General features: G+C 43.4%; 6 protein-coding genes across 8 annotated transcripts in view; 3 read left to right on the top strand and 3 right to left on the bottom strand.

Moving 5' to 3' along the window:
* The window catches only part of BTBD7 (BTB domain containing 7), an 83,184-nt gene extending 49,218 nt beyond the window's left edge, over positions 1-33,966 (top strand). The window contains exons 4-11 of the mRNA XM_066612200.1: positions 8,876-9,084; positions 12,579-12,654; positions 14,675-14,835; positions 15,069-15,212; positions 16,921-17,110; positions 27,524-27,702; positions 29,020-29,448; positions 33,027-33,966. Of these exons, the coding sequence (XP_066468297.1) occupies positions 8,876-9,084; positions 12,579-12,654; positions 14,675-14,835; positions 15,069-15,212; positions 16,921-17,110; positions 27,524-27,702; positions 29,020-29,448; positions 33,027-33,842 (2,204 nt within the window). The 3' untranslated portion in view covers positions 33,843-33,966. The remainder of the gene's footprint in view (positions 1-8,875; positions 9,085-12,578; positions 12,655-14,674; positions 14,836-15,068; positions 15,213-16,920; positions 17,111-27,523; positions 27,703-29,019; positions 29,449-33,026) is intronic.
* Positions 33,967-40,989: 7,023 nt separating this feature from the next.
* On the bottom strand, positions 40,990-70,743 carry UBR7 (ubiquitin protein ligase E3 component n-recognin 7). Its single transcript, XM_066612199.1, has 11 exons — positions 70,451-70,743; positions 65,353-65,486; positions 63,623-63,683; positions 62,738-62,833; positions 60,686-60,739; positions 60,167-60,272; positions 58,311-58,483; positions 56,520-56,651; positions 52,661-52,823; positions 43,252-43,313; positions 40,990-42,044 (listed from the first exon to the last, which is right to left on the bottom strand). Exons 1-11 carry the CDS (start codon positions 70,622-70,624, stop codon positions 41,952-41,954), a joined length of 1,248 nt encoding a protein of 415 aa, XP_066468296.1. The 5' UTR covers positions 70,625-70,743; the 3' UTR covers positions 40,990-41,951.
* A 3,481-nt stretch (positions 70,744-74,224) lies between these two features.
* Positions 74,225-76,855, top strand: GON7 (GON7 subunit of KEOPS complex). The gene is made up of 2 exons (XM_066612198.1): positions 74,225-74,432; positions 76,467-76,855. The coding sequence occupies exons 1-2, from the start codon at positions 74,246-74,248 to the stop codon at positions 76,577-76,579; spliced, it is 300 nt and encodes a 99-aa protein (XP_066468295.1). The 5' UTR covers positions 74,225-74,245; the 3' UTR covers positions 76,580-76,855.
* A 3,934-nt stretch (positions 76,856-80,789) lies between these two features.
* Positions 80,790-91,067, bottom strand: LYSET (lysosomal enzyme trafficking factor). Of its 3 annotated transcripts, XM_066612186.1 has the most exons (4): positions 90,903-91,067; positions 88,603-88,656; positions 86,640-86,800; positions 80,790-81,611 (listed from the first exon to the last, which is right to left on the bottom strand). In XM_066612186.1, exon 4 carries the CDS (start codon positions 81,593-81,595, stop codon positions 81,200-81,202), a length of 396 nt encoding a protein of 131 aa, XP_066468283.1. In that variant the 5' UTR covers positions 81,596-81,611; positions 86,640-86,800; positions 88,603-88,656; positions 90,903-91,067; the 3' UTR covers positions 80,790-81,199. The 3 variants fall into 3 exon arrangements, with proteins under 3 accessions (XP_066468283.1, XP_066468284.1, XP_066468285.1); XM_066612187.1 differs by lacking the exon at positions 88,603-88,656; XM_066612188.1 differs by lacking the exons at positions 86,640-86,800; positions 88,603-88,656.
* Positions 91,068-118,396: 27,329 nt separating this feature from the next.
* On the top strand, positions 118,397-247,361 carry ITPK1 (inositol-tetrakisphosphate 1-kinase). The gene is made up of 10 exons (XM_066612185.1): positions 118,397-118,657; positions 158,139-158,163; positions 201,982-202,107; positions 213,401-213,518; positions 233,453-233,551; positions 233,980-234,020; positions 237,251-237,416; positions 240,520-240,587; positions 244,286-244,448; positions 246,260-247,361. The coding sequence occupies exons 1-10, from the start codon at positions 118,563-118,565 to the stop codon at positions 246,577-246,579; spliced, it is 1,221 nt and encodes a 406-aa protein (XP_066468282.1). The 5' UTR covers positions 118,397-118,562; the 3' UTR covers positions 246,580-247,361.
* Positions 247,362-254,518: 7,157 nt separating this feature from the next.
* Positions 254,519-282,296, bottom strand: CHGA (chromogranin A). The gene is made up of 8 exons (XM_066624046.1): positions 282,251-282,296; positions 281,248-281,294; positions 271,958-272,051; positions 271,585-271,653; positions 267,321-267,419; positions 265,354-265,878; positions 262,978-263,435; positions 254,519-254,725 (listed from the first exon to the last, which is right to left on the bottom strand). The coding sequence occupies exons 1-8, from the start codon at positions 282,294-282,296 to the stop codon at positions 254,642-254,644; spliced, it is 1,422 nt and encodes a 473-aa protein (XP_066480143.1). The 3' UTR covers positions 254,519-254,641.
* Between the last annotated feature and the right edge of the window lie 6,062 nt (positions 282,297-288,358).

Genomic DNA, 288,358 nt, shown 5'->3' with positions numbered 1-288,358 from the left:
TTGAGACCCCTGATCTCTGCCTGCCTAACTGGCCCTGCGTATGGAACAGGTAGCACTTCCGAGAACGCTACCTTTGAGGTTCTGGCTTTCAGCTTCCTACCTAATAGCCTAAATTTGGCCTGCAGGACCTCCCGGCTACACTTGCCCACATCGTTGGTGCCGACATGCACCACAACTGCTACCTCCTCTCCAGCACTTTTGTGCTGCACTATTGTGCGAGCAGTATGTCCTTGAAGCGGCAAGGTTATGGCTTCTGTTCTATGAACTGGAAAACTACAAATTGAGATTTTCAGTGAAATGATCCTTTGTGAGTTGGTGATGAAATGATCTGATATTACTCTTCTCACTGGGGTACTTTATTTTTTTATTCCCCCCTTCCCCACCAAAATAGCTTACAGTCAATTAAATAAACCAAGGGCAACACAACACAGGCAAGGATACAGAAACCCAGTCACTAATGTGCTTCCAGTTGAACCTTTACCCCTTGCATCTCAAGGAAAGTTTAGTGTTTGAGGATTCTGAAGCAGCTAATCCTAGGCACCTCTGAAAACTAGTCTGATATTGCAATCTTAACTCATGAGTAAGGCCCATAGAACTGAATAAGGCTTACTTCTGTGTTGGCATGCATAGGATTGTGCTTTGAATATCTTTAGTATGTAAGCTTTGTTTTGTGGGCTCAATCCAGTGACCGTGTCCAATGAACAGAAGCCGTTTAACTGACATAGAGAAACTAATGGGAGAATTTGGGCATCTGGGCATCGTACTACTTCTTGAAAAACAAGAAGCTAGTTGGATTGGTGGTCTGACCCTGTAAATGTTCATAGGCATTCATATCTCCCACCACACAAAAACTCTTTCTTCCACACTTTCCACTTGATTATTTATGCCCCATAATGGATAGCATATAGAGGGGAATACTTTTAACATGGCCAGTGGACACTTTTTGGGGGGTGGGGGGAAGCATGTGCAAGATATTTTGATAACAAACAAGTTTCCTGTTAACATTCCAAACGTTTTAAAAGCATGTGCAATTAGTGCTTATTTCAGTGTTGCTTACACAAAGTGCTCTTCAGTGAATTTGGTATGCAGAAAGCAGACATTAATCTCATGTTCCTGCTGTATTGGTAAATCTTTAGACGTGTTAAGAATGTTAACAATTCATTCAGTGGTATGTATGGTCAAAAACCTGCTCAGTTTCACTGTGGTGGAAGCATCCGAGCACTAGATATCCCAGAGCAAAAGTGTATAATATCCAGATACCTAGTGGTGTTTTCAGAGCAATTGTTATAATACTTTTGATCAGTGGAAACTGAATATTGAACAAAGCAATTGTTCTTTCATTTATCCCTTAACTTGGTCCCAAACCTATTCTTGGCTTTAATTGTTTGGATATCTCTTAAGGTGTGTCGGTAAATATGCTGCACAATGAGAATGGAGGATTTAGCCTGTTTACAACGTCATGTTATTGACATTTCAAAGAAATGGAACTCCAGCAGGGAAGCCATTTGAAAGCAATGACCTAATTTTTTCCCCCTGCAGTTACTTGTTTGTGTTCTAGGAATGCAGGGCTTCAAACAAATACTAATGATCATTGGCAGACTATGTCCCTTTTGCTAATGCTGCTGCTGTCTCCCTCTGACCACTCCTACCATTGTTCCCATATTGACGCTTCACCTTCTGTTTCACTTTTGACTTGGCAGCATGCTCGTCTTCTGACCCACAATGGTATCCTAGGCAGCAATTTAGCTTCTGTGAAGTGTGTGATGCTTATTGCAATGTTGGGAATTCTGACTTTGCCATAACTTTTCTCCAGAGGAGAGCTTTGACATTTTCAAAGAACAATCCATGGGGAAGATGCACTTGAATAGAAAATCCACATAGCTTCCTTTAGGACAGGCCCCATCTACACTGGATACTTGGCTCCCATTTCTACAATGTATGGCTGTGCTGATCTCAGCCTAAATCAAGTGGAGCTGGGATTGGGCTCCGTCTGGCAATTTTTCTATTACCTTTTGTAGATCTTTCCTGGAAAAAGCCACATGGGTTTCCAATTGCAGTATAATGGCCAGGCTCCAAAGAACTGTGAAACTAGTTCTGTGAACCCGAGGGGGTGTTAGATTTGTTTTTCTTGAAGAATGACCCCCATGCTACCTAGCAGACTGCTTTTCAGATGGATGTTTCAAAAGAAGGCTATGACATGACTTGGCAGCTGTTCAAAGCAGAAAAGTCAAAAGTTCCATTCAGCTAGCACAAGCCCCTTGGGTGAGCCTGAGCAGCTCTTTATATCCTGGCCAACGTGTTCTGTGTCTTCCTCTATCAGATTCATTCAAATAATTTTCATGTGGGAAAACTGTTACACTGGAACAGTTCCTAAATGATTGAAACAACCTGAAAATCTTTCTCCAACATTGCAGGAAAGCTATTCTATAGACTCTAGAGCTATTCTTAAAAGGGATAACATTTTGCCTGCGCATACTATATATATGATAGGTAGTTTGTGTTGGTCCATTTGGAGACAAATCCAGAAGCCACAGTCTCATACATTCATTTGAACCAACCAAAATGGTACCTTTGAATAGTGAATGTATTTTCAAGCATTCTTCATCAGGTTGATTTGTTAAACAGAAGAAGAGCTGGCATGGTATGTGATGCCAGAGATCTGCAGTTCATTAAGAGTCTTATGATAGGAGAGCAGGAGGAGTTATACAGCCTTAATTAGATTAGCCCAACTAGGTGCCAACCGTTTGATTCCAGGATGCATATAGAATAACACAAGTGGTTGTGTTAATCCACACGAGCAAACCTAGCCCCTGAAGTTTTGCTTTTGACTTCAAAGGGATGTTGATTTTGCAGTCATTGTTGGCAGCAAAGTTCAGTGAGTTAACATAAGACATAAGAACAGCCCCACTGGATCAGGCCATAGGCCCATCTAGTCCAGCTTCCTGTATCTCACAGCGGCCCACCAAATGCCCCAGGGAGCACACCAGATAACAAGAGACCTCATCCTGGTGCTCTCCCCTACATCTGGCATTCTGAATTAACCCATTCCTAAAATCAGGAGGTTGCGCATACACATCATGGCTTGTACCCCATAATGGATTTTTCCTCCAGAAACTCGTCCAATCCCCTTTTAAAGGCGTCTAGGCTAGACGCCAGCACCACATCCTGTGGCAAGGAGTTCCACAGACCGACCACACGCTGAGTAAAGAAATATTTTCTTTTGTCTGTCCTAACCCGCCCAACACTCAATTTTAGTGGATGTCCCCTGGTTCTGGTATTATGTGAGAGTGTAAAGAGCATCTCCCTATCCACTCTGTCCATCCCCTGCATAATTTTGTATGTCTCAATCATGTCCCCCCTCAAGCGTCTCTTTTCTAGGCTGAAGAGGCCCAAACGCCGTAGCCTTTCCTCATAAGGAAGGTGCCCCAGCCCCGTAATCATCTTAGTTGCTCGCTTTTGCACCTTTTCCATTTCCACTATGTCTTTTTTGAGATGCGGCGACCAGAACTGGACACAATACTCCAGGTGTGGCCTTACCATAGATTTGTACAACGGCATTATAATACTAACCGTTTTGTTCTCAATACCCTTCCTAATGATCCCAAGCATAGAATTGGCCTTCTTCACTGCTGCCGCACATTGGGTCGACACTTTCATCGACCTGTCCACCACCACCCCAAGATCTCTCTCCTGATCTGTCACAGACAGCTCAGAACCCATCAGCCTATATCTAAAGTTTTGATTTTTTGCCCCAATGTGCATGACTTTACACTTACCAACATTGAAGCGCATTGAAGTTGATAACTAGGATCATGATGGTTTAGGGCCCTTATTGGAAAAATGTCAGTTACAAATGTAGTCAGGACTACATATTGAAAATCTCATAATACTTAAAATTCTGTGGTGATAAAAATTAACTAAGGGCACAATCCTAACCAGATCTACTCAGAAGTAAGTCCTATTTTGTTCAATGGGGCTTACTCTCAGGTAAGTGTGGTTAGGATTGCAGCCTAAGCTGTCCCCCTCTGCTCATTTGGCATAACTTCTTGTGGTTATAGGAAGACAGAAGTTGTTAGACAGAGAACTGAAGCTCTTGCCCACTTTAAGATCTTAACGTATTTCTTAGTGTCTCATATTTCATCTAACTGAATGTTCTTGACAAATACCTCTCTTTTACAACCATACGATTTAGAAACTTTAAATAAATAAAAAATTCCTACAATTTTAAGGAAATTTAAATAGTTTTGTTTTTAAATCAAGGTTCTCTGGATGCTGTTTGGTGTTTTCATCTATCTGGTGAGACTTTTTGTATAATTTGTGTTCAGAGTGAAGACTTGCCAGACAATAGTGTCAAGTCTATCAGTTTTTTTTTTCTTTCTGGTTGCCTTTATTTGGCCATTGAGGACTGAGTAAGAGTTACACTTTTTCTGTATTACTCTATGGCTGTGGTGCCTGGCACCCAAAGCAACCTTATACGTGGTATGGTGTATAGCAGATAAGAAATTCATATGAATAGCAGTTGCACTGAAATAGTTATATGTAGAGAAGTTAAAAATTGCTTGTGCATTATTTTAACTGCTGCTTGTTCCTTATGAACAAAAATTAATCATGTACCTTCTGGATTCTAGGAGATTTTGAGAGTTGTCTAATTTGCCTGCAAATGACTTTCTGATTATCTTATATTTAACTGCATTGGAAAGAAGTGCAGAGAATCATCATGCAAGATTAGATGCAGCATCATGTCTTTGGGATGAAAAATCATGTTCTTTGTTTAAAAATGTTAATCCATTCTTCAAACATACTAGAACAAATCTCTGCCCTGGGCCTGCTGCTCATGTATTGTGTTGTCAGTGGTGTTCTTCTCCTCATTCCTTTGCAGCAGAAAGGTATAGTATAACAATGATTGGTTCAGTAGCTGAGCAGTCTACATAGACTTCAAGGAGGAGTGTATGACTGTAGTTGGTTCCCATATACTAAGGCAGGTGAACCTGGTATCTAAATTTTTAGAAAACATGAGTGTGTGTTCCTTTTTGAAGGGACCAACACTGATTTGTGGGATGTAGAGAGGGTTGCCTCAGGATAGACTCTCTCCTTGAAAATCTTCAGAAGAAACAAGCAAAATCAAATGTACGTAATTCTGATCAGTGAATCCAGCAGGCAGAAAGCTTCAGGTTTCAATCCAGTGATGGATAGCTTGTTAGTGAGGCTTTGCATAGTCACCTTATTTTGCCCCTCCCATTCTGTCTGAAACATGCTTTTAAAATGATCCACCTACTAATTTTTGTGATGCTGTATAGTTTGTAATCATTCATCATCAGGTGGGCTCAGTGTGGTAGTTTGTGCCTAGAAGTTGGAAAAAGAACATAATTGGGATGGGGGAGTCTGAGAGCAGGTCAAAGCATCACTTGTCTGCCAGCTTAATGCTGAAACGATCAAACAGTGACATCAGCATTTCTGTGGTTTGACAAGCTCCCACATGATCCTTCATTCTTTTAAACTCTGCTGTTGCCTGCTGTCCTATTTCTGTATTGTGCAGTGGCTTAACTTGACTAGAATGTAATCTTTGTGACAAGAATGGAAAGAACTTAAATTTGGTTTGGAAGACTTGCATGTCATAAGCATCTGTACATGTCCCTGTCGTCAATGATGCCTATAGTCATACACTAGTGGAGGAAGAACACTGCAGTAGTATATAGTACATTGTTTCTCAAACTGTGGGTCGGGACCCGCTAGGTGGGTCGTGAGCCAATTTCAGGTGGGTCCCCATTTATTTCAATATTTTATTTTAAATGTATTAGATTTGATGCAACCATAGTATGTGACTGCATTTGGGGAAATGTTACAGATCTGTACTTCTAACAAGCTACTATTTATAAGCTTTTAACAATGATAGTAAATGGAACTTGCTCCTGGGTATGTTGGGTAGGCTTGCAGCCTAGGATAGTTTCCTGCTTGATGATGTCACTTCCAGTCATGACATCACTTCCAGTGGGTCCTGACAAATTCTCATTCTAAAAAGTGGGTCCCGGTGCTAAATGTCTGAGAACCACTGATATAGTAGATTAAAAAGCAGTCTGTTGCATTGTATAATACAGGTGCAGCCTATTTATCCGTGTTAGTTCCGTTCTGTGACTCAGTGTGATTAACAAAAAACGTGTTGTGCTAAATTCCATAGAGTTATGCAAATACTCTGCAGCCTGACGCTTCCAGATGGAAAGAAACTAAGGCAGCTCTTATCAATCCCCTCCCCTCCGCGCCGTACTCAGCCCTCCCTGTTGCCGGCTGTCCCGCTGAGCTTTTAAGAGTCCAGCCCTATGCGTTTCTACTCAGAAGTAAGCCCCATTCCAGTCAATGGGGCTTACTCCCAGGAAAGTGTGGAGAGGATTGTAGGCTAAATGGCATGCTTTGCTAACTGGGAAGGCTTGCTTGTGTCATTGATAGCCTGCACCATCTCAGTGTGCAGTTGCTTGCGTCGGTGATTGCCTGCACCATCTCAGTGGGGGGGTTACTTGTGTCAGTGATTGCCTGCACCATGGGGGGAATTCGGCAAACACTTCCTGGGTTTTTCAAAGCAATCCCCTCTGTTGCTACCACACCTGCCCCTGTGTGTGTGTGAGTGAGAGAAAGAGCGAGCAAGAGTGAGAGAGTGAGCTCCACCTTGCTGCACGTGTTCTGGCTACAGAGATTTTCGCCCCCCCTTCCCCTGTTCAACCTCTTTGCTGGCTCAGGGGCTCCAGGAATGTTACTGTTCCTTGCAAGGGGAACCTCTCTCAGGGCTCCAGGGCTATTTCCCTGCCTGGGCGAGGTGAAGCCTTTTTGCAGTGTTTTGGGCTGCCTGGAAATGGAGCGAGATACCAGCACAGGGCAAAGGAGGCAAAGGTGTGTGTGACTTTCAGTACCCCCAGCCCATTCCTGTTGAGACAAATCCACAGATAAAAAATCCGTGGATAAATAGGCTGCACCTGTACATTGAGTATTGTACCCAATACTCAATCTGTATTGAGGTTAGGCCTCAGGCCTCTGTAAGGCAGATTAACCTTGTAGTTTATGCTGAGTTCAGCTTCAGTCAACTAGGCAGTAAATTTTTGAAGTCTTTTCTCCTTCCTTTTAGTCTGTCTGTCTGTCTGTCTGTCTGTCTGTGACTAACATAGATACAAAGAGACTTCTGCAATTTTAGATGCAGGAAGCTTAAGTAAACTTCTTTCAAAGCCTGAACTAACACATTTAACAATTTGCATTGTCTTGATCTGTGGGTGTATCTAAGAATTTTGCTGAATATCGTAGTAACCTTTTCATTCTGCCTGATTAATTATGACAGCCCAGACTTTTCACCAATAAATACTGATAAATTTTCTTGCTGTGTAAACTGTTTTAAGAACTTTTGTTGTTTGTTGAGAAGCAGTACAAGAAATTCTCAATAAATAAATATTATTGCCTTATTTCTCATAGAATTTCTTTCTCTTTTCTGGACAATCACATTTATAGCATGCTACTGAACTCTCCAGACAGTATCATTGAAGCAAATGGTACAGTTCACTTACTGATGTGCAGTAAACTGGTCATCCAGAAGCAAATTCTGAACAGTGACATAATATTGCTGCCCTGTGTATGTATGAGAACTAAGATGTTTGAAAGCTTTTGTAAGTGCTTAAAATAATACAGAACTGAAAATGAATAATTGCATTTGACATAATTCTAAGGTGCTGCCACTGGAGCAGGAATAGAAAATAGCTTTTAAAATGCTTTCACAATACTATAAAATTGTAGCTCTGGTGACTAAACATAAACCTCATTGCTCAGCCATTTCATTAATTTTACTAGTACTACTGCGGTATAATCTTATGCATGTCCACTCAGACGTAAGCCCCAATGAGTCTAAGTGTGTATAGGATTGTAGCTTTAGTAACACTAGGCCTAGCGAAGCATTCAGCTTGTGTAGAAAAATATTAAGTTAGCTCCACACACACTGCCACTGGTGCAGTACAAAGCACAAGTTCTTCCTGAAGACAAGCTTAATGTTGGGGGAGTTTTAGATTAGCTCAGTGTAGTAGTTAATAATATTTTTATATAGTGTTTTCTGAGTATGTAAAGAATATCCTATATATTCTTGATTATATTCTTACAACAATAATCCTATAAGGCAGTGGTTCCCAATCTTTGACAGCTCCCTTGACCTACTTGGCCATTGGCTGCTGCTCCCCATTAAGACTACAATCCTATACATTGTATAGGGCTGTGGATTTTTCACAAGGATTCTATGGCTCCTGTGACTGGTTTCTGCAGGTCCCTGGGGAACCACGGCTCACAGTTTGGGAACCACTGCTATAAGGTGAGTAGGTAGTACCCCGCCCCCACAAGTCAGGAGCTGAGAGGGAGTGGCTTGCCACCTTCTGAGAATTCATGTCAGAGGTAAGATTTGAATGGGAGACATCCTGATTCAAACCTCTGTAACCGTTATGTTACACCAGTTCTCTAAAGTGAACTACAGGCTGTTTGAAGTAATTGAGTCTGTTTTTTAATGGCACATGGAGGAGACATGGCTTCATGTTCTGAATGTATATGGTCCATGTTCATCCTTAGATATCCTCAGTGAAAGAATTTCTGATGGTAGTACTGTATTAGGAAAGATTTTTGGGCAAGATACTTGGGAGCTGCTTCTAATAGGAATTGACACTACCGGATCATTTATCTGGCTAGAAATTAAATTGAAATAGTTAAGTTGTATACCCTTTCCCAAGCATGTCTGAAATATTAGTTTGTAATTTTTTCTCAGAAGAGCAATTCTAGTCTTCTACTCCAGATGAACTGCATGTTAGTTTTCATTCCTGAAGAGTGGGGTTTCATTGAACTGTGTGTGGTCTTCTGTTTTTTGTAGGTTGTGAGGATATCATCGCGGAGAGCATCTCACTAGACACCTTAATTGCCATTCTCAAATGGAGTTCTCAGCCATATGGCTCAAAGTGGGTGCACCGCCAAGCACTACATTTCCTCTGTGAGGAGTTTACCCAGGTCATGACTTCAGATGTCTTCTATGAACTCTGCAAAGACCACTTGCAAACTGCTATCCAGTCTGACTATTTACAGGTACTACTTTCATATCTTCTTTGTCAAATCGTAGTCTATTATGTCCAGGTTTTGTTAATCGCTTACCTGTAGAGTAGAACAGAAATGCACTGCTCTTAAATCTTAACAGCAAAAGGAAAAAAGAAAGAAAACAGCTTGAATTAGTGTGTGTAGAATGTGCTCTTTTCTCTTTTTATTCTGGCATATGTACACACAAGACTCAAGCAGAGGTTGTGATTAAGTAAAGTATTCTGGTTTCTTGGCACATAACTGAGCCCAAACTGGCAGTATAAAGTATTTCTTGAAAGCCTAATAATAGTCTAGAAGCTGTTGCAAATTATTTTAAGTGAAACTCTTCTAGGTTTAATTTTTGCCTTGCCTATTCAAAGGTTTACGAAAATTATATAGTAGTTTTCATGCCTAAAACATATGTCTTGAGGAGGAAAAAAGGAAATCAAGCTCATCACTTAAACACACTTTACTTGTAGAAGATGTACTAAACATCTTTTTTTAACCAATTGGTGTCTCCCCTTTATCCTCTTCTCAGTTCTGAAAATTAATCAATGGAAGATACTCCTTTGTATGTTAGTAATCTCAAAGAAACCAGTGTGCATGTTTAAAGTCATCTTTTTATGACTTTTTTGCTGTGGATCAGTAAGGACAGAACTAGAAGTGGTCTGCTCTTTTAATCAGAATGCCAGAAGATTTTGCTTTCTTAATTAAAAAGACAGTTGTAATTGTATTTGTTTAAGAAGCATGGTTTATCACTGTGTGAACAAGCCTAAGGGAGCTGTGAACCTCTGCTCCTCTCTTGTGCCAAAGGAGAGTGAAAATTATGTTTTCACTTTAAAACAAACGACAATTCCTTGTTATATACCAGGGGTGCCCAAACTCCGGCCCTGGGGCCACTTGCAGCCCTCGAGGACTCCCAATCCGGCCCTCAGGGAGACCCCAGTTTCCAATGAGCCTCTGGCCCTCTGGAGACTTGCTGGAGCCCGCGCTGGCCTGATGCAATTGCTCTCAACGTGACGGCCAACTGTTTGACCTCTTGCATGAGCTGTGGGATGAGGGCTCCCTCTTCTGTTTGTTGTTTCATGTCTGTGATGCAGCAGCACCAGTAAAGGAAAGGCTGGTCTTGCTTTGTGCAAGGCCTTTTATTGGCCTTGAGCTATTGCAAGACCGTCATTCATTCATATAAGTTCCATCTCTAATATATTCATTTATGTTAATTTATTCAGATTTGAAATGTAAATTAATTATTTTCTTTCCTGGCCCCCGGCACAGTGTCAGAGAGATTATGTGGCCCTCCTGACAAAAAGTTTGGACAGCCCTGTTATATACCATCTCAGTACCATGGTTGAACTAGTGTTAAATCATGGTTTCAACCTGGTTTGTTAAGCTGGCCTCTCTTAACAGACTGCAGCTCCCCAGGTTTGTATGTAATGATGAACTACAGTTTATTCTTAAAGTGAAAGCATATGTTTACACTCTCCTGTTGCTCACAAGCTTGTGTCTTCCCATGATTTAGCGCTAATGTGTGAACCAGGCCACTGTGTTTTTGGGCCTGTGGCTAAAACTGGTCTGGCTATAGAAGCCAGCTGTGATTCCTGGACTCATTTCTTCCCCATCTTTTATCCTCTAGTACATGCAGAATATTTGGAGGAAAGAAGGTGCAGCCTTGCAGCCTCTTACTGGGCTAGCTGGGCATTTGGAAGCAAAAGAAATTCCCACCACTTCTGAATGTTTTTCACCTTATTGAGAGGCTGATCCCAAGGACTTTGTTGCTTTATTGATGCCCCCAGAGCTTACTATGAGGTGAATAAGTGACTGCATCCTTCCAAAGGACTTGTGGGAGGGAACATCCTCTCTCCTTATGTCAGACTGGGAAGTACTTGAAGCCATGTCAGAGGGCTCCAGGGAAGGACAGGGGTGTTGCCTCCTGCCTACTTGGATCAGCAAGCAAACCCCTTCCCATCCCCAGAATGGACAACAGAAGGAAAGGGGGTCATCTACTTTGTCTTTCTTCACGAATGTGGGATGAAATTGCAGATGTCTAATGGTGGTTAAATGCAACTGCATTTGTGGTACTGTGTTAAACTAAACGTAATCCATTAGTTTAATCCACCTTTTTCATACAGGTTTGAGCCATATTCACAGATGTTTATTTGCAGCCCCTCTGAATGTGAACATGCTCAGCTATAGAATCCAAAGTACTATGCTATAGTGACATAGTGTAAAGAAGAAACAGGGCAGCTTATAAAATTTTTTTTGCCTATGAAAGCAAATCCTAGTCTTCCTTGGGTGTGTGCTTACTTCAGCAACATAATATGTAAACCACGCAATCATGGATTAGCCATCACCAATTCTCATGGTTATGATGGCATTGCATGCTTGTACTTCCATAGACAAGTTGTGTAAATCACCTCGTTGGTCAACAGTGTATTCAAGATCTGTGTGGTCTTTCCCTTGGTCTGCTGATTCATACTCAGTTCTGGCCTTATGTTAGTTTTTTAGAGTCCTGAAAAGAGCATAATTCTGTAGCAAAAATGTACATCACCTTTCTCACTGTAGAACCATCCCTCTTAAATATTGTACCTAAAAACAAAAGATGCAAGAACTAGATGAGGTTGTCAGAGTTCTGTGGCATTTCCATTCTGCTAATAGGACATTTGACAATTCACTCTGCTAATAGGCCGTTATTTGGGATTGTGATCCCGCTGGGAGGTAAATAGCCATAGATTGCACCCAATATGTGAGTAGATTTTCAAGCTGCAGTGACTTAGTGCTCTGTCTACTGAAACAGTCTTCTGTGGGAGAAATGAAATTGACGACTTTAAGAAAGAAACCATTCTAGCCATACATGCTCAAAGCTACCACAATACTGGTTTAATTTGATCGTTGGAAGTGATCCTGTGCTATTACTTATACATTTGAATATATTTGAGTATGTATAAAAGAATGATGCACTGAGTGGATTTGCTGAAAGAGTGAGAAGTGTACCAGTGCTTATTTCATATATACAATGGTCTAGGAATCTTCCTCGGCAGAAATGGTAGGGCTAGCAGAAGCTCAGCTGTTGTGCATGCAGGATTGGACCATTTTGGTGATTGCCCCCACACTGTGGAGTTTTCTTCTATCTTTTTGGCCTTTCGAAGACTAATGAGGACCACTCTTTTTGTACAGGCCTTTGGAGGGTGAAAAGCGTGATGTTGGTCTTTGACTTGCTGGTTGAAGATGGTGTTTTATTGCTCTATTTCCTGGCTCTGCTTCATACTGGTGGCTTGAAATTCTAAATTTTCATTGTATTTTGTGTTTTAAACCACCTTGGGGTTCCCTAAGACAGAAGGCAGTCTTAATGTTTTGAAAATAAAATAAATCAGATTATAAGCACTCTTTGCATTGGAGAAACTTGGTTGGTCTTACTTTTGGTCTGAAAACTGTGTATGCTCAGTGATACTATGTTCTTTCCCTAAACTGAGTGTATTAATGCATTTTTTAAAATGCTTGTTTGATAGGCAAGTGAGCAAGATGTCCTGAAGTACCTTGTTAAATGGGGTGAACATCAGTTGATGAAGAGAATAGCAGAACGAGGTAAGAACTTCTTAACAGGCGGATCTAATCTAATCCTTAGTGAAAAACGACTACCTTTTGATTAGCTTTGTAAATTTAAAAGTTTGGCTACTTCACTGTGACCTTGTATGGTGTATATAGAGTTGCTTAATACTAGGTGAGATCATTATTCCATATGGCCAAGTAGTGTCTGCACCTGTTTGCTACAGTTCTTCGGAGATTCAGGCAGTGATCTTCTTCACACACACCCCCTTAAGCTAGAGATGCTGAGGATAGAGCCTAGAACTTCTTGTAGATAGAAGCCTAGATGCTGAGGATAGAGCCTAGAACTGAGCCTAGAGCTGAGGATAGAGCCTAGAACTTCTTGTTGATAAAGCCTAGAACTTCTTGTATTCAAAACAAATGCCTAGAACTTCTTGTATTCAAAACAAATGCTTTATTACTGAGCTGTGGTCCCTTTGAAAGAAATGGGGTTGCACCTTTGGCACCACGTCCTTAATTTTTGTGACATTCCTGATAGTTTATACTTTGGTGCCTAATTCTTGACCCCCTTTTGACAATCTGAACATAAACTCACTCACCCTAATCTGGCCAGTTCTTGCAGACGCACAAGCTCTCCCACACTCTTGCAAAATTCCCCTGCCTGAAAAACTTGCCCATTCACTTGGATGGATTGGACAGCTCCAAGTTCTCCCTGTTCAGCAGAGTTCTCCAGCATGTATGGCACTCTTGTTAAGTATCCTTATGTAGAATCAAGGAGTTAATTTTCTAGCAGTTTGTGGATTTTTTTAACACTGCATTATGCTAGCTTTTCTACTTGTGGCACAGTGATCTGTGGCACGTCTAGTATGTAAATAATTAAAAGCTGGTGAATGAGTAATCCTGCAGGATCACTAGCTGGCCTTTGCCTTTTTCCAACTTTGCAGATTCTCTTGTGACACGTTTATTGTTTAATGTTCGAGGAAAAGTTGGGATTGAAAAGCTATAAAGTGTATTTCAGTAAAATGCCTGCTTTAAACTGTCAGAAGACCCCATCATTTTCATTATATGCAAGATAAAACCTTTGTACATTTGATCCAAAGTTTACTGCAGAAATGGAATACTGAAGCTTTTTTACAAGATTTTCAGGATGTTTTAAAAGTCTCTTGATTCTGTGTCTAGAAACATCAAAATGTTAGTCTAGCACAGCAAACCAGCTGCTGAATGTGCTTATGAATTGCAGCCTTTGAATTAGTATTTCAGTGGGAGAACTAGGTGCTTTGGCATGGTTGATGATACTATGTGCAGGGCCACTTACTGCAAGATTCCTATGTATGTCTACTCAAAAGTAAGCCCCACTGAATTCAGTGGGTCATATTCCTCACAAAGTGTGTTTATAAAATTACAGCCCTAATGTTTAAATTCATGCCAAAGACATGATCAGAGAAGTGCAGGTCAGTGGTGACTTCTTTTAAGGTCAAAGCATGAAGTTCCCAAGTCTTTTTCTTTCTTAAGCATGCAGTAGGTTTCTCTTCCTAGAAAAAAAATGGATTTTTCAAAAGATGCTAGAACAAAGATGAACAAGAAAAATCTAGGAATCTAGAAGACAATATAGGGCAGGGTGGCCCAATATGAGGTCCATGGACTGTATGCAACCGATAAGGCCCTTTTTGGCAGCCCTCACAAAGCCCCACTGCAACTACACTCACCACCTTCTCCTCTCAGCAACTCAGAATCTGAAACTAATTGGCAGTGGTGTCATCGCGTCACCGCCAATTACGTCCACACCTGCACACTTGGGGCATGGCAACAGGATCATGTTCCCCCCAGCTGTTAAAAGTTGGAGTGCCCTGGTCTAGGTCATAGCCTTTCCTTGTGACTTCAATAATACAAGTCAGATTGTGGTTTTGTGATAGATGGTTTTCCGTTGGACATGGCTATTTGCTTTCTAAAAAAAAAAAACACACACACACACAGATAATGGTAAGACAGTTTTACAAAATAGGGTATATATTTGATTTAAAACTTTCAGGTGAAACTTATCTGCTTATTTTTCCCACAGAGCCCAATTTGCTCAGTGGCACGGCTCACAGTGTAAACAAACGAGGTGTGAAGCGGCGAGATCTTGACATTGAGGAACTGAAAGAGATTCTTTCTCCTCTTCTGCCATTTGTCCGTACTGAACATATTTTGCCCATGAACAGTGAAGTGCTGACAGATTCTGTAAGTGTCTCCTTAATCTTGCTTTAGGGTGTGTTTATATCATTAATATACCTATTGTTAATTCATAATACTCTCATTAATAATCTTTACTGTGAATCTTATGCAGAGTTTTCTCTCTCTTGAGGCAGTTTCACAACCAACCTGTCTAAACCTATTGAAAATAGAGGTTTTTATGCCTAAAACAATTAATGCATACCTGATGTATTTAAAAAGGTATTATTTGTCTCTTGTAGATGAAGAGAGGTCTCATTAGTACTCCTCCTTCAGACATGCTACCAACAGCAGAAGGTGGAAAGTCAAATGCATGGCTGCGACAAAAGAATGCGGGGATTTACGTGAGGCCACGGCTATTTTCACCATATGTGGAAGAGGCCAAGGTAATTACAGTGCTATACAGGAGATTGTTAATCTCCTCTGAACTGATGTAAATGTTTTATTATCTTAATGCATGTTTTGTTTAGTCTTTAGTGTGTAGCTGCTCTGAGAGGTTTCAGTATGAAGAAGAGAGTTAAAAACATTTTAAATGTTTCCAGCTCAATGTGATCGATCAAGATCCAGATCTGACCTACCTCTTATCCTCTAAATGCTCCAAGATTTTCCTCTTTCTCAATCTTGATTTACCACAGATTGTCTGTAGAGTGGAAGCATCTGGTTAAACAGTGGTCCTTTAGGCTTCATAATTCATTGATATATCTATGTTAATGTTTCCAGCAGAACAGGATTTTTGCTCTATCCTTTCCATGGCCATCATACAGATGATGGTGTTTACTTGCTGATTCTTCTCTAATTCTTCAGCAATTTTGCTCCCTAGAAGTTCTGGTTTATCTTCTAACAAAGGGCTTATTTGCTGTGGCTCCTCTTGTGTGAGGAAGTGCTTGAAGACCAGAAAGTAGCTCTGGAAGTGTTTCTCTGTACTCACCACATTTCTTGTGCAGAGTGTGAGCTGAGGTTCCTTATTCACTTACGAGTACAGTATGCTAAATAGGACTTGTATATATAATCTGGCATCCCCCCACCCTCCCACACAGATATTTCTCTAAGATGTCTTAAGAGGAATTTACCACTTTCAGTCAGTTTTGTACATGAAATGTATCACATATTTCAAGGTGACTATCAGGTAATAAAGGACTGAAGGATGAAGTCCTTGGGCAATGTAAAATATCCTCTTTAATTCTTCTTCCTTTTAGTTACACTACTGAATAATTACTGAAATTTGCAAAATGTGGTTTACCAACTGCCACATGATTTTGTCACATGGAATGTGATCACATGGAATGATCACATGGAATGGCTTAATATAATCGAGGATGCCACTACATTGTTTCAGCGGGAACTTGTTTTATAACATGGCTGTTGACAACATGCAGAGAGAGAGAGAGAGAGAGAGTAATTAATAACAAGCAACCTGATGGTCCATTTAAGAATTGAACCTTGGTTATTCTGCATGCAAGGCATATGCTTTACTACTGAGTTATAGTTCCCTCCATACTCTTGTGCTCTTTTGGGGAAAAAGCAGGTTGATGTCATACTCAGTTTTGGCTAGCTCAGTGGTTCTCACACATTTAGCACCGGGACCCACTTTTTAGAATGAGCATGTCAGGACCGACTGGAAGTGACATAATCAAGCAGGAAAATTTTTTAACAATCCTCAGCTGCAATCCTACCCACACTTACCAGGAGCAAGTAAAGTCCCATTTACTATCATTGTTAAAAAAAATATACATAGTAGCTTGTTAAAAGTACAGGTCTGTAACATTTCCCCAAATATAGTCACATGCCATGGTAGCATCAAGTCTAATATATTAAAATCAATAGTCAATAGTCAATAGTCAATAGTCAATATTGAAATGAATGGTGACCCACCTGAAATTGGCTTGCGACCCACCTAGTGGGTCCCAGTCCACATTTGGAGAAACACTAGGCTAGCTTATTGCAGTAATTTCATACCAGTATAAATGTTTAGTAACTGTTTAGTTAATATTTAACTTAGTTTAGTTAATATTTAGTTAGTTTAGTTAATAACTTAGTTTAGTTAATAACTGTTTAGTTACTGTTTAGTTAATATTTTAACTTATATTGTTTCAGTCAGTTCTTGATGAAATGATGGTGGAACAAACTGACCTAGTTCGTTTACGGATGGTTAGAATGTCCAATGTGCCAGATACTCTGTACATGGTAAACAACGCAGTTCCGCAGTGTTGTCATATGATAAATCACCAACAAATGAGCAGTAATCAGTCCAGTCCTCCTTCTGTTGTAGCCAATGAAATCCCAGGTAAGTCAGTCAACTGATGTATAATTTGTGTAATGTTAAATATAGAAGCTTGGATCCAAGATGTGTTTGGGTGTGCCCATGAAGAGTTTGAGCTCTTCCTTTTGAGTGACTGTTGCCATACCATATCACAAATTGCTTTCAAACCTTTCCTTAAAGTTTTGCAAACCTCTGAGCAGTTTGCTGTGACATGCAGATCTGTCACACAAAGGAAAGAAGTCAGATATTCCGTTGGGTGTGCCCAAACACATCTTTGGATCCAGACCAAGTTCTGGATTCCAGCCCAGGGACTGTGGACTCCACATGACCATGATTGCACTGCTGAGTAAGAAAGATGGTGTGCAGTACTTTTTAGAGTGCAAAAACCCAAGTCTTTTTAAACTAGTGGGTTCTAGCCATTATGGGTTCAAATTCCTAAAAACTGAGTTTATTGACTATGATGTAGGCTTAAGGCCCAAACCTATTCATTCGTTATATCTCTGGAAAAATTGGCAAGTGGTTGGGTCTGCACACTAGCGACTCCTGCTACCCTCACTGTGTGGGTGCAGGGGGTTGGGGGGGGTGGGGAGCAAGGGAAATGGGACTGGAAGAAGGTGGAACAGGGAGGCAATGGGGCGGGTAGAAAGGTGGATCAGGTCTAGGAAGGGGGTGGGTTTGACCCCCTTCCTGGGTCTGATCTACCTTTATGGATCTTCTCAGACTTGTGCCAGCTATATAGCTGGTACAGGTCTGAGTATACCCACTAGACCAGTGATTTTCAACCTTTTTCGTCTCACGGCACACTGGCAAGACACTAAAATGGTCAAGGCACACTGTAGAACCAATTGCCAAGGCACACTGTTTGGTCAGTGGGGGGCTCACATCCCCGAAAGATCCTATTGTTACCTTTTTTATAAACTGGAATAAGAATAGATGTCAACCCAGGCATCAGGAAAACGACCAGTGGCATTAACCAAGGTAAAAAAAGATGCAAGTGGTTCTGCCCACCATTTGGGATTATTAGTCAAGGTCTCATTCAGAATGTTATCAGGCCCAGGAGCTTTACCAGGTTTTAAAGAAAGAATTAACTCATATATTTCATTAGGGGAAACTGGAGGCCACTCCAAAAGATCCTGTGGAATATTACTGGAAGTTGTACTGGGGACAAAGATGAAAAATTTTTTGAAAAAAGTCAACCCAAGTGACTGCAGAAATAGGTGGAAGCAAATTTGGGATTAAACGAGATGATCTGGAAACTAAAGACCAAAAGGCCTTTTGATTATGGGAGATAATTGCAGAGTGTAATTGATCCCACATACGCAGGGCATAGCGATGTCTTTTCTCATCACATAAATCAAGGCATGTTCTACGTAAATAAAAATAATCTCTTAAAAGTGATGGAATTGGATGAGAACGAATGAAAAAAAAAGGGAGCGTATTTGTTTTTTTAATTTCCAACAGTCAGCATCAAACCAAGACTTGTGGTTAAAAGAAGCCCTTGGTGGCTGAGAGGAACTGGGGGAGCTAAGAAAATTAACTAGAGAATCAATTAAAGAATTGTAGTCTCTTATAGCTGAGGATGGAGAAGAAGGAAAAAGAAGGTTGTTGATAAGAACAGCAGTCTCCGAGTGACAAGTCCACTGGGAGAAAGCTTGCTGTGAAATAGAAGACCATTTATAAGATCGACTGGGATTAGAAGAAAGTGAGGAAAAGTGAGAAACATCATGGGGAAAAGAAAATGTTAATAAAAGTGGGAGATGATCTCCCTCAGAACGATGGCCCACTAAGAAGTCAGATAGAAATGGTAAGAGATCAGGGGAAACAAGTGCATAGTCAATAACACTCGGGCCTCTCACTGAAAAATGGGTAAGCTCGAGTTTACCCATTTTTCAGTGAGAGGCCCGAGTGTTATTGACTATGCACTTGTTTCCCCTGATCTCTTACCATTTCTATCTGACTTCTTAGTGGGCCATCGTTCTGAGGGAGATCATCTCCCACTTTTATTAACATTTTCTTTTCCCCATGATGGCTCTAGAGGTTTAATACAACTACATTAGCAGAAGCACATAAGTCAAAAAAGGATATGGGAAAAGGAAAAAGGCAATGATAGCTTTACAAAACAACAAAGTCCAACACGTGGACGTCCCAAAATATTGTTTTTAAAAGCAGGTAAATGGTAGGGAATGTAGCCAGAAATGGTCGGGGAAGACAAAGACCATGTCTCCTGTAATAAAATTAAATCGAAAGTTTTCAGATAATGGATAAAATCTTTATCTGAAGCTTTTCTGGACCACCCCGAAATGTTCCATGAGATCAAGGAAATAGTCATAGCATTTTGCGAAAGGGGGGAAAGCAATCAGTTAGTCAACAAGGGGAAGGAAGAGCAGTATGACTGTTAGAGGAAGCTTGAGGGGTATGAGATACCTCTGGATGAGTTGTAATTGAAATAAGGGAATGGTTCTGGGTGTCTAAAGGGGGTCCAGATGTAAATTTATTAGTCACATTGTTTTGCATACTAGAACCAATAAAATCAAAATTTAAAGGCGGGGGATATTGAGAGGTAGCATCGATTAAACGAAAAGAGTCAGGTAAAGAACTTTTCTTAATAATACAAGTAGGGAAAAGGGATGTATGTGGAAGGGGCATAGGATTAGGGTTAGAGGGGACTGCTGGGGGAGATAAAATATCATTTGGAGTCAAGGTATCAGTAGGGATTTCTAAATTCAACATAATAGGCATAGGAGAAGGCTGACTAAAACAAGGATCATTCGACTCTGCAGAAAAATTTGACAACAATTTTTTCTTTTGTGAAGATACGCTTTCTGGATTAGCAGCCTCCAGGGGACGAGGGAGGGGAGATAATTTGGAAGCAGACAAGGAACAATCCAAAAGGGAAATAGGAGAGAGACCATTCTTTGCCAAGCAGGGAGGCCGTACTGATACAGGAACATTCACGTTTCCTCCTTGGGAAAAAGTTTTAGTTAGTTATGATATGTAGTTGGCAACCTTCAGTCTCGAAAGACTATGGTATCGCGCTCTGAAAGGTGGTTCTGGAACAGCGTCTAGTGTGGCTGAAAAGGCCGATTCGGGAGTGACAATCCCTTCCACACTGGGAGCAAGTGCAGTCTGTCCCTGGCCTGTCTCCCTGGCTATGGGCCTTCCTTCTTTGCCTCTTAGCCTCAGACTGTTGGCCAAGTGTCTCTTCAAACTGGGAAAGGCCATGTTGCACAGCCTGCCTCCAAGCGGGCCGCTCAGAGGCCAGGGTTTCCCACTTGTTGAGGTCCACTCCTAAGGCCTTCAGATCCCTCTTGCAGATGTCCTTGTATCGCAGCTGTTGTCTACCTGTAGGCCGCTTTCCTTGCACGAGTTCTCCATAGAGGAGATCCTTTGGGATCCGGCCATCATCCATTCTCACAACATGACCGAGCCAAAGCAGGCGTCTCTGTTTCAGTATTGCATACATGCTAGGGATTCCAGCACGTTCCAGGACTGTGTTGTTTGGAACTTTGTCCTGCCAGGTGATGCCGAGAATACGTCGGGAGGTTGGGTGGGGGGCGGTGGTGGGGCGGACGGGATTCGGGGGGAGGGGCACGAGAGGGGTTTGTGGCTATCAGGAAGTTGAATAGGGAGACAGATCTAAGAGAAGGAAAACTTAGTTATGATAGTATCACAAAAATAGCGATGGGCAAATATGCCTAGTTTCTGAAGAGATCTGGTGGTGGCAAATAAAAATCTCGGAATATATGAAGAACGAAATTCCAGGAGGAGACGAAAAGGGCAACGAACAGAGGATAGATGGACTAAATTCCGTAAATCCACCTTAAAAACAGGAATGTTAAGTAAGGTGGCTAGATGTCTTCTGGCCAAATGAATTTTAGACCAGTCTGGGTGTCTCCTGGGTGTCTCCTGGTGTCTCTCTTATTCCAGTTTATAAAAAAGGTGACCCTTCATTACCCTCAAATTATCGCCCAATAAGTTTATTATCAAATATTGGGAAATTGTACTCAAAGTATCTTTTAACAAAACTCTCTTCCTGGGCAATTTCTAAAAATCTCCCCAGAAAGGTTGGTTTTCGGGCAGGAGCTTCTACCATTGATCATATTTTTACATTGACTTATTTAGCAGAGAAGTATTTTATTTACAATAAAGCTGATCTATATGCTGCATTTGTTGATCTCCAAGGGGCATTTGATTCTGTAAATAGAGCCCTTCTATGGTCCAAATTACTTAAATGGGGAATAGACCTGCGTTTGTTATTTCTGCTCCGTCAATTACACTCCCAGAATTTTTGTCAGGTTAAGATACCAAATTCCAATACTCTCACTGACAGATTCCCTATTCACAATGGTGTCCGTCAGGGATGTATCCTTGCTCCTTTATTATTTAATTTATTTTTATCTGATTTACCTTCTTTTCTTTCTTCTTCTATTCATTCTACTCCGGTTTTAAATGGGGTCCCTGTTTCTACTCTTTTATATGCAGATGATGCATTATTATTATCTTTAACTAAATCTGGACTTCGCTGCATCTTAGCTACATTTTAGGAGTATTGTAAACTTAATGATCTAACAATTAATTCAAACAAGACCCAAATTATGGTATTTTCTCGCACTTGGTCTCCTATAACATGGACGATAGGCCCTAATATATACAAACAAGTCCAGTCTTATAAATATTTGGGTCTTATATTTCATTATAAACTCTCCTGGTCCTTTCATAAGAAAGCTGTCACTTCATCTCTCTCGCCCCAACTCAAAGCAATTTCAAAATTTTTTTATAATGAAGGTAACCAGTATGTCCCTGCTGCTATTCAGATTTTTCAGTCTAAAATTCTCTCCCATTTGTTTTATGGTGCCCCAATATGGATTAAAGTAATCAACAAGGATATTGATCAGATTGCAGCATCTTTTTTTCGTAGAATTCTAGGGATCCCAAATTCAATTCGTGTTTCCACAATTATTTTAGAATTAGGTATACATCTTCCATCAACTACAGCCTGGTTACTTACTTTAAATTTTGACTTAAACTGTTTTTAAATTCTCATTCTGGTTCCCTTTTATACGATTTGTTAAGAGACTCTTATTTTTTTCTTGGTTTCGTTTGATAGACAATAAACTTACTTCACTTGATCTTCCATTAGAATCCCTGGCAGATATGAGTCTTTCTAGAACATATTCATTGATAAAGGGCAAGCTTTTATCATCCGAATTCAATTATCTAAGAAATAACCTTAATCCTATTTGTTCTCCTCTTTCTTTTGGTTTGGCCCCGTCTTTTGATCATGCACCTAATTATTTCTATACATTAACCAACCCGTTACATAGACGAGCCTTTATGTTAGCTCGTTTTAACATTTTCCCTTCGGCAGTCCATTCTGGCCGCTTTTTAAATATCCCACGGAAGAAAAGGCTCTGTCCCTTCTGTCACGAGTCTCCTGATCTTTTGTCTCACATTCTCTTTTTTGGTCCAGCACACCTTGATATCCGTAATCATTACCTTACTTCTTGGATTTCCTCTGATCTTATCCCTTCTGATATTACTCTCTCCAAGTTCATGAGTGATGTTTGTGTTTCTTTGACTGCAGCTGTTGCTGGTTATTTATCTGAGATTCTTAAAGTAACGCTGTCAGAATTTAAATAACTTGATATCCTGCTTTTAATTGTCCAGTTTGTTACGCAAATTGCTGTCAATTGTAAATTTTGATTGCAAATTGTGTTGATATGCCAATAAAGGTTTCAGAACAGAACAGTGATCCTATTGTTAAATGACCCTCTCCCAAATTCCCGTGGCACACCTGGGAACTATTTGTGGCACACCAGTGTGCCACGGCACAGTGATTGAAAATGGCTGCACTAGGCCATCACGGGCCTTCCCCAGGGCAAGGGAACAAATGTTTGCCAAGGAGGCCTTCATAGGCCAAAATTCCAACACATGATATAGTGGATGCCCTGTTGGCTTCACTGCATTGCCACGCAGGGTGTTAGTTAGGAGTTAGTTAGGGGCTAGGTTTTATTTCTGGCTTCTAAAATAGGAAAGCAGGTCTTTTGTGAGTATTTGTGGTAAGATATGGGGATGCAAAGTGAGAACATTCACTTGGTACTTGATGCATTCATTAACTATCCATAGGTTCTTGTTAGTCTGTCCAAACTCCTATTTAAACAAAATTAAACACCTCACATAGTTGCACAGTTACTTGGAAAATGTTACGATAAAATAATGAACCCCCATGTTATGTCATAAAGTCTGCTTCTTGTTCCACTTGTAAAGGTTGACCCAGGGCTAACTTTTTTCACTTTTTGACAATTATCAATTTCTGAATAATAGGATTGCATAACAACAGAAATATGAATAACATTTGGGTCTTGGCATCTAACACAGTAATTGAGGTGGCCTGCGCAAAGCATTCAACCTAAAATATGAGAGTGGTACAGATCAGAAGAAGCAAAAGCAAAAACTCTTGGTAAAGAAGTTCCACAGAGTTTATTAATACTACCCATAAACTACCCAAAATTAAACACCTCACATAGTTGCACAGTTACTTGGAAAATGTTACGATAAAATAATGAACCCCCATGTTATGTCATAGTCTGCTTCTTGTTCCACTTGTAAAGGTTGACCCAGGGCTAACTTTTTCACTTTTTGACAATTATCAATTTCTGAATAATACGATTGCATAACAACAGAAATATGAATAACATTTGGGTCTTGGCATCTAACACAGTAATTGAAGTGGCCTGCGCAAAGCATTCAACCTAAAATATGAGAGTGGTACAGATCAGCAGAAGCAAAAGCAAAAACTCTTGGTAAAGAAGTTCCACAGAGTTTATTAATACTACCCATATAGAAATGATTGAACTGTACCAAATTTTTACTGCAGTTTTGGATGTATAAAGAGTGCTTGTTCAAAAACATTCCAAATGGGCATCCTATCTGAAAAGTAATAGACATGCTCTAGTTCAGTGATTTTCAATCTTTTTCATCTCCTGGCACACTGACAAGGCACAAAAATGGTCAAGGCACACCACCAGGTTTTTTATAATTGACAAGGCACACCGTGCTGCCAGTGGGGGCTCACATCTCCCATTGGCCCTATTAATAAATGATTTTCCCCCAGATTCCTGTGGCACACCTGTGGTCAACTTGTGGCACACCAGTGTGCCACGGCACAGTGGTTGAAAATGGCTGCTCTAGTCTGTTGAGGATAGTATTTAAGGGTGCCTTTGGTGCCAAAAATGCATAAGTAGAGAGTACCCCAGACATAAAATTTGGACCCCAAATATAAAGACTGGGCACACAGTATTCCAACAAATGTTTCTTGTCATTCATGCCCAGTTAGGCTTTAAAACCACCAAGGGAAGTGGGTTCCAGAGACACCAGCCCTTGATTTCTGCTGCCAGTACTCAACAAGTAGTCTTAATCTGGGCCAGTATTCTGTGCCGGTGTGGTGTGGTGAGCACAGGTGTTGAGTGTTCTTCTGGCCTCGTTTCTCACAGCAGTCTGTCTGCCAAGGAACAAGACAATTTTGCCAGCTCTGAAGAAGGGAGATAAGCTGCTTTCTACAACATATGTTTCTTTTGATGCAGGGAACTTGTTGGGAGTTGCGCACTACAAAGAAATGCAAGCTATTGTTGATTTGTCCTTATGTCGATTCCAAAAGTGCAGATGGCAGAATAGAATTGGCCACCTGGAGAAACAATTTACTCTGCTTCTCCATAGCACAGGAATCTTAGAGTGGGTGCCTCATGCAACCACATTCCTCACATGTCTGCCTAACTTCTTAAAATACCCTGATAGAGTAAAATGGCTGTTGCATTTGGACTGTCGGTCCTAGAACTTCCTAATTGTGTGAAAATAGCACCAGTCAGGTGAAGTAACCTTGCCTGTGATTTGGGTTTATGTAGGTTTATCCCCTGATCATAAGTATTTGGATTGCTGCTTGGATTTGGCCCCTTTTGCACACCACACAGAGGACTGACTAGTTGAACTGCATGACCCAGTAATTGTTTAAGAGTGGTGTGGTTGCTCTTTGTGTAAAGGTCTCTTGGAGTGCCCTTGTATGACTATATGAAAAGCTTCAGTCTTGACCAATCACAACAGTTGCCTCCTATCCAAGAACCCACCAATGCACTGGCATCTTTCTTGGCTCCCAGTGATCTTCCATGCAGAATTTAAAATGCTACTTTTGACCCAAAAAAGCCCACTTAGTTAAGTGAAAGAACACATTCCTTGCATTCAGAAGGCCTTAGATTTGATCCCTGGTATCTCCAATAGAGCTGGGGATTACCCTTGACTGAAAATCCAAAGAACTGCTACCAGTCATTGTAGACAGCACTGTGCTAGGTGGCCAAGAAGGCACATCATATGTTCAGACTGCCCACCTCACCATGTTTTTGGGGACTCAGCTGAGTGTATCCTTTTGACTGTCCCATCGAAGATAAAAATTTTGATGGCAAGGGCGAGAGTTTCTCCACAGTGATGAACTCCCTTTTCCACAAAATTTGTCAGTCTAAATAAACCTTAATATAGGTGTGCATAGCTTAATGACAGGGATGCGTTTCCACACGTCCATCATCAAGTGACGCAGACGTTAAACGATATCACCCGTTTTAAGCCTCCAAAACCGAGGGGAGCTGAGCTCTCTTTGCCTCTGGAGGCTTTTCTGAGCCCCGCAGAAGCAGCGCGCAGCCTCTGCAAGGCTCAGAATGACCTTTTCGACTGAAAAAGTGACGTTTTTACACTTCTGGTTTTCCAAGGAAAACAGAAGTTGTGATTTTTTTTGACGGAAAAGGTCATTCTGAGCCTCACAGATGCTGCTTGCAGATGCACACAGCCTCTGCGGGGCTCAGAGAAGCCCCTGGAGGTGAAGGAGCAGCTCCCCTTGGCTCTAGAAGTTTGGGAAGGAATAGTAATCGGCACCAGGCTGTATGGACCATCACATATGCGACCCGTCGCTGATTTGAAATGTGTGTGATATTTGGGTCAACTTTTAATTGCTGGGAAATATGATGGTTCAGGATAAGTCTAATAATTTCTTTTAGGCATTAAAACTTTATCTGAGTATTTCAGTCTGCAAGGCCTTGCTGGGCCCTCTTGCTCCCAGTACTAAGCTCTGATGTGGAGGTGGGAATAGATATTTATTTATTTATTTATTTATTAATAAGCAAGCATGCAGAAGTAACTTCACCTTCTGATTTCTTACTCTGCAGGAGTATGCATTCCCTGTGTTTCCACTAGGTGCATAAATACTTAAATGTTGCTTCTCAGAGCATTAATTAAAGAATACAAAATGTCACACACTTTCCATTGGTGTGCATGTGTTCCATATTTCATAGGTCAGCTCTTGGAGAAAGTCTAAATAATTTCAAGACAAGCCCTTAGAACAGTGGAATTGTTAAGGATTTAATGCTGGCTTTGAAATTGTGTAATTTCCAGGGGCAGGAATAATGTGGCATTTTTGGAAGTAGCTGTTGGTGCTCTAGTGGTCTTGGGTTTTCAACCATCAACCCAAAATGTCAAATGTCTGCCAATATTGAGTCAGCTGGTAGCATTCCAAGGGAAATGTAACTGAGATTTTTAAACATCCTGGATCAAGTCATAAAATAAATGCATGATAAGGGATTTAAAGGGGCAATTTTAGCAATAGAGAAGCAAAGAGGGTCTTATTTGTGGTTGCTGCAGCGAAGCCAGCTGGTGGCAATTTTGTTCCATACTGATAATTAAGAAAGTAGTTCTCAAATGACCAGGAGGGGGTGGGGGCACCCCCTACTTGTTGGGAGCTGGAACTGTTGAGTGAATCCTGAAAATCTCAGCTTCCCCCCCCCCCCCTCAACGTTTCTTAAACATTGCAGCCACAAAACCAAACAATCGTAGCTTCAGCAAGCACCTGGAAGTGGTATATCTAGTATAGGTCAAAAAGTTTCCTGGAGCTGGGGCTGCTGTTGACAGGGTGGTTACGGAAGGGGAGGAGATGGATTTTGTGAGAAGAGACACAGAAGAGGAAAAGGCATGCTAAGAGTGCATAGTGCTAAAGAGAGCCTAGGACTAAAGAGGCCTCTTGAGGCATGTTGGGATCACAAGGGGAAGTGTTGAACTTCCTTGGATTTATGCAGCATCTGGGAATTGGTGATCATGTGCAGAAGGCAATCTGGAACCTTTGGCCACCTTGTCTCAAGTGTTAGTAGTTAAATATTTTATTAAAGACAATGGGAGGATGGCCATTCTGCCCTGCATTAATGCTTCTGTGAAGCTCAGTAGCTCACTTGAGCTCATAGGGTTCCGTTATTGCCCTTCCCAACATATGCCCCTCAAAGACTGGTATCCTGTATGGCATTAATAATGCAAGTAAGTCTAGGCTTGGATCTTTAGAAATAGTGCTGTAGGTGATTTCAGTCAGGGCTATTTTCTATACATATGTGATGGTATGTTTTCTTTCCCCAGTTCCTCGTCTCTCTGTTGTTAAAGAGATGGTCAAACGGCTGCAGGAGATTCGCCATACTGAGCAGGTGCAGAGGGCTTATGCTCTGAACTGTGGAGAAGGGGCTACAGTCAGTTATGAGATTCAGATCCGTGTTTTGAGGGAATTTGGGCTTTCTGACTCTGCTGCTGAGCTGTTACAGGTAAGAAATGCCACCTGTAAAGACAGTAGGACACATGTCTTCAGTGCACTTCAAAATGGAAGTGTTTGTAGATAAGCATATGCAGACGTCACAACAGGAGTGAATAGTGAACTGGAGGAAGGGCTGTGGGCAGTGGGAGAGCCCCTGCTCTGCATGCAGAAAGTTCCTGGTTTAGTCTTTAGCAAATATGGGAACAGCAGGGAAAGAGCCCTTTGCGAACCCCTGAAGAGCCACTGCAGTCCTGCTTTATACTGCTGTATCTTGAAAGTTCCAGCTTGGTTAAGAGCATAAGAATAAACCAGTCTTCACACATCACAAATGAATAACAATCTAACGAGTTCCTAGAACATTTGTACTAAGGAACAACACAACAAAACAAGTTTACGAATCCACAGGTCTTAAAAACTCTTTGTCAATCCAGCCTTTCTCCTAAATGCGCCAAACTCAAAGGTGTGCTTCTGCAGGAAAAATGGAAACATCTTTTTTAGTCTGAAGTTTTCTGATGATTTTTTTCAGTCACTAAACAATGAAGGAAACTACATTTTAAAAAAAAAAACACCCCGCAAAGTGTTGTGTTTGTAATGCTCTTTTGTTATTGTTTGACCACCTATGGGTGGCTCCCATTGTGAAGCCATCTAGAGAAGACTGGCCCAAGGCTTCCCAATGTGTGAAGTGGCCTGCCAAATGCTGTCCTCCTTACCTGGGGACGTCAGCCTCTGCTCCTCCCATTCTGCCCCTGTAGTCTGCCACTCTCCTCCACACCTCTGCACTGTTTCCCTCTTCTTTTTCTTATCCAGAGGAGGAGGTGGTGTGAAGACAAGTGGGTGAGTGGAGATGGGTGCCCCCATCAATCTGCAGCCCGAGGTACCCACATCACCCAGCTTCATGGATGGGCTGATCCTGATCTAGAGATTTTGCTTAGACTTTTTGTGTTGCTTAAAAACGAAACCTGAACACTATACTGTAATTTGTTTTGCGCTCCAGGTGGCTTGGTCAGATGTTCCAAAGGCAATGCGACAGGTATTTTTCTGTTTGTGCTTGCAAAGTGATAGCAATGCTGACCCTCCATTTCCACCTCTGATTGTCAGTACAGATGAGGCTTAGCTGAAATTGAGCTATATGAGCTAAAGGTTAAATGCTCATTGGCATGCCTTGCTCGGTCTTTCCTGTTGCTGAAGTCTTGCCTGGAACAGTTAGGCGTTTAGAAAATCAGATTTAGCAATCATACAGAAGTGGGACACATAATGAAGAAGCTGATGATTAGTGTCCAGTTTTTTTCCCCCCTAACCTCCTCTGTTTTCTGTCTTTCTGTTGCAGAATCCCCACAAGTTCTTTCCTGACGAACACTTTGGGGATGAAAGCCCACTTTTGACTTTGAGACAGTCGGGGCGATGTCGGGTGAACAGTACACCCACTGCAGAAACCATGTTTACAGAACTAGACTCTTTTGTGGCCTTCCATCCACCACTGCCCCCTCCACCTCCTCCTTACCATCCACCAGCTACTCCAATTCATAACCAGTTTAAAGTTGGGTGGAAGCAAAGGGCGCAGAGTCAGCATCCCTCACGCTCCTTTTCTTACCCTTGTAACCATTCATTGTTCCATGCCAGAACTGCACCTAAACCAGCTCCCCCTATCTACTTACCCAGTGTCAAAGCCACACCTCCCGATTGCACTAACACCACAGGACTTGGAAGACAAACCGTTGCAGCAGCAGCAGTGGTGATGGCTGCTGAAAAGCAAGTGGTAAGTGTGCCCCATACAGTATATATGTACGTACACTACCCCAAATGTATATATGATAAGATACAGTGGTGCAGTCTCCTGATGAAGTGAGCAAGTCTGGGCATTTGAAAGAGCAGTTTATAGCATGGTTAGCTGACTGTTTAATCACAGAACTTTAGGGAGCATAAGTCTGGATTATTCCATATGGTGGTCACACATTATGTAGTTTCCCTCTTGCCTTTTGCATGTAATGAAGGTTCAATTCTGGAACCTCCAGTGGGAAAAAAAAAATCAGTAGATACCAAATCAGTGTAAAAATAACTTTAAAGACCCACTTCCAGGTTTTTTGCTCCTCTGTTGTCACCCCAGAATGCATTGATATAGAAACTATACTGCATTCAGCCATTAGATGGGCTGCATAATGAATCTAATGCAGGGGTCTCCAAACTTTTTGCCAGAGGGCCGCATCAAATGCCTGGCACGGTTTGGAGGGCCAAAAAAAAATTTAAATATTAAGTTTATATAAATAAATTAGAAATGGAACTTAGTTGTGTGAATGAATGAATGAATGGGCTCATTCATTCAACGTCTCTGGCCCTTAGAGCACCCTTCAGATGCAACCAGAGCACAGTTCCAGTCATGTTCAGCAAAGTGGACCAGGGGCTTTCAAGGGACAAGAGGCTAGCCGCAGGCCAGATAGAGGCTCACCGCGGGCCGCATCTGGCCCCTGGGCCAGGGTTTGGAGACCCCTGATCTAATGGAATGAAATGATAATTATTTAACAGTGCGAAGGTAGGAAATTGGATTTTGGTGCTTTTTTCCTTATTACAAGGCATTTAAAGATGGACCTCTTCAGTCTAGAAAAGAGGCGTCTGAGGGGGGACACGATTGAGACATACAGAATCATGCAGGGGATGGACAGAGTGGATAGAGGGACACTCTTTTCCCTCTCACATAACACCAGAACTAGGAGACATCCATGAAAGTTGCGTGTTGGGAGGGTTAGGACAGACAAAAGAAAATATTTCTTTACCCAGTGTGTAGTTAGTCTTCATGTGGAACCCCTTGCCACATGAAGTGGTGGTGGCATCTTGCCTGGATGCCTTTAAGAGGAAATTTCTGGAGGAAAAGTTCTGGAGGAAAAGTTCATTACAGGTTACAAGTCATGGTAGGTATGTGCAAGCTCTTGGCTTTAGAGGCAGGCTGCCTCTGATTGCCAGATGCAGGGGAGGGCACTGGGACGCAGATTGTGTCTGCTGTCTTGTGTGCTCCCTGGGACGTTTGGTGGGCCACTGTGAAATACAGGAAGCTGGACTAGATGGGCCTTTGGCCTGATCCAGCGGGGCTCTATGTTCTTGTGACCTCAGTATCAGTGGCGAGTCAAATCAGTGGATACCAAATCAGTCGATACTGAGGTCCCACCTGTAATCCCACCAAGTCATCCAGTTAAGAAGATTTTTGTGACATATTAAAATACCTGAAATGGTTCTGTGGGTTTGGTCAGGCACCTGCTGTGAGTGGTGGGAGGCGGGAGGCACGAAGTGCATAAAATAAACCAAACATTTCCAAGGGAGCAGGTGCAAATCTAGCCTTCATTTCACCCCAGGCGGAATGGGCACTCTTGGTGATCCGGGTAGGGCAGAAAATGAGTTCCGTCTCTTCCATACCTCTTCCGTATAAAGGGAGTCAAAACACAGTCAAACTAATGGCTTTTCTGCTATTAGTAATTACGTGTATTTAGTTCAAGTTCTTGAAAGCTGCATAGATGGCATTCTAAGATTTTGGAGGCTATTGAGGCAAGATTTTACTTTTAAACCAGATTGTGTTCATTCAGATAATTAGACTTGTTGCTCCCATGGTGTGTGACTGCATGTGGGGAAATGTTACAGACCTGTACTTCTAACAAACTACTATGTATATTCTTTTAACAATGATAGTAAATGGGACTTACTCCTGGGTAAGTGTGGGTAGGATTGCAACTAGGATTGCAACTGTTAAAAATTGTCATGCTTGATGATGGCACTTCCAGTCATGACATCACCTCCGGTGGGTCCTGACAGATTCTCATTCTAAAAAGTGGGTCCCAGTGCTAAATGTGTGAGAACCACTGCTGTAATTAGAAAACACAAATTACAAGGCAGTATCCTCCCCTCAGTATGCACAGCCACAACGTTAAAAACGCTGCTACCAGCTGGGACACTACCTAGAAGGTTTCCGTTTGCATCAGTGTTTGCATTGGCTGTGTATATTTCCCTTCATACATTCAGCCATGATGTTTAAAATGCTGCTGTTGATTTGCATGCTACCAAACTTTGCATTCACATCGCTGATCAGCTTATCGTTGCCCACAAGCTCCTGTTGACAGCTGTCAGTGGCTGTTGTGAGTTAGGCATTATAAAGTGCATAACCTATTGTATAGTGAACCTTGTTTTTTGTTCTGTTTTTTTAACGGTTTTTTAAAGTGAACCCATTGTAAAGTAAGGGTCCTCTGTACGGTCTGTATTGTTGACTGTGTTCAGAAGTTATGCTTAAAGAGTGCAAGCCAGTACTGGCTACTAAATGAACAACCAGATATGCTTTTACTCAGTATCAGAGAGACTGATGCTTGTTTCTTTTTGCAATAAATTTTGTTTTTCTGAATCTCCCCTCTCATGCAAATCACTGTGAAGATTCAACATAGAATATACTTTTTATAATCTGACTGCCAAATCTGGGGTGTCTCCTAATAAACTGTCCTGAATGCATCTCCCTCTAGCAAGCCTACATATATAACAAGATTTCCCCCCAACTCCTGCATCTTTCTCTGATATTAAGGGCTAGTATATTACATGGTTCAATTGCATTTGCATTATATAAAGTGTGGCTAATTTTGAAACTTTTAGGCCACTTCACTAGCAGTGATTTCTTGCGTTTATATCATGTGTCTGAGGTTTCATGTCTGTTTTGCTTACCTGCCCAAACTTGGGTATCTGAAAATATACTAGTATATGGAATTATTTACTATGAAACTGGCTATATTCGCCTTTGGTGAGAAATATTATCCTCTGAACTCTTCTTAGTAGCCAACTCCTGTTGGGAGTGGGGAGCTCCATCTTTAGGTGCACATCTACTTATATTTAGAATATAATTTTGCAGTAGACAAGCCCTTGAAACTGCAGCCCCAGTCTCTTGGCTGTGGCCTGCAGTTAGCTGTGGGTTTTGTGTTGGTATTGTTAATAGTATTTATATATTGCTTTTCAACAACACACAAAAAAGTTCACAAAGTGGTTTATGGAAAAAATCAAATAACTTAATGGCTCCCTGGAACTAAAAGGCTTACAATCTAAAAAGATGCAGAAGAACCCCAGCAAACAGCCACTAGAAAAGACCTTGTGCAGGGATGAAAAGGGACCGTTATTCTCCCCCTGCTAAATGTAAGAGGATCACCGCTTGAAAAAGTGACTCTTGCCCAGTTAGCATGGAATAACTGGGCAAGTTTTTGTAGACTGAAGTACATCAGGGAGAGGGAAGTAAAACAGAAATATGATTATGATGATAGCTAGAATGGAAGTGAGCAAATAGCACTTGCATCAGATGCTCTTTTTTCTTTTTTTTCCCAGGGTACTCAGCCTGTGCTCAATGAGCTGATGCCTGATATTGCTATGGGCGTGTCAACAATGTCTCTGAAGGACAGACGACTGCCGGAGCTTACTGTTGAAACAGAACTAAGCCAGCCTGTTTTGGAGGTTGGACCAGGACCACCCCAACACATTTCATGCATTCAGACAAGGCACATACACAGTTCCCGGAAAAAACATTCAGTTGAACAAAAATTGGATACTAGAGAAAATCAACAGGAGTATCCTGATTTCTATGACTTCTCCAATGCTGCATGCAGGCCTTCCACCCCTGCCCCTGGCAGGCACACTCCTTCACCTTCTCAAGGCATCTATTTTGGCCCAGATTTGTATAGCCACAACAAAGCATCTCCCAGCGGCTTAAAGGCCACTCACCTAACAAATCATATCTCTCCTCAAAAGCTAGAAGACTCTCGGCGAGAGTATGCACTTTCTCCAGAAGGACATCCACACAGACTAAAGAATGAACCAATACACCTCGATGTCTTAGAGCAACCTCCCCAGCGGTTGGACTTGGCATTGGCTGCCCAAGAGAACACTGGCAATGGCCCAGTTCATGCAAGGGGACGAACAAAAATAGAAACAGATTTAACCTATGGGCTAACCTCTAGCAGGCCGTCTCTGCCTGCATACAGTTCAGAAATCCATGAAGAACCATCCAGTCGGAGACTGGCAGACATCGAGCCTATAGAGCATGAAGCACAGAGAAATGCAGATTTGGAAAGGGAAGAGGCAGTAAGCAGAGGAAGGAGGTCTCCTAGCAAACCAGACTTCTTATACAAAAAATCTGCCCTCTGAAAACCACCTTCACATCTTCTCTGTGCCTAAGAGTTGTGAAATATCCAATCTTTGCAATCTGTGGCCTGACTTTTGTTGGGCAAGTTAATTAATGCCAGCCGCTAATTTTTTTCCTGGTTTTTTTTTGGGGGGGGGGGGGGTGTATATACCTGGCTTAATTAGAGATGGCATGCTACCAGTTTATTTGTAATGCTGCTTCTGCATTTGTGTTCTGAACAGGTATAGTTAAGCCTCTCTCTTTTTTAAATGAAACATATATTTTAGTTGCCACCTTTAGAGGGTAGCGTTTTGCACCTGTTCATTTAATTTTGTTTTTATACTAGTATATTACACTTTTATTGCCACGTTTTAAAAGGCTGTATGTTCATATTCTTCTGGGTATTTTTTTAATCTTTCACCTCCAGGTTTCCCATGTGCATTGGGTTGCACAAGCTGAGATGTATTTTCTTATAAGATGGTGACAATGTCTGTTGTTTGTTTTGAATGACTATAGGAATTCCAAAGAACAGCACATCTAACTGCTCTGGTTAGGTCTGAAACCTTCCTGGTCTACCACTAGTGCAAGAATCCAGCCTAATATTTATGTTCTGTTTACTGAGTCCATGGCAGCTGGCCTTCCTCTTGATGTAGCAAGCCCTGGCATTAGCTTGTGGCTGGGATTTTCTGTGAAAGTGAGGAGTGCAACTCCCTTAGGAATTCTTGAAATCTCCCTTCCTGTATCATTGGGGGGGGGGGGGGGACTGACACAGAGCCTCTGAAAAGCACTTACTGACTGATTATGTAGGTACTGCAGATTGACAATATTGTAAATGCTCATCAAGTTTCTCTTTTTATAAGAATATTCTGGGACGGGAAGGTTCCATATTGAGTCTGAGAACATGAGAAGATACTGCTTAGCATCAGACACTCATGTTAATGCTCTATCTTGTTAGAGGAGTGCTGCCTCTTCATAAAGGCAGTAAGAAGAAGGCGTACTGCCTTCTTTGTTCTGCCTCTAATTCAAGAAACTAAGGGCTTCGGTCTTAGTGATGTCATACAGTGTTCCTTGACACTATAAATCTCTTTCTTTGCGGATAGAAATCAGATTGAAGAGTTATGGTTATAGCTTCATTAGCTGTAAGGCATTTAGCACTTAATCTCTTCATTCCCAACTTCTTGAATGTGTGATTTTTTTGTGTGTTTTGATTTTTTTAAAGGGTGGATTCCATGGTTTTATAAGCAGAAAGTAGAGACATAGGGCTGATAGAATAGGTATGTCAGTTGCCACTAATGATGGCCATTTCAACAGTCAGTAATTGCAAATACTAGAAAATTTCCAGTGCCACTGTGTGGTAACAACAAAAGCCTGACTTGATGTGGTGGCCAACTCTAAAGCTCTTCCATCACCTAAAGACCTCAGTTAGAATATGAACGACTATTCTAACCTTAAATTTGACTCTGTTTTTTAGATACTTGACATTGTTTAAATGTAAACTTTGTTTTAGTGTTTAATCCCACTTTGTTTTTTTTTAAAGAATCAAGACTATCTCCTGTTTTCCTCTGCTCATGGCTGTTTTAGGGAGAAAACACTGTTAATTAGAAGAAAACAGAAGTTGAGAAGCCTTTGTGCATTTTTGCATGAATGCAGCAGGGGTGGGTGGGAAAACGAGTATCTTATCCAGGATGTTCATGTTGGATTAACTTGGTTCCCCTTCAGGCATGGTGTTGTCTTTACAAAGTATGTATAACGCCTCTCTTAGGTGTGCTGTTTTAAAAAATTCAGTATGTTCTGTGAACAGTTGAATTAAATGGCATAATTGCTGCAGCGGTGAGTTCAGTCTGCAGCCAACTGCCATTTGCTCAGCTAGTTTTGTAGCCTTGGTGGCAGAGAAGGCAGGACACTTTCAGCCCAGGGTTGCTCAGACTAGGGGCCAGATGCCCCAGCCCAGACACCCCAGCCTGAGGGCCCTGGACTCTTTCCCCTTAAGGGGCAGGGGAGGCTGCTAAGGGGGGGGTGCAGACTTGCATGCATATACCAGTCCCTGCTGCAGCCTCCCGGGGGGGGGGGGAGTCCTGCACAACTCTCCACAGGGCTCCTGAGCCTTCAAAAGGAGAAAGCGGAGTGATCGTGCTCCACTTCTGGTTTTGCGGTGGTGGGGTGCAATCTTTCTGCTTTCACTTTCTGATAGCTGGGGAGCCATATGGACGGTCACACAGGGCTCCCCGCTACGCTGGGAGGCTGCAGCAGGGACTAGTACGTCCCTGCATCCCCCTTAGTGACGCAATCCTGGGGATCGCGCCACTGCCTTCCCCTGTCCCTGCTGCCTTGCCCACTCCCCCACAAGGACTTACTGTGGTCCTCAAACTCTCTGAAAGTTTGAGAACTGCTGCTTTTAGCCCATTAACAAAACCATACTGTCAAGCTGCCTTCAAGGTAAAAATTAGCAGTTTAAATTGACTCTTTAATATTTGCCTTCCCTGTTTGAAAAACACATACATTTTGACCACAAGTAAATTCTAAGAGAATTTGTTGGAATTCATCCAATGTTTTTTAGCAGTTTTTTTGCAGTATAGGAGATATGAGTATGGCTCTTGAGGTTGACTTTATCTTACAGAGAACTTAAGATAGGACTGTTAATTCTAATAGCTCCCACTTACATTCAAATATATTGAACTGTAATTTTAAACCCACCCATCAAACAACCCTCTGAAAAGCCCATGGCTGTATTCTTCAGTTTTTGTTTTGTTTTGTTTTGGTGTTCTGCTTTTACAAGTAGCTTATTTTGTCCATCCCTAACAGAGCCATGTGCTAAAAACTGCTTCAGTAAATTAGTGGTGTGATATGACAGGCTCTGCGCAGGAGAAATTTGATAAATTCTTTCAATAGTGGCTATAGAATTGGTTGAGGATGAACTGTAAGGGATTTAGTTTACACATGGTTTTTACTGTGGAATAACTTGGTGAGAAGCTTTTAGTTGCATGTTGGGTTCCAGAAAATAACACTGCAATTTTTGAAGTGAAGTGCCCATTTTGCACCATAGGGCAATATTCTGGAAAATGAGGCAAGTCCTATGAGGTGTGGAATTTTGTGCAGTAGATCTTAAAACAGTTGGGAAGCTTAGACAATCCAAAACTAAAGTCTCGTTCAGTTAGAAATGGGGATTAAAAAATACCTTAAAAAATGTTTGTGGTGGTATGAGAGTGTTTCTGGTTGGTTTTTTCCCCTCGTTGATATTTTTTTCCATTGGCTTACTAAATTTCCTTTACTTCCTCTGTATGTTGGATTTGATCAGACAGGCGCTTCCGTAAGTCTTCTGTGACTAACATACCAGAAACCATCCCATACTCCTCTTGTGCTTCCTTAAAGAAAAGGCATCTTTATTTTGTCTTGAATTTATATATTTGTAAACAACAAACCAGAAAGAAACCAATTAAAGCCTAATGAACTACATGCAGTTTGGTTAGGAAAGCAGCTATTTCAGGCGTTTACTTTGGTCTGAGAACAAATGGATCAAGCATCATTTGTGCCATAATTAAAATGAAACATTTCACATTCTGCTGGGCAGATAAGTTATTCAGAACTTCACTTATTCAGTCTTTGTCCTCCATAAAGCAGGGCACATGAAGCAGCAAGGAAGTTCCAACTGCTGTAGTAATCAACAGCTATGCTGTATGCTTGGCATTTTCTATGCACAGTACAGTTTTAGCAACATAAAGATATAATCCTTTGTTTGCATGAAGCACTTTGAATAAATTTGGAAATTCCACATATTCAGTAACCATACAGCTGTGGTTTGAAAAAGAAATAATTGCTCACTGAACAATTGGTATACGATGAAAGGAGCTTCAGTGTGGAAACGTAACTAAATATAGCTAATTTTACTGCAAGACAGTAAGGGATCTTCTCCAAAACTGCATCCTGCTTTCGTTCTAATCCATAGCCAGGATCCAGAGGACCATGTGTGCAAAGTGCTTCCATACGCACACAGTGTGCATCTGACTTGCTTCCAGAGGCATGAGGGGCTGGCACCTGAAAGGGTCCCTTGACCTTTAGCAGGTAAGGCCACTGAGAAGCCTCTGTGTACACACAAGACTTTGCATCCTGGCTGCTGTTTACAAATAAGCATTCTAATACTATTAGGGCTACTTTCAGAGTTATCTTTGTCCTATAAAGTCACAATAGTTGTCTAAGTATGTTTTGTGTGCTAATTTCCATTTTGATGTTTTTCCCCATTAGAGAGAAAATCAAGACTGGCCCTTTCCTAATCATTAACTTTGTTTTAAACTTTGCATATTACAAACCATTTCTCATCTCATGTAATTATGTTGAAATGGGCTGCAGGTGGCACTATTCTAGCTCCTCCCAATGTCTGTGTATTTATATGGTGGAGAGTATAATGTGTGGAATGTTGGGGGAAGTGGAAGGGAAAAAATTGGTATTTCTGTACATGTATGTATTTCTGGAAGGTGTTAAGTGTTCATGATGTTATGTTGTTGTTGTGCTGTTACTGGTATAAAGTCAAGTGCCTTCAATGCTAAAGGCTCAGAAACTTTCTTAAACCAACTTCATGTCCTATGCAAGTGTTTTTTCTACAACCTGCATAACCAGTACTTTGTAAAACTTGTTTACGCTTCAATTGTACATACTGGGTTTTTTAAGAAAATATAGTATTTTTATTTAGGTACCTCTAGAATTGAATTCTAGTCTTGTGTGATGCATTGTAAAACAATACATTTCTCTTTTGAGTACCATTACAATTGTAAAAAGGTTTTCACTGGTTCTATTTTTCTACTGTTGCTGCAAAGCATGTTAACACTGACTTTATCCTACATATAGTTGGCGTTTCAAATAAATGGCTTGTCTAGAAAAAGGCATGTGTGAAATTTGATTTAGTCACGAGTGACAATGATGTTCTACTTCTGTCTGCCTGATGCTAATCTATAGAAACAATTCCTTTCCTTGAGAAATGCAAACAAGAACAACCTTAATTGCAAGGCATAGCTGCCAAATAAACTCTCTGATCATGTTGTTGGCATCCTTCAGTCTCGGAAGACTGGTATCGCGCTCTGAATAGTGGTTCTGGAACAGTGTCCTCTCCAGTGCGCGAAGCCTGGGTAGATATGGAGGATAGACTATTACCCATACAGCAAATCCCCCCCTCTCCATGTCACTGAAATGGTCCAATGGAAAGGCAGAAGCCAATAGTTGGTTCCAGCAGCATCGCAGGAGTTGCCAGAGCGTGACTGTGTTCAGCCATGAACTGCCTCAGGGACTCTGGCTCCGGATTTTGCCTCGAGGTTGACTCCTGAAGCCTTTTCCATAACTGGATGTAGCCACAAGGCAGTGGAGGTTTGGGATCAGTTTTCCTTCTTTCAGATGAGCTGCCTTCCCAGGCTGATGAGTCCCATCTACCCAGTGGCTGTTAAGTCACCTCTTACAAGTACAGCCAAACTGAGGGCCTATTCTTATCCCCCAGCTCTCTGATCATATTCACTGTTTATTTAAAAAAAACCCAACTTGTTGAGAAAGAAACTCTATTAAACTGCACAACTACATTATGGAATATCTTGTAGTTTATCTACAGCAAAAGTGCTAGACTACCATTGTGTGGAAGTCATTCTTCCAGCTAATGGGCAGTAGGATTTATTTCACATTTTATTTTCAGTTTTGGTGACTGTGCCTATAATAGAGCATCTCATTGGACTCCTATGGCTATGTCTCTAGCAAAGCTGTCATACATAAGGGCTTTAACACCAGTGTAAACCTAGCAGTATACTGAAAGTAGCAGTACTGTATACCGAGACCAAAAGTATCCATCAGTAACTGAGCAACACATGGCCTAGAACCTACAGAGCATCCTACAAATGGCAATATTCTTATGCACACATAATTAGCCTGTTTATTTCCTCCCCACAGTCTCTTCTTGTGATGTCTGATACTACTATGGAGAGATCCCTGACCTTTTGCGCGGGGGGGGGGGGGGTTATAGAAGAGATTTAAAGGTCTAGAAGTTAACCTATTGTACCTTACTTGTAGTCTTGTAATACAGACTCATGGGGTATACATTTGGACACTAAACTATAAAAAGAGAACTATAACTGGATTGGTCTGCCTACAGGTAATCTAATAGATTTTTAGGAAGATCCTGCACTGACATGAAATCTGAATGCACATGTAGAACCAACCATATCTGGCAGAATCTGCCTTTACTGCTGAGCTAGTTATATGCAATCTATTCACTTCCTAGCTTTTATGCTGATTTTGAAAACATTCATTTCCTTTCTATAGTCTACTTAGGTAAACTACAGACTAACAGCAGTGCTAAATGGGTCAGAGTTTCATCTACCTATACATTTCCATAAACTTTTTACTGAACATAAGGTGGTGTACTTAGAGTAATGGGTAAGAACATAAGAACAGCCCCACTGGATCAGGCCATAGGCCCATCTAGTCCAGTTTCCTGTCTCTCACAGCGGCCCACCAAATGCCCCAGGGAGCACACCAAATAACAAAATACCTGCATCCTGGTGCCCTCCTTCCAGTATATTGTATACTATGTCCTTGCATCTGACATAGCCCATTTCTAAATGGATTTTTCCTCCAGTGATGTGTCCAATCCCCTTTTAAAGGCATCTAGGCCAGATGCCATCACCACATCCTGTGGCAAGGATTTCCACAGACCAACTACACGCTGAGTAAAGAAATATTTTCTTTTGTCTGTCCTAACTCTCCCAACACTCAATTTTAGTGGATGTCCCCTGGTTCTGGTGTTATATAGAAGCCTTACCATTCTAAATAAACTAGAATGCAAATTACAAAAATAGTTTGGGTTCTGTTTGAATATATAGTCACTATCTGTAAAAGTAGCATACAATATACTGGATGATTAAACAATGAGTGGTAGTAATATGAAGAAAGTCACCTAACTCACCATCAGAAGCTCTCACAAAGTTCTAGTTACAGAGATCTCTGGATAAAGAACTTATACTAGAATTCTGAGCCTAATGAAGTATGTCTGGTTTTTCCCCTACACCCCCCCCCCCCGTTTACAGTACTGGAAGGTGATAAACGGAAGAGCAGGCCTGAAGGGACTGTCAAGACTTCTGTGTGGGGTACTAGTTATTTCCAAACTGTCCCCCCCTTCCACAACTCACAACACCTCTGGTGACAATTGTTTTATTGAGATGTAAAGGCTAAATGGTTTCAAACACTTTGAATGTTGTGAACATACACATTTAAGACATTTAGAATACTTAGAATGAGACGGTAGTTAATCTTTAGAAAACTGATCTGCTTTCAAAAGTTGGTTAGCATTTTTCAGTATTCCTGGCTGAGCTTTATTTATCTACAGTGATTACAAAAGGCCCCAACTTTGTATTTTACAAGTGGTAAACAGCTTGGTAAGCTATTAGTCCAATAATTTACAAACTAAACCAATATAAATTTTTCCAAAGCATGAGATCTCCCAAACAGTCTTAAAAAAAGCAAAATGTTGTAACTTTAGTAGAAACACCCTGCAGGGGATACTGCAGCCTGCAGGAACAGGAAGCTAACACAGTAATGCCACCATAAAAAAGTGCTGTACAATTGATGTGAGTTTTCCCAGCAAGAAACTATTGTCTGGGATATATACTCTTGTCTCAAGGGGATAATCATTTGTAGTTTAGCTAGAAATTGTACTTTAACAGGTTCATCAACTCACATGTTGAGTCTGTACGAAGGGTGTAGCTTTTAAGAATAGGTTTTGTATTAGAATTTGTATTGAAAGACATATTCAAAGACCAGATTAGTCTTTTAACCACATGTCTAAACCACCACAGACTTTGGATGTTCATCAGTTACATCCAAAGGTGTATGTTTTGAAGGCTAACATAAGGCCAAAAGAATCTTGGATCAATTGACTGATATCGTAGTATTCTTCACCCCTCCATCAAGTCAAACAACATTTCATAAAACCATTATCCTGTTACTTTTCAGCAGAAAAGTATGTCATGAAATTAGAGCACATGTTTAGACTGCAAAGCAATAAGCATTGTGTTGTAGGCTAGATGAACAAGGTATTGGACTAAACCAGAGGAGAGTAAATAAAAAGCAGAGATGATCGAAAAGCGTTTGACTTCCAAGCCAATCTAGCTGCAGTAGTATTGCATTCGATCTGTCCTCCTCCTCTTTCGAGACTGAAATTCTTCAAAGAACTGCTGAATGTCCTCTCTCTTAACAACCTGTTAGCAAATGAAAACAATGGAAGGGAAGTGACAAAAAAGCATTAATTTTGCATATATAGTAACAGAAAAAAATGCGCAGAACACGAAATGAAATTATTTTGAAGATGGATAGTTCTGTACACCAGAGGCCAGCAACCTATGGCCCACCACTCAAAATAATCCAACCTGCCTTTGGCCTGATCCAGCAGGGCTCTTCTTATGAATGATACTTTGATAAGCTGGGTTGCCGTGTGCTGCTAGGCCTTGACCTGCTCACCATCACTGTTCCCTCCAGTGTGTGTGGCCAAGCGGCCCTGCTCCCCCAAGCCAAGCTATGTGCTGCATGGAGCTCGGCAACCCCAAAGTTTGCTGATCACCAAATATCCAGAAGTTGAGTTGCAACACAGTGCCCTACCATCTATTCACAGACATGGCCTCTAGCACCTATGCCAAAGAAGGCTGCTGACACCTGTTTTACACTGTAATCCTGGCACCCGATACATGCAAAACAAAAGGGGGTTATAATAAAGCATAAGGTTCAGACATGCACAAACTCAGGCACCCAGTAGCCATTCAACTAAGAAACTGTGTCTGGAAACTGGGGCACCACTTCATGTGCATTGTTGGTTCTAAAACTGGACCTTCAAGTTTCCATCCCTCCCACCTGGCTCTGAGAAAACTGCGCTGGCTTCTACATTTTACACTGCAGATAACAACCAGTCAGCAGAATGAAAGCCAACACCATTATACAGTGTAATGCTGGGAAGGCCTGGTGTCTGTTCTGTTCCAGTTGAATCATTCTTTGTACATGACAATGATTCAGCACAAATTTTTCATTTTTCCCTCTCTTCCTCCTGCAACAATTTTAATCAGTAACATTTCCACAGAGAAAAAAGAAAGGGAGTAAGAATACCATCAGTAAAATGTTATCCTTTAAATGGCAAGCATTAGGGAGTAGACTGTTAAAAAATGAAAGGTTTATATTAGCAAAATTAGTTCTGTTTCAGTAGCACCTAAAACAGCTAGATTTACAGTAACCAGCATTTGCTAAATAACAAACAAAATCGAACACTAATGGACACAGCTCAGATAGCAAACAGCTCAGAAGTCCTTCTAATCTAACAGACTTTTACCATTATCTGTAGTCCACGCTGAAATAAATTACTACATTTACCTCAATACAATCTGGCAATATTCACTCAAACATAAACTCAACTATACTTACTGTCCCTTCATCAGCAAATCTTTTCAGATAGTCTTTCAGTTCTGTTTTCAGGTCATTGTATTCTAGGTAGAATTAAACATAACACAATTTTGTAATAATTACATCTATACTTCAGGAATTGTATCCCTATCTGCAGTGTGACTACCCACTTGGCACCAGAAACAACCCAATAAAAGACACTGTCTTAACCATGCTGCCTGTCTGGCTTTATTATCCTTACTTTTTTTGCATCCATCACAACCTAGTTTGGTGTAGATAATGAGTAAATGAATTTTACATAGAAGTTTTGAACTAAGATTCTCCAGGAAGTGCTAACTCAGTTACATCATTTAAAAAAACAAAACCATTTCCATTTCAAATAAAACTAATAAGAGGTAGTACACTGGTTGATCCTAACCAATGACCACTAGGAGGGGTGGTCAATCAACTAGGTCAGGGGTCTCCAAACCCCAGCCCGGGTGCCATATGCAGCCCACAGCAAGCCTCTATATGGCCCGTGGCCAGCCTCTGGCCCTCTGAGAGCCTCTGGCCCACTTGACCAAACACAAGGGTGTTCCGAGGGCCAGGGAATGCCTTCTAACGGCCTAAAATGGCCTTTTTACAAGTGCCACCGCCTAAGGAAGTATGTGGGGCAGCGGCAAGAAATAGGGCCTTCTCAGTAGTGGCACCAACGTTATGGAACTCCCTTCCCCTTGACTTGAGAATGGCTCCCTCTCTTGAGACTTTTCAGCAAGACCTGAAGACCCTTCTGTTTAAACAAGCCTTCTGAGTTCATGGCCTTTTTAACATCTTTTAGTATTTTTTACAGGCCTGATTCCTCTACGATCTACTGCTTTATGCTCTTTTTATCTGACTACTGTTTTATGGTATCTGTTAATGTGTTTTTAATATGTTTTTATCTGTTTGTTAAATTATGTTTTAATCTGTTTTTAACATGTTGTAAGCCGCCCTGGGTCCCTTTAGGGAGAAGGACGGGGTATAAATAAAGTTTATTATTATTTATAAATCATTTTCAAAAAATCAAAAAAGGGAGCAGTGGTGAGGCAGACGGGATGCAGGGGGAGGGGCAGGAGAGGGGTTTGTGTGTATCAGGAAGTTGAAAAGGGAGCAGTGGTGAGGCAGACGGGATGCAGGGGGAGGGGCAGGAGAGGGGTTTGTGTGTATCAGGAAGTTGAAAAGGGAGCAGTGGTGAGGCAGACGGGATGCAGGGGGGAGGGGCAGGAGAGGGGTTTGTGTGTATCAGGAAGTTGAACAGGGAGCAGTGGTGAGGCAGACGGGATGCAGGGGGGAGGGGCAGGAGAGGGGTTTGTGTGTATCAGGAAGTTGAACAGGGAGCAGTGGTGAGGCAGACGGGATGCAGGGGGGAGGGGCAGGAGAGGGGTTTGTGTGTATCAGGAAGTTGAACAGGGAGCAGTGGTGAGGCAGACGGGATGCAGGGGGGAGGGGCAGGAGAGGGGTTTGTGTGTATCAGGAAGTTGAACAGGGAGCAGTGGTGAGGCAGACGGGATGCAGGGGGGAGGGGCAGGAGAGGGGTTTGTGTGTATCAGGAAGTTGAACAGGGAGCAGTGGTGAGGCAGACGGGATGCAGGGGGGAGGGGCAGGAGAGGGGTTTGTGTGTATCAGGAAGTTGAACAGGGAGCAGTGGTGAGGCAGACGGGATGCAGGGGGGAGGGGCAGGAGAGGGGTTTTTGTGTATCAGGAAGTTGAACAGGGAGCAGTGGTGAGGCAGACGGGATGCAGGGGGGAGGGGCAGGAGAGGGGTTTTTGTGTATCAGGAAGTTGAACAGGGAGCAGTGGTGAGGCAGACGGGATGCAGGGGGAGGGGCAGGAGAGGGGTTTTTGTGTATCAGGAAGTTGAACAGGGAGCAGTGGTGAGGCAGACGGGATGCAGGGGGAGGGGCAGGAGAGGGGTTTTTGTGTATCAGGAAGTTGAACAGGGAGCAGTGGTGAGGCAGACGGGATGCAGGGGGGAGGGGCAGGAGAGGGGTTTTTGTGTATCAGGAAGTTGAACAGGGAGCAGTGGTGAGGCAGACGGGATGCAGGGGGGAGGGGCAGGAGAGGGGTTTTTGTGTATCAGGAAGTTGAAAAGGGAGCAGTGGTGAGGCAGACGGGATGCAGGGGGGAGGGGCAGGAGAGGGGTTTTTGTGTATCAGGAAGTTGAACAGGGAGCAGTGGTGAGGCAGACGGGATGCAGGGGGGAGGGGCAGGAGAGGGGTTTTTGTGTATCAGGAAGTTGAACAGGGAGCAGTGGTGAGGCAGACGGGATGCAGGGGGGAGGGGCAGGAGAGGGGTTTTTGTGTATCAGGAAGTTGAACAGGGAGCAGTGATGAGGCAGACGGGATGCAGGGGGGAGGGGCAGGAGAGGGGTTTTTGTGTATCAGGAAGTTGAACAGGGAGCAGTGATGAGGCAGACGGGATGCAGGGGGGAGGGGCAGGAGAGGGGTTTTTGTGTATCAGGAAGTTGAACAGGGAGCAGTGGTGAGGCAGACGGGATGCAGGGGGGAGGGGCAGGAGAGGGGTTTTTGTGTATCAGGAAGTTGAACAGGGAGCAGTGGTGAGGCAGACGGGATGCAGGGGGGAGGGGCAGGAGAGGGGTTTTTGTGTATCAGGAAGTTGAACAGGGAGCAGTGGTGAGGCAGACGGGATGCAGGGGGGAGGGGCAGGAGAGGGGTTTTTGTGTATCAGGAAGTTGAACAGGGAGCAGTGGTGAGGCAGACGGGATGCAGGGGGGAGGGGCAGGAGAGGGGTTTTTGTGTATCAGGAAGTTGAACAGGGAGCAGTGATGAGGCAGACGGGATGCAGGGGGGAGGGGCAGGAGAGGGGTTTTTGTGTATCAGGAAGTTGAACAGGGAGCAGTGGTGAGGCAGACGGGATGCAGGGGGGAGGGGCAGGAGAGGGGTTTTTGTGTATCAGGAAGTTGAACAGGGAGCAGTGGTGAGGCAGACGGGATGCAGGGGGGAGGGGCAGGAGAGGGGTTTTTGTGTATCAGGAAGTTGAACAGGGAGCAGTGGTGAGGCAGACGGGATGCAGGGGGGAGGGGCAGGAGAGGGGTTTTTGTGTATCAGGAAGTTGAACAGGGAGCAGTGGTGAGGCAGACGGGATGCAGGGGGGAGGGGCAGGAGAGGGGTTTTTGTGTATCAGGAAGTTGAACAGGGAGCAGTGATGAGGCAGACGGGATGCAGGGGGGAGGGGCAGGAGAGGGGTTTTTGTGTATCAGGAAGTTGAACAGGGAGCAGTGGTGAGGCAGACGGGATGCAGGGGGGAGGGGCAGGAGAGGGGTTTTTGTGTATCAGGAAGTTGAACAGGGAGCAGTGGTGAGGCAGACGGGATGCAGGGGGGAGGGGCAGGAGAGGGGTTTTTGTGTATCAGGAAGTTGAACAGGGAGCAGTGGTGAGGCAGACGGGATGCAGGGGGGAGGGGCAGGAGAGGGGTTTTTGTGTATCAGGAAGTTGAACAGGGAGCAGTGATGAGGCAGACGGGATGCAGGGGGGAGGGGCAGGAGAGGGGTTTTTGTGTATCAGGAAGTTGAACAGGGAGCAGTGATGAGGCAGACGGGATGCAGGGGGGAGGGGCAGGAGAGGGGTTTTTGTGTATCAGGAAGTTGAACAGGGAGCAGTGATGAGGCAGACGGGATGCAGGGGGGAGGGGCAGGAGAGGGGTTTTTGTGTATCAGGAAGTTGAACAGGGAGCAGTGGTGAGGCAGACGGGATGCAGGGGGGAGGGGCAGGAGAGGGGTTTTTGTGTATCAGGAAGTTGAACAGGGAGCAGTGGTGAGGCAGACGGGATGCAGGGGGGAGGGGCAGGAGAGGGGTTTTTGTGTATCAGGAAGTTGAACAGGGAGCAGTGGTGAGGCAGACGGGATGCAGGGGGGAGGGGCAGGAGAGGGGTTTTTGTGTATCAGGAAGTTGAACAGGGAGCAGTGGTGAGGCAGACGGGATGCAGGGGGGAGGGGCAGGAGAGGGGTTTTTGTGTATCAGGAAGTTGAAAAGGGAGCAGTGATGAGGCAGACGGGATGCAGGGGGGAGGGGCAGGAGAGGGGTTTTTGTGTATCAGGAAGTTGAACAGGGAGCAGTGGTGAGGCAGACGGGATGCAGGGGGGAGGGGCAGGAGAGGGGTTTTTGTGTATCAGGAAGTTGAACAGGGAGCAGTGATGAGGCAGACGGGATGCAGGGGGGAGGGGCAGGAGAGGGGTTTTTGTGTATCAGGAAGTTGAACAGGGAGCAGTGATGAGGCAGACGGGATGCAGGGGGGAGGGGCAGGAGAGGGGTTTTTGTGTATCAGGAAGTTGAACAGGGAGCAGTGGTGAGGCAGACGGGATGCAGGGGGGAGGGGCAGGAGAGGGGTTTTTGTGTATCAGGAAGTTGAACAGGGAGCAGTGGTGAGGCAGACGGGATGCAGGGGGGAGGGGCAGGAGAGGGGTTTTTGTGTATCAGGAAGTTGAACAGGGAGCAGTGGTGAGGCAGACGGGATGCAGGGGGGAGGGGCAGGAGAGGGGTTTTTGTGTATCAGGAAGTTGAAAAGGGAGCAGTGGTGAGGCAGACGGGATGCAGGGGGAGGGGCAGGAGAGGGGTTTTTGTGTATCAGGAAGTTGAACAGGGAGCAGTGGTGAGGCAGACGGGATGCAGGGGGGAGGGGCAGGAGAGGGGTTTTTGTGTATCAGGAAGTTGAAAAGGGAGCAGTGATGAGGCAGACGGGATGCAGGGGGAGGGGCAGGAGAGGGGTTTTTGTGTATCAGGAAGTTGAAAAGGGAGCAGTGATGAGGCAGACGGGATGCAGGGGGGAGGGGCAGGAGAGGGGTTTTTGTGTATCAGGAAGTTGAAAAGGGAGCAGTGATGAGGCAGACGGGATGCAGGGGGGAGGGGCAGGAGAGGGGTTTTTGTGTATCAGGAAGTTGAAAAGGGAGCAGTGGTGAGGCAGACGGGATGCAGGGGGGAGGGGCAGGAGAGGGGTTTTTGTGTATCAGGAAGTTGAAAAGGGAGCAGTGGTGAGGCAGACGGGATGCAGGGGGGAGGGACAGGAGAGGGGTTTTTGTGTATCAGGAAGTTGAACAGGGAGCAGTGGTGAGGCAGACGGGATGCAGGGGGGAGGGGCAGGAGAGGGGTTTGTGGATATCAGGAAGTTGAATAGGGAGACATCTAAGAGAAGGAAAACTGATTCCAAACCTCCACTGCCTTGTGGCTATACCCAATTGTGGAAAAGACTTCAGGAGTCAACCTCGAGGCAAAATCAGGAGCCGGAGTCCCTGAGGCAGTTCGTGGCTGAACACAGTCACGCTCTGGCAACTCCTGCAACGCCGCTGGAACCAACCGTATTGGTTTCTGCCTTTCCATTGGATCATTCCAGCGACGTGGAGAGGGGGGATTTGCTGCATGGGTAACAGCCTATCTTCCATACCTTCTTTTACCCAGGCTTCGCGCACTGGAGAGGACACTCCAACTTCGCCATACAGCGTCGGCACAACACGGGAAGCAGCAGTTACCGGTTATAAGTCTTCGCTCGATTGGCGTAGGGCGTGACGCCAGGGGCTGCTTCCGACGGTGGGAGAGATCATTGCATCTCATTGGGCAGCTACCGCCCACCTTAAGCTGGGCAGTCCCCAGCCAGTAAGGTGTTGCCTCACCACGGTCCGTTAACCTCACGGGGTGTGTGGGGTTTAGGGTGAAAACCGACAAGCGGATCAACAACTCTGCACCATGCAATAGAAAACAGAAAACTCCTGCCCTAAAGCTGGGCACCTGGAACGTAAGGACAATGACACCTGGCTTCTCTGATGACCTGCAAGCAATAGACGACGCACGCAAAACAGCTGTCATCGACATGGAGCTGAGTAGACTGCAGATGGACATCGTCGCCCTTCAAGAGACTAGGCTGCCAGATTCCGGATCTGTCAAGGAAAGAAATTTCACATTTTTCTGGCAGGGAAAACCACCAAACGAAACCAGGGAACATGGTGTTGGCTTTGCGGTCAGAAACACTCTGCTGAAATCCATCATCCTACCTACTGAGGGAAGTGAAAGAATTTTGTTCCTGCAGCTCCAGTCATCAGCAGGACCTGTCACTCTCATCAGTGCTTATGCACCGACTCTGTCGTCTCCAACAGAAGCCAAAGACAAATTTTATGATGACCTGGCCACCACTATCAAGAAGATCCCCGTAAAAGAGCCATTGTTCATCCTCGGCGATTTCAATGCTAGAGTTGGTGCTGATAACAGTTCGTGGCCCACTTGCTTAGGTCAGTTCGGCACTGGAAAGATGAACGAAAATGGCCAACGCCTGCTAGAGTTTTGCTGTCATCACGGTCTCTGTGTCAGCAACACGTTCTTCAACACGAAGCCCCAACATAGAGTCTCTTGGAGACACCCAAGATCAAAGCACTGGCACCAGCTCAACCTGATTCTCACCAGACGCTCCAGCCTTCCCAGCATCAAGATCACACGCAGCTATCAGGGTGCTGCCTGCGACACTGACCACTCCCTGGTGTGCAGCAGAGTGAAACTGCAAACAAAGCGACTGTACCACACAAAAAAGGAAGGAAGACCTCGCATTGATACCAGCAAGACCCGGGATCAGAGAAAAGTGGAGGAATTTGCACGAGCGCTTGAGGAATATCTTCCAGGCCCTGTCGATGCAAACGCATCGAACAGATGGGAACATTTCAAGAATGCCGTTTACAACACCGCCTTGTCCATATTTGGCAAGAAGACCAACAAGACGGCAGACTGGTTTGAAGCCCACTCTGAGGAGTTGACACCAGTCATTGAGGAAAAGAGGAGAGCTCAAGCAGCATACAAGGCCTGTCCCAGTGAGCGCAACCTGCAGGTCCTCCGAGCTGCTCGCAGCAAAGTCCAGCAGATTGCCAGGAGATGTGCTAACGACTACTGGCTCCAGCTCTGTTCTGAGATACAGATAGCAGCTGACACGGGCAACATCAAGGGGATGTATGATGGTATCAAGCAGGCCCTAGGTACAACGCAGAAGAAAATTGCCCCTCTGAAGTCTGTCACAGGCGAGGTCATCCAGGATCGGACGCAGCAGATGGAACGCTGGGTGCAGCACTATTCTGAGCTATACTTCAGAGAAAATGTAGTCACCGAAGAAGCGCTGAACAACATTGAGTGCCTGCCTGTGTTGGAGGAGCTTGACAGTGAACCAACCCTAGAAGAACTTCACGTGGCCCTGGACTCCCTTGCCTTTGGCAAGGCACCTGGAAAAGTCAGCATCCCTGCTGAAGTCCTAAAGTGCTGCAACGAGATCATCGTCACTGAGCTGCATGAAATCCTCTGTCTCTGCTGGAGAGAAGGTGGAGTACCTCAAGACATGAGGGATGCAAACATCATCACGCTGTACAAGAACAAAGGCGACAGGGGTGACTGCAACAACTACCGTGGCATCTCTCTCCTTAGCGTTGTAGGAAAGTTGTTTGCCCGAGTTGCACTAAAGAGGCTCCAGGTACTTGCAGAAAGCATTTATCCAGAATCACAGTGCGGATTCCGAGCCAACAGGTCCACCACTGATATGGTATTCTCCCTTAGACAACTGCAGGAGAAATGCAGGGAACAACGACAGCCACTCTTTATAGCCTTCATAGATCTCACAAAGGCTTTCGACCTGGTCAGCAGGGATGGCCTCTTCAAGATTCTCCCCAAGATTGGATGTCCACCCAGGCTCCTCAGCATCATCAGATCCTTCCACAAGGACATGAAGGGCACTGTTGTCTTCGATGGCTCCACATCAGACCCCTTTGACATCCAAAGCGGCGTGAAGCAGGACTGTGTTCTTGCACCAACCTTGTTTGGGATTTTCTTCGCTGTCCTGCTGAAGCATGCCTTTGGAACTGCAACAGAAGGCATCTATCTCCGGACCAGATCAGATGGAAAGCTCTTCAACCTCTCTAGACTGAGAGCAAAGTCCAGCTGAAATGTCTGCGTGACTTCCTCTTTGCCGACAATGCAGCTATCACTACCCACTCTGCCAAAGATCTCCAGCAGCTCATGGATCGTTTTAGCAAGGCCTGCCAAGATTTTGGACTGACAATCAGCCTGAAGAAAACACAGGTCATGGTTCAGGACGTGGACTCACCTCCCTGCATTACAATCTCTGCACATGAACTGGAGGTTGTCCATGACTTTGTGTACCTTGGCTCAACGATCTCCTTCTCTCGACACTCTTTCTCTCGATACCGAACTAAACAAACGCATTGGTAAAGCAGCTACCACGTTTTCCAGACTCACAAAGAGAGTCTGGTCCAACAAGAAGCTGACGGAACATACCAAGATCCAGGTCTACAGAGCTTGCGTCCTGAGTACACTTCTGTACTGCAGCGAGTCATGGACTCTTCGCTCACAACAGGAGAGGAAACTGAGCGCTTTCCACATGCGCTGCCTCCGACGCATCCTCGGCATCACCTGGCAGGACAAAGTTCCAAACAACACAGTCCTGGAACGTGCTGGAATCCCTAGCATGTACGCACTACTGAAACAGAGACGCCTGCGTTGGCTCGGTCATGTCGTGAGAATGGATGATGGCCGGATCCCAAAGGATCTCCTCTATGGAGAACTCGTGCAAGGAAAGCGCCCTACAGGTAGACCACAGCTGCGATACAAGGACATCTGCAAGTGGGATCTGAAGGCCTTAGGAGTGGACCTCAACAAGTGGGAAACCCTGGCCTCTGAGCGGCCCGCTTGGAGGCAGGCTGTGCAGCATGGCCTTTCCCAGTTTGAAGAGACACTTGGCCAACAGTTTGAGGCTAAGAGGCAAAGAAGGAAGGTCCATAGCCAGGGAGACAGACCAGGGACAGACTGCACTTGCTCCCGGTGTGGAAGGGATTGTCACTCCCGAATCGGCCTTTTCAGCCACACTAGACACTGTTCTAGAACCACCTTTCAGAGCGCGATACCATAGTCTTTCGAGACTGAAGGTTGCCAACTACTAAATCATTTTCTGATTTTAAAAAAAACAAAAAACCCCAGAAGTCACTTCTTCTGCCCTCAGAAGGCTGGAGGTTCTGAAGTATTTACTGCTGTATATTTGAGTAATTTGCTTGGGAGGTGGAGGAATGTGAGTCCCATTCATGTGTGTGCTTTATTTCTGTGGTGGTGCTTGGAGAAATCCTGGAAATTTGAGCCCCTTCATTCATTCATCTAAGTTCCATCTCTGATATATTCATTTAAATTTTATATTTAAAATTTATTTTTTTTCCAGCCCTCAACACTGTGTCAGATATTTGATGTGCCTCTCTGGCCAAAATGTTTGGAGACCCCTGAACTAGGTGAACCCTACTCCCAGCAATTTTACCACCTGAAACTGGGGTGGCAGAGTTGAGTAGGGGGTCATTTTTAAAGTTATGTCACAATTGCATGATACTTCACTTTTAAAATCCAACTGTGAACTCCACATGGAAGTTACCTACCACAAATGAGTTCCACCTGCTGGACTCTATTCATGTTGCTTAGCGTGTCCATTAGAGGATCTCTCCTGTCTGTTTCCTGGTCTCTTGTCCCTTTATTCTCATAGGCCAAGACCGTATCACATTCATCTGTCAGGAATGCAACTTCCAGATCAGAGTACATTTTCTGGAAGACAACTCACAGATTAGGCAATCTGCACAATTTCTCTTTACCCAAAAGATGCAAATTTCACTCTTTTCAAAAAGGCATTTGTATGGAATCATGCTTACTTGAAACACAAATATGCTTTAAATATTTTCCAGAGCTGTAAAAGCAGCAGCAATTTTACACAGTTGGAGCCTGTAGGATTCAGCTCCTCCTAACTAAGGAGGAAAGCAATGCCAGAGAGAAAAACACAGCCAGGCATGGAAACGTGGGCAGGCTAAGGCAAGCCCAGCATGCTTGCCTATGGAAGACCATACCATTTGCAAGGTTACAGACAACATGGAACATCTCCTTCAAATGGCAAACTGCTAGAATGGCAGTTCTCTTACACAGAATCACACAAGCCTTTGTTTTCTGCCTTCCTTGTTCACCAGGTATGTCAGAATGCCAGATGCAAGGGAGGGCACCAGGATGAGGTCTCTTGTTATCTGGTGTGCTCCCTGGGGCATTTGGTGGGCCGCTGTGAGATACAAGAAGCTGGACTAGATGGGCCTATGGCCTGATCCAGTGGGGCTGTTCTTATGTTCTTAGGTATCTGCAAAGACTCCTGGTTGACCAGATTTTAAAACCTTAAAGGATCAAACAAAATATTGGCAAGCAAAACATGTTTATTTTTTACATACTACCCTACACCACATTCAATTTCTGAAAGTATGGGTTGTATCCTAAGAAGCTCATGCAGAAACAAGGTGGCATTTCACTCTATTCAATGTGCTGGTTGTGCATGTGGAACAAAATATACAACAATTTCATAAGTGATATTTAGCACAACTTTTAAAAATGTAAAGCCAGGTCAAGATCCCATCCAATTTTGGGAATTAACACTCAGCACAGTAGCAGGGAACCTCGGAGGACTCTGGGGGGGAACTGCTAAATAGATGTGTTTCCAGAGGACCTCAGCAATGAGGGACTCTTCATTGTCTAAGAAGACATGAAGGCTGAGAGCTTGAACTCGGGGGATCACTAGGGACGGCGGTCGCAGAGGAAACCCCATAAATTGCTCTATGCTGGATCACATCGTATATCGAACACCATCTTTGGAGAAGATTCAGAGAAGACAGATTCGGATAGACAGATTCGGATAGCTGGGTACCCCTCCCCACGGCCTAAATACAACATGACAGCGAAAAAGTAACCAGTTCATTAAAAGGCTATAAAAAGAACTGCAATCAAGAGGTTGGAAGGAGGAAAAGATTACTTTAAGATTATTTATGTTGGCTGGTAGCCACCCAGAGGGGAAATGAGCGAACCTGGATTTAAAGAAACCCTTGCTGGAGTATTTTTCTCTTTTTTGTAATAAGGGTGACTGTAAGAAAAGGAGAGAGATAAGAAGATTAAAGATTACCCTGCTGAAATGGTATGCATGGAAAAGAAATAAATAACTACCCTTCAATGGCTGAAATAACTTTTACTTTCGCTTTCCTAGCAAGAAAGCACGATTCAGGCCTGGTCATTTAAAGGCATACTAACTTAATTTGACAGTGTTATTGACCTGGATTACTGATCTACCCCTTTTGGATATTAAAAAGTAAGGATTACCTTGGACAAGAAGGGATGCAAGATAATAAAACTTGGATGACTCTTAATTGTTTGACTGATTTGACATTGTTATTGACTGGAAGTGGAATACTGACTTACCCCTTTTGGACATAAAAATTGGAAATTAGCCTTACAAGAAGGTGAAACAAGATAATGAGAGTTGGTTGATTTTTTTTAATTGTTGGACCATTTTATCTCTGTTTTTTACAGCCAAAGATATATTGGCTTGATTTGATATTGATAAGAATGGCATTCAAAAATTTAAAGGATGTTAGTAAAAGCCAGACCTTATTAATCGATTTGTTGTGGGATTTCAGAAATGAAATGAAGCAACAGGTCAGAAAATTATCTGAACAAATGAAGCAAATAAACTCCTCCCTGACAAGCACGCAGGAACAGATTACAAATAACAGACAAGAAAAAAAAATGGATCAAATGTCGGATGAAACTAAAGAAGTGGAGATTTTTGAAATGAGACAGGAGATGGAAAAAGCAACCGTTATCAGAATTAAGAATTTTAAGGAAGAAAAAAGAAGGAACTTTCAGAGAGCATGTCGTTTCAAGAAGAGGAAGAATTTTTGGATTAAATCCAAAAAGAACAGAATGAAGAAAAAGAAAGAAGAAAAGAGAGGGATTAAGAAATTTAAGAGAGTTAAGAAGAAAAAGAAGTTGAAGGAGCAGTGGGAGGAGCAAGAAGGAAAACACCAATAAGACAGAGAACAAAGAAAGTACTAAGACAGAAAATGAAAATGACTGAACTACAAGTAGAATTTTTTTTTTGTAGATATTAATGGACTGAATTCTTTTTAGAAGAGTATTCCATTAATTATATCAAAATCAAAGTAGATGTAAATGAAAACAAATTTGGAACACAAATATTGCGAAAATTAAAGTGGTATTAAGATAACTAAAAGGGTTATTTTTTAAAAGAGAAATTATATAAAATGTTTTATAGATGGTATTTAATTCCAGAGAAAATAGTAAAAATGTACCCTGGGTACATCAAACAAATGTTGGATAAGTAAAGAATTGAGGGAACTTTTTATTATATGTAGTGGATATACAAAAAAGCAAAGAAATATTGGAAAATGATATATAAACTGTTACAAGATATATTGAAGTGTGTATTACCATTCAAACTGCAAACATTCCTCTTAAATGCGACATCAGAAATTAAGAATCAGATAAGAAATATTTTATTCTAAATATTAGTTTAGTGGCAAGAAGAGTGAAAAGTAAAATTTGAAGCCTTTATATGATTGGATAAATAATTTTAGCTAAAAAATATTGATCGTTTAGTCAAATTATTAATCAGTAGATTAATTATTAATCAGTAGATTAACAAATATGATAATTTTTGTATTGATGAATAATTCTGTTTTTAGACATTATCAATTTTTTTTTATTAATGTATGTTGTAATCGATGGCCAATACCCTCATGTGTAACCTGTGTAGTCCCAGCCCTAAGTCTAACCTATTTTCCTTACCTGTATCTGTAATAAATAAATAAACTCCGTGGCAAAAAAAAAAAAATTCTTTCCAGTTTCTGTGAAAAATGTTTACATTGTCATTTGTAAGTGTACAAGCCCCTTAAGCCAGTGTTTCTCAAACTGTGGATCGGGACCCACTAGGTGGGTCGCAAGCCAATTTCAGGTGGGTCCCCATTCGTTTCAATATTTTATTTTTAATATATTAGACTTGATACTACCATGTGACTGTATGTGACCATGTGACGGACTGCATTCGGGAAATGTTACAGACCTGTACTTTTAATAAGCTAATATGTAAATAGAACAATAATAGTAAATAGAACTTATTCCTGGGTAAGTGTGGGTAGGATTGTAGCCTAGGATTGTTAAAAATCTTCCTGCTTGATGATGTCACTTCTGGTCATGACATCACTTCCGGTGGGTCCTGACAGATTCTCATTCTAAAGTGGGTCCCGGTGCTAAATGTGTGAGAATCACTGCCTTAAGCAGTTGAAGGAATAACTTAGGGTACAACCCAAAATCAGTTAGCCTGTCAACTGCAGGTTGGTTCTTTCCCAATTTGTTCAATAATTCTAAATATTTCTACAACAAACAAAGATTACAGAGTCCAAAAAGCCCCACACATACCATGCATTCTTTGCAGGTGCACAGTTTGCTCCGCCAGGTGTGCGGCCAAAAAGTGGCTGTGTTTTCCTGCAGATGTAGGTGCCGCTTGGCTTGAAGTTCTTGCAGTTTGCAGGTGGATGTTTCATTCTTGACCTTATGCAGTAAAATGAAAGGTCAGTTTTCCCACTTCTATTACTAAAGAGTTTGTGTATTCCAGTTTCCTTATTTCTTACTTGTCCAAAAACACAATCTGCTTTCAACTTTGGGAGCACCATAGGGAAGATGGCGCTGCCAGAAACAGAAGTGTGAATGGACTATGCGCTTGGACTGAGAGTCAGGGGCACCATAAAAGGGCATACAGCAACAAGCACCCCACCAACTCTAATTTGCACATATTCCTCCTCAGATTCCCAAAAAGTTTCCTAGACATAATACCGGTAAAAAAATGTCATCTAGGCCAGGGGTGCCCAAACCCCGGCCCAAGGGCCACTTGCGGCCCTCGAGGCCTCTCAATGCAGCCCTCAGGGAGCCCCCAGTCGCCAATGAGCCTCTGGCCCTCCGGAGATTTGTTGAAGCCCACACTGGCCCAACGCAACTTCTTTCAGCGTGAGGGCGACTGTTTGACCTCTCGTGTGAGCTGTGGGATGAGAGCTCCCTCCACTGCTTGCTCTTTCACATCTATGATGCAGCAGTAGCAGCAAAGGAAAGGCCAGCCTTGCTTTGTGCAAGGCCTTTTATAGGCATTGAGCTATTGCAAGACCCTCATTCATTCATTCATATAAGTTCATCTTTAATATATTCATTTGTGTAAACTTACGTAAATTTATTCAAATTTTAAATGTAAATTAATTCTTTTTTTCCCCGGCCCCTGACACAGTGTCAGAGAGCTGATGTGGCCCTCCTGCCAAAAACTTTGGACAGCCCTGATCTAGGCAAATAGTAACAAGTAGATCTCAGTGCTCCTGTCTTGTCAGTTAGAAAATATAAAAACACTTTGTCACAGGAAATAAATCTGTCCCCCTGCCCCCCTGCCTAATACACGTCTTGGATGTTCCTGTCTCTACAGGATTCTTTGTCATACTATATTCAGTTCCAATACAGTCATACCCCATGAAGGTCCATAATCTGCACTACTAGGGCCATATTAAATATCTTGACAGTGTAGTAGCTGTGAAGTTCCCAATCCATGCAACTGGTCAACTGCATGGGTGGAAAGCACTGCTACGTGGCTTGTATGATTTTCTACCACTAGGAAACACACACACACACACACACACACACACACACACACACACACACAAATGGCCTGAGCCACAAAGGAGGCAGCTACCCTGGGGGTTTGTTATATGTGTGTGTGCGCCTCTATATTATGAGAAGAGAGAGAGAGAGAGAGATGATAATATAATATAGATGATTTTTGAATTAGCCAAAGAATATCACTACTGAACAGCAGCCAAGGAGGAAGGGGCAGACCCAGGCCATTTGGTGCATAAATGGCCGTAATGTGTCTGTCCAAAGTCTATGGTGGTAGATATAAGTGCAAATGAGATTGCTAGAGGCCTGTACTGCTAAATCAGTCCTTACCAACTGACTTTTGACAGGGGGAAATAGCATAGAGTAGCAACATGCTACTCAGACCTCTCTCAAATGGTCTTGGAAAAGAACTGCAATCAATCACTATGCTGCTAACAGTTACTGTTCAAATAAAAGGCATTATTAAACACAAACATATTTAACTCTCTCCCCTTTTCATAGAGTTCAAACACAGGAACACAAGGGTTGGGTCACAATCTGCAAGGGAAGGAAGTCTACCTCAGAACACACAGAGCCAGAGCTGGTGGAGGGCTCATTATTTTGTAGGATTTTCTCTTCTCCAGTCCTTGTCTGATGATCTGCACCATTCTCCTTTTTTATTTCTTCCGTCTCTTCAACATTCAGCAAACCTCCATCTTCAGCAGCAGGAGTAACTTTGGTGACAGTGGGAACTACAAGACAGGCATCCACATCAAATATTAGCAGGGAATTATTAATTTTAGGGCTCCAGTAACATTCTCCAGCAAAAGGCCACGCTATACACTAGGCCTCATTTCAAAAATCTATACCTTACTATCGTGTCTTTGCTTCTACATTTTTGTTCTCCATTTTCAAGTGGAAATAGTTAGGGATAAGAACGTATCCACCTGCCACTTCCTCTCAATAAAAAAAATATTGGACTTTAAGTACAATTTCAATATTAAATTCAATGTAAAATATTAAATTCAATGTAAAACATTTTGGACACTTGTTAATATGCTTCCACATACTGTTTTAAATATTTTAGACAGTCTGGTTGGGCTCATGCTGCTGTGCATAAGCACCCAAAAGGTGATGAAATCTCTCAAAGCAGCATGTCAGGAGAAGAGCAGAAGGGCGTCTCCTAGCAGCACATAACCAGTACATCCATCAAGCGTGGCAGCTGTCTCAAGGGAACACCCTCTCACACCTACTGTCCAACACAAGAGTGGAAATGCATGAGGTTTTATAGCGAAGCTCTCACTACACTGATCAGCTAGCTGCAAGCAAGAAAAGGGCACCCTTCTCAATACTGAGCTGTTCTGGGGAAGAAAGGAACCAGAGACATGGCACCTGACCAATGATGCCACTGCCAGCTCATCCTGCCCTTCTTCTAATCTACCCATCTCATCTTTGTGCACCCAATAAGCTTGAAATCCATTCACAGATCACTATTCTTGAATTAGGTTGTGCATCCAAACATAAGAACCATTCACTTCAGCAAAGACTATTCAAGTAAGCAATGTACTCACATGAACTGCATAACGTGGGAGCAGGAACCTCTTAAGCGCACACAAGAAAAACCCTGCTAGATCAGACTAAAAGCCCACCTAGTCCCGCACTCTGATCCACAGTGGCCCACCAACTGCCTCTGGGAATCTCACAAACAGGAGAGGAAGACACAATTCTCTCCCACCATTGCTCCTGTGAATTTGGCATTCAGACACTGAACCTGGAAGCAGCTCACTGCCACTTATAGACCTGTCCTCCAAGAATTTGTCCAATCCCCTTTTAAAGTCATCCAAGTGAGTGCCATCACCATGGCAACAAATTCCACAGACTAATTATGCATGTGTGGAACAGTACCTCCTTTTATTTATCTCAGATCTCCTGCCAATCAGTTCCATTCAAATACTAGAATCCTGGTTATAATACTGTTAAGGGAGGGAGAAAATATTCTCCCTTCACATCATGCATAAATTTATACACCTCAATTATATTTTCTTTTCATTGACCCCCCTCCCCCGCTAAAAATCCTCAAAGACTACAGCCTTTTCTTGTAAAGAAGGTGCACCAGCCCTTTCACTATTTTGGTTGCCCTTGCATGACTGCCCTTTTTCTTTCAAGAACATCACAAGCAGGAGTCTTGCAAGAATTTGCAACTATACTGTTGCACTGCTGAACGAGCAGTTGGGTGTGAGGTGGGTTTCTCCACTCACAACAGAAGCAAGCAGCTGATTGTCACAGGCTAGGATTACCTTTCATGTATCTTTAGTGGGCTAATGCATCTATCTTTTATTTTTTGTTATATATTATTGCAAACCACCTTGAATACCATTTTTTGATGGAAAGATAAAGCTGACATATTAAAGAAGAGATGTCTTTATTCTTCTCACCTGTTAACTCCGAGGCATATGCCCAAAGGAAGGGGCAGCGATCCATGCAAGCTTGACACACCATTTCATGGAAGTCCCCACTATCTGGAGGGACTGCACCAAGATGCTGAGATAAACAGAACACAAAATGATGGCACATTAGCTAAAATATGGTTACCTATAACTTCCCTCCCTACCTCTTATTTACACACCCCAGCCCATGCACCAGCTGTTCAAAAGATGAGCCAGCAAGCTACCCATGCAACTCAAACATTAATTTTAGTTACCAAGCAGAAGCTGCAATGCCTAGAGTTATCCAAATACTGCCTACTTTGATAAAACAGAGATTTTCCTATCAAGCTATAATTAGAGTTATACCACAGTAAGGCTTGTGGGATCTATGTGACTATATGAATTAAGTACACTTGGGACTGCAAGCCCTGTACAAGTTACAAAAATCCAGTCTGACAAGTTACATTTATCACTACTGTATTTCCAACCTTTTCCACTTAATGAAATGATTTTATTAGATGTGCTCACCCTTCCATGAAACCAATCTTCACAAACTATGCACTGGATCATTTCATCCGGAATCTAAAAGAACACCAACATATTACCAAATATATAATCTGTGTGGGCTCCTTTGAAACAGTGTGGAAGATTAAGGTACTGCAAAGTGCCATGCTTATTTATTGATAGACTCAAGTCAGTATTCTCATATACTGCCAATTTTAAAATATCTGCTGCCAAGTTGTCTCTGAGCCAAATTCAAACACTTGGTTATGGTCTTAACAGTCCAATCCTAACCAACGTTCCAGAGTTGATGCAGATGTGCCAATGGAGCATGCACTATATCCTATAGCGCGGGGGGGGGCAGTCATGGAGGCCTCCTCAAGGTAAGGAAACATTTGCTCCCTTATCTCAGAGTTGCACTGAGATTAGAAAGTTGATTAGGATTAGGCTGGAAGGCTTCTAACATCTTGACTCCCAATTATCTCAGAGAATATCTCCTCCTATCTTAACCTCCTGGCAGTTAAAACTACTAATTAGGATTTGTTAATTATTCCATTCTCATAGTGTAGGTTAGTTTTCTCTGTGACAGTCCCAATTCTGTGGAATTCCCTCCCATAAGAGTTATGCACAAAATCTTTCCTGCTGCGGTCAGAAGGGCAGTTGACCTTACATTCTGAAAATGCCTTCACCTGCTAATTTTTGTTTGTGATCTGCTTTGTTTGTGATCTTTTGATATTGACTGTAACAGTACTGGTTGTTTTTTTCATACAGCTGTATTTTAAGTGTCTGTAACATATACCACTTTGAACACTGTATGAAAAGTAGTTTATAAATACAGTATATAAGATCTTTACTAATGTGGTCTGGAAAATCTAGGGGAGCAGGAAGAAATGCCCTTTCAAACATGCAGGTCCCTCAACATATATATTGTCTTAAGCACAGATAGTAAACATTAAAAGTCCAATGTCTGAATTGCAATACTGAAGACAATTTTATACAGGAAAGTCTTTGAGACTTTGAGACACATGCCTACAAAATTGAGGGTCAGAAAAGTTTTTCCCAAACTTTACGGTGGTTTGATATGAATTTGGGGTGCTGATTCCAAAAATGGCATCCGTTTTGCCCTATGACTTCTAGTTTTGGAAATATAGTATAGCCTCTTTAGTGAATGGTTCAAGCAGCTTCCTCATGAGAAAGCTGCTTGAACCATTCACCAAAGAGGCTATGCAGTGTCCCCAAACCTAGACGTGATAGAGCAAAACGGATGCCATTTTTGGAATCAGCAGCCCAAATATACCCAGGAAATTGGTGTAACATTTAAGGAAGTAAAATGTGTGTTGTCCTGTGTAATGGCTGCTTTTAGGAATTTAATGTTTTTTACTGATATCTTTTACTGCTATCTGCTCGTTTCTTCTATTGTCTGTTTTTATTGCTTGTTCTATGTTGTCTGTTTTCATTTGTTTTATATACTGCTTTAAACTGGACTTTATCACTTTTTGTATATTATGTATAATTGTTGTTAGCTGCGTTGGGTGTTCTTTGGGGAGAAAGCTGGTGTACAAATTGAACAAACAAACAAATAATAAATACTGATATTTTCAAGAAACAGTGCTACAGCCTGTCACTAATTTGTGCTAGTTTACATAGGATTAGCGAATTTGCATTCTGTGAATAAGCTAGTGAAGAGAATGAGAAATAATACATGAAAACATTTTATTTGTTTTAGAAATTTATATCCTGCCTTTCTATCCAATGAAGGACACTCAAGGCAGCTCACAATTAAAAACGTATTAAAAACATAAAACACACACACACACACATATATGTAAGACATTAAAAACAATATGCTCTGTTTCTGTAAACGTCTGCTATTTTTAAAATATCATGCAAAATATCAGCAATATAGTGTATACAGCAACATGATCTTCATTCCTCCAACTCCATTTATAGAATAAGTTTCTAAGTTTTCATTTTACTATGGATAACAAAATGAAGTTACTGAAATGTAATTATTCAGTACCTGAATAAGGAACATCTGCATTTTAATTACAAGACTAAATTAAATCATCGGTTCCTTACCTCATCCTCTGGATCGGGATAAGGTCTTTTACAAACACAATATAATCCATAGAAATTGTCGTTATACTTATTTGCTGGATTCACTTTTGTCTTTTCCTAGAAATAAATTGGAACACATCTTGAATATAAAACTTCAAAAAAAAATTATGTAAACAGCCCCTCAAGTTACTTTTCCTAATTTAACCATACCAGAAAAAAGCTTAACACAGTTATGATGTTCTGCCACACTATAAGCATATCAAGTGCCTTCTTGAATCTTGCTTCAGGTCTAAAAAATTTGATATTTGAAATATCCAATTTCAGAAATGGTTATCAGAAAGAAAATAAGGGATTGATTTTACACTGGGGCAGCTTCACTGCATGGCAACATATATGAACTAGACAAGATCACTGACCAAGCAAACTTGATTATACATCATCTCCTATCCACTCAAGTTAAGAAACATACTGCACTTGTGTTCCTTCAAATATCTTGAATGTAGCAGGTGAACCAAAGGCATGTTAATACTATGCTTACAGACAACACTCAAATTCAGCAAGACAATTCTGTGTGCTGACTCACGTCCATCAAACACAACCATTCAGAGATAAATATATGTGAATGGGTTTCAATATCTATAAAGTATTACAGAACCAACAGGAAATGTCTTTGATGTGCACAGGTACATGCAAACCCACCTAGGACCATTAGTTATTGGTCACATCTAAAATTATTAGAGTAATGCATATAAATACCTCCTCAAGTTTCAACAAATTTGTTTCAATCCTGCTTCTAAAATGCTTGTATACGCACAGAAGAACAGAAATTACAAGAACAAGCTCTCATGCTGCACAGGCAATACTAACTACTGCTTCTCTTTAAAAGCAATATACTTCTGTACTTACTGAAAATAGCTTGCACTGCAAATTTTTGAATTTGCTGTTTCCACAATCACAGCGGAAGTTTCTGAAAGAAAATAAGCCAGTATTTTGAGGGTTTTTTTAAGTCTTGTTAGCTTGTGCAACATCTCAAACAGACCACAAATGTATTCATATTTGGACAGAAATACCTTCACAAGTCCAGGCACCCTTCCTATATCCACAGGGGTTCTGTTTCCCACCCCCCCCCATGGACACAGAAACCCCCCATGGATACAGAAATATAGGGATAAAGGGAAACCCTATATAAATAGCAGCCCCTGTGTCCATTACTTTGGTTCTTCTTTAGCAGCAATTGAAGCACGGGTGTATCTTGTTTAACAAAGGAACATTTTAGCTCAGGAGTTCTCAATCAATAATACATATACCACTGGTGGTACGCCGGGCGGTGTTAGGTGGTATGCGCAGCACCCACTGTCTGGCAATGAGACTGTGATAGGAGCTTCCAACAGTGGCAGGAGGCTCGGCCCAGCGGGCAGGGCTCTAGTATGTGGTTTTCAAGCATGAGAAAAAACCTGTGTGCATGCCCTGAGTCTCTTACTGATCTTGGAAACTCCCGTCACAGTTTTTGAACCTGGAAGTAACTGGTGATGACATCATTGCAAGTTACTTTTGGTGGTAACTCCGACGACTGCATGGCAACAACTGGTGCATCAGGGAAGTAGCATTTCTCAACGCTGTTCTAGCTGAACTGAAGTACATGAGATGCAGGCAAGCAGCTTGCATGTTAGAGGGAAACTAACAGAATATTAACAGGAAGCAGGATAGTTCCTAATGAGTCCTCCATCAGCTCTGGCTCTGTGTTCTGAGGAAAAACCCCTTTCCTTGCAGATTGTGGTCCAAACTCTGTGTTCTTGTATTTGAACTCCATGAAATGGGGAGAGAGTTAGACATGTTTGTGTGCTAAAAAAACCCAAGTTATTGCAATGGGGGGGGGCTGGATCCACAAATACTGAATCTGCAAATTTAAGGAAATATGTAACAGAATTTATACCCAATTTCTGCTCATCCAAATTCTACCCAATCCCCCTAAAATGTTTTTATAACAAAGACAAACATAGCTGACATGATGTATAAGCATAGTTACAGCAAAACCGTCAGGACTGAAGGTCTATGTTTTCAGCTTACAACTCAAAGTACTGCTTTTTTGACTACGTCTTACTACAGGTTCACAAACCATAAATATGGCTGTAGAACATCAACTGAGAAATTTGCCTGGAACAAGACAAATTTCATGCTCTTCTCTACTTCCAAGTACCTTTATCTCATCTTAGTACCTAGAAAATGTTAAGTAGCAATATCAGTCCATTACAAAAAACTGTACCTTTTCGCTTTTACTTAACACGGAGACCAATGAAGAATTCCACAGGACTCAAAAGCTTGCCACTCAAAACTTTGCCATTTTGGTTGGTTCTAAAAATGGTATTATCAGACTGTAGCTTGGGATACCATCAACAAAGGCTTCTCTTTATAAACTCACATATGTGATAAGTAATTTTGTATATTCTGCTACCATCTTATCAGAAACATCTCAGTTACTAGTCTGAATTTCAAGAGCATTCATTAAACATTTTCTTGTATTAAAAATAAATAAATAGCAACCAATTATTCGCTTAACCAATTTAATGGCAAACAAACCAACCCCAAAAAGTAGTACAAGAATAACAACTATTTTAATTAAACTAAATTAATGTTACCTTTTTGTATAAAGTTCAAATAACTTGTGGCTGCCGTGACATTCATAACTGCATGCTAAACAGATCCCTGCTGGTTCTTCTCCTGGTGGTGTACATGTACTGCAGGCATATAAGGCTTGCCTCTTTACAGCACCCTAGAAAAACAGCAGCAAAGTGAAAATTGAGATGCTGAAAATATGTAATGTAGGAAATTCACTGTTGTAGTAAATAATAAAAAGCAGTTATTTGAGTTACAAACACCAGATCTAGTGTCCGCTCACACAGGCAATTCCATCATCACTCCTGCATTCTTAAGTATCAATATCCTAATGCTCAGACACTCATCTGTTATGTCCCATTCAGGTAACACAAGACAATTTGCATTTTTGCAAACAGTTTTTGCAAGGGGACAGCAAACATACCTAAGCAGCAAATCATAAAGCTATGTATTCACTACCACTTTTACTCCTGAATAAACAGCAATGAAAAGCTAAAGATATGTGCAGTAAACCCTTTACTAGCTGAAATCATCATTTACAAGAGCCTAGATACTGAGAGGATATTATGTTGCGACTGATCAGTACAATGTGATATAAATTAGAGAAACACCAGCTGGCTCAGAAGGAAAAGGAAACTGTTTTCAGCTAAATGTAAACCACCTTGATGGTCTCATACAAGATGGAAAGGCAGCAGACAAATGCCCAATTAAATAAAAAATAAATTGGTATTCCAATTAATCCAAAATTCTGATTTCCCACATACCACGTTTCTAGACTAAAAAAGATACAGACAAAATAACAGGACAACAGAGGTGTCTTAGCTTAAAGAACTAGAGAAACTAGAAAGGAAGCAACTGTCATTCCCTGCTATTTCACAGAATACTTCCTTATTCTGGAGACATCACCAGCAAGTGCATTTTGATCTTTCCAATCAGGGTCCCCAAACTATGGTCAGCAGACCACATCCAGCTACCAACACATTTTGGCCAGCTTACCAACACATTTTGGCTAGACCGCTAGCCCAGTGACATTATAGTTGTGTGTACCCTCCCATTCATATCTTCCTGCTGGTTGAAGCAGCTGGACTAGGTTGTTCTAGCCAAGACAGAAGCAAACAGCCCTGTAGCTGTAAATATTGCCAATATTTTTTTTCTATTGAGAAAATTCTTAAGTTATGTAAAAGATGTATTGTTACGATTGATCCACTCCAGTTCACCATAAGAGCAAGACTGAGTGATATGGTCCTGGTTGATGTAAGTTAGGGAACACTTTTTTTCTTTTTCTTTTTTTTACTGTCTTAGGCACACCTTAACCAGTACAGTATAGAGAATCAATATTCTGCATTATGGGCATGGGGTATTTCCACCTCAAGACATTTCTTGAAATGACATTTCTGTGATCTACCACACATATAAACAACTACTTAGAATTAAATTCATTATTTTAAACACACGCACACACGCACACAGAGAGAGAGAGAGAGAATGAATCTTCCTTCTTGTTCTTGTCATTGTAGGTTTCAGGTTAGCTGAAGACAGCATCTTCTGCAGGACTACAAAAGAGACCGATGGGGCATACCGATGTGACAAATAGTGCCAAACATGGAAACTGTACACAAAGGACCAGAGAACATCCTAAAAGACGAGCACTGGTCAGAATATCCTACTGTAGTATTCAGAGAGTTTTGAGTTACTACACTGACAAGAAGGAGAGACTGGCTATAGGACTTACCACCCATTTGGAAAGAATCAGTATATTCCAAGAGCTTCTCAAATGGGATCAATGAATTCCAATGACTGTACAAGATCAAGCCAAGACTCACAAAGAACTGATAGGAACTTTGGAGACCATCTAGTCCAACTCTCTGCTACAGCCTTCTTGAAGGCAGCCTCTCTGCCTGAAAAACTCCCACTAGGAAAAACCAGCAACTGCACGAAGCCAACTGTGTTGTTTCTAAGGGCATTTTCTTTAACTGGGAGCCTCTTCATGCCCACATCACCCTGTTGCAGGTAGGGAGCATGTACGTTTATGCTCATGCAAGTGACCTGCTGCTTTATAGTTCTGCCTTGTTTGTTTGTCAATGTCATTGTAACACCACTGTCACGGGTGGAAAGGCGGGAGATAGAGGTAGATTATCCCTTATTCAGACATCCAAAATCTGGACTATTCTGAAATCATTTTGTTCAAAACTTATTTTTTTAACTTTCTGTAGTGTGAACACTAGAAGGTCTTGTGCTCATTCCCACATATAATGCAGATACAGGCTGTAAGTTTTGTTCTCTGCTCTGTGGTGTGTACCTGTACCGACATGACTGCAAAATGTCACAGACAGGAAGCATTTCTCATTACATTTACATAATTATTCCAAAATCCAGGCAAAATCCAGACACCTTCCTGTCCCAAGCAATAAGTGTTTCTCAATGTTTGACCTCCACTGTATCACTATGCATGGTCCACTTATTCAAAGTACAACTGGAAGTAACTGGCAATGACATCATCACCACTTACTTCTGGGAGGCCAGATGTGACACCACAAACACCAGTAAGTGGCTCAGGGTGGATGGGAGGGCTTTTCTGAGGGTGGAAAAACACACCCTGGAGCTCTGCCCGCTGAGCCTCATACTGCTGTTTGCTGTGTCACATTCCTGGTCCCACTGCCGGGCTACAGGTGTCCAGGGGTCCCACAACTATTTAATTCAGTTAAGAAATTTACATCCTGTCTTTCCCACGCCAAAGCAAATGCCCAAGCCAGCTTACAAAGCACCATAATAAGGTATAAAGCAAAATATCAAACAAAGCGCTAACACATTAATTTTAACATTACACAGTGAAACATAAACCAAAACAGATCAAGACCTAACACATACTGTTGAGCCACTGGAAGAACAAATTAATCCAGGGAAGCAGTCAAGTCACACACACATTATATATAAACACACTCAGGTGTGTGCCACTTAACAATGGTGATACATTCGCTGATCCCCATTATTACACAATTAGGTTGTTCAGTGAACATTCAGTCCAATCTAGCGCTTCTGTTATGTCAACAGACACTCCTTGTCAGCCACTAGCTGGCTGCACAAATTACTGGAGACTGATTGCTTCTTCTTTGCATTAAGAGCCTCTTTTTTGGGTAAACAAACACTCTGCTGCAGGCTATGGGAGACCAAACTGCCTCATTAAGAGACTCTTTGTTTGTGCTTTGATCACTGTTGTATATGTAGTCGGTTGTTAAGTGGAAGGTTGTTAAGTGGCGCACACCTGTGTGCATGTGTATACATATGCTTGTGTGTGCATATGAATACATAATTGTATACACACACATTTCATAAACAAATATTGTATACGTGCACACAGGCATATCTTACGTATTCATGGATAGATAAGATATTGTATCCCACAACCACACAGGACAAACACTAAAGAAGAAGGATATTATATAAATGCATATTTTAGAGATAGATGCGTACACACACATTCTACATACGCATGCGTACATATTGTATTCACACACACACATATACATTTGATAGATAGATAGATTAGATAGATAGAACTAACAGCAGTGTTTCTCAAACTGAGGGTCGGGACCCACTAGGTGGGTCGCAAGCCAAATTCAGGTGGCTCCCCATTCATTTCAAAATTTAATTTTTAATATATTAAACTTGATGCTACCAAGGTTTGTGACTGCATTTGGGGAAATGTTACAGACCTGCACTTTGAACAGGCTACTGATAGATAGTTGGCAACCGTCAGTCTCGAAAAACTATGGTATCGCGCTCTGAAAGGTGGTTCTGGAACAGCGTCTAGTGTGGCTGAAAAGGCCAATTCGGGAGTGACAATCCCTTCCACACTGGGAGCAAGTGCAGTCTGTCCCTAGTCTGTCTCCCTGGCTATGGGCCTTCCTTCTTTGCCTCTTTGTCTCAGTCTGTTGGCCAAGTGTCTCTTCAAACTGGGAAAGGCCATGCTGCACAGCCTGCCTCCAAGCGGGCCGCTCAGAGGCCAGGGTTTCCCACCAGTTGAGGTCCACTCCTAAGGCCTTCAGATCCCTCTTGCAGATGTCCTTGTATCGCAGCTATGGTCAACCTATAGAGCGCTTTCCTTGCACGAGTTCTCCATAGAGGAGATCCTTTGGGATCCGGCCATCATTCATTCTCACGACATGACCGAGCCAACACAGGCATCTCTTTTTTCAGCAGTGCATACATGCTAGGGATTCCAGCTCGTTCCAGGACTGTGTTGTTTGGAACTTTGTCCTGCCAGGTAATGCTGAGGATGCGTCAGAGGCAGCGCATGTGGAAAGCGCTCAGTTTCCTCTCCTGTTGTGAGCGAAGAGTCCATGACTCGCTGCAGTACAGAAGTGTACTCAGGACGCAAGCTCTGTAGACCTGGAACTTGGTATGTTCTGTCAGCTTCTTGTCGGACCAGACTCTCTTTGTGAGTCTGGAAAACTTGGTAGCTGCTTTACCGATGCGCTTGCTTAGCTCGGTATCAAGAGAAAGAGTGTTAGAAATCGTTGAGCCAAGGTACACAAAGTCATGGACAACCTCCAGTTCATGTGCAGAGATTTTAATGTCGGGAGGTGAGTCCACGTCCTGAACCATGACCTGTGTTTTCTTCAGGCTGATAATCAGCTACTATGCAGATGCTTTTAACAATGATGGTCAATGGGACTTCCTCCTGGGTAAGTGTGGGTAGGATTTCCACCTAGAATTGACAAAAATGTTCCTGCTTGGTGATGTCACTTCCAGTCATGACATCACTTCTGGTGGGTCCCGATAGATTCTAAAAAGTGGGTCCTAGTGCTGGAAGTTTGATAACCACTGGTGGACACACACATTTTACACATACACTCAGACACACACAGTTTATATACATGTGGATAGACACTGTATATATACACATACACGCAATCTACAGACTGATAAATGCGCATTGTGCTTCCACCCACACCCAGCAGAGAGCACCTGGAGAGCCACAAGTGGAGCACCTGGGCCGAGGGACACTCAACCTGCAGTGCTGAGACCACGTGAGGCCAGCGCTCGCCCTGCCCTGTGGGGGTAGGTGGGGGCAGCTGCCCGGCCGAGGCCACGCCCCCCAGCCCCCTCCTCCGCCCTCACCTGCGAGTAACTACAGCGCTCGTGGTCGCTGCCGCCCAGCACGGCGCGCGCCTCCTTCTCCAGCTCCTCGTTCTCGGCCAGCACCTCGGCCAGCGACACCACGGGCTCCTCCGCGCCCCGCTCCTCGCCGCCTCCGTCCAGGCCCGCGTCGGACTCAGCCGCCCCCTGCGCCATCCTCCCTCAGGCGTCGCTGCCGCCAGGAGGAAGAAAAGGCGGGAAAACGCCGCACGGCCGCGAGGGGGCGCCTCACACAAGCGCGCGCGCCGGAAGGGGAAGCGCGGTCTAGCCCCGCACTCCTCCAACGGCTACAGAGTAGGAGCGGGATGCGACGTGAAGAACAAAAGGACACAGGGGCACGTGACAGCAACGAGGAGCACGTGCGCTGCCCGAGCCAATCACAAGGCGGAGCGGGCGGGGGCGTGGCTAAGAGCAGACAATGGGCCGTCGGAGACCGCACGTGGCGCAGCGTGATCAAAACATTTCACGGATAGGGAGAGAGGGGTTGGCTGAGGTCTTGGCGCGTGGGCGGAGCCAGGCAGGGCACGCATAGAGATAGGAAAAAGGCTAGAGTAACGCATTTCATTGGCCGTTGTGGAACTTCCAAGTGTCGTTGGAGACACCATCAATGGGAGAAATGTAGGATTTTGGCCTAATAGTAGAAAAAGGCACAACAGTCTTGCAAGGTAGTCCCTTGCGGATGTTGTACATCTGAAGCGTAGCTCAGGCTGGTAGGAAGTTCCAGCCCCAAGTCTCATAAGAAGAGCCCTGCTGGGTCAGGCCAAAGGCCCATCTGGTCCAGCCTTTGTATCTCACAGTGGCGGTGGCGTAGCTGGAGGGGGGCGTAGCACTAGTCTGGCAGGGAGGCTCATCGCGGCAGGCAAGCGCCCCCTCTCTCGGAGCCATTCCCAGCGGGGGGAGCAAAACTGAGCCGTGCTTTCCAGCACTGACATAAGGGCAATGAAGCTCCGAGGTAAGGGAACAAACATTCCCTAACTTTGAGGAGGCCTCCGTGAGTGACACCCAACTGCAGGATGCAGCACACGTCCCATTGGCACCGCTATGCCTGTACTGGAAAGCACTGACATAAGGGGTTAGGATTGCGCCCTGAGGGCCCAGTCCTATCCAGTTTTCCCTTGCCGGTGCAGCCGTGCCAGTGGGGCATGTGCTACATCTTGTGGTGGGGAGGCAGTCACTGGTGCCTCCCCAAGGTGTGGGATCATTTGTTCACCTTGAGGCTGCATTGCAGCTGCACCAGTGCTGGAAAGTTGGATAGGGTTGGGCCCTGAGTCACCCTCTCAGCGCCCCCCCCCCAAATTCCAGTGGTCCACTGATTTCCACGCATAAGAACAGCCCCACTGGATCAGGCCATAGACCCATCTAGTCCAGCTTCCTGTATCTCACAGCGGCCCACCAAATGCCCCAGGGAGCACACCAGATAACAAGAGACCTCATCCTGGTGCCCTCCCCTACATCTGGCATTCTGACTTAACCCATTTCTAAAATCAGGAGGTTGCGCATACACATCATGGCTTGTACCCCATAATGGATTTTTCCTCCAGAAACCCGTCCAATCCCCTTTTAAAGGCATCCAGGCCAGTTGCCATCACCACATCCTGTGGCAAGGAGTTCCACAGACCAACCACACGCTGAGTAAAGAAATATTTTCTTTTGTCTGTTCTAACTCTCCCAACACTCAATTTTAGTGGATGTCCCTTGGTTCTGCTGTTATGTGAGAGTGTAAAGAGCATCTCACTATCCACTTTATCCTTCTCCTGCATAATTTTGTATGTCTCAATCATGTCCCCCCTCAAGCGTCTCTTTTCTAGGCTGAAGAGGCCCAAACGCCGTAGCCTTTCCTCATAAGGAAGGTGCCCCAGCCCTGTAATCATCTTAGTCGCTCTCTTTTGCACCTTTTCCATTTCCACTATGTCTTTTTTGAGATGTGGCGACCAGAACTGGACACAGTACTCCAGGTGTGGCCTTACCATAGATTTGTACAACGGCATTATAATACTAGCCGTTTTGTTCTCAATACCCTTCCTAATGATCCCAAGCATAGAATTGGCCTTCTTCACTGCCGCCGCACATTGGGTCGACACTTTCATCGACCTGTCCAGCACCACCCCAAGATCTCTCTCCTGATCTGTCACAGACAGCTCAGAACCCATCAGCCTATATCTAAAGTTTTGATTTTTTGCCCCAATGTGCATGACTTTACACTTACTGACGTTGAAGCGCATCTGCCATTTTGCTGCCCATTCTGCCAGTCTGGAGAGATCCTTCTGGAGCTCCTCACAATCACTTCTGGTCTTCACCACTCGGAAAAGTTTGGTGTCGTCTGCAAACTTAGCCACTTCACTGCTCAACCCTGTCTCCAGGTCATTTATGAAGAGGTTGAAAAGCACCGGTCCCAGGACAGATCCTTGGGGCACACCGCTTTTCACCTCTCTCCCTTGTGAAAATTGCCCATTGACACCTACTCTCTGCTTCCTGGCCTCCAACCAGTTCTCAATCCACGAGAGGACCTGTCCTCTAATTCCCTGACTGTGGAGTTATTTCAGTAGCCTTTGGTGAGGGACCGTGTCAAACGCCTTCTGAAAGTCCAGATATATAATGTCCACGGGTTCTCCTGCATCCACATGCCTGTTGACCTTTTCAAAGAATTCGATAAGGTTTGTGAGGCAAGACTTACCCTTACAGAAGCCATGCTGACTCTCCCTCAGCAAGGCCTGTTCGTCTATGTGTTTTGAGATCCTATCTTTGATGAGGCATTCCACCATCTTACCCGGTATGGATGTTAGGCTGACCGGCCTATAGTTTCCCGGGTCCCCCCTCTTTCCCTTTTTAAAAATAGGCGTGACATTTGCTATCCTCCAATCTTCTGGCACCATGGCCGTTTTGAGGGACAAGTTGCATACCTTAGTCAAGAGATCTGCAACTTCATTCTTCAATTCCTTAATAACCCTTGGTTGGATGCCATCAGGGCCCGGTGACTTATTGATCTTTAATTTATCAATGAGGTCTGAAACATCTTCTCTTTTAACCTCTATCTGACTTAACTCCTCGGTTAGGAGGGGCCGTTCGGGCAGCGGTATCTGCCCGAGGTCTTCTGCCGTGAAGACAGATGCAAAGAACTCATTTAATTTCTCTGCCATCTCTAAGTCTCCTTTTATCTCCCCTTTCCCTCCCTCACCATCCAGAGGGCCAACCGCTTCTCTGGCGGGTTTCCTGCTTCTAACATATTTGAAGAAGCTTTTATTGTTCCCCTTAATGTTGCTGGCCATGCGTTCCTCATAGTCTCTCTTGGCCTCCCATATCACCTTACATTTTTTTTGCCACAGTTTATGTTCCTTTTTATTCTCCTCATTAGGGCAAGACTTCCATTTACATGCAGGACACCTGCAAGTGTTCCCCCCCCCCCCCCGAAAACAAGAGCTGCCTCAGGCAAAAGCAGGAACTCTTTTCCTGGTTTCCTTCCTTTGTGGAGACTTCCACAAAGTCTCCATTGATTTATAGGCAGCTCTTAGTTCAGCAGCAGAAAAAGAACGCATAGAACAAAAAGTTTACATAAAATCGGAGACACCCTGTGGCGCTCTATGTATTTCCTTGCTCTGTGGTCTGGCCAGAGGGGACCTCTGTGGGCGGGGCTTCCAAGAGCTTCCTGCCGCCTGCTCTTCCGGGTTCAGGTGCTGCTGAGCCGCCGTCTGATTGGCCGCCTGTCCGAGCCGCCGTCTGATTGGCTGCGTGGCGAAGTCGTCTTCTGATTGGCCGCCCGGTTCTTGCGCGAATGTAGTGATGGAGCTGCGAGCAGAGCTGACAGGCCGCGACGGGCAGAAGCGGCCGCTGAGGGTCTGCTGCGAGCCCGAGGGGGAGCTGCGGGGTTTGCTGAGCGGCCTGGCCCAGCTGCGGGAGCAGGTGGCTGCGTTGCTCGGCCCGCTGGTGCAGCAGGAGAGCGGCGCCGGGGACCGGGCCGGGGCTGGAGGTGAGGGCGAGCTGCTCCGCAGGCAGGAGGCCGAGGGGAAGCCGCGGGGCTGGGGCGTAGCCAGGAGCCGCCGCCGCCTCCTCCTCCTCCCCCCCCTCCCTCCCAGCAGGGTTGGTGGGTGGCTCACGGGCGAAGCACGCAGGCCACGGTCTTCCCCCGAGGTTCAGCACCAGGGCCTGATATTCGCAGGTAGACTGCCCCTGTCCATAGGGGCTCCATGTCCGTCGGACGTAAGTTCCATCAGAGTCCATGGGGCTCACTCCCAGGCAAGTGTGGACAGGGTTGTAGCCTCAGAGCCCAAGTCTATGCCTGTCTGCTCAGAAGTAAGTCCCGTTAGAGCCAGTGGGGCGTGCTCCCAGTTAAGTGTAGACAGGATTGCTTCCTCAGAGCTAGTCTATGCCTGTCTACTCAGAAGTAAGTCCCATTATAGCCAATGGAGCTTACTCCCAGGCAGGTGTAGACAGGACAGCAACCTCAGAGCCCAAGCCTATGCCTATCTACTCAAAATAGCCAATGGGGCTTACTCCAAGGCAAAAGTGTGCACAGGGTTGCAGTCTCAGAGCCCAGTGCTATGCCTGCCTGCTCAGAAGTAAGCCCCATTAGAGTCAATGGGGCTTACTCCCAGTTAAGTGTGGCTAGGACTGCAGCCTAAAATAGCAAATTGTGGTGTCTTGGTGTTTTTATTCCAAGGGCATATTTTAATAAATTAGAATTGTAAGTTGTATAATTTATATGTAATTATAGTTATATAAAAATATAATTATTAATTATAACTTCTTTAAAAATATACTAGGTGGGTGATATAGGTCAGGCTTTTCCAAACCCTGGCTTGGGGGGAGGGCAGATCCTGGGTTTGGGGAAAGCCTTCCACTCAGTGGAGCTTATTGTTCTGCCACCACATGGGTTGTATTCCAAGTAGATCTGGGCACCGGACGCTCTGGGCAGTCATGACTGCCCAAACATCCTGTTATGCAACCTTCTGGGGCCCTGGGTAACAGGCACAACTGCCCAGAGTGTCCCAGATCTACTTGGAATTTGAGTTACACAGAGGCAAAATGGTAAGCTGCGGTCCAATCTAGGACTGGCTGGACAGTGGTCATGAATTAGGTGACCACCGATATAGGTGATACAGTGTCTGCAGACACTATACAATGCAGCCACATTATTATTTCTAACTGGAAAAGTAATCTATTTTAATTTATATAAAATATCTTGAACGCCAAAATGTGGTGAACACATTTTCCTAGCCAAAAGCTCACTAAGACCCTAGGCCTGGGTAATTCAAGTTAAATTTCAGCTTCTACAAAAGTCCACTCGCATCTGAATACTGAGAAAATTTGTGGGAAAGTGTGTGTTTTGGTCTTCCAATTGGTATTTTAGTGGAGCCTCTACATTCTGCTTCTGGTGGTTTCAGCATTTTAGGTGTTATTTTTGACAATGCCCTTCAGTTATCGGCAAAATATTAGGAAGAGTTAAACTTGAGGAATGTGGTCTTAAAGCCTGAAGGAAGAATTTTGCTTTCCATGACAATGTTGACAAACCTTAGTTTCTAAGTTTGAGTTTTGTTTACAGGGAGTTTTTATGCAGCAAAGTTCTCAAAAACATGATTCCCCTCTTGCAGTCAGAAGTAGTGCTGTACAGTAGATTCTAACATATATTCCTATCTCATTCAGCTGCATATATAAACCAGGTCTAAGCAGCGGCCATTGCCACTTCCTGCTTAAAAATCCATTTCTACCCAGCCCACAGGTGCAATGTCGGACAGAAACTTTTTCTCACATGTTAGACACCATGCTATGCAAACCGGCTAAAGGTTAATAACTATACTGAAATAGAAACTTAATTGTAAATTGTTGTTATATTTTATAATTGTTAGCAGCTTTGACATTTGTTTATAAAGGTGGGATATAAAGTTTTAAAATAAAGAATGGAAATGGTCAGTAGATTCACCAAGTAGAATAGGAGCTTTGGGGTCACCATTCATGAAAGCGGGATACTTTTATTAACTTAATATAATTATCTATTTATTGAAAGGTGATGAAGATGATCAGGATGAAGATGAGGAAGAAAATCACATTAATGCCCAAGCATGTCCTGTTGGACCACCATTAAAACGAAAAAAGCACATCTCTAATAGGAACTTTTAAACTAATTTGAATTTTATCCCATTAGAGGTTTTTGCCAATAAAAATGTTGCACTGTTTTGATAACTAGAAATATACAGGCCTTTTCATTGTTTTCTATTGCGAGCTACAAAAGAAAAATGTGTTGTTTGTTTTTAAATTATGTGATGTACAGGTGATAATTTGAAATGTGCATACCACCAAATAAAATGTCATGGGTAGGAGAGAAGGATGTGCTGTTTTAAAATATTTTGCTGTTTATATCAACATTCAGAATAAAAACATATATTCTTAAGTACATTTTTTTGCATTGGGTTTTTTCTTTGTATTGAGTATCTCAAGTGCCTTTGACTTGACACTAATGACTGGAAGCAATGGTTTAAAAATAATTAAACATAACATAAATTCAACTGTCCCCACTTCACATATTTTTCTTTGTAATTTTCCCAGCACTACAAGGTGTCTTAAAAAAAAAAAAAAACCAGGAGAGAATAACAAATGTGAAATAGTATGGCTATAGTATGGGGACAAAACTGGAGATTAGAAAAGAATCCCATAGCAAACAGCCTGAAAATCTGAACACACTTATTAGGGAATAAGCTTCATGGAACAGAGTGGCAATTCCTTCTGAGTAAACATGCATAGGATCGCACTGTAAATGAATCATATCCAGGCTTGTTCCCTGATGGAATTCTGAAGAAGTTACAGAATGAAATGGGCCTTAACTGCATGGAGTTTAATCCTTTGACACAACTATGGTCTTCCCAGCAGATTATGTTAAATTGTTGGATTACTACTGGCCATAAAAATCTACAGACATACATAATCTTGACACTTTGTTCTTACTGGAATTCTAGGAGGAAGACAAAATCATGTTTCTCATTGTTTCTCTATTCAATTCAGAATAATTAAGCCTAACTCCACACTTGGAATTTCTAAGTGTGCAAGAAGGAGATCATGGTTTGTTTTCTATCTTCTGTCTACTCATAAGCTTCATATGATTGCTTCCTTTTCCATGGTGCAGTATTCTCAGGAGCAATAATGGTAATTTTGTTATTTCAGGCAACATACCAAATTGCAGTTGACAAAAGCCATGGTTTCTGACTCTGGTTTTGCAGACCTTTACAAACTATCGTTAGCGATTTGACATTATATCTGAGCTAAACTGTAGTGTCCTTACATTAATATAGTTTTCCTAGGGAGGCAGTTCTGTAATGCAAAAGGTAAGGGGGCTACATAACTACTTTGACTTGTGTTCCTTGATTATATAAAAGCTCTGTTTAGTTACAAATACAGGGCATCTCAAGAAAATGTACATATACTTTATCATGTCAAATTTATTATGCTATAATTCACACAGATACAGGGCAGCCCTCAGTATCTGCAGGACTTCCATTTCCAGAACTCCTGTGGATTGAAAAATCTCTGGCTATTCAAATCTGCAGATTTCAGGAGCCTGAAGCCATCCGAACCTGACCGGAGCTGTGTTAACTCCAGCCTTACAAAGGCTCCCAAGAGCCAAAAAGCACAACTTCTGCTTTTTAGCCAAAAACCACAGGTTTTCTGCTCTTAAGAGGCCTTAGAAGACCTTCTGAGTGTTGGGGAGGTTGTGCATGGCCTCCCTGACCTTCAGACCCAACTGGAGCTGTGCTCTGGTTGGGTTCAGATGGCTACAGGTGCCCACCCCACCAGTTCAGAACTCAAGGATATTAAAATCTGCGTACTGAACATGCAAATACTGAGGACCACTTGTAGTACAATACTATAATTCACACATGCACTGCACATTATGTACGCAGAAGCTCTTGCTTGACCCAGTTAGACCATAAGAACAGCACAGCTGGATCAGGCCATAGGCCCATCTAGTCCAGCTTCCTGTATCTCAGTGGCCGACCAAATGCCCCAGGGAGCACACAAGACAAGAGACCTGCATCCTGGTACCCTCCCTTGTATCCAACATTCTGATGTAGCCCATTTCTAAAATTAGGAGGTTTTTGAACCAGGTGCTCAAAATGTCTCCCATTGGCAACTATACACCATTGACTAAGGGAGCTTCAGCCATCCACCAACACTTACCCTGGGATGGTTCCACACATCTCTTCAGTTCCTTGCCTTAGATGTTTGAGTATTAAAGGCTTACTACTATGAAGTATGTATAAATGTGTACTTAAAATGTGTACTTTTTTTTTTGAGACAGCCTGTAGATGTGTTTTAATTGCTATAACAATCAATAGGGTTGGCTGACTAATTTGGTTCTGGCCTGTAGTCAAGAACATAATGACTGATGATGTAACTCAAGAAATCTGAGCAATCTTTAACACTGAAACTCTTGTGAGAAGCAAGTGTAACTGCACAGCAAGTACAGCTGTACAGCAAGTATAGCTGTAGTGCAGATTGGCTACTATGTAATCCACAACACAAGTAAAAGAACCAAGCACCAGTGGTCCCATCAGTTCAGTATACATCTGCTTGGCTTGTTCAGATATGATGCAAAAATAGTACCTTCCCCAAGTATCTGAGGGCTGCTAAAACAAGTATTCCGATCTGTGAGATATTCATAATAAGAATTCATCTGGCACAGCACATATTTCCAACAGGTAAGTTGCTGGCATGTCAGCACTTGTATGGGTAGAGCATTAGCACAGGTAAGAGCTTTTCACTAGTGCTGCATATGGGAGACTTCTCATCTCAATTGGACTTGAAATGAACAAGATTTGTGCAAGCACAATTAAAGCAGACTTAATTTTTCCATTTGACTGAAGCAATAACCATATGCAGTAATGATCATAGAATGTTATAAACAGTATTGGTATGATCTATACATGTAGAAACAAAAATGTTATGCCCCAACCCCATAATATAGTACTATATGTCTTCATTTACATCCTAGAGAAAAGTGACTTACACCTTCAGACTCTAATAGTGACTCTTAACTTTCACATGTAAAGCAGTAAAAACCAGCCATGTTGACATTTTCTTTTGATAGTTTCTTGCAACTATGAAAGCTTCCCAAGGTCAAAAAGTCTTACGTAAGCAAGCGGAAAACAGTGAAGAACCAACTCTGGGGCTTCAAAGTTTTCCAGATACTCAGCTGCATTTTTCAACAGAGTACAAGTGTTGATTTTTACATATAAAATTAAAATCCATAGAACTAATTTTTCACTATACTAAATTGTACTGGAGAGTGGAGCAAATTAACGAGTAAGAAAACAGTGCCTGGTGTGTGTGTGTGTATACACACACTATACTTACTATAAACTTTTAATTTAGTTAATTGATCTGATTTTTTTGTTTGAGGGTGTTAAAAATTTTCCTGCTTGATGATCTCACTTCCAGCCATGATACCACTTCTAGGTTAATGGTTTCTGGGGGCCCTGACAGATTGTCATTCTAAAAAGTTGGTCCCAGTGCTAAAATTTTTGAGAACCATTGGTTTAGCAATTAAAGTGGACTTCAGGGGCCACTTCTTATGGGCTTATTGTTGCTAGACTGAAAATGGATATGACACTATGTAGAATGAATAGCAATGTATACTCTGATTCATTACTATGGAGACATAGAAGAATGCTGCTGTGGGATACTGTCTTAACTGAAAATACAGTATGTCAGTTACCAAACAACATCTGATGCCATGTAATTAAGAAGAATATCGGTATCTTGAACAGTGTAGCTTAAAGTCTGAATATCTGGGGCAAATATTGTAAAGGAATTCTTAAATTATCTCATTCTTTCAAAAAATCCAGCACTGACCACCTTCAGTTTAAAAAGCTGGTGTTGACAGCTGGAGGCTAGTTTATTACTGCTGTTCACTGACTGCTGATTTTAATCTGTTATGGCTGTTTTTAGATACAACTTTAAAAAAATTGTACTGTACTGTCCTTAATTGCTGTGCACTGCTTTGGGTGATGGGGGCAGGGTTAGAGCACACATCTGATATAAAAAAATTTTTATGTTTAAGACAGAAGCAACAGCAACAAAGTCTCTCTGCTCTCACATGTTTTTAAAAAATGGGAATAAAATATACACATGCAGTTCTTATACTTGATACACAGAACATGTTATGTAGTTGGGTGTCCATATTCAAGTTCAAAAAAGATTATAAGAACAGGCCTGAACAAGTTACACTGAATCACTCTGGAAAAATAGAAAAGTAACAAAAGCCTCATTTTCTCTGCATCGTGTGTAAATGGAACCCTTTTCTGAATGCAGCCTTACTGAAGGAGAAAACACAACAATGTCTTAAACGCCACTTTTATGATCAATCCAAATTTTACACATTATAACAAAGGAAAAGTCATTTTAATCGATTCTCAGGGAAAGCTTGACAATTTGGGGAAGGGGGTGCACAGTGAAGTAAGGTTTCAAACATGTTTCCCAACAGAAACTTCAGGGGGAGTGTAGAAATTCTGCATCATAAGGCAATATGAAGAAGGTTGCCCTCAAGTCTCAAAGAAGGCTCAGTCGTTCCATCAAGCAGAATGCACCCATCTTTAAAATCAACTTTGTGTTAAAAAATAGAAGGCAGATTTTATTCAGTAGTTAACATTTGACAAAGACGACTTCCAAGGTTCACTCTTATGTTTGACAGACGCAGCCAAGCATCTCCAGATGATTTAAAACAGGCAGGGGAAAATGCAGATTGATTCAAGTGTCAATCAGTTGCAGTCTGCTGATTTGGTTGGAAGCCTTTACAAATGTTTGGTGACGATTGCAGACAACAGCCAGGCAGATAGGAATGATGCAGTAGCCCACTGTTTTGGGATCGGCTCTTGTACAGGAATAAAGGAACAAGAACATCTGTAAATAGGGGATTAAAAAGATAATGGCCCACAGCCAAAAAGGTAATGACAGCAGTCGTGTTTTTAAGGAGTGCATCCAGGTGGTCTCTTCTCTGAGTTTTTCAGGGGGCTGCTGAATGTGCTCCAGTGCCAGTCTGTTGTAAGTCTCATTGATTTCAAAGACATAGTAAAATGCTGCTGCGCTTGCTATTAGATATAATCCCACACCAATCCATCCCATCCTCTGACGGAAGTTCATCATTCTCCATGCTCTGCACCTAAAACAATTAAAAAAACAAATTAAGCACTTTGAAAGAGAGAAATATCAACATGTCATGTTACAGGCTATGTTTTGCTCAGAACAGCCAATATACTATTTCAGGTCAGTCTTTGGATGTCAATGGAACAAAGTATGTGCAACAGCACACTGTGAATACGGTGTTATGTTTTCAGAAGAAATAAAAAGCATGAGCTGGTTGGCTCAGACTGTGACTCTACATGGACGTAGGCTGAATCTTCAAAATACTTATTTTGGAGTAATTTCAGTTATTTAGTAAATTTTAATCCTGATCTTCCTTCCAAGGTTCAGCACAGCATATATTATGCTCTCACTAGCATCCCTGTTTAAACTTCATAACACTCCTGTAAGCAGGGCTGGTCCAAGTCCTCCTGAAGCCTGAGGCAGCATGCCAAATACTGCCCCTCTTACCCAATGATGTGCCAGCCTCTGCTCCTTCCACTCTCCAATGTTCCGGCTCAGCACTCTCCTCTCCCTCATTGTCCTCCACTTCCTTTTCCAACCCAGAGAGTGGAAAGAGCAGCAGCAATAGAGGCAAGTAGTCGGACAAGAGTTGGGTATCCATCACCAATCTGCCACCTGCTTCAGTTGGCCTCAGGGATGGGCTGGTCCTTCCGGTAAGGTAGGTTAGGACTTTACAGAATGACCCTCAAAACTAAGCAGGGATTTAAATCTTGGACTCCCCAATCCAAGATCGAATCCTACTCATCTTAACTACTGTAGATCAATGTCAAGTTAGGAGAAAGCCGAAGATAAAGTAAACTAATATAATTGTATCAACAACAGCATTTAAATATGGCAAGTTGGTTTCAGTCAGATTTGGGCTATTGTTGGACTGTTCCTGTGTAGTACTAGTACAGCAAGAGTGAATTCTAAAGATTCAGCTTAGGATATCTCAGGATTTTTCCACACTGGATAACAATCCCTGTATTACTAAGTTGAAAAAAATAATAAATCAGCTGATGTACTAAAGATAAACCAGACAGCTTTGGGCCTCTTCAGCCTAGAAAAGAGACGCTTGAGGGGGGACATGATTGAGACATACAAAATTATGCAGGGGATGGACAGAGTGGATAGGGAGATGCTCTTTACACTCTCACATAATACCAGAACCAGGGGACATCCACTAAAATTGAGTGTTGGGCGGGTTAGGACAGACAAAAGAAAATATTTCTTTACTCAGCGTGTGGTCGGTCTGTGGAACTCCTTGCCACAGGATGTGGTGCTGGCGTCTAGCCTAGACGCCTTTAAAAGGGGATTGGACGAGTTTCTGGAGGAAAAATCCATTATGGGGTACAAGCCATGATGTGTATGCGCAACCTCCTGATTTTAGGAATGGGTTAAGTCAGAATGCCAGATGTAGGGGAGAGCACCAGGATGAGGTCTCTTGTTATCTGGTGTGCTCCCTGGGGCATTTGGTGGGCCGCTGTGAGATACAGGAAGCTGGACTAGATGGGCCTATGGCCTGATCCAGTGGGGCTGTTCTTATGTTCTTATGTTCTTATGTTCTTTAATAGCATGCTCACTCCTTCCCAAATTAGAAGCATGCGGAACAAAAATGGGGGGAGGGAATCAGGTTCACATGGGATCTAACAATCCTCAGGGAGGAAGAAATGGAAAGCACAAGCCTAGGCAAACCTGTTGCCTCATTCACCTAAAATTTATACAAACAGCAAGTGAATAGGTGCTCATGTTGTGCTGATTGGGTGAACTTGCTCTGGATAAGGCTACACCTATAGTGGTAAAAATTTAAAGGTGCATTCTTGGTACTCTTCCAAAGTAGCCACACAACAGCTACAATCCATAGCTAGCATCTTATGAGAATCTGGATTAGTAGTGGACATTTAGGACTAATCTGCCCTGTTTTTAGTAACCTAAGCAGCCATGTACATGCCTGTAATTTCATGGAGAGCGTTAGTACATAGATACCACCAGAAACAGTTTTTGAAAACACTATAGGGCTTTATTTGTACCCCAGCCACATGGTGTCCAGAGAGGCCACAGGCTGCCTCTTTAAACATGTTATGCAGCCATTATATCCAAATTGTTGTGACCACATCCTAGTGTAGCTTGGTTCTTACTTAACATTTCCCCCATACAAATGCCTGATCACACACTGGTGCTGCTCAAATGAAGGGAGAAATGACTATGTGAACCAGCCATTTCAGGCAATGACCTAAGCAAATGTTCTCTTTAAGAGAGCTATTGGAATCAGAAACCAGAAACTTTCCAAACTTTGATTATAATGGGTCCTCTATTCTCCAGTGTAATTCCTCCTTTTATCTTCTAAAGTCCAATGTTATTAAAGTACTTTACTAGACTTCTGAATTAGACTAAAGTATTAGACTTCTGAATTGCTAAAGTATTACAGTACTTTACTATACTTTTACAGTACTTCTGAATCTACCTCATTTTCTCCAATGAAATAATGTAGTTCAATGCCTGTGACACTGAAGTAGGTCACAAGTACTGGCTTTGTTAGAAATTAGGTTACCCCAGAAATATTATTTTGCTTTTATCCAACATTATTATCACTGTTGTAATTTGCTGTGCTTTTAACATTACTGTACATCACCTTGAAGAGGTTAACTGGAAAGGCAAGATAGCTATTTTTTTTTTTTTCAAAAAAGCAATATTTCAAAAACAGAATAAAACCATTATAGGAGTCCAAAGCGGTGATCTTCAAACAACTTTTTCTTATCAACTCTGACCTTGACCAGGAGCCAAAGAGGAGCACAAGGAACTTCTAGTTGGTTTCTTGAGCATGCAGCATTTATTGTGACTGAAAGATATCCTTTTTGCAAGGCCACCCAATTAATTTCATCTTCTTCCCAAGACACCATGAATTAAAGACTTTCATCAGCCTTAATTCTGCTATGGATTAGAATCAAAACAAGAGATAGCTACAGTGGACACCCATTACAACAAATGCCCAATCTGGACTGTTACCTATCCTGGAGGGCTGAGAAAGGCAAACCATTTCTACAAAAGGCAACTGATGAGTCAGTCTTATGAAACTTATGAAGCACTGTGGCAACAAAAGGAGTTTAAAGCATTCAGTGTTGGAGTACTCACCTGAAGTCAGTCAAAGCCACTGGAAGTGATGGCACAGGAAATTTAGAACCCAGCCACTGTCCAGGCACAAGCTCAACCCTTTGATTCTACTGCTGAAGCAAGCCTTTATCATATGAGCTGTGCACTGGTAAGGACAGTCACACAAGCAGCTTTTTAGCAACCCAAGGACCAAGAATGGAATGCCTGCACAATCCCTCCCATTAAGTTTTTCTGATAGCAAGCATTGAGAGTTGGTGGTTGTGCTGGGTAAGGATAGCTGGTTCCACTCCACCTGTGCCATCAGAGAATGTTTTGTATCTGCAACAACACATGCTAATGTTCTGACATACAACTACAGCAGGGTTATAGGATTGGAATGAATGGCTATACCATCCTGCTAGTATGCATTGTAGCCTGTCTTCCCAAGCATACCCAAACTAACAGTATACTGTTAAGGGTTTGACTGTCTTGATTACTGCCAGGGAGCAACTAATGGGTGGCTAGGGACTTAACAGAAAGAACACTTAATGTCCCTTGATGGCTGGAAATAAACATATTACAAAGGTACCACTGATAATCAGAGCTTCCTCTTATAGGAAGAAACAAAATCCTATTGTTTTGGGTTTTGAGAAGTCCATGGACTTCTCATAAGAAGAGCAATGTGGTGAACAATACTGTTCTTGAACACTCTTTACTGCAAATAAACTTAACATGCAACAGCTGTAACTTGCAGAACTTGTTTTAACCATAATCTCCATCTTACTTTTAAAGAGGAAAGAGGAAAAAGCAAACACTACTGCCAGCTAATGGTCATGTGGTTGTCATTATCACTCACTTCAACATGACCATGAGATTTACAGGCACACGGTGGTCAGAAGAATAAGTTGTTTAATCAAGCATCTCTCCCTCCCACCCATGACCATTAGTCATCCTCAAATCTCCAGACAGTAGGTGCAGAATTGAAGACAGGACCTAGCAGCTGTTAGAAACACTGCAAGAGTCCCACTGGCTACAATAAGTATATACAACTTAACTAAAATCTGAGAGCTCTCTGCCAATACTCAAATCAGCAAGCTTCTACAGTCATGGCCACAAGGAACTCTGAAGGAAGATGCAGAAATTAGATTATCAGCCAGCAAACCAAGAGAACTGTGTGAAAGTGAGAGCCAAACCTAAATTTTTTAAAATTCTATGTATATAAAGAGTTAAGGATATTACATATTAACTTTTTTAATTCTTGTCTTTTTAAAATCAGAGTAGGCCTGGTAGCAAACATTTTAATAGCTCTCTCTCAACTGACTAACTTCACTATATCACTTTTTCTAATTCTGCCTCTCTTGGAGGACAGACCACCAAAAGCATTATCCATGATTAGCTGCAAAACCTCCATGTACAAAGGCAGTATATCTCTGAATGCAAAGTGCTGGGTAAGGAGAGACAATGGGGTAAAGTCATCCATCTCAGGCCCTGCTTACAAGTTCCCAGAGGCATCTTCCTAGCTAATTTCAGAAAAAGAATGCTGACTGGATAAGGCCATGGTGGTGCAACAAAGCAATTCTCACATTCGTGTTTTGATTTATACTTTCAAGAGGCTACAGTTGAAGCACATTGTTATGAAGCAGAAAACTGTCACCCAAGATGATTCTGTTAAATTTTGTTGCGGCCACCTTGCACTTTGGGAAAGACAACATACAGAAACGAACGCATTGTGTTTCCTTGACTACACTTATGTCTTCGCACAAACTTACAGTTCCTTAAAATGTTGTTTCAAGGACAGTTTTAGAAAACAAGTTAAAGTAAATTGAAGGCACTGATAAGAGTTGCAGTGCACGACAGGTCAATTTGATCGGCACTGCAGCTGAGAGGCACTCATCTCTTTCTTGGAAGGTACTGCAAGAGTGACAAACACCCATAAGAGGCAGTATTTCAAATCATGAAAAATGAATGTACTTACACTCTGTTCCTTAATGTAATCAGTGCTGCTGTATAATGTGGCTGAGCGGGAAGAGGAGCTGTGAGTCAGACAGAGACTCTACTTCACACCTCAGCAGGGCAGGGGTGGGCTGTCTTCAATCTTGCAGTCTAACTATTGCTGTTTTCACCAGTGGTCCACCCCTGTGTTTTAAATTTACAAAGCCAGAGTACATACTCAGGAGCAGTGAACAGTCAAGGCATAATTAATAACAAGTGATTCTAACTACACTTTCCTGCTTAAGAACAAAAAAGGTGCCTACAATTGTTGGATCAGACTAAGGCTGCAAACTTACCTGGGAATAATTCCCATTAAACACGATGGGGCTTATTTCTGGGGAAAGATGCATAAGACTGTGCTGTAAGAATCTGTGGAACCAGCAGGCATTTGGAAGTCCACTGAAGTTAGCGGGTGGTCCATTAGGGAACTTCTGTCCACCTTCTGCTCATCCCTAACTGAGGGGGCTTAGGCAAGCAACTGTTCTCTCAGTCTCAACCCCCATCTACAGTATAAGGGCAATAATACTAGCCTACATTATAAGGGGTATTATCAAGATTATCCAAGAACCACTTTCTGGCACTGAAGAGTTTTTAAAGTGTGCAGCAAAAATGTAACTGTGTCACAGTCACATGTTTCTAGACCAGCCATTTTCAACCACTGTACCATGGCACACTGGTGTGCCACAAATGGTCCCCAGGTGTGCTGCTGGAAATTGGGAGAGGGTCATTTATCAATAGGACCATTGGAGGGATGTGAGCCCCCACTGACAGCACAGTGTGCCTTGTCAATTGTCAAAAAGCTGATGGTGTGCCTTGACCATTTTAGTGCCTTGCCAGTGTGCCGCGAGATGAAAAAGGTTGAAAATCACTGTTTTAGACCTTTATATCAGATATCCCTATCTCACCAGGGAGCTGTGACTGCCTGCAGTTTCCAGTTTAGTGTACCCTCTGTGACTAATCTGGGTTGTGTCTGTGAGTAAAATGGTTCAAGACGTCAAATATTTCCTTATCTGTAATATTAAGCAAATGCTTAAGAGACAGCACACAGACACTCCCCTTCTGTATAATACAAAGAAATTGCATAGGCTACCACTGCATGGCTTTTACTTTAGTGCCTCAACGGAATTGTATTTAAAATAATCAGATCTAAAGACATGCATCACTGGACTGTTTCAGGGCAAAGTCACACTTTTCCATCTCACACCACAAATGGGCTTGCTCTATGATCATTCCACAACATGCAAGTGAGTAAGATTATTTAGCAAGAAACTATGCTGGTATGATAAGCACCAGGGTCAAAGGAAGGCTTTGACTGTAGCAAATAACAAGGAGAAGTAAACATTAAAACACTGTTGAATTATCCTAACTTGATCTTGTTCTTCCACTGACAGCCCCTAACCTATCGTGTGGTATCACCAACGTTAGTCTAAGACCCCCTTCAGTGGTGCACTAAATTCTTCTTCCCTTTACTTGGTGATGTACCAAGCTCTGCTCCTCCTGCTCCCTGGAATGGAAAAGAAAGGGGGCACAGAGTGGAATTGTGGAACAGAGGAGACAAAAATGATGCATTAGAGCATTTCCCATTTAGGAAACGGAAGAAGGAGCCATGGAGATAAGTGGGTGAACAGACAAGAGTACTCCCCACCAAGCCCCACTGAAAGCTACATGAAGTGGGCCATAACTAATGAAGTGGGCCTCATGAGTGGGCCAGCCCTGGATGTCAGCAATTGGGTGGTCCATCCTTCCTCCAACAATTAGCGCTTCATGGAAGACACTATGCAGCCAATAGTAAAAATGCTTCACCAAATCGACCTACATGATTTTAACCTCACTCACAGAAGTGGGTGCAATAACATGTATCACTTCAGCTACCTATATAATAATATGTACCCCATACTTGCAAGCAATTAAATTCTCTAACAGTGACATAGCTGCTGTCCACCTACCTATTTTGGAGTAGTCTTTCCACGTGAACTCCCACTGAAGCAGAAGAAACTAACCTGCAGTAAGCATATGAAGATCTGGAACCAGTTGATTTTATGTTATGAGCCTTATCATATCTTTCAGACAGTTTTTCAGTTTAACCCATACAAACAGTTTCCACTTCCTTGGTAGAGATCCATATCTACAGTCACTTTTCTCAACATTATCCCCAAAATCTGGCCTAAGTTATGCAATCAAACTCTATTTGTAATGTTCAGAAGTCTCAAGGGTATAATAGCACTTACTCCACACCAGAATTGTTCCTCAAACAGCAATCTAGTAAAAATATCACTGCAGCATCTGGCAGTTTCCCCTATTCTCCATGATGCCACAGCTCCCAAGGACTTAGGGTCCAATCCTATCCAACTTTCCAGTGCTGACGCAGCTGTGCCAACAGGGTATGTGCCGCAACTTGCAGTGGGAAGGCAGAGGTCTCCTCAAGGCAAGGAACTATTTGTCCAATTACCTCATGGATGCATTGTGGCTTCATTGGCACTGGAAAGTTGGACAGGATTGGGCCCTTAATCTGATCAGCTCCAGTTCATAAGATGACATGGAGAGTGCCACAGAACATGTACAAAGTTCCTTTCCTTTTTCAATGAGTGAAACCAGGCAGTTCCCACAGATTCACAGTGGAGAAAGGGAACATCCAGTGTGGACCTTTGAAGAAGAAGGGTACAAGCCACAGAACCTGACACTCAGCCCTGCAGGACTACCACCCTCTTCCCCTCTCCTCAGCACTTAATTTCTCCCAATGCTCAGCTTCAGCATTGGTTCCCAGTGGCAAGGCACAACTTTGGGATACAGAAGTACATAGATAAATGCAGAGGTGTAACTAGAAGCCTGGGGCACTGACATGATGTCACATGACAGCATGATGTCCTTTCTGGGTTCTCACTGGAGGAGGAGGAGGCGACAGCTTCCTGCCCCTCCCTGTTCCTTCTGTCCTTTTGTGTACAGGAAGTTTTGTGTACCAGAACTACACAGATGAAGTAACTAGAAGCCCCAGCACCTGGAGCTGGGACGCCATGACCTCACTTGGCATTGTGATGTCACTTCTGGGTTCTCCCTGGAGGAGGTGGCACTGGCGGCTTTTCACCCCTCCCCCCATTTCTTCTCCTGTGGGGGCTCCCCTTTGGTGTACAGGAAATTTGTGTACCAGAAGTACACAGATGAAGGCGGAGGTGTAACTAGAAGCCCCAGCACCTGGGGAAGTGACGTCATGATGTCACATGACATGGTGATGTCACTTCACCTTGAAGGAGGTGACGCTGGTGGCTTTGCACTCCCGTTCCTTCTCCTGTGGAGGCTCCCCAAAAGAGGAGCACAAAGCCACCAGAACTGCCTTCTTCAGGGTGAACACAGAAGTGACTGCCTTACACATTGAACTCCTACAGCGCAGCAGTTGGGGCAGGTGCCCATCAAGCTCCACCTTAGTTACACCACTGGATGAGCATGCTCCTGAGCATGTGCAGACTACATTCCCTAGTGCAGAGTGCATTCCACAGCAGAAGGGATGTGGGGCACGAAGCCACCAGCACCGCCTCCTTCAGGGTGAAACCAGGAGTTACTGCCATACACACTGAACCCCTCCAGCGAAGCACTTAAGGTACATGCCCATCAGGCTCCAACCTAGTAACATAACTGGACGGTCGTGCTCCTGAGCACGCGCAGAGTGCAATCCTTGATTGCACGTCTGGATGATGGTGCTTCTGAGCATGTGCAGAGTGCATTACCTGGTCACACAGCTGGATGCATGTGCTTCTGAGCATGTGCAGAGTGCATTCCCTGGTTACATATCTGGGTGCGTGTGCTTCTGAGCATGTGCAGAGTGCATCCCCTGGTTACACCTCTGCAGGAGCATGCTCCTGAGCACATACGGAGTGCATTCCCTAGTGCAGAGTGTGTTCCACAGCAGAAGGAATGCGGGCGCAAAGCTGCCAGTGCCATCTCCTCCAGGGTGAACCCAGAAGTGACTGCCTTGCACACTGAACCCCCCCCCAGACAGCACCTGGGGCAGGTGCCCCTCAGGCTCCACCCTAGTTCCACCTCTGGGCGAATGTGCTCCTAAGCATGTGCAGAGCGCATTCCCTCAACCCCACTCTCAGAAACCTGAGGGGAGGGGTAAAGGCTGCCGGAGAAGCTGGAAACGGGGAGCCCCGCCGCCTGCTGCGGGGCTCCCCGGGGCGGCCTGGCCGGGGCGCGGAGAGGCAGGCAGCCTCCTCCCCACGGGCGCCGGGCGAGCTCCCCGCCCTCGGCTTACCTTGCTCCGCTGGGAAACGCGGGAAGGGGAGGGGCAGCGCGCCGCAATCACGTCGTCCTCCTGCCCGCGGACGGAGGAAGCAGCCCGGCGACGGTCCAGCCGCAGTCGGGCTCCGTGCGCCGCCCGGGCCCGGCCATCCCTAGTCAGCCCGGCGCCCGCCCGCACCCACGGCGCACGCGCGGACCGCCTCCGCACGCAGGGAAGAGCCTGCCGCAGGCTGCCGAGCGCCTCCGTCGCCTGTGCAGGCCCCTCCCTCCGCCCGGCCGCGGGGAAGCTCTGCGGCGGTCCCGTCCAGGGACAGTCGGGACGCGCCAGAGAAAGCAGCCCTTCGCCCGGCACGCGCTCAGTCTGCGAAACTCCCTGCCACAGGAGGAGGGTCACAAACTGAGGCAGGGGGTGCATTGAGTGGACAGGCGGATTCTTCTCCCTCTCACACAACGCCAGAGGCGGGGACAGCCACTCAGACTGAGTGTCTGCGGAACTCCCTGCCACAGGACATAAGAACAGCCCCACTAGATCAGGCCATAGGCCCATCTAGTCCAGCTTCCTGTATCTCACAGCGGCCCACCAGATGCCCCAGGGAGCACACCAGATAACAAGAGACCTCATCCTGGTGCCCTCCCTTGCATTGGCATTCTGACATAACCCATTTCTAAAATCAGGAGGTTGCACATACACATCATGGCTTGTAACCCGTAATGGATTTTTCCTCCAGAAACTTGTCCAATCCCCTTTTAAAGGCGTCCAGGCCAGACACCATCACCACATCCTGTGGCAAGGAGTTCCACAGACCGACCACACACTGAGTAAAGAAATATTTTCTTTTGTCTGTCCTAACCCGCCCAACACTCAATTTTAGTGGATGTCCCCTGGTTCTGGTGTTATGTGAGAGTGTAAAGAGCATCTCCCTATCCACTCTGTCCATCCCCTGCATAATTTTGTATGTCTCAATCATGTCCCCCCTCAGGCGTCTCTTTTCTAGGCTGAAGAGGCCCAAACGCCGTAGCCTTTCCTCATAAGGAAGGTGCCCCAGCCCCGTAATCATCTTAGTCGCTCTCTTTTGCACCTTTTCCATTTCCACTATGTCTTTTTTGAGATGCGACGACCAGAACTGGACACAATACTCCAGGTGTGGCCTTACCATCGATTTGTACAACGGCATTATAATATTAGCCGTTTTGTTCTCAATACCCTTCCTAATGATCCCAAGCATAGAATTGGCCTTCTTCACTGCCGCCGCACATTGGGTCGACACTTTCATCGACCTGTCCACCAACACCCCAAGATCTCTCTCCTGATCTGTCACAGACAGCTCAGAACCCATCAGCCTATATCTAAAGTTTTGATTTTTTGCCCCAATGTGCATGACTTTACACTTACTGACATTGAAGCGCATCTGCCATTTTGCTGCCCATTCTGCCAGTTTGGAGAGATCCTTCTGGAGCTCCTTGCAATCACTTCTGGTCTTCACCACTCAGAAAAGTTTAGTGTCGTCTGCAAACTTAGCCACCTCACTGCTCAACCCTGTCTCCAGGTCATTTATGAAGAGGTTGAAAAGCACCGGTCCCAGGACAGATCCTTGGGGCACACCGCTTTTCACCTCTCTCCATTGTGAAAATTGCCCATTGACACCCACTCTCTGCTTCCTGGCCTACGGGTCTCCCGCATCCACATGCCTGTTGACCTTTTCAAAGAATTCGATAAGGTTTGTGAGGCAAGACTTACCCTTACAGAAGCCATGCTGATTCTCCCTCAGCAAGGCCTGTTCGTTTATGTGTTTTGAGATTCTATCTTTGATGAGGCATTTCACCATCTTACCCAGTATAGATGTTAGGCTGACCGCCCTATAGTTTCCCGGGTCCCCCCTCTTTCCCTTTTTAAAGATCGGTGTGACATTTGCTATCCTCCAATCTTCTGGCACCATGGCCGTTTTGAGGGACAAGTTGCATATCTTAGTGAAGAGATCTGCAACTTCATTCTTCAATTCCTTAATAACTCTTGGGTGGATGCCATCAGGGCCCGGTGACTTATTGTTCTTTAATTTATCAATGAGGTCTGAAACATCTTCTCTTTTAACCTCTATCTGACTTAATTCCTTGGTCAGGAGGGGCCGTTCGGGCAGCGGTATCTGCCTGAGGTCTTCTGCCATGAAAACAGATGCAAAGAACTCATTTAATTTCTCTGCCATCTCTAAGTCTCCTTTTATCTCCCCTTTCTCTCTGTCGCCATCCAGAGGGCCAACCACTTCTCTGGCGGGTTTCCTGCTTCTAACATATTTGAAGAAGCTTTTATTATTCCCCTTAATGTTGCTGGCCATGCGTTCCTCATAGTCTCTCTTGGCCTCCCATATCACCTTCTTACATTTCTTTTGCCACAGTTTATGTTCCTTTTTATTCTCCTCATTAGGGCAATACTTCTGTTTACAGAAGGAAGCTTCCTTGCCCTTTACAGCCTCTCTAACTTGGCTGGTTAGCCATATGGGCACCCTCCTGGTATTTAGTGGAGCCCTTCTTTGTGGTATACACCTCTGCTGGGCCTCTATTACTGTTGTTTTAAGCAGCCTCCATGCACTCTGGAGAGATTGGACTCTTTTTACCCTCCCTTTCAACCTCCTTCTAACCAGCCTCCTCATTTGAGGGAAGTCTGCCCGTCAGAAGTCAAGGGTTTTTGTGAGAGTTTTGCCCAGTATTCTTCCCCAGACGTGCACGTCAAAACGGATCGCAGCATGATCACTGTTCCCCAATGGCTCCGTAACATTGACATCTCTAACGAGGTCCTGTGTACCACACAATATTAAATCTAGAGTCACCTGTCCTCTGGTGGGCTCCATGACTAGCTGCTCTAAGGCACAGTCATTTAGCACGTCAAAGAATCTGGTCTTCTTTTCGTGACCAGAACACAAATTGACCCAGTCAATATGAGAATAATTGAGGACCCCCATGATTACAACCCTGTCCCTCCTTGTCACCTCCCTGATCTGTTGCCTCATTTCAAGGTCCCCTTCCGATTTCTGGTCTGGAGGACGATAGCACGCCCCCAGTATTACATCGCTGCACAAGCCTGGTAATTTAACCCACAGAGATTCTACGGTGGAGTCGGACCCGCCTTCAATCTCTACTTTGCTGGATTCTATCCCTTCCTTAACGTAAACGGCCACCCCACCTCCAACACGCCCCTGCCTGTCCCTCCTGTAGAGTTTATAGCCCGGGTTTGCAGTATCCCACTGATTCTCCGCATTCCACCAGGTTTCCGTTATGCTCACTATGTCAATGTTTTCCTTTGTCACCAGACATTCTAGTTCTCCCATCTTTGCTCGGAGACTTCAGGCATTCACATAAAAACATTTGTACATGGAATGCCCCAGGACGGGCTGCTTATTCGCTCCTTTGTCCCCGCATCCTCTCACTGTGCCAAACCGTCTATCACATCCCATCACACTACCATTCCCAATTTCTTCTCCTACTCTGCCTTTGTCTTGTGATGTCAGAAGTGGGTTCATCAAGCTGGAAAAATTTTAACACCCGCATTCAACAAAAATCAAATCAATCAATCAAGTAAATTCAAAGTTTGTAATAAATGTATGTTTAAAAATTTGTTTAAGATAAATAACCCTCCTAACCCTCCCAAACAGTTATTGATCTGTTTAAAAAAAATTTTTTTGCAAAATGTCCCAAAGGCTGCAGTCCTACCCACACTTACTCAGGAGTAAGCCCCATTAACTATCATTGTTAAAAGCATATACAAAGTAGCTTGTTAAAAGTACAGATCTGTAACATTTCCCCCACTGCAGTCACATACCATGGTAGCACCCAGTCTAATAAAAATAAAATACACATTGAAATGAATGGGTACCCACCTGAAATTTTCTCGTGACCCACAGGTTGAGAAACACTGCCTTATGCTATCAACTTCACGCTTCTTATGGTGGTGGAGAGGTTGATAGGTACAGCTTACTCTTTTGCATACTCCTAAGCATTTATAGAAGAAATAATCACCTATTCCCCAGTTTTTCTTTCCCTCCCCGAGCTCCACAGGGGGTTGCTGTCTCATTTTTCACAAAGTGTCAAATATTTGAGACCTGTATACAATAACTCTCCAGTAAAGATTAAAACATGTCACCTCGATTTTTACTGGTGAAAAAACATCATAAATAACAGATTTCCACAGTAGTACAACAGAGTACACCCACTCTTATACACCATTAATCTTTCCAGCACTGACATAAGGGCAATGAAATTCCGAGGTAAGGGAACAAACATTCCCTTACTTTGAGGAGGCCTCCGTGAGTGACACCCAACTGCAGGATGCAGCACATGTCTCATTAGCACTGCTATGCCAGTGCTGGAAAGCACTGACATAAGAGGTTAGGATTGTGCCCTAAGAGTATAAAGCTAGAGTCTGTTACTGTGTGAGCCTCTAAACCAAGTGGCAGGTCGTCCCCTGGAACAAAGTGCCTTCCTGGGACAAAGTGACTAGGTAAGATAGAGCTAGTTAAACATCTGTCTGAGTTTAGCAGCAGGACAAAGAAGCCTGGGTCCCAAACACTGCCCTTCACTTCCCTTGCGAGCAGCAAACCAGTGAAACCTTTCTTAAATTCCTAAACAAAAGTTTGAAACTATGCAGTCAGCCAGCTGCTGTGTGGGGTCTATCCAGTGTTTTGCTCTGACATGTATGACTCTGGGGCATGTCATGGGTGTGTCCTAGGTGCAAGGAGCTCCAGGGAATGGGTCTGCTCCCTTGAAGCCTTGGTTGCCAACCTAGAGAAGCAGAGGCAGGCAGAGAAGGACCATGGTGAGAGCCTGTCCAGTTAACCACACTCAAACCCACTGCTTTGTTTGGGATCATTGTATCATTACTGGCACCTGCCTCCCAGTAGCCTGGCAAACCTATCATGATGCAACCTTCTCTCTTCCCCCACAACTGTCTGCTTCCTGCATCATGGCAGCAGAAAACAGCTGACCTGTGACCAAAGTGGGGCTTCCCCCCACCAGTGAAACCCAAGGGGCCAGAGTGAGGATGCTGTAGATCTTAAGCCCTGATAGCAGAGAGGCCCACCTCCTTCCCCTACAGAGGGCTACACTAAGGCCAACTGAGGTAAGAAACATGTAGGGTGAGAAGGTGTTCCTATCTACTAACAAAGAGACAATAAGTGTGATCAGGGGAAAGCTGTTGTTGAACTGAATAAATGACAGAGCAGCACAAGAGTAGGGTTGCCAACTGTTTTGAGTCATGGACTCTTCACTCACAACAGGAGAGGAAACTGAACGCTTTCCACATGCGCTGCCGCCGACGCATTCTCGGCATCACCTGGCAGGACAAAGCTCCAAACAACACAGTCCTGGAACGTGCTGGAATCCCTAGCATGTATGCGCTGCTGAAACAGAGACGCCTGCGTTGGCTCGGTCATGTCATGAGAATGGATGATGGCCGGATCCCAAAGGATCTCCTCTATGGAGAACTCGTGCAAGGAAAGTGCCCTACAGGTAGACCACAGCTGCAATACAAGGACATCTGCAAGAGGGATCTGAAGGCCTTAGGAGTGGACCTCAACAAGTGGGAAACCCTGGCCTCTGAGCGGCCCGCTTGGAGGCAGGCTGTGCAGCATGGCCTTTCCCAGTTTGAAGAGACACTTGGCCAACAGTCTGAGGCTAAGAGGCAAAGAAGGAAGGCCCATAACCAGGGAGACAGGGAGACTGCACTTGCTCCCAGTGTGGAAGGGATTGTCACTCCTGAATTGGCCTTTTCAGCCACACTAGACGCTGTTCCAGAACCACCTTTCAGAGCGCGATACCAGAGTCTTTCGAGACTGAAGGTTGCCAACTAAATTGTGTCAACAAAGGGCCCAATCCTATCCCATTTTCCAGCACTGGTGCAGCCACAGTGCAGCCCCATGGTAAGGCAACAAATGCTCCCATACCTTAAGGAGGCCTCTGTGATTGCCTCCCCATCACAGAATGCAGTGCATGTCCCATTGGCGCGTCTGCACCAGCACTGGAAAATTGAATAGGATTGGGCCCAAAGCTGTCTACCCTGTGCAGCCAAATAACAGGGAATTACACCAGTTAGTTCACTGTCATGGAATCTGACAGGGCCTATCTAAAACAAGTAGCTCAGCAATTCCACATAAGAACAACTGAGATCACACTGGTCATGGCTGCTAGGCTTCCTTTGTAGTTTGCATGACTGGAAAAGGTCCTGTATCCTCTTCCCCTGTTGTACAGGTGCCTGTGAAGAGCAAAAAAAACCCACAGAGAACATAGCAAGACATAGACAGCAGCATCCTAACTTTCACAGAACACCTTAGGAAAAAGAAGATCTGGAGTGTTTTATAAAATAAATCTTTTTCTCTTTAGCTGTTGCCTTCTGTTTTTCTGGTTTCAATTGGCACTGTCCTCTCTCCTTCTGCTTTGGGATGGGATATGTCCCATCCCATAGCAGCAGACTATAGGGAAATATAGATTTGAGGGGGGGGGATATAGATGATGGTGGTGATGGTGGTGGTGGTGGTGGTGGTTGTTATTATTATACTTTATTTTTACCCCGCCTTTCTCCCGGAAGGGACTCAAGGCGGCTGAGTCCCTATTTAAACTATTTAAAAAGTTTCATACTACAATAAATAATACAAAGGAAAGAAATCTCATTTTACATTTTCAACTACAGTCACATTACATCAACTGTTTAACCAGAACACCGATACACCCCGTTATAGGTGAATTCACCCCATCTAAGCATTCCCACCATTTTTTCCACCTGTCTTTACCGGTTCTCACCCTTTCATAAGCCGTGACGCCATGTAGACCACAAAGCGGACCCATCCCTGCATGTTGGTGGACTTTTTCTCCTTTATTTCTTTGCCCCTTTGGATGCCCAGCGCAAAAAAGACATACAGATTTATCAATCTTACCGTAGACCACGGCACCTCCCACCTATCGTCTCCTCCCCTCCATTGTCCCACATTACTCGTCCTCTTGGGTCCCCTCATACCTCCCGCCGGCTCCTTCCCAGAGACAATAGTCTCCCAGGCCTGTTGGGCCAGTTCAGGTCACTTAAAGGCCCTTGCTACGCCCCTCCACAACTCCTTCGCCGGCATACACTCTTGGACGAAATGGGCTACCATTTCTATCAGCGGCGGGGCACCTACCAATCTAGAGGGTCCCGACCCCGAACAGGTTGGTCTCTTGCACCTCTTCTGATCTTCTTGCAACCATGGGTTTGCCGCTCCCACCCTGAGGACCTGATGGAAAGCCCTCCACCTTCATTCCCATAAACTAAAGGGGATTCTCTTCTCACTAAAGGCACTGTGCGCCACCTTCTCCTGCAGGAGGTACGCAGAAAGGTGCATCTTACTTTGTTGTTTCTCTTGGTGAGGCCTCATGATAAACTCCTGTATCATCGTTTCACGTAAGGCTTGAGTTGTTTCCCTTCCAGCTCGCTGGTTTTATACCGAGAGCCCCATCTCCTTCATCAGAGTCACCGCCTCCTATACAGAGTCACCCCTATACAGAGTATAGGGGAGAGAGATCTTCCTTCCACCTCAGTTCAAAGGAATTGAGGGTTACTTCTTCATGTACTGCCATTGGGGAGCGGGAAATGCTGGTGTTTTTTTTTGCAGAAGCAGAAAAGGGGCATAATCTGTTTAAGTCAAACGTAGTGTGTATGCCTGGAGCCTTGTCTACTGCCTGAGGTGAAACATTGCAATGGAATGTAGCAGCTGTGTCCCTCCAAGGCACTTGATGGAGCAGAAGTGGATTACATGGTGCTACTCTAAGAAAGGAAGAAATGGGGACAACGACACACTAAGAGCCCAATCCTGTGGTCGGCAGCAAGGAGCTGTGCTCCGCAGGATCCAGGGCGCTCATGGAGGGCTGTGCGCCCTACACGAGCACCTTTTCCTTACCATCGGCAGTAAAGTGAGTAGCCCCATTGCAGGGCTGCTTACCTTACTCGGGTGAAGGGGAAGAATGTCCCCTTCTCCCGAGACACCTTTCGCGGTAGCCCTTCTCAGTGCCGCCAAGCCTGGTCGCTCCAGATAGCTCAGGATTCGGCTGTAAGACTGGAAGTTTTCTTCCCTATATCCCCTATAAGGGTGAGATTCTAAACCTAAGAGCACTGAGGTTCTGATATGAGGATTCAAAATTAATGATCTGGTAACTAACAGCCCAATCCTATCCAAATTTCCAGCCCCAGTGCAACCACAATGCAGCCTTGGGGTAAGGGAACAAATGTTCCCAAACCTTAAGGAGGCCTCTATGACTGCATCCCCAACACAGGAGGCAGTGTGTACCCCATAGGCACAGCAGCATCGGCATTGGAAAATTGGATAGGATTGGGCTCTAAGTCTGCAGATCAGGGTAGGCAGAAAGTAGATCAGGATCTCCTGAACAGTTAGCAATCATTCAGTCAGGATTCCTAGCTTGCAGTTATTCAACTATAGCAGCCACAAAAGACTCCCATAATTTTTTTTTTTATGGTCCATACAATTTGAAGCAGGTTTTGAAGAGGAAACAACCAGTTCAATGTGCAGTGGTCTCATGCTCAGCATTATAACCCTGAATGACGAATCTTCAGCCATAGATATGCTGTATATTTGTAGCTGTGCTTCTTGATGCTAAATAATCTCTAGACTTGCGGGCTGTTTACACTGGCTATGTGCAGGGTAATATTATTCATAAGGCTGACTAGGCTGAAGCCTAGAGGTGCCACAGGGACTAGGGGCCTGTCTTTTTCTTATTATTATTACCTGTTACCTGTGCCCTAGGGCTCCAGTGGTTCATCAGGATATAGGGCTACGTATTGGATATAGGGCTACGTATTGCGGTCTAATAACTACCTTACCAGGGTCATCCTGTCAGCTGTAGTGGGGTGAAAGACTAAAGTGCTTTACCTGCACCAAACTGCCTGAAAGCCTAGGGGCCAGGCCATGGGTTAATATGGCCCTGGCTATGTGGTTCAGTTTGGGAGGATCACCACAGTAAGAACCTTTAGGGCCCAATCTTATCCAACCATCAAGCACCAGTACAGCACAATGAAATTCTGAGGTCAGGGAACAAATGTTCCCTGACATTGAAGAGACCTCCATGACTGCCCATCACCACCACAGGATGCAGCACACTCCCCCATTGGCACAGCTAAATAAGTGCAAGAAACTTGGACAGTACTGGAGCCTAAGCTCAGTAAGGAAGTGCAAGTCTTGCATTAAGAACATAAGAAGAGCCCTGCTGGATCAGGCCAAAGGCCCATCTGGTCCAGCTTCCTGTATCTCACAGTGGCCCACCAAATCCCCCAGGGAGCACAACACATTTCAAGATCCTAAGAGTACACATTCCAAGATCCTAAGAGAACCACAACTGAGGTTTATTCCCTTTGCCCAGAAAGAACTGAAAAAGAGAGGCCAATCACTTTTGGCCCACCCACGCAGCCACTTGGTTCCAAGGCTGCACCAGCAGCAGATTGACAATGGAACCTGATGTGGGAGGCTCTGCCTTGTTGGAGGCCAGAAAGCCATCTGTTGGAGATGATCTAAATCTGGGTTTCCTGTATTGAGCAGGGGGTTGGACTAGACAGCCTACAAGATTCCCTCCAACTCTACAATTCTATGAATTGACCATGGCATGGACTGGAAAACTGTAGAGTTCTTATTTAAATCCATCCAGGTAATTCCATTGAAGCCCACTAGATGGAGCACAATACCTTCAAAAATAAAGACTAATATGCTGCTGCATTTTAAAAATACTTTTCTGGTTCAGGTTTTTTTCTAGGTTGAGTGGAATAATGATCATAAGATATTTGTGCAGCAGTTGTTCCAGCTTGGGTTTTCAGACAAACCCCCTAAGTAGGTAATAACGATGACATAAATAATTTAACTTGTTTGGTTAAAAAAAAAAAAAACATAAATTGAATTAAAACAGCAAAAAAAAAATGCAGGATAAAAACTACATTTTGAAACAGCAGAATAAAATCACTTTTAATGTAAAACTATCTAGATACTGTACAATAAAACCATCCAAAATGCCTGAGAGATTTTTAAAATGTCTTGACTTGCTGCCCAATCCTGTCCGCACTTTCCTGGGAGTAAGCCCCATTTACTCTAATGGGACTTACTTCTGAATAGACATGTATAGGATTGGGCTGTTGGTGCCTGAAACTTAGAGAAGCAGTGAGGTGACAGAGTTCCCCTAAGGAGGATGTTCCACAACCATAAGTGTCCCTAGTTACTACCTGCCTCACCTCTGCAGGCAAATGGAGAAAATTTTCTGATGCAGATCTTAGTTCTCAGGCAGACTCATAGTGCATGATGGCTCCGGTCTTAAGTCTGGGTGGAGTGTTTAATCTGTGATTGGGTTGCATTGTGTCATGCTCTCTTTATGGGAGATAAGGATTTCATGCAATGTTATGATCAATCCATCCAGCCATCCATCTGCATTTCCTCCACTCTTAAATCTTCCCGTTTCTCAACACAGAAAATCCAACTTTTTTGGAACAGTGGGACAGCACGGCAATGGCTGCATGTTCAGAATGTTGTCAGTGCTACCATTCTATCTTCTTTTTTGAGGTTCGGTAAAAGTGAGGAGGGGTCAGTCATTTGTGATCCAAGGGTGCATAGTGCTGACTTAAAGGTGTTGGGTGCCACCAATAAGTTGTTTTTAATGCATGTTCCTTTAATTGCGCACAGGTTGATGAAAAAGTTTTTGCTTCCTGAGTTCCAAGTCTACTGTGAGATATTTTTTCTCCAAGTTTCACTCCCTGATCTGGTATAAACCAGACAAAGTAATCAGATTTTCTTATATTCAACCAATTTGTTCTTAGATTAGCTCATTGGAGGCAAAATGATGAAGCTCATGCATTTGAAACGAAGGCAATGTGTCAGAGGCAAATTTGTCTCAGATTTGTTTCTGTAAAGACCTTGGACTTTGGAAAACTGCTCTGATTCTGTGTTGCCTCCTTTTGTAACTTGTTTATACTTACTGGTGTCAGAGAATAATGGGTGGTTCAAAAGTGGAACACGATGGGAACTTGATGGTGCCCAGAAATGCTGGCAGGATTTTGATATTGTTAAAATAGCCTTATAAAAAGGATTATGTAATATACCCACATTTTTTCAAGGTTGCAAGCAGGAATGGTAGACCTCTTCCTGAGCCATGACTCCCCTGGAAGCTTTCCATTGATCTCCAATCCTTGTTGGTATTATTTTGCAAATATATAACAACAACAACAACTTTATTTTTACCCCACCTTTCTCCCCGAAGGGACTCAAGGTGGCTTACAACAGGTTAAAACAAATTAAAAATATATTTTTAATATACATATATATTAAATATATAATAGTTAATTGATATGCCTCATAATACCATTTAATATTAGGTATTCCGGGTCTATCTTTTTTAGAGGACAAATACATTATATTCTTGGATAGCCTTGACCACTTCCCATGATGAACAAACATGATGAACGTGTTTTGCCATTTAACAAAACAGAAAGCTAATTTGGGTACTGTGGTCATTTTAGCTGCTGCTATCTTCACTAACCAAGATAACTTGTCAGTAGCTCAGTGCTTGAAGTCGTGTTTAATTTGATTGATTACTGGTGTAAAATTCAGTTTTCTCAGTTGTGATCATATCTTAGGAATATGTATCCCAAGGTACACTGAAACAGTCTTAATGGGAATTCCAGATAGCCTGTGTAATGAGTGCTGTTCTGTTTCTCACATTTGAAGGCAATAGCACTGAATAGCTAATTTGAAAGTCTGCCATTTCACCAAATGAAAATAGGAGATTTTTAAGTGTCATTTGTGGATCAGCTGAGTAGCAAGGTTATGTCCTCCACAAAAAGATAGATAAGATGTTCCTTCCCATTCCTTGAGTAAGGCCTTTAATTTTGTTGTTGCAATGAATGACACTGGTTTCAAATGAGAGAGCTCAAAGAGGTGATAATGGACATCCTTGTTTCATTCCTTTAATAGGAAAGGGCTCTAGTCTAGTTCTAAGTTGTTAACTTGCAAATAAAGCTGAGGATTGAGATGAAAGTTGTGTTACTACTAAAATAAAAACAAACAAAAAACACTTGGAGCCAGTCACTGGATGCTCGGAGGGCGATAATGAATAAGACCAATTCAACTTGTCAAAGGTCTTCATTGTTTGGACTGTCTGATGTATTGCATTTAAAATGCAGCCAACAAAATCAGCTAGCTGACTCAGTAGCATAACACCAGCTTGGTCTTTATTGATATACTAAATGACAACAGCATTAAACTCTTTCACTAGGTGTTCTGTGAAATGTTGGAGATCTGATTAAGTACTGTGGGGTGACTGGTTTATATGCATCTGTGAGATCTGGAACTTTACCAGGTTTGGGGATAACAACCAATCTGGCTCGTTTTTATGAATCTGGAGCAAAATCTCTCTCTGAGATATCATTGTAGCCAAATTAGGCATTAAAATATTAGAAAACGTTTTATAAAAGTTGCCTGGAAGGCCATCATCCCCAGGAGATCTAAAGTTTTTTAGCTCTGCCTATCACCTTTTGAATTTTAGTTGCTCTAATCATTTTATTAAGTAGTTCTTTGTGTGCCTAGATAAAAGTTACCAGATTAACATTCTGTAAAAACTGCTCCATTTTATCCTGGTTCAATTTTTCTGAAATATGCAACTCTGTATAGAACTGTTTCAGCAGTTTCACTATTTCACTGAATTTAGAAGTTCCAAAATTTTGTTCCTAGACAGCTTTTGCATTAGATAATTTGCAAGAATGTTTGAATTTCTTTTACCAAACTAATTGTATTTTTGTCTTAAGTAAGTCAGGGCTGTATTGATTTTCCTAATTTAAGGTCTAATAAATTCTCCTAATTTCTCTTCCCAAATACAATAAGTTGTTATAAGCTTTGGGGTACCTGTTTTGTTATGCTATTCCTCCAGTTTGCCAGTTTCTGCGGTTAACTTTGTTGGTGCTTTCTGTCTCTGCTTTTTAATGAAACACATGATGGATATAATAATGCCTCTATAATCATAGCTTTCGTAGCATCCCAAATGGCAGCTTCCGGTAATTCAGTGGAGGAATTGATGAGAAAATATTGTTTAATTTCTTCATTAACATTATTGACCAAGCTAGCTTACTCAACAAAAAAGAATTTAGAGCTCAATCCTATCCAGTTTTCCAGTGCCAGTGCAGTTGTGCCAGTGAGGTATGTGCTACATCCTGTGGGGGGAGGCAGTCACTGAGGCTTTCTCAAAGTATGGGAACATTTGTTCCTTTACCTTGCGGCTGTATTGTATCTGCACTTGTGCTGGAAAGTTGGACAGGATTGGGCCCTGTATCTCCACCGCAGGGAGTCAGCCACCTACATCCAATGTGGCCAGTATGGGGCCATGATGTGAAGAAGCAGTCAGCCCTACTTCATCACAGATTCATTTGCAGAACAGATATCAGAAGGCACAAACTGTCCTTCTTAAAATATGTATAAATATTTTAACTGAAGGTGGGGAGAGAAATCGCGTGAGTGAAGAAAAAAAATGTGTTTTTTGGAGCTCTTACAGTAATGAGTTTTTCTCAATGTACTTTACTGAAGGATTTTGTTATTTATTTGGGACTTGTTTCCCCTTGCTTAGCCCTGACCCTGTGCGCCATGACTACATTGCAAAATTAATCCATAGTTATTAAATTGCACAATCTAGTGTTTCTGAAAAAGAATGAGGGGAGAGAGAGAGAGAGAGAGAGAGAGAGAGAGAGAGGTAGCTTCAACATTATGCAGTAGAAACCAGCCTGCTGATGTCTAATCTATCCATATTTTTCTTTTTCAAAATGGAAATAATATTTTGCTGGTAATTTTGCTGCAGCAGGTGATTCAGCAAAGTGGACTCACTCTGATGTCTTTTCTTTGCTTAAACTGAACTTGACAATGTTGGAGACTGACAGCCCAATCCTGAGCTACCTGGCATGCAGGGCTGCCACGGTGCCTAAAATGGCTACCGTGGCATCCGAAGCGCTATCCAGGAAGTGCTAGCAGCTTCTTGGGGGAAGGCACGTAGCCTCACAATGAGACTACTTGATTCTATGGCAACCCTTGGGTCGCCATAGAATCAAGAGCCACCGTGTTGGGCCAACGGCCCAAAATGGAGGCTCAGGATCCAGCGGAGCTCTGCTCCACCGGTCCCTCCTCCCTCCCAACCCATTCCCACTCCCCAGCACACCTTCTTCCTGCCTTTTACCCACTTTCCCCTACCCCAGAATGCCTCCTCCCTGCCTCCCTCATGCCCCCACCTACCTCTCTGCAGCCCAGCAGTCCACACAACTGCCAAGCGGTGGAGTACCAGTAATCCACCGGCTCTAGTCCAGTGCCAGCTGGCACTGAGGTAGCCCTGGCACTCCACCAGCACTAGGACCTCGCAGTCATGCCTTATGGCACGTTTGCAACAGTGCGCACTGGCAGTAAGCCAGCACACACAGGTTAGGATTGGGCCCTCAGGACACAATCCTAACTGTATCATCAGTCAGCACAAGTCCTTTGCACTGGCCCAGCAGTGTCACGAACATACCATAAAGCACGTTCATGCCTCCTTTAAAGTTGACTGGGCACAAGGATGTACACTGACTAACAGAGGCTGAATCCAGTCTCTGCGGCACCAAGGAAAGATAAATTTGCATCAGCCAAGGGCAGCTGGCACAGGGAGTTGGAGACTGTGGCAGGATGGTGGAACAGGGTGTTTGGGGGTGGGGGAAGTTGGACCAATAGGCAGACTGGGCCCAGGACAAGAGTGGGACCAGCCTAGGCTACCCAAACCATATCTACCTAAGCCATTGCACGCCCCCCCCCCCAGCCAGCCCAGTGTTACACCTGGCTGCTCAGATCTATGCCAGCTATTTTGGTGGTGCAAATCTGAGTAGGTCCAAGGAGTGGCTGTTGCACTACACAGGGTAAGAGGAAATGAATTCCGTTACTCTTAAGTTATGCGGCAGCCATTTGGTCAGGAGGTCTGGTCTAGAGGGTAGAGCCTCCATTTGCCTGAAGATAACATCCGCAGGTTGCCAGTTCGAGGCCACCGGCACCGTGAATGGTGAGACATTGAAGCAGCTGACAAGCTGAGCCGTGTTATTCCACCTGCTCTTTGGTGTGAGCGAAGAAGCGTCTTGGCTGCCTTCCATGTGAGAGATGAAGGAGCTGCTTGTCAGCTTGCGTGGGAGGAAATCGGAGGCCAGAATGTGATACCAGATCAAAAAAATCCATCTGAAATGTGACGGGGATTTAGAACAGCCTGCCTATGTAAACCACCTTGAATAAAGTCTGAGGAGAAATCTGATGACTAGAAAGGCAGTATATAAATACATGTATCATCATCATCATCATCATCATCATCATCTCCTACCCTGTGCCTTACTCCAGCACAGAATAGGATTGGGCTGTAAGGGTTCAACCCTATCCAACTTTCCAACACTAATGCAGCAGTGCCAATGAGGCGTGCACTGCATCCTATGGTGGGCATGCAGTCATGGAGGCCTCCTCAAGGTAAGGGAATTTTGTTTCCTTATCTTAGGGCTGCACTGCAGCTGCATCGACACTAGAACATCGGCTAGGATTGGGTCCTAAGAGAGAAGTCAGGAGTCAGCCATTCTTTTTCATTCAGTCATGGGAGTTAGACATCTAAGATTGTCTGTAATGTCCCTTTGCAGTCACAGAAGTTGTGGATAGTCTTCTACCAGACACTGTCTCTCAGTCTAACCAGTTTCTCAGGGTTGTTGTGAAGATAAAACGAAATAAAGCCCACATGTCTCAGCCTGAGATCCTCAGAGGAAGGATGATATACAACAATGCTGAGGGTGATGATGAGATTTTTGTCCTGGGCTATTGAAAGGATTTATAGGACCTAGAGCAAACACATATTAGAATATAAACTAGTGGAATATATTATATATTCCCACTTTAATTCAACAAGAAAACCAAAACAGCTACCAATTTAAAAAAAAAAAACACGTTTAAAAAACTAATAGCCTAATCCTGCTATTGGGCTATTTAGCACCACTATCCTCAAACTATGCTGGTGTATCTCCTCATACACTGGTGCAAAAATAGCCTCTCTGGCTTAGCAGTCTGCCCCACTACATATATGGCATACATATGGATGCTGGCCTAACACCAGAAAAATACTGTTCCTGTTTAACTTGGACAGTACTCAGTCAACAGTGCAATTCTACTGGCAGAGAGGCCAAAACAGGAAAGAGATTGGAGTGTGGCATAAGAACATAAGAACAGCCCCACTGGATCAGGCCATAGGCCCATCTAGTCCAGCTTCCTGTATCTCACAGCGGCCCACCAAATGCCCCAGGGAGCACACAAGACAGCAAGAGACCTGCATCCTGGTGCCTTCCTTGCACCTGGCATTCTGACATAGCCCATTTCTAAAATCAGGATGTTACACATACACATCATGGCTTGTACCCCGTAATGAATTTTTCCTCCAGAAACTTGTCCAATTCCCTTTTAAAGGCATCCAGGCCAGATGCTGTCACCACATCCTGTGGCAAGGAGTTCCACAGACCAACTGCATGCTGAGTGAAGAAATATTTTCTTTTCTCTGTCCTAACTCTCCCAACACTCTATTTTAGTGGATGTTCCCTGGTTCTGGTGTTATGTGAGAGTGTAAAGAGCATCTCTCTATCCACTTTATCCTTCCCATGCATAATTTTGTAAGTCTCAATCATGTCCCCCCTCAGGCGTCTCTTTTCTAGACTGAAGTTCATTGCAAATGCTAGAGCTAAGATTTCAATGGAATGGCATGCCTAAAGCCACGTGTTGAGTTCATGGCAGTGGTGAGACTGAAACCTTTGTAGCCCTGTCTGTTAGTCACTGCAATAGCAATTGATATATTTTTCCCCAAAGCCTTTATTATTCTCCTTTTGAGTTTAATTTGCTTTGGGAAAAGATTTTTCTCATAACAATTATAGGATTTCCTGAATATCACATATTGACAATGCTGTATTCAAAAGCACTGGAATCAGGGGCTGTTAAAATTTACGACTTTTGAACAACCACTGATCCTTCAACCAATATCTGAGCCATAAAATTGATCTGAGTAATGAAGTTGATGCATTCGTGAGCAATTCATGAGCAATTATGACATCCCTAGTTATGAATGTATGTCACATGTTTGGCAATACTGTTCCTTTGGTAGGGTCAGTTCAAACAATAATATGGAGTTCAAACAATAAACTGATAATTCAGCAGCAAAGTCAGGGTGTGTCCCAACCGTCACTCTTGTGTAGTTAAATTGTTTTATCTTTCAGTGTTGTGGCCCTGATATTTGTGCATTTCCTGGATCCAAGCATTTCCTTCACCCAGAACTGCAAGCTTGGCTGTGTGTGTGTGTGTGTTTTTTTTTAACTTTAAGTAACATAGAATTTACAGTTTAATCTGTGCATCCATATATACTCCAATGCATTTGATGCAACTTGCTATATGAGGACTGGGCAAATTTGGGAAGGGATCGTGAATGAGTCAGGTTTCATTTTTGCTGAAAGTTACTGACTACGTGATAGATTATGGTGACAGGAAAAAATGTGTCTATTTTTTTCTCCTAAAGGTCACCCAGTTTCTTTGCAACCCTAATGTTCCTGTCCCAAGCACAGTTAACAATCATTTCTGTTGCTCCCTGTGACTTTGCTCCATGTACACAGCCATTGGCCAAGATCCAAAGAAGCACTCAACTCATTCTGCACCACCCAAAGAGCTCAGGACTTGTGTTTCTCTTGCACATCATGTCCCTGGCCCCCAATGCTTCACAGCAAAAGACTTTTGAAACTCACCAACAGTTTGCGATATGAAATGAATATCACCTGCTCAAAGTGAAAAGGGCACAAATCCCCCTGGGGTGAGCAAATGTCCTTCGGCTGTTGTACAGTAGCTCTTTGGACCCCAGCCATGTTCTTGTGGCTCCTGCGTGCTTTGTTTCAGAAGCCCCAATTTCATCATCCTCTCTGGGAGTTACATAAACTTCATATGAATGCCCAGAGAGCAAATAGTCAACATCGTTTTAATCTCTTCAGCTTCAGGGTTTGTTCATTTTTTTTAATATGATCCGGAAATTTCCTTGTCAGAAAATCTTCCCTTGGGCATACTTTGTCACTCAGTTCAGCCCAGAAATGTCTGCTTTTGAATACCCTGGAAAGAACAAGTAGCAATTTTTCCCCCCAATTCAACTCAGTGTATTCCAGCTACATGCAAGCATGTGTATGATCTGTGCTGCACTCAAACCACATCATGTGAATTGTCCCTGTCTGAACTCCACTTCCTGTTTTGATTGTGCACCCAGTGCCAGCCCATCCATAAGGCCAACTGAGTTGTTTGTCTCTGGCAGCAGTTTGGCAGGGAGTGCCCACTTCTGTCCACCCTCTTCCTACCACTCTCCTCAACACTACCTCTTCTGCCTCCCCCCTCCCTCCTCCTTTTCCAGTCTCTGGGAGTGGGAGAAGTAGAGGCTGGCACATCACCAGGTAAGGGGGGACAGCACTGGCACCTTGCCGCATGTGCTGAGAGGTCTTTTCAACCCTGTGTACACCTCACTGAAAAATCACATGGTATAGAAAAGTATTAGGAAGACAAATACTCAGAGATTTCATTTAAAAAGTCAACACTCCATAAGCGAATAGCAGGCTGTCAGTGAATGAGACTCCTGGGAGAAGGCTGGCCAACCAGAGGGAGTAGCACCTAGTGGTTAACATGCTTGCACCCTTTCCTGCTCCCCGCTTTCCCTTTACTGGACCAGCAGCTGCACAGGAAAAAGTCCCTGGTAGTTTTTATCTGCTACCACTACTCCAGCCTAGAAAAAACAGAGCCATCTTCCAGGAGAGCACTGAACCCCAGGGGTTCTTAGAAAAAAAAAATCAAACCTATAGTAATGTCTGCAGGGCGAAGAGACATGACAATCACTGAATTACATGTGACCATGGACCAGGCAGATGAAGGATCAAAATGTAACTCATTTATTAAAAGTTCAAAAGAAAAGGGAATTAACAACATGGGGAAAGAAAAGTGGTAGTGAAAGTACAAGCAGGATGATGGAAAATGCCTGAGCTTAACCAGAAAGCACAAATGGATGCAGTGAGCAGCAATGCCCACCAGATGGAGCTGGGACACTGCTCAAACTCTCAGCCCACAGCCCCTGCCCACCTATCTCTGTCTTAAACTAGGGGAAGATTGCACATTGGTTGGAGTCACTTAGCAGAAAACTACCCAATTCTATCCACCAGCATTGGCACCAATGCATCCCCACTCATGAAGTGCACACTGCATCCAATTGTTGGGGGTCAGGTGGTGATCAGACAGCTAGCAGGAGATAAGTAAAAATACTTACCCCCGGCAGACTGCCCAGTTGCCTGTGCGTCTCCTCGTATCTATGCCACCCATTTTGCTAGCATAGGTACGAGGAGAGAAAAGGGGTGAGGTGGCCTGGTAAAGAAGGGATAGGATCCTGGCACACACCGATGCCACTGAGATCAACCCCCTCCCTCCCGGTGACATGCCTCTGCTGCCAACTTACAATCACGAGTGGAGACTTCAGGAGCTTCAGGCAGCACAGCTTTCATGCTGCCATAAACAGCCTTGTGCTGCTGCAGTGCTAGTTCCGGCAGCAGAAGGCCCCCAATAGGATTGGAGCCAAAGTAAGAAAATGTGTTTCTGATCACAAACTGGCTAGATCACAACACTTCCATTGCTCAAGGAATCCCCAGTCATTGTACTCACAGATGAGTGTGGGTGCTCCTTTCTGAGCTCCCAGTGAATGAGTCACAGAGGACTGGGAAATATACAACTTTGCATTGATGATGTCATGAAGTTACCTGACTTGGAGGAGTGGAACCCCCCTGGTCATTCCAACCTAGCCCAGTGAAATGGACAGGTTCTGGCTGCCCAATTGCTACACATATGCCAATCTCAGTATTCCTCAGATATGGAGGAAGTTTCCCAATCTCCAAATGCTCCTGGTGTTAGATAATGAAGCCAGGATGGGTGAGAAGCTAGCTGTGGGTGTAGATAAACACTTCCAGAGGAAGACCGTCTAATTTTCAGAGTCTTTTGTGAAAGGAAGTGCATGGATGAGATTGTGTATGATCTGGCATAATTTAGTGCCTAAGGAATTGAGCTGTGAGTCAGGACTTCCCCAGTCTGACTCTTACCTCTGCCATGACCTCAATAGATGGCCTTGGGCAAGCCACTCGCTATCAGCCTCAGACTTTCCCCTCTGGAATATGGTTGTAATACTTAAAAGTTTTTGCATGAATCCATCACAATAATACCTGAAGCATCTCACTCACTCACTCACTCACTCACTCACTCACTCACTCACTCACTCACTCACTGAGAGAGAGAGAGAGAGAGAGAGAGAGAGAGAGAGAGAGAGAGAGAGCGCTGTTTTGGCTAGCAATGGAGACTGTGTTTCTTCAGAAGAGGGGTCCAAGTCTAGTGAACTTTTCTAACTCTAAATTCTTAGCTCCAGCATTTGGGCAGGAGAAATCCAATCATCTGGCTATACAGTCTTCATTACTGGTAAGATCCAACCTGTTAAATCAATCAGAATGAATGGGGAGTACAAACTACAGGAACCAAATTGTTATGTTTCTGGCTTCCCTCCAGCCGCAAGCATGACGCTGGACATTTACAATGACATTTTCATATTCCCATTTTGGGAAACAGTGTGTAAATTGCTGTTTCCAAATACTCATGTCCTGCATAAGGACAAAGTTACCCCGTGGGCTTTGACTTTCCTGTGAAGGCAAACAACTGCACCACTAGCATTTACTGTACACACTCTACTTGCTTGTTACAAAATATCCTCATTTCCATGCTCCCCCACCAGGACTGTGTTGTTTGGAACTTTGTCCTGCCAGGTGATGCCGAGGATGCGTCGGAGGCAGTGCATGTGGAAAGCGCTCAGTTTCCTCTCCTGTTGTGAGCGAAGAGTCCATGACTCGCTGCAGTACAGAAGTGTACTCAGGACGCAAGCTCTGTAGACCTGGATCTTGGTATGTTCCGTCAGCTTCTTGTTGGACCAGACTCTCTTTGTGAGTCTGGAAAACGTGGTAGCTGCTTTACCGATGCACTTGTTTAGCTCAGTTTCGAGAGAAGGAGATCGTTGAGCCAAGGTATACAAAGTCATGGAAACCTCCAGTTCATGCGCAGAGATTGTAATGCAGGGAGGTGAGTCCACATCCTGAACCTTGAACCATGACCTGTGTTTTCTTCAGGCTGATTGTCAGTCCAAAATCTTGGCAGGCCTTGCTAAAACGATCCATGAGCTGCTGGAGATCTTTGGCAGAGTGGGTAGTGACAGCTGCATCGTCGGCAAAGAGGAAGTCATGCAGACATTTCAGCTGGACTTTGGACTTTGCTCTCAGTCTGGAGAGGTTGAAGAGCTTTCCGTCTGATCTGGTTCGGAGACAGATGCCTTCTGTTGCAGTTCCAAAGGCCTGCTTCAGCAGGACAGCAAAGAAAATCCCAAACAAGGTTGGCGCAAGAACACAGCCCTGCTTCACTTCGCTTTGGATGTCAAAGGGGTCTGATGTGGAGCCATCGAAGACAACAGTGCCCTTCATGTCCTTGTGGAAAGATCTGACGATGCTGAGGAGCCTGGGTGGACATCCGATCTTGGGGAGAATCTTGAAGAGGCCGTTTCTGCTGACCAAGTCGAAAGCCTTCGTGAGATCTATGAAGGCTATAAAGAGTGGCTGTCGTTGTTCCCTGCATTTCTCCTGCAGTTGTCTAAGGGAGAATACCATATCAGTGGTGGACCTGTTGGCTCAGAATCCACACTGCGATTCTGGATAGATGCTCTCTGCAAGTACCTGGAGCCTCTTTAGTGCAACTCGGGCAAACAGTTTTCCTACAACGCTAAGGAGAGAGATGCCGCAGTAGTTGCTGCAGTCACCCCTGTCACCTTTGTTCTTGTACAGCGTGATGATGTTTGCATCCCTCATGTCTTGAGGTACTCCACCTTCTCTCCAGCAGAGACAGAGGATTTCATGCAGCTCAGTGACGATGATCTCTTTGCAGCACTTTAGGACTTCAGCAGGGATGCTGACTTTTCCAGGTGCCTTGCCAAAGGCAAGGGAGTCCAGGGCCACATGAAGTTCTTCTAGGGTTGGTTCACTATCAAGCTCCTCCAGCACAGGCAGGCACTCAATGTTGTTCAGTGCTTCTTCGGTGACTACATTTTCTCTGGAATATAGCTCAGAGTAGTGCTGCACCCAGCGTTCCATCTGCTGCGCCTGATCCTGGATGACCTCGCCTGCAGCAGACTTCAGAGGGGCAATTTTCTTCTGTGTTGGACATAGGGCCTGCTTGATACCATCATACATCCCCTTGATGTTGCCCGTGTTAGCTGCTATCTGTATCTGGGAACAGAGCTGGAGCCAGTAGTCGTTAGCACATCTCCTGGCAGTCTGTTGGACTTTGCTGCGAGCAGCTCGGAGGACCTGCAGGTTGCGTTCACTGGGACAGGCCTTGTATGCTGCTTGAGCTCTCCTCTTTTCCTCAGTGACTGGTGTCAACTCCTCAGAGTGGGCTTTTAAAAAACCACACATCACCCAGTGAATCATCAGCATTTTGGGAGATGAGATGCAAAGTTCTATTTCCTACTTGCTCAGGGTGGGTCACCAGAAAGATCCTGCAGCTGCATAAAGGGCACTGGGGAGAAGAACCAGAAAAGGGGTTACACAAAAGTCTGGCAGTATTATAACAAAGCATGCTATACAATAATCCCTGCTGGACTCTGCACCAAAAAATTGAGTTGCCAGATTGCAACCTGGGGAGTGAATTTAAAATGTACCAAACAAGTAGGCGAGGTGTGAGACACCACATCTTCTACCTGTTCTTCACCCAGTTCTTCCTTTTGGTGACCACCCACTTCTCAGCCTGCAGAAGGAGAAAAGTTCACTGTTGAATTAGACTGGAAGAAGATCACATGGGAGCACAGCTACCCTCTCTCCTGTTTGATGGTTGTGTGCATGCTCATTCTTTGGGTTGCAACCTGCCAATGCCACTATAAAAACCAATTTAGGGCACAATCCTAACCCCTTATGTCAATGCTTTCCAGCACTAGCATAGCGGTACCAATGGGACATGTGCTGCATCCTGCAGTTGGGTGTCACTCACGGAGGCCTCCTCAAAGTAAGGGAATGTTTGTTCCTTTACCTCGGATCTTCGTTGCCCTTATGTCAGTGCTGGAAAGCACTGACATAAGGGGTTAGGATTGCACCCTAAAGGTTTCTATTGACTATTATTTGTAGCCTAAACATAGATATTGCTTTCACATAAGCTATAGCTGACTTCAAAGAATTCAACCATTGTAGCCTTGGGGCACTCACACAGGTGCTTTGAGAAGCAGTGCTTCTCTCCAAACTTGTTTGTTTATTTTTATTTTATTTTTCACATTTTATACCAGCCATCCTCCAAGGAGCTCAGGGTGGTGTACATAATTCTTCCCCTCCTTTTGGTCCTCACATCAACCCTATGAGGTAGATGAGGCTAGGAGATAGTGACTGGCCCAAGGTCACACAGGATATTCCTGGCTGAGCATGAATTGGAATCTGGATCTTCCAGGTCTAAGTTCAAGTCCTAAACCACTACACCATCCCGGCTCTCTTTGTTATTTATTTATTTATAGGAGACCACAAAATATTACAGTAGCTAAGGAGCAACCAAGTCTGAGCCATATCAACAGAAAGCTAGCTCAAATAAGTAACCGACAGTGCAAGTCTACACATGTCTACTCAGAACTAAGTCCGATTATATTTAGTGGGGCTTGCTCCCAGAAAAGTAGAACTGTAACTTCAGCAAGCCAAGGGCCCAATCCTATCCAACTTTCCAGCACCAGTGCAAACACAGTGCAGCCCCGAGGTAAGGGAACAAATGTTTCCATATCTTGAGGAGGCCTCTGTGACTGCTGCCCCACCACAGGATGCAGTGCATGCTCCATTGGCACAGCTGCACCGGCACTAGAAAATTGGATGGGATTTGGCCCCAAATCTCCTAGGAGAAATAGTTCACCAAATAGTGAACCAATAGTGTCACCAAAAAGGCCCTGTCTTGCATTCTGGTCAACCGAGCCTCTCCAAACATTGGGATTTGGAGTAGGGCCTGTGCTGAAATGTTCAGCACAGCATACTGGCAGGCTCATGTGGTAGAAGATTGTCCTCCAGCTATCTGGATCTGAAGCTACAAAGGGTTTTAAAGGTCAAAACTCATCCCTTGAATTAGGCCCAGAAATAACACTGGTAGCAACAGAAGAGGATGAAGAATCTGCATAATGTTATCTGACCAGTGAGATCCAATGGGACCCCAAAAGGGTCTGGAACTCCCCATTCTGTAGCACAGTGATTTCCAACCTTTTTTGTCTCATGGCACACTGACAAGGGACTAAAAATTGTCAAGTCACACCATCAGTTTTTTGACAATGGACAAGGCACACCATGCTGTTGGTGGGGGGCCCACATCCCCCAAAGGCCCTATTGATAAATTATCCTAACCCAAACTCCCATGGCACACCTGCAGACCATTTGGGTCACACCAGTGTGCCACGGCACAGTGGTTGAAAATGGCTGCTGTAGCAGCTGAAGTGTTGAGGCAGTTTTCAAGGGCAGCCCCAAGTAAAGCCAGGGTGACCAGATACAATGGGGGACAGAGTGCCCATACCTTTAACCATTGTATAGAAGAGGGAATGTTGGCAGGTGCAGTTTTTTAAACCCTTCCATGTTGAGCTGCACCTGCCAACATTCCCTCTTCTGTACAATGGTTAAAGGTATAGCACTCTGTCCTCCAATGTATCTGGTCACCCTGTACTTCATGCACAGGGTTGCACTGTGTGTAAATGTGGACTTCAACAGAATCATTTTTTGAATGAGTAATTTGCGCATTGTGTCTTTTTGTCTTTTCTGACATCATTGTGTGAATGACATAACTAATTTCTATATGCCTTCACTGTGGCTGCCTTCTGAGTAGCATAAATAAGAGCTGGTGAAGCGCAGGGCTTAAAACTTGTGGCTGAGGCTGCAATCCTATACACACTTGCCTGGGAGAAAGTGCCACCAGACACAGAGGGTGCTGCAGGCTTATACCATAGTCTTTTGAGAATGAAGGTTGCCAGCCAACCAAGATGTGCAAGATGGCACTATCTAGAAGCCAAATTCTGACCCCTTCTTTCAAACACAGGTGGCCTGCTTGTGTAGGTGGTAAAGTCAATCTGCATAGCATCAGAGGCACTTTTACCCCCTCTATTTTATAATTTCACATCATGTTCTAGGACACAATGAAAAACATCTTCTGGACCTGAGCTCTGTGAGATGTGCTGAAATCAAATGTATGAGCCATCCCTATTTGCATGCAGGCCCTGGAGTTGTCAACTCGCTTGCTACCAGCCAGAATTTCATCGTCTTAGGTGGTAGCCAGAAAAGAAAGCCATAAAGCCAGATAAAGGGCTTCTTTAGATGCTTGCATTTTTCTGCTTTCTACCAGATGGACTAACCAGGGATGTCAAACTCATTTCATACAGAGGGCCAAAGTTAGCATCCACGGGGCCTGCGGAGAAGCACTTGGGATGGCAACGTCGGCAGCCTCCCCCCTCCAAAAAACAAATGGGAATCCTCAGCCAAACATTCCTTATAAATATGCAAACAATCTTGGTGGGTTTCAAGTGGTAATTCTATGCCTGCTCCCTTCCAAGTAAGGGCCCAATCCTATCCAACTTTCCAGTGCTGATGTATCAGTTCCAGTGGGGTGCGAACTGCATCCTGCAGTGGAGGGACAGTTATGAAGGTTTCCTAAAGATAAGGGAACATAAGAAGAACCCCACTGGATCAGGCCCACCTTCCTGTATCTCACACAGGCCCACCAGATGCCTCAGGGAACACACAATAAGAGACCTGCATCCCAGGGTCCCCACTAACAAGATAACAAGAGATCTCATTCTGGTGCCTCCCTTGAATCTGGCATTCTGAGGTAGCTACTTCTAAAACCAGGAGAGTTGCACATACCCATCACGACCTAAAACCTGTGATGTACTTTTCCTCCAGAAATCTGTCCAATCCCCTTTTAAAGGCATCTAGGCAAGATGCCATCACCACATCCTGTGGCAAGCAGTTACACAGACTAATTACACACTGGGTAAAGAAATCTTTTCTTCCACTATATCCTTTTTTGAGATATATCTTTTTTGAGAACATTTGTTCTCTTATCCTGGGGCTGCATTGCGGCTTGCATTGGAGCTGGAAAGTTGGGTAGGATTGGACCAGCAATTTTCAACCAGTATGCAATGGCACACTGGTGTGCTGCAAATGGTCCCCAGGTGTGCTACAGGAACTTGGGGGAAGGGTCATTTATTAGTAGGGCTGTTGGGGGGGATGTGAGCCCCCCACTAGCAGCATGGTGTGCTTTGTCCGTTCTAGCATTTTGTCAATGTGCCGTGGGATGAAAAAGGTTGAAAATCTCAGACCAGGGATTTTCAACCAGTGTGCAGTAGCACATTATAAGAACATAAGAGCCCTACTGGATCAGGCCAAAGGCCCATTTGGTCCAGCTTCCTGTACCTCACAGTGGCCCACCAAATGCCCCAGGGAGCACACGAGACAACAGACACGACCTGCGTCCTGGTACACATTGATGTGCCGCAAATGGTCCCCAGGTGTGCTGTGGGAGCATTTGAGGAGGGTCATTTATTAGTAGGCCGTTGGGGGGGACGTGAGCCCCTTACAGGCAGCATGATGTGCCTTGCCAAGTGCACTAATAGTGCACCCTGAAACTGTTAGCGGTGTGCCATGAGATGAGAAAGGTTGAAAAGTGCTGGCCTGGACTCTTATGAGCCCCACTGGACTCAGCGGTGAGTGACCCCCGCCTCAGAATCGGGGCCCTGCCTCCCTCCCCACGGCTCAGTGCTGCCCCCTGCAGGCTCCAGCGTGCTGCAGGGGCCTTTTCCTTGGCCACTGTGCGCATCTCCCTCCAGAGCGCGGCGCGCGTGGGGAGCAGAGTGAGAAGGAAGGCGGCGGCAGATCTGCTGCCCTGCACCGGCTGCTTGCGAGTAGCTCCGACGCCGCTGCAGTAGGGAGGGTGTGTCCTTGAGCTCCCACCCCTCGCTGTTGGCTGGGGGTGGAGAGAGGAGGAGGAGGAGGAGGGAGGAGGAAGTGGAGGAGAATAGCGGGCAAATGGAGACCTGAAAAGCTGCAGCCCGCAAGGAGGAGAGCTGCGCGCCAGGCTGCCCGTGCGCCCTCGCCTGGGAGAGCAGCTCCGCGCCGCCTTGGGCGTCCTCCCCCGTTGCACAGCCCTGGGGAGAGCTGGGCAGAGAGGATCCGCTTCCCCTCTTGCAGAGGCACCTTCCCCTTGCCTGGAGCCTTCCCGGGTTCGCCTTGCCTCGCAGGGGCCTGCTGGAGAGCGTGGCACCCAACTTGCTGCCGCCGCCGCCAGGATCTGCAGCCTGCCTGAGCCATGAGAGGCTGGGGCCAGGCTTCTGCTGCTTGGAAAGCCTCCCCCTAAAGGCTCCCCCCCCCCTCCAGACCTGTAGGCACCCCAGGGGCTGAATGAGCGCCCTGTAGGGAGGGAGAGACTTGTCCCAAAGCTGCCTGCATCCCTGCTGCTCCCCCTCCCTTCCTTCCTTGCAAGAACAACAGGCTGTGTGGGTAGGGAAAGGGAAGAAGATGCAGACCTTTCTGAAAGGGAAAAGGGTTGGCTATTGGCTGAGTGAGAAGAAGATCAAGAAGCTGAATTTCCAGGCGTTTGCAGAGCTCTGCAGGTAAGAAGGGGCAGGTCTGGAGGATGGGGGGGAGGTGGGGGGTGTTGGAAAGGATGCATCTCCTTGTAAGAGTCCCACAGGATCAGGCCAAGGAGCCATCTGGTCCAGCTTGCTGGGTCTCACAGTGGGCCACCAGATGCTTCAGGGGGGCACACAGGACCTGCATCCTGGTGCTCTCCCTTGCACCTGGCATGTCATAAGAACATTAGAGCCCTGCTGGATCAAGCCAAAGGGCCATCTAGTCCAGCTTCCTGTATCTCACAGTGGCCCACCAGATAGATGCCTCAGGGTGCACACAGGGCAACAAGAGACCTACATCCTGGTGCCCTCCCTTGCATCTGCCATTCTGATGTAGCCTACTTCCAAAATCAAGAGGTTATGTGTACGCATAAGAACAGCCCCACTGGATCAGGCCATAGGCCCATCTTGTCCAGCTGCCTGTATCTCACAGTGGCCCACCAAATGCCCCAGGGAGCACACAAGATAACAAGAGATCTGCATCCTGGTGCCCTCCCTTGCATTGGCATTCTGACATAGCCCATTTCTAAAATCAGGAGGTTTACTCATCATGGCTTGTAAAGTCTGCTTTTAAAGGCATCTAGGCCAGGCACCATCACCACATCCTGTGGCAAGGAGTTCCTCCTCCCCTCCACTCTTAACTTGACACTTTGGCCTCTTTCCTTTGCTGAGGCATATATGCCTATTAGGGTGGGCCCTCTTCACCAGCGCCTGGTTTATCAAACCAGGGCAGAGCATAATTCCAATGCAGCTGGGGCTTAAGAGCCTTGGATAATTGCTATTTGAGAAATCAAGCCTTACAAATTATAACAACACCCAGATCTCAAGCAGCAGCAGCATTACAGGATGAGGATGGGAGCACCTTATCATTTGCTTGGCTTGATTTTCCTCCTCCTCCCTTTTCCTCCTATACCAGTAACACAAGGGATAAAATGTGAGGCTTTGGGGATTAGGGAGACACATGCGGATTTTAAAAACACACTCGCACACAACAAATGTATTGAGGGAAATTCTTCTAGCCTAGAAATGTTAGTTATTACCTGGGACTTAAATATAATGGCAGTAAACTCATCTGCGAAAGGTTGTATGGTACAAACTGGAGGAAAAGGGATGGAAGGCTTGTAAGGCAATAGTATTGCTTTATCTTGGGGAAGGTAATGCATATCCATGCTGTCTCTCTGAGTGAGTGACAGACGGACAGACAGCCCAGTGCACTACCTTCCTGAATTTTGCTTTCCTGAATCTAGCGTCTTCCCTTAGGGATGCCATTCTTCTTACCTTCCTTGTTAAGAAACAAAATAATGGTTGAAGCAAAATTCCTTAAGTGAACATGGGCCTAAGCGGTGCCTTGTTTTGAACATATTTTGAAGAATGTTTGAAAAGGCCTTTCCTATTCTGTTTCTTTGCTTGACTCTTTTGTGACTTGGTAAACATGTTTGCAGGCTTTATTCAAAAGCTTCCAGAACTTGATAAAAATCACAACTGATTTTTTTTGCTCAGGATTGGGATGGAACCATCATAATAATAATGGTTCCTGCTACTTGGAATTGAACAGATTGAATGAGTTGATTGACTTGGTGTGTAACGCAACCATTGAGGTCTACTGTATGGCAGCTCTCGCTGCTGTGGACAGTGGAGGTCCCATCTGAGAGAATTCTGAATGGTTCAGTACTAAGATCTCAATGTGTGAGAATGACTTTTTTTCAATTAAAAGCAATTAGTTTTTGTGATTCACGTTATTGATGGCTATGATTAAATTTGGTGACTTTTTATGTTGCTTTTTGCCCTTTCTTGACCTCCTGAATTCCCTGAATCAAATATGCTAGATAATGTTTCAGTTAAAAGTACAGGAATACAATAGAGGCTTTATTTTAAAACATCCAGACAACATTCCAAATGCCTGGCAATACTGAGATGATTCTCTGCTCCCTTTAAAATTATTTGGTCTCTGCTTTCCAGAAATGGCTAACACTCCATAGTGTTTTGACTGAAAACGCAATTGGTAAACTCCTAGGTGATTTCCCCCCCCCCCCCCAGGGGCAGTGCAAGGTTAGGGATAGTAATAGCTGCTGGCCTTTCTGCTGCATCACAAACTTATCTTGAAAGTATTGGTCAGTAGACTAGAGATGGTGATTAAAGCAGATCATGGCTAGGTGAGCAGAGTTCACTTACCCAGAATACCAATTCTTTTCCTATCATTCAGATTTTGAATTATGTAGTGGTAACCAATAGCATTGATGCCTTTAAAGGGGATTAGATACACTCATAGAGGAGATGAGGTATATTAGTCATGATGCCCAAATGAAGCCTCTGAATACCACTTGTGGGAAAGCAACAGTGGAAAGGGGGTATGCTTTCATTTTCTGCTTTGTGGGCTGAGCAGTGTGAAAAAGAGAATGCTGGATGAGAAGTGACTGTGACCTCATCCAGGAGGGCTCTTATGTTATATAGTGGTGACATTTTATTAACTAGAAAAATAGCCTCATGAAATTCTTGAACTTCTGAAGATTGTCTTGGGGTGTTTTTCTTTATGACCTGCCGTTTTTCAGTACTGTTTTGGCTCTTGTGCATCTCTTTAGGTCTTGTCTAGAAAATTTAAGAGATGGGAATCTCTTGTATATACGTACTTTGGTCAGGAAGGCATGTGAGAGTGACCTTTTTAAAAAAAACAAACTCCTATGTTCATTAAATGCCTCTTCCTTTGCAGAGAAGAATCTGCACCTGTGGTTCAAGGTGTAATGTGGTAGCAGAACATATAGTTCTGTTCTTGTGAAACTTGATCTTAGTTGTGCCCCCTTAAAAAGCTCCTACAGACCTGATTGTAATGCTTTAGGATAAATTTCTGAATGTTGTGGCATAGACTTGCTTAAGTGTAGTGCTGGTTGGAGATGTTTTAACATTTCAGTAGGCTTTTATATGGCAAAATTAGGGCTGTAGCCTGATTTTTGAAAATGAGTCATTTAATCATATTAGCTGCTTAAATTTGCATGTGAGGAATGTATGCACTATCTTAATGTAAAATATTTTACAGCAGGTGGGATCTTAGTGGTATTCTTTTCTCTGTCACCCAGGAAGGGATGCCTCTCAAGATGGCATGTACCATCTGCAGCTTTACAAATACTTATACCAAAAATTTCTCTAAAACTTTAATTTTCTGCCTATTCAGGGGCTCTCTTTTTAGTTGATCGAAATACCCTTAATCGATTTATGAAACGTAGCATGTTTCAGCCAAAACACACAAATTCTAATATCACCCACAGCTGAAATCATGTTAAGCCATTCATACCCAACGTTGCATATATGTAACAGGGACCAAATATGTACGCCTGTGAGCTGGGCAGAAATGGGTTAACTTCACCAAAACATTCTCTGTGTTGCATTTGGTACTACATACAGTACGGCATAAACCAGTGGTACCCAGCCTTTGCTCAGGGGTATAAGCCCAAAATATTGGCAGTGCCACTTGAATGAATATTACAGTATATATGTAATCCCCTGTGCCTTACAATAATTTTGCCTGTACTGTACTTATTGGGAACAGACAGATGTGCGTGCCTGACTTAGAATCTCCTCCTTGGGTCCTGGAGTGCCACAAACTCCCATTAGGTGTGATAACTATAACAAAATGAACTGAAGTCAGCTATTCCAATGGTATCTGATATTATTGTAGATAGTACAGGCATGAACATGAGAAGGAGAGCAGGGTTTCTGACCCATACCAAGTTAAATTGGAATTCTGCAATTAAGTTATATGCTGTGTACGTACATTTTGTTCTCTGAGAACGGAACTTCCTTCTTACAGTGAGATTGAAATAAGTTTGGTGCTGTGGTCTCCAGAAGAGCTTTTATGTAATATGGTACTGGCAAAAAACAAAAAACAAAAAAAAAACTTGTGCCAGCTTTTCTACTTGTTTCATGTGCTAACACAGCTTTGAGTTTTTACTTGCTTTTTTTATACTTCATCCAGTTCTCTGACATCTGTTGCATAGTGCTGCTTTATAACTTATTTTCAGAATCATAATATTTAATTTTGTCAGGGTACAGATAGAACTGTCTTTTCTCAATGGGCAGTTCTCATTTAACTTGTGAGAATAATGATAGTGCCTGCCTTTTCTAGGCTCAACTTGGACAGCCCATCATTGTTGAATGTTGCTGGTTTGGGATAGGAAATGGTAGAAAGCTCTTGTTTGAAAGCAAATGTGTGCCCCTGCCAGTGTGGAGATATAAGTTGTGCAGCTCACTTATGGGATCACGGAAACCACTTTGTCAGACTAACCTCTCTCAGAATGACACTGGAAAGATTGGAGATAAGAACTGTAAATTCCCCAGAAATTGCAGTGGAAATATACAGAAATGTAATCCCTTCTGAAGATTCCAAGGTGCCTTCCCCTTTACGGTTGGGGGAATGAAGCGAATGTTCGACATAGAAGTATGATGGGAAATTAATTCACTGGTTTAGAACATGTCTTAAGAAAATTGCCCAAGAATATAAAAAGTTATTAAAAAACAAGGAGGGCAGTTTGGAAGAAAAACGGGATAAATCAATTCTAATACCCAGTTTAAGTGAAGCTTATCACAAGGGTTTGACTAAATGTATTTGGTCAATTGTTTGCCTCTCTCCCATTTATCCAAAAGTATATCATTCCCATTCATGCATGTGTTCTTACTGGCTTGGGGTGTGTGTGTGTTTCGTAGATCGTAACTAACATTTGAATATACTAAGCTGAACACCAACACAGCTACGACCACCTCCTCCCAGCAAGTCTTTCATGTTCTTTTTTTATCAGTACTTGTATCAGTTTTTTTCCACAGCTACAACACTGTAGTAGTCACCAAAATATTGCTCCTGGGCATGTCAAGTCTCAACAAGCTTGTGCTGTTTTTTGTCATGCAAAACTCATGACAAATATTTCAGATGATCCACTCCGTCATGTATGGTGAAACTGAGGACAGAACGGGGGAAGCAGCAGTCAGCCTTGTGTAAGAAGGTCATATGAATTGGCCACAGTCCCTGGAAGAGGGGAAATGGTAGAATACGTATTTTGTAATCTGGTGAGCGCAACTTCTGGTTCTGGTTTGGTGAAAGACAGTGGAGCTGCAAACAGAACTGCAGTGAACTTTCTGAGGTGTTCATGTCTGCTCAGTTTCAGCGCTGTGCCACATTGGTGGCCCTGTGGCAAAGCCTGGCTTACCCTGAAGGGTACTGCTGCTACTGGTCCTGAACAAATTGTTGAAGCTGTGGACTCATAGATGCGAGTCCTTGGCCAGTGCCTACCATAGGCCAACTCGATACCACCCTTTCCCAATGTGCAGTTGGTTCCTCCTTAACACACTTGATCCATGTTTCTGTAATTAGAAGCAGGGCGAGAGGGGTTAAACTCCATTCTGTTTTAGCCTGAGATCTTCTCCTCATGTGGGTCAGGGTGAGGATTTAGTTCTCTACGAGCAATTGTGAATAAGGAACAGCCCTTGTAATTCAGATTAATTAAATGAAATCTTAGGTATACACAGGCTTCTGGGTTGAATACTGTTGTCCATTGTGTGCAGTGCCCTAGCCCAAGAGGCCAAACACGCAATGTGATGGAGGTACAGGATAATTCTAATCTATGGCATTAATCAGCTTATTTTAATAGTTGTGAAATAATATGGCATCTCCTTCCAGGAATTCTCATTAACTCCTCCCAAACTTGCAAAAACTATAAATAGGTTTTTGTTAGATGTTTGCCTTGTGCCAGTTTGGAGTTTACTTTAAATCCTGAAGTTAAAATTAACATTTTAAGTACCTTTTATAAACAGTGCCTTTCCTTACCTGGGTACTCTGTGATGTTCAGTTATGAACTATGGATGGAATGAACAGCTTTGGCTTAATCAAATTTTAAGAGCTGCCTTATGCTGTTTTGATTTGTACAAATCTTATATTCAAGACGGGGTTGAACTGCTGTTTCAAATGTCTTGGTGGCTGTGGTGAGCTAAGCTTAGCTGATGGCTTGAAGATCATAAGGAAGAGCATAAAATGTTGGTGCTAGTGCCTTCTCTGCTGAGAGAGAATTTTGGAAGAGAGAGCCACTGTGGTCCAGTCCTTGAGACCTGGGTTTGAATCTCTGGAATCTAGGTTAACCTCCACAGCTAATGCAACAATTGTTTGCTGCTGGTACACTGGTGTGTACTGGAGTGTGTTCTGCAGCAAATGAACAAAATGTAAGTGACAGGCGCTCACCCTTAAGGAGCAAACCATGTTTAGAGGCTGTCCGAAGCTCTGTGTCTTGGAGTTTAATGTTATAAAAATTGGAGCCATTCTGCCTCTTTTCCATTAAATAATTCCTCTGAAGTTAAGAGCTTCCTTTCTTGGTTATAAAACAAAATGTCAAAGTGGTAAACGTTCTGCTTCTGTTCCAGATAAAATGTTCAGGCGTGAGCTCCACTGAAATCAATGAGACTTGCTTCCAAATAAGGTGACTGTGATCAGGAGTACGTTCAGCTCAAAAATCAAGGTGGCAAGGAGCCCAACAAAGATGGACTCTCTGCTGTATCCTGATGCCATTTAATTCTTGGTGCTAGTTGTGGAGGGGAATGCTGGAAAGCTCCTGGTATCTCGAGTGGCCTACCTCTCTAGAATTCTCCATTTAGTATTTACTTACTCTGAATTCCTCTTGCAAACACATAATTATGCAACCCAGTGAGGTTTTCCATAATGCCCTGTCAGAATTTGTATTCGAACGGCTGAATCAAAGTAGAGGAGTTGGAACATGAGGCAGTGATCAAGCTGCTTTCTTCCCCTGGGACTTACTTCCACAGCCAACTGAAAAACAGCTGAGGGGGAAGAAAGCTTGGAAGGGAAGCCTGCTAACAGAGGAAGGGTACAACATCTCTTACCCTGAGCGGAGAGTAAGAGAGGGTCCTTTGATGCATTTGGGCTAGGAGTGGATGGGCTGTGGGACAAGGAAAGATGACTTTTTGGGGGAAGCATTTTGGAACAAAGTTGCTTGGGAAATGAACCATTGAATTTTAAAAATAGGAGACTGTTCCTTTTCTTTCTTTCTTTTTTCCCCAGTATGCAGCATTTTTAGTGCATGCAGCTTGCCTGCTGTAGCTGTAGTTTATCAGGCTCTATTCATTATCTTTTATTCTGTTTCCCCTTTCCCCCTGCCCAAGTTTCCTGCACACCTGGTTTGTCACATTTCCACAAAATTTGAATATATGGTTAAAATACCTGAAAAGAGAAGCTGTGTGTCTGTCTTCTTATATAAGCCATGTCTCTTCCAATTCCTTCAGTGTCCTCTGTTTTGCTAGGGGATTGTCAATGACTGTGCCTTGGTATCATGTATCTTTTAAGAAATTGGCTAAGCTGAGCCTGGGGTGGCTTAGGGAGGGGATTCCTATGCGGGCAATGCTGTGCTTGGGTTTAATATCTCAAGGATGTAACTTTGAATTAAAAATGGGGGGGGGGAAGAGACGTGAAGTTATTTTTGGCATGCATTAATTTCACTCCTCCATATGGAGTTCTTTTGAATTGCGACAAAGCAAGGCCATTGTAGCTGAAATGACTGTTTGAAACCTGTTACATTGCAGTATAATTAGGAAACTGAGGTGCAATAGGGTATAAATAAGGGACATCTTTTTATTTCTCCAAGAAGAGCTCTTGAGTGGGTATACGGAAGGCTTTCTGTGTCTGCTTGCTTGGGCTGGTGTGCAGTTGGTGGGCAATATTTGGCAAAATCCATCTGTTCACAAAACTGTACATTTAAGGGGAGGCCAGATGGAAAGGAGAAACACTGATCAAATGACTGCTGGCAGTAAGGGGATCATGGGTGACCCCTTCTAGGCTGGCAAGCATTCTTGAATTGGCTGAATGATTGCTTTATGACAGTGGCCGGCAACTAGATAAGATAGGTCAGTCTAGTGCAGGACCCAGTTCCCTTCTATATCTACTCTTTGGACCCTCCTCTTTGTCTCTGTTTGCATAATTGAAAATGAAAGCTCCAGGCTGATTTTCTGAAAGTGGGAGGGACACTGTCATAACCTTATGTGTAGGGTAGCCTCCATGCGCCTTTCTCAATGTTTTTCAAACTGTGGGTTGGGATGAGCCAATTTCAGGTGGGTCCCCATTCATTTCAGTATTTTATTTTTAGTATAGAAGACTCGATGCTACCATGGCATGAGACTGCATTTGGGGAAATGTTACAAATCTATATTTTTAACAGGCTAGTTGTGTATGCTTTTAACAATGACAGTAAATAGGACTTACTCCTGGCTAAGTGTGGGTAGGATTGCAGCCCAGGATTGTTAAAAATATGCCTGCTGGATGATGTCACTTCTGGCAGATTCTGACAGATTCTCATTCTAAAAAGTGGTTCCTATGGCTAAAAATTTGAGAACCACTCCTCTATTTCCCTCCCTTTTGAAACCAGCTGTTAAGTGTCTGACTGGGACAAAGATTCCCTCTAGAAAAGCATAGGTGAGTTGTGGGATAGCTGGTGATTTGTCCACAGATCAGATGTGATGTATAGTGCTCAGTGTCTGACTGCTGAGTTAACCCTAGCACGTTTACTCGCATCTTACTCTTGTTTTTAAAAAGGCACATTTTATTAATGCATGACTTTCTTGGCCACAGAATGAATTTGTCTGCGAAAACAGTCAGAATATTTTTGTTTTACTCTTTCCTCCCTGTAAAAGTTCATAAATAACTTTTATACACCATTAGTGTGTATGTTCCTTAGCCCTTTTGTTTGGCTTTGTAGGACGCAGGGTATTGAGTTACTCTCTACCACAAACAGGCAGTGAGTTGTTGGCTGCACAATACCGGGAATTATGTATAAGCTGTTGCTATAAGATTCTAAGAATTGTGTGATATGGGATGGGTCCGAAAGTGGATGGCATTTGTGTGTACAAGTCCCCTGTATCCAGTGGTAAGAGAGCTTACGGTTGGCACAGAAGAATAGTCTAGTATCTTCAAAATGTTGAATTAAGTTGCCTTCTGTTAGTGTCATGACTCATTCCTTTATAGAGAACAGGGAGGATTAACCTGATAAACTATCTCAGGGAACTGGCTAATTTGATCTACTAGGGACTCACTAGCATATTTGCAGACGCAAAGGACCAAGCTATATGTGATGTTAAACAGAAATGCAGGCCAAACTGCAGATTTAATTTAAATGGCAGCCGTGGCAGGTGGGGTGATTGGGCTCACAAAATGTGGAGGGGGCGCATATAATTTCCCCCCCATGCTGCAGTCCCAACACAACAGGCATTCCCATCTCTGAAGCTGTTGTTTGCTTGGAATGAAAGCTGCTTTCGTTGCCAAAGGCAACTTCCTTCTAAGGTAAAATAAGTTTTAGGAAAGGAATTTTCCCCCAAGAGCACAACATGAGTGGGAAGAGTTAAAAAATGGCAACTTTTCTGAGCACTTCTGTCCTAATCCTCATTTCTCCCCCCCCCCCCCGCAGCTGCTTTTTAAAAATAGCAAAAACACAGGGCCAAACAATGTTCAGGTGTGCGCCTCTTAATGATGGGGATACGGTCTCCAATCCTGGCTGTTATGTAACTAGGTCATTAAGTGAACATTCAGTCCAATCTATTGTCTTTGTAATCAGACACTCCCTGTCACACTCTAGTTGGCTGCACAGGCTACTGGAGATTGCCTATTTGCATTAAGAGCCTCTCTGTTGTGTAAACAGACACTCTGCCACAGGCTACGGGAGACACGATTGCTTCATTAAGAGCATCTTTATTGTGCTTTGACCACTGTCATATATGCAGTCTGTTGTTAAGCGGATGGTTGTTAAGTAGTGCATGCCTGTATTTAATATAACATAGATTGGCCTTAAGAAGAATTGATGTCTTACATTTCTCTTAAGCTATGGGTTGATGAATACCTGCAGTTGGAAAGGAAGGATGCAAATGGTTCAAATGGGGTGGGGGTTAAAATAGCAAGACACAGAGCAAATGACTGACATTCAGTTCTTGTACTATTTCTTTGTGCAGTAAAGCCACCACAAGTTATTTTAATTGAATCTGTTTCACACAGTGAAACCCCATCTAGAGAAGGTTGGCATTTACTACTTCCTTTATTAGGGAAAAGCCATATCTTAAATAAAAGTTGTTTACCTTGCTTTGTTTAAAAAAAAATCCTCAGGGTGGCTTACAGTATTTTAAATTAACAATAAAACCAATGTAATACGATGAACTCGTTATCAAAAATGGAATCAACAACGGTAAAATGAGTAAAACCATATTCAGCAAATATTCACATCAATTGGACCTGAGGAGATCAGTTAGTTGAGCATGGATCAGCAAGGGCTGCTCTGCTTTTGGACCTTAAAAGTGTCAGGGAAGGAAAAGATACCAGTAGGATGATGGAATTGGAAGCTTATTGTAGCTTGAACAGAAGGAAAGTGAGTGAATACAGGTAGCTGTTTATGAACTTGCCAAATGGTCCATGAGAGCTCTTGTCACCTGTAGCCTAGGACATAAGGCAGAATTTGTTGTAGATGAACATCTGACTGGTTGGAATGATAGAACCATGCATCTTTGCCTCACCGTGTGGCCGTACTCTGCAAACCGACACTTTGTATAAGTTCATACAGAACTCCCATGTGATAAATGAACATCAGTATCCATCTAGATTAGTGATTTTCAACTTTTTTCAATCTCATGGCACACTGAGAAAGTGCTAGAATTGACAAGGCACACCCTGCTGCTAGTGGGGGGCTCACATCTCCATTGGCCCTACTAATAAATGACCCTTTTCCCCAAACTCCCAAGGCACACCCGAGGACTATTCGTAGCACACTGGTTGAAAATCACTGATCTAGATTGATAGCCTTGGAAATAAGCTTCTCCAAAAGTAAATACTCATATGTTAGAAAAACATTTTGTCGCAATCTTAAAGTAGTACAACATCAAGATTCTGACTCTCAATCCTGAATGACCGTTCTATCCAATCTCTTCTGTTGCATGGATAATTATGAATCTATGACTAAGTGTTGAATTTCTATAATCTCTCAGCTAAAATCTGAGGCATGGCAAATTAGAATAACAGATAATAAATCTGTGGAGCTTTAATCCGTGCAACTAGTGTGTGAATACGTAAGTGACTGAAATCTGAGAGGTATCTTGCAGGAACATGCAAGGCATTTGGCTGTTTTCTAGGGGAAAATACAGTGTGGGGCACACATACAGAGCAGTGCGCTTGGGCATGATGTTTGTATGTGCTCATGTGTTATAATATTTTGACTGACTGTAGGACAGTGGTCTCCAAACTTACTGCTATCGTGACACCCTCCATGCTGCAGATGTGGATCTCAGCATCCAGAATTATTTGGCAATGATGTGGGAAGACAAGACACAATGACATCACTGCCACTTCTGAGTTGCAAGACCACAAAGCAACCTTGAAAATGGTGTTAGGAGGCTCAGAGCAGGCGGGCGAGCTTTTCGTGCAGCAAAAACCTCATGCACAGAATTCTGTCCACTGAGCCGAGTCTTCAAGTGTTGCGTCCTGCTCTTGCTGCCAAGTGTCCCACAACACCCATGGGCATTTGTTGCAACTCCCCATTGAGCTGCACCTCACAGACTGGGAACTGCTGCTTTAAGACGGGGGTCTCCAAATGTTTTGGCCAGAGGGCTGCATCAAATGTCTGGCATGGTTTTGAGGGCCAGAAAAAAATTTAAATATAAAACTTATATAAATAAATTAGAGATGGAGCTCAGATGTGTGAATAAATGAATGAATGGGCTCATTCATTCAACCTCTCTGGCCCTTCGAACACCCTCCAGATGCAACCAGAGCATAATTCCAGTTATGTTTGGCAAAGTGGGCTAGGGGCTTTCAGGGGACAAGAAGCTGGCTGTGGGCCAGATAGAGGCTCACTGCGGGCCTCATCTAGCCCCTGGGCTGGGGTTTGGAGACCCCTGCTCTAAGGTATGAAGCACTGGATTTAGATACTTCATTCATAAGAGTTGGGGGCGGGGAATGGATGGTGGCTCATTCATCTGTGTAAATCTGAAGATAATCTGCAAGAATCCTTTTAAGATGTTTAAGTATGATTTAAAGATGATCATCTCTTCTGTGCAGTTAGGTAAAACTTTTATTACTTGCTGAAGTAGAAAGGCACTGCAGTTTTAGCTTCATTGAAGTTTAGCATACTTCACCAGAGTTTATGATGTTTCTGAGCTTGAATGGTATTGAATATTGACTATGTCCTGTGTAATCTTAGTGTTATCATCATGCTGGAATTTTTTGTTAACTCTTAACCAAACACATGATGTGTTTGGTGATTAATGCTATGGGTAAGAGAAATAAATATGTTGTGAAAGGCTCATTTATAATGCTTCCTACCCGTCTACTTCTATGATAAAAGGCTCATTTATAATGCTTCCTACCCGTCTACTTCTATGATAAAACCTTTCAGTTATTTCGTTATTCCACCCCTAAACTATTTCTGTGGCAAGTGATCCTGGCTCTCTGCATGCCTCTCTTTCGCACTGTCATAGATGATGCATATTGGCTGTTGTAGCTCTTGTTTGAATTGGTTTCATTAGACAGTCAGTCTGGTGTGGTTGGCTAGGATGACTCAAGTTCTGATCTCTGCTCAGCCATAAAGTCCAATGAGTGACCTTGTGTTGGTCACCACCTCTCAGCCTAGCCAACGTTACAGGGTTGTTGTGTGTTCCTATCACACGTTACCAGAACCAGGGGACATCCACTGAAATTGAAAGTTGGGAGAGTTAGGACATACTAAAGAAAATATTTCTTCACTCAGCATGTAGTTAATCTGTGGAACTTCTAGCCACAGGATGTGGTGATGGCATCTAGCCTAGATGCCTTTAAAAGGGGATTGGACAAATTTCTGGAGGAAAAATCCTTTATGGGTTACAAGCCATGATATGTATGTGCAACCTCCTGATTTTAGAAATGGGCTATGTCAGAATGCCAGATGCAAGGGAGGGCACCAGGATGCAGGTATCTTGTTGTCATGTGCTCCCTGAAGCATTTGATGGGCCACTGTGAGATACAGAAAGCTGGACTAGAGGCGCCTGTGTACTGATCCAGTGGGGATGTTTTTATGTTCTTAAGATAAAAGGAGGGGGGAGGAGCTATGTATACTGCCCTGAGTTCCTTGCAGGAGGGTAGTTTATAAAGATGGAAAATGTTTTGCTGCATTTTAGGGGTCCCTTTGTCCTAGATTAACGTTAAATTTAACAAATGCACTAGAGCACAGACTCTTCAGACTTCTGCACAATGTCCTTGTTTCGTATTCATATATTCACTTCTTGCTTCAACTGAATAATGAAGATGTTTGTACCTCCTGTAAGCTGAGCAAACTTATTCCAAGCCCAAGCTTAGTGATCTTATGTGTCTAAGAATTGCTGGTCATTGGTAAATATCTCATTGCTTACTACTAGAGGAGGAGCAGCAGCTTGGTGCATCTTTCTGTTTTGCTATGCAGTCTCCCAAGCATTACCACTTCAGGAAGCTGCTCTGCAGCAGTGCCTAGTGAAATTGCGCCCATTATTTGTTGGCTGCTTTTTTGCTTACTCTGAAACAGTCATTTCCTGCTTAGCCTGTCACCCTGTATGTACACATTTACACAATGGACATTGTTTAGTGGGAGAGCTGGCTCAGAACTCTTTTCCTGTAATGTATTTTCTATTCTTGCCTTGAAGTTACTTCTTAACAGTCAACATAATCCCTTGCTCCTTTTTGCTAACTTTCTCTTATGAGTTCTGTTGATGATCTTAGATAATTATCAAAAACCTGAAGTATTTTTCACTGATGGCAGCACTCGAAGTATTCAGTTTCGTTCAGACACATGCGGTGTGTAGGGAGGCAGGTTAGGCAGAGCCTCCCCACTGGAGTCCTTCGAAAAGCACTGGTGCCATATGAGGTACCCAGGCACCCAGATCCTACACACTCTGTGCATGGGTTGTGGGTGCTTGGGCACCACACTCAGCGGTGACACTTTTTGAAGGATTCCAGTGGGGAGGCTCTGCCTCAACTGCCTCCCACCCACCACATGTCCCTGGTTTCATTTGTTCCAAACTAAAATTATGCCATTGAATGCCTGTCCGACTCCCATAGTAGAGTGGTAAAGTTTATATTTAAACAAAAAATGTAGGACTATAAGACAAACGGAGAAATATGTGATTGGTTGCTTATTCCTAGTCTTATTCCTTATTCCTAGAGTGCTTTCTGGAAAGGTGTTCTTTAATCCTAATGTCTTGTTCTTCATATGCGAAGAGGGTTCCTTAATCCTAATGTCTTGTTCTTCATATGCCTACTTTGTCAGGCATGTGTGCTAATTGATAATGGTTGATACAGGATGTAATTTCCCACATCTTTGAACATGAAAATTGCCATTAACAGAAAATGATTCTGTTTTTCTTGTTTCTGAAGAAATACAGGACTATGGCGAGCTAGTCTGAATGAAATGCTGTTGTAGAGTCACTTGAGCCTACCCTATGAGTAGGTGAATTACGACTTGGTAGCAACCTGCTCATTTCCAGCTCTGAGAAGAGATTTCTTCTGTTTTCTTATGCCACACTAAGTGCAAGTAGTAGTGGAGCTACAAGATGCTTACATCAATACCCTGTATTGCTTTAAAGTTAACCCACATGGTTGGGGGGGGGGAAGTTTTCTGTACTTGTTTTCCATCCTCTAATTCCTGTATGTTGCCCTTCTTTCCTGTCTGTCCTGTTCCTCTTAGACCAACAATTTTCAACAGGTAAAAAAATTCTTCCACGTTCTGCTGCTCTCTTTCTAGGGCAGGGGTGTCCAAAGTTTTTGGCAGGAGGGCCACATCAGCTCTCTGACAGTGTCAGGGGCCTGGGAAAAAGAAGAATTAATTTACATTTTAAATTTGAATAAATTTACATAAGTTTATATAAGTGAATATATTAAATGAATATATGAATGAATGAAGGCCTTACAATAGCTCAATGCCTATAAAAGGCCTTGCACAAAGCAAGGCTGGCCTTTCCTTTGCTGCCACTGCTGCATCACAGACATGAAAGAGCAAGCAGTGGAGGGAGCTCTCATCCCACAGCTCACACAAGAGGTCAAACAGTTGCCCTCATGCTGAGAGAAGTTGCGTTGGGCCAGTGCAGGCTTCAACAAATCTCTGGAGGGCCAGAGGCTCATTGGAGACTGGGGGCTCCCTGAGGGCCGCATTGAGAGGCTTCAAGGGCTGCAAGTGGCCCCAGGGCCAGGGTTTGGGCACCCCTGTTCTAGGGCAACCATCTGTAGTAAAAAAAAAAATTATTTGTTCCTTCACCAGTGGAGGAAGTAAAACAATTTGTTACTGCAGACAGTTGCCCTAGAAAGAGAACCTGGAAGAGCCTCCCAGAAGTGAATCACAAGAGTTGAAGACCATAAAGGTCAGAGAAGAAAAACAGTGACAATCTCTATCCTAGATGTTCCTCTTGCTCTTAGAGAAGTCATCCAGAATCTTATTATTCATCAGATTCTGGTGGCTAGGTTGTAGAAAGAACCAAAGGAAGCTGGGCCATTTTGTGCTGGTCATTCCTGTAAGTAATCCTGAAAGGTCGGCTTGCTTCAGGGTAGTTATCCATGTAGAGACATATACAGAACTATGTATTTGTTTGTCTGTGGTCCTTTCCACAGTCTGAATATCTGGTTTTCTATTAAGGTCCTTTTAGACTACTGCCTCCATAATTTTAGAAGTTCTTAAAACAAAATTCAGCTGTTTTAAAATCTTCCCCTTACCCCAGCACACAAAAAGTGAGGAGAAACCCACAGAAATAATTCATAAGAAGTTTGTTGACGGTGTTTGCTGGAAAATGTTGATAGGGTGTTTTTCAATTAAGACAGAGTTGCTGTAGAATTCTCTAGGCTTCTTTGGCCCACAGATGGTATCATTTGAAAATTCTGCTTTTCAAAGAACAGCACCTGCTCTTCCTACTTTCTGTGTCCTTTTCTTGTACCAAAGTGATTCTGTGGTTTAATGCATGCTGTGATTTAATATAAATATGTTCTCTCGAGCTTAGAGGCCCCTAATCTGCTCATAAGTATGTAAGCAGTGAATTCAGAGAATTTTTAAGAATAATTAAATTGCAGTTATGGGGGGAATCTTGTTCAGTGCAGCCAAAGAATGGTACTAATGTATTGCAGTGGGAGACGAAGCCCAGTAAGGGTATTTTCAGCTAACTGCATGTTATTCATTCCTTAAGAAGCTGAAGTTATGCCTGTGTGTGGGTGTCTCAAGAACCAGCATGACAGCAGTATTCTCCAGGAGATAATTACTTGAGTATTTTATGACGCAAGAGTGACTATCTTACTGTAGCCTGACCCCACTTTTCCTCCTTTGCTTGAGCAAAGGCAAGTTTCTAGTTTTTTTTTAATCAAGTTCATATTTGTATAAATGAAACACTAAGGCCCAATTCTATAAGCCTCTGTGCCGGCAATACGCTTCTACTGCCATCTGTGGCAAATGTGCTGTAAAACATGTTTGTGTCACCCTCAGAGTATGCAGTGTTGGTGGGCATGTATCTGGTTTGGTTCTCAGAACTCGTGTGGTTAGCAAAAATCGTATTAAAGCAAATCCATTTATAAAACAATGTCCCTTTGCTAGGTGATTTTAAAAATAGCCTTGCTGACCTTTGTGATTTAAGACAGTCATTAGGCGGACAATCCATCAATCCGTCTCTTTCCAGGTGCTTAGAAAGGCTTCACACTGAGCCAGCAGCCCCTCGCTTCACCAGTGCAAAGTGATTATCTTTCTTTCACGTGTTCGGGGAGAAGGGAGGGGGTCACTTTCCTTGGAGTGAAGCTGTTCTAAGTGTCTGGAGAGAGAATGATTGATGGATTGTCAGCGGGCTGCCCTCTCTCACATTAACGACGCTATTGTTAAAGGACTTTTTTCCTTTAATTTAAAGGACTCTTCTCATCATGGAACAGGATGTTGTCAGGAACAGGGGTTGGGATCCAGCAGAAGTTCTGGATCCCAGTCCTGCCTCCCGCTCCCCACTCGCCTGCCCACCCACTGCCTGCCCTCTCCCCGCCCAGTCGGGCTAATGCAAGACTTGCTGAGGAAGCCAGCATGATAGCTGGTGTCAGCCTCTGCGGGCTGGCGTACCTATGTGCGCTGGCCCGGCTTACTCCCGAGAAGGTGCAAATGTGCTTTATGGCTCAAGAGACTTGAGCTGGCCCAAGTGAAGGGCAGGATTGTGCCCTTAAGCATTCAGTAACTATATGCAAAAATAGGATGTGCTTTTAAAAGTGGCAGAGGTGTTGTGATTTTTATTTTCCATTCCACTGAATAGTGTACATCTAGCTGGGGAAGGCTGTTTCTCTTGCAGGGACGACAAAGACCCCTCATACTTCTTAAAACATGGCATTTTCTTGAAAGTTTTCCACTGTCCTAAATTTGGATTTGATTCAGCATGTTTTTACGACTTTATTTAGTGAACAAAAATTGTATGTATTTATATAATGTACACCTACCTTGAAAGTTTTTTTTTTGTATTCAAAAGTATTGGAATTTAAACATTTGATTAGAAAAAAAATTAGTGAAAATCAACTTAATGTTGATTAAATACTATGTAGAAACAAAAGCAAAGCTTAGCTTAGGAATTTTTTTGTTGAAATACTCTTAAATATTTTTAGGGTGTGATCTCATAGCATACATCTCATTTAAAATATTAAGATCAAATTAAATGCCCTGAAAATACACTAATTTTGGCATACCTATAATCATTGCACTTACATATTTCCTAGGAATAAACTCTCTCTGATCGAAGCATTTGGTCAACACCTAGAGAGAAGATGAGGTCACACCCTTTGGCTCTGATGTAGGATGAGAAGGGGTGTGTGCAAAGTTAATCCTCACCTTCTGCTGAAAGCATGAGTCTTAGGGTTCAACAGTCACAATCCCATTCCCCCTTCAGAACTTAATGTATGAGCAGATGTGGGGTCCCTATATGAACCATAAGATCAGGGTCTGAAAGTTTGCAAAGGTGAGCATTGAGGTATACGTTCTTGGACTTTTTTTGTTGTTGCACTAGGCATATTCAAGAGGAATATGTAGGAAAGGGGGGGCGGAAGAAGAAGAGGAAAAAAGGAACTATATCCAAAGACTAGTGGAAGGGACTATGTTCCCTGGGACACCTGTAAATCACATGGGCCATCTGCTCTGGTCAATTTTTGCCTTCAGAGCTTGTCTCTTGCTGCTGGATTGAGGTTGTGTGATTAGACTCAGCCTGTGAAGAAGTAATGCTCTGTCTTGACCAGAGTTGGGATTGGGCCACAGTATCATGCGTTTCTCCTTCTCCTCCCCCAGTCAGATTGCCTTGTTGGTCATAACCTTATACAGGGATATGGAAGCAACTTAAATCCTGGTTAAAAGCAAGCTATGTTGCTGCTAACCAGGATAAAGCCTTGTGTAACTACAGTTAAGGCTCTGTGTGTGTGTGTGGGAGGGGGGGAAACGGGACACAAATTCATGCATGAAAAAGTGTGATCCAAAGCTGACATTCTACTTGTATTCTTCAAGACGTAACTTTTGCAGCTGTCTAAAATAGTTTATTAGTCATACCATAAGCATTAAATGATTCACAATAACCTTTCCTTGAGTTGTTGGATCACTCCCCACCGTTATCTAGCAGCAATGCATATCTTTTGCTGATTATGATGATAAGGTTTGAGATGGAGCAATGTCTGAGTAGCAATGTCCTCAATAAAAAGAAGCTTAGTCAGTTCCTCTCTAAAAACAAGATAAAATGAAAATGAGAAACAAGATGTTTCTGGAGTATTGTGTCCAGTTCTGGTGGCCGCATCTCAAAAAAGACATAGTGGAAATGGAGAAGGTGCAAAAGAGAGCGACTAAGATGATTACGGGGCTGGGGCACCTTCCTTATGAGGAAAGGCTACGGCGTTTGGGCCTCTTCAGCCTAGAAAAGAGACGCCTGAGGGGGGACATGATTGAGACATACAAAATTATGCAGGGGATGGACAGAGTGGATAGGGAGATGCTCTTTACACTCTCACATAACACCAGAACCAGGGGACATCCACTAAAATTGAGTGTTGGGCGGGTTAGGACAGACAAAAGAAAATATTTCTTTACTCAGCGTGTGGTCGGTCTGTGGAACTCCTTGCCACAGGATGTGGTGCTGGCGTCTAGCCTAGACGCCTTTAAAAGTGGATTGGACAAGTTTCTGGAGGAAAAATCCATTATGGGGTACAAGCCATGATGTATATGCGCAACCTCCTGATTTTAGAAATGGGTTATGTCAGAATGCCAGATGCAAGGGAGGGCACCAGGATGAGGTCTCCTGTTATCTGGTGTGCTCCCTGGGGCATTTGGTGGGCCACTGTGAGATACAGGAAGCTGGACTAGATGGGCCTATGGCCTGATCCAGTGGGGCTGTTTTTATGTTCTTATGATGTAATGGTTTTGTGTGGCAAGGCAAAAGTGTTTCACTTCTGGCAGGGCTGCTATTATGAAAGTATGATGATTACTGTGTTTGTAGTTCACAGGAGATTTGAGGCTATTGTACTCTCTCTTTTCAGTGCTTTTGAGATACTGGCAATTACCTTTTAGAGACCAGGATAGTGGTACAAAGGTGTCTATAGAATGTCAGTCTTGGTGGAAGAAACTTCTAGTTGTTCGGTCTTAACACACACTGGTGACCCCCAGTACCAATGTTCTTTGGAAATATAACAAAGTGTCCATCACTAAAGTTTCTTCTCATAGGGTCATAACATCTATGAGTATCAGATAAGAAAAAATATAACAGGATTTTGCTTTAGTTGGGTAACCTTGCTCCAAAGCCATATTAAAACTTTGCAATATTTTCACACATTGTTGAAATGCCTTTGAACCTCTCTTGGGTTATTTAGACCATGTGTGAATCTGAATGTGGGAAGCAGGGTGATGTTTGAAACACCCTTTAAATAGAGCAGTGATTTTCAACCATTTTCATCTCATGGCACACTGGCAAGTTACTAAAATGGTCAAGGGGCACCATCAGTTTTTCAACAATTGACAAGGCACACTGTGCTGTCAATGGAGCTTACATTCCCCCAATGGCCTTAGTAATGACGCTTTCCCAAATTCCCACAGCACACCAGTGGTTGAAAATGGCTGAAAGAGTATGGATTTTTACCAATTTAGAATTTACAGTCTCATTATAAAATAGGTTTGAGCAAAATTCCTCATGCATGAAAATCCTTTATATATGAAGGAAGTGGAATACTTGAATGTGTGTTTGTTTTGAAGGATCTAACAGCAAAAGGCTGAAACTGGGTTCACACACTAAATCATGCCAATTACTAGAAAAAAAAATTGGAAAATGTGACATTTTAATATGGGGTATGAAAACTACCTCCTACCACAGATTAGCATTCCAGCCATAACAGCATCTCTCCATGTGGTTTGCCTGCTGCTGTAATTTTCTTCTGCAAACAGGCTAGGGGGCTTGCAAAGTTGGTTGTTGTTTTTTTTTAAATATATTTCAGAAACTTTTTGTGACCCTCCAAAAATGGGCTCATGACCCACTGGATGATCCCAACTAAAGTTTGAGAAACGCTGGTCTAGAGTAGTAGTTCCCAAACTGGGTTGGGACTCACTGGTGGGCCATGACCTGATCTTTGGTGGATCGACAAAGGGTGATGGAAAGATCAGATAACTAATCGCCACAAGCCCTGAAGCTATTCAAAAATCAGATACTGCAGCTGCTGATTACCCTGCAAAGAGGTGAGCTCCTTCAGTTTGCAGCCATGTATAAATACAGAGAGATAAATGTTTGAGGGTCTGTCTTTCTTGTTATTACTTACAAATAATCTCTTTCTAGATCTCCTTTTTAAAAGTCTGGTAAACTTAGATGATTGTTTTTTAAAAAAAAGTGGGTCCTGGTGCTAAAAAGCTTGCAAACTACTGCTTTAGGGATGTTGGGTGCTTGAAATTGATTGACTTGAAATGATATCCTACTTTTGCAATTAAAGCAATGGCATCATTTAATCTGATATGAAGTGTTCTGGTTAGATCAGTGGTTCTCACACATTTAGCACCAGGACCCAATGGGACAGAATGAGATTCTGTCGGGACCCACCAGAAGTGATGTCATGACTGAAAGTGACATCATCAAGCAGGAATTTTTTTAACTATCCTAGGCTACAATCCTACCCACACTTACCCAGGAGTAATTTTCCTTTACTATCATTGTTAAAAGAATATACATAGTAGTTTGTTAAAAGTACAGGTCTATAACACTTCCCCAAATGCAGTCACATACCATGGTAGCATCAAGTCTAATATATTAAAAATAAAATATTGAAATGAATGGGGACCCACCTGAAATTGTCTCGCAACCCACCTACTGGGTCCCGACCCACAGTTTGAGAAACACTGGGTTAGATTGTTGGAACTCTTGACTGCACTTTTGGATGTTTGTTTGGTTCTTATTCTGTGTAGCTAGTGCCTGTCCCACTCAATATACGTACATGAATGCCAAATCCATTAGGGAAATCCAAGGATGATGAGACACAGTGCCTCAGCCATCTTGCTCCCTTCTCTAACCCAAGATAGAAAGTGGTATGTCTTTAATTGTATCAGTCTGGTGCAGATGGTGTAAGGTAGACTTTGACCTTGAGTGTTAACAGACTTGCTGAAGATTTATAGTTTGCCAGTTAATGACAAACCAGAGTAATAAAAAACAAAAATGAACTGTGCATCTCTCCTGATGGCCTAAGATGGTTTAAAAGCAATAAGAACATAAGAACAGCCCACTGGATCAGGCCATAGGCCCATCTAGTCCAGCTTCCTGTATCTCACAGCGGCCCACCAAATGCCCCAGGGAGCACACCAGATAACAAGAGACCTCATCCTGGTGCCCTCCCTTGCACCTGGCATTCTGACATAACCCATTTCTAAAATCAGGAGGTTGCGCATACACATCATGGCTTGTACCCCATAATGGATTTTTCCTCCAGAAACTTGTCCAATCCCCTTTTAAAGGCGTCTAGGCTAGACAGCAGCACCACATCCTGTGGCAAGGAGATCCACAGACCGACCACACGCTGAGTAAAGAAATATTTTCTTTTGTCTGTCCTAACCCGCCCAACACTCAATTTTAGTGGATGTCCCCTGGTTCTGGTGTTATGTGAGAGTGTAAAGAGCATCTCCCTATCCACTCTGTCCATCCCCTGCATAATTTTGTATGTCTCAATCATGTCCCCCCTCAGGCGTCTCTTTTCTAGGCTGAAGAGGCCCAAACGCCGTAGCCTTTCCTCATAAGGAAGGTGCCCCAGCCCTGTAATCATCTTAGTCGCTCTCTTTTGCACCTTCTCCATTTCCACTATGTCTTTTTTGAGATGTGGCGACCAGAACTGGACACAATAGTCCAGGTGTGGCCTTACCATAGATTTGTACAACGGCATTATAATACTAGCCGTTTTGTTCTCAATACCCTTCCTAATGATCCCAAGCATAGAATTGGCCTTCTTCACTGCCGCCGCACATTGGGTCGACACTTTCATTGACCTGTCCACCACCACCCCAAGATCTCTCTCCTGATCTGTGACAGACAGCTCAGAACCCATCAGCCTATATCTAAAGTTTTGATTTTTTGCCCCAATGTGCATGACTTTACACTTACTGACATTGACGTGCATCTGCCATTTTGCTGCCCATTCTGCCAGTCTGGAGAGATCCTTCTGGAGCTCCTCAGAATCACTTCTGGTCTTCACCACTCGGAAAAGTTTGGTGTCGTCTGCAAACCTAGCCACTTCACTGCTCAACCCTGTCTCCAGGTCATCTATGAAGAGGTTGAAAAGCACAGGTCCCAGGACAGATCCTTGGGGCACACCGCTTTTCACCTCTCTCCATTGTGAAAATTGCCCATTGACACCCACTCTCTGCTTCCTGGCCTCCAACCAGTTCTCAATCCACGAGAGGACCTGTCCTCTAATTCCCTGACTGTGGAGTTTTTTCAGTAGGCTTTGGTGAGGGACCGTGTCAAACGCCTTCTGAAAGTCCAGATATATAATGTCCACGGGTTCTCCCGCATCCACATGCCTGTTGACCTTTTCAAAGAATTCTATAAGGTTCGTGAGGCAAGACTTACCCTTACAGAAGCCATGCTGACTCTCCCTCAGCAAGGCCTGTTCGTCTATGTGTTTTGAGATCCTATCTTTGATGAGGCATTCCACCATCTTACCCAGTATGGATGTTAGGCTGACCGGCCTATAGTTTCCCGGGTCCCCCCTCTTTCCCTTTTTAAAAATAGGTGTGACATTTGCTATCCTCCAATCCTCTGGCACTGTGGCCGTTTTGAGGGACAAGTTGCATATTTTAGTCAAGAGATCTGCAACTTCATTCTTCAATTCCTTAATAACTCTTGGGTGGATGCCATCAGGGCCCGGTGACTTATTGATCTTTAATTTATCAATGAGGTCTGAAACATTTTCTCTTTTAACCTCTATCTGACTTAACTCCTCGGTCAGGAGGGGCCGTTCGGGCAGCGGTATCTGCCCGAGGTCTTCTGCCGTGAAGACAGATGCAAAGAACTCATTTAATTTTTCAGCCATCTCTGAGTCTCCTTTTATCTCCCCTTTCCCTCCCTCACCATCCAGAGGTCCAACCGCTTCTCTGGCGGGTTTCCTGCTTCTAACATATTTGAAGAAGCTTTTATTATTCCCCTTAATGTTGCTGGCCATGCGTTCCTCATAATCTTGCTTGGCCTCCCGTATCACCTTCTTACATTTCTTTTGCCACAGTTTATGTTCCTTTTTATTCTCCTCATTAGGGCAAGACTTCCATTTACGGAAGGAAGCTTCCTTGCCCTTTACAGCCTCTCTAACTTGGCTAGTTAGCCATGCGGGCACCCTCCTGGATTTAGTGGAACCCTTCTTTCTTTGCGGTATACACCTCTGCTGGGCCTCTATTACTGTTGTTTTAAGCAGCCTCCATGCACTCTGGAGAGACTGGACTCTTTTTACCTTCCCTTTCAACCTCCTTCTAACCAGCCTCCTCATTTGAGGGAAGTCCGCCCGTCGGAAGTCAAGGGTTTTTGTTAGAGATTTGCCTGGTATTCTTCCCCCAACGTGCACGTCAAAACGGATCGCAGCATGATCACTGTTCCCCAATGGCTCAGTAACGTTTACATCTCTAACCAGGTCCTGCGTACTGCACAATATTAAATCCAGAGTCACCTGTCCTCTGGTGGCTCCGTGACTAGCTGCTCTAAGCCACAGTCATTTAGCACGTCAAGAAATCCGGTTTCCTTATCATGACCAGAACACAAATTGACCCAGTCAATATGAGGATAATTGAAGTCCCCCATGATTATAACCCTTTCCCTCCTTGTCACCTCCCTGATCTGTTTCCTCATTTCAAGGTCCCCATCCGATTTCTGGTCTGGAGGACGATAGCACGCCCCCAGTATTACATCACTGCACAAGCCTGGTAATTTAACCCACAGAGATTCTACGGTGGTGTCGGACCCACCTTCAATCTCTACTTTGCTGGATTCTATCCCTTCCTTAACATAAACAGCCACCCCACCTCCAACACGCCCCTGCCTGTCCCTCCTGTAGAGTTTATAGCCCGGGATTGTGGTATCCCACTGATTCTCCGCATTCCACCAGGTTTCCGTTATGCCCACTATGTCAATGTTTTCCCTTGTCACCAGACATTGCAGTTCTCCCACCTTTGCTCGTAGACTTCGGGCATTCACATAAAAGCATTTGTACACAGAATGCCCCAGGATGGGCTGCTTATTTGCTCCTTTGTCCCAGCATCCTCTCATTGTGCCAAACCGTCTATCACATCCCATCACGCTACCTTTCCCAATTTCTTCTCCTACTCTGCCCTTGTCTTGTTGTTCTCTAACCTCCCAATCCTCATCCCATAGGGATGAGTAGTCCCGAACCGGATGCCCCTCAGCTCCTGTCGGCCTTCCCCCAGGGATCAGTTTAAAAGCTGCTCTGCCACCTTTTTAATGTTATGCGCCAGCAGTTTGGTTCCATTCTGGTTCAAGTGGAGCCCGTCCCTCTTGTACAGGCCTGGCTTGTCCCAAAACGTTCCCCAGTGCCTAACGAATCTAAACCCCTTCTCCCTACACCACCGTCTCATCCACGCATTGAGACCCCTGATCTCTGCCTGCGTAGCTGGCCCTGCGCGTGGAACAGGTAGCACTTCAGAGAACGCTACCTTTGAGATCCTGGCTTTCAGCTTCCTGCCTAAAAGCCTAAATTTGGCCTCCAGGACCTCCCAGCTACACTTGCCCATGTCGTTGGTGCCGACATGCACCACAACCGCTACCTCTCCCCCAGCACTGTCTACCAGCCTGTCTAGACGAGAGGTGATGTCCGCAGCCTTCGCACCAGGCAGGCAAGTCACCATGCGGTCCTCACATCTGTCGCAAACCCAACCTCTCTATGTTTCTAATAATTGAATCCCCCACTACATGAAGCCCCTGACACCCCTCCCGCCGAGGAGTATCCCGAGTGCGTTCGGATACAGGCCCATCCCCTGGAGAAGGGGTCCCCCCTAGGGGATTGTTTCCCTCCTCTCTAGGATGACGTCCTCCAGCCCCGAGACTTCCCACCCGGGCAGCCGAGGAGCTGCACGCCTGAGGTTGGGACGAAGCCTGATCGTCCCCGGAAGTCTCCCCACGGTCCTCCTCTGCCTGCCTGCGCTTCTCCAGGTCGGCCACCAAGGCTTCAAGGGAGCGGACGCGTTCCCTGAGACCCTGGAGCTCCTTGCACCGAGGACACACCCATGACTTATGCCCCAGAGGCATATAATCATACATGTGGCACTCGATGCAGAACATTGGATAGCCCCCACCCTGCTGCTGGCTGACTGCATAGCTTTTTTGTTGTTGTTGTTGTTTTATTTAGGGGTACTTTTAAAAACCCAACACTGGTTAGCAGCCCTCTTCTCAAGGGAAGAGGAAGGGCAGTGTATGGGGCCCTGGCCTCCTCGCCCTGCTGCTGAACTCGCCTAGATGCTAAACTCTCGGTTTACCTGGCACTTAGTTCCCAGAGGCCACACGCGACTGGAGAGAGCCTCACGCGATGGCAGGCCTAGCTTTATACTCCTGGCTGGCTCCTCCTCCCTCCTTCCTTCCTGATTGAAAGGGGGGCTGGTCTTCCCAGGTGAGTTTACAAAAGCTCAGGAAGACAAAAGGCTGCTGATGGGCGTAACCTACTCTGCAGGCTCCTGAATGGAGTGCTTGGATTAGCCTAATGGGGCTAATTATCACCTCCTAAGGTGGTGATGCTGAAATTCTAAAATGAGCTATGCCTAGGTGGTTGGGAATTGGCCCTTACTAGGTTCTTTCTCTCCTAGTTCTGTTCTCTTAGCAATGAAAGCAATATGAGTACTGCATGACGGCTTCATCAGATACAGGCTCTAGCATGGTAGCTTAATAGTGAGTGAGCCGACAATGCAAAGACCGCAAAATTGGTGAAAGAGATCTGTAGATGTAGATCTGTAACTTCGAGGTGTGAAAGCTTTTGTGCTAGAGCAGGCTCCTCCAAACCCTTGCCTGAGAGCTGGATCCAGAGTTTGGAGATAGCCTTCTGCTCTGTGAGCAGAGCTTACCATTCTGCCTCCGTGCAGTTCGCCTACCGAGTAGATCTGGGCACCAGGACACTCTGGGCAGTTGCGTCTGCCTAGACAATATTGAACTGCCTTCTGGGACACTGGGCAACAGATGCAGCTTCCCAGAACATCCCGGTGGCCAGATCTACTCAAAACCTGAGCCACATGGAAGCTGAAGGTGGTCTGAACTGTGGCAGCATTTTTGGTACACAGTGGTCATGCATTTGGTGGCTGCTGTGCTAGACTGATCCATTATTGAGACTGGTGGTTGTGTATTGCTTTTAGCATCTGCTACAGCTGATTTCTATAATTAGTGTGAATCTTTTCTTTTTGGTTCTTATATAAGTGGTGTGTGTGTAGGTATTTTTCTAGGGCATAGAACTGTGAGATTTTTTTCCTTTTATCTAGCCAACGCTAAATGTGAGAGTGACATTCTATATGTAAGGCTTTTGAGGCAGGTTAACTCTATTGTGTCATAAAATAACAAGCAAGAAGAGAAGAAGTTGACCTAGTGGAAAAATTGTTCAGACAAAATGTTTAGTCTCGTGTCAGTTTCTTAAACCACTGAGGGTATTTATAATATTTTCTTGACCTTGCTAACTGGTGGAGTTAGGAATCCATGGACAAGATAGTCTTGGACAGACCTCTGCTTAGATGCTTGTGGCCCCAAATTTGCTAACCAGTGGTCATATTTGCTTTTGAACATATGACTTCGCCTTATATTGAGATGTTGAGTCCAGCTACCTCAGTATTATCTACACCACTGGTCTCCAAACCTTTTCAGCTGGTGGCTCCCTTGACCTACTAGGCAATTGCCCATGGGTCTCTATTAGGGCTTTAATCCTATACACTGTATAGAGTGGTGGGCTTTTTGCAAGTATTCCATGGCTCCCTTGCCTGGTTTCCATGGCTCCCCACGTTTGGAACCACTGATCTAGGCTTACTGGCATTGGCTGTCCAGAGTGTTCTCAGACATCAGTTTTTCCCAGCCACACCTGGATGTGCTATCATGGATTGAATCTGGGACTATCTGGTACAAAGCATGGGCTCTATCACTACTGTCTCACCACACTTTTGTTTACACTATATTTCACAGAGCAAAATCTCACCTGAACTAGTCAACTTATTTGCTAGTTTTAAGTTACTTTTTGGTGCTTCAGGCCCATGCTTGTGCTATGAAGGGACGGATTGTCTACACACTTAGACATCTCTTGAACAGGAAAAAGAAAAGTGTCCTGGAATTATTTGAAACTACTTTTCCGGGAAAGAAACCAGCACATCACTTTCTCTTATTGCTAAATTATTAACATTGCCCAAGAATCTGTGGGAGGCTTCTTTGACTCGAAGCTGTCAAGGATGTCAGGCTTCCTCAAGTTGGCATCTGTGTTGAAACTTCATAGCTAACAAGATATTAAAAACTTCCAGAGTGGTAGAGATTAAGACATGTGTAAAGATGGTCTTCCCACTGCTAGTGTCTCCTCTGCCCTTTTTCCTGGCATCATGCTGTTAAGGAACATGAGTGGGAGAGACTGTGTAGGCACCATACCATTGGCCTCTGCAGTATGATGTATATACTTGTGCCCCAGACTTGTTTGTCAAGAGGCACCGTGCTTGAAATAGACAGCACACGATGGGCTTTGTGCTGAATTTGAATACAGTTTGCTGCATATTAGTTTTTCCATTTCATACCAACTGCTAGGAAGGAGTTTAGTTGAGCATTGGCTTGTGTTTAATTAGAGGGGGCTTTTGGGTTCTGTGAGTGATCTTTTCAACTTCTGTGATTTTCCAGGGCTTCCCTATAAGCATGTTGAGTGTAGGTGAAAAAATACATCTTTATGTAAAGGGATTGCATGTCCTTTTATGGAAGCAATTATTTCCTTACTAGTACAATTTTGTATATTTTTCAGCAAACTTTCTATGACATATGTCATGATTGAAGAGTGTATGGAAATGTACTGGGAGCCCAGTTCAACCTTTGGTAGCAGAGCTCAAATTATTACTACAGTATTGCTTTAAGTAACTAACAAGACCTGAAAAATATCATTCTGGTTGTCCTTATGTAACCACAGTAGTTATTGGCATGTTGAAATACTTTGGGAATAGGATAGCCTGTGTGCCAGCTTTACTGTGCTGTAGGAATGATTTAATTGAGACAGTTTAATTGAAACTTATAGCACAGACCTACGCATGATTACTGAGAAGCAAGTTCCATTGTATTCAGTGGGTCTTACTGCAATGTAATAACTGAACACAGTAATTTGGAGCATAGGATTGCACTGAACAGAACGTTTCAATGGCAGCACCAGATATTTCATAAAGGGGGAATTGCAAAAATATTGAACACCTGCCTTCCGTTGTGTATACCTAGGCAGTCTGTTTAAACAGTTACTTATAGCTCCTCTCTTTGAGAGCCAGAGGCAACAATCAATATTTAATGCATTCTGTATTGCCTTGAACAGTGGTGTCAAACTCATTTCATACAGTGAGCTGAAGTTAACATTCATGATGTCTGCTGGAAGAGCTGGAAGTTATGTCATTAAGCAGAAAGTGACCAGAAATCAGTACTTTGTTCTCATCTTGACACACATTTAAATGATAGAAGAGAAAATACAGAAGTTCTTGATCACATTTATAAGATATGGGAGAACCCAATTCTCACACAGGCTGTCCTTTCAACAACACCACCTACTGAGCAGTGTTCCCTTTAATATTTTCCCCTATCGTGTTGAGTGGTTAATGACCTGAGCAGTACATAACCATTGTCATCTTAAAATGGGCAATGGCCAATCTACTCTCCAGGCAGCATGGATGGTATTGCTCATGCATGACAACTACTGCGGTCAGATGGCATGTTTACATAGAATTGTCATACATGACATACAGAATTTCATGACCAGTTGGTTCCACCATCTATTGAATGCTAGGTATTCTGCTAAAATGGTAACAAACCCTCTGAAAACACAGATTTACAGCACAAGCCTATGCAATGTCTACTCAGAAGTAAGTCCCATTGTGTTCAATGAGACATACATACTCCTATTGAAAGTGTGTATGGGATTGCAGCTTTAAACTCTAAATCAGGGTCTGTTACCAGAAATTCAGATTCTATTTGGGCACGCTAAGGATTTGAGCTGTGGGTGGGACCTTATTAAACTTCCTTAAGATGCTGTGTCATTCTGGTACTCATAAAGATACTACTATATTGTGACTTTTTGAGGTTCTCTCTGTTTTCCAGTCCAAATCATGTCTAACTTCATAAACCTACAACTTCTCCCCGCCTGATCATTTTGGTAGTCCTTCTTTACAACTCCATACAAGGTACAGGGTTCTTAGTACCTTTTCCCATGATACTCTATTGGAGATAAGGCATACAGAAGTGTACTTCTTTCTGCATAATACATCTGCCTTCATCACTTCTACCAGTTATCTGTGTACATTCTGCAGGTTAAAGAACAAAAGAGAGGGATAAAAGCCCACAACTTATTTCAGTATTCCTATTACAACTTTGCAGCTCACTAGCTGAGAACTGATAATGACTCAATAATTGAGAGGGCCCAATTATCACGCAGGCCGGATAAGGCTCACAAAAGGTCCTCAGATCTTATGTTTCACACCCCTGGTATTGAGCCAGCATTCAATTCAATTGATAAGCAGCATTTGACATAAACAAGGCTATACTAGTTTGACTGTCCAGTATGCATCTTGATTTAATCATTCCATTGGTTTCCCTAAGATGTGTCTGAAGACAGGCACAAGATGCTCACTAAGTGAGAACTTTATTCTGATCCAAAGTAGGCTCAGAATCCATAAGCATACTTCTGATAAGTATTTTACTTGGAGTAAGGAAGATGTTTGCAACTTGCCCAGTGAGGTTGTGTGAGCATCCATTGTCCATGTCTGCCAAATCTGAAGTAAGCTCTATTGCAGAGCTGCTCAAACCATAACCTGGGGACAGATTTGGCATTTGCATTGATCTGTCCACCTGGTGAGCGGACCTTTAGGTCCTGCTCAGGCACCACATGAACCCCCCCTCAATCGGGGGACAGTCACACTGGGCAGTTGCATCACCGTGGACGTCCTGTCGCGCAGCCTTCTGGTATGCCAGGCAGACGATGCGACTGCTAACAGCGTCCCTGTCCTCCGAACAAGGAGGACTTTGCATGGTGCCTGAATGCAACTCTCAGATGTGGTCCAGACGGAGACCGCATTTCAGGTGCGCAGCGGTCGCAACTTTGAGCACTGCTGCCCTATTGAATTCAGTGGGACTTACTCTCAGGTAAGTGTATTTAGGATTGCAGCCTAAGGGCCTGGTTTTGAACAATCTTCTCATTGTTTGGCAAAGTTCATACAGCAAATTGATTTACATCAAATTAATTGCTTATATGCTTCCTTTTTAATTAATGGAAAAATTCAGTTATGGCACTCTCCCTTCACTGCAGTAGTCTCCACAACCCTAATTACTTCTCTATTTCCAAAGAATTATTTGACGTATTATGCATGGTGTTTGTACTTCTGTGAATCATCTACCTTTTCTCTTCCTTGTAACTGTGGGAAAGTTAACCACGTACTGATTAGAGAGCTAGCTTGATTTAGTGAATAGTCTATTTCTGTTTATACCGAGGTTCTAATCTCAGCTCAGCTTCTACCTTACTGGGCAGTAATCCAGGGCAGTTTACAATCTTGCACTCTCATATCTTGTATATGAAAAGGAAAAGATTGGCATTTAACTCAAATGGTGTTGGTTTTTGTGGAGCTAAAACATGGATTGTACCTCATTTTATACCCAAGAAAGTTCTGTTTAATCAAACACAATCAAGCTTATAACTGTTTGTATTCTATTTTGCAAATAGTTGGGTAAAATTAGCCTTCGCTAGGTTTTGACTTGTTTAGTTTAGGATGGCACACCTCGGTTTCGGCTTGGAATGTTGCAGATGGCATCTTTCTAGTTGTGTTGGAATGACTCACTTAGCTTTTGCTAAGATGATTACATTTGGCCGAATGGATCCACATTACTTTATTAATATAGAATCTGGAAGCATTTGTGTACCACGTATTGCATACCTGCAATTTAAAAATGTAGCATTTCCCAGTCCTATAACATTGGCCTAGTCTTCATGAAAAGGAAAAAGCAGCAGTTGAATGTATCTAACTTAAATGACTTTGGCTCCACTAGACCTTGTACTTGATGACTGAAGATCTTTTCTACTCCCGTTTCAGCAACGTGAAGCACTTGCTTTGATTTCATTGATAAGCTGCAAACTTATCCCTGAAAGAATTCCTTATTAGTTTGCATATGGGTGAGATACAGTATGCTTGTCTTACAGTGTGTGGCCAAAATTGAGGGTTGCTAACACAGGCCAACACACATTTTGCTTTCTTACACGTTACACCAATTCCTGGGTATATTTGGGGTGCCAGTTCCAAAAATCACAATTCCAAAATATCACAACTAGTTTTGGAGATATAGTATAGCCTCATTAGTGAATGGTTCAAGCAGCTTCCTCATGAGGAAGCCTGCGCCATGGCTTCCTCATGAGGAAGCTGCTTGAACCATTCACTAAAGAGGCTATACTATATCTCCAAAACTAGTCGTGATGGGGCAAAACGGATGCCATTTTTGGAATCGGCACCCCAAATTCATATCAAACCACCATAAAGTTTGGGAAAAACATTTCTGACCCTCAATTTTGTAGGCCTGTGTAACTTGTAGCCACCATTAGGTAGGAAGTATGAACAAATGGATCATGTTTGGGGTGTCTTTTATTATCTGTTTGCATGAGGAGTTTTTAAGTCATGGAAAACTGCTGTTCCCTTGATAAGTACAGGCCAGATATTTTAAGCCTGCATGTATTACTTGCATTGCAATCAGCACTGGTTGATCACATTGCATTTCATTATGCTATACAGCAGTTTTCTCAAACTTTTAGCACCGGCACCTGCTTTTTAGAATGATAGTCTGTTGGGTCCCACCAGAAGTGGGAAGGAGAGATGGAAGGAGGCTTAGAAGCCATGCAACAGTATGGGGAAGTTATAGACCAAGAAGGGTGAAAAGAGGGGAAACTGCCAAGGTGCTGGGAGAGCCCAATCAGGCAGACTGCCCTTTCATCAGTGCCACTTCTGCGAAGGCATCAAATTGCAGATCACCTCTCAGTTACTATGAAGTGAACCAGTGCTGCTGAAAGGGCCCGTGTGATGATTGCAATCTCACATACCTTGAAAATTTGATCAAGATTTGTGTGTTTTCTCTTTTGTCTCTTGCAGCTTATGAGTTCCTAAGTGAGAATAATGCACTTATTTCTGGTCATCACCTGCTTAATGACATTTCCAGCCCTTGGCAGGTGCCTTGAATGCTATTTGACCCACTGTATGAAATGAGTTTGACACACCTTGTATAGTCCATGGTTACGGATTGAAATCTCTTTTGGCTGGAGTATTTGTAGCTAAAATGAGATTCATTAACTTGGCCGCTGTCCTTTAATTCTTGGCAAGCTCTAAACTCTGGTCATCCAGATATGACTTAAGTATAAGTAAACTAAATGTTTACTACAAGATACTGGAAAGACATAATTTGTGGGTGATAGTCATAGAAACTCAAGTATAAAGTATGTCACCTCAGTTTCTTCAAGATAATTCTCAGTTCAAAATTTTTTACTGTTTTGCTTTCTCTGGGAGGAGTTTTTAGGATGGCTCACAACTTTGTTATCATAAAGCATTATTAAGAATATTGTTGGCTTCTCAAGAATTTAAAAATGCTTTGATATTTTTCTTATATAGGCCCTTTGTTATGGCACTGAAGATCTAGAATCTATAATGTGAACAGTTTAGAGCAGTGGTATTCAAACTGGGGCATCACGACGCCCCAGCCTGAGGGTCCTGGTCCCTTTAAGGAGCGGGGCAGCCAGGAGGCAGGGAGGAGGCAGTGGCGCAATCCCCAGGATCGCGCCACTCAGGGGGGCTGCAGGGGCTTGGTGTACTTGCCCAAGCCCCCTGCAGCCCCCCAGGGGTGTGGGGAGCCCTGTGCAACCTTTGGCAGGGCTCCCCGGGTCAGGGAAAGTGAGAGTGGGGTGATTGCGCTCTGCTTCCCATTTTGTGGAACCGGAGCGTGATTGCCCCACTCTTTCCCTGACCTGGGGAGCCCTGTAGGCGCTCGCGCCCAGCTCCCCACAGCCAGGGACAGCTGCTGCAGGGACTGGAGGGTACATCCCAGTCCCTGCAGCCCGGTCAAAAGGGGAAGTGGGGTGATCACGCACCGCTTCTGGTTTAGCGGAGCGGGGTACGATCGCTCCACTGTTACCTTCCCTGACCTGGGGAGCCCTGCCAAAAGTTGCGCAGGGATCCCTGCACCGCCGGGGGGCTGCAGGGCCTTGGGCAAGTGCACCAAGCCCCTGCAGCCCCCTGAGTGGCACGATCCTGGGGATTGCGCCACTGCCTCCCCCCACCCCTGCAAAGACTTACTGTGGGATTCAAACTTCCTGTGAGTTTGAAAACTGCAGGATTAGAGTAAATGTAAATGTAACTGTTATCCTGCACATGCCTGATCTTGTCTGATCTTGGAAGCTAAGCAGGGTCAGGCCTGGTTAGTACTTGGATGGGAGACCGCCTGGGAATACCAGGTGCTGTAGGCTTATACCAGGGGTGCTCAATAGGTGGATCACGATTTACCGGTAGATTGCGAGGCAAAATGAGTAGATCACAGAGTGCCAACCCGCCCCCCAGGTGCCTCTGGGAGGAAACGCCGGGAGTAAGGCCCATTGTACTCAATGGGGCTTACTCCCAGGTAAGTGTGGCTAGGATTGCTGCCTCACAGCCTAATCCTAGGCATGTCTACTCAGGAGTAAGTCCTGTTATACTCAGTGGGGCTCAAGGTACACCAACATACATTGTACACATAAATGTTATATGTTATGATGGCGCGAACATTGTAAAAAAAACTCTGGTAGATCTCCGGGCCTTGCTGGGTTTCAAAGTAGCTCTCGAGCCAAAAAAGTGTGAGCACCCTTGGCTTATACCATAGTCTTTCGAGACTGAAGGTTGCCAACCAAATGTAACCAGAAACATTTTGAATTAAGATAGGTAGCCATACCATACAGGCCATTTGTTAAAGTTCAGGGTGCTCCAGGAAGCTCTGTTTTTTTAAATTTGAAAAACCTGACTCTCTCAAAAATGCACTATTTGCCTTAAATCAGGACTCTTGTCACTGGTTTTTGAAAATACATTAGAGTAGCTTTGACTGAAAACTGATAAATGATCTATTGTCCTGTATTCTGCAGTCATCGAGTAAAAAGCATTGTTGGTTTTTTTTGGTTGAGCTGATAATCTCATTGCAGCAGGGAGTCATTTGTTCAACATGGAGAACCCCTTTTTGTTTGCATGTGGTGTTCACATAAAGCAATTTGGATGATTTTGGTGGTTGGCAACCCAATTGGTAAATAATGGCTATCAAGCTGGCATGTTTGACCATTACTATGATACCAGTTATAAGTCATTTCTAGGGTTGAGATCTTGAAGTAACTGCTGTGTTATAGGTGAAATTTGTGTAATTTGTGTTAAATTGGACATTTGTATATTTAAACACCATCATCTTTCTTCAGCCTCTGTCAAAGATTGCCTGAATAAAGCATGAGTCCCCTTAACCACTGCATCCTCTTCTTCATGGATCTATATCATAAATATAACTTTGTATTTGTATCTAGACTTTCCTGCAATTTCCAATCAGAATAAACTACAGTGCAAATTCATTTCAAAATAACTGTGCTAAACAAAACAGAAAGAAACAGAGTAGAGATATAATATAGCTGACAAACAATTTTTATAAGGTTTGCAAGGAAATAGTCTTCTTCATTTTCCATTTTCAAAATGGAACGAGAGGAATCCACATAAACCTCACTGGACATTCCAAAGTCATGGTTTCTAACTCTCCTCATCACCCAGGAGGCATGTTATTGGCTTAAGGAACTGTAGATTTATTGCCTTAACATGTCCATATGGTTTTTTCTTTTGCTTCAAAAAAGTCCTCCAAATGATAGTTAAACAAGAAAGCATCATCCAAATCTCACTCTTTTCTGCTGTCTTAGAAGCCATCTCTATCAGATGAAAAATGTTAAATTCCTTTGGCAATTACCTTTTATGTATTGGGAACATTTTATTTTTTGTACTTCTGTCGGCTATGGACCATAGCATGCGTTTTTGTTTTCATGGTCTGTCTAGTGCAAGTATGAACTCTTGTGTGGCATTTCATTTTCAGGGAGTAATTTCTGGTATGCAAGGAAGCGTGGTAAGTACTCTCAAAACAACTGAGGGCCCAATCCTATCCAACTTTCGAATGCCAGTGCAGTTGAAATGCAGCCTTGAGGAAAGGGAACAAATGTTCCCTAACTTGGAGGAGGCCTCCATGATTCCCTCCCCCCCCCAAAAAAATGCAGCACATACCGTACTCCATTGTCAGAGCTGCACCGGCACTGGAAAATTGGGTAGGATTTGGCCCTGAGTTTTCTAGCCAGCCGAGGTGGTGGCCAAAAGACCTCAAAACATTCATTGCTGGTGTCCAAAATTGTGATTTGTCCTTTTCTTTTGAGTTTCAGAGTTTGTTAGGTTTGCTTTCTAAGGCTGCCACCTCTTATTCTAGTTGTCCCAACTTTTAAAATTGAACAAGATCCTTGGGATTTCAGACTTGCACAGTTACGAGGCTTGCCCAAGCTCATCAAGAGAACAGGACACATCTTGCTAAAGGCATATAGCTTGAAGAGCCCTGACCTAATCCAAAACAGGAAGACTGCAAGTTCAAGAGGAAAAGCATTATAATGCCTTCTGTACATAAAAGTCCAAATATTTTATTGTGGCTTAGAAATGTCTGTCTGGCAAAGTCAAGGTCTATCTGGATCTGTTTAGGCAGATGTCTATAGGAACATTAACAGCTGGTCTGCTCAGAAAGTCAGACCCATTGAGTTCAGTGTGATTTACCTGTAGTTAAGTGTGTACATGATAGCAGCCTTGCTGTCTAACCTCACGCTGTTTATAGAATAGGCATGTGTAGAACTAGGTGTGTGTGTACCTTTAAAAAATCTTTTAGAAAGCAATGGCCTGATCTTCTTCCAGTTGCTTTTTCCATATTGTTCAGAGATGTTTTATTTTAAAAAGATGCATTCCTAATACTACCAAGTGTGCCGTTCACACTTGATGATTTGTGTGTGGTTTTTGTACTTGGGATATATATACATAAACAAGAATAAACAAGTGAAGTGAGAATTTGCCTTTAGGCTGGCAATAGCTGAAATTCCTTTCCAATCCTCATGACATATCTGGTCGGACTGCTGCTCCTTCTACTTGATTTATTTTCCATACCCATAATATGCAGCTTATAGAGCCAGGCTGCATTATGTCATGGCACTCTTTTGAGGACTGGATTCTCCTTCAGAGATTTATCTTGCTTTGTGCTGGGGAATAGGAACACTCTCCATGTATTTTATGATAATACAGATTTACCTTTTAGGGAATAACATTATTGAGCAAGATCTTCTCTAGCTGCTTTGCTATGTGGACTTTTCTTGCTTTCATAGGCTGCAATACGCTTAATCTGAGAAAAACGCCTGAGACACTTAGTTCTAATTCTAGTCCAGTGTAGCTCATGATTATATGAATGAAATAGGAAAGAGCCCATTATTCTGGATTAAAATTTGGAGTTTAATTGTTAATATTGAAGTTTTGATATAAAGTTGTGCTTTGCCAAAAAAAAATGCAGATTAAGCAAACAAAAACAAAATCCACCTCACCTTAAAGATCCAAAGAGACATGACCATTAGTGAAACTGTGGTGGCTTGGTTTGACTTCAGATGTTCATAAACCCACTTGGTTCCCACAGCCCAACATTCTTTGAAGGTTACCTTGTGGGTTTCCACAATGTTCTGTTTCATCCCCAATTTAATTTATATGGAGTTTCAGATGGGGGTGGGGTGGGGTGGAGGGAGTCTTGAAATATGGAGTGTGGAGTGTAACATCAATATGCTGATGGTCCAGCTGTGTGTTTCATTTTTAACATGCATGAAAGCAGCTGTGGCGGTTGCCTAGATGTGAGCTAACCAATCAAGCTGAATTCAGAAGAAACAATAGCCTGTGCATTCGTGGCTAGGTGGGTTTGCCTGTTGCAGCATAGCAATGTCAACCTGATGAATCAGGTTCATAGTCTGGGTGTAGTCCTGGATTTGGCATTGCTCCTGGATGCCAAGGTGTTAGCTGTGGTCAGGAGTGCCTTTTTATCAGCTCTGTCTAGTTAATTGGTTGTGCCCTTTCCTGGGAAAACAAAGGTATTCACTGAGTCATCCATGCTTTGGTTTCAGATCAGTTGATTGCAACTGATTCTTCAGGGGAGATGCCTTCTAAAACAGCCTGGAAGTTAGAAGCCCTGTAGAAATTGTCATACGTTTTATTGGGAGTCTGTGGTTTGTGGACAGTCCAGAGCATTCTCTGGGGAAGCACCATAGTTTGAAAATCATTCCAAGGAGCAATGCTATGCCAGGTTAATGTGGGTTCTGGGCAAAGTTGTGCAGTGGGACTCCCATGGTGTGCCCTACCCAGCCCGTGATGCTTTTGCTTTCTCCAGTACTAAGGGTTTGGGGTCAACCTGGCCAGGCAGGCCCTCTGGACTTGAACCCTAACCAGTGCCTGACTAGCCACTATATTGGGCAGAAGTATGTCTGCACTGGACCTATAAGTGGTCTTCTTTCAAACATAAACTTTTGCAAAGGTAATTCAAGCTCACTGATTTGGTTCTCTTGTGTTTTTCTTTGTAAATCAATGTGTAACTAAATTTTTAATTTGAACTTTGATTCTTTTTGTAGTTGTATCATCCTTAATATATCATCAGTTTCATGAAAACAACTGTTGGCTTTATAAAGGGTTTTTCATATATATGTTTGGCCATCAGTTCACTGTTAGTCTCACGAAAGCATAATAAAAACTTTACGATGGGGGGAAAATGTATGCAAACCTTTTGGGAATGATTTCATGCTTGGTTATTTTTGCCTTATCCTATTACTATTTGTTTATTCTGCAAGCAAGCTTTACGCAGTCAGAGATAATTACGTATAGAAATAGTTCAACTTGAAAAATTGCAGTCTTGGAAAGTGGATATAAATGGATGCAACATAGAATTGGGTCCAAAGGTGCCCTTCTGCGTGTGGAAAAGATCTTGGGCATGCAGGTCCATTTCTGCTGATCTCCCTTCTTCCCCCATTTTGCACACTGTTCCTGAAGTGGGTCTCAATTTGTTTTTTTGAGAGTGTAGGAGACTGCAGCATGCAGGGTGGGGCAAGAAAGTCTATTCTGCAAGTCAAAGACTACTTGCATTACTTTGGATACAAGCCATGATATCCTGTTAGTTTCTGCTTGATAATAGTACTTTTAATAATTCTGTTTTGAGAAGCATTTACCATGTGCCCTGAGAAGGTGGTGGTATTTGGATCTTTAAGTTCAACTGCAGAGTTAGAAAGCGTAAACAGAAGAGCCAACTTAACCCATGTTGACAGGAAAGAATACATTCCATGGTTCTGTGCTGATACTGATACTTGTATCAATTGTTGTTCCATTTTGAAAATTGGAAATGAAGGTTGGGATGTGTGTAATGCATTAGAAGTTGTGTACACTTTGGATATTTCAATCCAGCACTTTGGATATTTCAATCATTTTAGGATTTTTTTGTTCTGCAGTTGGAATCCAAGGATGTAGGGCTAGCTTGCCTTCACTCTAAAAAGCTTGACACTTGTGCTCAAATTTATTCCCTTGCTCTTAGATGCTTGAAGGATTAGTGTCATCCCAGAATATATGCATATTGGATTGATATGTAAAGCAATAATTCGTAAAACATAACACTACTGAGTTACCCTCTCTCTTCTTTATTTCAGGAAAAGAGGGATAGAAGTCATACAGGTGAGTACAACTGATGTATTTGCTGTTTTTTGTTTCTAAATCCAGCCTCATTTTTTTAGTTGACTGTTCAGTGTCTAAGAATTTGCTGAAAAGCTGTAGACTAGAGCATCACTCTTAATTTATGGTGTTTGGTTTCACTTGCTAATACTGGTAACAGTTGAGCAATACGGGGGGCGCTGTATCTACGGATCCTGTATCTGCAGATTCATTTATCCGCAGATTGGGTCTGGGCCCCCCAGCGTGCATATCCCAGTGCACATCCCCTCCGGAGGAAACTTGAGCTCAGCAGAGGACATGGATGTCTGTCCCTGGCCTCTGCCGAGCTCAGACTGAGCTCTGAAGCTAAAAACATGTGACTTCTGGTTTCACGAGGAAACGTTTTTAATGCCTTATAAGACATTGGGAGCCTGGGGACGCCCTGGAAGCCCACCAAAACAGCTTATATAGTTAGCCCACAGCTTTCATGCAATGGCTGTTAATCAGCCCTAAGGTATGTGGGTTGGAATTGTCAACACAGAAAAATGGAGTTTTGTGGCCGTGTTCCTACCCCTCCCCTTTTTCCTGATGCCCCATTTCTCTGTCTGTATCTGAGTATCCCTATCCAGTAATTATAATAATAACAACTAGGTATTTATATACAGCCTTTCTGGTCATCGGATTACTCCTGACTTTATTCAATGTGGTTTACATAGGCAGGCATTTCTAAATCCCTCAAGGGGATTTTTACAATCATAGAGGTTCTCTCTTTCAAGAACCAACAACATTTCAGAATGGATCTTCCTGGTTTGGTCTCACTTCTGGCCTCCCACGCAGGCTGACAAGCAGCTCCATCGCTCACATGGAGGGCAGCCAAGACGCTTCTTGCTCACACCAAGAGAAGGTGGAATCACTCAGCTGGGCGTGTCAGCTGCTTCAAGATCTCCCCGCTCTCAGCTGTTCAGGGAGCTGTGGGTGTCCTCGAACTGATGACCTTCTGATGTAATCTTAGGGCTAAGGGAGGCTCTAGCTTCTAGACCAGACCTCCTGCCCTCCAGTAGAATTCTACCTCCAGTAGAATGTGTACTGAAGATATGGTACAGGCAATCATTAATGATACGTGACTTTGCATTCTGTAAGGAAATGGGACTCTTCCTATGCATTTCTAATGAAATATTTGTTGATGTATTGCCTTTTAAATCCATGCTGGAACACAGCTGTGTTCTGGAGAAAGAGAAAGGTTAGAGGAAATACCAGAAAGCTGAATTTTCTTCTCCTTTATACTTCAGCTATTGTCCTGTTGGCATGTGTGTTGGATTGCTTAAAATGTGTTGGATTGCTTAAAACCACACTTGAAATATGCAAACCAATAGAAGTTTTATATAGAAAACATTTTTATAGTGGTTTTGGAGGATTCCACAAGACTGTAACGTGGCGCATTCTGCTGGACATTGAAATGCAGTCAGGCAGTCTCTAAGCAGAATTGCATTCTCGGCTAGCACCTCGTTAGCAGGATTCCATCCCACCCTTTTGCCATTCAGGAATCACAATGGTCACCAAGTATTATTGTAGCTTCGTCCATTTGTAATACAGCACAGAGATGTACAAAAAGGAAAACACCTGATCGCTAGCTTACTTTAAATTGTAATATCATGATTGGCAAAATTATCTGGAGAGTTTGTGGGTTAGGGAAAAATCTTACTTAAAAAGAAAAGTTTGGACCCATGATAAGCCCACCCCACCCCAAAAATATTTACTTCATTGATATATGGAGAACTTACTTCGTATTTTAGAGGTTAAAGCTTTTCTTTTAAGAAGGAAAAGAGGACAATAAGCTCCTTCAGCCACCTCTCCTCCCTTGTACCAGATGAGACACCTCTCCTCCCTTGTACCAGATGAGATGGAAAGTTTCCAGTTTTCACTTTTTAACTGACCCCTGTTCATCCGAATTCGGAGAATTTTGATTTATGAACAAATCAGGATATCAAATCACAGTTTGACCCATGTTTGTTTTTTCACTGACCACAGTTTCCTGAGTTTCAATATAACAGAACTGTGGTTAAGCCAAAAGTAGAAGCTTTCTTCTTGCACATGAAAGGAGGTCAGGGAGGGGGCATGCACAAGTTTGTGGTTAAGATAGATTGCCTCACAGTAATCTAAGCCATTGGTTCCCAAACTGTGGCTCGGGACCCACTGGTGGGTTGCAACCTGATTTTTGGTGGATTGCTAAAGGGTGATGGAAAACTCAGATAACTCTCAAGCCCTGAAGCTATTAAAAAATCAGATGCTGTAGCTACTGATTACCCTGCAAAGAGCTCAGTTTCTGCAGCTTGCAAGCTTGTTTGTTGGCAACCTTCAGTCTCGAAAGACAATGGTTACGCGCTCTGAATGGTGGTTCTGGAACAGCGTCTAGTGTGACTGAAAAGGCCAATTCAGGAGTGACAATCCCTTCCACACTGGGAGCAAGTGCATTCTGTCCCTGGTCTGTCTCCCTGGCTATGGGCCTTCCTTCTTTGCCTCTTAGCCTCAGACTGTTGGCCAAGTGTCTCTTCAAACTGCAAAAGGCCATGCTGCACAGCCTGCCTCCAAGCGGGCTGCTCAGAGGCCAGGGTTTCCCACTTGTTGAGGTCCACTCCTAAGGCCTCTTGCAGATGTCCTTGTATCGCAGCTGTGGTCTACCTGTAGGGCGCTTTCCTTGCACGAGTTCTCCATAGAGGAGATCCTTTGGGATCCGGCCATCATCCATTCTCACGGCATGACCGAGCCAACACAGGCATCTCTGTTTCAGCAGAGCATGCTCACTAAATATAGGGAGGTAAATGTTTGTTTGTTAACTTATAAATTTCTTTCTGAATCTCCTTTTTTTAAAAGTCTGGTAAGCCTAGGTGGAACCTGATAAAGTGTTTTTTTTAAAAATGTGCTCGGTGCTAAGTTTGGGAACCACTGATCTAAGCCACAGTTTAGTTGGTGGTCTGACCTAGAGCTTACATTTGGTATATTCCTAGTTTATTGGTATATTGTATTTAGATAACAAAATTCATAATATTTTACCACAGTTTAGTGCGAACCTGCATGGTATGCATCCCAAATGTTTATCTCTTGAACCATATTCTCTTGCTGACCTTGCTTTAACCAGTAGCCTTCTGGTGTGTTCTGTCTCTGATGCATTCCCTGCTGTGATCTGTGTGTACGGTTCTCCATTCTGTACGCAACTTTGGCCAATTAAGCTTAAGCTATTTTATCTTAAAAGTATGACATCTGCATAGTTCAATTGTAGTGTGGAATTTAAAAAAAAATTGGCTATTGCTAGCACTCTGCTGTGCTGAATATTTGCCGGCTTGTTTGTGCCAAAGATTTATTTTCATGGTGTAGCAAAGTCTCATAAATCTTACTAAGTTTGTGACCTGAAACTGTTGGCAGTGCTTGAGGATGTCACTGCTTCATTGCTGAACCAGGCTGTGTGTGCTAGAGGTGGGGGAACACTGAAGGTAAATCTACTAAGAGACGAGTTATATTCTTTCACACCAGTTTATTCCTGAAAATCAGCAACTTCTTTGTTGTAGCTGGGGAACTCCGTTTGGTTGTCTTACACTGTGAAGAAAGATTGAGTTCCAGTTTGCAATATGAATTAGCTGGAAAGGAATGAACTGCAGGAAGCATATTTGTGTTAAGTAGTAGGATGCTTGGATTTTTTTTGTTCTTTATTTTTCTTCCAGGCATGGTGTGAGATGAACCAAATTTTGTGGAAATCTATTCATATCACTGACAGTAATCATCGTTTTGTAATGTAAAATACACAGCTTCCAAAGGGGTGGCCTAGAATCTTGTGGCATCTTAAAGCCTAGCAAATTTGTTGCAAAAATTTGTTAGCCTATTAAGTAAAATACTCTTAAGGCATAAAAATGCACAAATTTCACTCTGCTTGTATTTCTTTATTTTTTTTACTTTAAACGAGGCTACTGTATAGCCTCGTCATGCTTGGATATGTAGCATTTAGATGCTAGCAGAGTTAAGTTTTTAAAAAAGAGAACTTGCAGCGCATCACAACTCCCGCATTCAACAGATTGTGATAGGATTCTGTCTTACTCCCTCTTCCACTAATCTGTGCACACACCTCTCATATCCCCCATCTAACCCTTCCTTATTCGTGTTCCAAATTCAAGCAGTTCTTCAGATAAAAGGATGGCTGTGTGGAGAATGGCATGGACAGATCTCCGTCCTACACATGTGCACGTAAGCATGGCAAAGAGAGAAAATAGGGTTGTGCCAAACCTTATTGGATTCCTATATGGATAGTGATCCTGATGAGTCGGTTGAAGGGTGCCAGGGAGAAGATTCTAAGAAGTTGTGTGAAAGAATTCTGTAAAAGTCAATTGCACGTCTCTTGTGAGTTCAGGCAAATTCAAGGAGTTGCTTACCACCTTTTAGAGGTGTTTCAAAATGGTGGTGTTTACTTTACTCAGAAGTAAGCCCATTCAGTAAGACTTTGACTGTAATCCTATCTTACTCACCAGAAACAAACACTTCTATCTATTTGGCATAGAAACAAGGGCATAGCCAGAAGTATGTGCATTCTCTTATGTAAAAAGTCAAACTCTTACACCAAGATAATTCATGTTCTGCAGCAAGAGAAGTTAGATTGTGCAATCTGTATTCAGTTGTATAGGGCACATAATTTATATATAGTAATAGAGGCCCAGCAGAGGTGTATACCGCAAAGAAAGAAGGGTTCCACTAAATCCAGGAGGGTGCCCGCATGGCTAACTAGCCAAGTTAGAGAGGCTGTGAAGGGCAAGGAAGCTTCCTTCCGTAAATGGAAGTCTTGCCCTAATGAGGAGAATAAAAAGGAACATAAACTGTGGCAAAAGAAATGTAAGAAGGTGATACTGGAGGCCAAGCAAGACTATGAGGAACGCATGGCCGGCAACATTAAGGGGAATAATAAAAGCTTCCTCAAATATGTTAGAAGCAGGAAACCCGCCAGAGAAGCGGTTGGCCCTCTGGATGGTGAGGGAGGGAAAGGGGAGATAAAAGGAGACTTAGAGATGGCAGAGAAATTAAATGAGTTCTTTGCATCTGTCTTCACGGCAGAAGACCACAGGCAGATACCGCTGCCCGAACGGCCCCTCCTAACCGAGGAGTTAAGTCAGATAGAGGTTAAAAGAGAAGATGTTTCAGACCTCATTGATAAATTAAAGATCAATAAGTCACCGGGCCCTGATGGCATCCACCCAAGGGTTATTAAGGAATTGAAGAATGAAGTTGCAGATCTCTTGACTAAGGTATGCAACTTGTCCCTCAAAACGGCCATGGTGCCAGAAGATTGGAGGATAGCAAATGTCACACCTATTTTTAAAAAGGGAAAGAGGGGGGACCCGGGAAACTATAGGCCGGTCAGCCTAACATCCATACCGGGTAAGATGGTGGAATGCCTCATCAAAGATAGGATCTCAAAACACATAGACGAACAGGCCTTGCTGAGGGAGAGTCAGCATGGCTTCTGTAAGGGTAAGTCTTGCCTCACGAACCTTATAGAATTCTTTGAAAAGGTCAACAGGCATGTGGATGCGGGAGAACCCGTGGACATTATATATCTGGACTTTCAGAAGGCGTTTGACACGGTCCCTCACCAAAGGCTACTGAAAAAACTCCACAGTCAGGGAATTAGAGGACAGGTCCTCTCATGGATTGAGAACTGGTTGGAGGCCAGGAAGCAGAGAGTGGGTGTCAATGGGCAATTTTCACAATGGAGAGAGGTGAAAAGCGGTGTGCCCCAAGGATCTGTCCTGGGACCGGTGCTTTTCAACCTCTTCATAGATGACCTGGAGACAGGGTTGAGCAGTGAGGTGGCTAAGTTTGCAGACGACACCAAACTTTTCCGAGTGGTAAAGACCAGAAGTGATTGTGAGGAACTCCAGAAGGATCTCTCCAGACTGGCAGAATGGGCAGCAAAATGGCAGATGCGCTTCAATGTCAGTAAGTGTAAAGTCATGCACATTGGGGCAAAAAATCAAAACTTTAGATATAGGCTGATGGGTTCTGAGCTGTCTGTGACAGATCAGGAGAAAGATCTTGGGGTGGTGGTGGACAGGTCGATGAAAGTGTCGACCCAATGTGCGGCGGCAGTGAAGAAGGCCAATTCTATGCTTGGGATCATTAGGAAGGGTATTGAGAACAAAACGGTTAGTATTACAATGCCATTGTACAAATCGATGGTAAGGCCACACCTGGAGTATTGTGTCCAGTTCTGGTCGCCGCATCTCAAAAAAGACATAGTGGAAATGGAAAAGGTGCAAAAGAGAGCGACTAAGATGATTACGGGGCTGGGGCACCTTCCTTATGAGGAAAGGCTACGGCGTTTGGGCCTCTTCAGCCTAGAAAAGAGACGCTTGAGGGGGGACATGATTGAGACATACAAAATTATGCAGGGAATGGACAGAGTGGATAGGGAGATGCTCTTTACACTCTCACATAATACCAGAACCAGGGGACATCCACTAAAATTGAGTGTTGGGGGTTAGGACAGACAGAAGAAAATATTTCTTTACTCAGCGTGTGGTCGGTCTGTGGAACTCATTGCCACAGGATGTGGTGCTGGCGTCTAGCCTAGACGCCTTTAAAAAGGGATTGGACAAGTTTCTGAAGGAAAAATCCATTATGGGGTACAAGCCATGATGTGTATGCGCAACCTCCTGATTTTAGAAATGGGTTATGTCAGAATGCCAGATGCAAGGGAGGGCACCAGGATGAGGTCTCTTGTTATCTGGTGTGCTCCCTGGGGCATTTGGTGGGCCGCTGTGAGATACAGGAAGCTGGACTAGATGGGCCTGTGGCCTGATCCAGAGGGGCTGTTCTTATGTTCTTATCTTTCATTTGTGATGATTTGCCCTTTGTATATTTTGTTGGGCTTTGTTTGCCATCAAGAGGACTGTGCAAAATGCTGAAGTCCTTCCCCTCCAATGACTCCCAAAAATTTTGCTCAGTTGCGTTGTGTGATTTCATATGACGCAACTGCTACACTTTCTAGCACTGCCCTTGTGATTCTTATTGCAGCCTAGCCTGCTTAGCTACTGGATGACTATGGGGAAATAATGTGAGGAGGTTTTGGGGTGGAGCCTGTTCATTTCATTAAGCCCCTCCTAGCTTTCTGTCTATTTGAGCACTACATAATGGCTTTTAAAAGAGTTGGTTCAGATGTCATTGACTAGCCACTCACTGAGTGTTTACGAAGAAGTGCATGTGATTCTTCCCCTCCCCTTAGTGCACCTTTCTGCCCTACATACTTCTGTGGGGGGATGCATGTGTCCTTGCTCTTTTCAGCACATTGGGTAAGTATGTGAAACAGTACTGTCTGAACTGCACCACTTAAGTAATTAGACCTTGTGCAGTGTTTGAATTATTGGGGGGGGGGGAAGGGAAGGTAGAAGGCCTAAACCAGTGTTTCTCAACCTGTGGTACTCGTACCATCTGTGGTACCTGAAGTGGTATCTGGTAGTACTTGCAGGACTCCCAGACCCCCACTGCCTCGCTGCAAGACCAGCAATGCAACGTGACAAGCAGCAGTAGGTGCCTCGGATTGGACAGCAGAGCGCCAGCATGCACTTTTTGTGCACTCGAAAAAGCCCTCTTGTCCACCCTGAGCCACTTACCAGTGTTGGTTGCGTTGCGTCTGGCCTCCTAGTTCGGAAGTAACTGGTAATGACTTACTTTCCAGCACCGGTGCAGCCAGCATCAGTGAAGCCCTGATGTAAGGGAACAAATGTTCCCATACTTTGAGGAGGCCTCTGTGACTGCCTCCCCACCACAAGACGCAGCACATACTCCATTGGCACAGCTGCACAGGAAAACTGGATAAGATTTGGCCTGTAATCACCAGTTACTTCCAGTGGTATTTCCCATATGTGGACCGTGCGAAGTGATACAGTGGGGGACAGATGTTGAGGAACGCTGGCCTAAATGAAAGCGTGTATCCATAGAACCTTGGGAGCATAGCCCTTAGGTTTGATTTACCATTCATTTGCCTCCTGTACCATCATCCTCAAATTTTAACAATGGTGTGGGATTGCAGATGCACTGGGATCAAGGCTTTAATGGAACTAAGGGAAGCAAAACAGCTGGTGCATCCCTATGTGACATTAAGAAATCTCTTCAGGTTGAGCCTTTTGAGGCACGTATACTGTCTTCAGCCCCCACAAGGCCCTAAGGTCAGAACTGCAATGCCCAAGCAAAATGTACCCTTTTATTTGAGCTGCTGGCACGCAAATGAAAATAAACACTCTTTCCCCACTTCTAGGGAACCAGCTCTCCAACATCATTCAAACATTGCTTGTCTTGGAGGGCTTCCAACTGAGTCTCTATGTATATGTTATTGGATATGTATTTTATAAGCTCCCTTTCCTTGGATATATTCTGCTGTTCCTTGCTTATTCCAATTTTTCATGCGAAAATAAACCACTCAACATCTCGGGAAAACTGCCGTTGCCTGGCAACAATTGGTGCAAACTGTTTTAGTCCATATTTTACTTTGACTGAAGATAAACTTGTTGGGTTTTTTGTAACTTTCTGATGAATCCAGCTGTTTTAAAGGGATAGTTTCTCTTAAAGCAGTAATTTTAAAGAATATCAATATGCACACTAAACTCACTAAAAAAAAATGAATTTCTTTTCCTTTACAAATGTTGAACTACATTGAACTATGCTAACACATCCTAGGTGGTGCTGCCCTTGAAAAGTGACTGGAATGCAGTAGTTTAGAGCTTATGACTGACTCCTGTTCTGTGCACCAGCTTTGATTTATTTTGCTATAGTTGGCAACCTTCAGTCTCGAAAGACTATGGTATCGCGCTCTGAAAGGTGGTTCTGGAACAGCGTCTAGTGTGGCTGAAAAGGCCGATTCGGGAGTGACAATCCCTTCCACACTGGGAGCAAGTGCAGTCTGTCCCTGGCCTGTCTCCCTGGCTATGGGCCTTCCTTCTTTGCCTCTTTGCTTCAGACTGTTGGCCAAGTGTCTCTTCAAACTGGGAAAGGCCATGCTGCACAGCCTGCCTCCAAGCTGGCCGCTCAGAGGACAGGGTTTCCCACTTGTTGAGGTCCACTCCTAAGGCCTTCAGATCCCTCTTGCAGATGTCCTTGTATCGCAGCTGTGGTCTACCTGTAGGGCGCTTTCCTTGCATGAGTTCTCCATAGAGGAGATCCTTTGGGATCTGGCCATCATCCATTCTCACAACATGACTGAGCCAACGCAGGCGTCTCTGTTTCAGTAGTGCATACATGCTAGGGATTCCAGCATGTTCCAGGACTGTGTTGTTTTGCTATATCCAGTCATAATTCAAGGACCCACCTAGTGGGTCCCGACCCACAGATTGAGAAACACTGATTTAAGGTGTTATCTGAAGGACTGCCTCCTCCCACATGAAACTGCTACAGTCAACAACTGGGGCCCTACTCTGCATTCCTTTTCTATTGCATGTTTGTTTGCCAGGGTTGTGTAACGGGGTCTCCTCTGTAATGGCACCCCACCTATGGGGTAGAGAAGTCCATGAGGCTTGTATAACCTCTCTCTAGTGGGGGAGGTTGGGGATCTCCCTCCCCATTTATATTTGTATCTGTAAGCCTGTCATCCCTAGAGTAGTCATAGTTGATTATTGTAATACAAGTACTTGTGTTTAATATGATTGGTATGATTTTTATTTTGAAACTTTTTGCTGGTTTGAGCCATCTAAGGAGGACTTCATTAAGGACTGAAAACTGTGACCTAGGTAAATAAGGGGAATCAAACAGTTGGGAAATCTAGGAGTTCCTATTTGTGAAAGGTTGTGGAAGTTTCTTGAACCCAAAATGGCAAATGTTGTGGTCACAAGTTGATGAGTTGTCTTGGTGACTGTGATAAACTGGGTTTATCAGATGATTGTAGCTGTTGATTCTTTGTGGATAATTTTGGATTGTGTGCTGCTTATGGAATGGGCCAAAACAGATTGGGATCTTGGACAGCTCGATGAAAGTATCTACCCAATGTGCGGCGGTGGTGAAGACGGCTAATTTTATGCTGGGGATCATTAGAAAAGGTATTGAGAATAAGACAGCTAATATTATAATGCTGTTGTACAAATTGATGGTAAGGCCGTACCACATCTCAGAAAGGACATAGTGGAAATGAAAATGGTGCAGAAGAGATCAACCAAAATGATTACTGGGCTGGGGCACCTTCCTTATGAGGAAAGGCTACAGCGTTTGGGCCTCTTCAGTCTAGAAAAGAAGCGCCTGAGGGGGGACATGATTGAGACATATAAAATAATGCATGGGATTGATAGAGTGGATAGAGAGGTGCTCTTTTCCCTCTCACACACACCAGAACCAGGGGACATCCACTAAAATTGAGTGTTGGAAGAGTTGGGACAGCCAAAAGAAAATGTTTCTTTACCCAGCATGTGATTAATCTGTGGAACTCCTTGCCACAGGAAGTGGAGGAAAAAGCCATTATGGGTTACAAGCCTTGATGTGTATGTGCAACCTCCTGATTTTAGAAATGGGCTATGTCTGATGCAAGGGAGGGCACCAGGATGCAGGTCTCTTGTTATCTGGTACGCTCCCTGGGGCGTTTGGTGGGCCACTGTGAGATACAGGAAGCTGGACTAGATGGACCTTTGACCTGATCCAGCGGGGCTCTTATGTTCTACTCTTCTGACAATGGAGTACTGGCTACAGACATTTAGAATTTTAATGCAGACACAAATGATTTGTTCATCTCATACACAAAACTTGTGAGCAATTCTATCCTTTTGCCAATAAGTTGTAATTTTAGTAGAATTGAATTTTGCTTTTCTCTTCCTGATTTACTTTCCATTGAAAACTAATTTGCAGTGTCTTGACAGAACCAAATGATAGAATAATCCGCTGCTAACTCAGTTCCACTAACGTCTTTGACCACCATGTAAGGAAAATGGAAGAAGAATCTTGGCTAGTTGTACAAATAGGCTAAAGCTTTTAAATCTTGTTGACAGAGGCCTGTGGTCTAGAAGCACTAGAAAATAGTTTGCAAAATGAAATCTTTATAGAAAAGTCTTAATGCTTCCACTCTTGGGACTTGTGGGAGTTGTCTTGCAAGATATAACTACACTTGCTGATTGAAAGGGAAGATGCACACATTGTAGAGGGGGGTTCTTTATATGTGGAACTATTATAGGCAGATTGGTGTTTTGAAGCAGCTGGTCTTGTTAAAGTGACTATGAAGCTTAGCCAAAACTGCTCATTTTTTGGTGTCTGTTTTTGGCAGTGCTTTTTTGGGGGCGGGGGGGCGGGAAGCCTTTTTTTTTTTTTAAACACTCCTTTTTAAGATCTCAAAACACTTTTTAAAATCTCAGAACACTCAAAACAAAAAGATCTTAAGATCTTTTAAGATCTTTTTAGAATCTCAAAACACATAGACAAACAGGCCTTGCTGAGGGAGAATCAGCATGGCTTCTGTAAGGGTAAGTCTTTCCTCATGAACCTTTTAGAATTCTTTGAAAAGGTCGGCATGTGGATGCGGGAGAACCTGTGGACATTATATATCAGGACTTTCAGAAGGCGTTCAACACGGTTCCTCACCAAAGGCTACTGAGAAAACTCCATAGTCAGGGAATTAGAGGGCAGGTCCTCTCCTGGATTGAGAACTGGTTGAAGACCAGGAAACAGAGAATAGGTGTCAATGGGCAATTTTCACAATAGAGAGAGGTGAAAAGCGGTGTGCCCCAAGGATCTGTCTTGGGATCGGTGCTCTTCAACCTCTACATAAATGACCGGGAGATAGGGTTGAGCAGTGAGGTAGCTAAGTTTGCAGACGACACCAAACTTTTCCGAGTGGTGAAGACCAGAAGTGATTGTCTGGTCACTTCTCCAGAAGTGGACAGAGCTCCAGAGCTCCAGAAGGATCTCTCCAAACTGGCAGAATGGGCAGCAAAATGGCAGATGCATTTCAATGTCAGTAAGTGTAAAGTAATGCACAATGGGGCAAAAAATCAAAACTTCACAAATAGGCTAATGGGTTCTGAGCTGTCTGTGACAGATCAGGAGAGAGATCTTGGGGTGGTGGTGGACAGGTCAATGAAAGTGTTGACGCAATGTGTGGTGGCAGTGAAGAAGGCCAATTCTATGCGTGGGATCATTAGAAAAGGTATTGAAAACAAAAAAGGCTAATATTATAATGCCGTTGTACAAATTGATGGTAAGTCCACACCTGGAGTACTGTGTCCAGTTCTGGTCACCACATCTCAAAAAGGACGTAGTGGGAATGGAAAAGGTGCAAAAAAGAGTGACTAAGATGATTACTGGGCTGGGGCACCTTCCTTATGAGGAAAGGCTACGGCGTTTGGGCCTCTTCAGCCTAGAAAAGAGGTGCCTGAGGGGGACATGATTGAGACATACAAAATTATGCACAGGAAGGATAGAGAGATGCTCTTTACAATCTCACATAACACCAGAATCAGGGGACATCCACTAAAATTGAGTGTTGGGAGAGTTAGGACAGACAAAAGAAAATATTTCTTTACTCAGCATGTGTCGGTCTGTGGAACTCCTTGCCACAGGATGTGGTGATGGTGTCTGGCCTGGATGCCTTTAAAAGTGGATTGGACAAGTTTCTGGAGGAAAAATCCATTACGGGTTACAAGCCATGTTGTGTATGTGCAACCTCCTGATTTTAGAAATGGGCTATGTCAGAATGCCAGATGCAAGGGAGGCACCAGGATGCAGGTTTTCTGTTGTGCTCCCTAGGGCATTTGGTGGGCTGCTGTTAGATACAGGAAGCTGGACTGATTGAGCCTATGGCCTGATTCAGCGGGGCTGTTCTTATGTTCTTAAGATGCTTACCATTTCTTGACCTAAATGATACCACATAGCCAAATCTGATTGACTAAGTAGCATTGGAATGTCATTCCATTTAGTGTGCTACCCTGCCTCGATGAGCTTAAAGGGAGCAGCAGTAACTGGGGAGAAAATGGTACAGCTGTAAGAAGGGGAAATGGTGGTACCGAAGCAAGACTTAATGTAAATACCAGTGCCCCTCTTCTATCCACACTTTCATTTATCTGCAGTTCACAAACTCTCCCTCCTCCTTTGCACTCATGACTCGCTTTTGCCAAGACTTTGCAAAACAAAGCTTTTTTCCTTTGCTATATAGAACACTGAAAATGAAAGGAATCACTGAGACCATGAGACTCCATCTAGCAGCTCTAACACTACAGGAAAGGACAGAGAGAACTAACAGGAAGTGGAGTCTAATATTCTGTCTGCTTCCTCTGCTGTTCAAGTCCCGTTAGTGTTTTCCCTGTTGCCTCCTATAGTCGCCTGTAGGAGCTGTAGTGTTCTCAGTGTCTGGTTTGATTTTCACAGTATTCTATAGCAGATGGTGTCAAACCCTGGCCCACAGGTTGGATCCAGCTTTCTCTGTACAGTGCTTTCCATTCTGGGCTGCAGCGTCTTATCTCTCCAGCCAATCTTCTCACAAACTCGCACCAGGCAGCTGCTTCCACCCGGAAATCAGGGTGCAGAGCCTGCTGGGCCCACGGGCAGTGGAAGTGGCTGCCTGGCGCAAGTTTGTGAGCAGATTGGCTGGAATGAGAAGATGCTGCGGCATGGAATGGAAAATGCCACCTCAGGGAAGGTTTTTTCCAAATGCAGCAGTCCTACCGTTTGGAGACTAGCAAAAGAACAAAGCTATGTTTTGCAAAACCTTGGCGAAGGAAGGGAGGTGAGTCATGAACGCTACAGGGATGGGTGGGATTTGAGTAGGGTTTAACGCTATCTGCAGTTTCTGGTATCCATGGAAGCAGCAGGGACCCATCCCCAGTGGATACTGGGTGACACCTCTACATAAGAACAGCCCCACTGGATCAGGCCACAGGCCCATCTAGTCCAGCTTCCTGTATCTCACAGCGGCCCACCAAACGCCCCAGGGAGCACACCAGATAACTAGAGACCTCATCCTGGTGCCCTCCCTTGCATCTGGCCTTCTGACATAGCCCATTTCTAAAATCAGAAGGTTGCGCATACGCATCATGGCTTGTACGCCGTAATGGATTTGTTTTTAATCATTTAAGGGTGCAAACCTAAACAACTTTCCAGCACTGACATAAGGGCAATCTAGCTCCGAGGGAAGGGAACAAACATTCCCTTACCCTGAGGAGGCGTCCATAATGGCCACCCAACTACAGGATGCAGCTCATGCCCCATTGGCACATCTGTCCCAGTGCGGGAAAGTTGGTTAGGATTTGGGCCTAAGTGTGTTTGAGGGCAAAAAAATCTGCACTTTAGAAATTCCTATCTTCTGTACTGAAGTCAAAATCAACAAATATTTGACAACAGTTGTACTGTCTGTTTTTTGTTCTGCTAATCAGTTAACCATCTCTCTTCATCTGAATTTGCAGCTAGGATTGCGGTTTGCTGGTGCAGGATATAAAGACTTGTTTCTAAAGATAGGCGTCAGGGAGCATCCCACAGGCTCAGAGTTTCATTGTGAAGCTGCCATAAAATCTCAGTGACTTGAGAAGATCCAGGCTTAATTCTGAGAAGCTGAAGGAGCTTGTAGAAGAGAGGCAATTAGAGATTGCCTTATTTATTAAGATTTATAATCTGTCGTATATCTCTCTAAAGAGCTATGAGAACAGATTAAATGTATGAAAGATATAAAAGTGGCTATAAATAAACCACAGTAAAGCTTATTCTAAAAACAAAAACGTCACTGCATTCCTCCTTCAGTCAGAATAATTCAGTCACTAGTCCCAGAAGGCTTGCTGGAAATCGTGAGTGATTCCCCCCCCCCAACAACTAAAATAGAGCAGACTTGAAAAACTTCTCTAGGGAAAGGAGGTTCTTGCATAATGAAGGCACCACAACCAAGTCTCACTCCTTGTCCTGATCAGTCTGACGTGATAAAGGCAAAATTTGGAGCAAGGCTTTATGGTTATGCCAATTTTGACTTTTTCCATGATGCCGTGGGTTTTATGTGTGGTAACTGAAATGGTGTAAAAAAATGGTGTATGCACTGCTGTCCCAGATGGTGCCTGGCTGCTGGAGAGAAGTTACAGGGGAACTGATGAACACTTCTGCTTTGGTGCCGCCTGTGAAACTTCCTCATTGGTCACTGGCTTACAGTGACAGTGGGTGGCAGCGAAGGATGTTCTTCTCAGCAGTGGTGCCACTTCAAAGTTTTCATGTCCTACTCACCTGCGTAAGGCAACAGTGGGTGGCAGCCAGGACGCCTCAGGGGTTGGCCACAACTGGGTGTGGCCCCTCATACCTATATCTGACCTGGCCACCACTTGATGTAGCCCTCAAAGGCAGGAAGCAAACTACCTGGTAGTGATGTGGATTGAACCTGCAATGTTGAGTGTGTGTGTGTGTGTGTGTGTGTTCATAAAACAATTCTGCCCAACATGCATCCAAAACTTTATTGCAGTAGTTGCCTTGAACTTGGGCTGTGATGCTGCCATTTTATCTATGATTTTTAGGTCAATAGTGCATAAAGTTCTCATTAATGTTTTATTGCGGCTCCTTCCTCTTTGGACTGTCACTGGCTAACAAGATTATACCAGTTCACGTTGCTGTCTTGGTTGGTTTTTGCTGATGTGTAAAGTCTCTTCCTTGAAGATGATTTATGAGTTTTGGCTCTTTGTCCTATCTTGTACCAGGTTGGTTGTTTTTGCCCTGGGTTTAAAAATACATCCAGTTCACATTATCCAGCAGGGACAGGTTAGAGAGAATGTTTTAAAACTGAAATAATGAGGACTGAACTAGGGAATATTGAGGACAACTAGGGAGTATTGAATAGTCCTTCTGCAATAAAGGCTAGCAGTTATGAAAATGCTTGGAATTTAAGTTGTCTGTTAATCGGTCTGGCATTTTCCATAAGTCTTTGAGAATCTGTAGTATGAAGCCACCAATATATTTTGCTTTTGTCAGAGTAGTGAATCCATGGTGACTAGATCTATAATATAGCATGTTTTTGCTGTCCAATTATCTCTGTTATGGATCTCTGTAAAACACAGGAATTATGTGGCAGACGAATGTGGAATGTGTACCCTGAAGGCTGGTAGTTTTCAGGCTTGTTGTCAAATTCAGTCTTCCATGGAATGCAATTAAGTAGTTGTGGTAATAGAAGTGAAGAAGGTATCGGTAATGTCTTGGAATAAATTTATTGTTCTTCCCCCCCCCCATGAGAGAATTATGTTTTTCTTTGGGCATTAATAACTCTTTGGTACATATTATGCCCGTCCCTGCTCTGATCTTTCTACCTCTAGTGCCTGACGTATATGGATTATCAAAGCTGCCCCATTCTTTAGCTAGATAGTCTGCTATTGTTTTTAAATGGTGCTCAAATGTTCTCTGCTCTGTATCCATTAGTATGGTTCAGATTAATAGGCTGTTAGGCCAAAGTTATACAGTATGAGCTGCTGTTCAAAACTCTCTTTCATTACTTTGTAAACTAGAAACTTTGGGTGGAAATGACCCAGTTCAATGACCTCTATCCTTGTTTGAAGTGAAAGGAGATGCTGTTAGAAAATAAATTGACAAAAGAGGGAAGTTCCTCTTGCACTTGTGAACCATGTTCTCTTTGGAGCCGGAGAGAGTATCAGCCAGGATTTTCTCTGGATAAACCTTTGCTAGAAGATGGCTCATTAATGCAATTAAAACAGGAAAACTTTTATTACATATCTGGTGTGCTCCCTGGGGCATTTGGTGGGCCACTGTGAGATACAGGAAGCTGGACTAGATGGGCCTATGGCCTGATCCAGTGGGGTTGTTCTTACATTCTTATGTTCTTATTACATAGATTGAGAGCAGCCACATTTTTATTGTTGCCGCTCACTTGTCTGATCTGATCATGCACACACGTCAGGGGATGGGTGTTATTTTCATAGCAAAAGTCGAGGATGGCCAATCCCCCTCCTCTGCTTTACTTCACTGCCTTTACTTCACTCTCCTTTGTCATGACATCTGCTCCCCCCCCCCCTCAAGCCTGGCTTCCATATCAGAAACAAATACACAGAAACATGGCTCACCCTCATTGCATCTATTTTGGCCCTCATGAAGTGAGCCTTATATTTTTGTGTAGGAGCTAAAAGTCACAGTATGTGCAATTTTTGTTGAGTGATTTTCCTTGTTGAAGTGTTTGTATTCCTGGCTTGTAAATATGAGGAATCGTTTGGGGGTGGATGGTGACTTCTAGCTGCCAAAACATTCACTGTCACTAAGACCCTAAAAAGGGCAGCAGTGAAGATAACCCCCCAGGGTTGGTTTCGCTACCTCTCTCAAACACTGCCCCCAAATTCCCTGCCAGAAAGTTATCTAGTACTATGTTCTGGTGTCTACACTTCCCATTTAATCTGTATTTTGGTCTAATAATGTATCTAGTTTGCTTGTGACTGAAGAGTGCTACAGAGGTTAGTCTCTAGTACTTCATATTATAATGTGAATCTGGGTGAACATGGATTCCTCTCTGCCTCAGTCAGACTTTCAGACCATTCCTACCCCCATCACGCTATAACATGAAGCCATGCCAAAAAGGCATATGCTACTTGCTGTTTTCGGGGGGGAGGGTGGCAATCATACAGCCAGCAGAAGGGAAGTAAAAATATTATTCCTGATAGGCTGCCCAATCACCCATGGGTCTCCTTGGACCTACACAAGCCACTTTGTCCAAAGAGAGAGTCAGGGAGGTATACCAAGGCAGAGTTTTGAGGATAAGATCCTGGTGCCAATTGCTGCTACCAAGATCTGCCCCTGCCCTCCCCCAATTTCCCCAAAACACCCCCTACCCTTCCCTTCCTTGCTATAAAAGGCCCCTATCACCAACTTCCTGAAGCTGACACAGTCCATGGCAGAGAGCTTTTTGATCCTGCCAGTACATTGCAGCAGTGGCTCGGGCTGGTCCAGTAGTGGTGCGCTCCATGCGCGGTAGCTGGGCATCTTGCAACAGAGGGACACTTATCTTGCTGTTGCATATGGCTCACGGGATGGGGCATTCTCTTAAAGATATTAGCAAAGGGGGGAAATTGGGATAGTACTGGAGAATAGTACTGGAGAATAAGTACTGGAGAGATAGTACTGGAGAAAGCGCCCTACAGGTAGACCACAGCTGCGATACAAGGACATCTGCAAGAGGGATCTGAAGGCCTTAGGGATGGACCTCAACAAGTGGGAAACCCTGGCCTCTGAGCGGCCCGCTTGGAGGCAGCTGTGCAGCATGGCCTTTCCCAGTTTGAAGAGACACTTGGCCAACAGACTGAGGCAAAGAGGCAAAGAAGGAAGGCCCATAGCCAGGGAGACAGACCAGGGACAGACTGCACTTGCTCCCAGTGTGGAAGGGATTGTCACTCCCGAATAGGCCTTTTCAGCCACACTAGACGCTGTGCCAGAACCACCTTTCAGAGCGCGATACCATAGTCTTTCGAGACTGAAGGTTGCCAATACAATACAATACTGGAGAATATCCAGATTAGCAAAAGAACATCATAGGAATGAAAGTCGGAGGACCTCTGTTTAGTTTCTGGAAAATAAGTTTTAAGAAGTTTGTTACCCAGGCCATATAACATTCCAGTATTGGAATGGTGGGTACAGGAAAATGGTGATTAAAGACTCTCTTCCAGATTATTGGTCTGTGCATGTGTGCAATTAATTTAAAGTTTCTTCTTTATATTTTCAGAGCAGTCCAGGCATTTTTCTTCAAGGAAGCACTTCTCTTGCTGGCTTGCTATATTTTGCTCAGTTTTAACATGTTGGCTAACTACTTGTATCATTTGAGCTGGGAGCTCCCACACAAACAGTGATCAGCAGAAACATGTTTGTGTGTGGCAGCAATTTCAAGATAATTTCTGGCAAATTCAAGTTGCCTCCAGTTCTAGTAAAACCCTAAACCGATGGATGGTTGTTGTATCTGCATTGCTTTTGTTTCTCTGCTGATATGCTGTGTTGCTAAACTTCATAGTAGGCCAGTTGTAACTAGCTGGACCACAGCCTGAGCCTGGTGTGCTCAAGATAAACTTGAACTGATGCAACCAGCTAAAGATGTCCTTCAGACTTTGTGTTCTGGTGCTTGTTGGTTCCCTTTGTGGTAATAGATCACTATATGATTGCTGCAGAATGCTGTAAGCATACAGAACACATTGCCAGTTTTGCTGCTGTACTGCAAATTTTAAATTTGGCTCCATCTCAGGACCCCTCTAGTTCCCCGCTGTGTTATAACTTGCCCTACCTAGTGCAAATCAAGCCCTGTCCTATTGTGCAGATTTGGTGCTGAAAGTCTAGTCTGCTCCATGCATGCATGCCACAGCAGCTCTAATCTTGGACCCTGATTCACTGATGTCATCAGACAATCCAGAACCAAGAGACCTCTAGGTAGGGCCTAACATGATCTGGTATGATGTAAGAAATCAACTTTTGCAAGCCCCCCACCCCCAATTCTGTCCAGAATCTGCTGCCTCCCTTCTAGGTGTCCATGAAATTCCCCAATTGTGGTTAAAAAGATCATTCATTGGTCTTGTGTTAGTGATTTTTTTCCCCATCACTATATGGAACTGTAACACAACGGAAAAGAGATGAATATTGTGTTGATTGCCTGGGATTTGTCATAGTTCTGTGACCTTTCCAGCTTACTTGGGAAGATTTTGTGTTATGCTGCAGGGAAGCAGAAGTTGCTCTGCAAGTTAGCTCCCGATTGCCTGAACATCAGACAGCTAACTGAATGGAGAATAGGATATCCTGGATGTTTTACATGGAGCAACTCTTAAATGTGTATGCGCTTCATCTGGTCAAGATTACTTTTGACCTGTTGCCTCTGTGCTCTTTTGTTTCTTTTAAAAGGATGTGCCATGTATTGCAATAGGAATTGTGTGGTGTTATTGTATTCAGTACTTCACAATTGTCCTCCCAATAGCCACAGTAAAAAGAGGGGAAATGTGAGTTGGGTTGAACATCTGCAGTGAACCTTGAATTAAATGAACTTCCTAATGCCATACAAAGTATGATTGTTTGCCTACAGGGATTGTCTTACTGAAGTGTTTTTTTTCCCTGTGTTTGCTTGATGTTGAATCTAAAGGGCTTGAAATCTGAATCTAAAAAATCTTTTTTTTGGTAAGACATATGAATGTGCTGTTGAACAAACACCTCTGCTAGTTCAGACCATGTTGTTGTTTTTTACACAGAGCACTGATGTACTTAGTACCTTAAAGAGTAATGCCAGCAAACAAAACAAAAAAGAGTCTCCTGCTGTGAAGAAGTTACAGTTTAATTTAGGGCACATGCAAGACAGTGAAAGCTAGGGAGGGAAGTGAGGACCATGTATGTATGTCCTCGAAGTGCTCTGGCACCCACCAGATTTGTCTAGGCATGTAAGAATTTATTTGTTACTCTGTTCTGTATTTTACTCTGAATACTTGAATTTCTAAGACTTAAATTCCTTGACTTTGAAGGTTTAGAAAACTGTTGTAGCTTGGTGCAGCTAAAACTCCGTCTGAAGGCCTAAAGCAGGGGTGTCCAAAGTTTTTGGCAGGAGGGCCACATCTCTCTGACACTGTGTCAGGGGCGGAGGGGAAAAAAAAAACTAATTTACATTTAAAATTTGAATAAATTTACTTAAGTTTACATAAATGAATATATTAAAGATGAACTTATATGAATGAATGAAGGTCTTGCAATAGCTCAAGGCCTATAAAAGGCCTTGCACAAAGCAAGGCTGGCCTTTCCTTTGCTGCCGCTACTACATCACAGATGTGAAACAAGCAGTGGAGGGAACCCTCATCCACAGCTCTTGTGAGACGTCAAACAGTTGCCCTCACGCTGAGAGCGGTTGCGTCGGGCCAGTGTGGGCTCCAACAAATCTCCAGAGGGCCAGAGGCTCATTGGAGACTGGGGGCTCCCTGAGGGCGGCGTTGAGAGGCCTCAGGGGCCGCAAGTGGCCCCAGGGCCAGGGTTTGGGCACCCCTGGCCTAAAGCATAGTTAGGAGGTCAGAAATACCCAGCTTCTTTTGCCTTTCATACATTAATTTTCTGTTCTCTGCTTCATTTTTGGAGCTAATCATGATGTTGCACATGCTTGTGTTCTACCAGACATGGTTATTTCTTAACCAAAATTTGAAGCCATTGTTTAACTAATTGTGCTTTGCATTAATAATTGGCAACAACATTGGTGAAGTCCTAATGCTGATGGTGATTAGCTCAGAAAGGGAGGAATTTACACATACAAGAAGGAAGAGAGTGCAAGCCTGGGGAGGGGTGGTTCAGAAAAGAAAGGAATATGTGAGTCAATGGGAGACTCCTTTCTCCTCCTAATCAGGCTTGTGAGATCAGGCAATGCTGCATCTGCTTGTGGATTTGCAGGACCAACATGGCCATTGTGGGCTTGAGCTTTAGGTAGCCTATTTGTGCATTGGGGCCATGTGTTGGGTGTACCATTGGGCCAATAACCTCTCAGTTAACTCTGTTGCAATGTATGTAAATGTAGATATGCTGAGGCATAAAGTACTTTACAAGTGCTTAGTTAAGTGTCTTGATTACCTCCAAAATATCTTATCGGGCTGTAAATAAAACTGATTGCGTTTGCAGAGGGTGTTTCTCCTGTGCATTGCACTTTGTTCCTTGTTCATTATTTTATAATGTGCACCATCAGCAAAAAGCACTTTCTGGAACGTGACCTGTTCGGTTTCCTATATGTTTCCCTTACAGTGCAATCCTGTGCATGTCCTCTCATAATTAAAATCCATTGTGTTGAATGGGACTTATGTTTATAGGAGTGCAGCCTTAGTTTTGTAAATCTGGCACAACTGAATATTGTACCAGCGGGGAGGTGTGTGTGTGTGTGTGTGTGTGTTTTGTGATTGTAACACACACACTTAGAGAGTGACTAAGATGATTTCGGGGCTAGGGCACCTTCCTTATGAGGAAAGGTTATGGCGTTTGGGCCTCTTCAGCCTAGAAAAGAGACACCTGAGGGGGGGCATGTTTGAGACATACAAAATTATGCAGGGGATGGACAGAGTGGATAGGGAGATGCTCTTTATGCTCTCACATAACACCAGGGGACATCCGCTAAAATGGACTGTTGGGAGAGTTAGAACAGACAAAAGAAAATATTTCTTTACTCAGCGTGTGGTTGGTCTGTGGAACTCTTTGCCACAGGATGTGGTGATGGCGTCTGGCCTGGACGCCTTTAAAAGGGGATTGGACAAGTTTCTGGAGGAAAAATCCCTTACGGGGTACAAGCCATGATGTGTATGCGCAACCTCCTGATTTTAGAAATGGGTTATGTCAGAATGCCAGGTGCAAGGGACGGCACTAGGATGCAGGTCTCTTGTTATCTGGTGTGCTCCTTGGGGCATTTGGCTGCTGTGAGATACAGGAAGCTGGACTAGATGGGCCTATGGCCTGATCCAGTGGGGTTGTTCTTATGTTCTTATGTAACAGAATTGTAAAAGAGCAGAGCAGAAAGGCAGGGGAGACTGTATTGAATGGAACAATATAAAGCAAAGTATAGCATTGCTCCATTGAAAATTGTATCAGCGCAGCCATTTCTTGGTCACCCTTGGTTGAACCTAAAGTGGTCAACAACTGGTATATTCAGGGCCAAATTTATCATCTGAGTGGCACCATTTGGTCCGCAGTTGCCAACTGGAAGTTAGAGAATGCATGTGGAGCAGTGTATCTCAATATTTGTCCCCCACTGTGTTTGTCCCCCATATGGTCTTCCTATTGGAAGTACTACTGGAAGTAACTGGCTATAATAATAATAATAATAATAATAACTTTATTTCTACCCCGCCTTTCTCCCCGGAGGGACTCAAGGCGGCTTACAACATATTAAAAACAATTTAAAAACAAATAAAAACATATTAACACATACTAAAAACAGCAGTCAGAGTAAAAATAGGTAAAAAGAGCATAGAGCAGCAGCAAGTCATAAAAGAATCAGGCCTGTAAAAAAATATTAAAAGATGTTAAAAAGATGTTAAAAGGCCAAGAACTCAGAAGGCCTGTTTAAACAGAAGGGTCTTCAGGCCTTGCCGAAAGGTCTCAAGAGAGGGAGCCATTCTTAAGTCAAGGGGAAGGGAGTTCCATAGCGTTGGTGCCACTACTGAGAAGGCCCTATTTCTTGCAGCCGCCCCACGTACCTCCCTAGGCGGCGGCACTTGTAAAAAGGCCTTCTCTGATGACCTGAGAGGGCGAGCCGGATTGGGCTATGATGACTAGTAAGAGGTTCAGGGAAGACTGAACCTCCTCCTCCTGCTTGTGGCATTGCATTGCTGGTCTTGCTGCTATGTGGTGGGAGCCTGGGGGTCCTGCAAGTACTACTGGACACTACGTCAAGTACCACCAGTGTACAAGTACTACTGGTTGAGAGACACTAGTGTGGAGGAAGCAGATGGGACTTGCCTGCAGTCTGCTTTGGGTTGGTGAGTTTTGTTTAGTATGTTCCAGTAATATTAATTGCTGATCAGGCTTGTTTATTTCTAAAGCTAAAACTATTACAGAGGAACTGGAGTGTAATGCTTCCTATGTCTATGCTGCTGTATTCTAGGCCCTTCTGGGAGTTGACCCCTGGTGCATTTGATAGCTGGAACTGTGAAGTCTGGGTTCTTGCATCTGACAACATCACCCCCCCCCCAATTACTAGCTTTCTACAGCTGGCCTAGAGATAGATGTATTGATGTTTATAGGTATCCCCATACCTTGCTTTGCACAGAAGAGTATCTGCATTGGTAATACCTAATTTGAATGAAAAGGATCTACAACATATGTTTATTGCCAGCAGAATAAGTCCAGTCACCCAAAATCAACTTAGATAAGTGCATGCCTATTTTGTAATATATAAACAGGAATCATCTGAGTTCTGATAACATTATGTTGAATCGGAGAGGGATGAGGAGGTTGCATCCTTCCATTGTGTGTACTCTTCAAACATTGTTTAGTGGACACAGAGACCAACTAGAATGGGTACCATGTCCCAGTGGCTTCGGTTTGGGGGAACTGAGTGAATTCTTCCAGCATTTCTTCACTGGCTGGCAGGGAACAATAAAGGTTGTGCAATATGCACAACTGACTTCACATATTCACATGTTCCTGGCAGTGATCTAGAGCAGGGGTGTCCAGAGTTTTTGGCAGGAGGGCCACATCATCTCTCTGACACTGTGTCAGGGGCCGGGGGGAAAAAGTATTAATTTACATTTAAAATTTGAATAAATTTACATAAGTTTACATAAATATATTAAAGATGAACTTATATGAATGTATGAATGAAGGTCTTGCAATAGCTCAAGGCCTATAAAAGGCCTTGCACAAAGCAAGGCTGGCCTTTCCTTTGCTGCCGCTACTGCATCACAGACATGAAGCAACAAGCAGTGGAGGGAGCTCTCATCCCACAGCTCACGTGAGGGGTCAAACAGTCACCCTCACACTGAGAGCAGTTGCGTTGGGCCAGTGTGGGCTCCAACAAATCGCCGGAGGGCCAGAGGCTCATTGGAGACTGAGAGGCCTTGAGGGCTGCAAGTGGCTGTAGGGCCGGGGTTTGGGCACCCCTGATCTAGAGCATCCCGCCGTGGTGTGGGAATCGGCCATCTGGGGTTCCGTAGTGAAAGCACAGCTCTGTTGGTGGCTGCTGCTCTGGCCTCACAAAATGAGAGCTGTAAAATAGATGAAAATGAGTTCTTTGTGTATTCACACTTCAGGCCTGCCCATTTGTCTACTGTCCTTTCCAGATAAGGGTAAAAAACAAAACAGATTTCCTGCTTGAGGGCTCTACATCATAATCCCATTTGAGTTCTTGTAATGATATGGGAGAACAGATCTTGTATAAATTATCAGCTGTGTTGGTGGAAAACCATATGTGTTTGGCATATAAGAAAATAAAAAAAGCAAAAATGTACTGTCGGATTTTAAATGTTGCAGGATTAAAAGACGTGGCAAATTGCTTTAATTACCCTATAGTTGTGTACTTTGTACAGTATGCTCCTGAGTTAAATAAGAGAAGAGTATGTAAGACTTCATGCCATGTTAGGTCCTTTTTTTTTTAGTGCTAGCAAGATATCCAGTACATATTTCAGTCTGGGCTGGTAACAGTCTTGCTACGAGGTAACGAAGCTAGCTAGGCTGCTTTTTGGATGTTGACTGATCTGAATATGAAAAGCATTCTGGTTCAGCTCATTCATTTCCTGGCTTTATGACAAACCTACATTACTAATTTTAAGCAAGTATTGATTTGTCACCAGTTTTGTACTGAGACCTGCGGGCCTGTACTTGGGTCCGAGGGCGACAGTTTCAAAAACAATCTTGTATTCCATTCATTAAAAGTACTGTACTCATTACTCCCGACAGTCTTCCTTTGGGCTCTCGGTAACGAGCTCAGCTTTCTAGAATCCTGCAATGAATTTAAAGTGGAAGTGGTTTCATCTCTTCTGACGTTTAGTTGAAAAGGACTTTATATTTGTCAGAAGGAAAAAGTCCAAATTGGAATCTGTGTAGGATTGTTGGCTGTATTGGGACACAAAAGGTTGCAGTATATTTTTGTTCCCAAACTTTGGCTAGCAGCAAATATAGGTAGCCAATTAGTGAAAAGAGTGAATGGCCTTTTGTCACAAAACAAGTTCCCCCTTTTAATGCTTTTAATCCCCAAGTAAACTTTTTCCAGTTGGCAGGCAAGTTGTCAGCCGAGGAAGCAGTACTGTTGAGGGTTCCTGCAGTAGAATGCCTAGTATGAGAGACATCCATGTTGTGCTATATTGGATGCAGTGTTGAGTTCTGGGTTCTTCACTTCTCCATGAAAATCAGTGGGTGACCTTGGACCGGTCTCTCTGTCTATCCCTACCCTCTGGGGTAGCTGCGAAGACTGTAATGTTTGCCTCCTTGAAATCGTTGCAGGAACATCTTTGCAGGAACAGAAATGTAAAATCTGTGACTAAAGAACTTTAAAAGACAGCCTCTCCTTGCAAAGTTTGCATTAAGGTGTTATGCTTTTAATAAAAATATGTAGCCTAGAAAGATGATAAACAAAATGTGAGTGATAATACCTATACATAGTTCAATTTGAATACATTGAAGGTTTTCATTTCAAAAGTTATAAGAAACCACTTTTCAACAAACTCATCTGTTCGATTTCTATAACAATTTATCAGGAAATATGTTGGCTTAGTTATTAAAGCAATATTCCATTTTTTTAACCATTCAGAAATTGTGGAAGTTGCTATCTATTTTCCAGAATGAAGCAATGCTGGTTTTGGTTATAGTTAACAGATGTAATTGACGTAGTTCTGGTATTAAATAGAACATTTTCTAAAGGACATCAGATAACTGACAGCAGGTATAGAAGATCTATTTTATTTAAAAAAAAAAACAGCAATGTCTTTTATCTTCTCCCCCCCCCCATTAGAGGGGTGCTTACAGTGACTAACAAAGAATTAAAAACAATGATAAAATGGAACAAAAATACAGTTGAAGAAAACTACATCAGGAATAGAGAAAAAGGGAGGACCACTACTTAGAACCAAGAAATTAAGAGAAAAAAACCAACTGAAATAGAAAACGTTTTTCAACTCCAACTGAAAACCTAAGGAAGGTGCTAACCTTTCTTCCTATGCGGGGGTGGTGGTGGTTCCAAAGTCTAGGCTTTCAATATTGTTGCTAGATGTACTTCTGTCAGTGGTGTACACACACCCTTCCTGAAGATCTCATGCAATGCACAGTTTCATGTGAGAGGAGATTGTCCTTCAGGTACTTGGATCTAAACTGTTGAACTTTATAAAGATTAAAACCAGCTACTTGAATTGCACTCAGAAATGTGCTGGCATCCAGTGAAGACGAAATAACACAGTGATGTGCTTTGTACACCTGGTGCTGGTCAGCAGTCGTACAGCAGCTATTCTGTACAAGCTGAAGTTCTGAATGGCCTTCAAGGGTAGGCTCACATGAAGCACTTTGTGGTAGACCAACAGAGATGTAACCAGTGCATGGATAGCTATTGTTGATCCAAGGAAGGATGCAGTTGGATGTACAGAAATTCTGACAATGTGTGATTTTATTCCTAAATAGTAAAATATTCATTATAATAAGTGAGATTTAGCAGAAGCGAGGATCAGAAGTGAGGGTTATACTTTAAAAATTTTTTATTTTTCGGCATTAATGTCCTTGCAATTTAGTTTCACCCTCACCAATACAGTTAGAAGTCTCACTGTGAGCCAAGCACAGAAATATAGAGGCTTTAATGTAGCTTAACTTTAATGGCATACTTAGTTGCTGTTATGCCCATAGAAAATCCACATCCAAATACTGCCTCTGTCTGCCTTCAGTGATCCAGGATAGCTGAACAAAGAGCACAGGCATTCTGAGATTTCTGGGACAGGGCAAGGTAGATAACCAAGATCAAGTCACAACTCATTACATGAGATGTGGATTGTTATGAATTAAATATCAGCTTCTCTAATGGCTGTGAATGGTTTGTAGACCTACTTCTTCTCAGTGAGGAGGTAGATTGACTAACTGTGCTGGCTTTTGGGGGGGGTTTTCTTTGGGTTTCTTCATCTTTTTATCAGTTCGCATGGAATTAGTAGAATAGGTTTTGGATTAGTTGTAAGGGGCTGCAAAGAATTAAATACAAAATTATCTGTAAAAATGCTTTGATTCCTGGCTTCTACGCAAATCATGGCTGAGGTTGCAATCTTGTATACTTATACAGGAGAAGGTTCTGTTGAATTGCGTGGGACTTAGAAGTCAGTCTAACTTACTTAGAAGTAGGAAGTAAATTTTAGAAGTGGGACATGCCTAGGCGTGCGCCATGAGATTGATCCAAAATGAAGAGAGTTGGGAAGGGAAAAATGATTTCATGATCCTTTCAACCTCTTATTTCCTTGCTGCCTTACATACATGTCGTTGCCACATTTTCCACTGGGGTTCTGTTCCGGAACCCCCAGTGGATTAAAAAAAAATCAGTGGATACCAAATCAATGGAAAAATCGCTTAAAAAACTCACTTCCAGGTTTCGTGCTCCTCCGTTGTCACTCCAGAATGCATTGGAATAAACGCTATACTGCATTCAGCCACTAGATGGGCTGAATAATGGAATCTAATGGAATGAAATTATAATTATTTAACAGCATGAAGGTAGGAAATTGGATTTGGATTCTTTTTCCTTGTTACAAGACATTTAAAGGTGGACCTCTATATCAGTGCTGAGTCAAATCAGCGAAGACCAAGGTCCCACATATATTAGGTACGTTCCTTTGTTTTCTCTCCTTACTCAGGATCACTGAGTTGATGACATGATGCAGTCATTAATGGCTTTCTTCAAACTGTGGCTTTAAGCCATGCTCTTCCTCCCAGTATTTTCCTTTTTTAAAAATTTGCCATAACCATAGTTGAGCATCACACTGGTATGCATCTGGTTAGTGCTAACCAGATCTTTCTTAACCCATTTTTGTCCAGCCTACAAGTGTACACATTTGGGCCCTGTTGCGTATGTGCAACATTGGGCAGAAAGGGCTTAAAACAAAATTTGCAGGCCTTCTTCAACTCTATGTTAGGATGACAGTCTTAGTGTTATATATGCAATGATGGAAGTCATAGTTAATGCTCAACCATTGTTATGGCCAACAGAGGAAGACAGGATTCAATAGCTTTATGGAGTTGGCCTTAAATTTGCATTGAGCCAGTGTCTCCTGTTGGTGTGAGCAGCTTTCATGGAGCAAGGGCCTGGGGAAGAGGAAAGGGCTTAATCCTAACTGGGTCTACTCAGAAGTAAGTCCTAGTTTGTTCAATGGGGCTTAGTCTCAGGATAGTGTGGTTAGGATTGCAGCCAAAGATGCATAATGCTGTGAAGGGGTTCCACCTTGATTTTTTTTGATGTGGAATCTCCTGGGCCTGTAAGTATAAGTTGCTTGTTGTGTTTGTGTTTTCATTGTTGCTACATTTTTGTCGGGCTCTTTCTTCAGGAAGCTCAGAGTGATGTACGCAGTCCTCCCCTTCCCCCAGCAGCTTCCCTGTTAGACCAGCAGTTTTCAGCTATTTTCATTTCATGGTACACTCACAAGGTACACCATCAGTTTTTTGACAAGGTACACCACACTGTTGGCAGGGGTCTCACATTCCCCAATGGCCCTTCTAAGAAATGAACCTCTCCCAAACTTCCACAGCATACCTGCGAACCATTCTCGGCACACTGATTAAAAATTGCTGGGTTAGGCTGAGATACAGTGACTGTCCTAAGGTTACCCAGTGAATTTCATGGCTGTACTATAATCTCATATAATCACTTTTGACATATAATCGCTTTCCACATGCGCTGCCTCCGATGCATCCTCGGCATCACCTGGCAGGACAAAGTTCCAAACAACACAGTCCTGGAACGAGCTGGAATCCCTAGCATGTATGCACTGCTGAAACAGAGATGCCTGTGTTGGCTCGGTCATGTTGTGAGAATGGATGATGGCCGGATCCCAAAGGATCTCCTCTATGGAGAACTGGTGCAAGGAAAGCGCCCTACAGGTAGACCACAGCTGCGATACAAGGACATCTGCAAGAGGGATCTGAAGGCCTTAGGAGTGGACCTCAACAGGTGGGAAACCCTGGCCTCTGAGCGGCCCGCTTGGAGGCAGGCTGTGCAGCATGGCCTTTTGCAGTTTGAAGAGACACTTGGCCAACAGTCTGAGGCAAAGAAGGAAGGCCCATAGCCAGGGAGACAGACCAGGGACAGACTGCACTTGCTCCCATTGTGGAAGGGATTGTCACTCCCGAATCGGCCTTTTCAGCCACACTAGACGCTGTTCCAGAACCACCATTCAGAGCGCGATACCATATTCTTTCGAGACTGAAGGTTGCCAACAACAACTATAATCTCAGTCTAGGTCTTCCTGTTCCACATCAGATGCTCTAACCATGGTGCTGGGCAGAATGAAGTTCAGGTACATGGTCAGGCTCTCTGGGTTTTGTTAAATGCAAACTACCACATGGTCCCTCCTTTTTGCCACACTTAGGGCAGATCCATTAGCTGCTGTCAATAAGCCACAGCCCTTCCTTTCTTCCTTTTTCCTTTGGTGAACATGTATGAAGTGAAGATACTGTGCAGAGTTTTTTCTGCCAACCCAGCCAATTGAGACAGTTTTCTGTGAGGTTTGTTCCTAAATGCTCTTATATTATGTTAGTTTGGGGTGGATTTTTACAATACGAAATTATTTTAATGCTACTATAGCTTTTGGAAAAGCCAAGTACCACATGAAGGCTGTTGGGACACTTGTGATGTTTTCTGAATTTTTTTTGTACCTAGTGTGCTCTCTTTAACTTATCAGAGTTCAATGGCAGTGAAATATTTTTAAGTGCAGAATGCTCAGTTTGAAAGCTAAATAATATGTGGGTTTTTTATCCCTTGTCCTAACCTCCAACCTCTTTTCTAAGGAATTATTTGCATATGATACCCATTCCCCAGCTGCACTGCACTGCTTCAGAACTCAACATGAATTATTTTGTTTAATGTCCAAGTCCATTGCTGCAAGAAGTGGGTGACTGAGTAAATTAGCTGTGTGCATGTGTGCCTTATTATATAGGATTTCTGTCATTCACACTCATAACAAAAAGCAATCAAACTGCTTTCAGCCCCAGCAGGCCCAATTTCAGTCTTGCTTCAGCTAATTTCTCTTTGCACCGCACATCTCCAAATAACCACCAGGAAGATATAATCCCTTGTGTGGCACAGGGCATTGTTCTGTGCTGAAGAATCATTTTATAGTTAAGCATATAGATTCAGGGCAGTACTTTGTAATTACCCCCTGCAGTTTCCGGTGGATTGAGGCTTGGGAAGGTTGTTTGAAATGTTCCATCATTCAGTGTGTGTTTGAATCTAGGGAGGGGCAGTAGCTCAGTATTTACAGACTCCCAAGTCCTTGCTAGTTAAGGATCTCCATTGTAAAGATTGGAAAAGACCTCTGCTCTGAGGCCTTGGAGGAGTGATGTCAGCCATAGAGACCATCATGGGTTATGGGTCAATAGCCTTGCTCAGTACTGGACAACTTCATCTGTTCTCAGGTTGCCTCTGTCCACTGAAGAAGGAATGACTACTTCTTCTGTGTAGAAATCTGCGTAAAGGTGATATTATAGGGCAGCAGTTCCCAAACTGTGTTGCAACGCTCTGGGGCGTCGTGAGGCACTTGCCAGGGTGTTGTAGGCTGCCTGCGGCCCCGGCAGGAAGGCCATGCCACTTGAAACAGTGGTTGGAGGCTCAGTGTGGCAAGGAAAGCTCCAGTGCGCAAAAACCATGCGCTGGGAAAAGCCCTCCCTACTTACCACTGTTTAAATTGGTGCATGATGTCTCCAGACATGGAAGTGACTGGCAATTATACCACCAGTCACTGCTGGGTGCTGTGCACTGTGAATGCAGCGCACGGGGCGTCATGGGTTCCAACACTTTGGGGTATTGCTCAACTTGATCCTCTGTGGGCAGAAGGAGAGGGTTACTGTACTTTATATGCCCAAAATGTCTGTATGGACACATTTGCGTTTTATACCATATTAATAGTATGAATATCTCAGTGATTTTTGAATGCGGACTAAATAAAAAGAGCAACAAGGAGATTAGTTTTTATAGGCAAAATGAATGTAGTGGCCTGCTTAATTTAAATCTTGGGTTTTTTCATTGCTGTGAAGAATGAGGAACTAGAAGTTCACCTCATTCATTCACTATAGGTGTTATATTCTCTCCCTGGCTGTCTTCAGTGCGGAGAGGTCTGTTCGATTAGGCATTGAAAGGGGTGGTTGGGAGAGGATTGGAGACTGGGAAACTTTCACAGTGCAATGGATTTCCTTTATCAGCACTTTGCTGCTTCAGCAGAACTTGAATGGATAACGGCATGAGTTAACCGTGCAGTGGGTAAGGGTGGTGGGAGGAAGGGGTGGAACGGAAATCCCATTTGTTGAACTTTTCACTCTTTGGTTAATAGCCCGCAATGGTTTGGTCTGAGTCTGCCCTTTGCAACAAGATCAGGCTGGCTCTTCTGACACAAAGGGAGGTTTATATGCCACCGTTCTCTCGCGCTGCCCTTTGGCTCTGTTTTCAGCAGCAAGAAGTGCTAAATAGTTGAGCTAGTTTTGGCGTCGAGGGAGAGAGAGCGAAGCTTTCGTGTTCAGAAGGAATGAGAGTAACATTAATTAAATGACTTTACGTATAAGTTTGCTTGCTTGCCATGGATAGGTTTACTTACTGCGTATCTCTCTCTAGTGCAGCGGTTGTCAAACATTTTAGCACCAGGACCCACTTCTTAGAATTATAATCTGTCGGGACCCACTGGAGGTGATGTAATTAACCAGGAAGTGATGGCATGGCTGGAAGTGACGTCAATTTAGGCGTCAAATCTCAGCCACAATCAGCCAAAGGTTCCATTACACATGCTCATATTGTTGTTTTGCATAGCTCGGAATTAAAACATTCCAGCTTGGAAGTCAAAGCAGAACACAGGCTTGGATCCTTCTCCAATCGCACAGCCCTCTCTCCCTTTCCAGCATTCAGTCTTTCCACCTATTTAGGGCAAAGAACCAGGCCCCTCTCCCACTGGGAGCCCACCCTCCCCAGCAGCTCTGCATCCTATGTTTTCAGCTCTTTATTTTCAAAGGCAGCTGAGCGAGGTGCTACACGGCACACCTGAAATTGGCTCACGACCCACCTAGTGCAGTGCTTCTCAGCCAGTGGTACAGGTAGCACCAGTGGTACTTGAAGTGGTATCTGGTGGTACTGACTGAACCCTTGCTGCCTGGCATCGAGACAGGGACACTACACAACAAGCCGTGGTTTGAACTTCAAAGTTCAGTGAGTTGAGCTTCAAAGCCTGGTTTTCTGTGCTCAGCAATGCCCTCCCGTCCACTCTGAGTTTCTTACTAGTGTTTGAAGCATTACATCTGGCCTCCCAACCCAGAAGTAACTGGCAATGATGTCATCGCCGGGTATTTGTGGTGGTATTTGGAATAGGTGGACCATGTGAAGTGGTACACCTCAGAACAAACATTGAGAAACACTGAGCTAGTGGGTCCCAATCTGCAATATGACAAACACTACTCTGTTGCTTCAGTTGCCTGCCTTTTAAATGCTGTGGGTCAGGTAAAAATTCAGTAGATGTTAAACCTGTGCCTGTCGTGCTGTCATCAAAGCACATACGCTTTGCTGCATGTGAAACCCCAGGCATCTTCCAGTGAAAGGAACTGAGATGGTATAAGATTACATAAGAACATAAGAACAGCCCCACTGGATCAGGCCATAGGCCCATCTAGTCCAGCTTCCTGTATCTCACAGCGGCCCACCAAATGCCCCAGGGAGCACACCAGATAACAAGAGACCTCATCCTGGTGCCCTCCCCTACATCTGGCATTCTGACTTAACCCATTCCTAAAATCAGGAGGTTGCGCATACACATCATGGCTTGTACCCCATAATGGATTTTTCCTCCAGAAACTCGTCCAATCCCCTTTTAAAGGCATCTAGGCTAGACGCCAGCACCACATCCTGTGGCAAGGAGTTCCACAGACCGACCACGCGCTGAGTAAAGAAATATTTTCTTTTGTCTGTCCTAACCCGCCCAACACTCAATTTTAGTGGATGTCCCCTGGTTCTGGTATTATGTGAGAGTGTAAAGAGCATCTCCCTATCCACTCTGTCCATCCCCTGCATAATTTTGTATGTCTCAATCATGTCCCCCCTCAGGCGTCTCTTTTCTAGGCTGAAGAGGCCCAAACGCCGTAGCCTTTCCTCATAAGGAAGGTGCCCCAGCCCCGTAATCATCTTAGTCGCTCTCTTTTGCACCTTTTCCATTTCCACTATGTCTTTTTTGAGATGCGGCGACCAGAACTGGACACAATACTCCAGGTGTGGCCTTACCATCGATTTGTACAACGGCATTATAATACTAGCCATTTTGTTCTCAATACCCTTCCTAATGATCCCAAGCATAGAATTGGCCTTCTTCACTGCCACCGCACATTGGGTCGACACTTTCATCGACCTGTCCACCACCACCCCAAGATCTCTCTCCTGATCTGTCACAGACAGCTCAGAACCCATCAGCCTATATCTAAAGTTTTGATTTTTTGCCCCAATGTGCATGACTTTACACTTACTGACATTGAAGCGCATCTGCCATTTTGCTGCCCATTCTGCCAGTCTGGAGAGATCCTTCTGGAGCTCCTCACAATCACTTCTGGTCTTTACCACTCGGAAAAGTTTGGTGTCGTCTGCAAACTTAGCCACTTCACTGCTCAACCCTGTCTCCAGGTCATTTATGAAGAGGTTGAAAAGCACCGGTCCCAGGACAGATCCTTGGGGCACACCGCTTTTCACCTCTTTCCATTGTGAAAATTGCCCATTGACACCCACTCTCTGCTTCCTGGCCTCCAACCAGTTCTCAATCCACGAGAGGACCTGTCCTCTAATTCCCTGACTGTGGAGTTTTTTCAGTAGCCTTTGGTGAGGGACCGTGTCAAACGCCTTCTGAAAGTCCAGATATATAATGTCCACGGGTTCTCCCGCATCCACATGCCTGTTGACCTTTTCAAAGAATTCTATAAGGTTTGTGAGGCAAGACTTACCCTTACAGAAGCCATGCTGACTCTCCCTCAGCAAGGCCTGTTCGTCTATGTGTTTTGAGATCCTATCTTTGATGAGGCATTCCACCATCTTACCCGGTATGGATGTTAGGCTGACCGGCCTATAGTTTCCCGGGTCCCCCCTCTTTCCCTTTTTAAAAATAGGCGTGACATTTGCTATCCTCCAATCTTCTGGCACTGTGGCCGTTTTGAGGGACAAGTTGCATACCTTGGTCAAGAGATCTGTCAAGATTCTGTTATGACACCTTCAGCCCACAGCAGGCTATATGAACTTCCACTACAATGAAATTAGGATGTGCTTACGTAGCCAACCACTTGTATTGCAGTGGGGAGTCAAGGCTTAAGAACATCAGTTATGCAAGCGATATTTTAAAAATAGTAGCTGCCCCTCTTTTGAATATCCTTCCCCCAAAATTCCTTGCCAATTAAATCAGTGATGCTTTACATGCAGTGGAACATGATTTTTCCCTTTTTTCCAGCAGCAATCTCTTTGTCATCAGATTAGGCCCAAAAACATCTGCTGGCTGTTCTAAGTGCAAGTTGCCTTCTCTGTAGGCTGACTACTGAGACAACTTTAGTCTCAGTCTTGCACATTTTAGTCTTGCACATCCATCTCCTTCTCTTTGTTTTCCAGTTCAGGGTGGGGGAAATGGCAGAAGCAAATGAACCTCCTGCCAATTTGCTGAATGAGGATGAATTGAAGAAGCAATATTTCAAAAGTTGCCCCGCAAGGCAATGTTTTTTAAAGCTTGAATGCGGGTGTTCATAAAGCTACATTCTCAGACCTGAAACAAACAGAAATCCTTTTTTTCTCCTGACTCGGTAACCCCCAGTGAATAGTCATACATCAGCTGCCTAAAGGATACCATATACAGACTTTGGACAGGATCAGTGTGGGCTGTCGCTGTACATTTTGTACAGAAGAAAGAACATGGAATGCCAGGAAACTCTGAAATTACCAGCAGAGAACCGAGATTGGACAATTTATAGAAATATGTTGAGTGCCATAAATCTGATGCTGGAGTGAAGTCTTATGCAGAATGCACAGCTGCTTTTGCCTTAGTAGGTGTTCAGCCCGCGGACTGGTCATGAACTTGGGCACTGACGACAGATGTTCCAAACAGTGTAGGGCAAGTCAGAAATTAACCTCCTCAGGTTTAGAAATGAGATTCTCCACTTTCCTCCAACTATTTGTTGTAAAATTCTGCTTTATCCTTAGCAGAACTGCTGTGGGAACTAAGAATAATACTGTACGTTCATACTGCAGTTGAGTGCTTCATTTGTTTTTAGGGATGACTGAGAATGTAAAGGAGGTCAGTGGGAGGACCACAATAGGTACACAATGGAAGAGTGAGTGATAATGGCATTTTATAAACATACAAAATTCTAGCTGCAAAAAAATGGCTGGTGGTAGAATGATTAAGGCCCTAAGCTGCTTTCCCTCAGTGACATAGCTGTGCCAGTGGGGCATGTGCTGCATCCTGCAGTCAGGTAGCAGTCATGGAAACCTCCTCAAGATAAACGAATGTTTGTTCCCTTACCTCCATGCTTGGTTAGGATTGTGCCCTAAGCCGCTTTGTAGAGGAGAATTTCCAGCTGCAGTTTCAGTCCTTGAAGGGACCACAAAATTTAGTTCCTGCCCAAGACTCTGTATTCAGATTTATTAACTTGCTGATCAACCAGCCAGCTTCTGTTCCTACAGTGCCATTATTGCGCAGGTCATTTTAAAGTCCCAAGTTCCTGACTCTGGCTTGCTTTGGCAACCAGTTGACAAGTTCAGAGTCCGGGAAGTATGCACTGATTGATTTGGAAAATTGAAACTTTGGGGGTGATCCTGTCAAATGTGAAAAATACTTTCAGAGTGAGAGATGCTGAAAAGAGCAGGAAGCAGGAGGGCAGGATTTTGGCCAAGGACAAACAGTGGCTCATTGTTCTGCTCAGCAGAGGGCCATCAGAAACGTACACTAGACTTTGTGAGATTTGTGGCAGAACTGATGTTTTCTGTCTGAAAAGACTTCTTGGGGAGGGGGGTTATGTGTAAGGACTTTTATGTTAGTATACAAAGGAAAGGTGGAAGTGCTCCAAAAACTGAAGCTTAGAAAATATCCTTCTCTAGCTAGGAATTTCTCCTGCAACATGGAGAACTTTCTCGCATGTAGGTTAATCTGAGCAGTAATAGTTGACGCTGTTGGTTTCCTTTTTTAGAGATCACAATCTGGAGAACCTGTTCCACTTTATAAACCAGCCTACATGTGTGGAACATGTCTGTTCCTTGCTTAAGCAGTGTGGACAAGAACTTTGCGCGGGGCGGGAGAATTTAAATCCATTTGTCATGTGTGCACCAGCTGCTTCTCATTGCTTAATTGTTCTTGTGTACCTCACATTGCATAGTGAGGGATTTGCCCAGGGCTTTTTTTCTAATGGAACGCGGGGGGACGGAGTTCCGGCACCTTTTTGCAGGGGCCCCTCCCCTTCAGAGGCATTCCAGGAGGGGGAGGGAGCAAAACAGAGGCATTCGTGGGTGGGTGCTGGGGGGTGCAGGGTGGGCGGGCACCTGGCCCCTGCCTGACCGCACAACAACCCCCTCCTGCCCCATCTCCAAGCTCTTGCCTGAGCCCAGCCCACCTCCCCTCCCCCCGCGCTCTGCTTCCCAGCCAGTGGAGGGCGTGGGGGCACGCGCTGACGCAGAGGAGGAGGACGGATAGCCAGCCAGCCAGGGAGACGGACTGCGGCACCCACAGAACGCCCAGGTACTGGCTTGGCAGAGGAGGAGGGGAAGGAAGCTGGCTGGTGCAGCCCCCGTGCCAATCTGCAGCACGAGCCTAGGCATGTCTACTCAGAAGTACGTCTCATTGTGCTCAATGGGGCTTGCTCCTGGGAAAGGGTGCATAGCCTTGCAGCCTGAGATCCCAAGCCTATGCATGTCTACTCAGAAGTAAGTTCCATTGTGTTCAATGGGGCTTACTCCTGGGAAAGTGTCATAGCATTGCAGCCTGAGGAGACAGGCAGAGGAAGAGCTCTGAGGCTGCAGTCCTGTCCACACTTTCCTGGGAGGAAGCCCCACTGCCTATACTGGGACTGACTTCTGAGGAGACAGGCAGAGGAAGGGCTCTGAGGCTGCAGTCCTGTCCACACTTTCCTGGGATGAAGCCCCACTGCCTCTAGTGGGACTGACTTCTGAGGAGACAGCCATAAGCTTTGGCTCTGAGGCTGCAGTCCACTCCACTTTCCTGGGAGGAAGCCCCATTGACTCTAATGGGACTGCTGAGTAGACAGGCACAGGATTGGGCCCTGAGGCTGCCATCCTATCCACAGTAAGCCCCATTCACTAAAGTGGACTTCTGAATAGACATGCATAGGATTGGGCTCTTAGGCTGCAATCCTAGGCACTTTCCTGGGAGTAAGCCCCATTGACTAGAACAAGACTTACTTCAGAGTAGACATACCTAGGATTGGGCTCTTAATCCTGGCAGAAATTTATATCTGCACCCGTTTTCACGTGCTAAGGGCAGGTGAAAAGGAATTCTACGTGTGTACAATGTGCTGTCCAGCCTTGCCAGAGATCCTCCTCATCCTTCCCCCACAAGCATGCCCTCCGACAGCCAGCGTTTGCAGCTCCTCTCCAGCAATGCACAGCAGCTGCTCTGGGCAGCAGAGAAGATACAATTGCATGCCAATCGCCTCCCCAAAGACACAGAGTATTCTGATACCTGAATTAAACCATATTTAATAGCTTGTTTGCAAACATAGCTGTTTCTATGTGCACCTAAGGATCCCTCTCGTGTAAGAATTCCTTTTTTGTTCTTACTTCCACAGTTGCTTAGAGTAATTTTACTACATGGAACTCATGTAAGCCATTTTTCAGAATCCATTCACTGCTTCCTTTCCTCGAAGTTGTGCCACCCTACATACTACCCACTACAAGTGCACCTGTACAGTATTTTTCCCCATGTGTAGAAAAAGTAGCTAGGAGGAAGGGGATGTGGAGATTGACAGCCCAATCCTATGCATGTCTACTCAGAAGTAAGTTCATCTTTAGGGGGGAAGCACATAAAAAATATTTTATTTCTCCAATAAAAAAATGGTTTAAAAATAAATATTTATGCCTAATAAAGGTTTGATTGATTGATTGAATAAATAAATAAAAGATTAACAAGTTGTGAGTTCCTGCACCTTTTCTTTTACAAAAAAAGCACTGGACTTGCCACATCTGTGGGTGAAGATGTGTGTGCAGTGAAATATCTTACATGCTGGACTTGACCATCTGGATCGCAAAATATCTTTTGAAACCTTCTTTAAGTGTTGAAGCATGACTTTCTGGATAGAACAACTCATTTGCTAGAAGGACTAAAGTGGGAATTTTTAAGCTAGCCAAACTGCCCTGGACTGAATCCAGTATTGTTTTCCATCACAGAGCATATTGAAAGATTGCCACTAGGCCAGTGTTTCTCAAACTTTGGCCTGGGACCCACTAGGTGGGTCATGAGCCAATTTCAGCTGGGACGCCATTCATTTTAATATTTTATTTTTAATATATTGGACATCATGCTACCATGGTATGTGACTGCATTTTGGGAAATGTTATAGACCTGTACTTTTAGCAAGCTACTAATGTATACAATGATAGTCAATGGGACTTCCTCCTGAGTAAGTGTGGGTAGAATCGCAGCCTAGGATTGTTAAAAATTTTCCTGCTTGGTGTCACTTCCGGACATGACATCACTTCTGGTGAGTCCTGACAGATTCTCATTCTAAAAAGTGGGTCCCAGTGCTAAATGTGTGAAAAGCACTGCTCATGAAAACTCATTAACAAATACATTGGGAATCAAAATCCTCAAGAACCTCTGCACTGTGGTGTTTTTATATGGTTTTTGCATGCTCCTCCACGCTGAGTTGTGGTAGAAGCAATATTCTTATGCTGCCTTTTAATGCCAGTTGACTTTAAATGTGTTCATGTGGAAACTGGTTTTAAGGGCTGTGTCATTCTTAAGAGCATTTATTAGCTGAGGAAAAGAAGATAACAAAGGCTATATCTGGACCAGCAGTTTTTCATGCAACAGCAGTTTTTTATGCAACATGCTTAAAACGGGTTGGGAAGACACATTAAAGAGTTACCAACTGTTATGCATTTGGTTGGGAGAAGTTCGTTCTGTTGCTGCCCTTCTGTTGCCATCGTTCTGCTGTTGCCAAGAGCACTGCTGGTTCAGACCATCTAGCCTGTGTTTTCAGCATCCAGCCAGCCAGAGACCTCTGAGAAGTCTATAAGCATTCCCATGTGCAAGACAAAGGCAAAAGGTAGCACTGGGGCACAGGAAGCAGCATTTCTGGTACATCAATATTATTAATAATGTCTCCTAATTCTGCTAGATTCTGTTTTTCCTCTCCTCCCTCACCTGCCAGCTGTGAAGTAGAACTTTAGTGTTGCTTGCTGCTATTGGTAGGGAAAGGAGGGCAGGAGTGCCCTTGAATCCCAGATTCTGAGCTAACCATAGTTTAAAAGCACCTTTTTAGCAGATTCCATCCTTTCCCTTATTCTGTTTGCAAATGCTTGTCAATTCTCTATGTGTGGGAGAAGGCTATTTCCATACTTATTTGTACTTTTTAAAACATTTATAAAAGAGACCCTGCATCCACAGAAAGTGAAATATGTGGATGCTGAACCTGTGGATAAGGCAGCCCCCACTGTAGATCTTACCTGTCTTTCAAGGAACTTGGAAGTGGGAAGTTGAGTGCAAGTAAATAAGTACAGGCATGAGCCACTTAACAATCATTTGCTTTACAACCTTAAAGGAGGCACTCGAATCTCCCATAGCTTGCAGCAGAGTATCTGTTTAAGCAACAGAGTGGCTCTTAATGCAAAGAGGCAATCTATCTCCAGTAGCCTATGGAGCCAGCTAGTGTCTGGCAGGGAGTGTCTGTTTACACAACAAAGGCAATAGATTGGACTGAATGTTCACTTAATGACCTAATCACATATTGGGGATAAGAGAATGTATCCCCTTCATTAAAGTGGTGCGCACCTGTACTATGAGTAACCTCCCTGAGAACATCTTAAAGCCTAACTTAACCTGTTTGTGCTTTCCAAAAAACAAAACTTGCAGAATTTCTTTCTGTGCAAGCTAAATTTGATTGCCATTTCAGAGTAATTGCCAATATTTTGTCACAGCCCCTGCATTGAGTTATCTGCTGAGTCACAAGGATCATGCAGATTTAAGGTTTATATGCTGTTGGGCAGGAGGTCTGGTCCAGAGGGTAGAGCCTTCGTTAGCCCGAAGATAACATCAGAAGGTCGCCAGTTCGAGGACACCGGCAGCTCCCTGAACGGCTGAGAATGGCGAGACCTTGAAGCAGCTGACAAGCCCAGCTGAGTGATTCCACCTGCTCTTGGTGTGAGCAAGAAGCGTCTTGGCTGCCCTGCATGTGAGAGATGGAGCTGCTTGTCAGCCTGCATGGGAGAACTGGAGGCCAGTAGTGAGACCAAACCAGGAAGATCCATTCTGAAATGTTGTTGGTTCTTGAAAGAGGGAACATCTATGATTGTAAAAATCCCCTTGAGGGATTTAGAAAAGCCTGCCTATGTAAACTGCCTTGAATAAAGTCAGAGGAGTAATCCGATGACCAGAAAGGCGGTATATAAATACTTAATTGTTGTTGTTGTTATCGTTGGGACAACAGCATGCAGCTTTTACTCATGCTTTTCTCAAAGATCTCTGCACTTGTCATCTCCCCAAGGATTTGAGAGTGGTGTTTTGGCAACAGCCAGTGTGCAATGAAAGATTAAAGGAAAACTAGAATAGGTTTGGGGTTTTTCACAATGTGGCTGTGCTTTTAATCAAGCCTTTTGGCTTTTTTGTTTTTGATTTAAAAAGCAATTATCTGTTTGGCAGGATTATATACCAGCTCTGTCAATGCAAATCAATATAGCACTCTAGCTGAGGCCCAATCTATGTGACTGCAGCAGGTTTAAATGCAGGAATGCCCCTTTCACAGTGTCAGCATTGCCCTTTTAAAGTGTCATGGGGCACAGTGCTGTATCCCATTGGCCCTGTCACCTATTGTCTTTACTTCCACTGCCCTACCCCAGCTACTGTTTTTTCCAACTAGACTCATTTCTGATATGAAGTCTAGCTGAAGGGGGTTGGGAGAGGGAAGGGTTCAGTTCCATGGGCAGATGGCCCATAGTTATGCTGGATTTAAAAATAATAATAATAATAATACAATCTTATTAGCCTCCTTCAGTGAAAACTATATTGACACAAAAAGATAAAATCAAAAAGATTTATAGTAACCAAGCAACAACAAACCAAGAGCACCCAATTGCCCCAAAATTCCAGGAATTATGTAATTAAGGAAATGGGCATGGCCATCTTTACTCCTTGGAGTAGCAGCTAAAGGAGGGAGGACTTGAACCCTACTAAAGGGTTCAGTGCTGACCCAAAAGGGGCAATTCGGTTAGGACAGTGGTTCTCAAACTTTTTTTAGCACTGGGACCTACTTTTATATGACTGTGTTTCAAACATAATTTGGAACAGACCTACATATTGGAGCATAGTCTGCTGCCATGTTATGATGATCAGGCGTCAGTAATTACGGATATTGCAACAAACCTGCCTAGGCTGGCAACCTAGCCTGTGTTGGAATGCGGACCTGAGAATTCTGACCCTGTCAAGTATTTGCATTTTGTTCATAGCAATAGGATTCTTTCAAGGTGCTGACATGAAGTGCCCATGTCACTTTGGGGAGGGGGGAGAAGAGTTACCTACCTTGTCAAGGGATTTAATATTTTAGCACATGTTAACTAATACATAAACACAGGTTTTCTGCAACCATTGTCTTTTGTTTCAACTGTTTTAAAATCCATATGAGAGTTGCATTTGGTACAGTGAATTCAAAGGTTTTCGATCTCTCTTGTGATTGTATTTCTCATGTTGCAAAGTAGTAAGGGCAAAACAAGTTGTTCAGAGAGAAGTACAACTGATTGCTGCTTCTGTCACTGGGAAAAAATCCCCCTGCAATGAAGAGGCAGTGTTGCATAGAGGTTAAAATGTTGGTCTGAAACCCAGGAGACCCAAACTTAAATTCCCACTCAGCCATAAAATTCACTTGGTGACCCTGGGACAGTGACTTTATCTTAGCCCAACCTACTTCATATGATCGTTGTGTGTATAAAATAGCCAGGTGGAGAACTATGTGAACTGCCCTTAACTCTTTGGCAGAATGGCATAAGAACATAAGAGCCTTGCTGGATCAGGCAAGAGCAGGATGAAATCATAATAATAATAAATTTAAAAAAATCAGATTAACGGGAGATCCTACCTGGGGTTGATCAGAAGCCACTTCTATCTCTTACAACTTTGCTTCTTGGTTTGAGTTAACTGAAGTTAGCTGTAAGTGCCCTGGCATGATTATTCTTGCTTTCTTCTAATGACACAACGTGGCCTGGATTGAGGAGTGATTGTAGTTCATCTGTATGTATTTGCGTTGCATAAGGTCCCAGGTCTCAATGCCTCCTCTTAAAATAAGAATTGCAGGACTTGGGAAGACCTTTGGGTTGAGGCTTTGGAAAGCTGCTGCCAGAGGAGGCCAGGGGTGTCGAACCTAAGACCTGTGGGCTGCATGTGGCCCCCAGAAGCAATTTATCCAGCCCCCATTATAATTGAGTGATAATTGGTTTCTCTCATTTGAAATTATGAACAAGATTATGAACATTTTCTCTTCTGCCATTTGCTGTGAATAAGTTTCTGTGCAAGGACAAAGCGCTTATTTCTGGCCGTCACCTGCTTAATGATGTCAACTTCCAGCTCTCGGCAGGAACCATGAAAGCTGTTTGGCCCACTGTATGAAATGGGTTTGACACCCCTGGGGCAGGCTATACTGGGCTAGATGGACCAATATCTGAATCGGTAAAAAGCAGCTTTATAAGCAGCGACTTTGGTGGCTTTAGGAAATTGTAGCTGATATGTTATGGCTGACTTTGGTGGCTTTAGGAAATTGTAGCTGATATGTTATAGCTGAACGCCCCCTTGAAGTTATGCAGCCTGCTAGACTAGACACCATTGGACTAGGTGAACTGATGAGTTGACTCAGCAGGACAGGTTCCTGTGTTCAACTGTAGTCCATGCGTAACCATTTCCTAAGGAATGTGCCTCATCTAGTATTTAGAGTTGAATTTCTTCAGTGGCCATCCTAAGAAAGCATACTGTTTTGATCTTTCATTACATTTTTTCCTCTGTTTTTTCCTGCTCTTTCCAGCTTGACCTTACCAAACCAATAGAAGATCAGGGCCCATTAGATGTGATCATTCATAAACTGACCGATGTCATCATTGAAGCCGACCAAAACAACAGCCAGTCACTGGAGTTGGTTCAGAGGTTCCAGGTGAGTAATAGGTTTTGTTACTTCATTGCAATTTATGATGGCGAAGGCAGACAGCTTGGTGACTGGTGTTGGTTTAATGATTGACAGGTTTATTGTGCTCATTCAGCCCTTTATCATGGATCAAAGAGTCTTATGCCATGTCTAATACAGCAGTGTTCTTAAAAAAATGAAAAATCTTCCCTACCTGCAAGTGGTTTTAGCTAGCCTTTCACAAACAATGCTGTTTTTGTATTTGGAAATATCATTGTACTGGCTGCAAAACAGAATAGGTCATGTAATGTCCTTTTGCTACTCTTTTTGTCCAGTAAATTTTTCCAAGAAGGGTGTTCCATACCTCTGCAACACATGGGTAGACTTGGAAATATTCGACAGTAAGAATAGGCGTGTACAGGTGGGGTCTTGGTATCCACAGGAATCTGTTCTTGGACTCCCTGTGGATTCCGAAAACTACAGATAAGCAAATTTGTGGTTTTTGGCCGCTTAAAACCTCCAAAGGCAACCGCCTGCGGTCTCTGCAGGCTACAGAATGCCTCCTAGTTTTTTAAAAAGTGGTTTTCAGAGGAAGACTAGAAGTTAGGTCTTTATGCTTTTAAAAGGCATTCTGAAGGCTGGGGAAGCACTCAGAGTTCAAGTTGGGCCAATTCTGGCTCAGCGCTTGTCTGTGTTGAACCAGATCTGTGGATGGAAAATCCGCAGATAAGTAGTGTATTTCTAGGACTCTTTACACCCCCAGTTTGTTTCTGTGCTTCTGTGACTATGTCAGAAGAAATTCTCAACCAAAGGAATTCCCCTTTGTGTTTCCCATTTTAAATCGTGGAAGTGGGAGAGAAGCAGTTTCTCTGAGGGCAGAACTATGCGTTATGCGTAACACAGGGATACTTCCGAGAACAGCATATCTATGACATGCTCTCCTTTGTAACTTGCAAGGTCACTGTTGTAACCCATGTTTCTGTAAATACACTAGCCCAACACCAGGAGAAGTATCTTTTGCTGTAGCATCAGGAAGAGTCCCAATCTGAATCTAGAGAAGGGCAAGAATTCTCTCACATGCAGTATTGACCTCAGACAGTTGGAAAGTAGCAAGATGTTCCACTGCTTTCCTAATGCTTCCAAAGTCAGTGTAAGAGGAGAAAGGCAGGTCCAGTCCCTTCCATTGTACCAAACCTTGGAGACATGCAGGAAGCCATGACAAGTCCAAATTCAGTGTGAGGGGAAGAGGTAGGAGGGCTTTCTGAACCTTGGAGATGCTTAGAAAATAGTGACACTTTACTACTTTGAGTACACCCGTAATGAACCCTCTATCCAACTGTGAGTGGAGGGGACGACACAGGTTCATTCTGCAAAGTTGCACTGAGCCTGGAGCTCACTGTTAAGTCAGAAGATCCCTCACGCCTCTGCTTGGTTGGTGCAGAATTTGGTAAGAACAAACTTTGACCAAGACCAATCAAAATTTGTGGCTTCTTGTTGATTTCAGGACTTGAGAATTTGCTGCTTTTCGAAGTCCTGGATGCAGCATTTTATGTGTCTGAGACTTTTTATTGTCTGAGAAACGGGACAGATTTCAAGATAAAACATAAGGGGGGGGCTATATCCACAGATCCCATATCCACAGATTCACTTATCCGCAGATCGGGTCTGCGGGGGCCCCCGGCCCCCACGCACATCCCCTCCATAAGGTCGTCTGAGCCCAGTAGAGGCTGTGGACGGATGACTATGGCCTCTGCAGGGCTCAGAATACGCCTGACAGTAAAAAACCGCTACTTCTGGTTTTTCCGTTAAACCAGAAGTGATTTTTTAATGCTGTATAAGGCATTAGGAGACACGGGGAGGCATTCTCTGGTATCTGTGGTTTCAGTTATCCGCAGAGGTTCCAGAACAGCAGCCCCATGGATACCGGGGTACACCAGTAGTTAAATAGGAGAACTATTCCAGTAAATATCTGTAATTGGGCAGTCTTTATGTTCAAAACGGAGTCCGAATTGATGCTCTTGTCACTTTAAAATACTTGATCTTGGCCGTGTGAGCTTAGCGTATTAAATGGCTTAGCTGGAAACAAGCTAGGTATTGAGAGGATGCTATTTAAACAAAATAAATACAGGAGGACCTTTGCGCCATAGTTAGAGCCAAATGCCAAACTTCAAATAAACAAAGCAAGAGAAGTATTGTTCCCAGAGATTATTCTACTCTGTACTTTCAAAGTGGGTTTCTCAATAAATGCACTTATCTATATATGGTTTAAGTACCCTCTTTCATAACTACTTAAGCCAAGTACAAAAGAGAAGGAATTTCTGTTCTCCATAACCCAGGCAGAGCCCTCGTTCATATTATAGTGCATAGTTGGCCTACCCTGATTCTTTGTATCTCTACTTAATTTGGTCTAACTCCTTTTCGAGCAACCAAACATTACTCCTCCCATCTAGTTACCAGTTGAATTATCCCCCTGAATCCATATCGCATCACACTCCTACATGCCTGACGTCCGCCTAGTTCAGTGGTTCCCAGTCTTTACCATGCTGTGACCCGCCTGTCCAACACAATAGTTCAGGTGGTGCCAGAGGTGTCTTCCGGGTCATGCTGGTTCGGCAACCCACACTGCATGCCTCTGTGGGCCTCAGAATGGCCTACAAAAGGCTCTGAAAGTTGCTTCAGGTTTGCCGCAGAAAACAGGCCATAGGCCCATCTAGTCCAGCTTCCTGTATCTCACAGCGGCCCACCAAATGCCCCAGGGAGCACACCAGATAACAAGAGACCTCATCCTGGTGCCCTCCCTTGCATCTGGCATTCTGACATAGCCCATTTCTAAAATCAGGAGGTTGCACATACACGTCATTGCTTGTAACCTGTAATGGATTTTTCCTCCAGAAACTTGTCCAATCCCCTTTTAAAGGCATCCATCACCACATCCTTTGGCAATGAGTTCCACAGATCAACCACATGCTGAGTAAAGAAATATTTTCTTTTGTCTGTTCTAACTCTCCCAACACTCAATTTTAGTGGATGTCCCCTGGTTCTGGTGTTTTCTGAGAGGGAAAAGAGCCATTATCCACTCTATCTTTCCTTGCATAATTTTGTGTGTCTCAATCATGTCCTCCCTCAGGCGCCTCTTTTCTAGGCTGAGGAGGCCCAAACACCATAGCCTTTCCTCATAAGGAAGGTGCCCCAGCCCCGTAATCATCTTAGTCACTCTTCTGCACCTTTTCCATTTCCACTATGTCCTTTTTGAGATGTGGCAAACAGAACTGGACACAATACTCCAGTTGAGGCCTTACCACTGATTTGTACAATGGTAGTATAATATTAGACGTTTTATTCTCAAAACCTTTTCTGATGATCCCAAGCATAGAATTGGCCTTCTTTACTGCCGCCACACATTGGGTCAGCACTGTCCACAAGGAACCCAAGATCTCTCTCCTGATCTGTCACAGACAGCTCAGAACCCATTAACCCAGTGATTTTCAATCTTTTTCATCTCGCGGCACGCTGGCAAGGCACTAAAATGATCAAGGCACACCTCCAGCTTCTTGACAGTTGACAAGGCAGACTGTGTTGTAAGTGGGGGCTCACATCCCCCAATGGTCCTATTGATAAATGACCCTCTCTCAAATTCCCGCGGCACACCTGGGGACCGTTCATGGCACACCAGTGTGCCATGGCACAGTGGTTGAAAATGGCTGCGTTAGCCTATATGTGAAGTTTTGATTTTTTTTGCTCCAGTGTGTGTTACTTTACACTTACTTATATTGAAACGCATCTGCTATTTTGCTGCCCATTCTGCCATTTTGGAGAGATCCTTCTGGAGCTCCTCACAATCGCTTCTAGTCTTCACCACTCGGAAAAGTTTGGTGTCGTCTGCAAACTTAGCCACCTCACTTCTCAACCCTGTCTCCAGGTCGTTTATGAAGAGGTTGAAGAGCACCGATCCCAGGATAGATCCTTGGGGCACTCTGCTTTACACCTCTCTGCATTGTGAAGTTGCCTTCCAAAAACAAGAAGTGGTTTTCAGAGACTTTCTCAGGCCATTCAGAGGCCTATAGAGTGGGTTGGTGACCCAATGCAACCCTGAAGAGGCCTCCCCATGGCTCTGGTTTGGAGCCAAACAGAGGTGACGGTGGGTGGGTGGGCCCAGGTTACGACCCATCCGGCATGGGCTCATAACCCACTAATGGGTCTCAACCCGTGCTTTGGGAAACCCTGACCTAGGTTGTTCTACAGACTTTCTGTTAGGCATTATTAACGCAAAGGAAGGTGATCCCACATCCTGCTGCACTGACTGGCAGTGACTCATACCAGTTGTGCTTCATGATGAAAGGCCATGATGTCGGGGTTATAATGCTTTCGAGATAACTGACAGCAAATGCTCAACAATGTCTGGTGACGAAGACAGCATTAATCTGAATCACTTGTCAGATTTGGTTGGTCTTTGAGCATTATACAGTAAGCTGTGCTCTAGCTTCACTGTTTCAGTTGTGAAGTAACTCAGCTGTTATTAAATTAGTAAAGCATCATCCCCTTCCACTTTCCAGGGGCTTGCAATTTATACCCCTTGGCATGTTATCCTGGCAAGTGCACACTTTGGAAGAACTTAAGTGCTTGATTTACTTGTGTTTAAAATGCGGTTCCTTGCATTCTGTAACACCCAAGTGTGACCAAGAGAGAATCCACAGCAAGGCTTTGAGGACAGGAGTAGACTTGAGTCTTAGAACTGGGGCAGGTAGCAGGTGTAGTATCTAATTATTGTTTAGTACCATTCATACCAAGTACCATCTCTTCCACATATGAAGATGGTTGCCATTCATTCACATGGGGAAATAAAGCCCTGCTCTTGGGGGATAGTATTATGGTGACAGCAGAACCTGCCTTCTGCTGAGTAGAAAGAGATTCTGTAGCAGGGACTGCAAATGTTCCTTGCAGTATTAGAAGCTCTGTCTTTCTGATCACAGTGACAGACATTTTGCCATTACTTTGCTATTAATCAAGATTGAGTCTGCTTCTCACCAAACAGTCCAGATTCTGCAGCAAGAAATCCCATATCCTGTGATAAAAATAAAGAGTGTGCTGTTAGCCAGTGTGCATGCATCTGCTAATGTTTGCATAATTCTGTTTTCAGCTTCCAGGTTTATGAAGATGGGGGAATTTGGCACGGGAGGGAAGGTCGTATATGATTAGGATGGAGGCTGGAGATGGTTCCTTTATGGGAGGTTGCAAAGAGAGATGTGTAATGCAGATAATCTTCAACTGAGATCATAGGAGAGTTTTACTCAAGCCTGTGTTTAGTTTATAGGAGTTCAGCTGGTACTTTTCACAAGTTTTCTGTTTGCTTTCAGAGTGTTTGAGATTAGTTAGTTTCCTTTCAGAAATGGGCTAAAAGAAAGTACACATTCAGTACTGCTAGTTTGATTACTAGTTTTAAGACGTCTTAAAGGATTTTTTTGTTTTAAGAATTGCATTCAAGAGGAATATCCAAATGATTGAAAATTTATAAAGAGGTTTCCAAACTAGGTGTTATACACGTTATCTTAGAAACAAACCTTACCTACGGTCTTACAGCCCTAAAAACACCATATGAAATGGAAAGGATGCAAAATGAATAAGAAAGAGGGGAGAGGCAGGATTACAGGTCAAGGGCTACAAAGCCAGAGCTACATTTGCATAGGTTGTTTAAATACATGCAAGATGGGAAAAGGTGTGGTTGTTGAGCAAAAGTGAGTTCCAAAGAAAACGGGTGGCAAGAGTAAAGGCACAGATGCATAAAATAGAGGAAGTAACTCAAGGTTTCCCCAAGAGGAAAGTATTACTAGAGTCAAGACAAGAGGGCAAATAAAGAGAAATAAGAGAAGATAGATAAGATGAAGATACATTAAAAAAAAAGGTAGTAACTTAAACTGGATCCAATTAGGAAATGGAAACTAATAAAGAGAATGTAACAAATTAGAAACATGAGCAAAATGCGATAAAGATGAAGAAGAACGGCAGTCAAGAATAGAAGTACGCCGTAGTAGTGTACATTTGAGTCCCAAACATAGTATTTCTAGTCATGGATGCCTATGCTGAATGTATTGGGCTGCAAGAGCTGTTTCCTAGCTCTTCAACAAGAAGTCTCACTTCTCTCATTTCCTTGACTACTTGTCACAGCCTGGAAACAATGATAACGGGGCTGACTGTAGCCTGATTGGACTGATTTTTGCCCAGTCAGACCCTGTGCCGTGGGGAGGGGAATGCTGTGTTGGAGTGAGTCACCCACAGCCGCAACAGGTACTTTGCATGGAGGTAAGCCTCCATCAGAGGCCAGCATGGCGAGCAGAAATCTTGCTGGGCCCTCTCACCCACTCCCAAAATCAGGCTACTGTGGAAGTAGTTGGCTGTGACGCAATGAGATCAGCACAATACCACCAGTCTACTTCTGGGTGCCACATTGTCACCCAGTGCCATGTCTGACCAGGACTGCTGTAGCAGAGAGGGCCCGCAAGGATCCTGCTGAATTGGGTCTTGTAGCTCCTAAGGCCAGCCCTGAATGGTGATATCATATAACTGATTTGTCAACCATCTCGGATGTTTTTATAAAAAGAGACGAGAGAGGCAGACTGAAACATCTCATTACGTACCCTGTAGCCTTGCCTTGTTCCATCCAAGAGTTCTTAGAACATGTACAGGAGGGCCCTGTATCCGTGGTTTCAATTAACCATGGATCAGATCTGCCGGCCCACACGCCCCCTCTAGAGGCAAGGGGATCTGGGCTCTCCTCACCTCTGGAGGCATTCCTGAAGCCAGGCCTCCAGAAGGCTTCCCCAGGCCTCCTAACACCTAATAAGGTTTTTAAAATGTCACAGTTTCTGGAAGGAAACCGGAAGTAGCTTTGTTTTGTTTTGGTTTTTTGGGGTTTTTTTGCCACTCTCAGGCTTGCAGCGGCTGCAGCCGGTCATGTGTGGCCTCTGTGGGCCTTAGCCTCTGGAGGATGAGGTGACATCCCTGGTTATCCACAGTTTCATTTAACTGCAGGGGGTTCTGGAACAGAACTCCCATAGGTACCAGGACATGCCTGTATTTTCAGGATGTTGTATTCTGTTGCTGATATATTTATTTACTTGCGTGGCAGTTCTGATGCACAGCCTCTATGATTTGCTCCTGGGTGTCTTCTAAGATGCACTTAGCACATACCAGTATTGCAAAAGTACTCTATGCTCTGTGCCTAGTTTTTCAGTGGTTGTTGATTTTGTCATAGACTTCCCTTGCATAGCATGCCCATTGACCATAGTTCCAGCAGCTGTAGCATCTATCACTTGAACTGAGAGACTAGCCGCCATAGAACTTCTTCAGCTTCGTCAGGTCATTTGTTGCTCTTGTTCCGGTATTGCATTCTGTACCACTTTCACTCAGACATGCAGACATAATTGCCTTTTATTTAACTTTGTCATAATGATTGATTTATTGTTACTGTTTTGCAGTAACTTTAGAAACAAGGCTTGGCATTCTGGTATAATAAACAACCCTGTGTGTGTGTGTGTGTAAGAAAAAATATTATGTTAATTTATGTCCAGCATAATGGATTGCTGTCCTTTTTGGTTGGGATGTGTTTTAAACAATGTGTTGATTCGTTACACAAGTACTAACTTTGGCACTTTGCTCTAAGTGGAAGTATGTGCTGGGTTATGTCAGATCTGGTGGACCTTGTTTTAAACTTCGATTAACTGGAAATGTTCCACACAGAGAATGTCTGTCCATGGCCTTTATTCATAGTTTATGTAGTTGTAGTTATGGCCATTGTCTGCATGAATTTCCTATAGTCCTCTCTCTAATATTATGGTTGCATTTTTTTTCTGTACTATGAATCAACCTTAGAAAGGATAACCCTTAAAAAGTAACAACAGAAAAAAAGGCAGGATCTTATACGTATAGGGCATACTATACAGTTGTCACAATAGCCTTATGTAGTTTTAAATGTCTTTAGTTTTAAATGTAAACCCAGATAATCTCATAGGGACTTGTGGCATCACTGTAGGTTTCTTAGGGATACATTTTTATTGCCAAGATATCTAACAACAAGGGGCCCTCATTATCTGTTGGGATTCCGTTCCCGGAACCCCTGCAGATATGGGAAACCGCGGTTATTCAAACTCCAGTTTTCTGCTCCTCCGAACTCAACTGGAGCTGAGCACCAGTTGGATCTGGGGGCTTTCTGAGGCTTGCAGAGGTCACAGCTGTTGTGGGCCTCAGAATGCCTGAGAATGCAAAAAAAAAAAAACCTGCCACTACGGGTTTTTTTATTGTAAAACTGAGAGTCGTGGGTTTTTTTGTATTTTTGAGCATTCTGAAGCCTGCAGCGGCTGTGGGCAAGTTGCACATGGTCTCGGTGGGCATCAGAAAGCTTCCAGGCCCAACTGGAGCTGTGCTGCAGTCGGGCTTGGAGGTTGTGGGTGACAAGTGTTCGGCACCTGTGGATACTGGAGATTCCTGGATGCCGAACCCCCGGATAATGTGGGCCCCCTGTACTCATCTGTTGGAAAGTCAATACAGACTACTTGTTCAGGTTGTTTTTAGAAAGGAATGTTCAGATTTGTTTAAAGCAGTGGTTCCCAAAATGTGAGAAGTGGCTCCCCAGGCAGATGGGAAACCAGCCAGAGGAGCCATGGAATCTTTGCACAAAACCTGCCACCCTATACAATGTATAGGATTGTAGCCCTAATGGGAAGCCACAGCCAGTGGCCCAGTAGGTCAAGAGAGCAACTAGTCGAAAAAGTCTGGGAACCACTGGGTTTAAAGGAATTTAATGCATCAGTGGTTATTGATGGGAATCCATGTATGTATTGCCTGCCTCATTCCATACTATAACACAACCATCATGTTACCTTGTCCCCTGTCAAAATCAATTAAAGTAATTCTTATGCTGCTGCTGGAAGATGCCCAGGCCTTCCAGATATTCTGCAATCGAGGAGTCATTGTCCGAAGATGTATTATGTACATCAGAATGTAAGCTGGAGTACTAGTAGTACAGTAAAGACTGTTATCTCAGTTGATCGTGGAGGTAATGGCTCTTGGGACACAATCCTAACTAACTTTCCAGCACTGACATAGCTGTGCCGATGTGGCTTGCTCTGCATCCTGCAGTGGGGAGGCAGACAAGGCAGCCTTCTCAAGGTAAGGTCATGTTTGTTACCTTACCTTGGGGCTGCATTGTGGCGAAGTGAGTACTGGAAAGTTGGTTAGGCTTGCACCCTTGGGTATATTTGATCTATGCTTTGTATGGTTTTAAGGATCATGATATTGACTTTGACTTAAGCCTTTGACTTAAGCCTGCAAGGCAGTGGGAGCCAGTATCAGTATTGGAGTTGAAGGATGCATGTAAATGACTTGAAGAATCCAATTCTGGTGTATCCTTTGCTGTAAAATGAGCAGAAATATCTTGTTTGTGCTGGCCCTAAAATGAGCCCCCAAATTTGCATTGCTCAGAAATGCTTTTTATATGTGAAAATAACTGACCCATTTCCCAAGAGAGGTAGCCTTTAACTATCTGCATTAGGTGGTAGGTAGTATTCCTGACCAGACTTGCTTCCTGGGCCTAACTGAGAGACACAGAGCTGAAGGAATCCAAGGACAAGCTAAAAATAAGTGATGCCTTAATATAGCCATTTTTAGTTTGCTCTTGCTCAAAGGCGCAATTTCCTTGCTTGCATTTTTAAAAAGTTACATATTTCTTTTGGTGACATGGTCACGCAGCTCTTCATTTATAGCAAAATAGCTTAATCCTGGAAAGGCCACACATCTATTTTTTTTCCTTATGTTGAAGCCTATGGCTAAAGAAAGCTTATTCACAGTAGCACAATTGCTCCTAATTATGTTACTAAAACAGGCTGGTAGGTTCTTTGTATGATCTTCATGAAAAACTGGAAACATTTGCTTAGTGTATGTCCAGAAGCTGACTTGTTTATCACTAAACTTTTTGAGCATGCTATTTTAGGATTGGGAGGAGGGAGAAGAGTGAGAGTGTCCATTACTATTGTTTGTTCTTTTCTCCTACTGTTTTTGCCCAGAGCTACTGGGCTTCCTCTCTCCTTTATGGTGTGTGAGCCCCATCTAGGGATTTATTTGCTGTCTGTCTTTCAGAGTTACATTGCTGCTGGAGTACTTGCCCTCATTAGAACTCTTCATTTCCTCTGAACAGGCAACATAGAGGACTTTTTTTTGAGATGGAGATTTTTAATGGTTCTCCATGATCCATAAACAAAATTGGATATAATCTTAATACTAAGCAACCTGTCCAGGAAGACTTCCAAATTTAAGTTGCTGGTTCTGTTCCGGGGTGAGCTTCTTGAAGTGTACTGAGAAGTTGGAAAGAGACTGTTAATGTTAATGTGTAGTTAGAGGATGTATCACATACATCTAGCAAAGTCCCCTTTTTCTTTTTTAACCCCTTAGTATCTCCATCTAAAAGCATTCAGTGTATGCAACTGAGAACAAGTTTCATGTAAACAGGTGGCTTTCTGCCTGTATCACTGCATTATAATAGTTCTTAAAAAGTTTTAACATTCAAAGGAAAACACTTTTGACATAAGGCTTAGCAAAATACTTCCCCATAGATTAGGTTAATTAGGTTAAGGAAAGAATTTCATATCCACAGAATGGATGCCCTTAAGAACTGGGGTCTTGCAAGGGTAGATCTAAACCCAATTCCAATCTGATAATCCTTTTCATCTTTGGCCCATATGGTTGAAACAGATTGCATGCTAATATATCATGTGGGTTGGCAGGCATTGTTAATGTCATACGTAGCACCGTGATCCACCCACACAATCACAGCAGATTTGTTACTGGGAAGAGTTTGGAAATAATTGCATGGACAGTAATTGCTCCAGGTGATGCATGGACAGTCTTAAGTTGTATCAGAATTGGTACTACCTGGACAGAATTGGGACATATAAGATAGGAGGTGGAAGATATTCCATTGAACTTGACCCTCCAGTTCCAACAGCTATAGCATATCTCACTTGAACTGAGTGACTATCCGCCTTGGGTGCCCCGAACTAGCTAGCTAGAACTAGCCACCCTGGCTGTTCCATTGGGTTGTAGAAAGGCAGGGTAAAAATTCATTTAATTAATTGAAAACTAATTGCTGTTTTCTCATAATAGCAAGATACTTTGGGTGAATTGCTGTAAAATCTGAAATTCAGGGATTGTCCTTGGCACGTAAGTTGAATTTAGAGTGTCTTGTTGCACTGTTTGTCCTATCAATTAACCACTTTAAAGCAGATTTGCCCTTCAAACTAGTAACATTTTGCTTTGCATTTCTTAATTGCACCAGGAATATATTGATGCTCATCCTGAAACCATCATTCTGGACCCCCTTCCTGCTATCAGGACGCTGCTGGACCGATCAAAGTCTTATGAGCTTATTAGGCAAATAGAGGCCTACATGCAAGGTAAGGCAGCAGCATTATTTCCTATGTTGCTACTGCTTGCACATGGGTGGGGGGGAAGCTTGAATCCAGGTACGAAGCCTGTTCTGTATTCATGACTGGATAACAAGTGCAATCCTCCAAAAGCAAATTGGCCATAATCTCAAATAAGATATATTATTCAGAACATAAGTGTGAATTGAAGAACTAATGAGTTCAGGTATCTAGAAGCAAGTTGTTTCAGTTACATTTAAAATTTTAAGATGCAGCTGAGCTGAGTCAGAACAATAAAAGAGAGAGGTTGGGAAAAGCACATCTGAAGTGCTAGTTAGGTCTCTTCCTGGTGTGTGTTCTCAATATTTGACAAGATATAATTTGAGTAAAGATAAAATCTTTCCGAATGCAGTATCGTTTTATCTGCTGCCTCATTCTGTCATCTTGGCTATTGTGCTCTGCACCGATTACTTTGATGCTTTGAGGAGATGTTTGTCCTACTTGAGAGTGACGATTTGAGGTTTCCTGGGGGTTTTATTTGTTATGTAATGATGATTAAAAAAAGTGTGTTGTCAGACAACCACTTCCCCCTCCTTGATTTTGTATTAGAAATTCTGACATGGCATATACTGTGCTTGTATGTAATAACTAGAGCTGTTACATAAAATGATGTCCCATTTCTAAATGTCATAGATCTTCTGACCTCACCACCATCTTTGGAAATGTATCGGCTGTAACTGGCCGCCTCCTTTTCCCCCCCTCCCCACTCAAGTGTCTACTGCCTATGTACCATCTTGGCTAAACAGACCAAAGACAAAACATAAGTACGTATCTTTGCTAGACACGTCTGATGTCCTTTTTGTTATAGGCTTTTGCTGTTTGGCTATATACTTTTGATGTGCACCTTCAGAAGTGCCATTTTAGGTGTCTTAAAATCTGTTCTTGCAGCTATTCCTTTTAATGCAACCCTGCAATGCAGTGGCTCCCCCCTCTTTTTTTTTTTTTTTTGCAGCCACCCCACGGTGTTGGCTCATGTTCAATTTGTGGTCCACAAAGACATCAAGATCTTTTTTACAAATGCTGCTATGAAGCCAGGTCTCCCCCAACCCTGTACTTGTGCCTCTGATGATTTGTTCCTATGTGGAGGCAGTGGCATCACTAGGATTCGCGTCACTCGGTGCGGGAGGCCTGCGCGTCAGCCCATGGAGTGGGTGGGGCAACGCCCCAGGTGGTGGGCGTGGTGATGTACCATTGCCCTGCCCCCACTGCTTTTTTGGCTATACCTTTTGTTAGAACACAGATATTTCAATGTGGTTTTTTTCATTGCATTCTGCATGAAATTACGCATTGATTGATATATAACATGATGGGATTATTCCTCCAAACTCTGATTTTAGTGTTTTTGAAAACTTGTAGAGTCACACACAACACACACACACCCCATGTCAACTTACTAACACCTTATTGCAGCAGTTCTCAAACTTTTAGCACCGGGACCCACTTTTTAGAATGACAGTCTGTCCAGGACCCATTGGAAGTGATGACATGGCCAGAAGTGACATCATCAAGCAAATTAAAATAAATAATTATAAATAATTAAATTAAAATAAAAGAAATAATTAAATTGGGGGGAGCCAGTCCTGAATTTTCTCTGTAGTCTGCCTGCAATAACCCCCCCCCAAAAAAAAGAACCAGTGAGATCTTCAGCCCTCCCCAGTGCCCAGTTTAAAGTTCTTCTGTTTCAAGCATATCAAGATAAGGACCCACCTCGCTTTACAAGTGCAAAATAGAAAACTTTTCTCCTACCAGTTCAAGCCTCTTTTTTTTGTCCTTTTTAGTGGGGGGGGAGGGCTGCCTTCTGGAGCATTTGTTGTGCTCCAGTTCCATCGGATCGGGACCATTCTGGTGTCCTCACATTCCCCTTTGCCTGGCCTGACCACCAGCCAAGGCACGCCTGCCTTCTCGTGAGTAAACACAACTGTGAGGCTGCTTCGCTTTCCATAGGGCTCAATAGACTGTAGTTGGGAGGGAGGGAGGGACCTCCTTCTCCCTTTTGTGTTTTGGGGGACTGCATTCATTGGATCAGGACCATTCTGACGTTGTTGGAGTCCTCTCAGCCTGCCCTTTCCAACGGACTAAGGCAAGTTTGCCTACTCGCGAGTAAACGCGGCCACATGGCTTCGTTTCGGGCTCAATAGACTCGCAGCTGGGAGGGAGGGGGGACCTCCTTCTTGGGTGTTTTTTTGGGGCTGCATTCATTGGATCGGGACCATTCTGGTGTCGTTGGATTACTCTCAGCCTACCCTTTCCAAAGGGCTATGGCAAGTACACCTACTCACGAGTAAATGCGCGATATGGCTCGCTTTCACTTTCCATAGGGCTCCATGCATTTTTTCTTTCCAGTTTTTTGGCCATAACTTTTAAACGAAATGAGCTATCTTGTTCTGGTTTTTTTGCATTGCATTCCGCTGGACATTCTGCATCCAACGGTGTATTGCATGACGGGGTAGCTCCTAAAGCCATGGTTTTAGCGCGTCAGCCCCCCAGGGAGTGTCACCCCCGGCGCATCACCCAGTGCGGCCCGCACCTCCCTAGTGACGCCAGTGTGTGGAGGACTTTACCTTTGCCTCCATTGAACTTCTTGATGATGTGGGCCCACTGGTTGAGCCTGTCAAGAAAATCTTGAATATTGATTTGGTTTATTTCCCCCGGCCAACCACCCACCTACCCACAAGCATTTACACAGCTTTGCATCATCTATGTGTGGCTGTGGGTTTTTAGTTTAACCCACTTTTGCCTAGCTCACAGGTGTACACATTTGGTTCCTATTGCATATATGCAATGTTGGGCAGAAATGGCTTGAGAAAGAGAGCACACATACACCCGTCTTTTGTCATTATATGGCTGTAGTTCACAAAACTTTCACTTACAGGAAGTGCTGGTTGCTCCTGTTTCAATTATTGTGCCATACAGGCAAGAGATCACAGGGTTTACATTTAGGCATGCTGTGTATCCAAGGGAGGATATCTTTGTTCACAGTTACAAATCAGGTTCTTAGATAATCCAGCCACGAACATAGGCTGTCATTAGCTGGCACTTGTGTGCTGGAATTGTGTCCATGAAAAGCGAGTTAGATGATTGGAATTACCCAGAATGCTGTATTTTTCCTATAGCTATCTTCATCAGTTGATTTAAAACCAAAGCAAAACTTGTGAGCTGTTTTCTAAGAAATGTTGCTTGTTTGTGATGGAGAGGGATCATAGCATTCTTTCTTGCTGAGCTAGCCTCTCGGAAGCTAAGCAGGGTCAGGCCTGGTTAGTACTTGGATGGGAGACCGCCTGGGAATACTGGGTGCTATAGGCTTATACCATAGTCTTTCGAGACTGAACGTTGCCAACCAGTTTAGCCTCTTGTTCCCTCTTCGCCCATGGAAGTATGATCTGAGAAAATAGGAGTTTTAAAAGAAATTTTGATTACTGCCTGAGAAATGTCTAGTTACCCTTCTTTCTAAATTAATTGTTGTGCCATTCTTACTGCAAAGATTAATGCCTCATTGACTCTGTGCATGCCCACTTAAGTAGGTCTCCATGAATGTCTCATTTTGAATTACTCTTTCCCCCCCACCCTCTCCAAATACCATATTAATCATTCTTCTCAGTGGATGTAAATTGTTGAGGCTTTAAAAAAAAAATCCTTTTTCCTAACAATGAAGGTTATTATCTCATAACCTTGAGGTTTGAAGAAGATTCACTTCCAGTCAATGGAATTACTACACTGGAATCCAGTGAATCACTACAATTCATTATGGCCAGGAATCAGAAAGGGTCTCTCACTGGTGCAAAGCATTTTCAGATGCACCTAGGGGTTGCTGATTCCCAGCTTTGAAGGCAGGTGGTGGTCTGAAAATCCCTGATTGTACATGCAGAACAGAGCTCATGTACCCATTTAGATCAGAGTACCCATTTTAAATTGGGGTTGAATGTGGAAAACATATAAAACTATCTTCTGCTGGGTCAAACCTCTGGTCTTCCTAGCTTGATATTGTCTTATCATTGGCAGCAGCTTTCTAAGGCCTCCTCAAACAAAGAGCTCTTGTGCCTACTAAAGATCCTTTTTCTATGTGGAGATACTCAAAATTGAACCTGGGGCCTTCCGGAATGTGGTTTTTGTAGATGGCACCATAACAAAGCCCTCTCTCTACTCAGGCATGAAATCCTGTGAGTGGTTTGGGACATGTTAGGCAGGTTAGGGTTACAATTTTTTTTAAAAAGTCTTTGTATGGCAACCTGAATTCCTTGGAATGCAGGTAATTAGTGCACCAAATACATACATTGAGATTTGCACTAATGGCCAAGGAGAAGTTGTTGTTAAGATTGGGTAGTGATGTTGCAGTGTTTTGCAAAATGCTACTTAAATTTTCATGGACAGGCTTGCCTGTCCAAACCTCTGTGTGTTTTGGACCCATATTGTTCTACTTCAGCAAGTATATTGGACAATGTACCTTAGACTTAAACAGCGGCACAGACATATGTTCAGGATTGCCACCTCTTTTTTCCTAGGATGGGTGTCCAATAATGATAGATTGACTTGGAGCAGTTTTTCTCATTGCTGTGGTAGGAAAGCTGCAGTCCCTCTCATCCTGGGGCAGGTCTTTGGCTCTTCTGTTGGGGCAGGTAATGGGAATGCTTATCCTCCTTTGTAAGGATTTGCCATTTATCAGTGTTTAGTATGTTTAGTATTGTTATATCTTAATTGAACAGGCAAAATGAAGTTCATGTTCTAGACCAGAGTTTAATTTCTTTCAATGCCCCAGAAGAAGGGGAAAGCACCACCTCTGGAACCTGCTTCCTGAAGCCACTGCTTCATTGTGAAACCAATCCTGCCCATTTACTGGCAGGGAATGTCTTGTTTTTGGTATCTCATCTCTTCCCCTTTTATTGTAGTTCCTTTTCTTGTGAGGGATACAAAAGTGATTTTTGTATCCCTAACATTTGTTAAATTAGTTTCTAGGGTGGGAAATTTATTGTAAGGCAGATAACACAATTTATGGGAATGTTTCTAAATTGAGAATCCCCACATCTTTTCAGAGCTTTATGGGGCTGAATCTTTAGTGATTGAAGTAACCAAGAAAGGTCATGTCTGTTTCCAAAGCAAAGCAGGTTTGTTTTTAGATTTTCTACTTATTCTGTTTTATTTACAGACTCCAAAAGTTTCCATAGGCACAACTCTAGCAGATGGCTGACTAGATAATGTCAAGGCAGTTGCTTTCTGTAAATTTATGCTTTTTTTTCCTCTGTCCTCCAGCTGGGTTCTCCCCAAAATTATTTATAGCAGAAAACCAAACAGCACTCCTCTTGTCGTTGGTTTTTCAGTAGGATGCTTTTGAGAACCCTGCAATAGAGGAGTGTAACCCATAGAAAAGAACTCTCCCAAATAGAGCACTGCAACTTGTTACGCTGGATGGTTGTGGAAGTACTTTGTCAGTTGTATTAACTCTACAGTAGGTTCTGAACCTGAACATAAGAACAGTCCCACTGGATCAGGCCATAGGCCCATCTAGTCCAGCTTCCTGTATCTCACAGCGGCCCACCAAATGCCCCAGGGAGCACACCAGATAACAAGAGACCTCATCCTGGCATTCTGACATAACCCATTTCTAAAATCAGGAGGTTGCGCATACACATCATGGCTTGTACCCCATAATGGATTTTTCCTCCAGAAACTTGTCCAATCCCCTTTTAAAGGCGCCCAGGCTAGACGCCAGCACCACATCCTGTGGCAAGGAGTTCCACAGACCGACCACACGCTGAGTAAAGAAATATTTTCTTTTGTCTGTCCTAACCCGCCCAACACTCAACTTTAGTGGATGTCCCCTGGTTCTGGTATTATGTGAGAGTGTAAAGAGCATCTCCCTATCCACTGGAGTTTGAGAACTATTGGGCCAGGATTCAGCTTGTGTGCCACCATCAAGCTCTTGCCAAAAGGGGAGTTAGAAGGCTACGCTAACAAAGTGACTACTGAGCAGCAGCAAGCAAGAGCAGGTCATTTGGTAAGGCCTTGTACCTGGAGCACCATCCATGGTAGGTTTGCCTTGTGGTCTCAAAGGCCTGCCATTCTTCATTCTGCAGCTCTTTCCTGATCTGACTGGAGATGGGTTTGATGCCTAACCACATGAGACTGTCTGGAGGTCATCCTTTATTCTTTCATTTAGGAATCAACCTCCAGGTTGGATAGATTTTATATTCTCTACTATCATAGTAAAGTATGCGAGTGTAGGATCTGAAGCAGTGGTATCTCTGATTAAAGAACGATGTAGTAGCATCCATTTCACAGTGATCTAGCATTGAAAACCAGTTCTGCTGCTGAGCTGTGTTTCAGTCTGTTCGTCTAAAACATTTCTAGTTGAAAAGGATTTGTCCATCTGAAGAGACTTTAAGAGGTGTTGGCAGCTTTGCAATATGCAAAATGTAATAAATTCAACAACACTGTAGAGGAGAAAAATCAATTATTTGAGCCTTTGGCGATCAAGAACATAAGAAGTGAACGAATGGTAGTCTTCTGTTCAGTGGGTGTTGGCTGAAAAGAATTTTCCACTTCTTCAACCCGCTCACCAAAATAGGGTCCCCTCTTGCTTTTCGTACAGAAAGTGAAACTCATAATCATATTCTTCTGAAGCAGAAGCACACAACCCAAAGCAGAGGACAAAGAGAAGAGAAAGATCCTTTCGTGCTGAAAGAGCTTTGGTATATTAAAGAAAAAAGTAAGCATGTTGACCAGCTGACAGACACATTTTGCTGCAAATTCATTATTCATGGAGGTTGAAGAAACAGGTGCTGGGGACAGGATGTTCTTTCAGCAACAAAACAATTGCATGGGAATAAATGCATCTATTACATAGGATTGGGAACAGCAGGGAGGGGAGAGTGGAGTGCTCTTATGTTTCCAGACAAGCTTCAACAGGCGTATGGATTAGGGCTGCTGCCTGATTTAAAGAAATCTTAACTCTTGAATTGCAAGGTGTTAGATTGAACCATTTTATTGATTTTTAGTATGCATGAATTTGCATATGGATGAACAGTTCTAAAAGGAGAAAAGGCGTGGCTTTTTGTTTTGAGGGAATGCCCAAATCTATCCCAGAAAAATCTATCACACCCATCAATACAATGCATGTCTACCCCAGAGTAAGTCCAGTTGAATTCAGTGGGACACCTGTGTAAGTGTGTATAGGGTTGCAACCTTAGAAGTATTCCCTCCTGTGTATGTCTGCAGTTTTTGAAATTTTTTTTAAATCTTCTGTGTGATGTCACCTTTTAAATCAATGAAAAGGATTTTGAATCTGATATTGGGTGTCTCACATCTACAAAATGGAAAAACAGCTCTTATGAAATGATGCAGATTCTTATATGCAATCTTCATTTGCTAGCTTTCCAGAACTCTCATAAGGATGATTATTCCAAAAGCACCTACCGCAGGGGTGGTCAAATCCTGGCCCTTAGGCCATTTTGCAGCCTTCGGGGACTTCCTTGCCCGCAGGGAGCCGCCAATCTCCATTGAGCTTCCATTGAGCCATTGGAGACTGTTGTTGCCCATGCTGGTCTGAGACGGCTGGATGCAACTGCCAGATGCAAACAGTGGGCCAAGTTAGAGCAAGGCCTTTTATAGTCTCCATGTGTTTTCTGCTTTCCCTGGGCCTTATTTTAACACACACACACACACACACACACACACACACACACACACACACATACCCCATTGCCTCTGAACAACTTATGTCTCCATGTGTTACTGGCTTGGTCTGTATGCTTTCATCGTGCAAGAGGTGTGTGGCAAACAGTTCATAGTAATCATGTAGTTCTGCTTTGCCTGTATTATCATTCTCATGCGTATTATAAATAAGCTCAGCAAAACTCATTCATTTGTATAAGTTCAGTCTCTAATGTATTCATTCATGTAAATATATGTAATTTATTCAGATTTGAAATGCAAATCTGAATAAATTTGCATTTTGCCTAAAGAGGTAGGTGGGGCTGCGGCAAGAAATAGGGCCTTCTCAGTAGTGGCACCAATGTTATGGGACTCCCTTCCCCTTGACTTGAGAATGGCTCCCTCCCTCGAGACCTTTCGGCGAGGCCTGAAGACCTTGTTTACACAAGCCTTCTGACTCTGTGGCCTTTTTAACATCTTTTATACATCTTTTAGTTTTTTACAGGCGTGATTCCTCCTTGAACTGCTGTTTTATGCTCTTTTTATTCTGACTTTTATCTGATTACTGTTTTTATGGTTTCTCTTAATGTGTTTTTAATATGTTTTTATCTGTTAAATTATGTTTTAATCTGTTTTTGTTTTTTTTTAATATGTTGTAAGCCGCCCTGGGTCCCTTTGGGGAGAAGGGCGGGATAAAAATAAAGTTTATTATTATTATTATTATTATTATTATTATTATTATTATTATTATTATTATTATTATTATTATTAAATTATTTTTTTCCCAGCCCCTGACAGTGTCAGATGATGTGACCCTCCTGCAAAATTTTTTGCCCACCCTGATCTACTGTATAATGTCACACTGCAGAGCACTCGGAGATTTCTGTCTCCTTAATTCTCATAACCTTATTATGAGGAAAAGTTTATGCGTGTGAGTGTGGCGGGGGTGAATCTGTTATTTCATAGGAAAAGGATCTTGTATATAAGCTAGAGCAGTGGTTCTCACAACTTTTAGACTGGTTGTGCTTTGCAAAATGACAATCTGTCTGGGACCCACCGGAAGTGATGTCATCAACCTGGAAGCGATGTCATGGCTGGAAGTGACATCATCAAGCAGGAAGTGACATCACTGTTCTCACCTGGTAGTTCACAAACTGCAAATGACAAGAGAAAATAGTCCATTGCTGCCAAGCATCCCACCTCTTCACTGTATTAAAGGGAGAGTATCTCATGGTATTTTATTAGCTTTTATTGGGTTATTTCTCAGCCATTTTCCAATAGCAAAGTTTAAGGAGAAAAACCTATTTAAACCTTAACACATATTTAAACCTCCCCCACTTCAGGGATCTGCTGAGGTTCAAGTGCCTGGAGGGGGGAGGGAAGGGCAGAGCTTGGGCTGGATGGAAGTGGGGGGTGAGGAGGAGCTGGATCACAGGGCGGAGCTTGAGCTGGAAGGAGGTGGTGAAAGAGAAAGCAAAACAAACAGAAAGACATGCAAGGAGAGGTTGCAACCCACCTCAACATAATCCAGCAGCACTCTCTAGGACGCTTAGCAAGCATACTCACTCCTGTGCGCCTGTGCAAGCCGCCTGTTTGCTCCTGGGAGGAGCTTTGAGTACACACAGGCACGTTGAGGCAAAGGCAGTTCCAGCTTCCAAGATGGCACCGGCTGCCTAATTTGCCAGTTTCCAAGAGGGCGGCCCACATCTTTCTGTGACCCACCTGACTTCAGGTCATGACTCACCAAATGGGTCGTGACCCATAGTTTGGGAAACCCTGAGCTAGAGGCATACTTTAGATCTGTGCTAGACTTTCAGAATTTTCACTCCGTACAGCCCTTCTTTAACCTTTGTATTTCAAACTGAAGGCAGGTGATTGCGTGTTTGAATTCTTTCATGATACACAATACTCCTTGCATGTAGGAAACTGGCCTATCCAGGTATAGGTCAGGCAGGGACTCTTCATCTTACCATAAGCCGTCCATTGAGAAGGAAGTGTTTGGGGGGTGAGAGCTCTTGTAACTCTGAACTAGGTGCTCAAAATAGGCAGCACTGATTTAGATGGGCCAGTGCTTAGACTCAGTACAAGCAGCATTGATATATAGTTCATCTTTCACCTACAGCAGGGGTCTCCAAACCCAGGCCCGTGGGCCAGATGTGGCCCATGGTAAGCCTCTGTCTGGCCCGAGACCAGCCTCTTGTTCCCTGAAAGCCTCTGGCCCACTCAACTGAACATGACCAGAACTGTGCTCTGGCTGCATCTGGAGGGTGTTCTGAGGGCCAGAGAGGTTGAATGAATGAGCCCATTTATTCATTCACTCATCTATGTTCCATCTCTAATTTATCTATTTTAATTTTATATTTAAATTTTTTTTCCGGCCCTCCACACCACGCCAGATATTTGATGCGGCCCTCTGGCCAAAAAGATTAGAGACCCCTGACCTACAGTATGAATTTGGACCCATGTGATAGTTCAGAACATGTGTTCTAAGGGCCCAATCCTATCCAACTTACAGCACAGATGCAGTTGCAGTGCAGCCCAAGGTAAGGAAACAAATGTTCCCTCACCTTGTGGAGGCTTCTGTGACTGCACCCCCACCACAGGACCCTATTGGCACAGCCACATCAGTGCTAGAAAGTTGGGTAGGCTTGGGACCTAACTAGTCAGTTTCTGAGTATGTTTTATGCCTGGGCTTTCAGTTCTAAATCTCTTCCCTTACCCCCATGGAATCCCTTCCATAAAATGAAAGCTTCAGAATGTGTCAGACATTATTCAGGCTTAATTCAGGTGGTACAAGTGTCTCCCCCCCATTTCCGCACAGCATACATTCCCAGCTTCCTGTTAGCTTTCTCTTAGCGACTGTTAGTCTGATAGCAACTGCCTCTTTTGACATTCTATGCAAAGGTAGAGTCATGAGTGGTTGGCACCATGGTAAAAGACAACAGTAGATAAGACCTTTATTGGCATACATAACAAACACAAATGCAACAGTTAGTAATGGATGGGGGGCACGGAGAACTGCAGATAAGTGACTCTTTGGATAACGGGTGCGGACGCCTAGACAGGAAAGCTAGCCCTTATCCTTACCATGTGCTGTTAAGAGGTAACTGCATACAAAATTGTGACTTAACCGACCTCAGTTCTTCTCATCAATCCTTTTTTTTTTCCTCTCTGAACTAAGAAGGAGAAAGAGTGGAGTATGGTCATGGTTGAGTCAGGAAGGATCAAAGAGTAATAAAAAAGTGCCCAAAGAAAAATCCAGAGAGCAAATCTGTAGAACAAAAAACACGTTCTCTTATTTGCTGCATATTTGGAGAACAGCTCTTTCTTGAGGGATAAGATTTCACAAATAAATCAAAGCAATTAAACTCTGCATCTAAAGATAATACCGGAAAACACTGAGAGATGAACCGCTGTTAATAATTTAACAAAGTATTTGTCAGATTTACAAGGTATCTCTTCAAAGTCCTCCTATTTCACTACTTGAACAAACAAACTCCTGTTTATTTTTGCCCTACTTGAATATTAGTTTGTTGCTTTGATCTTGTTTTCCATAAGACAGTAAATCTATGTCTAGGCTTTCCAACTCCAGGCTGCAAGCATGAGGGCACACCTAACCTCAGAACAATAAAAAATTCCTTGCATTCTGAAAACTGGATATTGAGAAGGTTTGTAGACCAGTTTTCTTCCTGGCATCTAGATGAAGAGAGAATGTGGGGGGCATATATGAAACCTTCATGTGAACCCCCCTCATGCAGTTGGGGCTTCACCAGCCCTCATATAATGCCTTTTAAAGGCATAAAAAGTCACTTCCAGTTTTGCCCAAAAAAAAAAAAAAATAGGAAGTTACTTTTTGACCTAAAGAGCCACTCTGAGCCCCGTAGAGTCTGCAGGTGGATACACATGGCCTCTGCAGGGCTCAGAAGAGCCTCCAGAGGCAAGGGGTGCAGAGCTCCTTCTCCTTTGGAGGGTGCTCAGAAGGTTGCATCTGTGGTTAATGGAAACCACAGATACAGGGGCCCCCCTGTATTGCATCATTTACTATGTTTCTCGTTCTGTGAACTCAACAAAGCTGTTTCGATACCAAATATTGTGTGTGAGAGAGAGAGAGCAAAAGAAATTCTTTTTTAGTCACTCTTACAAAAATAATAAAATACATGCCAGAAAATACAGCAATAACAGAAATCTTAATATTCTCATGCAGAGATTTTGGAGATGAGAACATTTCTTTCTCATCTAACTATATAGACAAAATCCCTGAATGCTCATCTTAAATAATTCACAAGATGAAAAATGTCTTCTCCCTATTCCAGTACAGTGTACTACTTATTCGGTTGCGTGTTACAACTGTGTTGTACAACTGTGTTCTTTGATTGTTGTTCTTTCAGTAGAAAGCAATAAGCTACAAGCATCTGTAATCAAGCTTCTTAAAAATATAGGCAAGGCTCCCTTTTTGATGATGCTGAAACTGAAGGATATCTCCTATTTAGCTGAGCATTTCACTAAATTTGAGTCTCCAACTCAAAAGAAAAATAAACGGAAGTCTAGGAAGGGATATGAAGTAACTCAACAGAGAGGAAATAAATTGTCCCATAAATCAAATCTTATTTTATACAAGCAGTGCTGAAATGTGGTGAGAAGTGTCTAGATTGTTGAATTGAACTGTGTTTCTTCTTTGAAAAGCAGCCAGAGTGTCAGCTGTCTCCTTGATTTATTTTATATTGCAGTTCAGATTCTCTTGTTAGACGAACATAAATCCATGTGAGTTAAATTGTCATGAAGCAAGTTAACTTCACTGCAATGTAGAGGGTTCTCCTGTTGCTACACAGTGATTTTTTTTTCTTGATCCTTTTGTTAGCCTCAAACTAAACTTTATAAGAGCTTCTCATAACTGGAGGTGAAGGCACGTTTTTGTGAGATAAGGTTGATCCTCATTGCTTCTTCCAAGAAACTTTATGCTGCTTTCTGAGTCAGACCTTTGGTCTGTTTAGCTCAGTATTGTGTGTATTGACTGGCAGTGACTCTCCAGGATATCAGATGGATTTTTTTCCCCAGCCTGAAGATGACCAGGATTGATCTTGGGGCTTTCTGCATGTGTGCACAGTAATTGAGCTACAATCCCTCCCTGTGTGTGTGCCTTCTGCGTGTGTGCACAGTAATTGAGCTACAATCCCTCCCTTTTCTTTACATTAGTCAACGCCTCCAAGATTCGTATCTGGCATTAGAATTAGTGTAGTTTGATGCTGGCCTGGAACTTGAACTAGTAGAGTGCCCACTTGCCAGGAACAGGTGCTGCCGTCTTGGTCCTTGTTCAGAGCAGAACCCCATCAAGTCGGAGGTGGCCTGTATAGTCTTAAGCTCTATACACGCTTAGAGAGCTTCCCAGATTTCTTTGTGATGGCTTGGGGGGATTTCAATGGTTCTCTTCCACTATGAAAGAGTTATAGGGCCTTCTAGGCCAGGATGCCAGTAACCCTCTATGAAGCTGGAGTTGGGCCTCCTCAAAACAATTGTACTTTATATACAAGTATATAAATATTTCAAATGGGAGGAAAAAATGTTACATACAGTTATAAAACCCAAGTGTGTAATGTGACTTCATAAAAGAATTAGTGGTTCTCATTGGGGTTGGGTGAGCTCCTAGCAGGACCAGAGGCTACATTACTCAACAAACACTCCTTTATTTGTCCTCTGTGAAACATTTGAGCATGAACCGCTAATTACGCCATATTGGCGGTAGTAACAGTCTGTCTTGAGCTGCTGTGAATAATTTTGAGGCCTTTGCATGTGTGTGCCTTTACAGAAAACCTCTCAGCTTGTAACAGGTATTGTACAGTCCCTTGAGTCCATTGTCAGATCGAGGCGCTAGTTGAAAGGACCTCATTGTTAACATCCTTCATGAAAGGGGCTGCTTGTTTCCCTTGAGTGGAATTCAAACTGCTGCTCTTCCCAGATGACCTTTGACTATGCTGCTCTTGGTGGGAAACACTGCTCTCCAAAGGCAAAATCTACAAAACAGATATGAAAATACTTTCTCACCAATAGGCACCATTGTTATAGCTGAAAAGAAATGGACTTGGTGAGCATTAGTGGGACTAGACCAGCAGTTCCCAAACTTTCAGCTCTGCGATCCACCATGACTCTATGCTCCCTGCAGCACCACAGTGCCTTATTGATAGAGAAGTTTGTTTCTGGTGAATAAAATGGGATTATAGCCCAAGTTTTACTGAACTCACTGGGCTTACTTCTGAGTAAAATAACACCATTTTCAAACACCTGTACTTATTGGGAGGCTCCAAGTTGTGTGACCCTGGGCTTCAAACCGCTTCCAGTCACTTCCAATCAGAGGCCTGTGGAGGCCAATAAAGTAGGCCATGAACCCGGCACAGCCCGAAAGAGGCCTCTGCAGCCTCCCAAGAAGGCATTGCAGCGCTACCAAAAGCATCAGATTGGGCCCACTGCCCATGGAGTCACAACCCACAACTTGGGAAACACTGGACTGGACCACAACAGTTTGTTCCACAATAAATTTGTTAGTCTTTAAGGTGTCATAAGAGTCTTTGGGTTAGCTGCAAGAGACTATCTCAGCTCCCCCTCTGGAAATTATCTAATGCAGGGTTTCTTATTAAAAATGGATAGTAGTTCTATGTATCTCTGTTATAGATTAAAACCTTCTTAAGGGCTTAATTTTGGCAGTTTAGAATTTCACTGAAAGGTTTCCAAGGGCAGTTTCCTAGTTCGATGCAAGAACTTCTGCCTTGCCTATAATGGAGTGTGAATGCTGTATGCAACTAGGCTTAACAGTACCCAGCTGCTGTTAATGCCTGGAATTTTAAAAAGTTGATTATTACTTCAGGCTAGTGGAACGGAATGAATTAAACAAGGCCATTGGGTTACAACCATTGTTAGGTAATGATGACGCCATGTGTTTTGTTTTTTTTTCCTTTTTGCCCTTCTACAGAAGCTTTTTTAAAATAGTGTATTGGATAGCTCTGTGGCCTTAGGGATGATTTTTGTTGTCATTTTGACTTAAGTTTCCTAGCTCTTTCAGATGTTGACAACAGAGTGTATTCCACACCATTCCCCATGCGGAGCATAGCACTAGCTTTAAATATGTATGCTGTGCTTTGCCCACACTAGAAACTTGACTTGCTATCATTAATATATTACAATACTGGACCTTTTTTTACTGATCTACTGGTTTTTTCATACTACAGGTGGGACCTCAGTATCCACTGATTTGACTCACCACTTTTAAATGCCTTGCAACAAGGGGGGGGGGGAAGCACCAAAATCCAATTTCCTAACTTTGCACTGTTAAATAATTATAATTTCATTCCATTAGATTCCATTATTTATCCCTACTAGTAGCTGAATGTGGTCTAGTGTCTATACCAATGCATTCTGGGGTGACAATAGAGGAGCAAGATATCCACTGATTTTTTTTTTATCCCATGGGGGTTCTAGAGCAGAACCCCTGTGGATAATGAGGCTTGATCTGTACTTGCTTTGTAAAATGAATCTCAAGAATCACATACTGTAGGAAGGCTGAATGCCTTTGTTATGATTTTAGCAGTTTTGATTTAGCAGTTCAATTATTGAAATAAACTGTAACTTTTTAAAATTTGCTTCAGGATTGGATGAAGTTTACAAAGTCATAAGCTTTCTTTGAAAGAATGAAGGCTGTTAAATGTCATCAAAATTAGTTGCTAGGGTTTTTGTTTTAGGGGTAATTGAAGTTTGATTTCAAAATTAATGTACTATTAATCACGTTTTGATAATTTTTAGAAGGTTTTCTCCTAGTCCTACCATGTGTGTGTTTGATTAATTATGTGAAGCTCATAGAAAATGTAGAGGTGGCCCTAGATAAGATCCTTGCAAAATTTCAGTAAGTCTGTGTAGTGTGTTTTTTTTTTTGGGGGGGGGGGGGTCAGGTATGTGCTCTAACTAGAGTGACCTACCACCATACTCCATCCATTTTTCCCGCCCCATTCCACTGTTTATATTTTCAAAAGTCAGAGTGATAGGACAGGGTCGCCAGAAGGAGAGGATCAGTGATGATGGTGGCAAGAGCGGCAATAACTTGGCTGTTATCCATCAGCAGTGATCATAGGCGTGGTGAGGTGGCTGCAGAGGTGATGGATAGGCACAGGACACCTGAGACAGCTACTTTGTTGGCATGCCAGCCCTGGGAACCTTCTTCTCATTGCCTTTGTTATGTAAGCTACTTTGATCTTTTCCACAAAATAAGTAATAATAGAAAATTCTTAAATATTCTTACATCTTCCAAAGGCTTTCTTGCTGCTGCAGAAGCTTGAGGGAGTAGAGTTTTTCTCCCCCACAGCAAAATGCATATGGGACAAGGCATTCTGGGGCAAGGCTGGGAGAAGCAAGGAACCTCCAAGTGACCCAGAAGTGGGTTTTTCAGGCCTAAAAATAGCTGTGGAGGCCGGGAAACTGCTGTTTGGCAGTGCAAAGGAAGGAAACCCAATTTTGGCATGCTTTTTCTTAAAGCCCTTTAAATTTGGCCTCCAGGATCTGCTGGCATCAATGGTGAGTTAAATCTGCAGATACCGTGGGTCCATTGTACGTATATGACCTAAGTCTCTGACAAACTAAACCATCCTCTGCTGTTGCTTTTTCCTCAATTCTGACCTGTCAGTTCATGTTGTTGCTGCTTTTGTTCTTTCTCCTGCTGATTATCACATGGGGAAATCTTTATTTTATGTGGGTGGCTGGAAAGTCTGTTAAGATTTCACAATATAGCCTTGTTGCAGTTGGATATGAGAGACTGCTGTGGGGGGGGGATTGGTATAGGTGACACTTTACTCAAGCATTGGGGTAATATGACATAATTGGGTCTCTGTTTTTACTTTCAAGATATGCTCTCAATTATGTCCGTATTTTATATGCCTCTCATGTTCTGCTTTTCCTTTGTGCTATGGGCAGATGACAAACGGGCTTCTTTTTACTCCTTAGCTATCTCCATCTCAAAACTTGCAGTCTCTTCAGCTGAATCTGCCAAAAAGTAAGGTCTGTTTGTTTGGAAGAGAAAATACTACAGGCTAGTGGTATTGCGCTTAAGCTCAAGCTTGAGCTTTTAGCTCAAGCTTGAGTGTTTAGGGTTGAGGCTGAAGCTCAGTGGAAGATCATGTGCCTTGGATGTAGAGGTCTAAGGGTCAATCCCTGACCTCTTTTGGTAGCGAGTCAAAAGGTCAAGTTTCAGTGTGTTCAACATTGAGCTAGATGGACCAATGTCTGACTTGATATAAGGCGCCTTCCTAGGTTCAGAAGTGCCAGGCTTGGCTGTAATCAAGCCCCATAGATCTGGAATCCTGCCCTGCGGTCCCCTATGTTTGAGGAACAGCATACGGTTATTTCATTTCAAGGGAAATGTACTCTGCGTGTTCTCAGAAGACATTTTCAGAGTCCATTTCACATGGTATTTCATGAATGCGGATTATGGGGACCCACCTCTGTTTCAGATTGTGCATCATTTTTAATTCAATTTGGAAATCGCTTAAACTTGAAGTCTTTGAATTCAAGCCTGGCTGGTTTCATTGAAGGCTTTAAGACCAAATTGCCTTAAACTCACTTATTCTAGTTTTAACCATTTTTCTTTTTAATCTGTCTACAGAGTTTTAAATTGTCTTGATATTTATTGCAATTGACAAGTGTCACCGTGGTCTTTCACTATCATTCAAGTTAACATTTAAGAAATTTGAGGGTGTTCCTTGCAAAGGTATCTTGTTGACACCAAGTTCCCGTTATCACTATTATTAAGTACTAATGTGACTTTTTTCTTCTTCTAAGTTAAGCTAAGGTCAAAAGCATAGTCAGAATTGCACTTCTGGGAAATCCAGAATGCGTCTCCCCAAATCCGTAGTTTCAAGTTCTGTTCTCTGCCCTGAGAAATTGGCAATTTCATCCCCACCCACGCTATGCAAGTGAGACACTGCTCCTGTTGCTGATGCATCAGGACTCATGACAACATGGCGTCTGCTGCCTCCACTTGGGGTTGTACTATCTGCATGAATGTAAATGTTTGCTAATGACCCTATTTTTTCCATTTTCTGAAGTGTGTGTAATCAAAATCTAATTTGGTCAGGCAGGTATGTCATAGTGTGAATACTGAAAATGCACAGTTGCATACACATGGTTAGCAAGATTCAGGATTCTTTCTTCCTTGGTATTTGCATGGAGGACAAATGAGAAGGAGTTGAAGTTGAACCAGGCAATTTTCTGAATTTACATGGCTTTCAGCAGAGAGATTTGCTAGCTGCAGGCATGTGGATGGGGATTCTGCCAAGGCCAGAGGTGTTCCCATGTATCTCAATTAAACAAAGTGCAAGTCCTCAAGTTAATACAAGTTAAGGAACTTTCTTCTGGCAGCATCTTATAATTACCGTAGTACTGTCACTTTCATATTCTGGTGCCTGTCTTATCACACCAATGAGGCAAAAGCTTTGAAGCCTGGGAAACTTTAATTTGGGTTGTTGTTTTTTTTAAAAAAAGATTCTTTTCAACCTCATCAATCTGTCTGTCAGCCTGTGTTTTTGCAAGTTCTTAGCCTGTGTCTCTCTTATAAAATATGCATTATACTAGGAGAGAGCCTTAAGGATCGGAACTCCAGAGTCTTATCTCTCCCCACCCCATCCTAAAGCCTTTCACATATAGAGCTGATTTAATTAGCAGCATTAACTAATGTCTCTGGTTCCAATGATATGCCAGCAGCAAAAATCCTGTTGCCAAAGTAATCTACTTGTAGGAACTGTATAATGTCAGCGCTGCAAACTTGAAGAGAGAAACTGCATCAAAGGGGAACTGTGATCTTGTATGAGTTGACAGCTCCAACTTTTCTCTCCTCTCTCAAGTAGACCACCATATAGTCATTAAAGGCTGGGGAAGTCCCAGATACTTAAAATTCAGATGCCTGAACCTTGCAGTTTGAAGCTTGGTTTATGAACAAGATCAGAATTTGGCAGTTCGGGCTTCCTGTGATTCTGTAGGCTTAAGTAAATAGGGTACAGCTAGATGTTTCAGAAGTGATTGCTTTTCATTTTTTTTTCTGCTTGTGAGGGAAAACCATACAGTGAGTTGTTGCTGACTCCCATTCTCTGCTTTTTAATTTTTTAATCACAGTACTTATATCCCACCCTTCCTTCGAGGAGCTCAGAGCAGTGTACATGATTATAATTGCTTCTAAAATTGTGTTTTCTCTTTCATGTGGCTTTGCATATCTGGAGCTCTTTGTTGGGCAGGGCGGGGTGTGGGAGATACATTTGCTCACTTGATTTGTTTCCTGCTATGATCCCAGTTGTCAGTTTTGCTCCAAGAGCCCTGGTATATGGAGAACCTAGCTATGATTTATGTAAGAGAGGGTTTGGCCCTGATGACCTTTTTGGCGTCTTCCAACTCTGAATCTGTATGTTGTGGTGGTGTATGCTGTACTTCATTGATGTACCACCTTTCTGTCATTCTGTAAAGTAACTTAGGGTGCGATTCTATCCAACTTTCCAAACACCGATGCAGCTGCAACCCCGAGGTCAGGGAACAAATATTTCCTTACCTTGAAGAGGCCTCTGTGTCTGCCCTCCCTACTGCAGGATGCTGCTCACACCCTGTTGGCATGGCTGCATCGGTGCTGGAAAGTTGGATAGAATTGGACCCTTCCACTCCTAATAGGCATGACGTCCTTAAAAGGGGGAAAGTAAGTTGATTCAGGTACCACATGTTACTCTGTCATGTACTATGTACATTGATGGTATGATAACAATGCGAGGATTATGGCAGCTGTGAAGTTGAGCAGGGAGGCGGTAACCTTCTCTCTGCCTCCGGGGAGGGAGGGGAGAAATGCTGGCTGCCATCTTTTCCATTCTGTGCTGCTTAGAACTGTGTTTTTTCCTTTCCACTCCTGGAGGTAGGGCACTGTTTCACTCTCGTGTCTGAAAATATTTAACAGGCGTAACGTGAGAATGATGATGCATGTCAGTCAGATTGCAGGGGCATGTTTGGAGTTGTGGAAGAAGTAACCCCAATTCTTAGCTCACCCCTCTCAGCTTTTGCATGCACCATCATTTTCTCTTTGCATCTGAACGTAGATTTTGATTAATTTCAGATTTTGATTGGCTCACACAAATCTTTCAGAGGTGAAGTGAAAAATACCCCTCTGTTCCTAGAAGAGTCGCTGTAGGATAGAAGCCAAACAGCATATCCTGAATAATATAGGCATCTCTTTGACCCTCTTCTTTGTTTTGCAGATGAGAGAATCTGTTCTCCTCCCTTTATGGAGCTGACAAGTGCCTGTGGAGATGATACCTTGAAGCAAATAGAGAAGAATGGAATTGCGTTCCCATTCAGTATGTAAATAGACTTTACACTGTCAACACACTAGTCTAGGTATTATGTATTAATCTCTGGGATTCTTGCGGAAGCCTTTTGTCTTTGATCCTTCCTTCTCAGCCCTACAATTATATTGATGGCATTGTCTTATGTGGATTGGACCTTGACACACCCCCTGTAATTGAATGACAGATGATGAATTTTGGCTCATAGACAACCGCTTTATATATATTTTGCACATGAAGTTGCATTACATGGAATCAGACTGTTGGTCTGTGCAGCTCATTTTTATCTATGCTGAATGGCAGCTGCCGTCCAAGTTTTTACACTGAACTGCAGCCCCTCCCCTTACTATCCTACTAGACTACGTTAGAAACTGCAATTTTTTGTGCCTGTTCTTTTCTGCTCTGTACTCACATTTTGAATTTCTGTTTTGCTCTTGCAGTTTGTAAGACTAGAGTGGCCCATGGAACCAACTCTCATGAGGTAAGTATCTACATAGGGATGCACCTCCTGCCAAATAATGATTGGGTCAAGGCAGGAAGGCGGGTGGGGGGGCGGGGGGCGGCTGCCCATGAATTATAAACATACTTTTCTTTCATATTTCATATGATGTTAGATTAACTATAACTACAGTAGAGGTGGGAGGAAACTGATAACAAAATAAATTCATAACACCGCTTTCTGCACTTCTCAATTTTCTGTAAAAAAAAAAACAACAACAACAAAAAACCGCACCCTGAAACATGCAAAAAAAAAATTAAAACTGTTTTATTTGGTTTTTTAAAATTATTTAATGGGGGGCATAAGTAGCAACTGCTGCTGCATCTACTGACACTATATCTCCTATATCACTTACCTAGTACACTTTTGAAGTGGTTATAATGTATAGTTGATATACATTATATTATAAGTTTTGAATAAAAACACATAACACTGCTTTCTGCTTCTAATTTATGAAAACTTTGAAATCTGCAAAAAAAAAAATTTACATTTTCTCCCACCTCTAACTATAACTGTTACCAATATGCATTGAGGCATTCTGTTACTAGCTACCCATGTGTAATTTAAACCAAGCTATTGACATCTTTTGAAGTCATATTGGTACCTAATAGGATTGGTGGTGACGATGATTTCAACAGTCTGGCAAAGGGAGTATGGGGACATATTAGGCAATCCATTGAGGGTGTGTAATCGTTAAGAGGTTAAGAAATCCTGCTTTCGAGATCTGGAGCTCACACCTCCAGCAGAACACACAATACAGGCTATCATCAGAGAAGTAGATTTCAGGCTGCTTGTTTTGAAAGTATTCAAAGATGGAATACCTCTGCACTCGCAAAGCTAACATGTTGGGGAAATAGCTAGGTTATGGGTGCCAGCTGACCAGCCAGCAACAATAAAGTGTGTGCAACCACTATGAGTTTCCTTGGAGTCCAACTCTTTACTAACTACTTCTGTGATTAGTCGGTAATGAATAGAACATAGAAATTGCTGCCCATAAAAAAAAAGGAGCCATATGTAGAACGCACCAAGTGTCAACACAGTTATGGCAGTAGATTCTGTGCATGGAAGCTGTGGTACCCAAAAATGTTGAACAAGGAAGCTTGTATTATCAACCCACACTGTTCATTCAAACTTGTGAATGCTTATTCAGCTTGTGAAATCTTGCCCCAATATATCTTGGGTCTTATTCAACCTTTTTCAAGACTTAATAAAAGAATCAGGCTTTGTTCAGTGTTCGCTTAAATTTCATCTGAGCACTGAGAACAGAGACAGTCACAGTGGGTTGCCATCTGGCTCTGCAGTTTGCAGAAGATGGATATATACTGGAAAATCAAGTCTTGGTTGAGTTTATTCATTGATACTCATTCACCTTTATTTTAAAAGGGGACAATGTGAAAGCAGTTGCAAAGCTTATTTTGTTGAGGGGCCAGATTTGTTAATTACAGTGTTGGCACCCACTATCGCTAGTTTTTTTGTGTTCAGATTGAGCCATGCTGCAAATGAGCAGAACTGATTTTTCAGAACTTTCCCTTAGACAGTGCAGTAATAATTTTTAATGCACAGAAGCTCTTCATGACCTCTCTCCCATAGCTACGTTCTCCTGTCAGCCAAGTAAGTTTTTGTCCTTGTGTATGACTTTCCCCTCTCATGGTTTGCTCCACAGACTGCTTAAAACAGAAAATACTTCAGTGAGATCTTCTGAAGATTGTACTAAAAAATGCACTTTGCGTAGCACAACTGATGATGTGTCTCATCAGTTGATGTGCTGACTACAGCATCAGTAGTCACTGCATTTTCAAGAGGAAAACAAAGCACTATTGTGAGAACTGAGACTTTCAGTATTTTGTCAACTGGGGTTAGGTCTAGGGATAAATGTTTAACAAAGTACCACATATACATACCTAGAACATAAGAGCAGCCTGCTGGATCAGGCCCTAGCCCCATGTAGTCCAGCTTCCTGCATCTCATGGTGGCCCACCAAATGCCCCAGGGAGCACACCAGATAACAAGAGACCTCATTCTGGTGCCCTCCCCTGCATCTGGCGTTCTGACATAACCCATTTCTAAAATCAGGAGATTGCACATACACATCATGGCTTGTAACCCGTAATGGATTTTTCCTCCAAGAAATTTATTCAATCCCCTTTAAAAGGCGTCTAGGCTAGATGCCATCACCACATCCTGTGGCAAGGAGTTTCACAGACTAACTATATGCTGAGTTACCTAGAGATAACCTCAGTAATTGGTTATTTTGATCTGATGGTACACACTGCCAAGCTGATAGCTGGCAAGGAAACGTTTTAGCCTTGAAAGTGAAACTAAGCTGCATGTGTGTGTTTACTCATGAATAGGCAACCATGTCTCATGCCACTACAAGGGGCAGGCCAAGAGGAACGCAGTGCTACCAGAATGGTCTCAATCCCATAAACATGGGCCCCCAAAAGCACTCGAAGGAAGTCTCCACCAAAACTGACATAGAAAATGTATACACACACTGAGCTGTGTGTGCATTTTTACTCATAAACCAGCAAATGTGCCTCAGCACCTATTGAAGGCCAGGCAAAGGGGATTGCAAGACCATCAGCATGGTCCTGATCTGATGAACATGGAGCTCAACAAATGCTCCAGAAGGTGTCCCTAACCCCATAATAAAAAGAATGAAAATCACCTGAGCAACTGGTAAAATGAAATGTTTTTTAGTCTCATAAAGCTAAGTTCCAATAGAGTGTCATTTTAAAAATTGGGTCTCAGTGCTAAAAAGGTTGGGAACCCCTGTCCTAGAGCAAACTTCAGTACCTGCCATTTATCTGTAGCCTTGTTTTGTGTTTACTGATTATACACTTAGCAAAATTGGCCCCCAACCCACTGTTCAACCTCAGAATGCCTTCTCTTTACAAGAGCCTTGGAGGTATGTCAGCTAAGGATAGTTATGTGTGTTAGGCAGCAAACAAACCTGATTGCTGTATTTTACACTGGAGCCCTTCCATGAGAGCATGACCAAATGTGCATCATTATACATTCATCTAGGAACATCAGAAGTTAAGAGTTTATTGCCTACTGTGCGAAGGAAAAAAACATATTCTTCTTTTGCCTATCCTTTTCCATTTTATTGAAGGAAGCGCAGGTGTAATGCAACTGCGTATGCGAAATGATCCTGTTTGTCATGTCATTGCCCTCATAGGGATCATTGTATTGTGTGCTTCATCTTCCAGATGGCTATCATATTCAACCAGGAAGGCCTGAAAGCTATCCAACCCCCTTGTGTGATTCAAAGCTTTATCAGCCATAATGCCGTCCTTTATAAAGTCTTTGTGGTTGGTGAGTCATACACTGTGGTGAAGAGACCGTCTCTAAAGAACTTCTCAGCAGGCGCTTCAGGTAAACGGTGTTGAATAGCAATTCTGTTCGTGTACTGGAAAGAATCTTGCTGACAGCCAGCTGGGAGGAGGGAAATACTTTTAAGTTGGGGGGCAGGAGTGCCTGTTAAATCCTCCAGCAGCCATCTTTCCCCCCCCCCCTTTGGCATGCAAGTGGAAACAGTCTTGGAACATATATGAAGCTTCTTTGTACTGAATCTGACCATTCATCCATCTCATTCAGCGTTGTCTACACCAACTGGCAATGACTCGCCAGGGTTTCAGACGGGACTCTTTTCCCAGCCCTGCCAACCTGGGACATTCTGTATGCAAAGTCTGTGCACTGTCTCAGCTGTGTTCCTTCCCTTGCATAGAGCTGCTGAGTGTGTGTGTAAGGATCTGTGAATTGCAGCACTTGTCCCCCACTGTCATTAGAAAAGCATCTCATGAGAATAGGACATCCCAGACTTCCTTCTTAAACCAGCTAGAGCAGTAGCTGTCTCATGCATCCTGCTTCTTTGCAACATAACTATATTATGGTAGGCTTTCTGACACTAAACTTATTGCAGGGTGGAAAGTGGTTGCTCAGGATGCCCCCCCCCCACTTAATGCCATGCTCCCCCAGTACCTTGCATGCACCCCTCTCTCAGTGGCCTGGACTGTTTTAAATAATCTGTTGAATGAAAACATCTGTTTCTAGCATCTGGACTTCTTCCCCATGTGAAGAAGGATGCCATCTGTTCTGAAATGCCCATGAATGGAATTCCTGGATTAAATAGTTATATGAACAAACCTAGTCTTTGACTTTTTATAAACCTGTGATTTATGGTAGAGTAGACATGAAAAGAGGCACTTAACCAAAAACTCTCAGTAGGTTTGTTTATCTTTTCTTCGTTCCCTGCAAGAGAGATGTTCTTGGATTTCATCATCCTGTGCTTTGCCTTTGCTTGGCTCAGTTCTCTGGTATGTTGGGTTTCTGCTGGAGCCAGGCAATTTCTGCGTGTGGGTGTTTTTTTATGACTTCTTTTCCTAGGACCAAAGCCTTAGAGGGCAATGAGTACTATGTGACCAAATGTATCTGGGTGATCTTGGAAACATTTGGATAACCGCTAATGTAATTATAAGAGCAATAGGAATTAAAAAATTGTGTTTGATGTTTCAAAATCCAAAAACCATGTCAAGATTTGGTTCAAGTCATGACATTAAAAAAGGAAAGGTATTATGTTTTAAATCTTCTCAATATTTCCAGCAAGAGTTGTAACTGTGAATTAGTTTAATTGACATTTTAATTGATTAATGGGGGGGGGGAATTAGCTCTTAGAAGCTATATTTCTATTACTGAACAGGAAATGGGAAAATATTAAACCTTGTATTTCCCTGCTCACGACTAGTAGCATTCCAGTGCAATCCTATGCATGTCTACTCAGAAGTAAGTCCCATTCTGTTCATTCTGCTTACCCCCTGGAAACGGCATACAATTGCAGTGTCTGATAAATTGTAAATAATCTCACATTACTTTCAGTTTCCTCAGAATGGCATCTTCCTCAGTATTCTGAAAAGGTCTCCTATAGTGAGATTTTGGGAAATGGTTCTGAACAGAAAAAAATATGCATACATGTATTTACTTTCAAAGGCACGGAGACAGAGCTTTCCATCATGCAGTCTCTTCCTCTCAGGCTACCATAGCAGCAGTGCTTTAATGAGTGGAGTATGGTCATGAACATAATAATACTTTTCTTGGAGAGTGGCTGCCTCAAGTCCTTGCAGATTTTATTGAACAGTTTCCACTGCTGGCCTGTGCCTCTCCAAACCAAATTTCATTCTTGTTTTTAGCACAATTAGGGAAGTGAGGTGACATAAGTAGATGTCATCTGAATTTGCAGCTTCCTTCCTCTGTCCTTTACATTCAGAGTCTTTTAGGCACTGGTAATATAACTTTCTAAACTAGTTTTACTCATGACATCCATTGGCTGCTACTTCTCCCAACTTCCTTTGCTAGCTTGTCACGTAAAAGAAATGTACAAGAACTGCTAGTTCCAACCCACTTCTTCAGGACACTTTCATTGTCTTAAGAATACTGATCCTTGATTAATGATACAGAGTTTGAACATTGGAAAAGAAATTGTAGCTTTGTGTAGATGCCTTTCTTGTTTTTTATTTGTGTTCTGAAACCTTTAGGTTACACCCCTTTTCTTAAACCCTAAATATTTGATGAGCTTGCTGGTGTGTGTGTGTGTGTTAAGAAGATATCACAATGATCACTCTGTGTGTGGGGGGGGGGGGGTCTTGGAACGCACCCGCACAAATTTAGCATTTAGTATTCTGCCCTGCCAGATAACAGACATTGTTTTGCGTGATAATATTCATCATGAATTGCATGGGATTTAGATGTCTTTCCCAGAAAGAAAAGGCCTTCTTTTAGAAGATATGTTGCTTTTTCCCAGCAGTCAACCTACATTTTGTCTCTGGCGGAAATGAGATTCTTCCCCCAGGTTGCATGTATAAATTACTGTTGCAAGTGCTTTGTAGCATGTGGTTACATGAGCATCACAGTCATCTGTTTGGTAGCGCCTCTTCCATTGTACGCCTACACAATTTTTGCTAGGGACTCTCTTTTCCCCAGCAATACAACTGTTGGGCAAGAGTTTTCATCAAGTTCTTAAAAAACAAAATCAAAACCAGAAACGAAAAGCAAAAATGACGAACACCAACATGTCTATCTTCGTCCTGAAGCAGCAGTGCCCTGCTATTTCACAAATATTTTCTTTTTAAAACATTTGTTCTATAAATGTTGTGCACTCCCCCCCCCCACCTTGGCAGCTAAATTGCCACATCCCTATCAATGTGGGGGTGAAATATCATACTACTTGTGCTGGATTGAGACCAACACAAATGGAGCAGTGATATAATTCCAGGGTTTTATACCATCTAAGGAGCCACAGAGTTGCTGGTCTGCACCACCCCCTAGTGTTCCCTTTGACAACTGAATCCTTTCAGGAGCCAAGATTACAATTTTAGATATGCAAGAGAACTTTCTGTGTATCTGTACAGTTGTAACCTGTATGTTGTTGCCCCAGGGCTGTTTTATAATCGTGACATTTTGTTTTATCTCTTTCAAATTGTAGATAGAGAATCAATATTTTTCAATAGCCACAACGTATCAAAGCCAGAATCCTCTTCAGTCCTAACAGCAGTAAGTATTCCAGGTTTCCTTCTGAAAATAGTGTTTGACTTCTTGCTAAGTGATTCAAGGAAACAGCAGACCTGTAATGTTCCATTTGTAAGAATCTCTCATTCAACTGCAGGGAGGAAGTCATCAGAATACTTACCTTCCTGCGTTGAGAGAAGAAGCAGTGGTGGTGAGGAGCCCTTTAAGTTCAGTCTCATTCCCCTAAAAGTGACCCACAACAATCTTACTGCCGTATTTTCTGCTACTCACAACATGACCAGTTGTGGTGCCCCAGACTCTCATCTGTATCCCTTCAATGCTTCAGAAGCACATTCTCCAGCCCCACCTTCCAACAGCAATCAATTTCACAGGTACCTGCCTACCCTTAGTCAAAACAAATCAGGCTAAAAACCATAAAACAATTTCAAAAAAAGTGATGAGGAAATTACGCACACCTTATCCCTTCTATATCGCAAGATGTCTTGCGATACAAGGACATCTGCAAGAGGGATCTGAAGGCCTTAGGAGTGAACCTCAACAAGTGGGAAACCCTGGCCTCTGAGCGGCCCGCTTGGAGGCAGGCTGTGCAGCATGGCCTTCCCCAGTTTGAAGAGACACTTGGCCAACAGTCTGAGGCTAAGAGGCAAAGAAGGAAGCCAGGGAGACAGACCAGGGACAGACTACACTTGCTCCCAGTGTGGAAGGGATTGCCACTCCCGAATCGGCCTTTTCAGCCACACTAGACGCTGTTCCAGAACCACCTTTCAGAGTGCGATACCATAGTCTTTCGAGACTGAAGGTTGCCAACAACATGATATCCCTTCTAGTAAAAAAGTTGATTTGTGAAATATCAGCAAAAGAGCAGGAGAATTCCCAAGATGAGAGGCACCAGATCCATATTTCCCCTCCCCCCAGTAGCGATCCTCAGCATTTTAGAAGCTAATCACCAGGAAAACTACAAGGACTGTCATGAGAAGACCCACTTCCCCAATAGGATTCTTCTTTCACTTGAAATCAGAAAAGCAACTGTTTAAAGGTGCCGTTAATGAAAACCTGAAAGGACTATCCAAAGGGTAAATCTTCTCCAGTGTTGCCTCCTACAGGGGTGACCACTGCCTGCGGCAGGCTTTGGGGAATGTACGCCATCCTGGAAGAGGCTGCTTAAGAAGCTGAATGTCATAAAGAAGAGCCCTACTGGATCAGGCCAAGGGCTCATCTAGTCCAGGATCCTGTATCTCACAATGGCACACTAGATGCCTCTAGGAGCACTCAAGATACGATACCTGTATAGGTAGAACCTAATTATCAATGGATTTTTCACCTGCGGTTTTATCTCAACGTGATGAGAAGAGCCCTTTCAATTAAAGGAAAAAAAGTTGTTTAACAATAGCCTCGTTAGTGTGGGAGAAGGCAGCTATCAGCAAGGCTGTTTTTAAATTGCTGAGCAAAGGGACATTTGTTTTTTTAAATGAATTTCCTTTAACGTGATTTTTGGCATCCACATGGGTTCTGGGAATGGAACCTTTATGGATATTGAGACTCAACTTGTATCCTGTTATCATTCCCTTAAGTCTGGCATTAAGAGATATTTTACCTCTAAAGGTTGCATATAGAATTTGCATCCTCTAAAATTTTACCTTTACCAAGGTTGCATATACTCATCATGGCTTGTAACCTGTGATGGAATTTTATTTTTTTTATTTTTTTATAATATTTTATTTGATTTAAGGCATGGGCACAGGGAAAATCACAAATACATATATTCAGGGTAATACAGAGGGAAAAACACTAGGGAATCACAGAACTGCAGCCAATACTGTCTTGTTTCTATAATTATCTCTTCAATCAATATTTCATAATCGTTTATCTAACCATTCATATAATGGGTTCCACAATCTCTGTATTCTCTCCATCTCGCCATCCCTCGCCTGTGATGGAATTTTCATAAATCTGTACAATCCCCTTTGAAAGTCATCTAGGCTTTCAGGTGCCATCACCACATCCTGTTACAAGGAGTTCCACATATTTACACCCTGGGTAAAGAAATATTTATTTTGGTTAAGTCTCAGTCATATTCCCCCTTCAGGCACCTTCTTTCTAGACTGAAGAGGCCCAAGCACTGTAGACTTTCCTTATAAGGGAGGGTGCCAGCCAACTAATTATCTTGGTTACTCTCTTCTCGCCTTTTCCAATTCCACTATATTATTTTGAGATGAGGCAACAAAAACTGGATACAATTCTCCAGATGTGACCTTACCATTGATTTGTACAGTGGCAATGTTTATTGACCATTTTATTCTCAGACCCTTTTTTAATTATCCTGAGTATAGAATGGCAGGTACGCTTCAATGTGAAATAGGTGTAAAGTAATGCACATTGGGGCAAGAAATCAAAATGTCATATATATAAGCTGGTGGGTAGAGTGGGTAGAGGTGGATTTTTTCGGTGACAACAAAATAAAAACACGTAACTCCACATTCTGCACTTCTCATTTGTTTTAAAAAACAACAACAACCCAAATCTGTGAAAAAATAAAGCCATTCGCTAACATTTCTGTATATCCACTTAAACCTCTACATGTATGTCACTGCATCTGCTGACACTATACAATCTGTATTACCTACCCAGTATACTTTTAAAGCAATTATAGTTTATAATTATAATTTTATAAAAATGTGCCCATAGAATAACACCACTTTCTACACTGCTAACTTAGGAAAACACCGAAATCTTTAAAAAAAATAAAAAATTTCACCCACCTCTGCTGATGGGTTCTGAGCTGGCTGTGATAGATCAAGACAGTGGCAGACCTGGGGTGGGGGCAGGGGAGGCAAAAGCTCCTAGCGCTGCACTCGGTGCGCCCCTACCACTGCCGACTGTGCCTGCCCGTCTGAGCCATTCACGGCGCTTGGCAGTGGGCGAAAAACCTCCCAATGAAAAACTGGTGGTGCTGGGAACCGGAAGTATGGTTTAAAAGAGCTCAGAAGGCTCTTCGCCCGCTGCTGAGCATCTTGTGAGGCTCTGTGAGCCTTGGTGAGTATCTTGGGGAGGGAGGGGGAGCGGCATGCTGATGGGGGGGTGGCATTTTGGGGGGCGGCATGTCGCAGACCTGCCCTGGGGCACAACAAGGGCAGGTCCACTATTGGATCAAGAGAGGGATTTTGTGGCCGGAGGGGGGGGGGGGTTGGACAGCTCAATGAAGTTTCAATCCAGTGTGTGGCAACTGTGAAGAAAAGCCAAGTTTGCTACCCTTTCCATCAAAGTGCCTTCTGAGTCAGAGCTTCCCTTATAAAGGCTGCACTGGTTTCTCCTGCCTGGCTTCTCTTACACTGGCATTACTGAAGGTGGCCAGATGGTCGTGCCTTTCCCGAGAATAATGTGTCTGCTTCTCTGTTGTCATTACTGAGAATATTTACCACCTTAGTGAGAACTAGACCCGAGTTCCTGGAAAACTTTCATGAGTAACTGACTCATAACTTGTCCTAATGCATGCTCATGAAACCTCAAAGATTAACCTGTCATGCCTGTAAAAATAAATGCTACAGTTATTGTAAAGTCTGGAGAACAGGACAGTCTGCCGTGCAGTTAATCAACCAGCATTTTCAGATCTTTTGGCTGTAAACTAGAGAATCTTTGCCTGACAACACATCAAAGAGATCTTGGAGATGTTCCACACCCTACTTAACTACAGTTTGTTTTTCTGTGTTTTCTCCTCTTTGTAGCTTGATAAAATTGAAGGAGTGTTTGAGAGGCCAAATGACGATGTCATACGGGCAATATCGAAAACACTGAGGCAGGCCCTGGGGGTCTCTCTCTTTGGGATTGACATCATCATTAACAATCAGACCGGTCAGCATGCTGTCATCGATATCAATGCATTCCCAGGTAAGAGCAGACTGCTATATTGTATGCAATCTCATTTAGAATTCATTTAAACTGATATGGGGGGGGGGTCCTTTTGATTAACAGCACCTGTGCATCTCTCTTGTCCTCTGTCCCAAAACTGGCTTAATTAGCCATCTAATTTGCAGTGGTTTCTTTGTGCTCTAATTTTTCTTGCTGGCCAATGCTATCTGCCTTGCAAGGCCAACCTGACTTTTCAGGATTGGCTCAGGCTAGTTGTAATCCTCTGTGATTGTCAATTATTTAGGTGTGGTTCAGATCCTTTCCCACCAGTATGAAAGCAGCTCCCACCCTTTTGTGGAACAAGACTGTAATGTTGCCTTACCTTGAGGAGGCCTCTGTGACTGTCTCTCCATTGCAGGATACAATACATACCCTGTTGGCATGGCTGCATCAGCAGTGGAAATTTGGATAGGATTGGGCCCTGGGACACAGTGCTCTACAAAAGACATTACTCTTCTGTATAACACAGAACAAGGGTGGTGCAGACAAATGAATATACAAAAGTAAGACTGATTAGTAGCGGAGAGTGCCTTTTAAAAAAATTAAGTGCACTGTGCTTTACTGGCATAAATGTTACCTATGTTAAGCAGAGTTTGAAGAAAAACCACCTTGTTGTGTCAGGATACATAGAACAGCTCCAAATGTAGACCAAGAAGGCTTTAATATGTATTGCATAATTGGCCTCTGTTAGATGCCAGTTGCAAGGTGTATTCAAGAACTTTCCACAGCTCCTGTACAATGCTGCCTGAGCACACAACTGGAGCAGCAGTAACACAAAAACTGGAGTGACTGGGAGTGAGAAATTAGTTCTCCAAATTGAAATATTCAGCTTAATCTAAACACAGGAGACATATCACAGGTGACTAAATTAACATTTTTTGCTATAATGCCTAAAAATGTCCAGGTCTCTCTGCTTTATCCTGTGTTTGTCTTATTCTGTCATGATGATAAATCTTTCTCTGGAAAAAATATATATATATAAACATTGCAGTTAGAAAGGTGGTGGGCTTGTTTTCTTTCCCATTATTCTAGCATCGCACTTTGAAAGGAAAGGTCTTTTTAATCCCCTCATTTTTTACCCTCCTGATCAGACAATCCCTCAAGGATTGTTCCAACAAAGCTTTTTCAAGGCGAACTACAGTTGTGTGTTTTGGCTGCTTTTGTTTTGCTTTTCTCCCCCCCTAAAATAAAAAGTGGGGCACAGTGAAATCACTGTTGGAATTGTCCCCCAGCACTTTTTCTGAAAGGTAAAGCATTTCTATGGACAATTGGAAATCATTCATGTATTTCCTGTGCACGAAGAGGAAAATTGGTCTAATGAATTATGGATTAGAAGAGCAGATAATTGATATATAGATAAAATCTTGTTGAAAATATACTTTAGAAATAATCAGTAGGCTGTTTAAGATATCACGCTTAATATACTATGTGATTTTGTAGTAGAACAAATTAATTCAGATTTAGAATTCTGCACTTTCTACAATAACTTTTCTTTATTTTCTGAGTTTGTTAATTTTTGTTTTAAATTAAAATAAATAAAAAAAATTGATTTTAAGAAAAAGAAAAACACTTCCACTTACTTCCGTGGAAATATTTTTTCCTTTGTGCAAGGTCACAATCCCAACTGAAATCATAGCAGAGTCAAAGTATTCAAGCTTATCCCCACACATCATGATTTTGCTGCAACCTGCACTCTATTGGGGAGGGGAAGCAAAGCAGTAGCTGCTAAAGCATGTTTTACATATAATGTGTATTTTTGTGTACCTAATTTTTTGTCTTTCCTTTCCCAGGCTATGAGGGTGTCTCCGAGTTCTTCACAGACCTACTGAATCACATAGGTACTGTCTTGCAGGGGCAAGCACCAGAGATGTCCCAGCTCAACCCTTACAAGCATCTGGCTGAGCAGACCAGCAGTCTAGTGGCGGAGCGGACATGCTGTGCTAGCACAGGTTGCCGGAGTCTGGTGGGCAAAGACCCCTGGATTGTGGACAGTGAAACCAACAGCTCGGTGAAACTCCAGCACCAGAGACTCGGCTGCAACTCTGCAGTGTCTCCTAGCTTTCAGCAACACTGCGTAGCCACACTGGCAACTAAAGCTTCCTCTCAATAACCCCGTCAGCTCCACAAACTGAAGAAAAAACTGTAGGTCCCAGGATTGGAGTGGGCTGGTTGGTAGTGCAACTGCAAAACAAAGCAAAAAAAAATGATTCAACGTGATTTTGAAAAGGAAAACAAAGTTAGTGATCTGGGTCCACTTCATCAGATTCCTATTTAGTGCAGATCTGTAGTGAGTTTACACATGATTGTGTGTATGTGTGTGTCTTTTTAAACACTAGACCTTAATGTGGGAAGCTGGGATTTGTGATGGGGTTTCCCTTTTTCTTTTGTAATCATTAGTGACCAGAATTTCAAGGATGAGTTGGTAAGGATTGTGTTTGAATTTTGCACACTTGAATTCAACAGCCCCTCATTGCTCTTTCCCCACCTACTTCAAAAAGTAAAGTAAGAATGCCCAGGATATAACTAAACATCAGTTTATTGTGCACTTAAAGGATCCCTGATGAGGCCAAAGCGTGAAGGCTTAGGTTGGTCTTCTTTACTTTGACTGGTTTGACCCCAGCATTAAATTGTCTGCCCCCCTTCCTCAAGATATGTACCTGGCTACCCATTTACCAGGGTGAAAAACAGGATGATGTCCTGGTTTTTTTCTCAATAAAGGTAGGTTGAGACATTGCTGCAATTTTTATGTTTTTTGCAAATATATAGTTTCTCCATAATTGGCACAGATGTAAACTGGGGAGTTGTTTTCAATCAGGTCTGTTCCCCCCCCCCCGAACAGTTCTGTTGCTTTGCCAGTCCTGAAACTGCAAGCACCAGCTGTCTTGGTGACCACTGCTCAATTCAACTAATTGTGCTCAAGGCAGTTTGCTATACAATTGTAAAATTTTTGGTAGCTTTTTACACTCCTTTTCCCTTCATAGTTTGGGATTGGCTCTCTGGGGTAACTTCACAAGGGTAATTTATTGCAAAGCCTGATGATGCCTTCAGACCCAGTTGCAAAACTCAAGGGCCCCTTAGCTCTATCTTCTGTCCATAACCGGCCAGGAGTTGAAAATTCCAAATATACCAAAATTAACTGAACTGATCAGGACCTTTGAGAGGTCTTTGCTTAGAATCCAGTGGAGTGACTGAACATTTATATGGATTTGGTTTCCAAGAATCAGTCTACATGCTTACCAGGATGAACCCTCTGTTTACATGGCAAGAGAGTGCACACTGCAGTATGTGTTCTGAGCTGTGCATAGTTCTTCCCCCCCCCCTTTTTAAAGAGGAAGAAGCATATGAATTATGAATGCAGACTCGTACTCTCTCAGTACCCATACAGAGTGTTTTATACTGTGTAAGCATATGAACTGGGCTTACCATAGTTATTACCCGTTGATGCCATATTATTCAATTTGTAATAGGGAAAGAGAAAATGAGATGAGCTAGTGAAACTTTGAGACCGTGGATAAAAAAAGAAGAAGTTACTTTTGAATATAAGTTTCCCAAGATCAGACAATCATTTTGGATTTCTGTATCAAATTTGGGTCATAGTGATTCTAAATGATGCTCTTCCACGCTACTATTGCTGAGATATCACAATGTAGGGATTTGCATGAGCATATTTTACAAGCATTGGATGGGAGTGAAAAGTAGGTTGAATGTGGATTTGTGTATTTCTCTGATGCAGCTCAAGTCTCTTGCAAGTTCAGTTACAACCAGAACTCTTTTTTGTTGTTTTGCCATGTTGTCATTATGCTGTGTTCCTCACTCCCCTTCTCCACTGCATTGGCTGTCACTTGCATGGGTGGGGATTCCCATGACACTGCATCATGCATTATGTTTTACTGAGCATTGCAAAGGAGAGCAGAAAAAAGATATGTAGGATACTTCTTGCCCCAGAGGCCTTTAGGAAGCAACCTTCCAGGATATGGTGCTGCTAGCGTGGCATCACTGGATTCTGGAATTTTTTTAAAATTTTACTTCCATTAAATAATTTGGATTTGGGATGAGCGAACAAGAAGGGGAGAGAGTCTGTGCAGTCTGGTTTAGTAGCGGGACACATTTTTTAAAACTGTTTACATGAATCTGAATATTGGATCCCATTGCAGTTTCTTTATGATGATTCCTAGTTTTAATGATAAATAAGAATTTTTTTTCATGGCTGCCTTCTAAATTTTGGTTGGCCTATTTTGCACTGCTTTTATTTCTCCAAAATAAACTACTGAAATATAATTGTGCATTTTATATTTGTTTACAAAAATTAAGTATGATTTGTAAATTCTCTGAAGTCTTAATACAAAGAATGTCTTATTAAAAATGCAGTCCAGGTCTTTACTTATAACTAGAGCCTGAGTTGAATTCAGGTAATTGCTAGCTTCTTTGCCGCCATAGCGGTAACTAATGCTTATTTGACAAGTGACAGCAGCGCCCTGCAAATATTCTGTAGCAAGATGGCATTACAGCTGGGTTGACAAAACAAATATCTTTGTAATCTGAGAGGAAGGCAATTTCTTTGCCGGTTAAGAACTTAAGTCGAACCATTCATAGAGTGCAATCCTGCTTCTTTGTGGAAAATCAGGGGCACATGAGCAAGTATTGACAAAAAAAGAGCCAAGTTACATCATTACAGCTTGTGAGCCCACATGTGATTTTAGAGATGTTTTAATATTTCATTCCTGTTTGTAATATTTGGGGTAAGGGGAAAGAGATGGTCAAGGTGGATATACGTAAATGGATATGTGTTGCTCTCCTACATAATTCATTGTGAGGCAAGACTGAGTATGGACTGCTGTCCTTGGCATGAGGAACAATTTTCTGAATTATTGTTCAGGATTTTGGAATGTAAGTCTATTATTTGTTGCAAAGAATCTTCTGTGACCCCATTCAGAATGTTATGTATGTCTTTACCTGTTTCTGTTGCCCAGTGCTATTTTCTGGTAACACACTTCAAACGAACACCACACCCAAACCAGCCACATGGTTTGTTATTACCAGAAATTGGGACTTTGCACATCCTCTTGTACATGTGTATCCTGCAAACCAAAATTTGAGAGAACTTTGGGGCACAGTGAATACACACCCGAAACTGCCTTTTAATACAGTTTGCATGTATGCAACTTGTTTGTATTTTAAAGAAACTTCCAAAGGAGAAGTGAAAAGTTATGGAAAATCTCCTGGTGCTGGTTTAGAAATGCAGTTGGAGACCTTGTTTGGTTGCCCTATTTAGCCTTGCGCAAAACCAGAAAGGAGGGTATCGCTTTAATGAGTGTGAGTTGGTCATGTACGTGATGAGATATGGTACTGTTAGCAGATTATCCAAACTGTAAGGCAGCAGTTCCCAGACTGTGTCATGGCACCCTGGGGTGTTGCGATGCATGGAATTCCTGCCTCAGGCAGCAGTTGGAGACTCAGAGTAGCAGGAAGAGCTCCAGCATGCGAAAAGCCTGCATGCCCTGGCCCCCTTACTTTTGTTTGCAGTGGTGTTTTTGCTCCCCAAACTCGGAAACAACAGTGACATCATTGCCAGTCACTTATGGGAGCCACACACTGCATTCACAGAGTGGGGGGCTTTGCAGATCCTTAAAGTTTGGAAACTGCTGCTGTAAACGATTGTCGGGGAATCTCTGATGCTGATTGTCTCTTAAATTGAACCCTCACTTTTCAACAACCATGTTGTTGCTTACCGTAGCTCAACTTATCCTAAGTCAGTTGTGTAGAGGAAAAATAAGACTGGGAAGTACTACAAGTTAATCCCACTTCAGATTAATGTTACAACCTTGTAATCTGTTCTGTTTTTCTTATGACAAAGCAATTTAAAGTCATGATCTGATTATAAACATAAGTGAATAATTAAAAACAAAAAAAAACCCGAACACCAACATTCTAAGTGCAAGTTGGAACCAAGAAGCAATTGCCTAGAACTGGGCATTATATATCAGCACACAGCAGGATGAAATGCAGGTGTTTTGTTGTTGTCTACTAACATTTTTGTTCTTTAATCCAGCGCAAACTTCCCAGTCCTTAAGCAAATGTTTGTTTTATCGGTTTGTTTAAAGTTGTAGCAGGATAAAGCAGATTAGATTTCAGTAAAACCATCTGGCAGCCGTAGAACTTTTCAGGTGGTCACCTCCCTCTCTGCAGTTCTGCACTTTTGGTGTATAATGTGAAGCTGACACGTTGCAAAATCTTTGTCCCTCAGACTCTTAGCACATCCCGTTCTGTTGCTGTCATATACCGGACTCCAGGAACAGGCAGGGGACAATGTGCATGTTGTCATGGGCATGTGTGGTTTGGGAGGTTTGAGTCGCACCCTGTTCTGAAGTGCCATCTGGATGCATCATTTAGCTCTTGTGTCTATTCTGAAAACCTTTTATTTCCATTAGATTAATAAAATCTAGACCCTTCAGTGTGAATGAAGTTCAGTAGCCATTTGCACAGTTTACCTGGCTGGATGTCAAATATTCGTTTTTCTTGGTATCTGCTGTAACAACGTTGTTGTAACCTATTTATGTAAATTACTCATGGCACTGAGCTGTACTTTAAAATGCTATTAATTGGGATTATATGAACATATTCTGATATACCTGAATTACTATTTGTTGCCTTTTACTTAAAATTGCAAGGGTCTGTCTCCTCTTCCTTCTGTTTTTTTGTATCTACCAGTTGAAAATTGTCACCTTACTTCTTGTTATCTCTTGAGAATGCCACCTGGATTAACAAGCTTCCCATGTGATTTGAAAAGTTCTCATTAAGGTTGTTGGTGTGATTGTCTACTTAAAAACTTATACCTTTAATCAGATGATGACTCTAGTTCATTGGTAAATTAAAGCTGCATCAATTTGCATATAAAAGCAAATTTTCAGAATTTGAATATGACTAGTTCAGAATAAGAAAAGCAATAGCTCTAAAAAAAGTGTGCTTTTTCTGAGATGAACATGTATAGTGTAAGAGATAGAAACTTGCAAAAGGCTTTCCCCCTTTCTTTCAAGATGGCACTTGTCATATAAGTAACTGTGTTAAAATATTTTTTTTAAAAAACATCTGCCTGATTAATTTGAGACACTTTTAATTTATTTTATTTAAATTGCTCTAAATGTTCTTTAATTGATTGATGTAACCAATGAATCATGTTTACCCTGCAGCCAAAATTAAAACTCATTTTTAATAAGGGATCCCCACCGTAGACAGAATTTGAGTAACAGGCAAACAGCAACCTAAAGAAATTACTGCTAACTATTACCAAGTATTTGACTGTTTTTGCTAAATGTTTGGTCTCTCTTGACCATACAGATGTATAAAAGCATTATTCAAGACAGTATAATATGCATATATATTTTATCTTGATAATACCCATAAGAAACCTTTCCTTCCCTAACTATCCCAAGGAAATTACCAGAATTGAAAGTTTTTGAACTGGGTTTTGATAGAGCTTCATACTGAGGTCCAGTCTGCACAAAACGATCACACAGTAAAACTGTTTCTGGAATGCACTGCTTCTTGAGTATTCCTCCATGGTGAGAGAAAAAAACCCTGCTTATAGAAAGCTAGATGATCAGGGAGAAGACAATGGTAGAATTCTTGTTCCCTAACATCTGGCTTGAAATTTGCAAAGAGCGATTGTGTGTATGTATGAAGTTGAGGAAAACTCCATCTACAGTTGGAATTGGTACAGTCAAAACCAGCAGGAAAGCCTTTTGGTCTCTGGAGGTCTCTGGAAAGCCTCTCCAGGTCTACCAAATACATTGAGACACAAGCTATGTGCGACCAATTCCCACTTTGTCAGATATATCCATTTTCCTTATGACTTGCTACTTGTGTATACCAGACATAATGTACTGACTCACTCTGGTTGATAGTTTGTAATACACATTCTGAGTGTACTGTTATTGACTCCTAAAAAGAGAAGGGACCACAAAAACCGTTCACAATTCCCAAAGAGTTGCGCTTAGCGAAGGGAGGTGAGCAGAGAGTCTTCCTTTTTTTTTTGCAAAGTAATCTGTGCCACATTAATACTGCCTTCTGCCGTCAGCACAGTTAAATTCCTAAGATGACATTTCAATGTGTGAAGAGACGTACGTAGTATTTAAATGTTGCAGATATGTAAGTATAAATAGTAAGAGTTCTATATTTCAGACTGTGTAAAGCCCTCGAGTATGAGAGAGCAGTCTTTATCTCTCTTATTTAAGTAAGGGGATAAAAGACAGTGCTGTAAAAAAAATGTATTAGATGTATTTTTTTAATTATTTATTTCTTTAGGGTTCCCCCACCTCAAGTGCGTGTACTTTGCTCATGTGCATCCCCCCCCCGCAACATCCCAGTAATATCCGAACACAAACTGAACTCAGTGTCTTAACCTGTAATTAAAGAGCATACACCTTTGTTGGGTGATGGAATTAGGAATTATTATGTCTTCTAACTTATAAGGCATGCTTAGCGGTTTTGTCCCCAGATCAAAGTTCCACCCAATTGGGACCATTTTCTTGATCATAACAAGTTTGCGTAAGTCCATTCATGTCCATCTGTGACCCTTAGCCACTGGTATAGTGTTAACAAGTGTGAGTGTTGTGATTGCTTTGGTCCTATTCACAAATTACTTTTATGAAAAACTAAATGGGTTTTGTATTTAATTTGTATATGTGTGTGTGTATACACATATAAATCTAAAAAAAACACATCTGGGCTTATATAAAAACCAAAAATATTAGCTCCTTAGCTTTTTACATGTACTGCATGACAAACTTTATTTTTCAATAATAATATGGTGCTTCTCTTATCTTGCAAACTGTTGTCATTGATTTCAGTAGTAGTTAATCCCTTTTCTGTCTATTTGCCAAACACCTGTGACAGACAGTTTTTTTATTTTTAACAGTAGAGTAAACTGCACTTAAGTATCATCTGTTTCTGTGTCTGCTCTGGAGACAAAAGTTGTCCTTTTTCCAAATACATGATAAAATAAATGCCTTATTACAACATTGTATCCTGCATTCTTGCTCATAATTATAGAGAAACTGGGTTCTGGCTATGAATCGAGTGGGCCTTAAAAATTAGGAACAGCTACTTAGGACTTTCTGATGCCTTTATTTAGATTCTGAATGACTACTCTTAAATGTTTGTTTGGACATTTAAATGGGAGCTTTTCCACATTCATTACAGTGTATCTGAGTAGGGCATAGATAAGTGGTGTTTTGTGGAAAGAGCATTTGGAGTGGTAGCTTCTCAGAGTGTTCAGGTACAAGCTGCCTTAAAATGAACTTTAAAACATTTTGTTAACTTTCCAATGTACTCATAAACATATAGGTTTGCCATCCCTGTTGAGCATCCACATAAGCACAGTCTCTTGACATGAGTTGGAAGCTGAGGGCGTTTGTCCATCTGTAAAATCTACTGAAGCATGAATATTTTATGTATGTGTCATGCCCATTTCATTGTCACCCTACTGCTGGTTAGGGTGTGTGTGGCTGGCCCAGTGTAGCCCATTGAGCTTCATGGGGAAGCAGGGATTTGAACCAGGTCTCCCTAATCCAACCACGATTATCACCTTGGCTCTTCAATAATTTTCGGGTTCTGCATGAATTTATTGTGTGTGAGAATGCAACTGATAGAGGCAAAGAAAGGAGCCCAAAATTGTATGTATTTTATTGTCGTCCTTAATTTTTATATAGAATATATTACAGTTGGAGTTCTCTTTTCTTTTTAATCAAAAGACTAACGAGTTATTGCAAGTTACTTTATCCAGTAAACCTAATAGTTAGAAGTAAAACATTGTAGAAACACGTCATGGCTCTTTTTAAAAAAAAAAGAAAGAAAGAAAATGGAAAGTAAAGACAAATTATTTCCTCTTTCTCAGCAGAAAATACATGAGATAAGTCGCCACTGCTTGTGATACTGTAATTCCAATAGTTACAAGAGAAAATCAACAGCTGAATAAAAGAAGCACAAAATCAAACAACAAACAGATGACAATGAAGCTCAACACTATTGCAGGGAGAAGACTTTTTTCCTCATGATTGGCATTCTATGCAAAATGCACTTGCTCTGTTATTACTTCCTTTTTTAAAAAAAAATGCAGGGTTAAAAGGATGAGTTAAACTTCTGGTTTTTTGCTGATGTCACATGGTATTGAAGCACTAGGCTTTTCGTAGGGCATGGAGCTTTTGGGCCACTTTCTCTAGCTCTGCTTCTATTGCTGCAAGGCTTTCCAGCTCTTGATCCTAGGAAAAGAGAGAGAGAGCACCAAATACTTAGTCCAAGCCGTTTTAGAGATGTCTGTTGTCCCACCACAGAAGCACCATTTCAGGTTTGGAAGAGGCACAGAAGATTCCTAGGAAGGTTTAAAGACCTGATCTTGGATATCTTCAAGATTTAAACTATGAAAGTGTATTTTAGGATCATATGGTGTTATTATTAATTATTATTAACAGTATTTATATACTGTTTTTCAACAAAAAGTTCACAAAGCAGTTTACAGAGAAAATCAAACAAACAATATACTAACCAGACCCAGGTCTGCTTAACCTCACCATGTGTCCTGAAACTGTGCCAATGAAGTCCAAAACATTGAAGGGAAGAGGAATGGCACCTTCCATTTGCTGTTTTCTTGCCTGTTCGTGTTGGCACTGATAGCTCCATATACACAACAGCTCCATATACACAACATGGCCCCCACAGCTCTCCGGTCACTAGCGGTTTTCAGGTGAAAACTGGAAGTGATGTTCAAGGCCTTTTGGAGGGCTGGAGGAGGCTGCACACTGCTTCCTCCAGCCCTCGGAAGGCCCCCCGTGGGGGGCATTCAACTTGGGGGACAGCATTCTGTGGTCCTGGGCCTAGGCAGCACAGGGGCCAGGACTGCCAGTGCAGAAACCAATTATCTGGTAATCCCATATCCTTTCCCCAAGCCAACAGTGGCATTCAAATGAAGGTGAAGATGAGAGTAGACATGAGCAACATTTTAGAACTGCAGCTCTTCCCAGATCAATTACACCAGCTCCCAATTTGAAAGGGTTGTTTCTGGTGATGTTGAGGTGTGGCCACTTCTCTTTTCAAGGGCAAGATATTCTTCCTAGTGCCAGGAGAGGTTGCTGTGTGTTGGGTTTTGCTTCCTTTTTAAATTAACCCTTAAAGGTCAAAACATATATTAAAAGCACTTCATATTTGCTATTTTCCTGCACAGGTTCTGGCAAAAAAAAAAAAAAGTATATACTGTCTTGTGCGCAAGCAGCACGAGTTGGTTTTGCCGCTATTTGAGTTTGATACTCTATAAAGTACTGGATTCATAATTCATTGAAGATCTGTTTGCACACATACCATTCCTCTTATGAAGTGGGCTCTTGTCTATGCAAGAATATGCCATAATAAACATGTTTGGTCTTTAAGATGTTCTAAGGCTCTTTGTTCCAGAGCGCCTGCTCTGCAAGCCATTGCACATCTTGCACATGTCCACTGTCTTAATGAACGCAGCCCTAGTATCTAGGAATGCGAATGCTGGAACACCAGTTTTTGAAGACTGAGCAACATATACAATGCAGTGATTTTGGAGCACGTCAGGGATAGTATTACTGCAGGTGGAAAAGGCTGTTGACAGTAGCCAACCAGTAACGCCACTTGTGGAATGGAAAGATTCCCATGGGCTAAAGGAGATGATGCTAGTGCTGAGCGGAGGGATGGGAGGGTGGGGTAGGTCATGCAAGAAGATGTAAATTGTCTCTTCTCTCCAAGGCCTTTCACGTGTTTTCCTCAAGTAGATGACATTTTAAATGAATCTGCTATATCAAGTATACAGAACTGCACGTTTTTTGCACCATTACAGATGACTGTTGGCAGCTCTCAGGGAAACAGGGACATCCATATGAAGATCTAAGGCTTCCTGCTCTGTGAGTACACGGAGGGGCTCCGGCCCCCATTCAAAGTCTGCTGAAAATGTAGCTGCCCTAAAATGCCAGCCTTTGCTTCTCCCATGGGCTGGATTAGAAAAGGAAGAAGGAATGGCTGGGGTGGTGCTTAAGGGCAGCACAAGTCTGCCCAGAACTGCCACTTTTGATCTCCCCTACACACATTCTTGCTACCCTCTCCCCAGGTGCCTGAGGGGAGGGGGCGGAGCCAAAGTGAAGCCCCCATCCCTTTCCGCCTTTCCTTAGTTTTGGCTGCACCTGGCCCAGACTTTGTTCTTCACACTTCAAGCAGGAACCACTTGGAGAATGAAGGATGCTCCAAGAGAAGCAGATGCTCAAAGGAGGGGGGCTCTGGCTCCATGTCTCTGTTGCCCAACTCTCTTGGCTGCTTTCTAACCAGCTGGGTAGGTAGGGAGATGGGGAGGAAAAGTGGACCATGGCATGCTGTCCCTCACTTCTTTCACCTTTTAGAGAGTGGGAAGCAATTTGAAACATAGGCTGGAGCGGACTGCAGGTAGACATGGGATACAAGGTCCCTCTCGTCCGTTTGTTGCCAGCGTCCCCAACTCAAAGGGAGACTTTAAGTCTGGGTCATCAATGGGCCGGCCCTGGGATGACGCTCCTTCTCCTTTTTCAGTTGAGGCAGTGGAGACGGGAGGAGAAGTAGAAGTGGATGGACTTAATGGTCCTCAACTATTTTTCTAGTTATGCTTTGAAATGTGTAACTTGTGCAAAGGTAGCAACCACTATAGAGCAGCGTTTCTCAAACAGTGGGTTGGGGCTCAATTTCTGGTGGGTCCCACATAACCTTCAATGAAAATGGAGGTGACAGACAGAATGATCAGATAACTAATTGCCTCAAGCCCTGAGGCTATTCAGCAATCAGCTGTTAATTACCCTGCAAACAGCTAAGCTCTTAATTGCAAGGAGCTGAGCTCCTGCAGTTTGCAAGCTTGTGTAAATATTATTTCTTTCTAGATCGCCTTTTTTAAAGCTATCTCTGTCCAACGTTGCATATGCACAACAGAGATCAAATATGTACACCTTTGGGCTGGGCAGAAATGGGTTAAAGTCTCGTAAAGCTAGGCGAGTCCCGATAGTGTCATTTTAAAAGTGGGGCCTGGTGAGTACCACTGCTTTAGAGTAACTTTCAACTTTCTCCCAGAGCTTACCCAACCTGCTACCTCACTTACTATCACTGATATGTCAATGCCAACATGAGCTCATCCTCTTCCTCTGGCCTCTCATCTAGTCTGTCTTAAGAGGATTGACATTTTGGTTGCAGCCAATAGCTCTTCCTGCCAGAGTAATGAAAGTGCAGGGGTTGCTTTGGGCAGTAATGCATTTAAGAACATAAGAACATAAGAACATAAGAACAGCCCCACTGGATCAGGCCATAGGCCCATCTAGTCCAGCTTCCTGTATCTCACAGCGGCCCACCAAATGCCCCAGGGAGCACACCAGATAACAAGAGACCTCATCCTGGTGCTCTCCCCTACATCTGGCATTCTGACTTAACCCATTCCTAAAATCAGGAGGTTGCGCATACACATCATGGCTTGTACCCCATAATGGATTTTTCCTCCAGAAACTCATCCAATCCACTTTTAAAGGCGTCTAGGCTAGACGCCAGCACCACATCCTGTGGCAAGGAGTTCCACAGACTGACCACGCGCTGAGTAAAGAAATATTTTCTTTTGTCTGTCCTAACCCGCCCAACACTCAATTTTAGTGGATGTCCCCTGGTTCTGGTATTATGTGAGAGTGTAAAGAGCATCTCCCTATCCACTCTGTCCATCCCCTGCATAATTTTGTATGTCTCAATCATGTCCCCCCTCAAGCGTCTCTTTTCTAGGCTGAAGAGGCCCAAACGCCGTAGCCTTTCCTCATAAGGAAGGTGCCCCAGCCCCGTAATCAGCTTAGTCGCTCTCTTTTGCACCTTCTCCATTTCCACTATGTCTTTTTTGAGATGCGGCGACCAGAACTGGACACAATACTCCAGGTGTGGCCTTACCATCGATTTGTACAACGGCATTATAATATTAGCCGTTTTGTTCTCAATACCCTTCCTAATGATCCCAAGCATAGAATTGGCCTTCTTCACTGCTGCCTTCTTCACAATGCCTCTTTCCTTATTTGACTTAAGGAAAGAGGATTTTCAAGGATCACGGGACGCCTGGGCTCATGCAGCCAGACACAAGATTTTCTTCCTAGTGCCAGGAGAGGTTGCTGTGTGTTGGGTTTTGCTTCCTTTTTAAAATAACCCTTAAAGGTCAAAATATATATTAAAAGCACTTCATATTTGCTATTTTCCTGCATAGGTCTGGCAAAAAAAAAAAGTATATACTGTCTTGTGTGCAAGTGGCTTGAGTTGGTTCTTCCACTATTATACATTCAGCACCTATAATGTGATTACATGTAGCATTGAGGGGGGGGGAGGTTTACAATGCAGAATGTTGACCTGAAACTGACTCTAAATGACTTACCTACTCAACAGAATTCAGTGGTACAGTCATGACATGAGAAAATGGATTGTATTGTTTCAGACAGCAAGTGTGGGGATTGCATCTTTTGAATATTTCTTGATGGGGGGGACATCTCCCCACAGGTAGATCTCTCCCCAGGTAGAACAATAGAATTGCAGGGAAAAGGCTGATATAGAACTTTCTCCCTTACCTGCTAGGCTTCTACATCAGAGAGCGCTCAAGAATGGTAGGCCCCTGTAGTATGAAGTGGTATAATCCACACTACCACCTTAGAAACCTATTGCTTCATTCTAATGCATGTATCAACTGGGCCAGAGATGTTTACCCACACCCTTCAGGAATGTAGTTCAAGTCAACTAGTCCTTTGTCTACTCTGTCCTTGAAGGAAAATTATGATTGTGGCTGATGTTAGACAAGCTTGGGGCTCTCCTTATTGGCCTCTGAAAACTTTTAAGTATGTCCCATTGGTCAAATCCAAAGTAAATGTTTAGTTCCAAACAGCTAATATTATTGGCAGATGCACTAATATTATTGAGTAATTGTTGCTACAGTCTTATCATCTGCTGCATGGATGTAACATAAGTTGTATGCACAAACTCCAAAGCTTCCTGGGGATGAGGAGAGAGGGAAATTCTCTAGACACCTACTGCGGTTTACAGCAGTGCAAGGCACTGAGGATCACTCTCCTGAAATATTGTATTTATTCTCAGTTGACTGTAGTTGCTACTTTTACATAGCGCTGTCTGTCAAGGGAAATGGCAAGGATTAGTTATCATGTTGGTGCGTCAATTATGTGTGAATAAGTGGGAAGGGGGGGTCTTAAAATCCATAAACCCCATTTCTTGACTCCTCTCCAATCTAGCCATATCATGCCTTCCTCTGTGGCCTTCTCAAGAGTAGCTATCTTGGGCCACCCCCAGATCCCTGTAAATCAAGCACTATATCCAGCTGCTTGGTTTCCCTTCTAATGTCTGTGATTTTGCCAGGGATACATATACTGTATATACACACCAACAGTCCTTCTTCCTTAATACTTAAATCTACTCTTGCTCACCAGGCCGGTTCTGGAGCTTCTTTTAACCTTCCATTACCATCTTATGGGGGAAGAAGTGCTGGTACACACACCTGTTTATCCAAACCGTTCCTAATCACATGAATCAAATACTCTAAAGTAGCATTTGGTTTGCGTAATTAAGGGTGTTTTAGATGAACCCCTCCCCTGCACTATTACCAGTCAGGAGACAGCACCACTCCTGAAATAGGAGACGTTGCTGCACAATACCCACAGAGTTCTGTTGCTCTGCAGAAAGGGCAAGGACACTAGAACCAAGACTGGACCCAGCAGTCCCAGTTGCAGCTCTTGCTGTTGCTAATCCAGTCCGGACACCAGCAGAAAGAAGTACAGTGTAGCCTCAGCCACATAAAACCATAACCATATGGCCTGATCCAGTGGGACTGTTCTTATGTAAAGGTTGTCAAGTTCTATGCACTGAAAATAATCCATGGTTGGGAAGAGTTTAGCAAGGAGAGGCAAGCAGTTATTATTAGGCCGGAATCTGCATTAGTGGCTTCTTGTACGTGTTTCAGAGTGTGCTCGAATAGTCAATCAGCATTGAATGTTCCCCCACCAAACACTGACAGTGACAGATCAACGAATGCGGACTTTTTCCTGAGCTGAGGAGGGTTTTTGTTCTGCTACTAATTCTCAGCAACAGTTGTCAAGGTTTGCTGGGTTACCTCCCTGGTGTCCTGGCAATTCCCTGAAAACAAACGTCCTGAGCAGGAAGGTGGAATAACTGCTGTTTAAACAGAGAGAGAGAGAGAAGACAAGCCAGGTGGTCATAAGAAAATAAGACCAGAGGAAGAGGGATACTTTGACTCTTTTAGGGATTCTAGTTGGATGCAAGGGTTCCTATACTTGGAACTCAGCAAGTGCAACTGTCATCAAAGGGCTGACAACACTCTCCCCAAAATCCTTCCATGTTACTAAAGGTATAGGAACTCTGTAATAATCCAAGCCAATGCAGCTCGATTAAATGAGATGTAGTTGGGAGGTGGCATGGTTTGGGGGAAAATGCCACTCAGATTGGAGTCTTGATTTGCTCACATCTTAAATATGCTTGAGATCATATTTTAGGTCCACCAGTAGGATTGCAAAGATTTCCTCTGCATGGTCTCAAGAGTCTTGGCCCATACAGTTTCACTGTGACCCTAGGCAGAGTCAACCAATGACAGCACTGTGTCCTACACAGCTACTGGTACAAGTCCCAGGAGGAGGGGGGAAGATGTGGCTCTGATATGGAAGCAGTAGATAGAGACTAGTGTTTTCCCTCTTTCGTAACGCCAGAACTCAGAATCTTCCAATGAGATCAATTGACTATAGCTTCAGGACAGACATGGAATGTGCATCACATAAGTGTAATTAACTTATGGAAAATGGTGGTGGCCACTGGCTTAGAAGGCAACAAATTCATGGAGGAAAGGTCTGTCACTGACTATTTCTGATCATGGCTATGGACAGTATACCTCTGACTACCAGGGAGGAGGATGACCTTTACGCCCTGCTTGTGAGCATCCTAGAAGTGTCCAACTGGCCACTGTGTGAAATAGAATGCAGACCCGGTGAATATTTGAACTATTTCATCAGGCCTGCTCTTATCTTCTAGTCAGCATGGAGCTTCTAGTCAGCTGGGCTATATGCTACATGAAGGCAGGAAAAGACAACGCAGACATGACTCATTCTGCTACTGTCCTCACTACTACTGTGATGTAGGAAGTGGGACTTGTGGGTGTCTCCCACTGAGAGATCTGTGGACTCCAGACATCATCTAGGTTCAAGATCTTACCACAAGTAAGAACCGAGAGTCCTGCTTCACGTATCATGATAGGAATCAGAAAAGAAGCTTCCTGCCTCTGTGCAATGCATGATCCATCTGCTGAAGGCTTCTCCCTCTGCACTTGAAGAACTGTTGATTTCAATGCTTGGCTGTGAGTCTCTCTCTCACACAAGCCCTGGCAGATACTCAATAATATTAGCGCAATTGTTGCTACAGTCTTCTCATCTGCTGCATGACAGTTGTAACATAAATTGTATGCACAAACTTCAAAGCTTCCTGGGGATGGGGAGGGAGGGAAATTCTCCTAGACACCTACTGTGGTTTACAGCAGCTTTGGCCATTGTTGTTAGGCCCACAGCACACTGAGGAAGTCTAAACAGCCGCCTTCTCACATATCCAAATCCTGATCAGGCCCTCTTGTGTGCAGTGGTGGCACTAGAGTTTGGGTCAGTCACCCGGTGTGGGGGGCCAGCGTGTCACTCCTATGATGGACCTCCTCCCGTGCAGTGGGTGGGGCAATGCCCTGGGCAGTGGGTGTGGTGATGTCCCATTGCCCCGCCCTGTTGGTTTTTTGGCTATAACTTTTGAAAGAATAGAGATATTTCAACACAGTTTGTTTCATTGCATTCTGCATGAAATTATGCATTGAATTATATATAATGTGATGGTATTATTAGAAAATACCAAGATTTTGGCCAGTAGTGGTGTCACCTTCCCGAGCGCATCACCCCGTGTGGCCCACACCCTGCTAGAGACACCATTGCTTGTGTGGCTGCTCCTTAGACAAAAAAAGAGACAAAAATGTAAACATAAATGATGGATTAGTGTTGTGTCTGGTCTGACCCTGAAAAATAACCACATCAGTAAAAGGAGGGGAATTATGTGATTTTTGCTAAAAGGATTTTCTAAAGGAGTTGCCTCTGGAGTGGGCAGAGGCAAACAGAAGCAAAGAGAACGAGAGGCACATGAGCTGAAGGCTGACAGGGAGTAACAGATCTACTGCCTCTTGGTGTGCCTGCTCCATGCCTCCACTTATATTACAAAGAAATCCACAAGCTTTCCAGTGTGCTCCTTGTCCATAAGAAATCAGACATGGACAGCACAGACCTTGGAACATCTCATCACTGAGGGAGGTGGGGCATGCACTTGGCATTATGTGACACCTATTGCAGCATGCCTCCCTCACAAAGACACATCCTGCTGAGACTCAAGAAAACACTCTACATATGGTTATTGCAATGAAGGGTCCTACCTCTGTCCTTCGGTTAGCACTTCCTTCCTCATCCTTTTTCTCCTCAGGCATGGCAACCAGTGGAAAGCCTCCTTCACTGCTCTCTTCTTTTGAGTGATGCTTTGGTGCCCTCCTCACGTCATCCTCAGGGTTACGGAAGTCGTACTTGTGGGACCTGAAAGCCAGTTTCATGGACCTGTCTGGGTCTTCATTGCTTTCGTTGTCCTCCGTGCGCTTCGCAGTGGTCAGTTGTTTGGCCAGCTCATCCATTTTGTTCCACCTCTTGGCATCGTCTAAGTCTTTGGAGGGCTCCTCATCCATTTCTTCACTTTCAACATCCCTGGCATGGGAAGTGTCTTCATTCTGTGCTGCTTCATCTAGAGAAGGATGCTTTCCTCCTTTCATATTGTGGTACCTCTCTTTGTCTTTCTCTTCAGAAGACTTCTCATCCTTTTCAAAACCTTTGCTGCTTTCATTTTCTGAATAAAGTAATTGAACAAAATGTATATACGGATTTTATTGTTAAATAAAACCTAGTCATTGTACATTTTTTAGCCAAGATATTGAGAAGCACCACTTCAAACATGACATGTTTAGGTGCAAATTTTAGATGTTTTTATAATCTGATATTGCTATTTTGTTTGTTTCAGTATTATTATTTTAATATAATAATGCTATCCATTCATCATGACGATGTATTACTTTAAGAATAGATATATCAATCCACTTTTCATCTTCACAGTTGTTTTATCTTTATTGTTTTCTATATTTTAGAACCTGCCCCTGTAAATTATATCGTATTAATAAAACACTATTCAGTACTTCATGTCTAGCATTCTCTTGAAGCTTCCACTGATTCCAACAAACAGAAAATGGATGCCATTGTTCCATGATTTTTTTTTTCTTAATTTTTTTCCTACCCCAGATCCTAGGGTGGAATATAGTAGTTATTTTATGTATTATCATAATGCTAATGCACTGAAGATGTTTTAGAATTTTACCAAAAAATATAGAATGTGAATGTTGCAAAACTACATTTACAAATGTGTATATCATCGGGGCTCTAATCTCTTGCTGGCATGCATGTGATGGCAAACCATAGTTTGCTTATGTAGAATGAATGGCCCTATCCAGCTGATCAAAAGTGGAATCTTTCAAACGAACCAATTGGTTGCAGCTGGGCTGAGAGCCCACTGTAAAGTAATTTGTCCAAGGCCATCCTGTGGGACTTTCACTCTGCATATGTCCACTCCTTTGATCTCGATTTGCTTTCTAGTCTGACTAGAATGCAAACCAGGATCTATAACTTTTCTCAACCCCTCCCCTCCCCCCCCCACAACCTATAGGAGTGAAATACACGTGAGCCGATCAACACTAGCAATATAGGTGGCTTTCCAGGTGTGATCTTCACAAATTGTTTTGCCATTATAGGTGGCAAAAGAGGCACCATCAAGAAGAGGGAGGGGAAAGTACAACATAGTGTTTTGACAAACAGCAACCTTTCACATAGGGAAGAGTCTACCTCCCCCAGCATATATCTTCCTCTTATGAACTGGTAAGAACATCCCCGTTTTGTGTGTTAAGAGGCCTAGAATGCCATAAACAGCTATTACACCAGTCCCCACCCAAATCTTGGGACTATTTGTGTGCTTACCAACCTACACACCATATAGTAATGCAAAGACTGATATACTGAGTACCAAAACAAACACATGTGGGTATATAGAAGAAAGTGCCTACAGTACAACTATGTCATACATATTCCCACTATTTACTGAGCATTTTGCTCATTTAAATGCACACTTTAGTGACCTTAGCTTCCAAACAAGTGTGCTTAGTATATAGCATTGCCAACTCTGATAGAAGCGCTTCCTGGAGATTTTTCCCCCTAAGCCATTTCTGTGGCACACTGGTGTGCCGTGAATGGTCCCCAGGTGTGCCGCAGGAATTCGGGAGAGGGTCATTTACCAATAGGACCATTGGGGAATGTGAGACCCCATTGACAGCACAGTGTGCCTTGTCAATTGTCAAAAAGCTGATGGTGTGCCTTGACGATTTTAGTGCCTTACCAGTGCGCTGCAAGATGAAAAAGGTTGAAAATCACTGCCCTATGTGATGTAATGTCTTTTAGCTAAGGAGGCCCAGAGCAAAAATTTCCAAGTCTATTTTCTGTAGTCACCTGGAGATTGATGCTGATTCCTGCAGAATCCAGACCTAATCCTATTGATATAAATATATACAAATGGATTGCCTGATCATGCTTGAAAATAAATGCTATTTAGGAAATAGCACTTCCTAAATAACTGGACACACAGTGAAGTAGATGTTGGCAAGTACATGTCCTCTCAGATAACAAGTTAAATCATGGGGCTTGGGGGCATAACCTGATAGACTCACCATCTTCCCTTTGATAATCTTCATTCTCGGTGCTGGTAGGGTGTTCCTCTTCAGAAGTGCCTCTTTCTTCCTCTTCTTCCTCATCCTCATCCTCTTCTTCTTCCTCCTCAGCCTGGTCTTGTACTCTGTCCTCTATCTCCTCATTTTCTTCCTCTTGGCTGTCTTTGGAAATATGCTCTTTTTCATCCTCAAACTCATCAGTGTCCTCCGTCCCTGCAGCTTCTTCATCGCTTTGGTGTCTCTGGCTGGGTATTTCATCCTCTCTGATATCATCATGGATGTGATTGTCCACAGCATCATCCCAGGACAATTCTTCCCTCTTGCTAACCTCATTGCTCTTGAAATTCTCAGTATTCTCTTTTTCATCTTTAGGGTAATCGCCACGAGCCCTTGGGTCCCTCTCTTCCAAGCTGTTTCTCTCATCCTCTTTTGATACATCTTTTTCTCTGTTCTTCTGACTTTTCTCTGCCTCGAGCTCAGCAATAGATGCAGTGGGTTCCTCCTCAGGTGTCCCCTCTAAGAGATCTGCAAGATAATGATAAAGCAAGCAGTGTGTGACCTGCAGTGTGTGAGAATGTGCTGGAAATCTACATGAAAAACAATCACAGATTTAGAACTAGAACCCTGAAAAATCTCCATTTGGGATTAAGGATGCAGATGGGACATTGTTGCATATATGAATGTCCTGGGGTGGGGGAGTCTTTGAAATGTATTTCTTTAGTTGAACATTCAGAAATGAGGGCCTAGAACTTTCCAAAACTTGCTGAGATGAGAAAAGTGGGCAGAGAAGAATCTGTAGCCCAGTGGTAGAGCAAATGCTTTGCATATAGAGAGTCATAGGCTCAATCCCTGGCATTTCCAAGTAGGGATTAGAAAGGCCTGGCTAACTGCTGCCAGTCAGTAAAGGCTTCCACTTTGTGCTGATCCCTTGGAAATCAGCATTTCTGTGATTTTCCTTTGCACATCTACATACAGTGCTTTGAGGCACATAAAAAAATATGATGATGATGATAAAACCATTGTTTATCATTGCCCTTATGGCTATATATTTGAAATTAGTTATTAAGAGAAGGACAGTATATTCTACGGCAGGGGTGCCCAAACCCTGGCCCGGTGGCCACTTGCGGCCCTCAGGGGCTCCCAATCAGGCCCTCGGGCAGCCCCCAGTCTCCAATGAGCCTTTGGCCCTCCAGAGACTTGCTGGAGCCCATGCTGGCCGATGCAACTGCTCTCAGCATGACAACTGTTCGACCTCTCACCTGAGCTGTGGGACGAGGGCTCCCTCCATTACCTGCTGTTTCACATCTGTGATTCAGCAATGGCAATGGCATTGGCATCTCAGCAATGGCAGAGAAGGAGCTACTGCAAGACCTTCACTCATTCATATAAGTTCCATCTCTAATAAATTCATTTATGTAAATTTATTCAAATTTTAAATGTAAATTAATTCTTTTTTTCCCTGGCCCCTGACACAGTGTCAGAGAGATGATGTGGCCCTCCTGCCAAAACGTTTGGACACCCCTGTTCTACGGTAACTGTTATCCAAGGTAGCTGAGGATTTTAATCAGTTTTTTTTTAAAAGTAATTTCTGTATCTCTATGCCAAAAAAGGTATTCTGAATCTAATTGTCCTAACATCTTTCAGAATACCCAAAGCCTCTTTCTATGCCATAGGATCATACAACCATGTTTGAGCGATTCACACTTTGGAAAGCTGAAAGGGAGATCAGCACATTTGAATATTTGCTCTTTGAAATTCTTAAAGTAGCACTGAGAAAAAGAACTCTTAAAGCAACATGGCCAGCAGCCATGAACCTATGCGGCAGCAATAAGGCCACATGGTTCATCGCAGCCCGGAAAAGACTGTCGATGTGGCACCAGCGGTTATGTGTGTGCCAAGGCTGTTTGAAACAGTATCCACTCTGAAGTTACTCTGCCTGTTTTCATGTGGGTTATACTGACACTGACCTCTTTCTGTGTTCTTGTTGCTTTGGCTTTCAAGGACTTCGGAAAGCTCATCTTCGAAACCGCTGCTTTTCTTCTGTTGCTCTGTTCTTTCACTTTCGCCTAGTCCACACATGAAGGAAGTGTGAACAATACTTGGCAACTCTCCACTTTTAAAATATAAACGACACTTGCTTCTATACTTGCCTTTTTGTCTGGATTGGAGCTGGAGAATCCAGACAACGGTTTGCTCCTTAATTTGTGTGTGTGCGATTTTTCAATTGCAATAATGAAATATAATTAGCAATTGTTCTGGCTGCAAACTAATAATGGACTCATTCTCCATTCCCCCACCTCCAGCTGCAGGAAACAGGAACTAATTTACGAAAGGTGATTTAGGACTGCTGCAACCAGGTGTGGCTTTAGGAGCTTCGGGGCCCTATGCAAAACATTTTTGCAGGGCCCTTGCACCCTTGGGGGGCACGCTCTGGTGGCCTCCCTACTCATCAGGATGAGCAGCAGTGGTGAGGCACCCAGCAGCAGTGTTCGAGGGGGATTTCAAGCCAATCAGACCCAAGGGCAGGCGGGAGAAAGGGCCGGCCAGCTGCAATGCTCTGCGCACCTCTTTTTCCTCATGATTCCTCAGCATGAAAGATTCCATGCCGAAGCATCAGCTACAGAGTGAGGTGCTGGATCTGGCTGCAGGTTGTCTGCTTTGCTGCCCCAATGCGGGGGCCCTCCAGGCGTGGGGCCTAATTTGGCTAAATTGGTCAAACTGCCCTAAGGCCAGCCCTGGTTTCAGCCTTGCAGGTGAATGGGAAACTTTTAATTACAGGCACTCCCAGGCTTTCATAAGCCTTGATTTACCTAATTTCAAGTTTGTGTAAAGTCTGGGCTGTGCATGAAGAGCCAGCCACACTCACCACTCCCTGCTCTGTAAAGCTGACCATGTGTTTTTGGTGACAAGGCTGTTTTGTCACTTCAAAAGGAAGGGGCAAGGAGGGAGCTGCTCCTGAAAGGGACGGTAGCAGGGAGAAGCAGGACCCTGTTGAACAGAATGTATTTCAGAGTAAATGGATAGTGAGATCTTGCCCATGAGGACCAGCACTGCTAAATTTAATGGTACTACATTAAATACGGTGTGTGGAACCACCGTCTAGGTCCCACTTCCAAGCAACTGTGCAGTGGCATAGCTAGAGAGGATGCCAAGCACTAAGTTTTGTGAGAAGTCTCCCTGTGGTGTGCAAGCAACCCCACACCCTCCCCTTCAGAGCCATGGGGGGGGGGGAGCAAAATGGAGGTATTTGCCAGAATGGCTCCAAATGGAATGGCTCCAAAGGGGAGAGGGAGGGGCCACTTGCACACTGCAGGGAGGCTCCCTGCAAAACTCACTGCTTTGCACCCCCCTCTAGCTATGCCACTGTGATTGTGGAAAGCAATGCCTGAAAAACATTGCAGGGCCAGAGTGTGGGAAGTAGCCTATTTTTTTCAGCACTTTTATTCTCAGCACATGCAAAATAAAACCCAAGAACATCCCCAGTTAACGAAATTTAAAAAGCAAGAAAAACAGAATGATCCCCTTCATCCCATGTAGAACTGACAGAGACTGAGGCATGTCATAACTGCATCATCTAGTGATGACTTGCCTGTGTAAATGAGCCATCGCATGCATAAACTGCAAACTCTCCTATCGGTTCACACATTCCGCTATAGTCATTGTGTGGAAGAATCAGATAGTAGAGATGCACGTGTGAACCAGACATCAAAGAGTTTTAGGGCGCAATACTAACCCACTTTCCAGCACTGACATAAGGGCAATGCAGCTCCGAAGGAAGGGAACAAACATTCCCTTACTTTGAGGAGGACTCTGTGAGTGACACCCAACTGCAGGATACAACACACGTCCTGTTGGCACACCTATGCCAACGCTGGAAAGTACAAGGTTAGGATTTGTGCCTTAAGGACATAACATAAGAACTTCAAAAGAACCCTGCTGGATAACCCACAGGCCCACCTAGTCCAGCCTCCTATATCCCATAGTGGTGAGCTAGATGCTATTAGGAAGCCCACAAACAGGAATTGGAGGCATACCTTTCTTCCACCACTACTCCCCTGCAACTGGTATTCAAAGGCAGAGCTTGAATGATTTGTCAGAGTTCAGTGAATGAAAGAAGCACAAACCGAACCCTTCACACAAGGGACCTCCCTCTTGCCTTTTTGAGATGGTTGTCACATCTCAAAAAGGACATAGTGGAAATGGAAGAGGTGTAGAAGACAGTGACCAAAAAAGATTACTGGACTGGGGCACTTCGATGGATAAGAGTGGATAGAGAGATGCTCTTTTTCCTCTCACACACCACCAGAACCAGGAGACAGCCATTAAAATTGATTGTTGGGAGAGTTAGGGCAGACAAAAGAAAGTATTTCTTTACCCAGAGTGTAGTTAGTCTGTGGAACTCCTTGCCACAGGATGCGGTGATGGTACCTGGCCTAGATGCCTTTAAAAGGGGTCTGGACAGATTTCTAGAAGAAAAGTCCATCACAGGTTACAAACCATGATGGGTATGTGCAGCCTCCTGGTTTTAGAACTAGGTTACCTCAGAACGCAAGGTGCAAGGGAGTGGCACCAGGATGCAGGTCTCTTGTTTTGTGTGCTCCCTGGGGCACTATGAGATACAGGAAGCTAGACTAAATGGGCGTTTGGCCTGATCCAGTGGGGCTCTTCTTTTTACTTTCAACTTTGGAATAAACTTTCAAATTTTTTACTGTTTTTCAAGTTTGTTATTAATATAATCTATATTAGATGTGAAGGATTAAAGCCTCATCACTTTCCCTGAAATGGCTCGTGTTTTATGTATGCTCTTTCCCCAAACATATACTCATCCTATCAGCGCTGTCCAGAATAAAGATTTGGTAGTAGAAGGTTTAAGCCATTTCTGCTCAATGTTGTACGTATATATGCAACAGGGACCAAATGTGTACACCTGTGGGCTCTGCAAAAATGGATTTTTAGATCAAGCATAATTCAAAGTAATGGGAAATATGACCAAGGGATACTTTAGTTGCTAAATTTTGTGAAAACTTGATCATTATAGCAGCTTAACTACTTTCTCTCAGAGCTCTGCGCACATGCTCAGCCTGTACACCTGGTGAGACTTGCACCAGTCCAGATCATTCCAGCTCTCATGACCATCTTCACCTGATGTTTAAGCATTAGACTTAACATTTCAATAGGGGCCTGCAAGGGTAGGCTCTGTCCATGTGATTTGTACCCCTCCATTTTGTGATGTACTGATTATATGAACTGGGCCTACATCCTTTGGACTCTACATATGAAACATTTGTACATGGAACTTTGTGTCTGCATATGGGGAGCATGATGGATTATGCCTGATGTCCCAATGCACATGCAAATTGAACATCTTCTCACATATCAAATGTTAAACTAAAACAATTACCATGTTCAGCTGCTGAATGTATTGGTGCTCACTGATTTAAGCTTCTCTGTCACTGAGTTCCTTTACTCACAGTTTAAATCGGGGACATGAATGTGTCATAATTCTCAAGTCTCAAGTAATTTTTTCTGTCTTTTCATCACCTTATTTGAGAAGTAAAGTCCAGTTCTTGGTAATCAAAGCAATATCCCTTAATTCCCAGCATTATGAGAAGAAGATTCTAAATTCCAAGGGTACATTAAACATTACTGATGATTTGCACTGAAGTTAAAAGTACCAGCAGACAGTCCTTTGGACTCCTTATGCTATTGTTGGAATACAACAGTTTATTTAAAGGCTACCTGAAGCATTCAAAGCTCGCCCCCCCCCCCCGCCAAATTCTTGGCATGAACAGTCAAATTCTGTGCTAAGATATGCTACAATTTGAATAACTTTGAATAACTTAGTCCGATCAGCGTGTGTTATTTTACTTGGCATAATTTATAGTGCATTTTTTCAATTTTGCATAATTTTTGGGGGGTTTGGGAGGAAAAGGAGCTGTGCAGAAGACCCACCTCCATCCCCAACCAATAGAAATCTTCTTATGATATCTGAAATTTCAGTGGACATTGCTTGAAATGGTATGGTATATTGTCACAATAACATCTAGAACTGCGATTTTCATCTCATGACACATTGAGAAGGCACCAAAATTGTTTTTTTGACACAGTGGTTGAAAATCGCTGGTCTAGAAAATAAATGAAAACTAAGATTCTGAGGATTCCACAATTTGATTAATGGAAATTCCTGAAATGCAAGTGATTTGTCTCCTCCTGATTTCAGCCAAACCATACCTTGAATTGCAATCTCCTGAAGCTCCTTTAGTAAGTTTTGATGACGAAGGATGGAAAGAATCCTTTCATCTGAAAAAGAAGCCGTCAAGGGGTAAAGCAAATTGGCACGTACTGATTGTTGGAAACCTATTAGCAAATCAGCTGGTCAAAAGTGTTCTTTTTGTTTAATCTATTATGGTAGCTTATTTTTTTTTTAAAAAACAATTTAATGAAAGAATATTAAATATTTTATTAGACTCCTGTGTCATAGACCTCACTCTGTCAATTCTAAAATTATAGTCTTAAGTATGTATTTGTTATAGGAAACTGAAGTAGATCTTTGTTCAACTGCCAGTCAATTGTTAGTGAGAAAAGAGTCATTGTTGTACTGTACCTCCTTGAAGGATTTCTATGCATTCCTGGCTGAGTCGGAGTGGATTGGGCTTTGACACTGTATCTGAAATGACCTCGACAATGCACTTCATCACCTAGAAAAAAACAAGGGAAAGGATTAGACTTGTCCAATTGCTCTAGCACTGCAAAAGCAAGGGAAAGGGCACTCTGGCCTCTGCCACAGTCAGGGGCCACTGAGTCAGACTAGCTCAGTACTGTCAGCACTGAGTGATGACAAATCTCAAGGAGCTATGGAGGAGATTTCTCTGCCCTATCAGGAGATGCCAGAGATGGAATCTGTTTCTTTGGATGCAAAGCATACGCTCTGCCACCAAACTATGGCCCCTTGCCGTCCCTCCGCAGCAAGGACCTCATGGCAAGGGGAAGACCAGCCTACTCCCAGCTACTAGTCAGTGCATGGACAGGTGCAGGGAGGTTTTTTTCAACCCTCCCTGCCAGAAATAGCATTATGCTCCAACTGCCAGCTGCCCTGGGACTGCAGAATCACTTTGGCATCTGCCAGCAGCCAAAGGAACAAGGACCCCTCATTTCTATCCAATTAAAAACACCAGCAAGGGAGTTAACATCTCTATATCATGGCTGTTGCCACTTTTAGGAGCTTTTCTGGACAGCCTGGCAGCCTTGCCAGTATAATAAATCATTGTCTTGATCGGCTCTCACTTGGGTGTGTTTTGATTATTTCATCTTTCTTGTCGCTTCTGTTGTTGAGCCTTTGCCTCTTTCTCCAGATTTCTGTAGAATTGCTTTTGGTGGGTATCATGTTTTGTTTTGCTGTCTCCATTTCGGACAATTAGGGCCCAATCCTAACCCGAGGTAAGGCCAATGCAACTCCAAACAAACATTGAGGGAACAAACATTGCTTTACCTTGAAGAGGCCTCCCCCCAACTGCAGGATGCAGCACGTGCCCTACTGGCACAGCTATGGCAGCACTGGAAAGTTGATTAGGATTGCGCCCTTAACTATGGCAAACATAATCCTTGGGCCTTACTTTCATACACTGATGCAGAGATGTGATAAAGTGATCCATAGGTGATGTCGCAAAATTGCTTTTACTTAGGTCAGTATTAAGCTTGTTATATCATAAATGAAAACCATTTCTCTGTGGGAATTTATGCACCAATTAATTTTGTCAGTGTCAGCACACAGATCAATTATTTTTGCATGGATCTCCTAAGCCAGGGGTGTCAAACTTGTTTCATACCGAGGGCCGAATGGCATTCATGATGCCTGCTGAGGGCTGGAAATGATGTTGCTAGGCAGGAAGTGATGTCATTAAACAATTCATAACCAAAAATTAGCACTTTTTTCACTTAGGAATTCATTAACTTCAAATGACAGAAGAGAAAACACACATTTTATCATATTTTAAGATATGGGAGAGCCCAATTTTCATGAGGGCTGCCCTTTTAGTAGTAACACCTCAGCACTGCTCAGCAGCTGAGAGCCTGAGGGCTGGATAAAAAGCTTCCACGGGCCACATCTGGCCCCTGGGCCTTATGTTTGACACCCCTGTCCTAAGCTATCCTAACTCTTAGGTAGGGATGTTGTCAGAGGTTGGCTAGATGGGGCACTAGCCAAGTGCCCATGATCACAGGAGGCTCAAGCTGGCCAGGCCAACCACTGAATGCTAGGTACCAGTGGCAATGCCCAGTGTGCCATCAGGTGACAAGTAAGGGGTGCCATGGGAATCCAAGTGCAGGACCATGTCCCAGGGCCCCCAGCAACAGCATTGTTCCTGGTTCCTGTTCCGAGGACTATTAACATTAGCCCCCTTTCTGATTATCCTTCAGTATAATGCCTAATAGCTTTATTGATTGAGGCAGCTTAGCACTTGCTGAATTCTCTCAATTTAGGAAGAACCCATCAAATGAGATTGGATGATGTCATCTTCATTTCTCATTCGGAGAGAGCTTGTGGTTCAGTAGAAGAGCTCCTACGCTGCATGTAGAAATCTCAGGTTCAGTCCCTGGCATCTCTAGATAGAGTTAGGAAAGACCCACATCTGAAATCCTAGAGAGCCACTTCCAGTCAGTGAAGATAATACAGAGTCATATAAAGCAGGTTTTGTTTTTTTAAAACGTTTGTTCATTATTTCAGACATTCAGCAACTCTCACACATCTTAGATATGTAGCACAACTGGCCATTTTGGTATCTCTAAAATTATCAAGCTGAGGCTTGTCCCCATGAGATACATCACTTCACCATCTCTCAGCAAATGTTCCCTGATATTTTATTTATTTATTTTGGAAGTATTTAGCATTTGACATTTCAGAGGCCCAAAATATTTTTGGGGGGTGGGAGCAGGATATAAATCCTATAAATAAATTATTTTTCACATTTTTATACCACTCTTGCTCTAAGGAGCTCAGGTTGGTGTGCATGGTTCCTTCCCTCTTTTTGATCTCACAACAACCCTGTGAGGTAGGTGAGGCTGAGAGATAGTGACTGGCCCAAGGTCATTCAGGAAGGTTGTGGATGAGTGAGGATTTGAAGCTGGATCTTCCAGGTCTAAGTCCAACTCCAAAACCACTACCAAACATCAACATTTAGTTGACATACTTCCATGATTTCATTTTTTCTTTGCTGGATTCATGATGCAGGGGCAATTTCTGAGGGATATCAAGTTTTTCCTGTCAGCTTCCCCCCCCCCCCCGTAAAGTAATACATAGGATATTTTTGACTGATATGGTGATGGATATACTCTCACCATCCAGCAAGGCATTTCTCCTGATACTCTTTGGATCAGTGAGCAAGAAACATTTCATGAGTTATCACATATTCTTCTCTTTAAACAGTTTGTCTGAAATCACAGACATTGAGATCACAGACATTGAGATCAAGCAATCACAGACAGTCTAGATTGGGACCACAGTATGAAGATCAAGTCTCCTCCTTCCTTCATTTTCCTCATAAATATCATCTCCTAAATGTGCCATTTGTCCCAGGAGGGTAAACAAAAGTGAGTGCACAAGGGTGGCCAACCTTTCATCTTTAGAGCTCCTGGACCTTTAGAAGAGGGAATTTCTCAGATGACAAGGTGCACCTGCTGGAAGTCCCTCCTGTACACAATCGTGAAAGGTCCAAGAGCCATAGAGTTGAAAAGTTGGTCACCCCATATAGCACCTTGCATCTTGGGTCAAATAGCTGCATGGGACAATTTGGGGAAGAAAATGGCATGGAGAGACGGATTAACTGTTTCAGGATTGGAATAAAATAGTGATTTGAGTGCCACTGCACTGAGCTCTGAAATGCTTAAAACTGGTTCAGCACTCTGTGCATCAACAATTCTATCAGGCATTGTTTCATATTGGATCCCATATCAATGAAGGGAGGAAAAACTAATCCTAAGTGTTTGAATATTATAAAGCCCCATCTCTGCCTACACATGAATCACTTTTAGAATCTTCAGCAAGAGGACTTTCTGCATTGAAAACTACCATGTAACCACTCCAAAACACAATTAGACTGCTCTTTCAGACAAGGTGGAGACTGTTCCCAGTTGCCAATATATAGAGGTGTTTTTTTTTTCTGGTAAGTAAGATAGGATTACAGCCTGAGGGTCAAATTTTAACCAACTTTCCAGCACCAATGCAGCTTTGCCAACAGGACGTGGACTGCATCCTGTGGGGGAGGGGGGGTAGTCATGGAGGCCTCCTCAAGGTGAGGGAACATTTGTTCCCTTACCTTGGGGCTGTATTGCAGCTACATCAGCCCTGGAAAGTTGGATAGGATTGGGCCCTAAATCTTACTGAATACAGTAGCATTACTTCAGTAGCATTATTTTACTAAGTATAATAAACAACACTGTTTTCAAACACCTCTACCAATATAACATTCATAACTCAAGCCATAGGACAGGTGTTGCTGTCCAAATGTTTGTGGTTTGTCAGGGACTAATCTTTTCACCTCTACAGAAAGTGACTTTCACCCTCTTGCCTTTTCAGATTACGGACTGATAGCTGCATGAGAAGAGGCGAGTAAGATAACTCTTTCTTCTGCTCTTTAAAGGGGATACTTTGATGGACTAGACTAGAGCAGGAGTTTTCCGTCCTCCTTTATTCTACATAATGAACTCTACTTTTACATTTGCGTTGCAGATATGTTTCTTTCTCCTCCTGCCCCTCTGGTTTTTCCCTCCACAGACTGGTAATGATGTTTTCGTTTTATGGTCTTTGAGCACTGTTCTACTGAACGTTCTCCTCTTTAAAAAAGGAAGATGATGATGGTTCCAGTGGTGGACCCCATCTAGGGCCATCCCAAGAATGTTTGATGCCTGAGGCACCATGCCAAATGCAGCCCCCCCCCTTACCCAATGATATGACAGTCTCTGCTTCTCCTACTCTCCAGTGTTCAAGTTCAGCACTCTCCTCCCCCCCCCCTCATTTCCTCTTCCTTTCTGTCACCCTTTTCCAATCTAGGGAGTGGAAGGAGGAGGAGGAGCAGTAGAGGCAAGTAGGCAGACAGAGATGGGTCCCCCCCCCCCACCAATTTACTGCATGGGGCAACTGCTTCAGTTGGCCTCATGGATGGCCAGGCTGTGGCCCCACCTTAGATCAGGGTGCAACCTCTTTCAGTGTCACCACTGAAGGATTGGCGATCAGGCTGTTGGATAAAACACAGTGGCAGACCAAAATTGCCATCCTTTTAGGTGTCCTCTGTTCCTGAGACTGTGACTAACCCTCTACATGTCCTTTCTGGAGGGAAAGGGGAGAAAGATTTTATTGCAAAATGCTTTGGTGAGCTCTTCTCACCAAAGAGGCAAAGAAGGAAGGCCCATAGCCAGGGAGACAGACCAGGGACAGACTGCACTTGCTCCCGGTGTGGAAGGGATTGTCACTCCCGAATTGGCCTTTTCAGCCACACTAGACGCTGTTCCAGAACCACCATTCAGAGCGCGATACCAGAGTCTTTCGAGACTGAAGGTTGCCAACAACAACAAAATTTGGTGAGCTGTAATTAGCTCTAGGCCAGGTATCACTTTACCTTGCTTTGAACTATAGCAAGCCCCTTCATACATTATTGGCTCTCTTCTGTGCATTATACTCTGCACTGAATAGCATATTATCCCTGTAGTTCTCCTACTAGGATAAATTGCCTAATTTTAAATCCTTTTCAGCGCCGTTCCTACCACAAACACATGCATGTACGCACACAGAATTAACCCACATTAACCAATTCAAGAAGCGCTACAGCATCCAAGCAGCAGCAAACAAGGTGCCAAGGACTGAAGATGCTGGCTGGAGAAAAGATGAGATGATTCAAAGAAATGATGTCACTTTGTCACACACACACTTCCTAATTTGGGGCAATATTTTACACTTTCACCATGTTTATTAATTATCAAGACATCAGCAAAAGGAGGCTTCAGGGCCATATTCTGCCCTCGAAGAAGTACTAGCCAGTATCACTTTTAAAAAAAAATTGGGGAAAAGGGCAGACCCCGTTGGGCTCACGGGGAGTATAGATTGACATGTTCTTTCAGAAGTAAATCCTATTGTGTTCAATGGGAGTTGTTTGCAGGTACGTATGTATAGGATTTCAGCTTAAGTTAGAAGAAAAAAATTACACACCCATACACACCCCACTGTATCTACTACCTAAAGCAACTGCTTCATGTGAGTTCATAGTGAAGCATATTGGTGAATTATATGTTGCATACCCAATGAAAATCAATGTGTTCAGTGCTGGCTGTTTTAGTTACAAGAGGAGACTGAATTAATAACACAGCATCGACCTTCAAGCATTGATCTCCCAGCATTGCTGACAAAGTCAGCATGAGATGCTGTGGCAGGGGGCCAAATTAGGATTATCGAGTGCATGATGGTTGGCATGAGGAAACTAACAGTGCTGGGATGAAAAACTGTGGTATTAGCAACTGTTTTATAGCATATTTCTTATGCAGAGTGCTGTACAAACCTGATATCACCTCTTCAAATGCAACAGGTCACTACCATTCCCATTTGTCAGAGGGGACTCAATCAGCACTCTTGCAATTAGCATTTATTCATTCATTCATTCATTATGTTTCCATCCCACTCTAAGACACAAAGGCCCAAATCCTAACCAACTTTCCAGCCCTGGCATAGCTGTGCCAAGGGGACGTGTGCTGCATCCAGCAGTTGGGTGGCACTCACGGAGCCCTCCTCAAAGTAAGGGAATGTTTGTTCCCTTACCTCAGAGCTGTATTGCCCTTATGCTGGTGCTGGAAAGTGGGTTAGGATTGTGCCCTAAGAATGGCTTACATATGGGTTGCAACCTGCCAGCACAGAGTTATATGTGCTTTAGCCCATTCAGATCAGCCTGGGGAGCTAGCTCTGTATTGGATTGTACCATGGGTCCCAGACGGTTCTCCCCTCCAGGCAGTGCTCTGGATCAGGCTCCTTCACCTCCCTATCCTGGGCCTCTGGCCCTTTTTCTGTGTCATTACTATCTTCTATAGGGCTGCACTTGGTTTTAGGATTTGATGCTGTGGTCTCAAGTCACTGACAACTAAATGAATATGGCCATCGTGCAGATAGCAACACTAAGGAATAACTTGCAACACAGATTCATTGAACTGAAGATTGCAGTATTTTTGTCCTGCCATGGGGTGGTGGATTGAGAAGGGATGTTTAGATTTATTAGGCTTCTCTGAAATGACCACTACTCAACAGTCTGTACAGTTCAGTGCATTGAAAAATGCCAATCTACTCTTCACACTGGAAAAAGGAACAAAATTGCAGTGATTTGAGCCAGCATGCAGCTCCCAAACAGGATTTTGGAAACAAACAGCAAATTCCCTGACGCATTCAGAAGCCTTCAGAACTGCTGTTGGGCTCACGGGGAGTTCCAAAGAAAACCATACTCTGGATTTTAAGCAAGCAGAGAGAGGGCTGAGGGAAATTTACTTCCAGCCAGGTGCCATAAGAATAGCGTTTTGGAAAGATTAAGGGTAATTTCTTTAGCCAAGAATCTGACAAAAGCTTTTTTCATCCAAGAGAAAAGGGTACTTCTTTCTCGAGCTTTTGTAGCAGATTTCAGTGAGAAATGGGGATAGGAGACAGGGATAGAGGCCTGGAGGGATGCCATTAGCATTTACTGAAAAAGCCTATTTAGGTAAATTGAAGGAGGGTAGCAATTTTGGAAACGACTTACATTAAACATAGCATTAGGAAATTTCACTGCAAGTTTCCAGCATGTAAAATGCAGAGAGCGGGTAGCAAGGACTGCAATGGTGGCTGTGTCTACACTAAAATATACAAAATCAGTCTTGCGATTAGCCATTTCCTCATGTGCAAAAAATTGCACGGTGCAATTTTTTTGCTGGGCTCAAATGTTTTGCATTTATCTGCAGTGCTGTGCAAAACAGGCTTGGGCACACTGAGCTACTTGGCCAAAGGGTATGTGCTCATTTAGGTCTACTTCAGCTCAGAAAATCAGATAGTCACAGAGATAGGCAATTAGGCAGGGGGATTAGGCAATTAAAAGTGGGACAATTAAAAGTACTATCATGGAACATCCATGTGATGTAGAGTCAGGCTTCATAATGCTAAGGTTAAAGATAAGGCTTTCTAAATATGAACATGTTGAGGTCCACATGACTTTTTAAAAAAATCTTCCCTGATTAAATGTTTCCTTGTTTTCTATTTTAGCTTATTGTGCAATGGCCTTTTATTTTCAGCAAATAAATTGACTGGTGCACTCAAACTTACCAGACAGGATCTGGACACTGACATGGACTTCCATGTGCACAATTTTTTCCCCAGACTTTTGGGAGCCCTGCATGAAGGCTGGATTTAAACACTCAAATATATGCAACTACTCTACACAGAGTAAGACCATCAGTCTACGTTGCTCAGTATCATCATCATTGACAGGCAGTGGCTCTGCAAATTTTCTGATAAGGATTTTTCTCCTGAAGATGCCAAGGATCGATCCTGAAATCTTCTGCATGCACAGCATGTGCTCTACCTCAGAGCTACAGTCCCTTCCCAAAGGTCCTACATCCATGTTTTATACATGTTTGCATGCAAAGCCCACAATGCCTTCCCCCTGAAGATGTGGGTGTGCATTCATACCTACCATCTGAGGTCACTAGTTTTGCACACACAACAGATATATGCACATGACTATGTCCTCAAAGAATAGAAAAGCATGTGCTGGATGTAGTCTAATCCCTTGTTGCAAGGGAGGTCTACCCACCTTCCGCCCTATTATAGCTTAGTTTACATAATCCAGATCACAATCAGCAGACAATAAGCAGAGAGCAGGTGCACTGGAGAAGGTAAATAGCTTTGGATGACAGTAGGCTTAAGAAAGTGACATTTCAATTAACATGCATTTCTCTCACTCACACGTGCAACTTACTAAAGTTATATCTTTCGATATCTAATGGAAAAATTATACAGTAAAGAAAAATGCAAGCTTCTATGTTAAATGATGAATCAACAGATAGTGTTACAAATTCCAAGTAAGCTGGATACCTGTTACCACACTACACTAGCTAAAATTCATATGTAAATGTAGCTCTGTTGAAACCCCACCGCAAGGTCCCTCTATTTGTACAGAAAGGTCCCTCTATGTGTATTTTCCCCAGATCATGTGAGTGTTGATATTTATGCCTTAAGCCACTGAGTTCTGCTTCTACAGTATCTGGGTTTTTTGTTTTGCTTTACTTTGGACGGTACTTTAGTTGTAATGACAATTTTCAATCACATTCCCTTTAATGGGAGGAGGTTAAAGTTAGCACAAGATGGACTTACCTACAGGTTATAATTGGAAGGCTAATTCACTAACCCTCAAGGCACTCAAGAGCAGTATCTACAGCTGCTGCTGAACTTCACTTAGGAAATTACACACATGTCGTCTGAGCACACAAAGAGGAGTAGAAAATGGGGAAGAGAAACCTTTACTCCATTTTGCATATTACTGCAACAAACCTGGGTCTGCCACACAGCATAAACTTGGCAAGAATTTAGAACCACTGTTGACTCTTGGACAATTGCACCTGGACAATGCAGGAGTTTCCAATCGTTGGTTTGTTGCATTTGCACTTTACAGTTATAAGCAGTCCCCCCCCCCCCTTTTAAAATCTTGGGCATTCACCAGCAACTATAAAGTGGGCAGGGGCCCTGTAAAGAGGCAATTTGTGATTCCTTCTTAACATTTCAATTACTCTATCAGGGAATCTGTTGAGCAAACAGGAGAGAACATGGTTTCTTCAATGGACAGCAATATTCCATGAACAGATTTTGATTTATTTTTTTTAAAACGTATTTTTGCAACTCACCTTGGTGTCATCTTGAGTTGTTGGGTTTGTTACTGGAAGTGAAAGTACTGCAGGAGAGAATGAGAGAGAAAGAAGAGGTTATCTTAGATATTAGATATTTCCTGATCTGTATATTTATTTAGAAGATTTATACTTTGTTTTTCCTCCCTTCCAGAAGTTCATCTTTCTGTAATAGGGCATGCAAAATTCAGTCATCGCAAAGCCAGATGGGAGGAGGTTTTAAAACAGAGATGTGATGGCTGAAAGCTACACTTCTAAGATTAATAAATATCAATAAAAATGAAATCTGGCATCATGAATTTTCTCTCCTTGCTGAGGCTTTAAAACAGGGGCAAGTGGTTGGATTCTTGTCTGAAATGGCTTAAACAGGCCCCCAAACCGAAAGCCAGCAGACTGCAGTAATGACTTCATAAGGGAAAGGGGTCTGCAATAAATCATTCAGAAGTGGGTTGCAGAATCTTTAATGCACCCTGAAGCAGAGTAACCCTGACTGATACTTCCATTAGCTTTTCACGGCTGCATTATATATATGGATTTCAGGCACGCGGATGAATAACAGAGAATAATAATAGTAGGTGGCTGGGTTAATGGAAGGAAGGAGAATTTGCTGAGCAAGTCAGACCTTGTAGCAGAGTTGTGTTGCTTTTCAAGAAAAGGGACCTGATGTTTTACAGGAGGGGGAAGGCTAAAAGTTTGAGGGGGTGAAAATGATCACGTGGATCAATGGAGATCCTATCCAAAACTTGCATTCCCTCAAGTTTCCTCCCAGGGGGGTGCTTCAGATCCACACCTTGACCTACCGCCTTCCAAGCAGAAGATTCTTCCCACCCCACCCTATTTTGACCAACGTCCTTCCATGCGTGTTGATCATCAATGGAGAGGACCAGCCCAGCCGCAGCGACGGGAGAGTCGCTGCCTCTGTCCTTGGTGCTGAAAAGGACAGTCAATGCGGGCGGCGGTCCCAGGCAAGTCCCATTGACCTGCCCGGCTCGCTCTGGCTTACCTTGCGCTGCGAGGAGGAGGACAGCGAAAGATGCTGTGCTGAGCATGTTGCTGGAGGGAAGGTGGGCTGCAGGCGGAGGGCTGGCTGGCTGGCTGGCTGGCTGGCAGGAGGGAAGCAAATCTTTGGGAGAGGCGTCCTTGCTGGTTTCAGAGGTAGCTGTTGGCAGCAGGACTGGGCTGGAGCGAGGCGATGGGTGACATTGGGAGAGGGCTGAGCTGCTGGGAGGCAGATTAACCAGCGCCCTGCCCTAGATCCGCTTCCCTCTCTAATGCCTTTGCTGATCCCCCACAGGGCACTGCAGCAAGCACCTCCCTTATATATTCCCCCCTCCCCTCGTCCTTCCCTCCCCCCCCCCCGGAAACAGCGTCACGAGGAAGGCATCTCCCTGGCAGGAAGGGTAGGACCAAGAGCTCTTTCCTTGGCTCGCAGTAGCAGGGGCTGATCACCACCCCCCTGTCACTTGGCAGGGTGCTAGCAGCCAACCAGGAAGTCCAGGTTGCTGCAGCAGCAGCAGCAGCACATGCAGCACATCAGCACACACAGCAGTTTGGGTCTAGAAGGCACGATGCCTTCTCTCCACACTGCCACAGGAAACCTTCTATGCCGCAGAGTCCAAAGGGAGAGCCCAGCCCAGCGCATCAGGCGAATCCCCACAGCCTGCTGCCACACAGCCTGGACTGGAAAGCAGGCACAGTGGTGTAGCTGGGGGGGGGCAAAGCACTAAGTTTTGCATGCACCTGAATGCGCCGAGCAAACAGCCCCTCCCCTTCGGAGCCAATGTCTCCATTGTGCTCCCCCCACGAATGGGCCCCCCCCACGTTGTGTGAATACCTCTGTTGTGCTCCCCCCACCCAGAATGGCTCTGAAGGGGAGGGGCTGCTTTCATGCCATGCTGAGGCCTCCTGCAGAACATAGTGCTTTGCCCCCCCTCTTGCTACGCCACTGGGTAGGCATGAGCCTGGCCCGACTCTTACTTGACATAAACTATTGCCTTCCTATGATGGGGCCTGTTAAAGAGCTATGTGCAAAAGATGAGGAATATCCAAATAAACAAGAAGAATTGGGGCACTGCAAAGAATATGGGCCAGTAGGCTTTACTATCTCTTGTGCTACTTTGGCATTAAAAGAGCATTGGCCACAGTGATGTGCAATAAGAAGCACACCCTTCTTTGAATGCAACGTGAGGAAACAATCAGATAAAATTCGACAGTGGATACCCGCCAAGCAGCTGTGACCATTGCAACTGCACGCCATGCAATTCCCCTGTCATGAGGCCAGACTGTCTCCTCATGCATTTGGAGATATCCATGTCTCCTATTCCTGTTTTATGTTTTAGGCCAGGGGTGTCCAAACTTTTTGACAGGATTAATTTACATTAATTTAAATTTGAATTAATTTACATTTCAAATTTGAATCAATTTACATAATTTACATAAATGAATGTATTAGAGATGGAACATATAAATGAATGACGGTCTTGCAACAGTTCAAGGCCTATGAAAGACCTTACACAAAGCAAGACTGGCCTTTCCTTTGCTGCTGCTGCTGCATCACAGATGTGAAACAGCAAGCAGTGGAGGGAGCCTGTGTCCCACAGCTCATGCAAGAGTTCAAACATTTGCCCTCACACTGAGAGCAGTTGCATCAGGCCAGCGTTGGCTCCAGCAGGTCTCTGGAGGGCCAGAGGCTCGTAGGAGACTGGAGGCTCCCTGCAGGCTGGATTGGGAGTCCTCGAGGGCCGCAAGTGGCCCCCGGGCCAGGGTTTGGGCACCCCTGTTTTAGGCCAAACGCAAAGGTTAACACTGAAAACTATCATAAACTGGGGTCCCTCTCATGGCACACCAGTTTGTACCAACCAGAGTTTGATAGATCTTACTTTTTAAATTAACAGGTAGAAGATCTTTGTTTCATAATGTAAATCAAACTGGACATCCCTGTGGAAGAGGAATGTAAGCAATATTTCTTGGGCAACATTTTCCATATTCACTAAGCACAATTATTTTATTATTTATTTTTCACATTTATATATTTGTATACTGCCCTTCCTCCAAAGAGCTCAGGGCAGTGTACACAGCTGCTCCTCTCCTTTTTTCCTCACAACAACCCTGTGAGGTAGGTGAGGCTGAGAGAAAGTGACTGGCCCAAAGTCACCCAGGAAGCTTTGTGGCTGAGGGGGGGATTTGAACCTGGATCTTCCAAGTCTGAGTCCACCTCCCAAACCACTACACCACCCTGGCTCTCATCCCCTTCCCCCAAGTAAGGGATTTGGCCCCACAATGGAGCTATTCGACTCGGTGAGGGCTAAATAGCCAGAGGCCTGATGTGGGGCTTCAGATCTGGGTTCTCTGTGGAGGAGAAGTGCTCTCTGCAGTCGCTCCCCACCTCCTGTTCCTTCTCCTGTGGAGAAAGAGCACAAATGGGGAATGGGGGTTGTGAAGCCACCAGTGCCTCCTCTATAACCAAGGCGGAGCCTGGGGACAGTCATGCGCCTCCCCTGGCATAGTGTCCAATACAGGTGCCCCTCAGGCTCTGCCCTAGTTATGCCTCTGAGCACTGCAGATAGTATTTCTGAATTGTAGTGTTAGTGAACTGACCCTCGATGTTTCTTGTGCAGCGCAATCCTAAGCTGCACTTGGGCCAGTGCAAGTCTCTTGCGCCGGCCCAGTAGGGTCACAAATGTACCATAAAGCATGTTTGTATCTCCTTATGAGCAAGCCACCCGCACACACCTGCACACAGAGGTGAGCCAGCACACAGAGGCTGAATCCAACCTCTGTGGCGCCTTTGGGGCAAGCCTTGCATAGGCCCAGCTGGGCTGACGCAAAGCTCTGGGGGGCTATGTCAGAATGCCAGATGCAAGGGAGGGCACCAGGATGCAGGTCTCTTGTTGTCTTGTGTGCTCCCTGGGGCATTTGGTGGGCTACTGTGAGATACTGGAAGCTGGACTAGATGGGCCTATGGCCTGATCCAGTGGGGCTGTTCTTATATTCTTTATAATTGTTGCCAACCTTGAGTCTCAAAAGACTATGGTATCGCGCTCTGAAAGGTGGTTCTGGAACAGCGTCTAGTGTGGCTGAAAAGGCCAATTCAGGAGTGACAATCCCTTCCACACTGGGAGCAAGTGCAGTCTGTCCCTGGTCTGTCTCCCTGGCTATGGGCCTTCCTTCTTTGCCTCTTTGCCTCAGACTGTTGGCCAAGTGTCTCTTCAAACTGGGAAATGCCATGCTGCACAGCCTGCCTCCAAGCGGGCCACTCAGAGGCCAGGGTTTCCCACTTGTTGAGGTCCACTCCTAAGGCCTTCAGATCCCTCTTGCAGATGTCCTGTATCACACCTTATATTCTTATGTTCTTAATTATTGATTTGTTGATTGGTTTACTTACTTTTTTAAATGTATACCCTTCCTTTTGCATAACCCAAGCTATGCATAGCTAATGAATTCATAAATAAACCATCATCTTTTTATGGAGTTGTGTCACAAAAGCTTTCTAAGGCTGTGGTACAGCTGACCCATGTGTGACATTACCAATGTGGCTCACATCAAGCAGCAAGTTGTGGGGAGAAGCAAACAGATTTGAGATGCTTTTCACGCCAAGTCTGCAATAATGAGCGGATCTCCGGTCTTCAACAGACAGAGCTGCTTTGATCCACTTTCTACTTGCTAAAAGCAAGCAGAAAGTGGACCAGGAGATTGTGATCCTGTCCCCTCCCTTCTCACATTGCTCCTTCCTCACTTAGGGTGTAATCCTAACCAACGCAGCAGTGCCAATGTGGCGTGCACTGCATTCTGTAGTGGGGAGGCAGTCAAGGAGCCCTCCTCAAGATAAGGACATGTTTGTTACCTTACTTTGAGGCTGCATTGCAGCTAGGTCAGTGCTGAAAAGTTGGTTAGGATTGTGCCCTTAGCTCCTTAAACAAAGCAGGAAGTGTGGGGTGTTCTGGAAGCAGTCCCAGCATGTTCTGGCTTCCAGATTTGTTTCAAGAGACCAGGTCAGAAAGGAGTAACATGAAGAGGTTAGATGGCACAGTTTTGTGGTGAGATGCACTTGGGTATGTTGGCTTTGTGGTGTCTGCAGGGGCTGTACAGTGGATCACCTTGACCTGTTCCTGGACCACACCTATACTTCCAGCTACTTCTGCTCTTGATGCAGACAAAAATAAGCAGAGGGGTCACAGGGTACATTGTACGTCAAAGCTCAAATACAGCATGGCCAAAAAGAATGATCCCATCCTAAACAGATGCCAAGGTGACTACCAATGATGTGCCTCTGCCATTGACAGTGGAAATGGAAAGTGGATTTGGAGTCACTTAGGAAAACACATGTAATTGTTCTTATGCTGAATAAAACCACTGGTTCAAATATACCAGGGTTGCCTACTTGGACTGGCAGATCTCTCCAAGGTCTTTCCCAAGCAGAGGTCTTTCCCAATCCTATATCTTAAGCTGGTTCAACTGAGATTTTTTAAAAATCCGTGTGACTTTTTTTTTAAATAAATTTTTTAAAAAAATTTATTTTAATGATATGCAGCAACTGTTACCCTGCACATGCCCAATCTCGTCTGATCTCGGAAGCTAAGCAGCATCAGGCCTGGTTAGTACTTGGATGGGAGACCTCCTGGGAATACCCGGTGCTGTAGGCTTATACCATAGTCTTTCGAGACTGAAGGTTGCCAAAAGAAGAAGAAAAGAAGAATTTTAATGATTTAGAGCCCAATCCTGGGCTTGGCACTGGCTCACTGCTGGCATGCACTGTTGTGGGCCCCACCGCTGGGCAAGCGCCGTGGTAGTCCAGTGCTGGCCGGTACTGGCTACCGCTGGACGGGTGCCCGACATCTACCACTTGGTGGTCTCATGGACCGCCGAGCAGTGGAGAGGTAAGCGGGGACATGGGGGGAGGCGGGGAGGAGGCATTCCAGGAAGGAGGGAGGCAGGGAGAGGGTGGGGGGAGGTATGCTGGGGGGAGGGAAAGAGGCAGGACAAGTGGAGCAACGCTCCACCGGATCTAGAGCCTGCGTGTTGGGCTCGTCAGCCTACACAGAGGCTCTTGATTCACCACTGACCTTTTTGTTGGCGCTGAATCAAGTAGCCCCGTTGCAGGATTACTCTCTTTACCTGGGGGGAGGGAATGAAAGTCCCCTTCTTCCAAGGAGCCGCTGGCAGCTGCCCAAAGTGCGCAGGATGCTGAAACAGGTGAGCTGATGCCAATAAAGATCTCTACATCTAAACTGGGATTTCAAACCTGGGACTGTCTCCATGTAAATTATGAGCTGTGTCCTTGAGCTCCAACTCCTTCCTTTGACAGAACTCTGGTTCAGTTGCTTTCACTGAGACTGGGACAGCTAACAGATTTCCTCAGCCTCTTAATTCCTTTCAAGAAGGGCTGTTTTCACAGCGCAGGTGAAGTATATTTCAGATGTCAAAATATAATAATATACTCTCCTAAATATAACAGCTTCAAAGACCAGACTGTCATCCATCTGCTTTGTTAAATGGCATTCATCTCTTGTAGTCATTTTTAGGTCAGCAGGAAAGCGATACTGAAGCCCTTTGATTTCCTTTGCCTCGACTGTGCTTGGAGCAGTCTGAAATTAATTGCATGAATTCCTGAGCATCCCGTTTACACATTGTCAAAAAATACACCAATATAGGCAGAGGGAGTTCCAGTTTAATCTCAGTAATTTTTGGACTAGTTTTTTACTCCCATTTTTGTTGAAAGTCCAGCAAATTTCATGACATATGAGCACAGAAGGCAAGCCCTGCTGGATCAAATCAAAGGACTCCTTTGAGTCCAGCATCCTATTTCTCCCTCTCCCAGTTTCCACAGACACACACACCACACAACTAATATTCCAGGGCTCTGAGCATAGAAGTTATATTGTTATCCAGTGGCATAGCTAAAGATTGTGTAGCCCAGTGCCAAGTTCAAAATGTTGCCCCGGAAGTGATGTCACAATCAGAAGTGACATTACACCCGGTTTTTTTAAAAAGTGAAAATTGGGAGGAACCCACCTCCTCCCCACAGCAGCTCACCACCCACTTGCTCTGCTGCCTCCCTCCCAGTCAGTGGCATAGCTAAGGCATCTATCTGCTACCCGGGGTCAAAGAAGAT

The sequence above is a fragment of the Tiliqua scincoides genome, chromosome 1 (genome assembly GCF_035046505.1).
Source record: "Tiliqua scincoides isolate rTilSci1 chromosome 1, rTilSci1.hap2, whole genome shotgun sequence".
In the NCBI taxonomy this organism is placed as follows: Eukaryota; Metazoa; Chordata; class Lepidosauria; order Squamata; family Scincidae; genus Tiliqua; species Tiliqua scincoides.
The sequence above is the reverse complement of the archived record's forward strand: the minus strand, read 5'-3'. Positions and strand labels throughout refer to the sequence as shown.

What these genes read in the sequence shown, in the direction of transcription:
- LYSET (XM_066612186.1), bottom strand. Translation starts at nt 81,595, where the DNA reads ATGATGAACTTCCGTCAGAGGATGGGATGGATTGGTGTGGGATTATAT.
- ITPK1 (XM_066612185.1), top strand. Translation starts at nt 118,563, where the DNA reads ATGCAGACCTTTCTGAAAGGGAAAAGGGTTGGCTATTGGCTGAGTGAG. An exon ending in AATAGAGGCCTACATGCAAG is followed by an intron (nt 213,519 to 233,452) that starts GTAAGGCAGCAG and finishes TTTGTTTTGCAG; the next exon opens with ATGAGAGAATCTGTTCTCCT. An exon ending in CGATATCAATGCATTCCCAG is followed by an intron (nt 244,449 to 246,259) that starts GTAAGAGCAGAC and finishes TTCCTTTCCCAG; the next exon opens with GCTATGAGGGTGTCTCCGAG.
- GON7 (XM_066612198.1), top strand. Translation starts at nt 74,246, where the DNA reads ATGGAGCTGCGAGCAGAGCTGACAGGCCGCGACGGGCAGAAGCGGCCG. An exon ending in GGACCGGGCCGGGGCTGGAG is followed by an intron (nt 74,433 to 76,466) that starts GTGAGGGCGAGC and finishes ATTTATTGAAAG; the next exon opens with GTGATGAAGATGATCAGGAT.
- CHGA (XM_066624046.1), bottom strand. Translation starts at nt 282,296, where the DNA reads ATGCTCAGCACAGCATCTTTCGCTGTCCTCCTCCTCGCAGCGCAAG. An exon ending in TCAGGAGATTGCAATTCAAG is followed by an intron (nt 267,420 to 271,584) that starts GTATGGTTTGGC and finishes TGTGTGGACTAG; the next exon opens with GCGAAAGTGAAAGAACAGAG. An exon ending in AGATTATCAAAGGGAAGATG is followed by an intron (nt 263,436 to 265,353) that starts GTGAGTCTATCA and finishes TACTTTATTCAG; the next exon opens with AAAATGAAAGCAGCAAAGGT.
- UBR7 (XM_066612199.1), bottom strand. Translation starts at nt 70,624, where the DNA reads ATGGCGCAGGGGGCGGCTGAGTCCGACGCGGGCCTGGACGGAGGCGGC. An exon ending in AGCGCTGTAGTTACTCGCAG is followed by an intron (nt 65,487 to 70,450) that starts GTGAGGGCGGAG and finishes CTGTTTTTCTAG; the next exon opens with GGTGCTGTAAAGAGGCAAGC. An exon ending in GCACCTGCAAAGAATGCATG is followed by an intron (nt 52,824 to 56,519) that starts GTATGTGTGGGG and finishes GTTGTCTTCCAG; the next exon opens with AAAATGTACTCTGATCTGGA.